Source organism: Leptonotus elevatus, chromosome 12 (genome assembly GCF_054856555.1).
Source record: "Leptonotus elevatus isolate MCC_2025b chromosome 12, RoL_Lele_1.0, whole genome shotgun sequence".
Taxonomy (NCBI): Eukaryota; Metazoa; Chordata; class Actinopteri; order Syngnathiformes; family Syngnathidae; genus Leptonotus; species Leptonotus elevatus.
The window spans coordinates 5,702,409-5,990,766 of record NC_141250.1 but is presented as its reverse complement, the minus strand read 5'-3'; the positions used below and the strand labels follow the sequence as shown (position 1 = coordinate 5,990,766).

The window sequence follows — 288,358 nt, the reverse complement described above, 5'->3', positions numbered from 1 at the left end:
TACTTTTTCAAAAAGAGAATTTTCTTTTTTTAATGACTAATACAATTTTTTTTATAAAAACAATTTGCCTGAAAATAAAAAGCTTGGTTATCATTACATAACCTTTTTTTTTTTTGAGAGAGAGAGAGAGAGAGAGAGAGAGAGAGAGAGAGAGAGAGAGAGAGTTCAGTATTGTCATTGCCATGTCATCATCATTGCTCTCGCTTCTTTTATTTATTTATTTTTTCTCTTTTTCTTTTTTTTTGTATGTGCGTGAGAATGTGCATGTGCGGGTGTATGTGCGTGCGTTTGAGTGTGTGCTCATTAATTCCCCTAAAACCTATTAAAAATTCCATACCATTCACCTAAACCGAATTAAACCGGTTATAATTACATTACTAATATTAATGATTACTGATATAGATATACATTTTCATTCAAAAATACTGATAATTAAAACTCTATTGAAATCAGATTTTGTCATGACGTCACATAACCAGCAAGTTACAAGATCGGCGCGCAAAAGTGGTGGGGGTAAGCACGAGAAGGTAGTGGGTGGGTCACGTGTTCCCGTGGTTGAGATAAGGACTGGCGCGCCACCTGCAGCTCACTCACTCAGGTCCATCTGGACCAATAGCAACCGCCTCACCAGTGGGACAGGAGCAGGGGGAGTTTTACTTCATACTCTCTTCTGTGCGCTTCGGCCCACCCACTTCTCCACTGACACTCTCTCACACGCACTCACACTGCTTCACTTCGGCGCGTCCACTGAGTCCCATCCGCACGCACGCAGGCACGCACGGGAGCATGGCAGCCGCCCATGGCGAGTACAGAGGCTACCTGCGCACTACCGTGGACGTGGAGGCCGGCCACCACCGCCTCCAGCCGGCGGCCGGCTCCGAGCACTCGCACCGGCCGCTCCTGTTCGGCACCCTGGTGGTCATGGGATTGCTCCAGGTGGCATCCAGCGTGGCCATCCTGCTGCACCTGACCGGCTATTTGCAGGAGGTAAGAGGCTGCTGTTTTTTTTTTTTTAACGTTCTTTTCTTTTTTTATTGTTTTTTTTTAGTCATGTGTTTCTGGCAGCAAAGTTCGGCTTGGTTGTGCAATTTTATATAAGCTGCAAAGTTCAAAAGGAAACGAGCTAGTTGAGTGTCATCTGTACTAGTTTAAAACTATGGTCTTAAAAGTGTCCGCAAAGACGTGTCGATGCGCGTCAAGGGTGCACAAAGACGCGTCAAGTGTGCTTTTGTTCTGCTGCGAGAAGTGGGAAACATTTCCACGGAACTTAAAAATGAAATAAAAATATCCAACATATCTACTTGCACAACGCAGATGTTTCCACTCGACTGTGCACATCCGCTGTTATTTGTGATTAATATGTGCAAAATAAGCACTGCAGTATAAACAACAGTTTGCTAAAAGTTCAAGAACACTTGAGATGTTCCAACATCCAAAGTGCAAAAAAAATTAAAAAGATTACAAGAAAAAATACAATAAAAAAAAAGTCTGCATGCCTCATTTGTTTTTGTCAGGTCATTATGAAAGCCCCTCTCTTCATTTACAATAATATTTACATTGTGCCAGGATTGGCTTTTTTGTAGATCTTGTGGTTTTTGGGCAGTTGGATGATGGTCATGTCGAGACAAGCCAAAAAGGAGCAGACCACATTTGAGCTGTGTCAGGGTGCTTCGGGTTCACCTGGAAAGCATCCGGATGACTTTTTGCTGGCTTCTCACTCTCACTGTGTTTATGGAATGATATGCTTTCACTTCGTCTTCTGCATAAACACTTTGCTTGAGTGCCTTGAAGAAAAACAAAACTTGAGTGGTGCAAGTATGCGTATTGTACACTAAAGTTGGTGAGCATGGTAGATGTTGTATTTAAGCATACTAAGGTTTTCAGACATCAGTTCTATATTTGTAGATAAGTCGTGTAAAAGGATAGGTTATGTGCATTAAGCCTACTGTATATGTGTTACTGATATGTATGTATATGGCTTACTGTTAAGTATGATGGACTGGCAAGTCTGAAATGGTGTTTAAATACACAGAGTTTAAGTCCCTCATGTGTCAGATTTACAGTCAACATCAACTGAGGGTGATAAATAAATATCTTGAAGCATGCCCTTTGTTTGGACAATTGCACACAAGGCTCTTTTTCTTTCTGTTCCCGTCAAAGTGATGTTATACAGAGAGAGTGAGAACAGGATGACTTTGGAAGTGTGTTTTGAAATGCTGAACTGTTTAGAGCAGTGGTGTCTAAACTCGGTCCTTATCCTGTTCATTGGAAACAGGTGCGTTGGAGCCGGGAAACATCCAAAACCTGCAGGACTGAAGCCCCGCCCACACGAAAGCCATTTTCAATGTATCCTCACAAGTTTCTTACCGTTTAGGCCGTTCGTCCACACGATGGCGCGGTTTCGGAGCTTGAAACCGATCATTTTTGAAACCGGGTTCCAGAGTGGAAAGATTTCAAAACGCGCCCCGTACGCGTCCGTCTGGACACCATATGCAGGATACTCGCCCAGTGATGACGTAATGGTCGCAGATTGATGACGTTTCTCGCGTGACCGTCAGTCTGTCAACAACAATGGCGGATAGCCGCGTCGTAGTCGTTTTGCGCAGCCTCCTTAGCTTGCTTATGCTTTTGCAGCAACATATTTTGCTTCTTTATTCCCACGTTCAACAAGCGGTGTTGTACTTGAATCACCCGCCATTGTCACTTCTCCTGTGTTCGTCTTTTTCTATGTTGTTTCGATACATGCAAAGCCATGTTTGTTCTGCAGATTGCAATAACGTTAGAAAAAAAGTGTTCGTCTTCTTTGCTGATTCTTCTTCTACGCTTTCCGTTAACTCCCTGTGGCTGCCACTCCAGAGTTGGCATATACATTACAGCCATTAAACGCCCACAGCGTCTTCTTTTGGACACACGCAAGTCTTGAAATGCGTCTGTGTGTACGAGATTTGTTTGATGAACGAAGCCGGCTTTGCTTCCGTCTGGATGGGGCCTGAGTTTGGACACCACTGGTTTAGATCGTGTAGGATGTTTAAAAAAAATTTTTTTTTTTTAAATATGGTTGGATTTTCATCTGTCTGGAACGCATCCCTTGAGATAAACGAGGGTTCATTGTATGCATTGGTTATGTATATATGGTTTAATATTTGTGCAAGTCAAAGTTACAGAGAGAAGTTAGACTATATTGCATATACGTAACCGCTACTTAAACCCAAGAGTGCTTGGCTGATTATGCTGGCGAGTATGACTAAGAAGTGAGTCTAATAGTACTTGTACATTACTTGGAGTCACTCAGTTAGCAGCTGATACTGCCTTTTTTTTTTCATTAAAGAAGAAATCCTTTATCGAATGATCCCCCCCACCCCCAATTTACCTTTTTTTTTTGGTCCAAGATTTATTGACACAGCTTATTGTCGCTATTGGAATCTTTTATTGATTTTTTTTATGATACTTCACCTATAACCCAGACGATCTACTGCCTGGTAGTCCTGTTGGTATGAATATTTTAGGGCAAGCGACAATCGGTATAGCCAAAGCTAGTGACACTGCTTGCTATCCACAACCTTATTTTTGGACTCTGACAACCGCACAGAGGTACAGATAGTTTTCAGTCGCAGAATCAGATTGGGAACACACGCTAAGCTAGGAATTAAGCAATTTAACAAATTAGCTGTCTTAAACAACTATGAACATTACACAGTTAAAACATCTATCAACACCTAACTGTGTGTTAAGATGAGTGGGAATGAAATAGTTGGAATAGTTGTCAGATTGGTAACTTTTGCTAAAACAAACCTTGCCTAACATTAGCCTCAAGGCTAGATAGTGGTTAGCATGGTGTGGGTTAGGTGTCATTATGGCATTTCTGATTTGTACAGTAACATTTAAGATAATAGAAAGGCAACAATTGATCAATATTCACCGTAAGATATGCATTTTTATAAATCTGTCCTTTTAAAGTATTGAAATAAATGTAAATATTGAAAATAGAGTATGAATATGAATTGTATCATGTATTTTAGAAAGTTGGCAAGGGTTAAACCTTACCTACAAAGAAGTGTTCATAATTAGCATGGATGTACGAAAAGGGTATTTCTCTTATACTTGACAAATATTCAGTCTTCAAAACTGGTGCCACCTGTATTGTTGCAGCCAAACACCGCACAGTAATTTACTTATTTTTTGACATTGACAATCAAATGATCTGTTCAAATACCCAGTGATCACTAGAACAAAACAATGTGTAGACCTCTAGCATGACTGCGGTGTGCGACATCACAGGGAAACGACTGAATATTGAAAACCTAACCTGGTGACAGGAGCAGACAGGCAAATTGAACATCCCCGACGGCTAGCATGACCTACAGCAGCAGCTGTTGAGCCTGTTGTTTTAACATAGTTGGCCAATAAAGATGATTATGATCCGGATGGTGACTAGTCAACTAATCGCTTCAACTCCATCATTTTTGAACGAACACATACCGTACTCTCATCCTGCATGTTTATAGTAACATGAGAAATCGAAACCCTTGAAACAGCAGTATACTGTAGCGCAATCTGCAAAGGCCCACAGGTTCATGACCTGCTGTTAACCACAATATGGAAGTTGGAACTGCTTGGTGGAGAGAAGACATCTGACATCCATATTAAAGAAATATGAGTATGCTTATTACATACGCTTGGCATTCGTACTTCAACTGAAGATACTTGTTGTTGCTGGGTGGAGGCCAGCAGAGAGAGAAGAGTGACTGTGTTTAAGTCAGACTTCGACTCTTCCTCGAGGAGAATCTTTGGCTTTGTCATGCTGATGACAGAGAGTGCACGCTTGCATGAGTCAGGGAAAGTGCGAGGGGCGCAGTCTGGCACTGGACCATCAGCCGCCGTCAACACCTGCACGACTTTCCCGGAGATCAGGAATGCTGCTCTGATCGCTCGCATCAACTTTTTTTTTTCTTCCCTCATTGTATGCAAGCCATAAAGCCTTGTTGACACAGTTGAGTAAGAAGAACCAAGCTCCAAATCACTTTTGACTCTTAAGCCTGCTACTTGGGAATGTTGAGTGAACTTGGAACTGGAAAATAACTCCACTCACGCACACACACGTACGCTCACATGCACACAACACACACAAGCAGCCTGGACTTCCTCTATGCTTTAAAGAGTGATCCTATCAAATGACAAGAACATGCTTACTTAGATGGTGCGATGATCCACTGACCTCTGTCCTCTTTTGCCGTCTCCAGGTAGATCTGACCACTGCTCCACATCGGCCCATAGAGGTGAGTGTAACACTCATTTTAAAGAAGATAATGCATGCTAGCCAATGCCTGTCTAGCGCATGTCAAAGCAATTGGTGGCAGTACAACCCTGAACTGTAAGGCAAATCAAAAGCACAACTCTATAAAAGATGCCTTCACAAAATGGAAATGCGTAAATATGTTTTTAGGTATATAAAAAAAAAGTCCCATCTAATGACAACATTTAATTAAATATGTATTCCAAAACATTGAAAAACACAGGTCAAGTTTCAGTAGTAGCACAATAATGAGAAAGAAATCGAAATATATATTAGACACAGAAACAGGAAGTAAAGGCAGACAATTTCATTGCTGTAGAGTACATACCAAAACAACAGATTACTTTATAAAACTAAAGGCTGTTTTAGCCCATCCAAAACTTGAAAAGTAATAGAACATAGTGGACTTTTGAAATGAATGAACATGGACAGATTAGAAAAAAAAATCGACTTACTGTCCCTTTAAATCTATCTAAATGTACAACCTACAGTATGTATTGTAATTTTCCCAAGTCACAAAGAATATTTCGCTGCTAACTTGTCAACAGGAGGCTCACACATGCTTATTGCACGACAATCCACCTCATAATACACCACTAATGTTGTGGCTTGCTGTTGCTGTCGTTGCCAAACCACCACAATACAATATTATGACTGACTTGTGCCCCGTGCCTTGTTGAGTGAAACTGAGGCTGAGGTAATCAACATTTCAAAGCATACCAGGTAAATCCGTTCAGAATGACAGCTTTAATACGATACGATATACTTATTTTTTATTTTTTTAATGATGTGGTTAAATCGTTAAAACCTGATACAATCTGCAGATTTGTGGCTGGCGTGTAAAGACCTCATGATTTTATCGTAAAATCCGCCTGTGGCTGAAAAAAAGATGTTTGTGACATGACATATACAAAAATGGATTATGATATCCTCAAAGTTGGACTAATTGCAACAGTGTAAAAACGAGATCATATGTGCATGCAGTACAACTTTGTCAATCAGTGAACCGCCATAGGCCAATTTCAATTCAATTTGAACTCTGCTGCCAACCAAAACAGCAGCACTCAGCTGAATTTAAGTATTCAATGTGTAAACAGCATCTTTAATGACAAATGGAGTTCCAGTAAAGTCTGGGGCTCAAATGGCCCAAAGAGGCTTTTCTATTGATTTTTGAGAACAAAGGTATGAATAATTTTGGACGTGCCACTTTTTGTTCAAATGTATATAAAAGTTGAGATTTTTTTTCCACAGAGACAGAGAGAAAGACTGTAATGCAATGTATTTCTGAACTTAGTGTAACGTTCATTATTCAGCTAGTCACACACACACACACACACACACCGTAAACTACATACAAGGCATACACTCTAAAACCCAATAAGGTACAAACACGACATTGGCAACGTGTATTGTACTATTCTAGAAAAACCTCACCCACAATTACGTACGTACCGTTCTATAAAACGCCACTATGTGATACAAGTGTCGATATAAAGTACATAGGCTTCATTCTTCTTAACATTTTTTGTTCAAATTGATGTATAAATGTCTGAAAATCCCACTCTTCTTCTCTACACTCTTTCGCCGTGACTCACCGACTTCCTTGGCTTCCGTGAGGGAAGGACTGAAATTACCGTAATTACAGTATTTTTTCTGTAAAGCTCAAGGGCCTAGCTTTCAGACACCATTGGAATTTTTCAGATAGCATAAATGGTGCCAGAGTTATGGTAATCGCAATTGCCGCCGGTGGCGCGCTCGATAAAAAGTGCTCCACAATAGCGCAGGGGACGTTTTTATACTACAGAATTAAGGAAATCAAATTATCTTTTGGCACTCTTCCTAAAAAAACGGGACAAATTGTGTCCTGGGAGAGATTTTTATTTTCCCAGGACAGCTGGTAAAAAAAGAGAACAATTCTGGGAAAAACTGGACACTCTACTATGGACTGCATATTACTGGAAGGCATTAGATTCCCCTATGCAGGTAGCACGCTCAGATCCCAGATGGGAAGGATTGGGTGGAATAAACCTTTTTTTCAGGCAAGCTGGTGCTGTCGTCTAAAGCATAGGTGTCAAACTCCGGTCCTCGAGGGCCGCAGTCCTGCAGGTTTTGGAGGTTTCCCTCTTCCAACACAAGCTGATTCCAATTAGCAGGATCATTATCAGGCTTGTGCAGAGCTTGCTGATGAGCTGATCATATATCAGCTGTGTTGGAGAAGGGAAACATCCAAAGCCTGCAGTACTCCAGCCCCTCGAGGACCGGGAGTTTGACACCTATGGTCTAAAGTTCTCTATGGCTATACACTTTTCTAGCTTGTTTATAACAGAGAAGCCGAGATTCAAACCCGCCACCTCTCAACTGTGAGGCAGATGTGCTATCAAGGATCCATAAATGCAATAGTTTTATTCTTACCTTGGCTCATGTGCTACCCCTCTACAAAAATTCCATGGACAGTGTTTTGCTAATAATCCTGTAAACAATCAAGACAAAAACATAACACCTAGTGTGAGAGTGCTGCTCATAGCAACTGATGAGTGTTTGGTGGGAGTATATTTATAAGTGATGGATTATTGCGTGTATTGAATTTGATAGTTTTCTACTGTAGCTTTATCTGACAAGACAGTAAATACTGAATATCCACCTAAAGGCACATTTTAGGGTTCTTCTTTCCACTGCAGTCTCAGCTTGTTTCTTTTTTGTGGTTTGTGATTAAAAACAACACAGCACGTTTTAGCTTTGCCGTCATTCTGTAACGAATGAATCAATTTCAAATTTCCTTTGAGAGGATGTGCTGATGATGTACACCCGCGCTGCTTCCCATATCAGGAACACTCGTCTCCCACATTTATGAAACATAAGCATACCAGTTTTGGGGAAAAAGTCCAATCTGATAAAAGGTAATTTAATCATTGGTCCACAACAAAAGAGGAGGAAGAAGAATCATCATTTGTATTTGTCATGTGCACACACATATATGAAACTTGACCTCCGCATTTGACCCATCACAGTGGTCACACACGAAAACACATTGTCATTGGCACACACTGGAGTAGGGCGTTACTTAAGCACTAGGGGAGCAGTTCAGGGTATCGGTGTCTTGCTCAAGGATACCACAGCCGTGTAGAGTGGGTTGGATTGGATTTATAAAACATCCAGGCAGGTTAGCTTGGCTGTAGCAGTAACACAACAGCGAGCTACAATCATTCCAATTCAAACAGAGAAAAGTGGTGCTGTCTCTGATGACCAGAAATGTTTCCTAGCCAGAAGAAAATGTTATCTAACTCCTCGGCATCAGCATAAAAGCAAGCTACGATTAAATGCAGTAAAAAGGAGAAATCATGACGATAATCGGGTGTTGGTATTGAGTGGTATAAGTTAAGAAATGTTCCACATATCTTGGTTTATCTAGATAATTGCCGTATTTACATCACCACATTCCCAAAACATGTTAGATTCATTGAAGATTTTAAATTGTTCATAGGTGTGAATGTAAGTAAGAGTGGTGGTTTATACTGTACAGTATGTGATCTACGATTGGCTGGTGACAAATGTACCACCTCTTGCCCTCATCCGTATACTACTTTATTTAATTTGGGCACAAAAATGCCTCCTGACGAGTGCACTCTTATCAAATGCTTGTTGCTGATTTGGTGGCGCAATGGTGACGCCGTTGTTGTTTTTCTCCTTATCACCAGCCAGAAGTATAGCAACAAGGTGATCCTGAAGTTATGATGTTGATGTAAAGGGTGTAAATATTGTTGTTTAAAGCCAGCTGTGAGTTGGCGGTAACTGTTTACTTGCTTGGAAACCATGTTTGGACTGAATGAGACAGTGTGTGCGCACTCTGTCTCGACTGCCGTCAAGTACACGCACTTAAAGACTTGACAATTATTTCAAATGACAGCTGTGGTGAAACATATAATGGGTTTATTACTGGTGTTTTGGGGTTGGTTTGTCGTTTTACATTTTCCCTGCCCTTTTGTCACAATTTTTCGTCTCGTCCGCTCTTTGCGGTAGGAAGTACAGACGGAGCCGGTGCTAAACGCACTGAAAGCACCCAAGAAGAACCCACGCTTCAAGAACCAGAAGGCGAGCCCACCCTCCGCCCACCTTCCCATCAAGGTGCATCAACAGTTGGCTAAGTGTGAGTCCTCTTCACCCAATTATAAGTGCATGAGTGCATGAGTGTTTTGACTCGTCCTAAAAACAAATGTTTTTAGTGTTTGGTGTAAAAAGAAGACACACTTTAAGATGGTGTCAATTAGTAGCAAAAGCTAGTTTCGCAGCCATAAAATTGTTTTTCCGATTTGCGCTTCAACAAGCTAACTTGCGTAAACAAGAGAGAGAAAACAGAATGCGAAAGTACAGTCAAATAGCAGAAGTGTTTATATACACATACTGAAGCCGACTAACAAAACCAAACAACTTTAGTCAGCAGAAGCAATAAAAAACATTTACTATCAAAGTAGCTCTTACCTACTCTTTCGCTTTTTTCTACAGCTCATTTGGGGCAACTAAGCAGTTAGGTTTGAATTATCTGCGGCTCTCTGCGTAGTAGTCTAATATGTTATGCCTGTGTTGCTTTCGGACAACAATAACCTAATATTGTTTGCGTTTTTGTAGTTTCATGTACAGACGACAAGGTTGTCAACTGTAATGTAGCTATTTCAAGCCAGTAGTAGATGATAGCCTTTGTCGACATATATGTGAGGTAAATGATGACTTTAGTATTTAATACGACTCAGTCATTACAGCATATATAGTTCATTTTCTGAGTGAAACGTTATAAGCACAACGCAACAATAGCACTGTGGTCTTCAATTGGTGACTTTGAGAGATTCACTTTCTAAAGCCATTTTTAACAACTTGGCGTGAAACTCCCTCACACATGAGGGAAACAAATCAGCATACATGTCTGCTGGGGTGTATGCGAGACGACCAACGCAGCACACCACATACGTAACAATATCCTCTCCCAAACAGATCGATGTCAGTTGTAATTGTGTGTGGGAGAAGAAGAAGAGAAGAAGCTATAGACTCACTGCTAGCATTAGCGTTGAAGTTGCAAACTCTTTTGATTGTTAACATGGTTACATGACTTGGGAGACAAACATTGAACAACTAACTCACCATCTCCATTTGTGAAGTCCAGCTACGACGCAAGCTTCCAGTTGCTTCCCAGTTGGCTCTCATTTAACATAATGGTCATGGAGTACGTGGCTCAGCCAAACTCAGTCAGAATTTGCAATCATAACAGGTTTAACAAAGCTTCCAATAGCTGTCAGGACCCAGGAAAAAAAGGTTGGATAATGGTGAGTGCATTGACATGCTTAGCGCTTAGTCAATCAAGGTAGCATTTAGCATTGGCAATGAATGCGCATGTCGTACCGTCAAAAACTCAACATAAGCGTAAAAAAAACAAAAAAAAGGTTTCATCGCTAAATATTGGTCAGAAAACTACAATGGCACTTCACCAAATCATGTGTACATCTCTACGTATGCCCACATCAACCTTTTAAAATATTACGATCATCCCAATATTTTGTATTTCATAGATAAAGCAAGCACGTCTATGGAAAGCAAATCACTACAGCCATAAAATCGGTAATATGGGAGCAAACGTTTTAATATTTTCAGAGGTTGATTTACGCATAAGTAGAGTTGTTGAGTTGAACCACGACATAGCAGGGGACACTGTATTGTAACGCTAGCCTAAACCGCTCTCTTTTGTTGCAGTGGGTGAACCTAGTGCAATCCCCATCGACTGGGATGAGGTGCACGGGTACCGTCACAGGATGGACTACCAGAAGGGCAAACTGCTGGTCGTCAAGTCGGGCTTCTACTACGTCTACGCCAAAACCTGCTTCCGCTACTACGAGTACCCCGAGGATGGAGGCCAAAGCGACAGGCCCGCCATGGACGTGAGCAATACGCAGCTCATCCAGTACGTCTACCACGAGAACATCAAGCAAAACAGCAAAGTGGACATATTGATGAAGACGGGCAGCACCATGCGCTGGGATAACTCCAGCTACAACATGTACTGCGCCCAGCAGGGCCGAGGCGTCTGGCTGCAGCAAGGGGATGCCTTATACGTCACCGTGTCCAACGCGTGGATGCTGGACCCCGATGGAGTGGGGACGTACTTTGGGGCCATTAAGTTGGGTTAACCGAAAATGTTGACATTTGGGACGCCGCCATGCTACTGAAGTGACCCTAAAGAACCACTGATATTGTGCATTTAAACCACATAGCCTTTTCCTGACACAGACAAAAACACACTCGACTCAGTCCAATGTAGTGCTGGGCTCTCTAAAGGTGTTTTTGTTTTTTTTACTCATGTCATTCACTATGAACACATTTTACTTTGTTGTTTGTTTTTACGCACTGATGAGACAAACAAATGGTGAGGAATTGTTGGCAAAGAAGATCAGCGTCATCATGAAAATACTGAAGCTGATGTATGCATCCGTTTGCATTTTAACATCAGCGGGATCAAAATATTCCTCAGCCGCAGCTGTCAGTGTTTTCCAGAAAAAAGGTGGCACAGATCGGTGTGTCAAAGGGACTTATACCGTTGCGTGAAGGCGCCCTCCTCCTCCTTAAAATGAGCAAAGTCGGGTTTCTTTTGCAGCAGTGCGGTCTAACCAGCAGCAAAATCTCCGTTCTTATGCTGCATTCGAGGATGGTCGGAAGTCTGATATATCCGAGTTGTTTTTTCCCAGTTCCAACCTGAAAACGTTTGAGGCGAAAGTAAACAACCGAAATGGCGGATAGTGATAATTTGTTTTTTATTTTGGTCCTCAAAACCAATTTTGACCTCCTACAAACGTACCTTCTCGCAATTTTGCTTCATTTATTGTTTTTATCTTATTTCTTAAGCATTTCATAGTTATCCAGTTCAGAAGTTTACCGTATAATTTCATGCAGGGAGATAGCGTCATACTGTCTAAGTAATGTCGAATATTTATGAATGAAGAAAGCTATCTAGCTTTATACTCGAGTAAATTGTGTTCTACCATTCACAGTCTGTGTTTCCAAAGGGGTCGCCATTGTAGAGTGACGTCACCTGTAGTCCGTCGGTGAAGTCGGGGTCTTTTTTTTCCCGACTTTGCAAAGTGGAATTTCTGAGTTCAACTGGGCGTTCCCGTACACACTTCCTGGAAAAGTCCGACTTCCGACCATCCTCCATCCTCTGCAGTATCACTTCCCTGTATGCTGCTACGAGAGCATTTTCAAATGAATCATTAAGATGGGAGCGAGATGGGAGCCAGAGCCTATCCCTGGTCACCTTGGCGAGCACTATTATTGGAACAAAGATTTCTGGGTTAAAAAAAAAAAAGATAAAAAGATAAAGTTGCTTGCAGTCATTCGCAAGGCACATTTGGACACACAGCTGTTTTACACCTATGGTTTACAATTGAGAATTTGCAATCAAGCTAATGGGGGAGGCGACCGGCCCAAAAATGGACTGGTTTGGTAAACTCCCGAAATTCTCGATGGCCAGTCTGCCCAACATAATAGCAACAGTGTAGCTTGAAAGTATCTCTGGATCTTCACCAAGCTGTTCATACCATGGTTGGAGAAACTCTGTGTGGGGTCGTTAATGTAGTTATCAATGGGCCGAAATTAAAGAATGGCACACTCTCAGACACATTTTCAGCAAGAGGCACATACAATATTTCACACTTGATGGGTATGCAGGCACTGAGGAGACTTGTATACAAATCATTAAACAGTAAAGTTTCTTAAAATGCCCCACAGGAGGCAAATTCTCCTTATCACTTGTTCCTGATTAATGTTTGTATTTCAGTGTCAGTGTTATCATCATCTGGTTGGAATTTTAACCTTGAGGACATGTAAACATAGTGAGTCATTTAGTCTAGATGATAAGTGGACTCTGGCTTGGTTTATTCTTAATTACTTAGCCAGTTCAACATATAGCATGTGTTCTGATCATCATGCTCATTCTGACTTTTTGGACTGCATTTTGACAAACAACATGGTTAGTTTTCTGTGTGTGACGATCAACAAGCGATGCAGATAGCTGGACTGTCTGTTGTTGAATGACATGAAAAGACTCTTTAACAAGGAGGAACCAAATTGACTTTGGTTTGTCTTTAACTTATTTTTTTCTTGGTTTTCATTTGGCTCTACAGTGAGGCAAATGGGAATATGCACTAACTATTTATTTATTAATTATAGAAGTACAGAGGCGGGTCATTGTTAAAGTGACTTTTCAGCTGTAAAAAAAAAAAGAAAGAAAAAAGTAATGTATATTATTTTATGTCTACAACATTCATTATTCAGCACTTAGGAAATAGTAGGCACGCTTTTTGTTAATGAAAACACAGGGGCTTCAGCTCTAATTCCATATTTATGTATCTCAGTTTTGACAATTGTGTGTGCACTTGCCTAGCTGAAAGCGATATAGATGTATTGTTTATTCCGCAAGATAGTAGCATACCTGATTTCAACTGATATATTTTTTTGTCAGTATGAGTTGTTTTTATTTATGATTGTGTACATTTAAATAAAAAAGTACTACTTTTGTAATTGAGTTTCAGTCTATTAAAGCGAGATGTGGGCATGATTCCCATTGGAATCCATGTTGTCAAGTTCAGACATAACAACTGTCCTTTTACATTCACCAAGCTCTTTATTGCAAGCACTTTTGAGTGAAACAAAAAATCTACATGATCACAAAAACTATTAAGGGCCGAGAACTGAAGCAATCCTAGGCCAAGGATGGAGAAAATGCGGAGTACCCCATTCACATGTCGAGATATTCCCAATTGTGTTTCATAATACAGTGGAACTTCGGAGTTTGAATGTCTCGGAACTCGTACAATTCGGACTTCAACTAAAAAATCGGAGTAAAAAATTTAGTTTGAACTCATTTTCGGAGTTCGGACACAAAAGCAAAGCCGAACGTACCTTGAAAACGGGTAGCCGAGTGAAGCCGAGCGAAGCCGAGCAATGCCGAATGCTCACCTTGCGGTAGTTGAGACTATTAACTGCTCATTTCCACTCAGATCGTGAATACTCCCGGAGGTGCTCCATATTCGCGAGTGCATTTTGATTTTTCCACGACAATTTTCTTCGTCATGGGCCCAAAGAAAGACAACAATGCCAGTGCAAGCAAAGAAAAAACATACAGTGCTACGAACCACAGTGGAATTAGGAAGGAGATTATCACGCAGTTGTATCTACCGTGACTACTTCTGTAAATACTGGCACGAGGACCCCCCCCCCCCCTTAGCTGTTCAACAACGCGCCTGACGTTAAACAACGTACGCAAGGACCGCTTAGTAGTCTAACAATATGACCAATGTAAAATACACAAACCCAGCGCTGAACTAAATCTATCATTAACATAGCATATATCATCCTCTGATGCCACCACACAAAACCAAAAAGGTAAGGTATTTTTATTGTTTAAAAATCAAATAGAAATTAAAAAAAGAATTTTCTGTTTTTTTGGAGCTTGGGAACGGATTAATTGCATTTACATTATTTCCTATGGGAAAAAAATCTTTCGGAGGTTAAACAATTCGGACTTTGAACACTTCGCAGGAACGAATTATGTTCAAACTCCGAGATACCACTGTATTGGAAATAATAGAAAAGCTCCATAGATCTACCAGCATATATGACATTTTAGAGCCCAGACATCACATGGGATTTTTTTTCCCTTTTTAAATTGTGGTCACGATGTCACTATACTATGTGCGAACAAAATTCTAGTTTTTCTTCAAACATGCACACAAAATATTCATTTGTCGGTTTAATATCATCCCCCTGAACAAAAGGCACACACAGGGCAATTAAGTGTCTTCTTATGTGCAATAGCCTGTAATGCCAAATTTTTTAAAACGTCATGTCAAGTTTATTTGTGTAGCCTTAATCACAAAAGAGTCTAAAAGGGCTTCACAAGACCAGTGATAATATTAGCAGAATCCCTTGATTTAACCCCGCACCCAACCAAGCAAGGAAAACCGCAAAACCCCATTTGGTGAAGAAAGAACCTCGAGAAGAGACCACAGATGGGGGAATCCCCCTTCCAGGATGACCAAGCTGCAATGGATGCCGAGAGGGCGGCATTTAACACATAATATAGTGCTAGGGAAGGGAAGATACAAGCCGATAGCCAGGGCTCTTTGTACTCATCTGGGCATTGGTGGAGCATGCATGATGTAGAAAAGCTGTGCCAACTTGCCAAAGTCAAACCAGTTTTATCCTGACATGACTGAAATTTTAATTCATGCCATCATCACTATTTGTTTAGATTACTGCAATGCACTGTACTTTGGGACTCAGCAAAACGTCCGTTACGCTGCTCCAATTAGTCCAGAACGCGGCTGCTTGCCTTTAAACCGGATCATGTACATTTTTCCGTTCCCTTCATATTGATTTTAAAATTCTTACGGTTGCTTTTAAATGTCTTCAGGGTTTGGCATCACAGGCCTACTCCCCGCCTCGTTCTATGAGGTCGGGGGATCAGGGTCTTCTGGTTGTGCCTAAAACAAAAAGTAAGTTGAGAGGTGATCGTGTTAAGCATAGATATCTATAAAAATACTAGATGCCTCATGCGCACCAATGTGAAGCAACGTCGTCACAGGCCAGCCATCTTGGGACAGTCCTTCTCAATCATTCATAACATTACAGTCAATGGGGCACAGAGGACTTCAAAATAACTTTAGACTCCCAAATTGTCATTTTTGTTGTTAGATACAAACAACTATGCCGCCTTTAAAAAAACTAAAAAAACATCTGCAATTTCAAAATTCAGCCTGAATCATAGCCACATTAATAAGGTTTATAATAAACCACTCCATTTGTAAATCTGTCAAGAATTCAGCAAGTAACGAGTATTTAAATGCATAAATCACGAGCGCACAGCTCACCAGAGCAGTCCATTGTCCTAAGATGGCTGACCAGTTATGACACTGCCAACTCCGCCATGAGATATCTAGTGTTTATTTATATCTATAGCATTGAGATAAAGTTGGATTGGATTGGACGTTACGTAGATAAAAAAATAATAATGCAGTTCTGGTCATATTCTTTATGTGCATTTGAAAGGAGCAAGTTGAGTCATATAGGCTATAATGCAGATTTTTTTTTTTGCTGAATCACATTGGGTAAAGGTACTTTTATCAAAATGCAAAAAGTTGCAGTATATCATTGTTTAATTTCAACGAACACGCCTCCAGATTAGAGCAATCATGCGGGTTACCTAGTTTTAAAGGCATGTATAGTTGGATATCATAGTGATAAAACTGATGTTATATTTGAGTATAATATTGCCAATTGAAGGGGCAGATTACATATCCCTGCGGTACTCAGCAAGTGACAATATTCAGAGGTCACATTGCCATGGATTACAAAGTGCATCCTCTTTTAGGGGTAGGCAGACGGACTGGTAGGTAGGTCAGTTACTTTGGACATTATGTCAATCAACAAATGAATAGGTAGGTTAAGCTTGCTGGCAGACATATAAGTAGGTAGGTTCAACATAGGTATGTCGTTGGGAAGATAGGAGGCCAGAGAGAGAAATGGTTGGTCGGCATCTAAGGAGACGGAGGAAGAAATGTAGGTAGACATTCAAATGTCTAAGTAGGTTGGAAGGTATACAGCTATGAAGTGAAACATGGATCCAATAGCAAGATTTGAAGGACCATAAACACTTTGTGAATTACATCTAAAATAGGTTTGGATTCTCCTCCGTCACACTGATCCAAAGAGTTGTCCTGTTCTTCAACCTGCCCCCCATTGCGGTTCTTGAAGCTCCATAAGCAGAAGTTTGGACTACAGAATAAACCTGAAGCAGACCTCATCGAACCGGAGTCGTGATGAGAATTCCCTTGTGTCACATTTGTACCTACAAGACATTCTGAAGGCCCGGCAGGGCGGTCACCGCACACAATGGTCATGGTTCCCACGCTTGTACTGAGGGAGTGGACCTCACACAGTGTTTAAACAATTCCATGACTTTGGTGTCAAGTCTGGTGTGTGAAACAAAAAACAACCAAAAACTTGGGTGAGGAATGGAATGTGTTTAGCACTGATCTATGTGGAGAGTTAGCTAAATTATTTGTATAGTGAACGCCCATTTACTTCAAGGGATACCTCACAGACCTAACTGCAATAAGTGAAAATCTGTGACTTAATCTGTAAAACAAAAAAAAGTGTTGTTTTTACACTTTAAATACAGTATATTTAAACTTTATATATATATATATATATATATATATATATATATATATATATATATATATATATACAGCCTATGCAATACAGCAGGGACTTTCGTTAGGACAATTTTGAGGCATTTCTGCGTGAAAGAGGCTAATGTTACTCAATCATCCAGCCAACCATTTTCTATAGCAATTGTCCTCATTAAATTTGTAGGTGAATGGCAATTTATGCCCTGCTGAATTTTGATTGTACACCCTGGAATTATCACCAGCCAGTCCCAGTAATGTTAATTACAAAAAGCTCTAAGTCTATGGCAAAAGCAAACATGCAAATTGATTTCTCAGTTTCTGGGGAGCCAAAGCATTTAAACATGTGCACCCCCACCAAGCAGAGCATATCCACAAAGGAATTTCACTTGTTACATAAAACCGGCCCATTTGGCACAAATGAAAGTCTCGCTGGTCTTTTTTTTATTAATTTTTTTATTGCTCACATATGTAAAAACACCAGCGCTCGTGGCAGTGAAAAGTAGTGGGAATGGACTTTGAGACATTGAAATGGTGTTCATTTAACAGCACTCAGATGTGACCAGTCACCGCCGGTAAAAGAACCTTGCATGTTTGATTCTAGACATGACTTCAACATCCTCACTGACACTCAACGATGAATGAGGTGGAACTGTTTATCAAGAAAAACATTGTGCTGGAAAGCCGATCAGGGTATTTTTCTCTAAAAGGAGCGGCACAAAAAGCATCAAAAGTTACACAATTAGGGAACGCTGGCTGCCGAGACTTTATGAGGGTTTGCGGTTTTGAGGAAATAGAGTGCTACAAAATGTTTGGATTTGGCTAGCGTGCTATCAATGCATACGTTTGCGGCTAAAACACATATATCCGCTGAGATTCCATTCTACTCCTCTGCTGAGTCAGCGGAGTTGGCTATTTTCACAAGCCGTCGGCCTTCACCCCATTACTGGCGCACATGTACGGTATGTAGTGTTTGATGTCTGGCACTTGAGCTGCTTGGCTAATGCTAACACTGAATTAAAACAATAACAGGGTGAGATTACAAGCTTTTTCATGGGCGTGTGAGAGAAGATTATTACTGTAATTAGGCCATGTCATTGTCATCGTTTGCTAGGCGCAAATTATTGCTTGCTATTTATTAGTCAATTCATCTTTGCACATGCTGCATTTGAGGAAAGTGGGAAGTCAGACTTGTTCGACTTCAAACCAGGAAGTGTGTACTTGAACTCGGAAATCCCTCTTGCGAAGTCGGGGGGGGGGGGGGGGACTTCACCGACCGACTACGTGACGTCACTCTACAATGGCGACCCCTTTGGAAAGATAGACCGTGAATGGTAAAACACAATTTACTCGAATATAAAACTAGATAGCTTTCTTGATTCATAAATATTCGACATAATATATTGAATAAGATAAATACAATAAATGAAGCAAAATTGTGAGAAGGCAAGTTTGTTGGAGGTCAAAATGTGTCTTGAGGACCAAAATAAACAATCTATCACTATTCGTCATTTTGGTTGTTTACGTTTGCCTCAAACACTTCCAGGTCGGAAGTGGGAAAAGCCAACTGAGATAAATTTGACTTCCGACCATCCTCGAATGCAGAAATAGCCGACAGCTGTTTATTATTACCCCGTTCTAACATGGTAGATTTATTTAAGGCAGCACTTTAGCACAGATATGCTAAAGGTGGAAATGTTGCTGTCATTTGAGAACGGGACAGGCCAACTGTCATGTATGCAATCAAAAAGAAATTTTCCATGTTCGCTATCTGGCCCTGAGGAGGTTTCTATCAAGGAATTTTGCACCTCCACTTGGCTACACTTTATTACTAAAAGTATTCCCTCACCTGTCTTGACTCGCATACGAACTTAAGTCATATCTTCTTCATAATCTACAATATGATGTTTAAAGTTACAACAGCTTCAATTCTTCTGGAAAGGTATTCAACAAAGCTTAGGAGTGTGTTTATGGAAATTTGGACCACTCTTCCAGAAGCGGATTTGTGAGGTTACACAATGATGTTGGACGAGAAGGTCTGGCTCTCATTGTCCGCTCTACTTTGTCCCAAAGGTATTCTATCTGTTGAGGTCAGGAATTTTGTCAGTTAATTTCATCAACAGCAAACTCTCTCATAAATTTCTTTATGGATTTTGCTTTGGAAGGTCATGTTAGAACAGGATGAATTGTTTCCAGGAATTGTTCAAAATATTAGCCTATTAGTTCCGCTGAAAGGATCTCTGATCCTTCAGCATACCAAAAGATTTTGGACAATTCAGTACTTCCAGCTTTGTGGGAATCGTTTGGGGATGGCGCCTTACTGCCAAGCGGAGCCTCGATCTAGATTTTATCATTGTGTGCGTTGTAGGGCATCAGCCGCTTCATCACTTTAGTACAAAGGTGCTAACAGATGCTAATGCTAACAGGAAAGGCTAACCACCATGTATGCTATTATTAAGGATGCATTTATATGTCTATGTATTCTGGCAACCTGTCTATTATGTATGTTTTGAGGTTTTATTACAGATGTGTCCAAGCACCAAAAATACTTGAGAAACTTGACACAAATTAATAAAATATATTAGATTATGTGCATTGTACAAAATAAATCATCTTGTTGTCAGTGATGTTAACAGGCCTTACCGTATCCTTTGGCTGTCATTTAAGTATTTAAAATTACCTCAAAATTGATGCTCTATGCTGAAACTTAATCCACATAGAAATATTTCCAGTGCATTCCGCTGGGAAGTGATGGCACGATGTTCGGATCTGTTCCATGCTCAGACTTCCCCAGCCATCAATCAAGCCAAAAAATGTGTTAAAGGCACATATTATTTTTCCAGCTATCACAGCCCATTACTCGAATGTTAATCTTTCGTCATCTTTTATGAGCCACAAGCACATCTCTTAACATGACATTGAGCAGAAGAAGGAAGGGATGAATGAATCTGTTTTGGTTTAAAAAAACAACAACAACAATGCTGTGTCTTGTTTAGAATTTACATGTATCATTCAAAAACTCAGAAACTTGTTAGTCTGAACTTGTACCGTTTGATATACAGTATCAGCATTTGGATTTTTTGTGTAAGTGCTTGTGTATTGAGAGAACCGGTTATGTGAGGCGAGATCTTACATGGCAGCGCTTAGTCGCTAACGCCCAATTCACACTGACTGCGGAACGGACGCAGGTGAGCAGTCCAGAGTTAAATTAACCTTCCCTCAAATATCAATTCTCAGGTGTACGGGCATCTTTAAAAAGTCTTAAATTAGATTTTTCAAATGTGAGAGGCCTTAACAGTCAGTAAACAGCCTCGAAATGGAAGTGAATCCTCAATTTTGATGCTGCTATATTCATTTGGCAAATTTTCAAACCACAAATGAGTTACTGTGGTTCAGTTGTGGGGGCGGGGGCAAAAAAAAAAGCGTATAAAATAGCATACTAAAACCAGAATGTTTACATTAATTTAAAGAAGCTGAGTAAAATATAGATTTTATATTGACATACTGTCCCACGTCACTCAATCCATATGGTCACATTTAAGTGAACAAGAGGTCTTTGATCAAAGCTGTCTTTTTGGCTTCCTTCAACTTGGTCCTTAGAAAATAATGGAATAGGCTACTATAGGGTTTAACTGCGGCTATATATATACATATATATATATATATATTCTGAGAATGAAGATTTGGACAATTTTAAATAGTAACTTTGGTATAAAATCATAAGAGAAGAGATGAAGTGTAAATCCACTACCCTTGCTAATCTGACATTTTTACAACAATTCCTTATTAAACTGAATTTCTATATATAAAATAATCCCATCAACAGTGATGGCTTGATGGTAAATGCAAAAGATTACAAACTCAACTCTGTTACCTTGGAGACAGACACGCATCATTAATCTGACATAACCTGAATTGTATTGAACTACATAACATCCATATACGTTCTTGCATCTGAAGGACATCACTTAACTCCATAAACTGTTTGTACGGTATTGGTAGGATTCCTTCACCACCAGCCGCTGAAATCTCAAATTCAAACATTTACATAACTAGCAACTATTGTGAATAATAAGATGTAGCGCTGGGCAATAAATCGAATTAATTCAACACATCGTCATTTTAAAAATTGAATCGTTGAACATTTTCTAAATCGTGAAATCAAATTTTGTCTTTTGGATTATTAAAAGCTGTTGTTCTTATGTTGTGTTACATTCAAATGTTTTTGAGGCAGAATGCTGGATGGGTGCTTTACAAGACATGTTCACAATAGCTACCAACTACTTAATTGTGGCATTTAAGAAAAAAATATGAACGTTTATGTCAAAACTAATTTAGAATCAGTATACATTATTGTTGTCTGAACATTTTGCACAAAAATGATATTGTCTGTAAAAATCGAGATGTTATTTTTGGGCCATATCGCCCAGCCCTGATAGGATGTCAAAAATCATCGCTAAACTCTACAAACTCTATAAATGGAGTGGAGTGGAGTGCCTTTCAGACACTTCCATAGCACTTCCAATCAAACCGCCGACCCAGAATTTTGTAACCAATTCAATATAAATATTTTATCCATGGCTTCTAACCCAAATTTACAACTCATACAATATAAGACTATCAGCAGAACGCACACTACACAAAAGAAAATGCTTAAAATGGTTTTGGTTGACAGACATGCTGACAACACTGCTCGGGCCCAACTGATGATTATCTCCCTAGTACCTGGATTTGCTAACCAAATCGTTCAATTTTTCTGCACAGCAAATGACTGCAGGGCTTCCAAGTATCCAAGATTCCACCAGCTCTTTGCTTGCTAGGACACTTGATGTTGCTCAGATCCGAATATGCTCTACATGCAACAGAAAACTTCCCCAGCCATCTGTCAAATTCTGAATATATTATTGAAACATTGTTTTTCCAACCACTACTACGATGTTAATCTCTCCTCATGTTTTGTGAGCCTCAGAAATTTGTCATCACTGGCTTGAATGAAGGGATGGCTAAATTGTTTTTTGAAAACTTGCCGTGTCCATATACGAATGTCCACACTCTTGGTTAACAAATCAGTCCAAATTTTGACATCTTGTTCTGAGTCTGAGCCTGTATTTATTGGAACTGCTTGTACATTTTGACGCTGGAGAAAATTGGACCCAAAAGAGAAGTAAAATGGAGGATTCTATTTTGATCTTAGATCCCAGTTACCTCAAGCAATTCTTTCAGCACCAGACATCCTCATCCAGTGACCCAACTGAGGATGATTAAGCCCCAACTTATATGTAGCTTTCCTCTTCTTGACCACAATCAGTTGAGGCTCTTGAGTGGTTGCTATGTGGTAGTCCAAGATGATGCAAAGACTCCATGGGACAGATGTAAAGGTAAAGTTGAACCATTTTATCAGGTGCTGCTGCATACTGGTCCTGGTTAAGGGGCCTCTACATTTCATTTCCATGGACATAGCAACCATGTTTATGCCAAGAGCAAAAAGAATAACAGAAATGATGCAGTCTATTATTATTTTTCCATGCCAAGTCAGCCTGCCTGCAAACCTGAAAACATTATTGCAATCAAGGATTAGCTCCTCGATCTTACTAGGGCAGGGGTCTGCAACCTGCGGCTGTGGAGCCACATGTGGCTCTTTAGTCCCTCTTCTGTGGCTACCTGTGGATGTAGAACAATTTTTTTTATTTTATTTTTTTATTTTTATGTCAGCATCCAAATGTCTAGGTTGTCAGACAAAGAGAGACGGAAGGTTAATGTAAAAGTTTTTAAAATATACCAAAATGTCCCAAAAGTGACCATAAAATGTCCAAAATGGAAGAGGAAAAGCAGAAAATTGTTATGTTCAGGAGTTGGATTCCAAAAACACAGACATAAATAATAGTTTTGACATTTATTTGTAAAACAAAGCTTCAACTGAATGTGATGCAATCATCTAGGCTAACAGTGACATGACAAAGAGAACAAAGGCTCTTGCATCAGCCAGGGCCAAGTGCTAAACATGGAATGCCCAGTAAGTCATTAACTAAGCACACGAAACGTACTCGCGACTAGACGAGGCAGTGAAAACTAGACCAGAAACGGCAAGAAGGTATCGTGAAATAAGAGACGTGGAGCTAGATAGCTAACAATCATTCATTGGGCTGTGGAGGCAAGCAGATGAATCGTCCGACAAACAGATTGTGTCTTCCGCTTTTGCCTATATAGTCTGTGGATGACTCTCATAGGCTGCTGATTAAATTAGGTAGTTGCAACACAAAGGACACAGTCTGAGAGCACAAACATAAAATTGCCAAAAATGTCAGAGAATTTAATAAAAAAGGCAGCAAAGGAAACATTCATAAAGTAACCATAAAATGTCCCAAATCAAAAGAAAAATTCCAGAAAATGCCATAAAATTGCCCAAAATATCAGAAAATTTATAACAAAAAGTAGCCATGAAATGTCCAAAATTGAGGAAAAGAGGCAGAAAAAATGCATCAAATTAAATATAAAAAATTACCAAAAATAAAAAATAAATCCAAAAACGGAAGACGAAAGGAAAATTAATGTCTTCTTATGGATGCTGCTGTCATATTTTTGTGTTGTGGCGCGACTCTAATTAGCTCTTGGGCCATCCGTACATTAGACTAACACAGTTTCCTTCATCATAATCTTCAAATGTTTTGCACCTTCAAATTTTTGGTTATTATTAGGCCTAAAATGGCTCTTTTGACAGGAAAGGTTGCTGACCCCTGTACATCAAGCTGACCAGTTTGTGTGATAGGGACCCAAAGGCATTGGTCTGGTCCAACCACAAAATATCTATTGGCTCTGTTCTCACCAGATTCTCTGATGAGCTGCGTAACTACACCAGTGTGTCCCAAGAACCCAGGAACTCCAGGAATTCCTGAAAGACTCAGTCTTTGGGAGATTATGTGGTAAAACACCATCCCTTCGAGTCTCAGAGGCAAGATTGATCTGAACTGAGTGATTTATTTTATTTTATTTTGTTTTCCTCTTTGGGAACATTTGTCTCACAGGACATTTTATGGTTAGGTAGATATACCACTTTGCAAGGACTGTATACTATGTAAAACTTGCACACTGTATATTATTAACACTACTACTAGTAGTAGTAGTAATAGTAATAAGTTATATATATATGTATATGTATATATATAGCCGCAGTTAAACCCTAGAGTAGCCTATTCCATTATTTTCTAAGGACCAAGTTGAAGGAAGCCAAAAAGACAGCTTTGATCAAAGACCTCTTGTTCACTTAAATGTGACCATATGGATTGAGTGACGTGGGACAGTATGTCAATATAAAATCTATATTTTACTCAGCTTCTTTAAATTAATGTAAACATTCTGGTTTTAGTATGCTATTTTATACGCCTTTTTTTTGCCCTCGCCCCCACAACTGAACCACAGTAAGTCATTTGTGGTTTGAAAATTTGCCAAATGAATATAGCAGCATCAAAATTGAGGATTCACTTCCATTTCGAGGCTGTTTACTGACTGTTAAGGCCTCTCACGTTTGAAAAATCTAATTTAAGACTTTTTAAAGATGCCCGTACACCTGAGAATTGATATTTGAGGGAAGGTTAATTTAACTCTGGACTGCTCACCTGCGTCCGAACCGACTTAGGAAAGGCAACGTCAATTTTTTTCGGTTCTTCTTCTGCATGTGCAACAAAATCAGACAGTGAGATGTGCATTAGTTGCTTCATTCCCACAATAATGTTATTCCTCATTTACCTTATGGGGATTCGACCAGTTTTATGTCATATTATATTTCACGTTTTATTGTCCACAACGCCCAAAAACCCTGCAGTGTTTTGGGCTCTGATCACTTGGGCAGCCCACACAGTAAATCAGAGGGGATGTGAAATAAAACACGGAGGAGAGGAGGATTGTAAAAACAGGAAAGAAATTGTGGTTGAAGAGTGCTAACACACACACGCGCACACACGCACACACGCACACGCACGCACACACACGTACACACACACTGTGTAGAGTGAGATGAATGCATCCATGTAACCACACACATACACAGACACACAAGCATACTCACTCATCGAAACGCTAATGCGAAGAATCACAATTTTTCCCATTTGGAGGTGACTGTCTGTTTTTCATTCATTCATTAAAAAAAAAAGCAAACTCAGGACCGCAGAGGCACATGTGGAGGGAATCCCCGTACTAATCGCACACAATGCAACAGCATATTGTAATCCCCGGATAACTCGTCTCAAATTTGCATTAGGACGGCCTAACACCTGCACCGGATCAATCACAAACATGACACAATCGTAGTGAAGGCCGAGCATGATTAACTTATAAATTATTTTTCCCTAGTGGGGGAGTTGGGGGGATGAGTCAGATCCCGGGGTCATGCCAGGACAGTGTCAACATATGAGACCAAAATCATGTCCCAGACTTCCCAAACCACCAGAAACAAACAAACACACACACACACACACACACCCTGAACTTGGACAAGATGGAATGCCATTCATCTGGACCTGATTTCTTCTGTGCTTGCACTGTTCCGCCCAGCATCCATCCGTGTTAGTGAGCCTCATTCATATTTTTATGTTTTCCAAACCTCTGATTAGTCAATCACTTAATTAATCAATCATTTTAATTCCTCGTCTTAGGAGGATGTTTTGGACAACCACATGACCAAAACGTTGTTGGAACACTTTGAGGAAGGCCCCTTCGAGGCAAGGCTCCAGGATTTTTTAAAGGGGGGCTTGACCGATACAAAGGGGGGCTGAGAAAATAATTAAAATAATATATTTTAGAATATCAGATTCAAAGCTGGAGGAACTGGACTAAACAGATTTCCTTACTGTTTCATAAAGGCATGCTTGGATGAATTTGGCCGTGTGGCTCAGTGGTAGAGTGGTCGTCTCCCAACCCAGAGGTTGTGGGTTCGATCCCACAACCTCTGGGTTGTGAACATGTCGAAGCATCCTTGAGCAATATACTGAACCACAAGTTGCTCCTGATGCTGCGTCATCAGTAGGTGAATAAGTAGTCCAATGTAAAACGCTTTGAGGGCCTTGTAAGGTGGAAAAGTCAAAATAAAGTTCTATTTACCATAAAATCAGATCAGACCATACCAAGTTTGGTCTCACACTCAGCAATCCATGCTGTACTGAAAACAGCCATCATGCTCATCAGAAGAAGGACAAAAATTAGAAATGATAGACAGTCAAAAAAGCGGCACATGTATTTGTCATATAATTATTGTGATGCAAACGTTATTAGTTAGCCCTCCTATACACTACACTACAAATATTCCACACAATATAAATAGATTTTGCACTACTGTTTGTTTTGGGGTCTTTCTGCGGTTTTATTTCCATGGTAGGTCTTATAAAATGCCCAGGGAGCTGTAGATATAGTCCACGGGCCACTAAGCCGGCTTCTGCAGCCCACGTTTCTTGTTTTGAAGGTTAGAGAAAATACTTTCATTTTTGAAAAAACGCTTTTGGTGCAAAAAGTATGACAATGGGCAGGTGCTGGAAGAACATGAAAAGTTTCGGGTTTACAAACCACAGTGCACACAACGTGTGCAGATCTGGAAACATACTAAGTAGCAGCATAACAGTTCAAACATTAAATACAGTACAGTTTATCATGCCAAGAGCCCTGAGGGACACCATTTTGAGTTTATGTTGCAACTGTCTATTCCTGAACTACAGGGACAGCTTAGAATAGACTATTAAAGTCTAACTGCTAAGGCAATTTAAACTATGTCGCTAACAAAAACAGCAGCACCTACCATGGCAAGTAAACTAGGCTCTCCGATTATTTAAATTAATTTTACTGTCATGGAGGAGTGGAAGAGGCCTCTAGGGGAAACCCAAAGATAAGGCAGTGCTGGAAAATAATAGTGGCCTCTTAAAATATTGATACTGGGCATTTTCTCTTAGGGGTGTACTCACTTTTGTTGCCAGGGGTTTAGCAATCAATGGCTGTACTTTGAGTTATTTTGAGGGAATACTACATTTACACTGTTATATAAGCTGAACACTGACTACTTTTAGTGGTGTCAATGTGTCGTTTCTTCAGTGTTGTCACATGAAAAGATATAATTAAATATCTGCAGAAATGTGAGGGGGTACAGTGTTACCCACAGATTTGAAATCTACTTGGGTAGGTGGTCTCCGGCGATGGGGATGGGAGGCGGGTTGAACCGGAGGTGGGTCTCAGTCCTGTTACTATGTCTCCTCGAGCCTCACGATCCACAAGTGAGTGACTAACATTACATGCGGTATATCCTGTCGCAAAAGTTTTCTTTTTAAATATATTTTTAACTCATTCACTGCCATAAATTCATTAAAAAAAAAGATTATTAAAAATTAGGGGCAAGAGGCGATTACATTTTCTAAATTGTAATTAATCACATGACTTCACTAGTTAACTCACGATTAATCACAAATTATATATGTTCTAAATGTACAATAAAAACATTCTAGGTTTTCATACTCTTGTTAACAAAAGTGGAAAAAAATGTTAAACTAAAGGAAATAGTTCAAAATAATGTTTGACATTCATAGCCGTCAACGGCAGTGAATGAATGAAAAAAAGAAAGGAAGAAAATATTATTAAAAATTCGGGCCGTCGGGCGATTAAAGTGTTTAATCGTAATTAATCGCATGACTTCACTAGTCAACTCGCGATTAATCACAAATTTAATGTACAAAACTAAATGTACAATAAAAAAATCTATATTTTCAACAGAAGTGGAAAAAAATTTAACTAATAAAAATAGTTTAAATGAATTTTTGACGTTTATAGCCGTCAATGGCAGTGAATGAGTTAATACATTTTATTGAAAACTTTTTGGGTGGTGGCCAATTTACTTGGGTGGTCCTCCCAAGTATTAACATGGTCTGGAAAACACTGGAGTATAATAACTTTTGTGAGATACTGAATTGAGTGATTGTATGCGATTAAATGACTGGATTGCTGCGTTGGACCGTCTTTAAAGCTTCAAACAGAACACTGCAAAGTTTTGGATTGTGTTTGAATATGAACGTGAACTGGCATGTTTGTATTAAGAAATCATATTTATGCATTCTCCTGTCAATTTAATAATTATGTAGGGACATTGCATAATTGTGCTATATAACAAGATTTAGATCTGTCATGAACCCATGACTAACCTGTCACACGTACTGTCTGCACAAGCAATGTAAATTACAGCACTGAATGCGGACAAAAATCTGCACCAGTGATGGCTTTGACAGTTCATGCGAAGGCCTCTTGAAAGGAAACCCAATTGACTTCCTGGATGTGGGAAACATCCTGTCACACGGCGTCTGTCATCCATTTGCAGAAGGCTGCTCTACAAGCCGCACTTGTTGACACGATGAGAGCTGACTTATGAGTGTTTATTTTTGCTCCAGCGATCTGATTACATCCACTGTCGTGCGTTCCGGGGGTTATTTGTAGATTTACGTGCGGAATTCAAGAGTTATTAAGCCCATTTGATCACATTTTTTAAAGGCTACGCTCACTGACGCCAGCCATTTCAGAGCCAAACCGGCCGCCTCTGGAGGAATTGTTGTCATCGCAAAGGTTGCACTCACGTCAGAGAGGTTGCACAAAAGGCAAACCATGTAAGACATACTGTGAAGGCTGTTTTAACTACTATAACAAATTACAACAAAATATATAGGTAGTTGTTGGAAGGTTGTTTCGGTGTGGACGGGGTGCTTCAAATTTAGGGGAGTTTCCAGTGTGTGTGTGGCTTAATAATTTGGAAAAGGGTTTTCCTATGACAAAAAACAGCAATAAATGTTTTTTGTTTTTTTTTAGGTGGGTGAAGTGGGTGTGTTCGGTGCTATTGGGGTGCTGAGAGGGGTGAGTTGCTTGAGAAGTTTGGAAAATGGTAAATGGACTGCTTTTTATATAGCGCTTTATCGCGTGTTACCAACTGACGCAATTTTACTAAATTCAATTCTCTTTTTAGACTGCTCCTTAATCAACGGGATAATTTGTAAAAAGGACATGACGATGTTCATTAAAAAAAAGCGGACTTTTAATATAGGCCTATTGATCTTTTTTTTTTTTTTTATAACAGACAGCAGAACTACGTTACGCCAAAACTCGCCAGCTGACTAAATGAGGAAATTAAATGTCGTGTGTGGTTGAAAGGAGGCGGAGACAGAGAGAACCTCGAGGTTCATTGTGATATACCTGCTACCGACTAGGTTAGGTTCATAGACTCTGTTACTACGGTAACTAACCAAGAGTTTAAGTTACCTCTTTTTATGAAACAGGCTAGAGTTACCGCTCTTTCTCTGGTTTCAGTTACCTCGCGTTCTGAAACGGAAAACGCAGTTTCCCGGATTTCAGGGTTTACAGAGTCAGGGTTTTCACTAAACCTGCTTTGTGAAATGGACCCCTGAACAATGAGGGGCCCTGTAAAAAGTGAAAATATGTTGTCCTAATAATAAGCCTTGAGGAACAACATCTTGTTTTTGCATATATTTGCCATTGCTGTGTGAAAATAAACAAACAGCCTGTTGAAAGAGTTGCTCAAAGAACAAAACAGTGAGACAAAAGAAATAAATACATGTATTAGGTGAGCACATGCTTGAAGCAAGTAAAAAACTTCCACCTCCAAACTGAATTGAATAGTGTTTCTTCACCTCTGCCAAATATCCTTTTACCAGAACCCGACCGACTTTGGGCCACGATCAAACTCTCATGCTCATTCCTGGACGCAAGCAAGCGGTAAGACCACATTTATGAGCTGGACGCATCACCTGAGAAGGAAGAGCCTTATTTACTCCTAGTTAATCCTGCCGCCAATGACTGGAAACAAACACGCCATGTTGAACCATTTCCTCGCAGCCATCCCTGAGCTGCTGGAAATCTGTCTGTCTGAGAGAAAGCGTCACGCACAAACACGCACCATACGCATGTACGCACACGCACACCTACACACGTACACAAACAAACAGCTGCTGTAAATTATGCAGTCACAGTGATGAACTCAGTGACATTCAGAGGCACACGAGGATGTGGGGAAACACAGGATATACACAATAATCATCACATTTTGATATAATTGCACATTTTATTGTACACGTATGGAATGTGAACTGTTGATGTTGACACTTTGAGCTCCAAATGACTGTTGATCAACGTCAATTATTCAGTTGGCAAGTCAACACAAGCAAAGATGCTGTTGGAGAATTCCTCATGCAAATGACAGCATATTGATTATTCAAACACTTTCTACTGTATTTATTTATTCATTTTTGACTAGTGATAGACCGATACATTTTTTTTTAAGGCCGGTACGATAACGATTATTATTAGTCAAGGAGGCCGATTACCAATATTAAAACAATTTCAAACAATTTTCATTTGTTGTTTTGTTTATTAGTATTTGTTAATTTTTTGTTTCGGACAATCATAGAGACACTTTACAACATTCACTCGTTCCCAGAATGCAATAGGACGCAGATAATCAAAGTGGTAATTCGTCACATATCTAGTTGTGTGGATTATCAAGTTGTTGCTTGATGCAAAAGTTCGACTGCTTTATTTAAAAATCATAACAAAAATTGCAGGAAGCTAAATTGCTAAATAAAAAAAATGCTAAATAAAAACTAAGCTAAATAGTGCCCTAAAGTTTTCTTCTGTAAATAAAGTTTTCCAAAATGTCAACATAATTTCTTATTATTATTTTTATAAATAAAGTGTAGGGAGTTCCCAGTGTCAGCACCATTCTTTTTATAAAGTGGAAATTTAAATAAATCCATAAATGAAAAGTTCCCTGTATCTCATTGAGCGACAAATGCATGCGAATGTAGCTAATTTGAGGTTTTCGTCAGGGTACGTAAAAGGTTTCAAAAGATCTTTGCAGATCTATTTCTCCAAATGATCACCACGCCAGTCTATCCTGATTTGATCTCATTCCGAGTTGGAAGCAGCACAATTTGCAGTTGTGACTGTTTCCGCATACATTTTTAAGCAAAATGACGTTAAATCAATCTATCCTAATCTTTCCAAGGCATCACGTGCACTTTCATGACTATTACAACATGCCTTGCATGAGGAAATTGATCCTTATTTTACAATTTTTCTTGCATACATAGTAAATTTCCTAGAGTATATTTTACTCTAAAAAGACTATATTTGGTCCCACCCTAAACAGAGTAACCTTTTACACTTGGAAGAGAATAAAATACCAAAAAAAACAAAACACTCAAGGGTTGAGAAACGATCCCACAACCTTCATAGAAGACAGCTACTCGACCACTTGAGCTATGCTATATTTATTGCTAGCTAACATATTGCTGATGTGTCCCAAAAAATGGAGCTGCGAGGATTCCACCTGACACCTGCGATATATTGACACCAAGTAGGAGCGTCATCGGCCAGTGGTTAGGTTGGCTGCCTCTCAACCTGAAGGTTCTGTGATTGTTCCTCAACTGTTGATTTTTAAAATTTATTTTTTAATATTTTACTCTCTTCCGAGTATAAAGTTTACTATAAACTGTGGGCGAATATAGACTTTTTCAGACTAAAATTTACTCTACAAAATTCGTAAATATACAAACCTGTTTTACTACAAATTGCTATAAAGCGAATCTCCAGATTTTTCAATTCCTAGCTGCAGTTCTTGCACTTTCATGACTCCACCATTACATTTAAAGCGCGTATCTCACTGAGCTCTGACGAAACCCAAAAAGTTTTACTGCCAAAGGTCATTGAGCAAATCAGTGTTAATTTCGAAGCACTGTGCCATACGTACTATTTTGTGACCTTTCTAACTTCTTTTACTCCAATGAACTTTAGCCAATGATGTTCAGATTTTCTAAATCCTGGTATCAAACAGCACAACTTGCACTGTTGTAACTTTCCCCAATGTGTTTTAAATAGTCGTCAAGAAGCTAAATTCAAGTTTTACAAAACCCAGCCACAACAGCTTATAATAAATACACCGATTATTCCAACAATGCATTAAACTGCACTGGTGTGAATATTTCAACACGTTTTCCTGCAACTGTCTGTCAAGCAAATGTATCCTTAAGCTCTAAGCCGCATATCACGCATGATTCCGACTACTCCAGTAGCCTTCCAACTCCATCATTGTTGTCACAGTAGCAACCTTTCATTTCCCTTCTGACCCCGGGTAAACTGTCTGTATTTTGACAAATAAAAAACAACCTTAAAGGAGGTGCAGTATCTTTCTTGTCAAAGATATTTTTGGTCGCTCTTGCTAGGTTTGCTTTGTCCTTGGAGGCACGGTTAGGAATAGTGCAGACACTAATAACTGCGTGAGGTGCCAAACAAGACATGAAAATGTATTTTGATATCCATCGTTTGTGTGTTCCTTACAGCTGCAGGCCAAATGCATTAAAATCCCACAATGTGCAAGTTTGGATTGTGATCCAGTAAGTGTTTGTTTCGTGGCCACTCGCAAGTAGGCAGTAGCTTTACAGTAAAAGCAATTACGCAAAGATTGAGTGACCACACGGAAGGCAGATCGACTCTCACGCAAAACACTCGCTTACTCACTCACCTAAACTTGTAAAACGCAAAACAGTCCACACCTGCCAACTCTGCGCCGCCCGCTAACACGGATACACACCTCCATGTAAATGCAACTTCCTCTATGTGAAATTATACACATATACAAGCTGAAGAACCACAAGAGAAGATAGAAATAGATGCGCATGCATGCACACTCCCCAAATAATAAGCCTATGCAAAAGTGATTCATGCATGCATTCAAGTGCTTTCTATCTATATACAATTATACACACACGGAAACACACGCACACACACAATGCTTGCTTAGTGCAGGCTTGGTAAATAATACAATTTACACAACACATCCTTCTTTCCACTGTGGGAGTACTGTAGAGAGGACTCTGCCATCCCCCCATACACACACACACACACACACACACACACACAGATTGCACGGTTACACACACACACACACGCACCCTCCGATTGCACGGTTACACACACATTTGAAATTCAGAATGTATTGGAACCTCCAACTGTGAATGCCTCAAAGGTGGTACAGTTTGCCGCTGGGACTGTCAATCTCCATGCCTCATTAGTTCATTGTGTGCTGTTTTCAGGTTTGGGGAGTTAACGGAATACATGTACCGCCGTCAGATTGCAATTATTTTTTTAAACTGTGTTCCATTACAGTTACAGGAAAAAAAACATGTAATCAGATTACAGGTACATGTATTAAAAATGGGGATCACTTCAAGGGATTACAATTTCTACGATGAGAGAGAGAGTGCAAAAGAGGGCAAGAAAGAGAGAGAGAAAGAGAGAGAGAGAGTGAAGGAAAGAGCGAGAGAGAGAGAAGGACAGTGCGAGAGAGAGCGCGTGCACGCCTGCGCGAGTGGGACCGTTGCTACATGTCGGGGAGGTGGGAACGAACGAACGAACTGACTAGTCGTGTCCTCCACACGCGGGCAGTTTGAAAAAGCTTCACGGACGGGAGGAGGAAATGGCGACCGGTATTCACTGAAACTTACTCGGGGCGAAAGTTTGAGCTAAGAGTCCAGCGGCATGCTACGCACTGTAGCTTCTTGCTAGCTAGCCCGCTAGCCTACAACCACATGTGAGTTACACCTTCCAAACAAATCTTCCTGCCACCAATTCACTATTTAAACATCATATACACGGCTAAACTTGTGACTGGGCTACAAGTTCATTTTGCAGTTGATGTCCTCATTGACTATCTATCTATCTATCTATCTATCTATCTATCTATCTATCTATCTATCTATCTATCTATCTATCTATCTATCTATCTATCTATCTATCTATCTATCTATCTATCTATCTATCTATCAAACTGTGAGGTGTGGTTGCTTTCAGTGACAGTTCGAAAACAGCATATGGCGTTCAATCAATCAATCAATCAATCAATCAATAGCCTACATGGTTTTTAATTACACAAGGATTTTTGCTATTTGTAGGCTACCCGGGTCCCTATCACCCGCAAATAGCAAGGGCACATTGTATAGAATATATTGTGGTGATATTTATTTTTATTTTGTCTTCATGAGCATACTCAATATATTGGAGTAATCCAAAAGTAATCCAGTTACATTACTTTAATATTTTGGTACTTGGATTACGTTAATAACTACATTTTTTACCAGGTAACTTGTTACTGTAATGGATTACATTTTAAAAGTAACCCTCCCAACCCTGGCTGTCTTTTTAAACCATCATAAAACGTTATTATATTGTATAAGGAGTCACTAAACATAATACATTTTAAATGAAGTAAAGCTACACAACCACAGATTAATTTGATTAATCGTCATTTTGGAAATCGAATCGTTGAAAATTTGCTGAATCGTGAAATCGAATTTTGTCTTCTGGATTATTAAAAGCTGTTGTTCTTATGTTCTGTACTTCCAGATGTTATTGTGAGTTGTAATTTTGGACAAGTGGCAGAATGATGGATGGGTGGTTTACAAGACATGTTAAATGTGGCAATTAGGCACAAATTATGAATGTTAAGTTTATGTTCAAACTGATTTAGATTGTATACATTATTGTATTTATTAAAATCGTCCTGAATGACTGAATAATTTGATATTTAATTTTTGGGCGCAGCCCTAGTTATGAAGCAACAAATGACAATAAATGCTTTTTTTAATCTTAAAAGGACATGCCTCTAGGTTACAGCAATTGAATGGGTTAGTTGTTTCTAAAGGTATGAATAGTTCAGTATCATCAGCATAAGTGAAAGCTGGTGTCATTTTTCCATGTATCTCCAAGTGACTGAAAGTAAAGACTGAACTATTAAGGGCTGAATGCCAATCCCTGCGGGACTCCGCAGGTAAAGAAAGTTGTAATACTCAGAGTTCAAATTGCCATGAATTAGACAGTGTGTTCTTTCTTACCAGGAAAGTACGAATACCAATACATTGTTTCAAGGTTATCTGGCAGTGCAATATGATCGACTGTATCAAAGGCAGCGCTGAGGTCAAGCAGCAATACTATTTATGAGGTGTCGGTTTCCATTGCTTTTAAAGCAGATCGTGAATATTCCCGGAGGTGCTTCATACTCGCGAGTGCATTTTGATTTTTCCACGACAATTTTCTTCGCCATGGGCCCAAAGAAAGACAGCAGTGCCAGTGGCAGCACAGAAAAAAATACAGTGCTACGAACCACAGTGGAATTAGGAAGGAGATTATCGCGCAGTTGTAACTACCGTGTCTACTTCTGTAAATACTGGCACGAGGACCACCCTTAGCTGTTCAACAACGTTCCTGACGTTAAACAACGCACGCATGGACCGCTTAGTAGTCTAACAATATGCCCAATGTAAATTACACACACTCAGCACTGAACTAAAGCTAGCTAGCATTAACATAGCATTTATCATCCACTGATGCCATCACACTACTACAAAAAAGGTAAGGTATTTTTTTATTGTTTAAATACTGTACTGTACTGTAAATGTAAAAAACATAAATAGAAATTAAAATGGGAATTTTCTGTTTTTGGAGCTTGGGAACGAATTAATTGCATTTACATTATTTCCTATGGGAAAAAATGTTTCAGAGGTTGAACAATTCGGACTTTGAACACTTTGTAGGAACAAATTATGTTCAAACTCCGAGGTACCACTGTAGATTGCTTGAGGTAATGGATCATTTGTCGCTTGTGATAGACTTTTTCCAACGTTTTGGTTGGAGATTTGACACTAATCTATCGTTACTAAAATACTCAGGCTTGAGGTTGGGTCTTTTAAGTAAGGGTCGACTCCTGGCTATCTTAAAAGCTGCAGGGACAGTGTCAAAAGTAAAAGATAAATTAATCCATGTTGACTGTAATAGAGGACCCAAGGACTGGAAACAAACAAACATTTTGTCTGTTTTGCTGCACTAATAAGTTGTAATCGGTCAAGGTGTGAGAGTGTAACCAACTGGTGACTTTAATTTGTTCTTTAACAAGCTCATTATTTTTCAGATTTAAACAATAGCATAAAATCCACAGCTAAATCAGGGCAGCTGTTTCAAATAGGCTTGCTGTAGGCTGTTGTTGCTTAATCTTAAACTTAAAATTGCTTAAGGGCTCTGCTTCTGGTCACATCCGGGAACCAGCATGTAGGTTCTTTAGTATCTGTTTTTATTCTTCATAGCTCTCAACTGCTGTGGCTACTACAGAGAGTCACATTAAAATTGTATGTGATATTATCAATAGAAGCAATAACAAAAGAAATAACAAACAAAAAGAACAAAAGGAAGCCTTAGCTGTGGGTAATTTTTCAGACAGTAGGCTAGCATAGCTTCTATAGCATTGGTCATGCTCGGACTGACAGCAACAGGCCCAGATCTCACATTTCATGAAGTATTTGATTAGTACTAAATCTAAAGAATTACCATTATTATGGATCTGTTCATGAAGGAAAATGATCAAATGTTATCTGAAACACCTTGCTAAGATGTTCAGAGGGGGAGTTAATATTAATGTCATCCATGATTATTATTTTATCTGCGTGGGTCACCAGGTCAGAAACAGTCAGAGAATTCATCGACAGTATGGCACTCGCACAGTTGATTTATATTTCAAATTGTTCCTAAGGGAAAGTTTACCAATCAAATCCTAACAATTTGATATTTTTTCTTATATGAAACACATTTTTCAACTCAATCTATTTTCCCACCCTTCTATTGTGTGTTTATAATTTCCCGCACTGAGTCATTGTAACTTTCCCCAAGGGATCAATAAAGCATTCAGATTTATCCCCATAACAATAACTTGAACAAGCAGAGGGCTGGAACAAAAATCCCCTGAACTAGCGACTCGAGAAGTCATGTTTAAGTCTCGTGACGCTAAGCAGAACTGGCCGAGTGTTTATTGTAAAGCTCGCTGGCAGTGGCAGCGCGACGGCATCTCGTTGTATTGTTCTTCAAGCGAGAGGCTGCGTTCAGTCAAACAAATAACATGTGAGATTTCAAGAGGCACTTGAGCTGGAATGTAGCTGCAGACGTCAGCGCCCTGCGGGGTGACTTCACTGAAGGCAAAAGCCCCCCAACAAGCCACAACATGTCAATACGGCTTGTATTTATTATTCCCATGCTTGTTTCCATCAATCGAAGCAACAATGGCGTCATTGGCCTTGGTACGTTACACAGAACGTTCTGGTCAGAACTTTGATACTTACCAGTTCTTAAACGATCCTCACATTTTCATGTATTTTTGCTGTATGAGGGGTGCAAGGGTATGGAAGGGTGCACCTGTAAAAACCATAAAAAGCATTTTGTACAAATCACCACATACTGTATACACAACAATAACTTCATCCAAAAATCATGTACAGTATATGCTTGTTGTAAGAAGCTTACGTTGTTAGTAAAAGCAAATTGCATCCAACAATGTTCAATGCAGCTCTGCTTATCATGTAGCTTTAACACGCCTATGCCAAACAAAGACATGACACGTTAGCATAGAGAGTCTTTAACGTAATATAAGCGTAATTTGTGCTCTGGTACAATCCAATGACAGCTGTGCAAGCAATGCGGAGAAAGATAAAGTGACCAGTAGTGCGGTGAGTGCAGTTCTATGAGAATTATGCAAATGATGCAGATAATCATCCCACCTTAAAGGTCTCATATTATTCAACTTTTCAACATACTAAAATAGTTCTCAAATGTGTAAAAGACATGTCTGTGACATGCATTCGTCAAAATTGACTTTGGATCTAATATTTTTGCTGTCCCTAAATCAGCCCAAAAAAAAAACGCTCTGTTCAAAAGCAGCCTGTTTTCGGGTCACTTTTATGTAAATAGCTTTACCAGACCACGCCTTGGCCATACCCTTCTCTCTCAAAGGGGCAGTGATTTCGGTCATGGTAGCCATGTGCTGATGTTGTGAATGGAAACGACTGGCCATGGCAGCAGAAGAAAATAAAAATACAGACACGTCTTTTAAACATTTGAGAACTATTTTAATATGTGGAAAAGTGGCATAACGTTTTACCATAAGAAAAAGTAGCATAACGTTACTACAGAGACTATGTTGTAGCGTTAGTTTGTGATTGTTTAGGCACTGGTTATTTTGCCGTAACCGGCAAATCTCCCGCGAACGTTATTTTGCCGTGAATGTCTCAGATTTGCACATTTAGGCCACTACGTGGTCGCAACGTGCAAGCCGTCTCGCCGAGACCACTTAGCGGCTGGTTAGCATCACAAAGTCATGTCTACGTGGCGAGTTGCCAGTCACGGCAAATTAACCACCGCGGATTGTATCTTGACAAAATAATACGCAACCGCTTCATATTATCCAACCACCTTCTGCTTGATCATATCTGACCTTTTGCAACCTCCACACGACAAATGTAGTTACCACTTTAGGCACTACAAATACACTAGTAATATGGTAGAAGGTGTACATCTCTTATTAGAAAGGATAGGAAGGAAGGCTAAATAAAAAATATTAAACTTACCTCTTTCCCGTTTGCAGTTGTGTCATACTGTTGTTTAAACGTGTTGCAAATCCAGCTCTGAACAGGCTTTCACTAACAAAACAGTCCTTTGAGAAATCTCGGTACACGTCCTTCAAAAATAAAATAAAAAATAAAAAGACTTGGGACGAAGGAAGCAACCACATTTTCCTGATCATTGTTTTCCCTCTCTACGGAGCATTTGCAAGCAGGGGGAGAAAAAAAAAGAGCAGCCAGCTTCTCGAATTTCATTGGGCGTGACAAACCTTTACCGGAGGTGGTGCCACTAACCCGAGGGCGCTGGGTCGAGTGCACTTCCGTGTCTTTTTGACGTCACTAAGTCACGGAAGTTTAATCTGCCTGTTTGAAGCACACATTTTAGAAAGGAGGAGAAAGCTAAAGAAGTCACGGACGGACTTTTCGTACCTGGTTGGATTGTAGACAGGCCGGGGATGCCTATTATTGATAGAAAACCCCAATAAAAGTGCATTTTCATACGATGGGACCTACCACTATGAAATTTTAAGTCAACTGTTTAGGGAATTGATGGCAAGAGGGAAGAAACTATTTGAAGGTCTGCTCCTTTTAGTGCACATGGTTGGGTAGTGCCTACCTGAGGCGAGGAGCTGGAAGAGGTGGTGACCAGGATGTGGAGGGTCAGAGAGGGTTCCTTTGTTGTTTGATTTCACATTTAATGGTTGGCCAGGCACTCCAGACATTCATCTATACAATCTGTAAAAGCCACAAACAAGTACATTTTCTATAATCTGTTTGCCTTAAAGGCATTTTCTTTCCCCAAAAAATGTGGGTGAACGTCCAAATTGTACAATTTTGAGACATGATGTTGATCTTTTCTGTTATTTAAACAGGATAAGCTTGTTTGCTAGCTGGATTACAGTACAATTGAGTGAGGATGTTTATTCACGAGGAACAATGCAGATGAATTATTGGCATGCACCACTACACATACAGTATGCACTCAAGTCACAGTGAGGCAACGGCAAAGAGCCTTTTTGGCGTTTACTGACAGTTGCAAGAGCGCAGCACAGAAGACCGCCTAAACAATTGTGGACCGCAGTGACACTACGTGAATGTTTCCATCTGCTTAAAGTCACAAAGGGGGTTAACTGAGGAAGTGGAGGGGTGAAGATGATGGGTAAACGAGTGCATTTGTTCCCTGGAAAAGTAACTTACTCGTGCCATGTCGAAAAAGGCCTCCAAGGGCTGATCTTTTCACTGCAATAAGGGGACATAATTCTCGACATAAACTATTTTGACTTGTTTATTCCAAAAGTAATGTTTGATTAAAGTAAGCCAAAGCATTACATTTCACAGCCAAAACCTTCATAGTGAATATTTATCATGACTCATTTGTAGTCTTCCCAACTAACAAAATCACAATTGTTACACCCTGAAAATGGAAAATATTAATCACGATGCTTCCTCTCAATTTTATTATATTGCACAGTGGTTATGTATGACATATTGGGAATGTTAATATATGACCTAAAACATTGCCTGTTGAGTAAATAATGGTTTCATGATGACAACAATTTGAGCCTTTACTGCATTTATGCTATTTCTTTTGGGGAAATATTATTTTGGAATTAATTACTGCCAAAAACGTTAAATAACATTTAGTAAAAACCTACGGAGGGGCGCCAAAGACGTTAAAAGACGTTCACTATGTTTTTTTGTTGTTTTTTTGGAAACAGGTAGAGGAAAGACTTGGCTAGCTGTGCTGAAAGTATCAAGCAGATCTAGTTAGTATAATGACTCGTTTTAGCCCCTAGATGGCAGCGATGACTCTCTTTGGACAAGATTGGGTGGGCGTCAGTAGAAGACGTGAGGCGGAGCTAGAGTGTTGAGGGGACAATGGCTGATGAAGCAACAATGGCGACCGGTTGCAAGCAGCTCACGCTTGAGCATTTTTTTCAAAGACGGAAAGCATCGATTAATACTAAAAAGCGCATTGATGTCGACGATGATGATGATGATGACTCCGAGCTGGACGCCGAAGTTGGAAGCGTTGACGCGCGGCTATGATCAAGTCATAAAGCCTCACCGGCTAGCGATGCTAACGCCGGAAAACGCGGAGCACAACCGAGCACTTCTGCACAGGCGGACATTCAATCGGACGATGAAGAGTAGTCGAAAAGCATCGACCAATGCACATTGATGATGATGATGATGGTGACTCCCGAGGTTGACGCCGAAGTTGGAAGCGTTGACGCACGGCTATGATCACGTCATAAAGCCTCACCGGCTAGCGATGCTAACGCCGGAAAACGCGGAGCACAGCCGAGCACTTCTGCACAAGCGGACGTTCAATCGGACGATGAAGAGTACCCCGATTCCAATGCATATTCATCGGAGGAGCGGGTACAGTCTGATCACGGAGAAGACACTGGTTCTGGACTACGATGCCACCATGAATGGAGTGGATAAGATGGATCAGAACATCTACCACCCGGTATAGGAACTGAAGGACATGAGGAAGCCAAACGTAACACCACCGTAACGTAACCGTAGCATGATCCTGATAGTAGACTTGTTGGCAACACACACTGCAGTATATACTTGCTATTCCCCGGAAAAAAACGGCCGGCAAGAAAGTGTAGCGTCTGCACGCGAAGAGGCAATCGCAGTGAAACTAATCTGTTGTGCAAATCCTGTTGCGTCTCCTTGCACGCAGGGGAGTGTTACACAAAAAGAAAAACTGTAGTTGAAACATCCACATAATTGTAAATAGTACCACAGTTGCACACATTTGTAAATAGTTTGCCAAATTGTTGTCAAATTGTTACACTGTTGAATGTAAATAAACATATTTTGCTATCAAAAAACACTTTTTCAGTCTTGGTGGTAGTGTTTTATAGAAGTAAAGCACTATTTAGGTGTTTGTGGCATCATTCATGGACAAAAAGAAGTGTAAAATGCATGAGTGCATGAAATTACATTGTTTCACTAAAAGCTTGATTTCTCCGTATTTTGGTCCAAAACAAGCGCATTTGGGTGAAACTAACCATTTTCTATTGTTGATTACTGAAGAATGGAATAATTTTTTTTCTAATGAAAGATGAGAGTTCAATCTTTCATTTGGTAGTATGTGTGTTTCCATAGTCCAAACAGAACATTTTCTGTGGACCTTGAAAGATCAGTCAAAATGCTTAAATCGGCTGGCACCCACAGCATCCCTTTTCTGAAAACGTCTGGCAGTCAAAGAGTTAAAAACTTGGAACACTATCCAACTATCCAGATAATAACGTCTGTCGCCGACAGAATTTACAGCTAATATAACACTTAAATTCCTTTTTAACATGTCGTAACACGTTTTTCTGCGCTGTCCTTAAGGCATCATGGCCAGTTGCCATGCAGACTGTCAATCAGTCAATGCTGAGCCTTAGGTGCCTTAGATCAGCTTTTTATTTATTTATTTATATTTGGGTGTATTGTGAGGGGCTGGGGATTTGTTTGTGGAGACGACAAGAAGGGGAAGGGACGGCAGCAGGGCAGCAGGAAGTGGGGGGAAGAGGAAGAGGAGGAAGAGGAAGGGTGACGAGGAAGAAGGAAGCGGGAGGCGGACGAGGAGGGAGGGGAAAGGGACCCACGGGGCACTCCGGAGGTCCACCCACCCCGAACCGCGTGGCCGGGCACGGAGCAACGTACCGCGCCGGGAGAGCACCCCAACGCAGCACCCCCAAGAGGCCCAGGAAACGGCCGAGACGCAGCCGCCACCCAGCAGCCAACAGAGGGGTATAGCCGCCCACGCCCAGCCAGGGGGCACCTAGAAAGTTAACCAACAAGCATGCAGTGATTCCGAATATTAACCCTTAGTGCCCATTGGAAGTTCATCTTGAGGAATTGGTGACTGTAAGGTGTCATTTGATATGATTTACTCGATCCTGCTGGCAGCAACTGGGTTCCTGACTATAAAAACACAACCATTAGTCACAAAATGCCAAATACAGAAGCAGCAATATAAGTTATAGAGGTGTAGTGGCTCTCGCTAACAGGTAGAATCAAGTTACCAGATTTTGATTAAAATATTCTATGTACGTAGACCATGTTTGTATAATTTTTGATATAGTTTTTTTATTCGAAGCAGAGATTTTTTTCCATTAAAATGTGATTTATGAGGATGTAAGACCATTTGTCGATATTCAGTTTATTTTTCTAGTTAACAAGAATAGTTTTTTGGGCGAGGGCTACAAGTGTAGATTAAAATTTTTACGTGGTAAATCAGTTGTTGTTAGGAAACCTAGCAAACACAAGCTTGGAGATAGCGGAAAGTTTTTCTAAGACTTTAATCCAGAAATACATAACCGGAGTGCATAACCATAAAGCATGAAAATATGTGTCGGTAGTGTTTTGTAAACACTGGAGACAAATGTTGGAGTCTAAAAGTCCCATTTTCTTCATCATATATTGCGTAATATATGTTCTATGAATAATTTAATATTGGAAAAGATGTAAATTTGTGTGTTTTGTCATTTTAAATACGTTATCACAAACTTGAATCCAAAAGTCAGATTCCGGAGCTATAGACAAGTCTGTCTCCCATTTTGAGATGGCTTAATACATTTGATCTGTGTATGAAAGTAATTTATATATTTTTGAGAGTTTTTTTGTTGTTGTCGGAGAAAGCTTTGTAATATCTTTAGCTAAGTTACAAGCAAGCTTCAGATAAGCTGCCGTTCAAGCGAAATGCCAAAAAAGGGAAAGCAACAGGCATTGATACACATTTAGCTGGACAACACGGTCAAACACACAACATGAAAACACACATAAGGAGCATGGAGAAGACACTATCGCTAACCTAACCGCATGGTGAATGGCCAACTGGAGTCAGAACTCCTAACGTCACTCATTAGGCCACACCCCTATAAAGGCACAAATCACACAAATTTACTACTGTGCAGAATCTCACAAAAGTCAGTACAGACCTCACGTTTCTGCAAACATTAAAAAAACCACAAAAAAAACATGGGACAACAAAATGAATAAATGACAATTACCACTATTATTTTCCAGCACTGCCTCAACTCTCTTGGGCATGGAGTTCACCAGAGTTTCATAAGTTGCTACCACTCCTCTATGATGACATCACGGATCTGGCGGGAATTCAAGACCTTCAGTTTGAGGATGCCACAGAGATGTTCAATAGGGTTTAGGTCTGAAGACATGCTTGATCATTTACCCTCAGCTTCTTTAGCAAGGTAGTGGCCATCTTGGAGGTGTGTTTTGGGTCATTATCATGTGGGAATACTGCACTGCGGCCCAGGCTCTGTAGGAAGTGGATCCTGCTCTGCTTGATTCATGATTCCTTCAATAAACTGTAGCCTATCGCCAAATGCCGGCAGCACTCACTCACACATCCCATTCACACCACCATGCTTGACTCTACTTGTCTTTGTACCTCTCACTTGGTTGCCGCCAAACACGGTTAACACTAGTGATAGACCGATATGTAATTTTTTACAGAGACAGATAACCACTTTTTCAAGCCAATTTTCATTTGCAGTAAAAGGGAAAATAGTTGGTGTCAATATTTCCCCAAAAAATAAATACATTTTTTATCTATAACGAATTGAAAGCTTTGTTTAAAAAGTATAGCAAAAATTGCATTGAGCTTCTAGGGTCAAGTGGTAAGATAAATTAAAAACTAAGCAAGTAAATAGGTCACTTAAGTTTGCTTCTGTAAATAAAGTTTTCCCAAATTTCAACAGAAATTTAAGAAAAAATGTGTAGGGTGTTCCCAATGTCAGCATAATTTTTATTATAGTGGGAATTTAAATAAATCCATAAATGAAAAGTTCCCAGTATCTTACTGAGCGACAAATGCATGTGAATGTACCTAATTTATGGTTTTCGTCAGGGTTCGTAAAAGGTTTAAAAAAATGAAAAATGGTCTCGAAATGTCAGTTTTGAAAAGTCAAAACTGTATGTGAACATCTTACAAACTGATGAAAAGTCTCAATTCTCTGCGTTCGCAAGCATTCACCGCTTGCTCAATGAGATACCAGCTTTATCAGCCTTCAGATTCGTAAAAAGGCAGATGCCAATATTTGTCAAAATGCCAAATATCTATCCCTAGTAACTTAACCAAGTTTATCTTGGTCTCATCACACCACAGGACATGGTTCCAGTAAATCAGTATACAAGCTGTACCCAATGACTACTTCTCAATGTGGTAAAAGTATAATTTCTTCAGTTTTGTCAAATGAAAATATATTTCTATAATTAAAATATAATATAATATATAATATCTGCAGAAAGGCTTGTGTACTTGTGAGATACTGTATGTGTGTGTGAACTTGTAAGACAAGGTACCACTCTATATGAATGGAGGTCGTCCTCCCTAAATCGAGGCCTCTCGCTGACTTGAAACTGACTTTTACTGTGTGTATCATGTGTCGCTTTTTTCTGGAAATTAAATCTATCAAGTCGTCAAATGGGTTCAGCCAGTCCACCCTCCTCCTCCTCTCCGGTCACGGCTTATTTTTCACCGAGGTGCCGACAAGGGGCGGACGACGCTCGAAAGTGACGCCAGAGTCATGCTCGCTGTTGCGTCTCCGACCTCAGACACTCTTGGTGGAACTTGGAGCGACGTGCGTGCTCTGAGGAGCCAGGAAAGGCAAGCTCTCTCTCACACAGACACGCACACGCTTTGCTTTTGTGTGTGGGATTCAACTCATTTAATACTTTACACACACAGACACGCGCATACACACATAATGTGCGTAACCTCACCCAGGCGGTATAAAAGCATCTAAGGTCAACAGCTCTCCTTTTCCAAGGTGTGGTCGGCACAACACCTCATCATGTGTGATTCACAAACCCCACAGACGTTTGATCAAATCATAACAAAATAATAAGAATAATAACGGGGTGCAGCGGTGTCACTGATAATCCTCGTCTCAGCCCCGTGGGTGTTGTTCCCCTTCAGAGTGCTGCGATAGTGTCTGTATGCAGATTGCTCACGTCGTCTGGTTTTATGTCTACATTTTTCCGCAGCTCTTTCGTCGCCTCTGCACACGTCTTAATGTTCTGATTGATATTTCTTCCAGATGCGGAGGCCCAAACCACTGTCGTGTTGGACTAAAAATAGAACCAGAAATAGATGCTCACGTGCCACCAATTGAAAGCAAAGAATCCAGCAGAGGACGTTGGTCCGAATCCAACATTTCCACAAATACAAAGAAAAGTTGCGTTCAGGTGATGGTAAAGGAGGTATTAATAATGGTAGTATGTGACGTCAAACACGTCAAAACATGTCCATGGTGATGTTTTTACATTGTTATGCATCATTTCTGGAAATTATGCGCTTCGAAATTCAACACTGCCCCCCACAGTTTCCTGGAAGTACTTCAACGTCTTGTCTGTATTCGTAAGATGCCAGGAGACGGATGGGAACATGAATGCATGAGAATAGATGAGAAGCCCCATGTGTACTCTTATATTTTCTATGAAACCCTTTAGGGTCCCGATGCATTAGGGCAGTGATCAATCATCAGTCCTTGTTGAGGTAAAGTAAAGTAAAGCATTTTGGAAAAAGTGGGCATCACATTTTCCTGAAAAGTAATTCCGTTTCATGAATTCTGCTTTCCAGCAAGGGACCAGAGTCACCAAACAAAAATGTCCCCCCCCCCCCCCCCCCCCCCAAAAGCTTAAGAAGTTGCAAAAAAAAAAAAAAGTCAAGCAAGAAGTCTGCATTCATTACGAAATGGAAGTCATGCAAATTCAAAACACTTGATGGTCACTGTAAAGGCAAAAAAGTGGTCTGAGGTCTTATTAAATATATATAAACATCTTGAGTGATGCCATGCATAATTCCAGGAGTACCTCCAACGATTTTGTGCAACTATGTATTCATACATTTTCCTGAACAAAAATAAATTCTAAATTCTGCTAAACAACATGTTCGATCGAAGTGTGCAAAGTACATTTTTAAGGAACTGCAACTAGACCTTCAAAAGTGGATGATGTTCGTGTGTGTGTGTTAATCCCCCCAGCCCCCGCCAATAGCTGTGCCGTGGCCCAGGGGGGTGTTTTAAACAAATAATAAAGATGATGATGACAATAATAATGCATTTAATTAATTTATTTCTACGAGTCAGAGTATTCGATGCATGCCGTTGTCATATTTATGAGGGAAATCCGATGACATCCACAACAGGTTGCGGAGCTCAGAACCTCTCTGCCTGCAGTGCTTTGATCAGATCCACCAAAATCACGTTACATCACCTGCACCACAACTTAGACCTGCTTTTTGCTGGTCTACGGTCGAGTCTACTTTTTGTCACCAAATTGCCAGGTACGTGGCGTGTGTAAGAAAACGCCCAGCATGGCACAGCGCAGTGCGCCAAATTCCCAAACACGATAAACTAGACTTGCCCGGTCACGAAAAAGAAGGTGTGCCATGTTTTATACATGGTGCATGTGCACCAATCTACAAAAAAAATAGCCCTTAGTGTTATTATAACAATTATTACGAATAAGTCATGCTATAGCAGCTGTGGCTAACGTCAGTTTGATTTCTGTGCTAATGCTAGCTTAGTACTGCTAGTTTTGCTATTTTGTTGACATCTGTGACCTTTGCCCGGCTCACAAAGATGCGCTTTTGTAATTGATTGTCATTAAAAAGGACATGTTAACTTTCTGAATGTTAGTGAGGGGCATGGCTTTGGTGACAAACTCTTGGGGGAGGGATTATTGGAGTGAGGCTTCATTTGGTTTTACAAGTAGTTTTCACACCACAAACTCTCCCTTTAATGATCAACTTAGCGCATGATTCTTGCTTTTTCTTTGGCTCGTTTGACTCAACAAGAAGGCTCTGCAATATAGAACTTTTTTTCCAAAAAATATCTTTACGTTTATTGCATTGCCTTTTTATTTGCCATTTATGACTGAAATGTCTCCTAATTAATAGATTAACACCTTAGCTTGTCATAATGGGTACTCCTGCAAGGCTCTGGCCAATAGTTTTCAGACTGGATTCGGGTTTGAATTTTCTGCGGAAGGGTATGTGCAGTTTAATTTTTTTGTCAGCAGGTGGCAGTAGCGATTCAAAATTCAATATTCTACGTTCAGTAAATTTAAGAAAGGAAGTCACACAAGAAGTTACCTGAAATCAAAGCAATCCAGGGTTACCGTACGCTAAAAATTACAACAAAAACTTTTTGAGTTAATTCTGTGATGCTGTGAACTGAGGATTCGTACACTTACCATTTTTAAGTTTGTGTATTTTTTTGCCCAAATTTCAAATTTTACAATCCCATGGGGCTTTAAAATTTCCAAGTGGAAGACGCTTGAAAAGAGGTTTATGAGACCTGTTCTTTTTGCTTTTCTTTCATTTTTTTCTTTTCTTTTTAGCTAGAAAAAACGTAATGATGGTGAGTTGGCCCCTGCTCAAACGCAGCCTGCTGCAGTGTGCTGAGAAAGCATTAGGAACTTGATGAAGTGCTGCAGGCGAGCCAACGCAAGGCGAGCTAAGCCAACCGCAGGTTTCGGGTCGAACTCGGGTCATTCCGGCCAAGGTCCGAAAGCAAAATGTCTGCATTGAGTCACTGAGTTTGTTTGCCGGAATGTTTATGAGGAAGGAGCTGACCCATGTTTATGGGTTCACTTGTTTGCGTAATTCTTTCTTTCTCCTTGAATTGAGCCGATGTCGCAAATCATGCTAATGTTATCCAGCAGTAATAAATCTTACTTTTTTTTTCTTAACGTCCAAAAGTGGGCAAAATGTTTTCCCACAGAGGATTACTCTGTCAAAAGGATCCTGATTTAGGATTCTCTTCTTTCAGGGCATTGAGGCTCTTTTTGTTGTTGTCTTAACTGGACTATAGTATTATTGGTGTTAAAGTGATATAATACCGAGCATTTTCCAGTGGTGACCTGTCCAAGGAAAAGCATGCTTTGCCACATTTTTATTCTTCACCCCCCCAGCACCCCCCCCCCCCCTCCAATATGTTGCTATTTGGATTAAAATAAACAAATAATTATAATTTTATATATACATATATATATATATATATATATATATAACATTTTTATTTTAGTCCAAAACCTGAAAAAAGTTGAACATTTTAAATGGCTTCTACATATCATAAATAAGTTTCACCAGACAGGGACAATATTTAATTAGCTCCTCCTGTTGTCATGGTCCACAGAAAACCAAGTATTTCCACATTTTTATGTATTCTTTCATTATTTTATTTTAAACATTAATTTTGTTGTTGTTTAGGATTTATAAAACAAAACTGCAAAAGTTTGGTGATACCGTACAAACAATTAATTTGTACATATATACATTGTGAAACAATGAATAGGTGAACTTTTCAGGGAATAGAAGAGGATAGGTTCCCCCCCAAAAAAAGAAATCTGCAAATGCAGAATCTCAAATGAGCAAGGGTTCACTGTACTTTGCATTTTTCTCATACAGAAACCCCTTGCATGTTTCTGTATTAATTAAAGCTACTTGACTTCTAAAGAATATTAAAGTCTTTCTGATTATTTTCCATTATTTCTTTCTTATTTTATGTATTTAGTTGTGAGGTGTTGAAATTAATAACAGTGTAGTGTTGTTTTTTGAGGTTCAGCACATTACTATTGGTTGTAAAACTGGAATTAAAAACAGAAGACGGTAATAAAACGTTTTCCTGGTAAGTTGTATTCGACTGTAAATGGTTGGTGCCCATCCAAATATTGTCGTATCAAAACATAAATGGTCATGTCTATAAGTATAAAACACTTAAGATAAATATTACAATACAAAAAAAGAGAACGTTGCATTAATGCTGAGAACCTTCGCCTACAAACTCTGGCATACGCCACTTGTAGAGGCTCCACGAGAAACCAGTCGACTCCCACTGGAATACAGGCAGCCCCGTTCCCCCCATTCTGCTTGGCCGTCTCCCAGCTCTCCTAAACCTCAATTTAGAATAACATATAGAAGCAACCACATCGCAGATTAACACCCTGCCCAACAAGCAAACAGAGAAAACCGCCACTACGACACTTTTGCTGTGAAGGAACAAACTATTTTGGTCCTCCTTCAGAGGGGGAATCAACCATTTTAGCTACGAAAAGGTGGATGGCTTCAGTTACTGCTAAAATGCTGGGAGACAGCCATGCAACGTCCAAAGTACGTCAACGTCCTCTGCTCCCTGCACCTGCATAGGAAAATTATGTAATCATGTATGCCATTTAAGCTGTGTGGGTCTCCAGCTCAAACCTACTAATTGTGACTATTCGTCGTCGACTATAAAAAACAGTGATTGAATTTTCTGTAAGCAATTCATCGTTATCTGCTCTATTTCCCAGACCATTAAACAGAATATCATAAAGTCAGGTGCATTATTTAAAAATAATAAAAATGTCAGAACAACACAGGTTCATCTTCAGTAAAAATTGATCAATGAAAAAGTATTTTTATTTCAGCACTCTTGAAAGTGCACATGTCACATTCACGGATAGCGTTACCCTGTTCAGCATGCTGTGCTTTACCAATCTGGTCTTTAATTTGTTGCCGAACAGCAACATCGGCTGACAGCTTAGCCTCATTCAGAATACAGAGTGATTAAAAAAGAATGCGCCAAGGTCATCACATGATATTTCAAAAATGAAAAACTCTAGCTTGGACACGTGTTGTACATACCTTCAAAGTTTTTTATTTCATGTTTTACAAGTGCTCAATGTGGCCACTACTGGCAACACAGACAACATCAAGCCGATATGGGAGGAATAGGGGAATGGGAGGAATTCGGCTTGATGTTGTCCGTGCTGACTGTGGTAGCCACATTTAGCAATTTTAAAACATGAAATGAAAACTTTAAGGTATGCACAACATATGTGTCCAAACTAGAGATTTCTATTGTTTTTCGTTATTGAAATACTGCATGATGATTTTGGCATATTCTTTTTTAATTCACCCTGTATGATGGCCTCCAACTTTTTCAACCTGCTTGGCTGCAGTCTCAGATTCCCGCTGCATACGAACGAACTTCCTTTGCTGTACACGTTTACGTTATCTTTCAGACCGTGCACTGTCCATTGGTTTGATTTCAGCGTGCCCCAGACGTAAAGATGAAGCCCACTCAGCATCATTTTCCATCATCTCATAAATTGGCTGACCTGCATTTACATTAGATGATCTGAAACTTTATGTCCAGCATGTTATCCTTATTATGAGTAAGCAGTGTTTGGAGAGCAACTAAACTAATGTATACAGAATGCATATTTAGACTACTCTTTTTGAGTAACTGTATACAGGCAGTGGCACATCCACAGTGACGAAAATGTTTCAGGGGCATTTGCCAATATTAAAAAAGGAGGGATGTTGAAGGAGAATCCGGCTGGGACTGAGGGGACATGAACTTTGACAAATTTTCGCCCGCAAAGAAAATTTTGGTTGAACTCCAATTTATTTGACTTTGTGGGGCGTTCCGCTGTTCTTCCCAAATAATCAGCGTAAATGTCAGTTTTCTGTTTCTGCCTTTCACCCAAACTTCCCCGCCACAGTATCATTAACAGGCTCTAATGCAGTGGATTAGGCCACTATAAACACAAAATGTCGAAAAAGTCAAGTTGACACGGTTGTGACGGGCTGTGTTTTCCTTGGCGGACATTTCTGTGGTTTTTGTTGCCGCTGCACCGACAGACGTGGGCAGAGCGACTCGGGTGCATCCAAGAGCCAAAGCAATTCCAAAGAAGCTGTCATGGAGAAGGGATCAAGCTAATACATCAGCGCTGGAGACATGCTTAAAATGCAATGTATAGTATATAGCATTTAATTATGCCTTGCTCGATGATGGTGATGTTGAGTATAACCTCTACAGTTCATTAACATGATCGTTGTCCCCGATGTAACCACAAAGGATTTAGCCTCTCTGCGCCACATCGGGACGGCTGTCTCGTTACCTATCATCTACTGGTCGCTAATTCTCCAACGATTTACTTCAAACTTTTACAATTGATTTATCGAAATCCAAGCAGTAATCTTATTTAATACCTCGCCTAAGTACAAGGACTTTAAGGGCTTACAGTCCACTTGCATTAGGGGGCAAGTGGGACAGGGACCATTTAATCGAATCAATAATTCATTTTATTTCAAACTTTTTGCTGCTACTGTCAATTTGCATGAGGGGTCACGTGAGGCTGGGGCAATAGAAGATAAAGAATTAAACCATCTTTGCCCCAAAAAAAATCTTCAATCGATGTTGTGCTGCTCCTTCCGGACACCTTAACCACCTGGTTTATATAGTATATTACAGACAGAGGCACATCTGAACAAGTGTTTCACAATAGGGTTGATCACAAATGACGTCACGTTTTCCTCATTAATATGCATGAGTCGGACAAAATAACAGCGTAGGACACATGCGTACACATCATTTTGGAAGAGAACGACGTCCCAGGCGTGAAATTTCAACTTGGTTCAATCGACAAACACACTTTGGAACAGCTTAAACAATGGTTGACATGCAGACCTCAAAGTGGGCGGAAAGAAAGCAGTTTTCGTAGAAAGGTAAGATTTACTGTATGATCGTTGCTGCCACTCGGTCTAGATGACTGGTGCTAATATCGTGTTGGTGAGTAATTTTCACGAAAAACACATTAAAGTCACTATTTTCACTTGAAGATGTTACGTCTGTCTAGTTACTTTTGTTAAAGTGGCGAGGTATTTTTTGGTGCATTTACACCATGATGTATAGTAGCTAGCAAAGCCTCGCATGTTGTAGCAGGCAGCTAGCAAGGCTAACGCTGAGAAAGCAGACGATAAACATACCTGCAATCAATTGGTTCTGGATTTTCCGCATCAACAAAATATATATTTTTTATATCACTCACTACCCTAATAAAGAAGTCGTCTGGCCTCGACGACTCACTTAAGTAATGTCCTACCTGTCTCTTCCTCACGTCCTGGTGTCGCTTCTCGATTTTGCGTCTCCCCCTGCACTCCTTTTTCTGAACTCGCGCTACCTCTGCGCCAGTACAGTGCACACACACATCCAACCAAATGCCATTAAGCACTTAACTAAGCTTAACTGTTGTGTTCAGGCAGAAGGCAGTCAGTGAACTCAAGTATCAAATGACACAGGCTATGCCTATTTAAAATAAAGCAAACAAATCACAACTTTCTTTGTTGCTTTCTGCCATTTTTAAAACATTGCTTGGTAGCCGGTAGCACCAAAAATGACTTTCCCTTCATATAGCTTTGGCTTTTATTTTTAAACTAGTTTCATCAAGTGTGGTTAGTAGTCTTGTGTCACAATGACAATGACACCACTTGTCAAAACATGCATTAGCGGATGGCTTTTGGTAAAGGCACTAAATATCAGACAAGATGACCTTTTTTGGCTTTGAGAGCACATGTTTCTAATCCCAGACATACACAAGGTATTGGAATGTGTCCCATACTGAGAGAGGAGAAAAGGGAGGGAGAGGCTGGTTCAGTTCAACGGGAATAGGCGGAGAACAAGAGGCAGGTAAAGTACAGGAACAAGCCAGGAAGCACAAAGCTTTGTTGTAGTAAAACAGGGCAGGACCACTGAAGTGCGGTAGTCTTTGAGGGCCGATTTTCGACACGAACGACACACAAACAAACATCAATGAATGTGTGGTGGTTTATTTTGTGCACTGTTTGAGTCAGGGGATTCCCAGAGGGTGGGTCGCCACCGTCAGAATAAGGTCATGTCGCGCGGCACAAAAACACATGCCAACAAAAACACATTTTTGTTTTTTTTAAACCCCATCAACATATTAGTTTGTTTAAAAACTGCAGACGAGGAGCACAACAGGATCTCATCAACAAAGATCATAAACATTGTTGGCTTTATAAGCACCAATATGCTCTTTCTATTAAGTTCACTTAAACATTTACCATCATAACACCCTTATTAACTGCACATGGCATTTTAACATTCCTAATATGGTCATGCAAATAAAAAAAGAAAAAGAAAAGTTAACTGTTCTCACCAGTGGTGCTTTTTGGTATTGCTGGAATCAATAACATCTGTCAGCGGGCAGTGCAACAACACATGATGAACTTTGTTAGTGTTTTTGGTTTTGCACTTATCAAGAAATTGTATGCACAGCATTTTCTTACTGTGAAACACATTCAAGGAGTCCTCAGTTTATAATGTTTGCAACATAGACTGTTTCAAGATTCCAAAAGGCACACCATCAACCACAACTATAGTAGCATTTCCTGTTCTGTACAACACTGGAATGGTCGTCTGCCATCATGCAGTTTGGCCATTTTTAACTCATTCACTGCCATAAATTCACATACAAAAAAAATATATATAAAAAATTAGAGGCAAGAGGCGATTACATTTTTAATTGTAATTAATTGCATGACTTCACTAGTTAACTCACGATTAATCACAAATTTTATATCGGTTCTAAATGTACAATAAAAAAATCTTAGGTTTTCATACTCTTGTTAACAAAAGTGTTAAAAAAAAAGTTAAACTAATAGAAATAGTTAAAATGATTTTGGGACGTTTATATCTGTCAATGGCAGTGAATGATTTAATCATTCATTTTCAACAATGATGTCCTACTTGGTTGTTTCCCATGACGTCCATTTTGGCTAAAAAACGGATTGTGCGATCTGAGACGGATGCATCTTGACCTTGGAGTTCACCTTTAATTTCTTTGGAGATTTTTGGGGGGCTCTTTTGCTACAATTTGTATTATATGCCTTTCCAATTTATCATCAATTTTCCTCCTGCTGCTGTATCCATGGAGCTTGGCTACCAGGGATGTGTGGTCTGGTTAGCAGGCAGGGGAGGCAGAAAAAACCTCCTGTGGCCTTCCTGATTGTTAAGAGTTAAAAAAAAGGGACATATTTAGTCTTTCTGATCAGTCAGAAAAGTGACTCAAAGTGCATGGTGGAGCCAAGAAGGTACCTTCCACAGGCGGCAGTGATAGGTGACGAGAGGCTTCGCGGGCTGCTCTTGTCATCTCACCGGCAAGTTTATGCCTCACGGTGGGCAGGATCTTGCCGGCAAATGTACGTGTCTCAGTTGGATGCTTGCTTCCACTTGCGGGATGTTTTACATGAGTGTGGAAAAACAGAGTGTGCCTGTAAAGTCAATGACAGCAGTCCAGACACTACAAGGAGTGTGTATGGCATCTTGGATCACTTGAAAGTGGCACTGGATTCTCAGACAGCCTAGCTGGTTAAGTCAAAGATGGAGAAACTCGATGCGGGGTGATTTATTATGTAAATTTGTCCAACTGTAACATAAAATCAGGGTGGAAGTGCAGAACTGCCCACTCACGGACACATTTTCAATAATAAGCAGATAAAAGATTTCAAACTTGATTAGTGGCTATAGTCCAGAGACACAACTTTTTCTAATCATTTTCCATAACATATCCCCTTCCATTTTTTTCAAGTAAAATTTACGCCACAGTATATGCTTTCACGTAAATGTGATACCCAAGGAGGTGTTTTAATTTCTCGGTTTTAGTTTGAAAGAAGTTGAAACAAAGCTTCACATTTCCTTTAAAGCATCTTCCCCATTTATTAAAAAAAGCTTTGCGATTTGGAAGAGAAAAAACAATAAAAGACAAAACGATAAAAAACAGTTTCCATCAAAAAGCACCCGTTGGCCCAACATGAGGAAGTTGTCAACATCTAGTAAATATTTTGATTGTGCACAAGTCATTAAAGTGTGTTCAGAAGTCCAACTCCCAGTGGTTTCTTTATAATATTACTGGCATCAAAACAAAAAAGGGGGACATCATCTACGTATTTGGGTGGAACTGTCCTACTTCCATCTGAAACATGCTGATTCAATTAAGGGCCGCAAATATGAGGCGAAGATGATGAGTCATGCCGCTGACCCTTTGCGAAAATCCAAATCTGTGTTAAAAAACAAACAAAAACGTGACTCATTCATGCAGACAAGACACCAAATACACAAAGATCATGGATGGCCAATAGTTGGCCCGTGTGAGCATTTGATATGGCCCGTTCCAAATATACAATTAATCGGATACGCCCTAATTAAATGAATTGCATCAATCATTTCCAGCCACCAAAAAATACCCCAAGTTTTTGTAAGTGTGTAACTGATTTGCAAAACAATGCAAAAATGATTACTGTAAGTCAACGTAACACTGTATAACATTTAGCTCACAAATTCTGACCAGCAGCACTGCCTTAGAGAGTATTTCCACTTCAAGTCATTGTGTGCTTGAGTAAAGTGTGAGCTTGCTGAAAGTTGCCATCACACTGGTCAAGAATGTCCTCCAGGAAGACTCTGCTGAGGTCTGGAAAGTTTGCCATCAGTTTCATCAAGGCCCATTCCATGTTCTGGTACCGATACCGCTCTAGGTACTCGTCCTGGTCCTGCTCTGGAAATAAGAAAACAATCACTTTTCACTCAGTATTGTTTATACTAAATAGTGACAAAAATCCCAGCTTCAGCAAAAAGTGTAATTTTCTGTTCTGTTGTCACACTTTTTGTAAAATGGTCAAACTTTCATGACATGATAATGAAATCAAAGTTTTGCTTGATTTTGACTGTTACGGCTGTTCCAAAGGTGGCATATTGACAGGTTGATGTCTCACTATTCTGTGTCCTGAACAGCAACATTGAAAAATTCTGGCTTGGCACTTAGCAGGCGTGTTTTAGCATAGCTACATGACGACCAGACCCTTGTATAGTTCTTGTTGTACACATACTTGGAGAAAAAAAAATGGCCGCGTGTGCTTACTTCTCTCACATATATATATATATATATACATAGATATCACTCAAAACTTCACTTAAAACTTTCAGCATCACTTGGGATCTGTGATGTAACACACAATAGGCAGACACACTCAAGGCCTTGTTTGGTTAGGCTGATGTTTAGCTCACCGGTCTTCTCTGCCTGGCCAGAGCAGCTCTCCTCTGGATGGGGTCCAGGTGTTTCTTGTCCACAGGCGCTGAAAGGCGAATGGCTGACACCAGCCTCTCTCATTGGTTTTTCTTCACTTCCTTTCCTGCCATGGTCAAGCTTCTCCAGGAAGGCCGAGTTCACTCTGTGAAGAAAATGAAAAAAAAAAACAACAACACTTAATTGGACTGTGCAGATTTGATGAAGATAGCAGTAAATACATAGTTCCTTGGCACTATGTAAATAGGTGAGTTTTCAGCGAATAAAAGAGCATAGGCAAAAATAAATAAATACAAATAATCCACATAAAGGTTAATCAGACAATATGTAGGAACACAGTACATCTACTATTTTCCATATCACTTACCTGACTTAAAGCAGAAGTCAGGTCAACATTTGTCTTTACAATATGTTAGAGGTGGCCCCAGTAATCTAAACACAATATGCTGATTAATATTGCATTTGAGGAATATTAATTAACCCTACAGAGCCCGAACCATGAAATATATGAGAAAATTCTGATTCTTTGTAAATAGAGAATTTATTGGTCCTTTTGAACAAACAAAAAACATTATTATTATTTATTTTTTATGAACCTTCACATATGACTTCTGATTTGTGCCATATTTGATACATCCGGTTACAATGCTTTAAATTTGTACTTGTATAAATGTCAACAATATAATAATAAACAGACATATCAAACATATTAGTATTCCAAAAATCAGAAAGAACATTTCCCACTATTAATACGTTTTCAGGTTTCAATTGGGGCGATCTTGCAAAGTCGCTGGAAAAGCCATCAGCTGAACGATACTGCTCTCTACTGGATTATCCGTACAATGCATGTGCCAGATCATACACGTCAGGGTTTTAATGTCTTGTATTTAATAGGATACATTTGTCATCATAAGGTTAAGCAGAAAAATCCATCTCAGGCCGCCATTTTGCCTTATGGTGCGTGCCACTTGCTGTCGACTGAAAATGGCATCACAGTGCATAAGGGCTCAGGTAATGACCATCCCGGCTCACCTGTTTTCTGTGTTTGGTAATATGACGTTAACAAAACACATTTGTGAAGTTTCTCACTGAAGAGGAGTCTTGCGAAACATGTGCGTGTATGTGTTTTTACAAGGTCATTATCAAGTTGTTAGTGTTGAGCTGTCATAAAAACATCCCCGTGTGAGCTGCGTGCACACCCACACACATACAGTCATCTCCGAAAGAAAAGATTCAAGGGTCCGACCACATTAGGAAGGCCAAATGTTTATTAATGTGTGTGTGAATGTGTCTTGACAAAGGTGGTGGACGAAGTTAAATAGAGCATGGGAAGCAGCAAGTGAGCCTGCTGTCTTCCTGTACCCGCCACAAAACCGTGCACTTCCTCGTTCTCGCAGTCGTCTAATTCCTCTTGTGTCATATGGCCTCCCCTGAGTCTCAGACAGATTTACAAGGTGCGTTGCTGAGTTTGCAACTTTTAGCATGCCATCAGTCACCCCGTCTATGCGGCACTCACATGTGTTTCCTGCTCGTGGCGTCCCGCCAACTACAGCAGCAGTCAACGCACTCGAACAAATGGGCTGCTAAAGTTATGTCTGTGTGGCATAAAGTAATGAAGACGGAGATATGTCTTCAGGTTTTCTTGTGATTGACTGGGAAGCTTTAGTACGTTACCGGCTGTCACTGGCTTGACTGGCCATCTGGCATTCAAGGTAGATGCCCGGTGGGCCGGCCCTGCAGTGCATTTTAATTATTATTTTTCCTCCATTTTACCACAAAAGACTGGCCCACAATTTAGAGGGACTAGTTCATTAATCCATTTTGAATATAGACAGGAAACTGATCCAACATCAGTCAATAACAGTGGCAGGGGTGGTCAGGAGTCGGCCCGGGCTGGCGGCTTAAGTCAAAATGCCAGGGACGATTTCTTTGTGCCAGTCCAGCCCTGCCAAAATGACATATTCTGGAGTAGGATGGGGGTATTAATAAGCCCCCAAAATATACAGTATGTTTCTATTTTGTAGTTAAGGCTGGAAACCAAATGGACCTAAAACATTTCCTTGAAGAACGCCACCTCAAATTTTGTTTGCATTGGGACACTTAGCCATTACAGTGTATTTCATGCAGAAGTGTTCAAATCATTTTCATGGCAGGCCACATCAAAGTTGCTGTTTCCCTTAGCTTACTTTTATCATATTGCGAAAATAACATAACGTACAGCATAATCATCTTATGATATTCAGTGAACCCCCCCGCATATGCATGGTTTGGCTTAATAATACACTGTTCAAACTGCTTCTGTTTGTTGCACTTGTCTGCAGTGTTAACATCGAACGACAGTATGTTGTTGCTACTATGAAGTTAATGTTTCATGAAAAGGATAAGTTTTAAGCTGTTTTTTTAAATTACAGACAGGACAGACTCACTGGGTGTGATCTTGCTGGATTTCTTCTTGTCTTTTCTGCTCCTCTGCCTGATTCCGTTCCTCCAGACACTCAGCCTGCAAAGCATCACAGAGACGCACACACATTTTTTTCTGAATAACTTTGCAAACATTCCCAAAGAAAGTCTATCCAAAAGAATGGCTATGAGTTCACTTCCTATGTCAATTGCTACAGATGGAACATTAAGGTGTCCCAATACTTTTGTCAGTGTAACATACGTTGAGTAAGTTATTTCCCAACAACCATACCAAGTATCAGTTAGACAATTTGGAGCAACGTTCCTCAGGGAAATGTTTTAAGTCCATTCATTTTCGATGGAAGTTTCAAGTCTTAAAAACAAGCCAGACTTTTTTTTTTGTTGCACTTAATACTTAACTCATCCACTGCCATTGACGCCTATAGACATAAAAAAAAATATTTTAACTATTTCTATTAGTTTAAAAAAAAAATCCCCACTTTTGTTAACAAAAGTATGAAAACCTAGAATTTTGTATTGAACATTTAAAACAGATATAAAATGTGTTATTAATTGTGAGTTAACTAGTAAAGTCATGCGATTAATTACAATTAAAAAAATTATCACCTGACGCCCCTAATTTTTTATAATCTTTTTTTAAATCCAAAGTTAACTAGTAAAGTCATGCAATTAATTAGTTAAAAAATCACCTGACGCCCCTAATTTTTTATCTTTTCTTCATTTTTTAAAAAGATAAAAAAAAAAAAAAAAAGATTATTAAAAATAAGGTTGTATCAGGCGATTAAAATTTATCACATGACTAGTTAACTCACAATTTTATATATGTTCTCAATATACAATAAAAACAATTCTAGGTTTTCATACTCTTGTTTACAAAATGGGAAAAAAATGTTACTTATAGAAATAGTTCAAATTAATTTTTGACGTCTATAGCCGTCAATGGCAGTGAATGAGTTAATAAAGGTGAAGAAAAATGTTTGGGGTGTAAATGTACATTACAGTACAGTAATACTGTATCAAAGCTTCACTGATTGAACCAAACTACTGAAATAAATTAATCTTTCCATGATATTCAAATAAGACTGATATGTATTTATGCACGTGATATTAAAGTGTTTGATTCGTAATACATTGGCAAAATTTTTTTTTTTAGCTTTTTCACTTCATCATAATCTGGTTGTTTGTGTTGAATTTTGATCAATATGTATGCATAATAGATTTTTTTAAGGCAAACAACAAAATGTAGAATTTGTGTAAAGGGATTTTCATACTTTAACTGTTACTTAATTGCATTCAACATGGCAGCGTTCCTTCATCATTTACTGATGCTTGCCTCTACTGTCATCTAGTGTCTGAAAATGTTACTGCTCCTTCAACACAAGTTGTTGAGATGTGATGAATTTGAACTTGTGGATAAAAGGGTTCATACTTGGGGCTTATCATGTTAACTCTGGATGTTGTCACAAAGTGCTGATGTGACAGAAATGGAATCACAGAAAAGCACACGGTAAGGTGAGGAAGTCCCAAAAAAGAAGGAACAAATATATATTCTTTGTTAACATGATTTCTTTATTCTCACCAGTTTTATATATATTTAAAAAAAACTCGCTCTTTGTTTTGTTTTACCTTTTTTCTTTGTTGGTCTTTCTTCCACTGAAATTCATCTTCCTTTTCTTGTTTCTTCCTATTGGCCAACTCGTCCTGTTTTGACTTAAGAAACAGAAAAATGTCATCCATCCATCCATTTTTGAAACCACATATATTCTTCAGTGTCACGGGAAGCTGGAGCCTCGGCTGACTTTGGGCAAAAGGCAGACTACGCCCAGGATAAGTCGTCTGTTAATCACAGCGCGCATATGGAGACAGACGACCATTCACACTCACAATCACAACGTCACTGAATGGGAACTGAAGCAATAATACTCATATTTACTTGAAATAAACTTTTTAAAGTTTTTTTCAGTTAGAAATTCCAATTAAATGTTACAAGGAGAGTTTTTAGTACATTTTACCAGTTTATAATATATATATATATTTTTTTAAGTTAGTCAAGTGCTGAGGAACAAACTCATGACCTTCAACTTGGGAGACAGCCACTCAACCACCTGAGCCATGCCGCTCTTGCTGTTTGCCACTGTATGACATTGGAGGGAGACCAAAAACTGGGCTCTTGGAGGTACAACGATTCTACCTGACACCATCAATATACTAACAACAGCAGGAGTGGCATGGCTCAGGTAGTAGAGTGGCTGTCTCCCAACCTAAAGGTTGTGGGCTCAATCCTAGCATTTAAAAAAATGTATAAAATTTACTTGGAATTTATGAGTGAAAAAAAACCTTACTAGCTTTTTTCCTAAGTAAATATATATATATATTATTTTTACCCTCAGTGACTCACGTTTCAGAAGTGTAACCTGCCCAGAATGCAGAGAATTATTGATGGTGTTCAGTATTCAGAGACGTGGCCAAGGAAGCCGACAACCTCTGAACAAGGGTTCATCTCGTAAGTTGAAATGTCAAGACTGGGCCAGGAAATATCTGAAGACAGATTTTTCAAAGGTTTAATGGACTGATGAGATAAGAGTGACTTTTGATGGACCAGATGCTTGAGCACGTGACGCCAAAAGGTTGAGGTGGAGTAAAAATACTGCCAGCTTTTAGAAGACAATTTCTTCAATGCAATGGTACAGGAAGAAGTCTGCATCTTTGAAAAATATCAAGATTTTCATGCAGGACAATGCTCCATCACATTCTTCAAAGCACTCCACTGCAAGGCTAGCCATTAAATGCCTTGAAGATGAAAGAATCATCGATATCCTTCCCTTGGCCATGTTTTCTGAGCACTGTCTTCTTGTACACCTTGTACTTCTCGGCACTCTGGGCAGGTTGCTTTTCTAGAATACAACAGCACTTTAAATCCAATAAGCAGTCAAGTTTATAACAGCTTGGAGTTGGAAAAGATGCATACGAATGATGATATTGTCAAACGACTCACTCGCCTTGCAATTATGCACACAGTGTATGTTTACTAGGGGTGGGAATCTTTAAATGTCTCACGATTCGATTCCGGTTTTTGGGTCTGCGATTCGATTCAGAATACATTTTCGATTAAGAACGATTTTTGCTTCAAAATGATTTGATTGACAGTGATTTTTGCTTCAATCTATAGATGTGTAAGGAATTGTAACGATCTACTCCAGTCTGACTCGCTAATGCTAATTAGCACGCAACTCGTGGCACTTTTATCACTCAAAAGAATGGCTCCACACTGCAAAAAAACAACTTTTATTGGAATAACCTGATTGTGACTTTTTCCTTCTTTTCTCTAATGTGGCTACAACTTAACAGTGTATTAGACCGCGTGGAACCACACTGCCCCTCAGTGGCCAAACCGGGTACAACATGAATAGCGCTCCAGATAAAGGCACATACAGACAAAGGCAAGACAGTATAAAATAATTTAAATAAAATCAATTTTGGGACATTTAAAATCGATTCTGAATCGTACTAAATGAGAATCGCGATTCTTATGAGAATCGATTTTTTGGCACACCCCTAATGTTTACTGTGATTGGCTGGAAACCAGTCCAGGTTGTACCCCCGCCTCTCGCCCAAAGTCAGCTGGGATAGGCTTCAAGCACACCCATAACTCAATTGAGGATAAGTAGTACAGAGAATGCATGAATGTTTCAGACTATAAATCCCATTTTTGGGGACATTTATTTTACAGAACCCGAGACCAAGAACAGTAGAGATCACACCCAAAATTGTTGTTCCCTAATCGTGTGTCGCGAATGAATTCCGGGTTGGACTCCACTTGTAACATCAGAAAAGTTTTTCTTTTTAATTAAATTTGTCTTTTTCATTTATTTACATGTATTTATTATATTATATGTCGGGCTGCTAATATAAAGGCAATTATGCCTCATTTTTCCATCATATAAAAGGGGAGCGGTTCCAAAAGAAAAATCAGTGAGTTGGTGAATTTGTGAATAGCGAACAACTAATGTGCGGGGGAACACCATATTATTATGGAAGCCAAAAAAGAACATCAATCTACTTTCTATAATGCTTCTCTTCATTAGGTTTGTGGGTGAGCTGGAGCCTATCCCAGCTGATTTTGGGCTTAGAGGTGGAATGCAGACTGAACCAAGGGCAGGGAACCATATTTAGAAACCAGCCAAAATGGACATCATAAACCTTGCTATTAGGCAATGGAGCTGTGTGATTAGTACTCTTAACCAATCACAGAAGTGAGAAAAAATATGAAGAAAAAAAAAGTATAATACTAGTGTATGGTGGTACATAAACAATATACAACATCATATAAAACAAGGAAGATAATTATTTAAAATGGTAAAAGTCATGTTAAAGCAACGTTAAGTTCTTCACAGTTTGGCGTTCACCAATGAAACTTGAATGAAATCGCAGATTTGTTTTTAGGGACCTATTCTCTGTTAGCTGCTGAAAATGCACCAATTCACTGTACTGTAGTATATACAGACAAAGGCCAAAGCAATCAAAGCATTACATTGGTGCCATCTTGGTGCCAAGGACATTAACGCCTAAATGAATTGAGGAGCTTCCTTTACACAACAGACAGACTACGTTTGGGGTGAGGGCATTAATTACTCGCCATTTTTATGCTATTTGCACCAGGGCTTTATCCCAAACATGTAAAAAAAAGTGTACCTTCTTCTCCTTCTTGCAGTAACGCAAATCCCTGAACTGTCTCTCCCTGACTTCGGCCAATGTTGCATCACCACCTTGAAACGTTGAACACAGTGAGGCAGTGAAGGTCCCGGAAGGTGAGCAATAATAATGATTCCGATTTGGATGCTGGAAGAGTGCTACTTTTTACCTAGTTTCTCTGGAGTGGTGTGCACATGTGTGAGTCTGTGAGCCTCCTTGAATTTCTCAAGCTCCTCTTCTTCCTTGTGAGCAACTAAAGCAGTTTTTTTTAATTGACACAGTAAAAGAAGTGAAATAATAATAAGAAAGACATCAAGAAAGACGGGGTTACCTTTAAGTATCTCGTTCCGGCGAGACATGATCGGCGCAAACTTGGTCACTCCCCCTAAACTGAGATGGTCCGAAATATTAGGAAAAGCTCACGTGAGACTTCAGATCAGTCAACATCTCAAGGTTTAATGACACAAGTGTGTTTTGTTTGCTTGTGATCTCGCCTTGATGCATTCAGTTTTACAATACAGTGAGTTTCAATTTTATTTTTTTTACTTTATTTGTGTAACTTTTTCAAGTATAACAAATTTCACATTACAGAAAACAAAACAACAAAAAACTGTAATTACAGGTGTTTTATACAGTAATGGTTCAAGAGTCACTTTTCTTTCTTTCCATTTTTTGGTTTAAAGAAAAGGTCATTTGCTCCATACTTTCAATTGTGTTCATAATACTTAGTAATCGGTGTGTGTTGGAGGATCAGATTGCAACCATCTCCTAGTTACTGCCTTTTTTTTGTGGCTGCCATTAATATCTCTAGCAGATATTTGTCCCGGTTTGGAAGGTTGGCTGCAATATTGCCCAAGTATATTGTTTCAAAGGAAAAGTCAATTGTTCTTTTCAAAACTTTGTTAATTGTGTATTTGACCCCATCCCAATATGCCTGAATCTGTGGACAGTCCCAAAATATATGGAAATGGTCTGCCATCTGTTCCCCACACTTCCTCCAACAAAGACCCCCTCCAGCTAACGCACCCTGCAGACCCTTTATATTTGGAGTAACAAAAAATGGTATTAAATTAAGCCAGCAAAAGTCTCTCCACTGACCTGAACTAGTGGATGTTGCATGAACAGAGTCAGAGTTCAGTCTTTCTCATAGTGGCAACAAGGAATCACACTGAGCCTCGTCTAACTTTAGACCTAAATTCACCTCTCTATAATCAATCTATATTTTAGCCTGAATCTAGACGCAAAACTTTATTCAAGTAAATATTAAATAAAAATATAACCAAGTTGAATAAATGATGGCAAAATGTTGGATTATGACGTCTTAACGTCTTAAAGAGTCATTGATGAATGCACAGTGCAGTTTTTCCGTATATATATATATATATATATATATATATATATATATATATATATATATATATATATATATATATATATATATATATATATATAATATTATATTTATACGTGGCCCTGATACGGCGTTGTAGACATTTATGAAAAATAATTGTGGAAGTGCTGAATATGTTTGAATGTAAAATCCATGTTTTCACTACTACTCTTCCATATTCATCTTTTATTTCCATACATATTTTATTTGTTTGCGATTGCGTACAAGATAATATTTTAAATCCTTTACACCCATGGTTTCGTGGTCGCTCAAAAAAGCAAATGCAAAAATTTTTGGGAGTTTCCGACGACTCTGAATGCATCATGACGATTCCGTTTCTCTCAAATCGAAACTGAAGCAAACAAAAAAACTGTATCTGAACTTAAACTCATATGAAATACAAGGTCACGTTAAAATATCTTTATAAGCACTGAAAGGATGTTACCATCGTACAATTGCAACACAATTAACGTCACATAACTTGACAGTGCCAAAACAAAAACTGTCTCTTACTCTGTCATCCTTGTGACCGTGTCGTTTTCAGAAGAATCCCTCGTGGAATTATTTGATTTGGAAGGACCATCTGTGGAAGCTTTGACTTGAAGACGATTCGGGTTCATCTTCTGTCGGAGACTCGGACTGTAAGCGACCTGGCTCCTACGCAATAACTGGCGCCACCACACCACAGCTGATGATGTGCATCCCACACCGGAAGCAACAAGTTTTTTTTTTTTAAGTGTTCCTATAAAAGTTGGCAGCTGCAGCAATGAAATAAAAATGAGATTACATTTTTGTTTTTTTAATTAGTATTTTGAAGTAAGTCTTCCTCTCCACACAAATAAAATGTATGTTGTTTTAAATACCAATAAATCTGAAATATAGTTACATTTGGTTCATTTCAATGGCAAAAACGGTTTCTGGTATGGGTAGTTTTAATGAAAGCAATGGTGCAAATTAACAAATCATTGGAATGAAAACCTTAAAATTTAAACTAATCTTACATGGACCCCCCCCCCCCCCCCCAAAAAAAAACCCCAACAACAACAAATCAAACAAAACATCAGATGGACATTTTAATGAGGTTCTATGGCATTATATTGTGACAAAGACAAGACTTAAATTAATACAAATACTTTTCTCAATGTGAAAATGAATGACATTTTAGAGGTTATTATTTAATATAATTATTAATAGTCAAGTCACTTTGAGTATGTTAGTCGACTGCAATAAAAAGCATGGAGCTCCACATTTTTGTTTTATTTTTGTCAAAACAACAAACACATTTTTGTTATTTCTCTGATTAAAAAACAACTCACAAACTTTGGAGTTACATGTTTTGCATTGGACAGTGAAACTGTTTCTTTCTTTCTTTTTTTATTTAGACTTCATTTGAGTAGAATGCTGTCAACTCACACTTCCTGTTTGAAGTAATGAATATATTTCTAGTCCGATGGCCTACTGCAGATGCGGGCGGCGTCTTGCCTGCTTCTGTGTGACTGGCAATCCTCCAGCAGCAGCAGCATGTGCTTGTGCATGTTTGTGAGCGAGTGTGGGCTTGGTATGCGTTGATGTGCATCACAGCTTGGGCTGTTTGGCCAGCTTGGCCTTCAGGTTCTCTGCCAGCTTGTCCAGGAACTCGAAGGTGTTCAGGTAGTCAGCGCGCGTCACCCTGTAAACAGAGGAAGATTTGCGGAAAAATTGATCAGGTTTTTAGTGGAGAAGCTGCCGGGCCAATACCTATTTAGTAGGGGTGTGCCCCAAAAAATCGATTCTTATAAGAAACGCGATTGTCATTTGGTAAGATTCAGAATCGATTTTAAATGTCCCAAAATCGATTTTATTCAAATTATTTTATAATGTCTTGCCCTTCTTTGTGTGTCTCTTTATTGGGAGCGCTGTTCATGTTGTACCTGATTTGGCCACTTAGGGGCAGTGTGGTTCTGCGCGTTCTGATACACTGTTAAGTAGCCACATAAGAGAGTAGAAGGGAAAAGTCAAAATCAAGTTATTCCAATAAAAGTTGTTTTTGCAGCGTCGGAAGAGCATATGTTGGTGAGTAATGTTAAGATGCTTCTCTGTATACATTGCAGAAGCCTTTTGTATGAATAGCCGTTCTTTTGAGTGATAAAAGTGCCGCGAGTAGCGTGCTAATTAGCATTAGCAAGACCGACTGGAGTAGATCATGACGATTCTTGGCACATCTATAAATTGAAGCAGAAATCATTGTCAATCCAATCCTTTTGAATCAAAAATCGATTCTGAATCAAATCGCAGACCCAAAAATCGTAATCGAATCAAATCGTGAGACAGTTAAAGATTCCAGCGTTTCCCACACCATGTTAATACTTGAGCGGGCCACCCAAGTAAATTGGCCACCACCCAAGAAGTTTTCAAGAAAACTAAAATAGTTCGCCGTCACTCACTTGTGGATCGTGAGGCTAGAGGAGCCGTAGTAACAGGACTGAGACCCACCTCCCGTCCAGCCCCCCTCCCATCCTCACCGCCGGAGTCCACCCACCCAAGTGGATTTCAAATCTGTGGGAAAAACTGGATTCCCACCCCTACTATTTAGCTAGCACAACAATTCCTTTTATCAGAAAGACTGACATTATTACCCAGAAATAGTGGAGCCAAAGGTGTTTGATTCATGAATCGACCAAATATATTTCCTGGTTGAAGTAGAAGTGGTATTTAAACAGCCCTCTTTATCATGTCTATATTTTAACATAAGACCAAGACAACACCGAACAATTGATCAATATTACCTTTGCCATTCAAGCCCAGTGCTAGTTTAACACAAAATGCAGTCTAACTATGCGCATGGATGGACTTTTCTTTCGTTTAGTTTTTGTAGACTCGTGCAGGTAGAAAGGAGGTGCACACACAGTATGTGACATTGCAGAAGCAGAATAATCAATTATCTATCCATGGATTGTCAGTACAACCAAATTGTGACTTTTTAAAGGGAAGTCACCCCCTCCAAAAATGTCTTGACAATATTATGTTCTATGCAGCCCGCTAGTCTAAATACGGTATTCTGGTTAATATTGCGTTAGTGGAATATGAGTTAAGCAGCAAAATCAAACAGTTTTTAGCAATATCAGAAGGTGGCCATTTTCATCACTATCGATTGAAAATGACATTACAGTTGCTCAGGTCTCAGGTAACAACCAATCACAGGTCAGCTCCAGAAAACAGGTGAGCTGTGATTGGTCGTTGGCTGAGCACTGAGCAACATTGATGTCATCTTCAGTCGACAGTAAGTAGCAAAATGGCCGCCCCATGAGATGGATAAAAATAGTTGGATTTTGCTTCGTAACTCATATTCCACAAATGTAATCAGATTGTCATGTTTAGTCTAGTGAGGTCACATATATTATCGTCAAGAAATGTTTAAAGTTTACTTCCTCTTTAACGAGACTAACTTTGGCAGTCCCTTGATGCAGATAGCCAAATCCTTGGTCATGAAGCCCGCCTCGATGGTCTCGACGCAAACAGCCTCTAGAGCTTCCGAGAAGACGCGCAGCTCCACGTTGTTGTCCAGCTTCGCCCGATGGAGGAGGCCTCGCGTCCACGCAAAGATGGAGGCTGCGAGGAACAAGATGCTACAATCATTCTGTCACACAAACAGATCAGCAGCATTTGGCTTTTCGTTTTCACTACCTATGGGGTTCGTGGAGGTTTCTTTTCCCTGCTGGTGTTGCCTGTAGTGGCGTGTCACAGTGCCGTGCGCCGCCTCAGACTCGACGGTCCGTCCGTCGGGACAGATCAGCACACTTGTCATCATGCCGAGGGATCCGTACCCTAAAAGTAGGAAATGCCTGGTACTGCTTGTTTGCGCTTTTAAAGCAACACACAACTCAAAATTCCTTATCCTTCATTCGAGGCAGTGTGTATGAACAATAAAAGTGCAAATATCAATGGCATCCAATTCCTTGCCTGAAAACAAATTAAGTATCAAAATGATGACATACGCTGTATGCTGCCATATTGGACATTTTTGTGCAGTCCACATCATCGCTGTGATTATATTAACGTCAGAAGCGCAAGTATGCATATGCATATTCGTTCTAATAGTTCCAGACTACGATTAGCATATATCTACACGTGTACTAATAAATTCTGGTTTCAATCAGTCGTGTTTTTTTCTACATCAAGTGACGTAATATTTTGCGTCTAGGAGGCAACTGGGAGAGTTACCATTACGATGTCAATAGAATAAGAAATCTGGACTGCACAAAAATGTCCAATATAGCAGCATAAAGGGAACGTCATTTTGATACTTAATCATCTTAAACCTTTTTTCAGGAAATCAGTTGCCATTGATATTTGCATTTTTAATGTTCATACACATTGCCTCATAGAAGGAAGAACATTTTAAAGTCGTGTATTGCTTTAAAGATTTTGGAGGCCTTATTTTAGCAACTCATACTATTGACGATTGGCGTAATAATCGCCATGTAACACAAAACTAGAGAATGCAATTTCTGTTGACATGCGAAACTGAAATGCTGTGGAATTAATTAATTGTTGAAATGTAGAAAGTGAGATTTGAAGTTGTAATAGTTTGAATAGGAAAGAGGTAAATATAGAATTTAGAAAATGCATTGGTAATTTGGCCAATGTTATATGTGTCCCGAATGAGCTGAATAGTTTCAAGTTGGAATGGCTTATCTGTGGAGAATTGGGAAAGGAGGAGATAATATGTAAAATATATTTTAATTTGGGGATTTTGTTGTGAAAATGTGGGGATTGGAGGAAATTTATAATATCTCCGTGAAAGTCCTGAATGAGCTGACTAGTTGAAAGTTGAAATAGTTTGAATTGGTCGAGAAATGTGGAAGGAATGTGTAAAATGTTATTTTTATTTGGGGAATGTTGCAAAATTATTAGCCTTTTTGGGAGGGCAATGACTCGAGGATTTTCGCTATTCGCGACAGGGTTACGACCTTAACTCTGAAATGAAAAATGTGGAAATTTTGGGAATGTGAAAAATACTTACTGAGATGAAACTTGAATGTTTTTCTGTTGTGTGGAAAGCATTGTATTGTTTGATGAGTGGGAATTTTTGGAATGTAAATAACATTTTATGAACACTGCAAGTTTGAATAGTTTGAATGAATTGAAACATTTGGGTGGGGTACAACGTCAAAAATATTTTCCAGTGAGTCACATCACATACTATTGATTGAATCAACACATTGGTCATCATAACTCGTGAGTTGTAACCTAAAAATGGAAAAGCGTTGTTGCTGCATTTGAGTGGTTTGCTGTTTAATGCACCAACATGCACCAACCTTGAGCCACAGAGTCGGATTGCACATCTCCATCGTAGTTTTTGCAGGCCCAAATGAAGCCCCCGTCCGACTTCATGGCCTGGGCCACCATGTCGTCAATCAGTCGGTGTTCGTACCAGATACCTTTGGCTTCAAACTGAGCATGGTATTCCCTGTCGAGCAAGGATACGCAAAAGTGTGTATGTGTATTTTAAACAAATTTTCTCCAGAAGAAATAAATTAAAGTCAATTATCCACCATCATCATGACATCTACATTTTATACTCATTGGCATCAATGATTCATTTCTGTGGTAAAAAGCAAAATAGACTTGAGAGTGAGAGAGCGAATGCGTGTGCATACTTCTCATAGATCTCCTGGAAAATGTCTTTGAATCGCCCATCGTACTTCTTCAAGATGGTGTTCTTGGTGCTGAGGTAGAGAGGCCAGCATTTAACCAGAGCCATCTGGAAAGAGCTGTGAGCGAAGTCCCTGATAGATGCATCCGTATTGTACATCCCCAACGCCACGCCGCCGGTGCCTACACACAAGTATACATGTACATTAGAGCGAGACACATGCAGACACTTTTTTTGAGGGGGGTGGGGGGGGGCATTTGCTCAACTTAACTCTTTTACTGCCAAAGGTTAACAAAAAAACAACCCCGACAGTGCCAGCCGATTTCGAGCATTTTAACTCGTCTGTCCAGGCAAACACAATATTGTGTATTTTACCACATAAACATGCTGGGTACCAAATAAAAGATCACGTTCGATTGTTTCATTAGAAAAAAATTATGTTTCTACCTTATTCCGTTCTTTTGTAATCACCATTTGAAAATAGGTAATTTGAGTGACCCTGAGAGAAAACTGAAAAGGAGAAAATTTGCTTTTTGTGAAAAGATAAATTTTCTGCACAACAGTGACTTTGACACTAATATTTTTTGTTTAGTGATGCTTTGTTAATTAGATTTAATGTGACAACGGCTTTGATCATTCGCGTCATCCTTGAAAACGTTCTATTTCCTAAGATCTGCCATGTTTCACTGCAATTGCATACACCGGCAGAGCATTGAAAATAGATACAATGCCGCCATCTGCTGGCCATAGTTAGTGGCTGTTTTGTGGTTTTTACACCCATTCACAAAACGTTGCACTGCCCATTGAGAAAACCCCCCGTAGTAAACGGTATTTAACGTTCTTGGCAGCATTCATTTGGATTTTAGTAAACATCATTAAATGTTTTTGGAGGTAAAAAAAGTTAAAGAAAATAGGGGCACCCATCACCAAAATTATTCATAGAATTAATAAAAGAATAGGTACTGTCTATTTAACTCATGTATTTATTTTCTGTTAACATAATCAAGACAGTCTATAATACAACGCAGCCCTCAAAAAAAGAAGATGGAGGGAAGCTACAGTAGATATAAAAAGTCAGAGAGTGTGAGTATTGTTGGATGCTTGCGTGTACGGTACGCGGCTATGTGCAAACCCAGTGCATACCTTCAAAATTGTGGACAAGAAACTTGACCTGCTCTCCACATGTAGGTGTGTAGATCATCTCAACTTTGCCCGGCCCAGGAACCACAAAGTCGGTTGCTTTGTACTGTGGGAACATGTTGAAGAGATTTTCAATGCTTTAGAAATACATGACTCAAACAATTAATTGTCCAATGCAAAACATTAGTTGACTGCATTGTACTCAAATAAAGTATATATAAAATAAAATAAAGAATAAAAGAAAAAAAACAGTTTCACTGTCCAATGCAAAACATCTAACTCCAAATGTTGTGAGTTGTTTTTTAATTTGAGAAATAACAAAAATGTGTTTGTGGTTTTGACTCAAACAATGAATTAGCTTTGTGGTGTTTGGAGAGCTTTTCATAGACATTACGCAACTTTCCGCCACATGACACTGCACCTAGATAAGAGCGCTTGCTCTGGGGCCAGATGCTGTTGACTCTGGCCTACAGGCCAGAACATGATGGTCCAAAGGTCAGCTTATGAAATATTATCTTTTTGCTGTACATCTCCTGACGACAGAGTACAGTCTGAGATAACCACAAATTGGTGAGAGAGACAGTAAACAGCTTGTTATGCATTAAGTGAAACTGAGAAGGCTTTTTTTCCCGCCACAGTTCTTCACAGTCAATGCGGGAAGAACTTGAACCCAAAAAAGTTTGTTGAGTTATTTTCTAATTCTATTAATAAACTGGACCAGAAAAATACTAGACTAAAAATGTATACCACCAGATCTTTCAGATTTTCTCAGGAGATATGATATAAAATAAGTTAAAAATTGGTCAAAATTAGGGGCTTTGTGTTAGTTTTCTGCTGACAACTAATTTGAGATAAGCCACAAACTAGAAATGGTGTGTTGATGGCCACAAGGTACCCGGCCTGGATTCTCTTGCACAATCCAATATGCAAGTGGATCAAGGACAGGTAAATTTGAAGTAGTAGTAGTTCTACATTAAACCAAGCATACACGAAGACACTCAGACTGTTTTTGTCCTAATCTTGCACTTTTCCGTAACCTTGGCCAGCAAGATGAATTCTCGCGGTATTTGTGAGTTCACAAACTCCGGAGAATGCATCTTGTACCGCTCCCGCTGATACGTTTGCAGCTGTCCTCCTTTTTTTTTATTTTTTTAGATCGGACCGATCAGGCGGTGTTAAGGCAGGACTAAACCAATAACCGCCGATGGCGGGGGTAAACAAACAAACCTAACAGACAAATGGATGCAGCAATAAATTATTTTCTCGCAGAATTACTCGCCGTTTCCTTGTTGAATTTGAACAGCGAGAGGCGTTTTGTGCATTTTTATGATTTTTAAGATGTTCGAATTTTACTTACAAGTTTTTCTTCTTTTCTTTTCCTCAAAGTGATGTAGTATATATATTTAGTAATAGTTGACCGTTTCTTGACGGTGAACAAATGCTAGGGAATACGTTAAAAAGTGTGTTTTAATATGCCTGTGCCCATTAATAAAAAAATTAAAAAAGAATTAATGAAACTATGAAAATGACTCTAAAGTGTTTAATAACTTTATAAAAAACTGAATCAACTGTGACAGTCATACCACCTTGCTCAGCAGATTCGGTGAAATTGGTCTTTCTGATGCTGCTGTTGGTTCGCAAATTGTTTGTCAGAGAGAATGCAATGAGTATATTTTTATTTTCTTCATTTTCCAAAAGGGGTACCTCAGGGATTTGTTCTGAGTCCACTGTTATTTTCCATCGATATCAATTATCTATGCCTAAATGTGCCAAATGACTGTTCATTTATTGTTCCTCTGTTACAATTGAAAAAGCCTTTAACTTTTTACCGTGATAATGTTTTTTTTTTTTTTAAATAAAAACAAATCTTTCCTTTTATAGCAATGACTCATCTTATTGCTGCAACCTTTTTTTCTTCTTTTTTTTACCTTTATTGCATGATGATGATCTGCTTTTTATGAATGCATCAGTACAACACCTGAGGAAACTAACTGGACTGTGTCTACCAATGTGCTTTGCATTTTATTATTAGTTGTGGAAATCATGTTCACCATTGTATGCTTTATGCTGCTGCTAAGTATTGTATACATCTCTGTATGTGTGCAGAATCTCACACTCAGGACCGAGCTGGGTAAGACAGAATTCAAACATGCTGCTACCGTTTCATGGAATACCTTACAAAAGGATCTGAGCTTGCCAGAACTTATTTCTCTGGGAGAGTTTAAATTTATTGTAAAGGAACATGAAACTAAGGCTACGTTCACACTGCACGGCGTGATGCCCAATTCGGATTGTTTGTTAAATTCGATCTTTTTATGTACCGTTCAGAAAAACAAAATAAACATCTAATGTGAACGCAACGCACCCGTGATGCGATTCGCATGCGCAAAGAGCACATGTTGAGCGGCGTACACGCAAAACAACGTCACGTTGCAGTATCATCGGTTTCCTCGTGCGTCAGTTTTGAATGTGCAGTTTATAAACAGCAATAGAAATCCGTCTGACTTATTTTTTTCCATCTCAAGTCGCCAGAGTAGCGAGGTTGGAAGAGGTAATAGAAATATTTGAGGGTAATGAGGGGACACTCCTCGACCTCTACCAAAGATGACGTTGTGTCATCGCCTTTAGTGATGAACCGCCTGCAGGGCTGAATCTCTATCGCCACACGTCAACTTTATGCTTCATGTTTCAAGTGTGATTAAATTAAAGGCAAATACAAATTTAACACTGTTACTCAAAACAGCTTTGTATATATTCACAGATAAGTCAGTAGTCTCCCTTCCAAGCACTCTCTCCCGCCCGCGCAGAGCGCATATCAGGCTTTTGATGAATCGGATGCGTGCGGATGAGCGTTCGCAGTGCAGACGCATCGCATACATATCCGATTTATATCAACATATTAAAGAGGATTTTTGTGAAAAAAATCGGAATTATACCGTTCACACTGAATGAAAATAATCAGATACTTGTGAAAAAAATCGGAATTGAGCTGCAGTGTGAACGCAGCCTAATGGACAATATGACAGTTTTTTTAAATTGGCAAATTTGTGGTTAAATTGATATTGCATTGATTGGGATTTTGCATACAGTATATATTGTGTAGTATGCGTTTATGGTGTATGATTGTTATGTTTTATATTCTCAATGAGTTTTTAACTTGGTTAAATACAGGAAATGAATGAATGAACAACCCAACTCAATGCTACTATCCACCAGACCTGATCTCCATGGGCGTGCCTGCCGATGATGATGGGCTTGGCCCAGCCGGGCACCAGGCGTGGGATGTTCCGGCAGATGATGGCTTCCCTGAAGACGGTACCGCCCAGTATGTTCCGAATGGTCCCGTTGGGCGAGCGCCACATCTGCTTCAGCTTGAACTCCTCCACACGCTTTTCATCCGGGGTGATGGTGGCGCATTTGATGCCCACGCTGTAGCGCCGCACCGCCTCGGCTGCCTCCACCGTCACACGATCATCCGTAGCGTCGCGGTTCTCCATTCCGAGGTCGTAACTGGACGACATGAGAATGATTGAGTAAGATTGAGAGGTTTTGTTTCTTTGCCAAAAGTTATTTGCACCAACGACAAAGGTTTTACAGATCCTCATCTTCGTATGTTTGAGTTTGTCCCCTCTGGTCACAGTTAAGGTACACATTCTGAAACTAATTTGTTTGGGTGGCACACAAAAAAACAGCCCTGTGTTCTGCCATTCATGAGTGAATTACATTTTTTTTTAACATGCACAATCACTGCCTGTGATGGATTTAAAAAAGGAGGTCAGTTAAGTTAATGACACCCATGATTTGAGCAGTCAGAGGGGACATTTCAGCAAACAAAATCAGGTTTGACAAGTAAATTCTATTTTTGCAATGGATTGCAAAGGTATGCGTGACACATCGTCACCTCAACATTCTTTAATACCAGGTTTCCATCCAATTGTTTCTATTTTTTTAAGCAAATTTACTGAAAATGTGCAAAACGGACATGCGACTTATGCCTGTTTTAATCTGTTCTTCTTTTGCTAATATTGAGAGGGGACTCTCAACAAAGGTTTTACAGATCCTCATCTTCGTATGTTTGAGTTTGTCCCCTATGGTCACAGTTAATTTACACATTCTGAAAGTAATTTTTTTGAGTGGCACCCAAAAAAACAGCCCTGTGTTCTGCCATTCATGAATGAATGACTTTCTTTTTTTTTTTAAACATGCACAATCACTGCCTGTGATAGATTTTAAAAAAGAAGGTCAGTTAAGAACATTAAGCCAAAGGGTGTTGAGGGCAACAACCTACATTTCTGCTGGAGTTTAATTGACCTAATTTCTCTGCTAATTGCAAGTCATGCAAGACCTCACATGTTGCATGAGGAAAATGCATTAACCTCCAACCTGAGGTTTTGTTTGAGAACAAGCATGACCTTTCACCTACATTCTCCATCCCGATCCGCAGCATTATGACGTGACACCCATGATTTGAGCAGTCAGAGGGGACATTTCAGCAAACAAGATCAGGTTTGACAAGTAAATTCTCTTTTTGCAATGGATTGCAAAGGTATGCGTGACACATCGTCACCTCAACATTCTTTAATACCAGATGGGTTCCAAAGTTTTACAACACCATGGGGGAAATGATTATGGAAACTCAGCTAAACATTGATTAGAGTTGCTCTAAATTGGCATCCAAAGTCCAGTCTTCAAATAAGGTTCTTCCATGTCTCTCTATCTCTCCCACAACATCATGGAATTAATGATTGTAAAATTATCAAACATAAAGTGTATTTAGATTAGTGCTGTCAAAGTTAAAGCATTAACTAATTAATTAATCACAATTTTTTTTGCATTAATCATGTATTAACGCAGATTAATCGCACTATTAATTTTGACCACAGATGATCCTTTATCTTGACAGCGGATGGCTACGTTAAAGGTAGCACAGGTTGTGTTTGAGCAATAAACACAACTACATGCATTAAAGTAAAGCATTTAAGAAATGTTCCTGTATGACATTCTGAATATTTGTTCATGTCAAAATATGGGGGTCATTTTTTCACCCATTTTTAATTATGCAAGTAATTAACTGATTAGAAAAGGAGGAGGAGCGTGTGCCTTTTTAATGAAGTGATTAATCGTGATTAATCATAATTCCAAGATGTGACTAATTGATTACAAAATGTAATCGTTTGACAGCTCTAATTTAAATTCAAAGATACTTCTAATTGTTTGTTTTTTGTTGTTGTTGTTTTACCCTTGAGGTTAGTTCTCCTGTAAAATACAGCTGTTGAACAAAACAATCAACTGGCAGTAGGCAAGTTGCCCTGGATTGGAAAAAAGCCAAAAATAAGCCAATGAATTTAGAAAAGAAACAGAAATAATAATAAATAAATAAATGAAACATTTGTATCAAAATTTCCCCTTGTTATTGTGGAAGAATACTTTTTTTAAAGGAGGAGCTGACGTCCTCCTCCTCTTTTCCCTCCTTAGTTAAAGTTAATTAGCAATAAATACTGTTGTTATACTGTTTTAAAGTGTTCTAGTTCTTTAAAATAGTGTGTTTTCACTTATTTCTATATTGCATTATTTATTTTAACCACACGCTGGTTGAAAAAAACAAAACAAAGGAAGTATAACTTAGTTTTGGAACTGATTGGAAACATTACCTCAAGATACGAATGCTTCAGGTTACAAACTACCAACTAAGATCATAAGTTGATGTTGCACTGTACCAGTAACACCTCTGGAGTCTGTTATTACCTGTGCAAGTCCAGTTCCAGGTAGGGGAAGATGAGCTTCTGCTTGATGAGTTCCCATATGACCCGAGTCATTTCGTCACCCTGCATCTCCACCACAGAACCAGCGTTGATTTTGGCAGCCATTGTTTATCTGCAAATGCACATGGAACACGAGTGTTTGGAACCAGAGGCATAGAGGTTTGTCAGTGAGGTGGCCATGGTGACAAAGCTCCTCACTGAGGGGTGACCATAAGTTCACATTCTTCTAACCCCCTTTGTATCAAAGAAGTCATTGTTTACCATGCACATCCACAGTAGGGTTTCATGAAAGAAAATTCACACATATCATTGCCCAACACAGACATCATAAACAGAACCAAGTCTAAGAAAATAGCAACATTTTGCTGAGCTTAATTTACTAGATGTCACTTTATTTGTTGATGATTTTGCTTTTTGTACTATGTCAGGTTTCCATCCAATTGTTTCAATTTTTTTAAGCGAATTTACTGAAAATGTGCAAAATGGACATGCGACTTATGCCCGTTTTCATCTGTTCTTCTTTTGCTAATATTGAGAGGGGACTCTGCCGCTGTAGGTGGTGGGTAGTAGGGGTGTGCCAAAAAAATCGATTCTCATAAAAATCGTGATTCTCATTTAGTACGATTCAGAATTGATTTGAAATGTCCCAAAATACATTTTATTTAAATTATTTTATACTGTCTTGCTTTTGCTTATGTGTGCCTTTATTGGGAGTGCTGCTCATGTTATACATGATTTGGCCACTTAGGGGCAGTGTGGTTCCTCGCGTTCTGATACACTGTTAAATTTGTAGCCACATTAGAGAGTAAAAGGAAAAAGTCACAATCAGGTTATTCCAATAAAAGTTGTTTTGTTGCAGCGTAGGAAGAGCATATGCCGGTGAGCAATGTTAATATGCTTCTATGTATACATTCCTGAGGTGTTTTGTATGAATAGCTGTTCTTTTGAGTGATAAAAGTGCCGCTAGTAGTGCGCTAATTAGCATTAGCGAGTCAGACTGGAGTAGATCATGACGATTATTTGCACATCTATAAATTGAAGCAGAAATCCTTGTCAATCAAATCATTTTGAATAAAAAAATCATTCTGAATAGAAAATCTATTCTGAATCGAATCATAGACCCAAAAATTAGAATCACATCGAATCGTGAGACAGTCAAAGATTCCCACTCCTAGTGGGTCGCTGGTAGATATGATCCACCAGTAATTTAAAAGAAGAAGACCAGGAAGCGACTGCACCGTGTGATGACGTATGAGTTTTCTTTTGTAATTCTTGATCAACCGTAGCGTTTCTTTGCTGTTTTCCCTTTAAAATAGCTTTAATATTCACTTCTTTAATTAATTCCCCAAAAATGTATGTTTCGTTGTCCTCCCCAAACATACCTTACTTTATCATTACACATTGCTTTGGGACTACAAATGTATGTGACGTAATATCCGGTCAAAACGTGTGACGTACATCCGGTCTTGCCAGCGGTTATTTGCAAAACATGTTTCCAAATTTGCATTTTCCTTTTTTCGTTATGCTTCAAAATCCGCCCACTCCAAGTCTAAAAACTTTTTTTGCGAATTTTGGGCCCTTTTTGGAATTTCTAGTGTTTCCATTCGGTTTTATTTTCAAATTTCTTGAAAATAAAAATAGGTGCATGGAAACCCAACTATTGTCTACTTTGATCTTCTACACTGATTCGCTAGTGAACAGCCAGTCAGACCAGTGTCATATTGCATGCTGTGATCTAAAAAGTAGAGTAACACGAAATATTTAAATTCTTCACAATTCTAAACATGTTTTGCTTAGGTTTGTTTTTGCTTAAGTGTGTTGGTATTGTGTGCAACACTATATTTCATGAAACCGTGACTGTGACTTTTCAGTCGTGTTGTTTGATTGATGATGATTTTGATTGACATTGACTCACTGATTCAAATGTTCTTTACTACAAACATAGTCTTTTACAGTTTCACATCAAATGTAAGATTTCCATTGCATATGAAGCCACTATAAATGAAATAGTAGTAGAGTATCAAAGGTTCCAAGAGCACTGCTTCTAAGTGGAATCGGTAGAAAAGCCACATGCAGGTATCAAAATCTTTCCCTAGATGTGGGGGTGGCCAACAAGTAACATGGGGGTGGCCATGTCCACCACGTAGCTCCGCCCCTGAACTAGGCACAAGTGACAATGAGAGGGGCGGGACAGTGGATGTCGTACCTCAGTGAATGGGCTCATTCATATATAGTGTATAGATACAGGAGTGGCCACTCGAATGACTCAGCATTAAATTCCGGCTTTGATAATTAAGACTGAAAACAAACTGCCAACTAATTAATTAAACTTCCTCCAGACTTCTGAGTTTTCAAACTAATACTCCAATGTCTTATTTAAATGAGAATTGTCGAACTCTGTTCATTAGACCTTTCCTCACTAGTGTAAGTTTTTAAATGGATGGACTGCTTCATTTGTTAAAGTTACACAAGTTCCGTGCATGATCTGATAGAAGAACAGGGAGTACAAATACAATCAGAAAAGGACGAGCAGTCTGATAGCTTGAGAAAATAACCGTCAACGCATCAAAACACAAGAACTATGCCTCACACGATGTGTCAATATAGAAACATAATGTTGTCATTATATTGTCTTGAACTGTACATCATTGTGCAAATATTAAATAACTCCAGTTTGCTGAGCGCTTGAAGACGCGAACAATGGAAGTGACGATGCCGTCCTTCCTGCTACTTGACAGTCTGCCACGGTGACGGAACAGAAAATGCTGCATATGCTTACCTTATTTTGCAGGTAAAAAATGATGAAAAATGCGGTGTAATTCCCACAGTTTTCCTGAGCCGGGAGTGCTTGCGACGACACTTTGGAGGAGGGAGAGACACAAGCAGGCAAGCAGGCCACCGGTTTCCTCATTCGAGCTAGCTTGACAAGACATCAACCAATTAGGTAATAGAACAAACGCTAAGAGCCAATCATACGTGACCATATGACTTAGTGGGCGTGTCGTCCTGTCCGCGCTTGCAAGCTAGTATTAAGGTGAATGTAGCTGCTACTCTAACTGGAGGTAGAGGAAGATGAGATACATGAATAAAAGCACACACAAAACACAACTATTTAAATTTTGTTCCAATATATAATTTTTATTAATTTAATTAATTAATAGAGTAAAATAATAAATACAGTGACATAAAATACTGTGACTAATTGGAATCCATGTTTTCATTTGCCAAAACAAAATTTACGTTGCAAAAAAAGTTAACACCCAAAAATGTAGATATGCTACGTACATGAATGACTAATTTCATAAATAAACAAAACATGTGCCTGCATTTATGTTTTCAACCACTAGATGTCAGTAACCCACCGTGCATTTGATTGCCCTTGTTCTAGCTTTCATGCGTCCATGTGGACCTGAGAGGCAAGAAAGCGGCAGGTGTCTCGAGTCAGTTTACAATTACAACCCACGATTATTTAACTAAATGCCACTTTTTATTAGTGTTTTCTACTATTTTTAAACACAAGATTCAACAAAGACAGTTTCCGTGACAGTATACACGTGAAATCCTCAAGCGTGCTCGATGATTAGGCCTATACGTAAAATACAAAGTGTTATTAAATCGTGTAGAGCCCAGTGTGTGGACATGACCGTTTTTTTCCCACACCACGCACATCAAACTGTCCTGAATGCGCGTTCGCTTGTTCCAGAACGGCAATTGCGCGCTCAATTACGCACCTGCCTACCACTTTTTTCCCCCCTTTTTTTTACACTCCGCAACCAAGATGAGTAAATTAACTGTCAGTTGTTTGTTGTCTCCCACCTCCACTTTGAAAGAGGACCACATCATCAGGACCTTAGAGGCGTCATGTGACTCGGCATCTGCTCTCTCCAGATAACCAACGGAGGGAGAAGAAGGGAGACTGAGAGGGGGAGAGAGAGAACGAGAGAGAGGGATGAGGAGGAGCTTGTCGCTATAAGATTCACTCACACACCATCAGCACCACAAAGTCACAGTAGTCCATCCATCCATCTATTGTTTACTGCGTCTCTCTTTCTTTGCTTTTGCGCGTAAAAACACGCTCACCTTTTGCGCACCGCTCAGCTGGAAGGTGTGCATTAACTAACCCCTCACGCTTAACCTCAAGCTCGCTTTCTGTCTTGGGCTCGATTATGGTCACAGCCCCCGCGGTGTCAAGGTGGAGTCGCCACGCGTTTCTCGGATCGGTGCGCTCCTCCAGGGGCTGGGATGCGCACCGGGCACCTCCCGCTTCCTGCCGAGCTTTGGGTCTGAGCAGCGGGAGGAGGAGTCCAGCGGCGCCCCGGGGCGCCGAGTCAGAAGGACCCAGTCGACCCGGAGCAGGATGCCGGTGATGAGAGGGCTGCTGGCCCCTCAGAATACCTTCCTGGACACCATCGCCACGCGATTCGATGGCACCCGTGAGTCCTGATGTTAAATATAAGTTAGTTAGTCAATGTATTTTCTGTCCTTTCTCCATACATAAACAAAGGCACAGTGCCTTAAAGATTATGAATGCACACTGCCTGGTCCATTCATTCATAAGTGGTTGGCAGAATTATTAAAATACTGCAGTGGTATTTTGACAATGAAGCATGCAATTCAATGTTCTGTTCTTAGGTTGTGATGTAAATAAAGCTGGTGTTTGCAGGGGCGTTTTACTTGCAGTTTTAGTGGGGATTTTATTTTGCCTTTGGCAAGAGTGGTTTGAGAACAGATGCAATGAGCATTCCCTGTGTGTTCAGACCCATGCTGGGCAGGTGGGCGGGTGCGAGTTGCTTATATTGCATTTGGGCTCTTTTCTTCTGTCCTTTCACACTGAATATTTGTGGCGTTTGTGCGAATGCTGCAAAGAGAATGGCCAGCTAGTCTTTTTTCCCCATGTCTATTTGAATAAATAAATCAAGGATCGAAAATAGACAACTTAGTTGGAACATTTGTATGCTCAAGTCTCAACTTTTTGGAAACAGTTTGTGGATGACCATTTTTCTGTTCCGCAATGCATAAAGCAAGGCCCATATAGAGGCATGCTTGGATGAATTTGGAGTAGAAGAAGCCCATCAAACAAATTTGGGATGGAGATCAGAGCTATCTTATACCCAACAGCAAAAATCAACTGAATAAATACACTTAAAACAATATATATTTTTTAACTTCAAGCAGGTGTAATGTTCCGATACTATTTAACTTATGAATGTAGAGAACAGTGTCACATATGGTGTGCTTGCATGATTGTCAGACACTATTGTGAGTGGAGTTCCTCAGAGAAGTGTTTTAAATCCATTTTCCACAACGGTTATAAGCCCAGCCCTTGTCCTTGTAAGAAGAATGCCAAGAAGCTGTGCCGAATGTCCCAATACTTTTGTCCAGACATGGGCATGTTGTATGCCATGTTCATGAGAGAAAATATTTGAGGTCCCTTTTTGAAAAAGATTGAACCCTTGCGCAAAGCAGACTTGACATTTTCCTCTATTGTCACTTCCTGTGGGAGGCCTTGTGTGTGTCAGTACTTTTGTCCTTCTCGCACAGTTGCATATTCTGACAGCAAGATACGTTTATCTTTGTGGAGACGCTCATCACTTCACAGTTAATTGTTGAACGATAAAGACTGTTCTTCATCTTGTTGTCTCCAATATAATGGTGTCGTCTGCATGGGAATAAAAAGACAACAGGGCACAAATGCATCCTCCGCCCACTGCCTGCATCACACACACACACACGCACGCACGCACACACGCACGCACACACGCACACACGCACACACACACACACACACACACACACACACACACACACACACACACACACACACACACACACACACACACACACTGTCAAGAACTAAACAGTAGGGTAGAGGATGGTGGCGGTGGGGGGGAATGGGGGCATGTCTTTGTGTCTCAAGCGCTGGCTGTGTAGCCCCCGTCACGTCAAGATGTGGCTCAGCTCTCTTATAGTGGCCCTCCCGCCAGTGTGCTAATAATTACACGTCTCTAGCAGCACCGTGTACAGTCATTGTAATTAACTGCACAGATGTCAAGAATCTATTGTGGCCCATTCTTGGCTGTCAGACGGGGAGGGGGTGCGGGATATAGGAGGGCGGTGGTGTTGGTAGCGGTGATTGTTGGGGGCAGGGGGCTTGCTGCACTAGCCATGCTAAGGGGAGGAGGGGCTGTTCCGTTATGGTTATGTGGTTGTAAACGATGTGACATTACTTCCTGAAGACGAGCCTGTTTGGTGGGAAGGTGAAGGCCACGTGTGTGTTTGATTGAAGCTCTGCATCCAAATGAGAAACACTGGATTGGGTATGTGGAATAGTAGTAGCAACCTTGCTTGAAGGCCAGGGGGCAAAGTAGTGCCTCACCAGATCTGATCTTTTTTTTCAAACAACCATTCACACGCACACGTAGAGACAATTTAGAGCAGGGATGTTCAACTCATTTTTGTCGTGGGCCAAATTGTAGTTACGGTTTCCTTTGGAGGGCCGTTATGACTGTGTGTTAGGAAGGTGGCGTAGTTGAGGACCCAAATTCAGGGAAGCAGATGCGAGGAGGCAGAGGTGAAGTCCAAAAAAAGGGTTTATTTTAATTTAACAAAAACAAGGAGGCAAACAAGGTAAAGTCCAAAGAAATAAAAACAACAAAGGTAAAAACAAAACAAAAACAAGGCAAGGCAAGACATGGAGGATCAAAAGGCATGACAGAGCGACAGCAACAAACAGCAACAAACAATGGACTGACAAGGACAGAACATATATACACCAACACAAAAAATTGACATGATGACACACCTGGGCAAGACGCAAGTAGCTTGGGGCAGGCAAACACTGGTGGACCACATAAAGCTTGGCGAGACAAGGGAAAGACATAGGGACAACATAACAAAGCACAGATCACACAAACAAAGAACAAGAAAACCAAAAATTTTACAAAAACCTAACCCCACAGAACCGAAACATGACACTGTAAAACAATTTAAATGTTTAACCACCTCCTCTCATTGTTACTTACACAGTGCACAACGAATTGGTATTAGATAACTAGTCAAGAATAATGGTTTGTTCGTATGCGTTTAGTAAGAAAATGCTTGACATATCTCACTGCCATTATTTATCACATATGACAGTTTGAAATTTTGGTACAGATTTTAGCTAACATAATGGACATGCTGATGTGCTTTCAGAGGCCACATAAAATGATGTGGTGAGCCAGATCCGGCCCCCAGGCCTTGAGTTTGACACCTGTGATTTAGCGTCTCCAATTAACCCAGAGATGGGCAACTGCGCATGCGGCCCTTGGCCACACTCGATGTTGAGATTAGGCCTCTCAAAAGTCCACAATGTAAAAAGTATACAAACAACCTAATTTTATTTAATTTTTTCCCCTCCGTTGACAGTTTGTTTAAAATGCATGAGGAGTTAGTAAACTAGTGTCCACATCACACTCATATTTACACCTATGAACAATTTTGAGGCTTCAAAGTTAGGGGTTTTCTTATTCCTGCTAGTAAATCCAGCGGACAGCCATACGTCTTTGTGGTTTAAAATAAACAACCCAACGGCTTACAATTAGCCATGTTTCTTTTGTAAATGGAGCCACTACCTGCCAGATTAGCGGTTGTGTGTGTGATGTGACACGCGTTAAGCACTTGACTACATTATTGCACAAGCTTGACACAGAGGCTGCAGTTAGGCTTCAGGCCAGAGGTGGCAGTTGCGAGTAAAAAAAGTGACAAATTCCACAATGCAACTTTCAGGAAATACAGCAGCTGAAGTTCTCTACAATAATATAAAAAAATACATCATATAAAATTATGACAAACTAAACAATATAACCTGAAAAAGGGTTACAAAGTAGTTTAGAAATACAAATAGATATTTGAATAATTAGATTTTAAAATCGTGAAAAAAATGAGCAAAAGCTTCAGTAAAAGATAAATAAAAAACAAACTACCAAACAAACCTTTTTTTCTTCTGTTATTCTACTATCATTCAATACTACCCACCTACATTAAAACACAAAGCAAAACAAAATGAATCTTCTTCAGGCTCTGTTTCTTGACCGTTAAGTGCTCTTCAGGGCCACCAAGTGGTTTTTCGGGTGCTTGGCAGATCCTGACCTGATATATTATTTTGTTTTTCTTGCTATTACATTGATGAAAAGTGTGGAATTGATTCAAGCATAATCAGAATCTTTGAAAACAAATATTTCAATTTGTCAAAATAAAGGCTAATTTTCTACTTCATATTTTTATATTGGACTTCAGGGGACTTAATGCATCACCAGTTATGAACCTCTCGGTATAGTGGTGCTCATAATTGATCGTTCAGGAGACAAATTGAGAGTTGACCAGGTTACAAGCAACACAATGCCTGCATGGCACAACAGATACAAAAAAAACCTATAAAATCATGGCCCATTATATGATGCTGTTGTTTGTGATCAACGCTTCAACTCTAAATCCCATTAGCATGTGGAAATGCTCCTCACAGAGTCACAGGTGAAGAACATTTTTTCGTTGTAATTTAGTAGGGACACATAGGGACGCAGCCATTTGGCAGTCGGTGAGTGCATATGGGCCAGTTGCGCACAAATTTGTCAGCACGAATAAGCCGAGTGCTGAGCAGGAGTAATATACAGTAACTGACACTGACGCAGTTTTCCTAATACGTCACTTGCTAGTACAATGTCACTGATTGTTATGTTTTAGCACAAAATGCAGTCGTGCAAATAAAAAACGTGTAAATGAGCAATGGCTCACTGCATGTACTTAGCATATTGACGCTATTAGTAGATTCACATGGATCCTAATGCCCATCTTTTTGGATGTGAGAACACGTGAGACTGACTTTTTTGGGGAAGTGAGAGCATGGAAAAGTTTTTCCCGGAAACGCCATACACATGCCTTAATCAATGTTCATTTGCCTTCACTGCTGCTGCACTCCTTTCCTTCCATGGGCAGCCGCTGTGTGGGACTGCAACAGTCAATTGGTCCGATTAATTGAGTGGGCCTCGACTTGGTGCTTAATCAAGTTAGCGCCCGAGTGCTCTGCACATCATGCTGTCTTGGACAGAGCCACAAGCTGCAGTTTCTACCTCATCTACAAGACTTGACTGAAATACACGCAGAAGACTTGTTTGTTTTCACTAATAATTTTGCATCTTTCATTAAAAATACTGTGAATTAATTGGCTTTACCAACTGATTGAGCTTATTTTCATAAAAATGTAGTAGGACTGTGTACATAAAGTATCAAAATGGATGGATGTACACTTCTGTACCGCTAAAGTTGAACACCCTTGACATCATAAAATTCAAAGGTCGGTGTCCCAGTGAACCACAATGAAGTCATTGATATGGAGTAAATATTTCCCCAGCATTCAATATGAACCGTTTTCACAGAATGTGCAAAAAAAATAAAATGCTACTTCCTCCTTCACAATTGGAATCAGTGCGCCATTTAAAACCTTTGAGTCTCCAGGTGGCGGAGTGGTGCCGTAGCTTGGTTTCGGCTCAGACGGCGTGGGTTTACTTCCCCGCCCGGGAGACCATGAGTGTGTGTTTGTGTGAGTGAGTGAAAACAAAAAAAACTTTGAACAACAGACTGACAGGTGATATGTAATGGTTTTAAGAGTGTGTTAAAAAAAAAAAAAACTAGGCTAGTTTGAATATGATTTAGTGTTAAACTTTTTGTACGACTTCCTACTAAATTCTCCTTTGGCCATTGAGCTAATGACATTTTGTGGTGTTTTACAATATGCTAAACAAAGCCATTAAACTTGAGCAAACGCCAGGACCGCTGTATGGGATAATGAGAGCCTAGCAAAGAACGAACTTCATTGTTTGCATCAACCATTCAAAGAATTATCTTAGTATCGTGAATCGTGACTTTCAGAAGTAAGGTTTACATTTCACAGCAATTGTCTTTGAGTAGCACTTTGAAAAATACCCTTAGAGCTTCTCTCACACTTATTTTATACTTATTGGTACAACCGTATGCCAAACACTGTGGTATTTTCGTTGTAGAGAAAGAAAATAAGGTGAAAAGTACGCACAAGTCAATTTGTGTTTACTTACTGGAGGTGTGGCAACGCAAAATGGCCACCGCCGGCTTTACTTCTCGCTACAGCATGAGCAGACCAGGTTATTTTTACGGCCGTGCTGTATCATCCTGCGAATCCACCTCAGAGTCTGACCGTGGCCTTTTTTTAAGTTTTGAGCCAGGACAGCATTGTAGCGTTGTCATTTTCTTTTCTTAACTGAAGAGCTATGGTTGTACACGTGTTCGGTTGGCTAGCATCGGGCTAGCGAGCGACTTGAATGACGTATGCGCGCTACTCTTGCAAAGCACAAATATATAAGAGTTCTGGATTAAGCGTGCGCATGTTGATGTGATGAGCGCAGGACTTCCATACTATATGTAAGTCTGTGGATGAGCGGCGCTCGCCGGAACAGCTTTTGGGGATCAAAACATGAATTGTCAAGCATACCAAAACGCTGCTAGTTCGTTCTTTGCACATTGACAAGTACCTGGACGCTCAAAGGAGACTTTTTTAGAAGTGCAGGAGCTCCGTACCGGTGGGTGCCGGCCCACAAAAAACACTGGTTTATACTGCCTGCGAGATGGGAGGAGTAAGATGGCCGCCCCTGTCGCTTTAATGGCTTGCACGTACGAGCTATCGGCTACCCAGTCATACATTCAGATCAGTGGCCAGCAGACAGGTGCAGGGTTTGTCTGTGATATCACTTCCATGTATGAGAATTTCAATAACACCACCAAGCTTTTCTGTAAATTGTTACCGTTTTAGAAAGCCTCCCCTAAAAAAAATTATGAAAACTGAAATGGAAAAACTGTTTCATGCTAATAGCTTCACAATTCAGTTTTACATAGTTTTTGGTCTTTAAACATGTGTTTAAGCAGTTACTTTCACATATGTAGATGTATTTAGAAACAAATCTATGAGTTCAATTTACGGAGTCTTTACGAACAGCCCTCGTCCTTGGCATCGTCTTTTATATTTGTGTGTGTTCGAGGCAGCAAGACTTCCATCGCCTTGTTTGTGTGTGCATATTTCCTCATGTACGTTAGACAGGGCAGGTTAGTCTTGAAACAGCATCAAGTCTCAGGTGAATCTTTCCCCCGTGACTCTGTGTACTTAAAGCTTATGGCTCAAGCAGATGTAATGATAAGCCTGCTAATGTTAATGGTTAAGCTGTTTGGTAAATGACACTTGTTATGTCCGAAATCATAAAAGAGTTAGAATGGTCCGCAATATGGATATGTTGTTCAACATAATACGATGACCTCTGCACTGCTAATTGGTACAGAACGTGACATTCAACTGATTAGAATTCATGGCAAGCCCACTTAAAATGGTGTCATTTAGGAAATGAAGATTAATCCTAAACCTGCTGGTGTCTGTCACGGGTGAATAATTCATTTCCCAACTGAGACCGTAACAGTGACCTCCACTTCATAATATGCAACCAAATGACAGAGCAAATGGTGGCCATAAAACCTCCTGTATATTCTGTTATGTTTCATTGCACTTACAAGCCCTACTCAAATCAACAACCATCAAATTATTATTATTATTATTATTATTATTTATTTATTTATTTATTTATTTATTTATTTATTTATTTATTTATTTATTTATTTATTTAATTCAATTCTGATTCCAAAATTGCAGTAATTTTTTCTAGCATGTCAAGTTTTTTTTCTATACATCTTACACTCCAGATAAGCAAAATCCTACTGATTAGCTTTAGCAAGACTGTTGTAAGAAGAGCTGATTATGAATGGACTCATCTACATCTACCTGGCAATTTGTTTGTGCAGCCACAATTGAGACAGTGCGGTGAAAGGTGCGTGCGGCTCCCAATAGCCCAGAAAGCTTGCATAGTAAGAATTAAAAGGATTAGTGCTGGCATTTCTCTTAACCTTGTAACCATGGACATACAATTCTAAGTTATATTTTGTTTTATGCTGTGTTGTTAGTTTTCAAAGCTTGTAACTATTTCATCTTAGCGTTTTATTTACATACATACTGTACACATTTATTTAATATATATATATTTTTTTAAACGGGAATCCTATAGCTCAAAAACTCGACGTGATAGAGAAAAACTAAAATCAGTTTTGGATTTTGCACCCAAAAAAGAGTTAAAACAGCAGCCAGACATACAGTGTAACTCAGCAAAAGTGTGTTTGTTCCCTAGTGTTATTTACCTCTGGTTAAGAATTCCGCCATGATACATTTAAAAATAATAATAATTAAAAATAAGATGTGAGCCATAAGATGCGCCTGTCCAGAAAGGGATGATTTTTGCAAAATTATTTAATAAAATGAATATAATTTATTAATATTATTCTGTCGGGTAAGTAGACGTGATAACCACAAGTCCACCACGCCATGCCACTGCCTTTTTCCAAAATAATTTTGACATTTTTCAGCATCAACCACCTACCTGCGACTTTCCACACACTGACACACTCATTTGTGCTGAATGCACTTGCCAATTTCACACCTTGCTGACTGTGTCCTCGGTGCAGTTATTTGTGCCCTGTGATTGAAAAGGACAACAACATATTCATTAGCCAGGCTCTTAAGTGCTTCTATAATCAAGAAAATACTCCATAAAACAATCTTGAGAGTGTCGTTATTATCATTTTAAATCCGACAATTTCCCTTTTACAGTTAGAGCAAGATAATGAAAATGATTACTATAATAATCACTACACTTTTCTTGGCAAATGAATTAAGAGGGAGCTAATGACCAACAATCAGTGTAGATGCTACTCGCATTTGTTATAAGTTTCACTCTAACGCACATACAGTAACTAGTACTCATTCTGTTTGCAGTCATGCTGATGTCAATCATCCATTATTGACAGTGACTGCCTGCAACAGCTCATGACTTTTGGGGCTGGGGCTGGGTGTCCGGTTAGGATTTTAAAACACATCTGGGATTTTGCTACCACAGTTAGCAACTTAGCATGCATTGTTTTATTCTGCTAGAATTTGTGTTTCTGTCCCTCCTTTCTGCAAGGTCTGATGACACTTTCAATGACCAGATTTTTTCAATCACCCTTCATGCAGTCATTAGAACATATAAATGTCAATTTTTATAGGAGCCCCCCCCCCCCCCCAAACAATAAAAAAAAATCAAAATATGTAAAAATAGTGTCATTGGAGATCGGTTTAATAAAAAACAAAAATCTAAAAATGTATAATTGATTAATTAATCATGTCTTGAAACTACTGATGCAAAATAGAATGCTCTACCTGGTTGCAACCAGCAGAAGCACTTTTGACTGACATTAATGTAGGAACAACAAAAACAATAAAAAGATCATGTAAACTATGTCAAGTTGTGCTAAATTCATGCTATTATCATCGTCCATTATTGTGCTGAACACAACTCTGGCAGGATTTTTAAACAGAGATTCTCCTATGCTATTAAAAATAATAAAACTAAGTAAACACTTAATCAATCAATTGAGCAATCCCCTCACACATGGACTCCAAATGCACTCCATTCAGATACATGTCACAAAAAATTTAATAAAAATAACAATTTGACTTAAGTAGCCTTTCAATTGGGAGTCAGCTAGGGAGTCATGACTAGGCCTTTGTGGGTTATTAAATTCTCACATTCAAACCCTGCCTAATGCGTCTTGAGTCAAGTACTGTATGTCTTCAATTGTTTTGTGAGAGCATTAGGACACTTTTTTCAAATTCTGCCAAATGTAATGGACTTGCATAAAGTCATTTTAGGTGAAAATGCACTCAGCCTCTCAGGTCAAGTGTTCATTGCAGACCAGTTATGACAGTGATACATTTTCTTTTCTAAAGGGAGAGGTGTAAGTAGGATGCTGATGTAAGGTGTGAAGGAGTGAGTGTGAATTTATAGTCATCCAGTCCAACTTGAACAGTTCATTACAGAAAAGAACCACAGCTTTGCGTCACTGCAACATTAAATGGGACATACAAAGGTGATGAGGCGGGGAGGGAAAAAGTAATAATATTATTAATAATAATAATAATAATAATAATAACAATAACAATAATAATAATAATAATAATAATAATAATAATAATAATAATAATAATAATAATAATAATAATAATAATAATAATAATAATATCTTATACAGGGTAGCCCACACCAAGTTTCACTGCACATGAAATGACCAGAGCTTTTTTCAACCAATTTACTACATAATCTGAAACCCTTTCATACAGAAACACCCACATCCCCAATGGATGTGACAGCCCTGCCATCATGTCAAAGCCACAAGGTAAGCAGATCTGCATTGGGTTTTGTTGGATGCACAAATTAGCATTTGCTATAAGCGTTAGTTCGTTTGCTCACTTGCATTGGGTCGGGTCACCCTCTTGAATGGGCTAATTTCAGCAAAACATGAAATAGGCTGTGTAAAGTCTACTTAATTCTCGATCCTTGGTTTATTTTGACAAAAGCATGTCACAGACATATTATAAAGGATTTTGGGGGCAAATTTAACTAAACCAATAACCGATTATAGATCCAATCACAAGATGGAGCAATATATTTATCTATAATTTGTTTGTTTACTTACTTGTGTACTGTTTATTAGGCATCAGCATATTCTCATGCATTTTGCCTATGTTTAGCAGTCTTTCCAATTTCCCCAAGGACAAACAAGTAGTGTGATCAGAATAAAAACATTTATACAACTGAGCATAACATGCTTTTTATTATTGTAGCTGCTTTCAAAACATGCAGTAGAAAAAAAAAACTTAAGTTAAAACATTTTGAAAATTATTTTAAGGAAGAACAGTTTGTGGATTCACCGGTGTTGTATTGTAGTCTTATACTGACCTGGGACTTTTGCAAATACAGTCGTGCATATCTTTGAAGGCAGTGAGAGGATTATGAAACGAGGTTGTCACATTGCAGTTGCATATATGTCTTCATTTTATTTTACGCTCTGAAATATGCGTGGGGAGGAAAAAAAATCAAAACCGTTTTTAATTTTTTTAGCATAATCCAAAACCCAGAATATCCTGACGACTACACGTTCTTTGCCCAACGTGGAGAGGTGCTTCCAATTCAAAATACACATACAGACAACTAAAACAGTACAGAGTGTGCCGTGACAGTGACGAGAGGGCCATTAGGTCTGCTGCAGTGGCGTGGGGCCTCAATACTGTTTGAGCTGCTCATGCTTACCACTAAGATTGATTCTCAAACTTATATAATGATACTTTTGACACTTCAGTCATTTGAGACACTGTGTAAAATATCATATCAGAAAGGAAAGCGACAAATGTCGATTAGAAGACAGACGCAAGGATCACAATTCATTTGTGGCGGGTCATCTTATTTCATGGACCCGGTCGGTGACATCATTAATCAGATCGGTGAATTAAGACATTACTGCCGGCTATAAAATGTGCATACAATGCTAAATTGATCTGATATAGCCGATCTGACTGGTGCAAAGTTTAATAAAGAGACTTGGGAATTGTTTTAAAATGTGAAAATGCACAATATAATGTATTTGGCCAACAATATATACATAGAACCTAGCTGTCCATGTGTGCTCTCCAAGCAGGAAGAAGAGCTTGCTGGAATGGCAGAAAATGAAGGAAAGGAAGTCAAAGCAACAGTGGATATTTTTTTGTTACTAATGCTAATACACTCTGATACACAGCAGAGATGACTCTATCAAGCATTGGACTTGATGCTTAGCTTACAATTTAATAGAGCAGCCAGTAAATTAGACTTTACATTAGTAAAGTCTACTATTCACATTTGTCTAATCAACATGTGCTGGTCAACACAATTACTGGCATGTAAACAAATTGTACAGCAAAGTGCAATTGGAACCCATTAATTGATGTCTCATTTCCTGGCAATGAGGATGTTTAGATGTTTTGAAGATGAAGCCTTTAAACATTTGAATTGATACACAAACAATTGATACTTCTTAGGGGCACACACGGACCGTCACGGCTCACCTGTTTTCTGCGTGTGGTCGTGCGCAAGCTCAACCCATTGGCACTGTGATGTCATTTTCAGGCAACAGCAAGTGGCAAAATGGCTGACCCCTGAGATGGATACAATAGATGGCTTTTGCTGCTTATTTCACATTCCACAAACGTAATATTAATAAGAAGGCCGTGTTTAGACTCGCATAGAACATATTATTGTAAAGACATTTCTTGACTTATTGACTCTCCCTTTAAGTTTGTTAGTTTGGAAAAAAACGGGATTTGTTCACATAAACACATACAGACTCTTTTACAGTTTGCACAATACATTGTGTTATTCATCTCTTGCTGTCAATATATTATTTGTGTTTGAATGTGTGTGCATTATTTTTAAGACTAAATACTTTTTTAAAAAAGTGCCATAAATGCTGTTAAAAAAAACATGCCTCGGGAGGATATTTATGTATCACGGATTTCACTTATTGTGGTGTTTGTCAGGAATGTAACCTCCGCGATGGGGATTAGTAAATCATGGCATAAATATCTTCAGTATGCACTGCAGTGATAATGTCTGTGCAAACAGGATTTATGTGATTTATGTTATAATGCAGGATGTATTGCAGTCTGAAGTGGCCAGATGGAGTATTTGATGCCCCCCAAGGGTGTTGTTGAGCTTTACAACATGGCCATACTGTATAGTACACATATGGATGTAAAGCCTACTTTTACATACTGTAGCCATAGGCTTAAAAGATGAAAATAGAGGCATGACATGTGACATCCCTGTGCAACAAATTAAATAAATAAATAAATAAATAAATAAAATGAAAACCGCAAAGGTGAAATTTCATGAAGTGCTCAAAATTATATATTCACATCATACTGCATGAGATCAGCACAACGGTATCATAAAATGCCGCTTGTTTATATTGTTTATGTTTGATGGAGAGAACACTAAGTTATTTTACATAAACTGAAACCAAGAACAACAAAGCTCAGACTCATACCCAAAATCTCCATTCCCTAATAAATATTCTCCAATTGCTCACTGCTTCACTCCGACCGTTACTCAGGGCCAAATCCACATAGAGTGCACTGCGTCGGCTGACCGCGCCATAAATTGCTCTTCATTTGCATCCACAGTTTGCTCCCTCTTAATGTCCTATTTACTAAGCATATTGCTCTATTTATATACCGACACAAACACGTCCACAAAGTTTGATAGTTGAGTGCAATTTGCACCTGATTTACCACACATGACAATGCTGGATTTCGGCCAAGAACACAATGGCAGAATAATAGCAGTTGAGAGAAAGATGAAATGATCAGAAAGCGAACTTGGACCGAGGAGTTGCCAATGTGGGACTGTCACTAAGAGAAAACAATTTATGGAAAAGCATTTGACTCATTAAGTGCCATTAAGCTGTAGTGACCGGAGACGAGTGCGACGTCATTCATTCATTCATTCTTTCTTTTAATGTCCCATAAAATACTAATTATTGGTGAGATAATTTTTTACAGAAGGTATAAATTCTGTAGAGTAAATGTTACTCTAAACAGAGTCTATTTGGTCCCAGAGTAAAATTTACACTTAGAAGAGAGTAAAATATTCACAGTAAATTTGACTATTTTTAGTGTGTACGAGAGAATTTGTCTATCCCATGAAAAAAAATAAAAAATACAAAAAAAGTTACACAGTGGTTGAGGAACAAATTCACAACCTTTCATTTGGGAGCCTGCCACCCTACCACCTGAGCTATGCCACTCCTTTCAAATGAGACCAAAAATTATGTTTATGGTCTTTTGGATGTGGATGACCAAAAACATTGCGTTTTGGTCTTAGATTTACGAAGATTCCAGCTGACATGAGTGATATACTAACACACAGTAGGAGCTGCATGGCTCAGGGAGTAGATTGGCTCCCAACATGAAGGTGTAGGTTTGTTCCTCAACCCTTGAGTGACTTTAAAAAAAAACTTTCTTTCAAGTGTAAATTTTACTTTAGAGTGGGACCAAATTGACTCTTTGTTTAGAGTAAAATTTAACCGGCAGAATTTTGTAGAGATGTGCATGTAGATCTTCTTATTAACATAACGGAGTGTTGACTGCAAACGATGATGCCCGGCATGATTAGCGATCGCGAGGTAGCGGGTGGGAGTCATCATATTTAGCAGCACTAAAGCAGCAAGGAGTGCCGGAGCACTGTCAGTGCATCAGTTTTGGGTGTCAGTCCAAGTTCCAATTTTAATTTAAACAACTTTCACCTGAGTAACAGTTGCAGGACCAGTCAAACTACAAAAATGAAAACAGTGCAACTTTCAATAAAAGAAAATATAGTAAATGTATGAGGAAAAATGTCACAATATATATTTTTTTAACCTTGCCAGAATTAAGTTACTTTGAGGGGAAAAGTAACAGATTAAAGTTGTAACTTTATGGATGCCAAAATTCCTGCATAAATAACATTGGTCAACACACATTCAACAGTTTAGGGTATTTTGATGTCGCTGACTCCGAAACTGACATTGGGTTTTGCCTTTAGTTTGTGAAATCTTCCATATTTTGTTTACAAAAAAAAGAGCTAAAAATACTAAAATGTTGACATTGGTATTCTTTTTATGCTACAACTTTGATGAGGCTTATTCTGTGTTTCAAGCATGTCCATATATCATTCCTTAGTTTTTGATGTGATATCGTGAAAGACGGCAATCAATGTGGCAGAGAGCCTTTTCATGCAAATCATGCTTCATGTGAAAATCAAGAAGAAGAAGAAAGAAAATGAGGCAATATTAGCAGTAAACAGACTTTTGTAATGCAAAAACAGGTGACATCAAAGCATAAATGCTGCTTTTAGTAACGATCAGAGCACAGTAGCTCTTTTACCGCCAAAAACGTTTAATGACGTTAAACTATGTTTTTTTTTTTCTCAATGGGCAGGAGCTGGTTTGTGAATGGGGTGGGAAAATCTAATAACACCCACTAACTATGGCCAGAAGATGGCAGCATTGTTTCTATTTTCAATGGGCTCCCGGGTATCAAATGACATGAAAACATGGCAGATCTTAGGAAATAGAATGTTTTCAAAGATGAAGTGAATGATCAAAGCTTTTGTCACATTAAATCTAATTCACAGAGCGTCACTAAACAAAAAATATTAATCTCAAAGTCACTGTTGTACAGAAAATGTATCATTTCACAAAAAGCTTGTTTTCTCCTTGTTTTCTATTTTCGCTTGATGTCACTCAAATTACCTATTTTCGAATGGTATTACTAAAGAACGTAATAAGGTAGAAACGTACTTTTTTAAATAAAATAATGGAATCCAATCTTTCATATGTATCATAGTCAAAGCACACAGTATTCTGTTTGCCCTAAAAGATGAGTGAAAATGCTTGAAATCGGCGGGCACTATCGGGGTTTTCTTCTGGATAATGTTTGGTAGTAAAAGAGTTAATCAATCATATAATTAAAAAAAAGAAGAAGATATTATATATATTTTTTTGACCATGCGGATACCTGGGTTTTTTCACTTTTATAAAAAAGTGTAAAATATAAATGATCAGAATTTTTGACTAAACTTTGGGCAGAAGCCATTAAAATATCTTTGGCACTCTTCTTTTTTTGGGCCAGTGTTATTTTATTCTCATAATTTATAAAGAGAAAAGTTGGATAGAAAAAATCTTGACTTTGATGCAGTCTTTTTTCCCTTTCAGTGTGGACGTAATACACCTTGGTATGCTTCACCTTGAGGACTCAGCTCATAAAAATATATTCTCCCGTGTCTATAAATATTAATGGCGTAGAATTGAAAAATCTCAATTTTACCACACCCCTTCCGTCCTTCTCGTTCATGTGACTGTGAAGAGAGTTAAAGGTTGCTTGCCAGGCGCTTGGAGTCACTTCCCTCAAACAGACTGCCAGTTGAACTAAGTCAGAGCCAAGTGACCCAAACGGGAAGTGGCAGCAAAACCCAAGGGACGAGCACCATTTGAAGACGGTCGAAACACCGCAGTGTGGCGACTTGCCCGAGAGTTCGTTTGATGATATTCAATGAAGGGGGTGTACACCTTTGCATGTACATGTATTTGTTTTGGGAATAGCAGATAAGCCTTTTTATGATGTCATTAACTGTACCATGACTCTCCACTTTCTAATCTCTTCCTGCTTTTGTTTAATTGCTGCAAATATTGACTTCTTCAGCATGGTGACCGAGCAATGTTAAAACACTGCGTGCACCTGTTAATGTATACCACACAAACTGTAAGCTTTACGCGGCCTTACAGCGCAAATTTAAACCTGTTGTTTATGTGCTTTGCGGGTTATGGAAAAAGTTCAAGCTACTGCAAGACCGACAAAAGGCTTTTGTTGTCATGTATTATGCACTGCTGCTCTATGTTGATTTAATGTGGACTTGGCTTACGTATGCAATTGGACAATAAGCTTTGCTTCTGTAAGGGCTCATGACAGTATCTTTCAAAGTATTAGGCACTGGTGTCAAAGTCATTTTTGCAATGGGCTGCATAATAGTTATGGTTTCTCTCAGAGGGCTGTTATGACTGTGAAACTCATAAATAATCACCTCATCATATTGTTACAAAAACACAATTGGCACTCAAATCAGAAGTCTCGGAAAATAGTGCTAAGTTGGTGGGGGTGAGGGGATTTGGTGAAACTATGATTTCATCTTTAAAAAAAAACGTCTTGGACTTAAGTTCAACTTACTGAAGTTGATTTGTAATAATTTAGCTTTAAACCTCCCAAGAAAAATAAAAACGTTCAGATGGTTATTTTATTTAAATCCTATGTGCACAATGATTTGGAGTGTACGGGTGCATGAGTTTGAACAACAACAAAAACAAGAATATCAAGTCAAAATACACAAAAGCCGAACAGAAATGGCTCATTTTCTTGACATTTCACTTCCGGTGGTTGTCCCAATACTTTTGTCCGTATGGAATACACCTGGGAATGCTGGCTTTCACGATTAAACCCTGAGCACAACCTATTTTTTTTCAAGCTTATTCTTATTCCCCTTGGAGAAAAAAACTGACTGACTATATCTGCAGCTCTCCAATTTCAAATTAATTGGCTGCATGTGTGAATCCAACCTGGTGTGGGCCCATAATGTGTGTGTGCATGTGTGTATACCTCTTTCATGCTATACAACTGTGACTTCAAGCTACCGCCACGTGTTAGCGCCGCATCTCATCTCTTTTTATAGCCTATCAGAGTCATACGATTATGTAATTAATTATGGCAATTATGTGTCAGATTGATGATGTGTACGTATACTGTACATGTTCCTAATTTATTTAGATGCTGTCATTTGAAGAACACTGTTTGCATCTGGCAAAGAATAAGAATGAAAAATGCCCGATTTGTGAATAATGATGAACCTTTTTGACCCTAAAAAGAAGAAAGGAAAAGGTCTGCTGCATCAGTCACAGCTGCCGGCGTAGGCAGCTGTGTTCTGTCCCTGCAGTGTGAGAACACTAAGTTACATACGTGGAATATGAGAAAATCAAAATGAAACAGGTGGCAGTGTATGAAGGCGATTGATATTGTGTCTGCAGCAGGGGAGGAGCTATGCTAAATGTAGCCCGACAGTGGAACCTTGCCACTAGAAGATGGAATTTTTTTTAACCAAAAGTTGCACAAAACATCAGCTATCAAACGGTTGTCATGCAAGTGTGTGAACGTGAGTATAAAAGGTTGTTTGTGGCTTGCATTTGTCTGGCAACCAGTTCGGGGTATACCCTGCACAAATGTTGCTGGGATAAGCTCCAACTCACCCATGATCCAAGTGAAGAAAACAAACAAACAAAAACAAAAAAGGGCTGGATGTCTGTGTTTTCCTTTGTCTTGGGCTTTTCTGTGTGTATGTGTCTTGTGTTTTGGCAACACAGAACAAAAAAGGAGCTGCCTGAACAACAGGTGTTAATCAAATACACTAGGAAGTTAGCTGAAGTAAGCTGTTTTATTGCTCTTATGTTATACTGTTATGTTATGCTAGGAAAAGTGGTGTTGTCTTTTGTAAGTTTAAAGAAGAATTAATGGTGTTTACTAGTGTTGTTCCGATACCGTTTTTTGTTAACCTTGCTTTGCAAGCTGACTTCTCGCAGTATTTATGAGTTCCCAAACTCCCGAGAAGACATCTTGTGCCGAGCCTGTTGATTGTGTTTGGGGGCGGGTCGCGGGATGTGCAGCTATGACAAAACCAGGAAGCGGCGACACCGTGGGAAACAAACTAACCCAATATGGTCGAATGGACGCTGAAATTAAGTCTGTTCCTGCAGAATTACTCACCATTTCCTGGTTGAATGTTGAACAGCGATGCTTTGTGCATTTTTATTTAATAAAGTTGCTTGTCCTTTTTTCTTTTTCCCCCTTCGACGAGACCGAAGACGACATTTTCATCTTCCTCATCATTTCATTTCAAGGATGCCGCATCGTCTAATCAGCTCAAAGTATTGAACAGAATGTCCCGCCTTTCCGGAGCAAATCACCGTGGAGCAGTCCCAGGATGATATTGTGGAGAACTCCCTTGAGTGAATCACAATATCAATCTGGCTATTGCCAGGTTAGTTTTCCGAGACCCAGTTTTGCAGTATCGTCCGATTCCGATACCGTACCGATACCAACATTTTTTTCTCAACATGAAAAAGCTGTCTTGCAATTGGTTCAGAGCATTCAAGGGCCGATATCTTGGCTCGGCATGCAGTGAACATGCCACACATCAGTGAATGTCATGCACGAGCAAGACACAAGATGCTGCATCCAAAGTCCTATATTAGCGTTGGAAATGATGTTACTTGCTAGTACCTACTCGCCGATGACATTACCACTGTTTTAATGCAGTATCGGGGCCTCTCTCGATACCAGTATCGGTATCGGAACAACACTAGTGTTTACAGCTTCTTCTTTTTTTCTTTTTTTTTTTAAAGTTCTATATCAATTATTGTCTGCTTTGGTGACAGTTATTCTAAAACACGTTGGCGCCTCAACAAGGGGTGCTAAGAGAAGAAGAATATATACATGAAGTTAGATGTGATTGACAGACAAAAAAAATGTCAAATTCACTAATACCTGAAAAATACATTAACAATGTAAAGGCCTATTTGTACTTTGTTACTTCCTATCACTGCATTTCTTCCTAGCGGATAAATAGTGCTGAAATAGACAGCATCTCTCTCTCTCTCCCTCTCTCTCTCTCCTTGATGCTTTCCACACCTCTGTGGTGCTGAAAGACGCGCAGCAACAATGTTGACTTTTCAGCTGGTTTGTTACTCTTGTGCGCTTATTAATAGAAATCATGAACAAAGAGCGCATGATCGCACACTCTTCTGTGTGTACCAACACTTTTTTTTGTGCTGGCTCAGTTATGCCACTTTGCAACTTTGGCGAGATTAAGATACATTTTGTGTGGTATGGGCTTGAAATACTCTTTTTATTTGAAAGACGATGAGATCTGTGAATTGGTAGTACATTTGTGGAAACCAGGAACAAAGTCATATCCCTGTTTATCAATGGAAAGATTACATGGATGGACAATAGAGGGTGCTAAGGCATCTCCCCACCACTTGTTGTTGTCATCACATTATTCTGAATAATACAAACATTAAAATAAAAAAGGAATATTCAAATAAAACATTTCTGAAATATATGTACTGTATATCTATTTTTAAATGAGCAGAAGAAATATACTGCTGAGTTTCCCATCTTTGGCATGCTAATTTTTACCCATTGGGCCTCCTCTGAAAGTCAAATCTCAAAAGATTTTCCCAACTTTCCTTAATCTTTGTGGGAAAGGGAAATAAAAAGTTCCATCATTTTCAACATAGGAAAATACAGCACTGAATTTGATTTGACTCCATCTTTCCCAAGTATTGCTGATGTAAGTCTCCAGCATGAAACTTAACAGGCTAAAATTTTAAATTCACTGTCCCCAGTATTTTTTCTTCAAGAGGTCATGGCACTATCGTCATGTCTCATAACTCTCCACAACAAAACTGTTTAGGCAGCAATCAGCAACACAGCACTTTATTGTCATATTCCGTAAATTGTGAGCTCCAAAATTAACAGTTTTGATGTTATCTAATATTAAAATTGTTACTCTTACTGTTAATTTCACCACAAAAGACTGCTAAAATGTATTTCTCTGTGTGGAAGTTGCTTCATATGAAACACGCAGGTTCGATAAAAAAATAAATAAATGAGGATGTTTAAACTGACAGCTGGAGATGTTGTGGGTGTGTAGTACCCATATTTCTTTGCTGCAGGGTTTGCATGCTTATTTTATACACCGTGGGAGACTTGGAAATGTGTCAGCAAGGGTACATTTTTAGGACGGAATAATAATAATAATAACAGTTTAAATTCTGAAGTAGTAATGGTTGGGCCAGACATTACTAGTCTTTACAGAGCAGATAGATCACCGATACTAATGAATGCAAGGAGCTGACAGATAAAGAGGAGACAAAGGGAACATGGAATATTTATCAGGCCCTAATGAAGGAGGAGGAGGAGAAGACAGTAGATAGTGGATAGGTTTCTTGACTGTTTTCATTTGCATTCATTAATATTGTCACCATGCAGGGTCCGCTGGTACATTAAGCTCTTTAGTCCTTCTTCTTACACGTCTTACCTGCCAGACGAGTGGCAATAGCTCTTCGGAATTAATGTAAAGCACAGTCAGAAGCAGTGTTGCGAAAGTTCTTTTTCTACACAAATTATTTCAATGTTCTTCTAACAATATTTAAAACAAACTTCAGTTCAAAATTGATCAGTCAATGTTCCAAAAATTTGCCAAAAATTTGCTAATTAAAATTTTTCCCCTTAATATTTTGCTGTGAATTAACTGTAAATCTAACTTTAATAGTACACTCTGAGGTAGGAAAACAGTTGTCACACATTCTAACTATTAAAACCTGTGAAATAAGTGGAAAAAGAAGTTGAAATGAACTTTGATAATAACCAGTTCTAGAGTCAAACTGTCACCATCTTAAAACCGAAATGTTTTAACTTTGGAAATGCTGTCATACAAGAGGGGAAAAACTGCCGCAGGAAGACTCAGATTTAAATGGCGAAGGTTTAATTTGAACGTCATTCGCATCTCAAATGTGTCTCATTTTTCAAAAACATTTAAGAGTAAAAATAATTCATTCACAGTTTTTTTTTTAAGTCTCTTCTTATGTTGTACTTCTCCCATTGAGACTGCTACTGTTCCCGAAACGCACGCACACACATAAAGCCAAAGACAAAGCAAAACAAGCATGAACAATTACTTCTTTAAAGTTCATGAACTTGAGAATTGTGAATTTTGTCTCATGTGATATGTGTGACATCAGTTCAAATGTATGAACTTTTCTAAGATTTTAATGATATATTTCACAGTATAATTTGGGTAAATTTAAAATTGCTCAACTTCACATGTTAAAATGAGAACCGAATACCAAAACATCAGTGTGTGTATAGCAACTAATGAACACATTGTCACACCGCATTTCCTGTAGTAACAGTAAGCCACAATTTGCCACATGGAAAAAGGGTTAACTGGCCCTTGAGCATGCACATGTTGGCCTCATGTACGTGTCCGCCCGCCGGGGTGTTTTGCTGTGTCAACTCGAGCGTGCGTCAAGCAAACCATCCGGTGTAAAATGAGCATCAGATAGCAGTCGCTCACAAATGTCGTTTTGTAGTCTATTTATAAGTCTGTCTGTCTGTCCATCCTCTCTCCCTCTGATTTTATGAGTTTGACTCGCCTTTCTGTCTGTCCATCTGTTTATCTATTCATCTGTCAGCTTGTCCATCCAAACCGCCGCTCTGTTTGTCCACCTGTCTGTCCATCTGCCTGCACATAATATGTGTGGCTGTCACTGGCAGTGCACCGCTTTGATTGAACCTTTTGCAATTGCAGAGGTTCATACAAAGGAAAATAACTCATTAGGGTTGTGGGTGTGCTCGCTGGGTCTATCCCAGCTAATTATTCAACAGTCATTTACACTCACATTCACACCTAAGGCAGTGCTTCTCAATGGGGTACTACAAAATATATACGTCACCACACTTAATTAATATTCATGAGTGTAACAAGGGGGTGAAACTCAGCCGGCCAGTCATGCTAGACGTCTACTAGCGAGATATCTACTGCGCTGAATCTACTAATTCTGTCCAAGAATGATATCCCTGGTGCCAAATTCACTGGTATAGACGTCGAAGAACATACAAATGGTTAATTAAGGAGATGGCTTGAGTGTTCGATGGCTGAAAAAGACGGAAAAGAGCTGACCTGATCCAGTTTTTTTTCTCCCCCTCAAAATATCGTCCTACGCAACTGACATTGACATTCTCCAGTTTCAACAAGCTATCCTTCCTTTCGCACCATATGCCCTGTCTGTCATATCTGGTTGTCTTACGTCTTTGATAGTTGTTGGAGGGTACATTTTTATTGCTTTTTTGTGTGTGAAGCTGTCACAATTCTACTTGGAAATTCTTGGGCACAACCAACAAAACTCGCTTATTCTTTCAATTTTTATATCCTTCCCGCTTATAAACCTGTTTCCTCAATTCAGAAAAGGCCCTACAGATACATTTTCATACATTTCACAGCTGCACGAAAAGCAAAAAAATAAAAAAATCAGGCGCAAGCAAGATAGGTCCGAACAACAGCGGCAACGCTATTTTAGCATTTTTCCTCGGCATTCATTATTGTCGTCCGGCAGTCGGGGTAGTGCCAAACGCCCAAAAATTAAAATTAAAATAAAATAAAGACAAGCGCTTACCTCTTCGGGATGGCAGTGGCCGGCAAGAGCAGGATTGTCATCGTAGGAGCTTGCATACGTGGCCCCCAACAAAATGTTTACTACATATGAAGGTGAAATTCTCACTTTGCTGGCGTTCAACTGTTTTTTTTGGACGTCTGCACAAGTTGATCCCCCTTCACATTTATCCCTCTGAAGTTTTGGCTTCGGGAAACAAATAAAGAATACATTCTTCATATGTGGACAGTCGTAGTGTCTGGAGTCGTTCCATAACAGCTGTGTTTACTCTGATAGACGTCAGATAAACGAGAATAAAACAAGCACTACTAGCATAGGCTGTCAACGAGCCGGCTTCATTTTTGACCTCCTTCCGGTTCAAGCTGCTGAAGTCACGTGACCTGCTTTTAGCTGGTCTAAGATCGAGTCTACTTTGTGTTGCCAAATTGTCAGGTGTGCCGGGGGGAGTGTAATGGTAAACGAGGTGTAGCGCTATCGACCAAATTCTCAAATACGGCACACTAGACTTTGCCCGGCACGAAAATGAAGATGGACCAGTTTTTTAGGCCGAGTGCATGTGATAATGAATCCTATATAGTTTTTCTGGAGTTATTTGATTTCATGACAGTATGACTTTTTAACATTTCAAAACTTGAGTGATTGGCTTCTGCAGGACTGTTTGTCTCCATTTTCACAGCATGGCTCAAGTGGCACAATTTGTAAGTATGATGATAGCATTAATACAGAACAAAAATGCATGGAATTAAGATATTCAGATTCCAATATTGGATTTATTTTGACCAAGAGTAAAAAAATAAATAAAAATTGCTCAAATCTCGGAAGGAGTGTTTCCATGTCTCCCTCCTCCAACAGAGTTGAATCCAATGATCAGCTCATCAGCAAGTTTTGCATAAGCCTGATCATCAATCAGGTGTCTTGGTGGAGAGGAACATGGAAAATAGGCTGGATAGGGATTCTCAAGGACCGAACTTAGGCACGCCTGGTCTAAATAATTTAGACGTGGAATCAGGGTGATTGATTGATCGATCGACCGATCGATCGATTGATTGATTTAGTATATACAGGATATCATTTTTTGTTCTGTAACGTACAAATTGTAACAAGAAATTGATATGAGAGGAAAATGTTTATTATGAGGTTAACTCCAAATCTAATGTGGGAACCAAAATTGGCTCTCAGCTTCTTCAACAGACAAGGACTCATGTAAACGGATTCACAAGGAGGTCTTGTGGGATAGAAAACACAACTTCTCAAATTTGTCCTTCAAGCTCTTCTAAAGTAATTGCTTTGGTACAGTTGACTTTCTCCTTTAACCAACCGCAAAGAAAACAGTCACAGGGTGTTAAGTCGGGACACCTGGCTGGCCGCTCATGTGGCTCAGCGCCACCCATCCATCTCCCGGGGAAATGGGCATTCAGCCATTCACAAATGGCATTAGCAAAATGTGGAGGGCCCCAATCTTGCATGAAAATCAAATCTACAACATTCTGCCAAGCATTGAGAACTGGCCTGATTGAATCTGGCATCATGTCAAGGTATGGTACCTTACACCTTCATGGTGTCTTCAAAAATGAATGAAACCACAGTTCAACCCTAACAGTTATGAATTCTCATACATTAAAGAACACACAAAAAAAAAGAAAGAAAGAAAAAAACATGATAAATGTGTAATAGCAACCCGTTGCTGCTGCTGCAAAAAAAGGCACTTTGTTAATGATTCCTGATATGGCTTTGATCCAGGTATTTTGCAGACTCTCTGTGTAAAAGAGGCTACAGACTAGACAAATCCTCATGTATTAGTAAAGCCCGACAATTTTGAAGCATTGAAAAGTCATTAGCTGCTTTAACTTCCTCCTGAGAGGCGGGTGGACAAATTGCTAGGTAGGCAGGGACTCTATTAAGTGCCATAAATCTCAGCATGAAATCTATAAAAAATGAATAAGTACCCTGCCATAAGTGATTGTATTATTTCACATGGGATAAAGTGGTGAACCTGTGCAGGAGAATTCAACAAAATAAAGTCTGTCGTGTAATGACAAAAATAAAATGAGACCAGAATATGTTCATTTATCAAGTTGGCCCGTGGATGGAGTTTTTTTTTCACTTGGGAAAGGTCGGGATACCGAGAGGATAGATGTAAGGAAACAACGTAGAAAACTTAAGTTAACCTTTGTTCTTTCTTTTTTATCTGATTTATTTTTGTTTTTTACGCCTGTGTGACTCCAGTAAAAGGTGGCAATGAGGAAAAATAAAAAAAAACATGATTCGGGGAGTGCAGAGGCCACCTCTGTGGCCTGCAAGATTACATTTAAATTCCAGGTTATGCTTTTGACAAAATCCAGAAAGAGAATGGCAACATGCAAGGTTTGCAACTCAAAGGAACGACATCTTACTTCATCAATATAAAACCCACAACGACAGGTACAGTATAAGCTATATTAACTGCTTTTACAGTTATTTAATGGTTTTAGTTCAGCCTGAAAGGAATACATTCACTTTGAAATCTTTCTTTTTGGATCTTTTGATGCTGTTAAGGAATTACAGCAATCTTTTATTAATTAGAACAAATTGTGTTCCACCTTGGACATTCCAGTGTTCCGTACCCAGTAAAAGGTTGTCATAGTAAACCTGAGGTTCAAATAAAGATGGGGTTGCACTTGACGTCAGATGTCTTGAGAGTGTTAACCATTTAACAGCGCACTGTAAACAGGTGCAATTGAGCAAATTACAAAAAAAAAAAATATATATATATATATATATAAATTGATTCCAACAGTTCCATTCCAAAATTGAAGCTCATATACTAGATAGTCAATAAAAAATGGAAAACTACTTTTCTGAATGGCAAATTACTACCTAAATTATAAATTAAATGATTAAAAAAAATATTTCTGATGTATCTCCTTGTTTATTGAGATATGATATAATCATACAATTTACTGTACAGTATATACATGTAAATATGAAACAAAAACATTTGACTTTGTGTACTGCGCAGTGAATCGATATGGGATGTGAAATTCACTTTTTGAAATGAAGATCTTAAATTTTTCTACAGTTTATTTGATGAATTGATTGTGCTGTAACTGCATTCTTTGTCATTTTGTGCTTTGCAGATGTAATTTATTCTTACCAATCTGTTTTAAATGCTTATGGACACTCAACAATCTACTGGGTCAATATAAATCACATAATATGCTTCAGTTGCATACACGAACATAGACATTCCTTTGATTTGTGTTGCGTGCTATGATTTCCCCCACAATACCGCACTGCTTGGATACGAATGATTAAGAACGCGGACCAAATTGATGCCCCTGCATAGTCCCGGGAGTATAGTGACTGGATGAAGAGACATATTTGTATTCTTGATTTCATGCCAGCAAGCCATGTTTGATTTGAGTTAAATAAAATACAAATAAAAAAGCGAAAAGGATTTTTTGAATTACTCCCACATACATACCCACATACATCCATATCAATAAGCCGATAAAACAACTATGAAGAGACACTGGAATGAAACAATACATCAAGATACATTGTGCTACTCAGAACAAACGTTAACTTTGAAGCACATTCAAGTAATAAAATCCTGTAAAAAAAAAAAAAAAGCCAATCTAGTTGTTGCTTTCCCCAGTCCGGAATGAATTATTATCAGGCAAAGCTATGATGTTGACTGTTCTTGGTAAGAATACAAATATCTGCCAAATGACAGCTCCATGCCCTCCAACTGGCCACGATACAAGAACAGGAACAAAAAGAACAGGTGCCAAGGGAACAAGTTCAGAGTCACAACCAAAAATACATATACCAGGTTGAGGCACTTTTTCGATTTTATATTTAATGCAGCGTAGTAATTAAATTAGGGCAACATAGTGCCTAGTGGTTAGCACGTCTGTCTCACTCAAGAGATTACAGGTTTGGATCATTGAAAACTTAATTACATAGAAATGTAAATGAGTTTTTTTGTTACGTATATGTGCTCAGTGTTTGGCTGTGATAGAGACATGACCAAAAACGACTGAACTGAAAATTGTGAAGTAATTACAGTCTCCCCATCACGCACTACCCAAAGCTGGTATGCTTCCCTTCTAGCGTTGTGTTTTTTTTTTTCAGGTAGAGAAGTACCTGGCAGTATTCATTGTGTTCTTAGGACCTCTTTTATGCTCTCTGTTCCAAACACCAGGACAGAAATTGTGAGAAAAGCTTTTAGGTAAGCTGCACCCTCAGCCTTGAACAATTCTGCAGAACAATTTAAGCTCAAGGAACTTGTGTCCTTAAAAACTTTTTTTAATTTTAAATGGATGTTTTTAAACCTAACTTGAAAGACTTGGAAGCTGCTTCCAAAGAATGTCAATGCTTTATAAAGCTTGGCTGTTCAAACGACTTAGAGATGGTTTAATCCAAAATGCTGTGCTTTATCAATTGCACTTTGTCTCGCTTTCTATATCTGTAACTTTGTGTTTTTGCTGCTGCTTGGCTTGGCCAGGTCTGGAACAATCTCAATGAGGACAACCTGGTTAAATAAAGGTTATATGAAAGAAATCATAAATAAGTAATAATAAATAAATCAATTATGTAAAACACATACTGTAGTGGCTTGGCGGTGACTGGCTGGATTTTTCTTACCCGCAAACGCCATTTTTGTTGTGAAGGATAACCAGATGGCATTCTTGATGAGCCATTTCATCTGTGATGCTGCAACTTAGGACAATTTTTATTTTTGCATGTTTAATTTTGTGGACAGAATCCTTTTTCAGTTAAAGCAAAGTTTGTGGGTAGGGCAAAAAAAAAAAAAAAGACACTTAGAAAATTAGCTTGTTAGCTGGAATTTGGTAAAATTGTCACAATCCACAAAATACATGAAGTGGCACACAACTTTGGAGTTTGAGCCACCATCATACAGAGATATCAGGCCATCATGTAATATACTTGGTAAGCATCAAAGTATTAAAACTTAAGGCATGTGTTTGCATTTTTCTCCGGCTTTTTGTCAGTTAAGTCAGTTTTCATTGAGCTAAATATGAGTTGGATTGTCACCTCTTCACTTTTGCCAAATAAAAATATTAGTCAGGCAATTACATTTTTAATCGGAATTAATCGCATTAATTCAATAGTTAGCTCACGATTAATCACAAATTTGATATCTGTTCTAAATGTACAATAAAACGTACAACAATTTTTTATAATCTTATTAACAGGTGGAAAAAAATGTTAAAGTAATAAATATGGCAATATATTTTAGTTATTGAAACAGTAGTTTCATAATAATTCATAAAATTGAGTTAAAATTAAAAAGATGTACTGTACTGTAAAAAGGCATGTGATATTGATTTGTGTTGAGGAAATTTTTTGAGGACGAGATGGCATAATTGCATTTGACGGTGACAGCTCAGTGCGCTTTTCTTTTCATATAGAGCTATCTAATCATGAAGTAACTTTTGAAATTCTGCACATTTTTAAAGTTGTAAATTACAACTTGATCCCAGGCTCCACAAATATATGCATTATTATTACATTTATTACTGTTAAAGTTTGCCGCGGACGTGTCTGTTGCGATGGGACTGGAATTCCCCCACTACAGGCTTTCCAAATAAAGGGCGGTCATTAATTGTGCATTTAAAAAAGATTAATGGCGTTAAAGGAACTTAACATTTACACAAAATTACCGCACTAATTTTGACACCATTACCGCACAAATTTTGACACCCCTAAAAAATGTCACTGAATGGTGAAAGCTTTAGAATTATAAGATTTATATCATTGTATTAGAAACATGCCAAAACGGAGTGTATCTCAGCACTGTTTATCCTGAAAAACTGCTTTTCTTCATGGCATTTAAATCCAAGTTGATGTGAATTCCTTCAGGAACATCCAGGTCAGCTCAACAAAAGGAGGCTTCTCAATAGTTTGCGTTTTAATGAGGTCCACAAAGCTTCAGGCGACAAGCGGCCGGGGAGCCACAGGTTTAATAGATGAAGGCAAACCGGTCGGCATTTAGGATTGATTGCCTTTTTTTTTTATCTTTGTACTGATGCATGCACAGTTGCATTTTGGAGAGACTGGTTTATAATAAAAATACCCTTTCATTGGCTGACATGAAAATATAATACTGACAAGTATTTTGGAGCCATTCAGCTTTCCAATAAATGCAAAGACAACTCACGAACAAGGCAGACAGGGAGATGAAAACCTCTAATCAAACTAATAATCTTTTCACGAGAAACAAAAGGACGAGGAGAATTAATCAGAAAAATCTTCACTACTTATAGAGTGTTGGAATCTGATTGTTTTGTGCACTCAATTGTTTACGCCTGAAGTGTTTTTTGAGATACTGGGAGAATTTTGTGGAAGGAATAAAGAACGAGAGTACAGTTTTAATTAAAACTCTAATAGAATATTGCAATGATAGCGTTGTTGTGTTTGTGGCATTTTTAAGACATTTCAATGGAAGTTATGACAACTTTCCGTCATTTTAAGGACAATTAAGGCCTTAATTTTGAAAATTTAAATGTTAAAGGATGCATTTCCCCCATTGTGCTGCTGTTTTGGCTGAAATCCATCAGTTTGGTTCTTATCAAAAACGGCTGATGTACTACAGCCTGGTAGACATTTGTTAATTTGAAGTAAGAAAATATGCTGTTTTTCTCCGTTGCATGCTTCTCCCATTTGTCCATGTTGGTGTTTACATTCTTGCAGTTAATGAGACTAGAGCACTGTCACTTTTTATTACCACATATTATAGTTCACTTAATTAAAGCAAAGGTGTACAAACTATGGCCTGGGGGACATTTGTGGCCCACCATCCATTGTTAGGTGGCCCGCAGCATATACTAAAAAGGATTGGTCGGTAATTAATTTGATTGACATACTGTAGAGCTTTTTTAAATATGCAAATTAATCATTTACAATTAAATAGGGATGTAACAATATCCAAACATCACAATACAATATTAGCACGATATAGTGGGGAGGTTGGCAATATAAAAAAAGGCCCCAATATTGTAAAAAAAAGAAGAAGCTCATATTAAAAAAAAAACACACAATATTGTGCTTGTGTATATAACAGCAATGCATAAAAACAAACTATAATCTTTACTGTAATAACACTTAATATTGAGGCACTTACTTGCTAATGCACGCACACATTGAGTTTCTCCACATATTGACTTGGTTCATAAACATATTACGTTCCCCTTCATCTGGCCATTAGCATGGATTTTAAACACAGAAGGGCCAAAACATGCCTTGTGAAAATTAAAATGCACTAAAAGATTTAGACATCAGGGGGTGCTAGAACTGCACAAATGGAAAACAACCTGACTTCTTTAACAGATAAGCTGCTTTTAATATCGTGACATGACAGCGACGATATTGTGTCAGTTTTAATATCACGATATCACGATATTGCCATTATCGTTACATCCCTACAATTAACCAAGTAACAACATTTATTTTCATAAAACTATGGTGAATAAATAAAAATTTTACCGGCAAAAATCATTTCATCCACATTCTGCTCTGCATCGAGGTCCAAATTGTAAAAACATCATAAAGGGCCTTGACTCTCGACCACCCCAAAATCTTGTAAAAAATGTTTGGACACCCCAGATTTAAAGGAACCAAACCAACAGAGAAAGAGGTCCAATTTACCAACTCAACCTATTCGCACCAGAGAAAGTCAACTATATGTGTGAAGGAACCCTTAACTCATTGGAAGGTGTTTTGATGCACTGGCCCTTTAAAGTGCACGCACTTTGAGAAGTGGTATTGAGCCAAACCACCAGCAGAGGTAGCAGTGCTCAATCTTATATGGACTGTTTGAAAAGGGTATTTTATTATCCTGGTGGCGCACGACAGGCGAAATACTTTTAGTTGGCTTTTCTTGAGCTTACATTTGAACAGGGAACATATTTATGTATGTACATCACAGAGGGTAGTTAGCAAAAGTATGCGTGCCATAAATGAAAAGATGCAACGATTTTGCAAGTTGTATTTCATTTCATAGATGATTTTGCAAAACTCATTCCTAAATGTTGAATTAACGGCTTTATAGAAGGAAACCACAATTCCGATTTTAGGGGTGTCACAAAAGAAAAAAAATATTGGCATTAAAGTCACAGGGATTTTTGGCAAAGCAGCTGAAGTTCTTAAAACGTACCTATGTCTTACTGCTGATGACTAGGAAACAGAAAAAGGTAGAATAAAAATATTTTTTGGTGAAAGAAGCATATGTTCTATCAGGAAGATTCTATGTAAAAAAATAATCATAAAACATAATGTTCATGTGTTGTGATCAGTGCACTGAAATACAAAGGACGAAACGACCTCTCTACGAGCCTTAATCTGAGGATTGTTTTCTGCTGTCTGTGGCACCAAAAACAAAAAGTTGCTTTCTTTCAGTTCTCAGCCGAATCATATCTGGTAGAGATGGCCACGTTGCCATGGCGCCAGAGCAGCGGCAGGTTGAGCTTTCATTTAAATCAGAAGAACAAAAGCAGACCAAGTCGGGATGATGTAAGCATGTTGGGGAATGTTAAGAATGATGTGTCGATTGTCACTTACGGCAACAGGAGGATTGTGGAAGTGCTTTGATGCTGATCCAAAGTGAAGATAGGTCGTGTGTGCGTCAACGTATGTGTGTGTATGTTGTGCAATGCTGACCACCCGACAACCATACGGTTTGTGGTGCGCCGCTCTATGTGTCACATGAGTGTCATGGGAACACTGCAGGTGGGGCTTTGGTTGCTCCTTTCGCCCACGGAGATTGTGCGCCCACACATCAGCATTACAAGGGAAAAGTCAGATGAAGAAAAATATTGAGTCCCAGCACTTACATGGGATTTAAAATGATTATTTTTTCAATATTCACTTATCATATTTGTTAAAACGAATACCCACTAAAAAATAGTCGTCTCAGGTTTTGATTTGCAAGAACTCACCATGCCTCTAATTTAATTTGAACTCACCCAAAAACTTTTTCATAGATTTTAACTAATCTGACGAATAAGATATTTTTAGGGGAGGAATTGCAAACTCACCCCTAAATCAATGTATTTATTTACTGTAGGTTTGTGCTCATTTCAACCTGACGGTTACTTGTGGTTAAGCTCTTCTTGGGCTCTCTTCTGCTCTTTGTCTCCGTGTTCCGTTACAGATTGCAGTGGGTGGATGGTGTCGCAATGAGCGAGAGGAAAGCATTAGCACGTATATATTGAATTTTTTTTCTTATGTCGTTTTTTGCCATCGCTTTGTGGTCTTGCATCTGGATGTATTTTTCCGAAGCCTCCAAGTGACCTTGTTTGGAAATGATCTCCAATAAAAGCAGTGGGATGACTAAAGCTGATCACTTTGTGTAAAATGAACAACCGAGTTATTGTGGGTTTTTATCCGTTTTGCTGTGCATTTAAATGACATACACATTGAGACATTTGATAGGAATAATTTGCTTGATTAGTTATTTTACAAACAGTTGTTTTAATGAATTCTGGGTGGTCCAAGGGATTTCTGTTGCTATTTGTAAACACAGCATTCAAAACTGATGCTCGAGGAATCAGAGGACAGAGGCCAACCAGGAATGAGCGCAAGACCAGTCCACCAATCAGGAGAAGGCGTTCGCACAGCAATATTTGCATATGCCATCGCTAGTCGCTTTCCTCCGCAGCTTGGCTGGAGGGAAAACGTTGAGCCTCCACCCAGAAACGTCCCGGACAGGCCAAAACAAATCAGTCGGACTATACCTTTAAAAGAACACACCACTAATAACACATTTTCCAGGAATGGATTAGGCATTGTGTATAAAGAATAAAAGTGCAAATATCTCTGGCATCTTATTCCCTGAATTTTTCTTTTAAAGCAATTAAGTATCAAAATAAAAACATACCGTGTGCAACGCCGTATCCCGTGCATAAACGACAGCTGCCGTCATTCATTTCAATGGGAAATTGCTGACGTAATGGGCAAGAAAAAGATCGTCTTTTATCCCAATTACTGCGCCAATTCTTATCAGAAAAAAATCCTTCAGCACGTCAGATTTTATGTCATTCTGTGTGAGGGTGGGGCTGGGGGGGCTCTCCTAATGTGGGCTAAAAAGCGTGCTTAGCGCACATGTAGCTGGCCTTGCAGAGTAAAAGTAATTCGGATGTTTACCGTGAACAATGTCAATGGTGACTTGACTGGTAATTTGATGCTCTGTAACACGCAATTTGTAGACGGTCCCCAACTCCGACTTGCTATGAGCCGGCCGGCTAAATGAGTTATTATTGGCCACTTTCATCCCCGCTTTCGGCTGTGGACACAAATCTTTGGCGAGTCCTCCATGGCTGTACTGCTTTTGAAGAAGTGCTTCTTTGCTGTCCGCCGTGGGACACAATAATTCCTGGTGAGTGTCTTTGTTGTCATTTGCGGCCATGTCATATATGCGTGTTTTATGCCTGCGACACGTCACGTGACTGTCCAAAATGGCCGATAGTGTACTTAATGCAGAAAATATTCACAAAAAGTGCTTTCAAATCATAATTGCTCAACATAAATTGAATTTTTTTTCAGGGAAGAGTTGAAATGAACCATTTCAAAGAATAGCTGGTTAGTTTTGTATTCCTTTAAGGAAAGTCAATTTATTGTCTGCTCTGAAACTGTCAGGGAGGCGTAACAACTGACTCTTTTTGTCATAAAGGGTTGTTTGGGTTAGACTGAGGCCCCGTCCACACGAAAGCCAGTTTCAATGTATCCTTACAAGTTTCTTACCGTTTAAGCCGTTCGTCCACACGACGGCGCAGTTTCGGAGCTTGAAACAGATCACTTTTGAAACCGGGCTCCAGAGTGGAACGATTTCAAAACACACCCCGTACGCGTCCGTCTGGACACCATATGTAGGATACTCTTCCAGTGATGATGTAATGGTCGCAGCTCGATGACGACGCATTGTCGCAGTTTGATGACGTATGCGCCAATTCTCGCGTGACTGCGCGCGAACCGTCAGTCTGTCAACAACAATGGAGGATAGCCGTGTCGTAGTCGTTTTGCGCAGCCTCCTTAGCTTGCTTTTGCGTATGCAGCAAAATATTTTGCTTCTTTATTCCCACGTTCAACAAGCGGTATTGTACTTGAATCACCCGCCATTGTCATTTTCCTGTGTTCGTCTTTTCATGTTGTTTCGATACATGCAAAGCCATGTTTGTTCTGTAAATTGCAATGAAGTTAGAAAAAAAGTGTTCGTCTGCTTCACTGATTCTTCTTCTACGCTTTCCGTTAACTTCCTGTGGCTGTGCTACAGCGCCACTCCAGACTTGGCATATACATTACAGCTGTTAAACGTCCTCAGCGTCTTCTTTTGGACGCCCGACACGTGTCTTGATATGTTTCTGTGTGTACGAGATTTGTTTGAGGAACGAAGCCGGCTTTGCTTCCGTCTGGACGAGGCCTAAATTTTGTTTTTCCTTGTGGGCCTTTTTTCATATCATGCTGCCCCCTGTCTTGCCAGCCCGGTCCCTTGTGTCAACTAATCGGCTCAATCATCTTTTTTAGGTGTTTAATATCGTCTCATCAGTTTGCTTGTAGTTTCCTGGTTTCTTTCTGTCTTATTAGTCCATTGTTTTAATTGTTATATGTCCCTGTTGCTGTTGCTGTTGTGAGTCCTGGTAATCCAGTTTTCTTTTATTGTCAGTTTATTCCGTTTCTTTGTTACTTTGAACATTGTTTCAAGACTTTGTTAATTTCATTTTTTGATTCATCCCATACCTTGTTTGCAATTTTGAAATTACTCTTGCTTGCTGGTCTTGCCACCTTGAGAATAATTAGAGAAATTTGACTGACTTTATTAGCGTGATTATGGGATAAACAAATAACTACGACGACAGCAGTTGATATGAATAAACATTCAAAGCAGTAGATTATTTAATACTATTTAATTAATTTCATATTTATACAGAAACAAACATAGAATTTTTTTTACTAAAACTTTATCAATCTGTTTAGAAGCACATTAAACAGATCTTTTAAAGCAGTTAAAACAACCTGATTACCTTTGTCAACTTGAGACAATGCAAGTAATATTCCCCCCTCTTCACACATGATGTAATGGCTTTCAAAATCAATCAACCTGTCTATTGATTCATTATTGAAAACATAAGAGTGCACACTGGACTAAGCAATACTAAATAGGTCATTGTCTGCATGGATGCCAAAGGGCTTTTATGTGTTTGCCTTCTTTAGGGATTTAGATTTGATTGAGGAGGATGCAGGGTAAGATCACTTTGAGGCATTTTGCCTGACGTCTCATCTGAACCACAGCCCGTTTCATGGCTGGACCTTTGAGACATGAAATCAAGAATGGGAAACGTATGAGTAGGAAAAGGTTCACTTTAGGCCAGATGATCAACACTGTGGCAAAAGAGCTTCAAAAAGCAAAGTATAAGAGAATTGGTGTGCTAGTTTAACGTGTGTCTGCCAAATACATTTGCATGAATGACTTGAACAATTTTGTTGTTTTATGTTTTCGGTTCAGTGTGTCGGGATTTGTTTTTCGTTTCTAATCTGCCCTTTGGAAAAAAAATCTGCTTGCATTACTCCCTGTGCACCTGATGTGAATATTGCTAATGATTGTGTTTGTCACCTGTTTGAATGTTAAACCAGTTTTCATCTGTGTAAAACGTACAGCAGATTTCAGCCATCAGAACGTTTCTAAGGAAGTTTTGCTTTTATGCCCTATTTCTACCATTCGTCAGCAAAATTTGTTGTCATTTGCAAATGATCTTGAAATATCCGACAGATTATTACCAACACAGAGTTAAGACACGCACACACATTCCCCAGGGGGAAATGTTTAAAAAGGAACATAAAATGGAAAAATTGAGGGTGATGGGCAATATTCGTTACACATTGTATTCATTTATAAAGGTCTATTCTCTTCATTTTGTGATGTTTGACTGTATCTGCATAGCGGATAGAACATAAAATACCCTATTTTTGTGCTCAGCGCAAGTCTAGCGTCAAGTGCAGTTTGACTGTGTGCATTGGTGGAGTTTTCTTTTTTTGTTCTCTGGTAGAGAGATACAGGTTCCCCTACATTTGCACAACTGTGGGATGGAACGCAGCCAGACCGATTATATGCCGATATTTGTCATTTAAAGATGATGATATCAACTCATTGAATACCAGCCATTTTCATTGGAGAAACCACTTTCAATACCAGCCGTTTTACTGAATTTTGACTGATCTTGCAAGGCCCACAGAATATTGTGTTCTATTGCTATATAAACATGGAACATACCAAAAGAAAGATTAGACTCTCTTCTTTCATCAGAAAAAGTGTATTTCTATATTGTTTCGTTCTTTAGTTGTCAGCGTTAGAAGATAGCCAACATTTGTCAAAATTGCAATTCCTGAGAAAAAAATGAAGACAAAGAGCTTTTTGTAAAATAAACATTTCAAGCACAACTTGAACTTTAACACTACTATTTTTCCTTTTGTGACAGCTCTAACATCTAAATAATGTTTTTGTGCAATAAAACAACGTTCCCAAAAGTGCTTTTGATAACAAAATAACAATTTGTTGCACATAAAAATAAACAATTAACTTGTCTAAAGTGCAGCTTTGCCGTAGCATCCAGTCGTCCAGGGGTCGACGTGACCAGCAAAACGAGCCGTTAACCCCGCGGATCATCGCTCGACGGTGACTCGACGGTGGCTCGACGGTGGCTCGACGGTGGCTCGACGGTGGCTCGACGGTTACTCGACGGACGAAGCGTCATTCCTTGACGTGCAGCAACCCGATCACCGCCGGTATGCTTTGATGAACCGATGAGGATACTTTTTTTAAAGCCAAAAAGTAATCATGCAGGGTTTTGTTCTGCCAATCGCTTATTTTCTATTTCTCTCCGCTGCTCCCCTGTCCCAATCTACACTTCCTGCTTCTTTTCTTCTACAAGATCCTTGTGTGATACTGGCTGATCTTATGCTTGCTGCCCCCTGCTGGTCATTTATTTTAAATAACATTGCAGTCAAGCCTAATCCTTCAGTCAGAAACTGCGCCAGACCCTCCTGTACACTCTTGCATAAAAAAGCTTATGACGTACTGATACGTCATATGTATTGAGAGAGTGCAATCAATTTATTGATTTCTACACGGATTCAGAGGGTTCGCCGGGCATGCTCTTGTCATTTAATGAATGAAATACGATGACAGCCACCACACAGAATCTGTCTGCACCTTGATTAAATCCACCAAAATGACATTACGCCACCTACACCACAATTTAGACCTGGTTTAATCTGTTCTAAAGTAAAGCCTATTTTTTGCCACCAAATTCAGAGGTGCCCTAGGAGCATTTAATAGAATACATCCTCGGTCCACCAAGTGTGGCCTATAAAATTTACAAACACACTAAACTAGACTTGCCTCGGCACGAAAATGAGAGTGCAAGTGTGGCTCTCTACAAAAATTGGGCCCAAAGTGTTAGCAATTGGATTGTTTCTTTAACAAGTCCGATTTCTAATTAATCTTCACAGGACCCGCATTTTTCTGTTCTCTGATTGGTTGGTTAGAGCAAAACTTGTACTTAGTAAAACATGTATGTAGTGATCTGCAAACATTAATACATAAAAAAAAAATGGTGGGTATTTTTTATTTATTTTTATGTTTATGTTTTTGTCCCGTTATTAAATAAATATTGACTCAAAGCTGCTCCAGATGATTAAGAACAGCACAGCATGCTGTTATATTGTGTGCTTCTATAACATTGATGGTTTCTATAGTTGCAACATGACGGTGGTTGTATTAAGCGGTGGATTTTAATTGTTTTTATTTTATGTAACTCGTGTTTATCCAGCTAAGGCAACTGAGAACAGATTCTCATTTGCAAGAATGACCTGGCTGCAGGCAGCAGAGTAAAACAAAGTCGACAAAGGACTAAGTAAGTCCCAACTAACCGCCATTGGCGAGGGCTTCAGTTGTCTAACAGCGCCAGGCTGATCAAATCTAATATTGAACAAAAAGGAAGAGAGCTGAATAAAGTGAGAGCCATTATTCAGCACAGGTGCTCGCCCCCACCCCCACCCCACCACCACACCCCCGTGGGTACACACACAAAGGTTAAAGAATTGCAGGTTTAGTGCTGAATTTGTTTGATTTACTACAGAATTGATAATCATGCACTCATCTTTAATATGGTGTTTCTGGCAATAGTCTTGACTAGTAGTGAACCGGCTGACTTGAAAACATTGCTGGATGTTTAGTTTCTATTTTTAGTTTCAGTGTATTCATTAAACAATTCTTTGTGATTTTGAATCTTTATTGATTTCACGTACAGTTTTTGCCAAGCACAGATTCCCTGTAATGCCTTAGGGAATAACAGCAGCCCTCAGGATTCTTTGTAAAGATAATTAAAGTCAACGCTTTGCCTGTGGCTCATTCAATCCCTGAGGAGTCATGGTTTGTTTTTTATCGATGTACTGCCGACATTATTGGCTGCTTGACTTTAATGTGCTTATCTTGAATAACCTAAATAGACCAACATTTACTGTTGACCTTCTTTTTTTTTTTTCCCGTTGAGTCTTTTTCAAGGATGTGACAACCCTTGACAGAACCAGATGCTGAGTTCACATCTCCACACCACTGTGCAGAGGTCTATGATTTTCACTGCAAATTAGTTTTTCCGACGATGCTGACAGTATCTGTGTGCAAATCAGTCTGCATAGTCTGCAATTTTTTCACCGTTCTGCACATACAGTGTGAGAGCATGTATGTTTGTTGGGGTCGTGTTAAAAGGGTAATGGCTTCTTACATCCTTTCCATTTTAGCCTCTTCCATCACTGTGGGAACGCATAATCCCCTGTGGAATCCTGACACAAGAATAAAAGGGAGGCAACAATAAGATGGCTTTCCTTGAGGGCATTACAGAGGATATTGGGTCATGCTTGAAAAGGTGGTAAAAGAAATGACTATTGATCTGCGAGGATGCAGGGGGCAGGTTGCAACACAGGTCACTGGAAATGTCACGACATGTAACTACGCACACACTTAACAACCGATGTTTGCGTGTTTTTGGTGGTTTTGATGATCAAGGGGGAAAAAATGAGAACAACGTTCTTTGTAGGTTACATCAGGAAAGCACATAGTAACTGTACTTACAGATTATCAGATCATAAACTCTATCATTCACACATGGACATTAAGAAGTTAAGTATAAAAAATAAATAAAATCTGATTAAATAAAGTGTGGAGTCTTACTGCATGTTGTAAACAAGTTTCCAGCACAGTATTAAAGATGATTTGAAGATGATTTGATGTTATGTGGAGACAGGCATCTTTAACGCTGATTAACGTTCTACAAGACTGAGACGTGTGGTCATAATGGTGTCGTATTAGTTCATCCAAGTCTGACGTGGTTCTTGCAATTTCTTTGCACTTCCCTCATAATAGCCCAGTTTCACTTGATATAAATTGTAATATACTGCACCAATAATTATTCAACAGTGTTCCATGACTGCATTTGTAAAATAGCAATTTTATTTTAAATTCCTCCCCCAATTAAAACATGCTCCATTCAGATGTACGGTATTTGTTTTGTTTTCATTTAGTGGCAAGAGAGAAAATTAGATAATGTTATTTGAGTTGCAGTGTATATCATTTAAAAAAGTATGTTGCACTGTAAAAAAAAAAATAATCATAATAATTAAAAAAAATTCATTTTCCAGCAGCTGGGTTGCCAAAAAATACAGTGAAATAACAGAAAATTACTTGGCATAAAAATACAGTTTCCTTCCCCATCATTAAAATACAGTTTGTTGTAAGGTTGTTTTTAATGTTTAACTAAGAAAGATTTTCACATTTAATTTTTTTTTGTTTACCTAGAAATATAATAAGTAAACGTATTCCGAATAGTAATGCTTAAAATTACAGAAATGTACTGTTATTAGTTGTTTTTAATGACATTACTTTACGGAAAGATGTATAATAATTTGTGTATGATGTAATATAACAGTATATGATACACACAAAAAATTTGATTAATATTTCAAAACGTGTAAAAAAAAAAACTTAGATACAGTAGCCTATTGAGTTTAAGATTGCAACAGTTTGTTGTTATGGTAATTGATTTCTATAGCGCTTGTCCACTTTACGAGGCCCTCAAACCACTTTACATTCACCTTCTGATGACAGCATCAGGAGCAAGTGTGGGTTCCGTATCTTGCTCAAGGATACTTCGACATGGTCACAAAGGGGATTAAACCCACAACCTCAGATATACTAGACGACCACTCTAAGACTGAGACATGCTGCCAGTTATTTTAGATCACATGAAATATACACTCTAAAAACATTTGGGTCAAAAATAACCCAACTATGGGTCAAAAGTAGACAAATCCTCTACTTGGGTCGATTTGACCCAACTTTCAGTCAAGAAATTGGTCTTTCAGTGTAAAACTACTCATAAATATTGGTCAGATCCTTTACTTAGAAAGTTGGGTCAAATTGACCCATGAAGTGGATCTGTCCATTTTTTTTATCTATAATTGGGTTACTTTTGACCCAACAGTTTTTAGAGTGTATATTTAGTTGGTAGTGCTGATGCCCCATAAGTGAGGCAGCATCCCTAAATTCAAGTCCAATTCTTTGCTTTGCATATTATTCACCCTCTCAAGCTTTCCCCTTTCCCTGTCTCTTTACATGTCCTTTAGTTATTTTCATTAGAAACATTGGTGGAATAACAAATAATTTATTGTAAAATTACACATTTTTACTATTAATTTCTCAGTCATTTTTAAAAGATTCCCCCCCCCCTTTTTTTGTTTTAAAGTTGCATTTTACAGTTTACTTCCTTAAATAAAAATTACAAAATTAGGAATTTAAGATTCCTTTGTGAACGTATATGTATTTCAAATGTTTTTTTTAATTGTAAAGAACAGAAATATTGTTTTCACAGTTGCAGTGAATTCATTATTCGTTATTTTACATTTAATATGTAAAATTGCAGTCATGATATTTTAAAAATACAGAAACAAATCTGTAAAATAAACAGTCAAATTTTGTTATACAGTAGGCTACTACTGTACAACTGTTTTTACAGTGTGCGCTAGGTTAAATATGTAACAACATGTTACTAATCTTGAGCAAGTAGTAGTTTTAAGCGTAAGGATACGTTGTAGTCAGTCCCAAACTGATATTGAGGCCTACACTTGTTCATCATTGTACAGTATTAATAAATGTACAGTGCATGGATAGCAACACTCCCTTGCTTCATTTCATCCTAACAAGCTAACAAAAATGAACTACATCGTGTATATGGAGATGTAACTTCATGTACAAATAGCTTGCATCTTTATAGCTGCATATTACAATTAGTTTTCCCGTCTGCCTATTGTATTGACTGCTGTCAAGCTGGTGCCTGGGCATGGTGCCCAAACAAAGGCCTTGCCATCACTGTTCACTTCATTCTCAAACTGAAATGCACCCAAATGGCGCGACTGTTTTCTCAACCCAAAACTCTATCAAGGTGTCTGTCTCTGTTTCTGTCTCTCTGTCTCTGTCTCTCTGTCTCTGTCTGTCTGTCTCTCTGTCTCTGTCTGTCTCTCTCTCTGTCTCTGTCTGTCTCTGTCTGTCTCTCTCTCTCTCTCTCTCTGTCTCTGTCTGTCTGTCTCTCTGTCTCTGTCTGTCTCTCTCTCTGTCTCTGTCTGTCTCTCTCTCTCTCTCTCTGTCTGTCTGTCTCTCTCTCTCTCTCTCTCTCTCTCTCTCTCTCTCTCTCTCTCTCTCTCTCTCTCTCTCTCTCATCTCGTGGGAAATTATGATGAGCTTGGTCAAAGAATAAAATGGCTGACTCGAGTGCTAGACTGGACTAGAATTATTTATAAGGATTCTTCACAAAGGAGCACACAAATTGGAGCCAAAAAGCACCAAGGGAGAGCACAAGATTGAAAAATGCTCAATTTCCCAGATATTACTGTGAGAAACACAACAGCGTATCATCTCATTGGGATGTATCATCATCCCCTGAAGGTGGCGGGAATGGGCAAAATGAGTTAAGGAGCTGTAATGATGGTGGTACATACAGCTGCGGAGTTCACGGCTCTGTTTGCTTCAATATGAAGACAATTTATCATACTGCGCTTCATCAACTCACTGACTGAAGACTGAGACACCTTATGAGAGTTACCCCTAAATTGCATCATATAGCAGGTTGCAGGGACTTTATTGATCTTCAGTGAAGCCACACCCCAAAATGTAGACTGGCCAATCAACATGCTTGTGATGGTACTCTGTTCTATTCGGCTTCAAATGGAGCCATGCAGGACACAGTGTAGAAAACAGTGTTTTAGTCAAACATGGTGCCAGCTGTTCTGAGTGCAAAAATCCTGTCATTGTTATTTCACAAGCTCAAGTGATGCTGTTTGAATTCACCAAGTCCACTTTGACAAGCATTCTTATCTGGCAAACAACATCATACAATTGTCATTTTTCTCATTCAAATCCAACGAATTAGCACCCCCCCCCCCCCCCCATATTACACCCCCTGCCCTCCCTTTTTTAAATTGAATCTTTCTCTGCCTCAGTGATTGCTTTATTTTCTGCTGTCAACCATAATTTTGCCCCTCTTCTACCCCCACTCCTGGCACCATTCATCTGCAACAGTCCTAAATTAAAATCCAAATTAACATTTAGATGCCTATATGCATTCAGTGGCTACCGTCGATCATCATTCATCACCGTGTTCACTTCTTTTATCCATTATGACTAAACAGACATTCACATGGAGCCTAATTGTAAACAGGTGCGTTTACACAGTAGAGCATAGGCATTTGATTAAATGTACTTAATTCACTTTGAAAATAATAATAATAATAAAAAAAACATACTGGGCTCTGTTTTTGTACACAGGTGCCTATGTGCTCGGCATAAAAACGGATGCATCGTCATCGTTTTTTTCCTTCTTTTTTTTTCTTAATATTAATCAACGTTGGGGAAATGCTGACGAAGTCTGAGAAGTGTTTCCACCTCCCGTTAAATGCGCTGGATTTGCAACGCTCATCAGATATCTGTGACATAATAACGATGTACGTTGAAATATGCTTATGGAGGGCTACGTCTGCGTATGTAATTTGTTCCGGCAAATTCTGTCTGAAAGCTATCGGCTTGGAAAATGGCTCACCGTTTTCACGCGTGAACATACCGGTACTTTAATGAACGCGTAAAAGCACCAGCAGGCATACCGATTAACTCCTTTGGCGTCTTGAAAAAGGGTCGTTTAGTTAAAAGGTTGCGGAGTGACACAAATTATTCCCTTGCACGCCTGGTTGAACCCTTGAATGGCTCAGGGAACTCGATACACCGATTGCTTCCACTCCTTTTGGAAGATTCATCTGAAAAATTTGCCCAATTGCAAGTGGATCCAAAATAATTTGTTTTGGGATGCTGGTAAGATTTTAAACCATTTTTTTTTTTTTTTGGGGGGGGGGTTGTTAATGGAAACTTGATTAAACTGTTTCTGGGTGAGAGCAGCACGTCAACTTTGTTTTGTTTAACAAAAACTAATGAAAAAACTTAATAATGAATAACTAACTTTAAAAAAATATTGTTAATGAAATAAAAATGAGAGCGCTTTAAAAATAATAATAACTGAGACTACACGCTAAGCTAATAAAACAAACTAACTAGATATATAGCAAAAATGTTGTTTATTTTCATCTTTATCATTTTATTTCATACATGAACTTTTCATGTTTATTTATTTACTTTTAGAAATGCATTTTAAATTTTGGTATTACTATTCAGCCACCAGAATAAGGAAGGTCAAACAGTTGTTTGGGAATAGTGGTTTACTTAACTTAATTATTTTCTTGCACTCTAAAATGACACCATAATCGTAAATATATATATATATATATATATATATATATATATTTTTTTTTTTTTTTAATTTATTTATTTTATTTTTTTTAATGATGTGCAAAATAGCAGATAACAAAAACACCGACATGCACACATCGACGTGACTCGTCAGATACACAGAGAACAGAACCGGTGAACAGAACTCCGTGGGATAAATAAATAATAGATATCGTTGGAAACAGATTACGCTACACAAAGACACTGGAAAAATTCAGAAGCACTTTATGCTATGTTCACACCAAAATAGGGGGAAGCGTTCTGCTGTTGTGCCAAAAGTATTTACCCCCGTACAGAAATTACAACTTTTACCATAGAAAAGTGGAGATGCTTCGAAAAGGTTCCTTGTAAACAGATATTTAAACTTCTAACATATGGAACAAAACTGAAAAACAGTAACATTCAGTTGTCTGTAGCTTTTTCTATGTATATCTGTATCCCTATTTGCTTCTCTGCAATAAGTACTTTTTTCTTGTTTCAAAACAAAGCCCATGTGTGTTTTTATGTATTTATTGAAAAACATGCATTGTACCCGCAGGAGGGGATACATTTTTTTTACGGGGGTATTAAGTGGCTGCCCGTGTTGTTCCATGCAGGTGACAACAGACAGGACGCTGTGTATGACGTAGTCCCTCCCCGAAGCCGATGTGGCACATATTTCAGCCTATCAGGCAAAAGGCGACGAAAGTTTACTTTTTTCAACTTTGCCGAATATGCAAATTTTCGCCGCACCGCACCGTGTCTCCAAACGCGTCCTCCATGCCGCGTGATATGCATTCGCGCCAATTTACGCTCCCCCCGCTTTTGGTGACTTGTTGTATATGTAAATCTGACGTTAGTTCTTTTATTCTTCTTGGGTGGCAGCCTGACAGGTTATTTAACATGGGGTTTTGACAGTTGCCATCATATTTTCAGACCGGGTCGTTCCAGTCTCGAATTTTTCACCGGAACGCAGTTCCAGACCGTTCCGGCCTACTTTCACGCCTGGAAATAAACACTTCATAAATACAGGATGTTTAAACATGAAATCCTTCTCAATCTACACCTCTGGGCTTCTGTCAATGTGTGGTGATGATTTTGTCCTCAGTCACATTGACAAGGGTAACTCGGCAATATAGAACGAGGGTCGAACTTTTTTTTTATATACTTATATTTACACCTGGCAATAAGTGAAGCTAAGCCAAAAGGCTGTAGCAACCTTTGGGAGTGGGTTGCGGGTGGGGTAGTTTCCGACGCTCTGGACGGGCCATGAAGGCATCACAGACTGTTTTTTGGGGAAGCTATGCGCGCTATTGGCTGCTGTGTTGTGGTAGTTGAGCCTGCTGTTCTGTTCTTGAAAACTGTTGTTAGCTTCCCACTTGTCCTGATTATTTCACCATCGTTACAAGGCAAATGTTGTTTTGAACTATTATCCCTGTTGGTGATCGCCGGTGCACAGTCTCGGATCAGCAATGTGACCATTTGCCATTTGTCACTCAGCTCGTATGGGTTGAACCATAGGAGGTGTCTGTTTAGAATTGTTTTGATTACAAACAGAAATGGTTTGATTACAAACAGAAACGGTTTGATTACAAACAGAAATGGTCAAAACTCCGGACAGCGCCTTTAAAGTAATCGCCTAAAGTAATTTTTTAATTTTTTTTCAGGAAACACAAATGTTTTTACCATTTGCATCATGAGATGATAATAATAATTTTTGCCCAAAAAATGACTTAAGCAATTATTTACAGGGGTGACAATAAAAAAAATAAAAATAAAAATTAAATAATAAACTAAAACGAGAATAAAAAAAAAAAATTCAACTAACAAACCCCCTCAAAAATTAATCAACCCTGTCCGATACTACTTTTTTTCAGACCAGTGCCAGTACTCAGCTCTTGAGTAGTTACCGATAGTGATACCAAAATATCGATACCCACCCCCAAAAAAAACCCAACAACAATGGAAGGTTATTTTAAAGAAAGCTCTATATATCCCAATATATCACATTTCCTTAAAATTGCATGAAATTAATGGCAATTTTCTATTTTTCGAATTTCTCATTTATAGTTCCTAAGCATAAAATGGCCACAAGGCGACGGCCGATACGAGTATCGACGACTGCTACAAGTATACCGATACCTTAAAATAAGTCTGGTATCTGCACTGATACAGATACCTGATATCAGAACTCACTGAACTGGCCATCTGGCATACATGGCAGATGCTCGGTGGGCCGGCCTCTCAGTGCTTTTTAATGATTATTTTCCACCATTTTTACCTCAGGAGACTGGCCCACAATTTAGATGGGCTAGTCCATTAATCCATTTACCAGGGCTGATTTTTTTGTGCCAGTCCAGCCCTGGTACTCGCCCCAAAAATAACTATTATAACCCCCCATTGACTTCTTGGTTAGGACATCTGCCGCACAATCCTGATGTTTGGGTGTTGAATCTGCTCAAGCCTGCCTGTGTGCCGCATTCTCCCCGTACGTTTTCTCTAGATACTAATATCACCTCCTTCCACTTTCAAAAACATGCATGCAAAGTTGAAATTTCAAAGCATCCATAGGTGTGAATGTGTGTGTTTGTTTGTGTAGTATATGTGCCATGCAGTTGACTGGCGACCAGCCAAGCTTGAACACCAAATATTTTTCAATGTCAGCTGGAATCGTCTCCTTAAAACTCATTCATTGCCATTGACAGCTATAGACATCAAAGTTCCATTTTTACTGGGCTGGCAGTGAATGAAGTCACATTTTAACTGCCAAACAACTGCAAAAATATGATTTTTTAAATTAATTTTTTACTCATCCTTTTGAGCGGAGTGCCCATAGCGTTTCTAAATCAATGTTGGCTGATTTTCTGGTTTGTTGACTTTTAATCAGCACATATTATTGCTAATCTGCCAAAGTAACAAAATCATCATGGCAATGTGTATGTGTGTCATCAAGCATGCGTTCCTTTTAAAGAAGGTTGCAACGCTGCAATCTCTATTTACACTCAACACTGTCATTCATCCAACTTTGTAGACTGAGCCACTCTCGCTTCAGCTAGCCAAAAGGGAAGCAGTGATAGCATGTTAATGGAACATGCAGCTTGTCAAGCTAGGGTACGTGTGCTCGATGGTGGGTAATAAATCAAGTGCATTGTAGACATTATGGAAAAGACCCCGCTCATTATTCACAGAGGATCCATCATGTTGTCCCAACGAGGCTGCGCATTATTCTCTTTGTGAGTCGGGCTTTGACCGCGTGATTAGTGTTGCTATTTGCTGAACGTGGCCTCACTCTGATGAATGGATCATAAGTCATACTGTAGTTGTGCTATCATGGCTTACATCTCCTGTAATCTATAACTAATGTCTTTAAAAGGACTGACAACTGTAAAAAGACCAATGAGGCATACCAGCAGAAATCTTCAGAATTTTCATACGCAAATCGATGAAAGCAGCCGTTTTTTTTCATAAACAATATTTTTCCCCACAAGCCTCCCATTTAACAACACAAAAATGTAATTGTATGTATTGTTTTTATTTTATTATTTTTTTATTATTTATTATGTATTATATAGTTTGTATCTGTTTATTTTGTTTTATGTAATTTATGTTTTTATTTTCAGAAAAGTACAATAGTTTCTAAATTGTATTTGTATATTTTTTGTTACATTGTATATTATTTGCCCGGACACAATCAGAAAATGAGCCACTGAGACAGACCGGCAGAGAGTATAAATTGGCTTTTTGTTGTTTATTTTGATTTTATATTGTGATGTTATAACTTTATGTTAAAGATACAGTATATAGATTTTCCAACTTGTAATTGGGAATAATGGCATTAGGAATGAGTTTAGCAAGTCAATTTTTTTCCGAGAAAAAAATAAAAACGTCTTGTATGAAATTATCCTTCTAAAGCTAAAACTTTTTCAAGTGTGACAAGAATTTTCCTCATATCATATTTTTTCTCCCCAGTTCTTCTTTTTACCCGAACAAAATCCAGCTTTAGTCTTGCTACATTCTGACTTCATTCTCGTAAAAAAAACAAAAACAAAAATAGACAACTTTTTTTCTTGAAAATGTGACTATTGTCGTAAGAGCCCCATAAGAAGAAAAACAATGTTTTCTACCATGTCTGTAGAGTGTGTGTTATGTTTCTGAATGGAAGACCTTGGTTCAAAAAGATTCCTTAGGCCTATTTTGTATGAGGTCATAATTTTGACTTCCATTTCAGTAATTTGCTTGCACATCCGAAACCATTTCCCTCATTACTTCTCACCCTTTCTCTTTTTAGTGTCTTTCATTGATGTTTTCAAAGGGATTCTATCAGTGCTGCAAAATAATCTCGTCTCATGCAAATTCTCTTCACATTCTGCTTCCCCTCTTTCATTTCCTTGTCTGAACCCTCCTGCTCGCAAGTCTCCCTCCTTTTTAGCATCCTAATTTAATTAGTCACAGCGTATTGATCAAGCGCCTTGCTGCTCACTTGCGTGAAACTCTAAACCCAGCCTAAACCTTTCACTTAACTTAGTTTTTTATCAATTTGTCATCTGAATATTGCCATGGCAAGCTCTAGCTACAGATAGCCATGAATCGCCGACAGCCTAGTTAATGCTCCTCATGGAGGTTATTTTTTAAACTTTAACTGTCACAGAAGTATAAAATGAAATCAACCACTAATAAAACACAGATAACAATTAAACTAGCTAGCTGCTAAATTGACTGAATAACTGACAAAAAAAATAAAAACGGATATAAAAATAATTAAATCCCCCAAAATAAATATAAATGGAAATAAAAACAACTATATATATATATATATATATGTATATATATGTATATATATATATATATATATATATATATATATATATATATATATATATATATTTTTTTTTTTTTTTTTTTTTTTTGAACAAGACCCCAAGATACTTGAACACCTCCACTTGGGGCAGGACCTCATCCCCGACCCGCAGAGGGCACTCCACCCTTTTCCGACTGAGGACCATGGTCTCGGATTTGGAGGTGCTGATCCTCATCCCAACCGCTTCACACTCGGCTGCAAACCGCTCCAGCGAGAGCTGGAGATCACGGCTTGAAGAAGCCAACAGCACCACATCATCTGCAAAAAGCAGAGATGCAATGTTGAGGCCACCAAACCGGACCCCCTCGACACTCCGGCTGCGCCTAGAAATTCTGTCCATAAAAATTACGAACAGAATCGGTGACAAAGGGCAACCTTGGCGGAGTCCGACCCTCACAGGAAACAAATTCGACTTACTGCCGGCAATGCGGACCAAACTCTGACATCGGTCGTACAGGGACCGAATAGCCCGTATCAGGGGGCCCGGTACCCCATACTCCCGAAGCACCCCCCACAGGACTCCCCGAGGGACACGGTCAAACGCCTTCTCCAAGTCCACAAAGCACATGTGGACTGGTTGGGCGAACTCCCACGCACCCTCAAGGATCCTGCTGAGGGTGTAGAGCTGGTCCACTGTTCCACGGCCGGGACGAAAACCACACCGCTCTTCCTGAATCCGAGATTCAACTTCCCGACGGATCCTCCTCTGCAGCACCCCCGAATAGACCTTACCTGGGAGGCTGAGGAGTGTGATCCCTCTAAAGTTGGAACACACCCTCCGGTCCCCCTTCTTAAAAAAAGGAACCACCACCCCGGTCTGCCAATCCAGAGGCACTGTCCCTGATGTCCACGCGATGTTGTAGAGACGTGTCAACCACGACAGCCCCACTACATCCAGAGCCTTTAGGAACTCCGGGCGAACCTCATCCACCCCCGAGGCCCTGCCACCGAGAAGCTTTCCAACCACTTCAGTGACTTCGACCCCAGAGATAGGGAGAACCACCTCAGAGTCCCCAGACCCTGCTTCCTCAAAGGAAGGCGTGTTGGTGGAATTGAGGAGGTCTTCGAAGTATTCTCCCCACCGATTCACGACGTCCCAAGTCGAGGTCAACAGCACCCCATCTCCACTATACATAGTGTTAACGGCGCACTGCTTTCCTCTCCTGAGACGCCGGATGGTGGACCAGAATTTCCTCGAAGCCGTCCGGAAGTCGTTCTCCATGGCCTCACCGAACTCCTCCCATGTCCGAGTTTTTGCCTCAGCGACCACCGAAGCCGCATTCCGCTTGGCCAGCCGGTACCTGTCAGCAGCCTCCGGAGTCCCACAGGCCAAAAAGGCCCAATAGGACTCCTTCTTCAGCTTGACGGCATCCCTTACCGCTGGTGTCCACCAGCGGGTTCGAGGATTGCCGCCCCGACAGGCACCAACCACCTTACGGCCACAGCTCCGATCGGCCGCTTCAACAATGGAAGCACGGAACATGGTCCATTCGGACTCAACGTCCCCCGCCTCCCCCGGGACAACGGAGAAGCTCTGCCGGAGGTGGGCGTTGAAACTCTTTCTGACAGGGGATTCTGCCAGACGTTCCCAGCAGACCCTCACAATACGTTTGGGCCTGCCTGGTCGGACCAGCATCTTACCCCGCCATCGGAGCCAACACACCACCAGGTGGTGATCAGTTGACAGCTCCGCCCCTCTCTTAACCCGAGTGTCCAACACATACGGCCGCAAATCCGATGACACGACTACAAAGTCGATCATTGAACTGCGGCCGAAAGGCAAAGCTCTCGATTTACCGGTCGATCTACGTTCCTGCCCTCACCTATGGTCACGAGCTGCGGGTCGTGACCGAAAGAACAAGATCCCGGATACAAGCGGCCGAAATGAGTTTCCTCCGCAGGGTAGCCGGGCTCTCCCTTAGAGATAGGGTGAGAAGCTCGGTCATTCCGGAGGGACTCAGCGTCGAGCCGCTACTCCTCCACGTTGAGAGGAACCAGTTGAGGTGGCTGGGGCATCTGGTGCGGATGCCTCCTGGGCGCCTCCCTGGGGAGGTGTTCCGGGAATGTCCTACCGGCAGGAGGCCCCGGGGACGACCCAGGACACGCTGGAGAGACTACGTCTCACGGCTGGCTTGGGAACGCCTTGGGATTCCATCGGAGGAGCTGGCTGAAGTGGCTAGGGAGAGAGAAGTCTGGGCTTCCCTGCTAAAGCTGCTGCCCCCGCGACCCGACCCCGGATAAGCGGAATTGAAGACGAAACGGAACGGAACGGAACGGATATTTTTTTTTTCCATTTATATTTATTTTGGGGGATTTAATTATTTATCTGTTTTTATTTTCACTTTAAGTCATTTATTTATTTATGTATTTATTCAGTCATTTATTTATTTTTAAATTTTGGTCATAGTGCCAGGTCAAAATGTTATTCAAATGAAGGGGCGGTCCTAAGCATGTCTTAGGTCGGACTCCACCATTGCAAACTGCCTTTTAATGGTCGAGTGAGCGGGTCACCACAACTTGCGACTTAAGTTGCTCGACAACAAGTCGAGGTGACAGTGGACAAGATTGTAGTTGAAGTTGTTTTTATTTCCATTTCACTTTTAGTCATTTATTTAGTCATTTATTTATTTTTTATTTTGGCAGTTTTGATCCTCCATAGGTTAGCACCTAGATAGTTTAATTGTTATCTGTGTTTTATTAGTGGTTGAATTCATTTTATACTTCTGTGACAGTTAATGTTTAAAAAAATAACCTCCATGAGGAGCATTAACGACCCCATAAATCATCATTAGTTTTTTAAGAGGACGTATTGGTGTAATTTGTTTTTATTGTTTTAGAAAGACTAATTATAATAAAGACTGATTATAATTACACTTGTTAACTTCAGATCATTTTCCTGTAATGGTTAACAATGTTAAAACATTGCCTGCATATTTAATGAAGATATTTTGATGTGACAGTTTGAACTCTGGAACAAATTCAAAATGAAATAGATTTGAATGTGAAATTTGCTTTTCAAGGTTGACCACACTGAAGTTCAACCCGCGTCACATAGCAGATTGTGATATTGTCATTGAGCGTAGTGGAAACAGTAAAAAGTGGATGGAGAAATTAAACTCAGAAAAGTGCCAAGAAAGGTCAGGGAAGAAGGCAGGCAAGAACAGCGGGAACCCAGAAAGTCTCCTCTTTTGACTTCATCCAATTTATTTTGAAGGGATGCAATTGATACCGTGATGTGAATTTTGGGCCAAATTTTGGCCCAGCCCTAGTTCACACATTTTGCAAGCGCTGGTGAAAATGTATTTCTATGTATCTTAGGGGCCCCAGTCGCAATCTCTATCCCTAACGCTCACTAAGTAGCAACGCCAGGAAAGTTTGAAAACATGAGCACCACCGATTGATGAGAAATAAAGTGGACGTGCTATTGTCAAAGAAAAACAAAAAAGTCAGCAAATTTTAGGTTTGAGAAAGACATTTTAGGGGAATTCCAGTATCATGACAGGGAATGATTTTAACCCTCCTAGTCCTAGATAGAGAAGCAACACGAAATTGCAAACCCCCCCCCCCCCCCCCCCCATGCAACCATTTCTAAGATTCCCCATTAAAAAGCCTTGTGAAGGTATCTTGCAGCTTTACTTCAAATTATTTGTTTGTGTTATTGCATTTTGATCACCACATAAAACCAGATCAACCAGCTCGCTATCTTGGCACTGGGTTTGCAATTTGATTTCCTGCAGAGTGAAGCGTGCTTCTCATCAATGCACGTCATACCTGCAAGCCTGCATGCGGGAGCACTCCATCCATCCAAACAACCTCATCTCAGCTGGATATGAGCATGGCCCTAGGGTTATATGGACTCACTTCAGTATTGGGTTTAGAACATTTCAGGGTGAGCAGATTATATAGGATTTGGCACACGTGGTGTCAAAACCTTTTTAATGAATAGTGAAAACATGATTTCCTTCTAGAATATATATTTTCCTTTCCTGTATAAAGTGGTTGTCCGGAAAGTATCTCTTCGGTGGCCTCCTTTTTATGCAAGCTGGCAGTTTTGCCTTGAAGACATCAAAGCCACACCTTTATACTGTCGCTATCACTTTAAAAGATGCAGATTGGTCGAAATAAGTCACTTTTAAGCTTGGTAATGTAAATGCATGAGATTTAACTATTGTCGTGTCCGTTAAATTGTGATGGACTGAGCTTCTACTCCACAGCCGTCCGCCAAAATGACTTGAAAGGTCAAATTTTTTGTTGCCATACTGTGACCTTTCTTTGAGCATCCGCCAACACAGCTTTACGGTTCCTCTTCTTGGACTCAATCCCAACCAAGTGAAATTTCATCATTGCTAACCCCAGGTGCATTTTTATCCTGCCAAAGAACATGAAAAGCAACAATTACTCTGTTGTTTGTCTGCAACACGTGCTTTTCACTCTGTCACAAGGACAAATCAACACCAAAATATTTGATGATTCCTGCTTTGTACATGTTAAAGATAAAAGGTCTATCTCACTAAAAGGTCAAGGTAATAGCAATGTCAAATACAAACAAACATGTTTTTGCAGCGATTTCTAAAAATGCTCTGAAGTCCATGTACCACACACTGAGTGCGTATGTGTGGAGGGATAAAGTGCACTCCAGCTCCAAATAATTTCTGAATGCACCAGTGTGTTTGTTGTGTTAGCCAAACTGCTACTTCGTCGTATTTATCACCGTTTGAAGTTCACCTACAACAACTCGGATCAGTAGTAATCAACTTGCTAGCCTACACAGCTAGCTATGTCAACGGTATTACTCAGCTAATTAGCTAAAGCTAAATGCTATCTTGGTTGACAGTTATGCTATTATTACTGATACTATTACGGGTTCAGAGTCAAGCCTGTTATAGGATCAGGGTTATTAATAGTGATGCACCGAAATGAAATTTTTGGGCCGAAACGGAAAACCGAAAATGAGAAATGCTTGGCCGAAAACCGAAAACCAAAACGCCGGAAAAAATTATGCCAATTTTTTTTTTATCATTGCATTTATTATCATTAATTACAATTATAATATTATTATAAAAATATTTAGGCCTATTTAACAAGGGCATTTTAACAAAGCACAATATAAATTGAAATGAGTCCACACCAGACATCAGAGACATGTTGGCGAATAATACATTAAACACCAAACGTGGCGTGAGCAACTCAGCATTTTCTGGCGGCGCAATTGTACTTTATAGTCAATGTACAGTACTTCGCACCGACGGGCACGGATATGTGCTGTGCGGTGCGGATGACGCATTTGTAGGCTATTTGGAGCGGGACACGGTGAGGCGCACTTTAAATCGGCACATTCACACATTCACCAATGTATAAAAAAAATAAAAATGTCTTCGAGAACGGACTGCAAAGTCACACATGGCGTCCTGTACAGTTCTGTAGTCACCCGGAGATAGTGGTAAGTGTTTACTTGTTTAAAACTGTTGATAGCAATCATGCTAACATTAGCTAAAGTATTTAGCACGGTCTACCAGAATGCAAGTGAAAAAGTGGAAGCGCTCGAGGGGCTCTCATCCCCAAAAAAAAGGAAGGCGCTGCAGGTGAAAGATTTGCTCACCTGTAGTGCAGTACTCGGCAGCACTCTCTTTTTTGACATAGTTTACCAAACGACCCTCTCCTTCGCCGGTGTGCACAATGAAGCTGCCGGTACTCACAAACGCCAGCGAGCAGCGAGGCGGACACTCCCGCGTTTGGTGTTAAATTCAAACAGACACGTCATCCTCTTTCGGCCATATTCTTTTGGCTTTAATTTTATTTGAGCCGAATGCCAAAAATGCTTATTTTTGCCACTTTCAGCCCAAAAATTTCGGTGGCCGAATATTCGGTGCATCACTAGTCATTATACTTTTGGAATTTTCATTTTAGTTAGTTTTTATTTTGTTTTGAGATTTGTTTTTTTAATTAAGTTAGTTTTAATTCATTTTCAGAGTGGTTCTGTTATTAAAAAAAGTTAATTTTAGTTTAGTTTTTGTTTCAGAATACATTTTCTTTAAAAATAAAAAAGTGTAGTACTTGTGCTCAATATTTAATAAACATCTGCTAACAGCTGCTTTTAGATGATGTCACTTCTGTGTGACACCTTTTCGAACGACCTTATTCTGGTTAATATCGAAATAGATATACTTAAAATCACATTTAAAATTATTCTCAATGGCTCATGTATTAAATAAATTATCAAAAATTAATTAACAAAGGTTAAGTATCAAAGACTAAATGTCATGACATTTTCTTTATAATTATAGTTAGTTTTTGTTAGTTTTGTAAACATAAAATGTATTTGAAGTTAGTTTTTAAAAAACATTTTTGTTTTTATTTTTACTTAATTAGCGAAATTGTTTTTTTGAATTTTAGTTTTAGTTTTTCCATTAGTTTTCGTTAACTAAAATAACCTTGTATAGGAGGTCGGCTAATTTTTCTCTTATTTCTACTTTCCCACCATTGTTTGTTTATTATATGTCATGTGTAGTGCAGGTTTTTCGTTGTAAAATTACATCTGTTTTTTTGCAACAGCACCATTTTTGTTTGAGTGGAATGTCGGTACGATTAGACAGTCCATTTTTATAAGCTTGGTCCCGATTCACCGCATACCCGCAGCTCCAAAACCTCATCTTCACCCCTGCTGTGGATTTACTGGTCCAGCCCACTTGACACCAAACTAGACTGTATGCGACCCCTGAAGTACAGTCCGTTTGACCCAATTTGTGATTACTTTCAGTTTCACAGAGATTTCAACATATGAGCAACATTACTTTCACCTGTTCTACACACACGTGCATGCTTGTACCTGCCTCCTAGCTCCCGTGTATCATCTCAGGCGCCCCAGGACTCCTTTCAGGTGGTGATGTCATATTTGATTGTTCAAGTCCTTCCAGCACGTGTTCATTTTAAAACACAAAGCGCTGTTGCTTTTCGTTTTATTACCTCCGCCCAGTTCCTCTCTGTGGCCGCCTTTTGAAATTTTCAAATGAGAACAACTATGAGAAAATGGCACACATCACACAGTCAAGCGTCCCTGTCGAACCAGTCATTGCCGCCTGATTGGGTCCAGGCCACTCTTGGGTGATGCTCTGTTAGCACAACTGATCGTTAAAGGCCCTTTTCTATTGTTCTGGTTTCACAAATAGCCTGGGTCACCACGCGACGTATCTCAGGACGTCTTCCAACCTGATTCTAAAATGTGAAGTCACTGTCATTTGATTGGCCAACAGGTGTAGGCATTTCTTTAGCAATGCATTCCCTGGTTGGGGAGGCGGCTGGAGGGCTTCACACGCCGGAGGGTGTTGACGATGGCAACCCATTGGACCAGCCATTCGGGGAACTCCCGATGGCCGATCATGCCTCATTTGATTGGTGCCTGGACAAGCAATGGGGGGCCGGGGGGCCAGGCCGTTCTGGAACCTGTCATGAAAAGTGCGTTGAGTGATTCTAGTTGGAACTTATCGGTTGTTGTTTGAGGGTAACGTATAAAATACACTCATTGGTCACTTCAATACAGATCATAATTAGCGGAACACGATCGGCTCGTGATTTATGTACGTGTTACCTGAAAGAATGTATTTTATCTGGCTGGACTTGGCAGCTATAGTTTACATTTTATGAAGTGGTAAATTGAAAACTTGGTCAAATAAATACGTTATTTGGAACTTCTTGGAAAAAAAAGGGGCAACATCCAACAAACCACTGAAACACTATAATATGGGACCTTCCCACAAACTTCATTGGGTTCTATCTATTTGGTTTCTTAAGGTTATGTTTTAATTTATTTTTTTGAATAGTCAGAAAAGACAAAAAACACGATAACCAAAAAGAAGGGGTTGACGTTGACTTATAACATGCTTATAAAAAGTTAAGTTAGTCTCTCCCTATTTGTGATGGAAAGTATAGATGAAATAACTCCACTTATGACACTCTGATTTATACGCTGTACTCTCATTTAATGTTCTGTCTGGTCCGTTCATTGCTGCTCATATCTTTCATTTGATTTCACTTTTGAATTTTTAGCAGTGACCAATGCTAAACCCCGAATGAAAAAAAAAAGTACCGTTTTATGTGCAATGAGCACTTTGCATTCAAAACCACTGCCGGTCATCTGGGCAATGTGAGGTTTCCTAAATGCTTTTTTTCCTGCCACATCTTGTAATTGGGTTGGGCTTCATTCGCAAGCTGGCCTTCATGTTTTATTGAGCTAGATATTTGAAAGAGGGAGCGGATGCATTATGTCCTCGTGAAGATAGCTTGGAAAATGTGTGCGCGTGTGCTTGTGCGTGTGTGTATGTGTAAGCCATGAGGTCACATTACAAGCTTTTATTGCCTCTTCTAGGAAACATTCTTCTAAATACATTGACTATTTCAGATATGAGATTGGCGCGTGGCCTTTGCCATCAAATGATGTACTGCCATGGTGAAAGCAGGTGTGTGTACATTATGTATATGTGTGTGTGTGTTGATGCCAGAGCACTTCCTAATGAGCGGTAAATGCTACGATTGGGTCCAAGCCAAGGTATGCAGAGAACAATACTTCCATTATGATGCGGCTTTGTTCCGATAAAAGACTGCAAGTGGGCGGGGATTACGTGGATGCCGGTCCGGCAAAGCCAAAACTTTCTACTAAAGTTTTGCAAACTTCTTCCGCTCACGACAATTGATGGTGACGTCTTAATTTTGCGAGAGTCTATAATTGTGTAAATAACTTCGGTCGCAGTGACTAATAGCTGGCGTCTCAGGTTGTGCGAATGGAAAGCCTGATTTATCGCTCAATTGGAAGTGTGCTGATTGCACAAGTCAATCAAGACCTGTTAATTATTGTGTGTGCGTGCGTGTGTGCAATTGTGCATGTGTGTGCCTATTCAACATAATTGTTGAATAAACGTGAGAATTTTACATTTCCCATCTAATCATAACTTGGCAGAAATTTTAGATTTGAATTGAAATATAAATGTACCGTATTTTTCTGACTAGTGTTAATTTCCTCAACAAAAACTAAGCAAATTTTTCACTAGACCAGACTAAACCAAAACCCTAATTAATAAACAAAATGGGACTAAATCAGTATGCATTTTTGTCGAATAAAGAAGACGACGACAAATAAAAACTGAGTTAAAATCTATGGACGTTTTAGTTCAAAAACAAAAACGAGACGGAAATTAAATGATTTTGTAAAAAAGAGTGCTAATCTGTCACTGTAATACTGTCATGTGACACACTAGTGACACGCCCCCTTTCAAATCTGCAGGTAGCCAGTGCAACATGCACAAACACATGGGACAGACAGCAAGTGGATTCACGGTAAAAGGTTAAAAAAAAGAAGTAAATGATAGTTATTTGTAACATCAATCCAACAGCTAAAACGTTCCAACGATAATGTTAAGCCGACCACTAACTAATGCTGGCTAACATACTAGCTCATAGCATGGAGCCATAGTAGCCACTTGTTGATATACTGTAATTGTGTGTTGTTGTTTTTCATCAAAAATATGAGAGAAAATTTGATGTGAAATAGTTTTACATCCGAAATGTTCAACATTATCTGCTGACAAAAATAATACAGGGGTAAAATGATTGTCCCGACTAAAACTACACTAAAAGGTTGACGGTAAAACTATACGAATAAAGTTATTATTAAAATTCTTCGACTAAAATGCTAGATTTATAGTCAACTAAAAATGGACTAAATAAAAACAGGATGAGGTTGACTAACTATGATAAAATCTAACATGTGTGATTGAAACTGGACTAAAACTGAGACTACATTTTAAAATGGCGGATGCAATTACCACTATTTCTGTGTTTAACTCACACTTCTTTTCATAGCTTGGCTTGTCCTGCAACTTGTACTCAGGTGCAGAGGTGGATATAGTAACGAGTTACATTTACTCCATTACATTTACTTGAGTAACCTTTTGAAAAAAAAATACTTCTAAGAGTAGTTTTACCACACAATACTTTTTACTTTTACTTGAATAGATGTGTGAAGAAGTAATACTACTTTTACTACATTGGGCTACACTCGAGTCATTACTCGCCGCCCCATTCATAAATGAGATTTATCGTATTTTCACGTAAGCGCTCCGCTTGACTGACTGTGTGGGAGCATTCCCGCAGACAGTCAAGTGATGTGACGTTCTCGAACGAATCGAGTCTTTTGAACGACTCTTCAATGTGACGATGGAAATCGAGTCTTCATAGAGACCTGTTCATGATCAGATCATGTTGACATTTGTCAATTGCCAAAATAAAGTAGAAGAAGAAGAAGTCATGGCAGCAAATGTGTGACTTATTGCTTAATGATAGGATTTACTATTTACTGCATTGGTGTTTTTGTAAAATACAGTCCCGCCCAAAATGTGACTCGTAATCTAGAGTGACTTATACGTATATTTTTTTCTTTTTCATGATGCATTTTTGGACTGCTGTGACCTACTCCAGACTGATTTATTGTCCAAAAACTATAGTAAATGGAAACAACCTGTTCCAGGGTCCAAATGGCATCATTTGTGTATTCTATTAATAGTTGTAATTAGCTTCTCTTTTTTTTTTTTTTTGCATTATTCATTGCTGAAAAGTGTAAAAATAGTTAACTGCTGGAATGTTTCTTGTCATGTAAGTTTTGAATATAAACTACATGGCAGGATATTACAGTAGAGAATTTCTATTTTAATGTGGTACAGCGGAAACTGTTTTCAGGAATCCTGCCAAGATCAACTCATCCTAGAAATTGTATCTTATTGTTGTCAATTTGAACCATGATGCTAAATAGCAAAACTTTTGATTTGCAAAATGTGAATGATTGGCCATAAATCGCTCAATTATAATCACTCAGCTCTACAAAGTCAGAAGTTAATCAAAAGTCAAAAACATCTCATTTATGCTTTTGCATTCCTGGCTTTGACGTCTATAGCCGTCTATGGCAGTGAATGTGTTAATGAAAAAAGGTGTACAGTTGATTATTTATTTTATGATTTTTGTGCTATGAGCACTTTGAATTCAAAACCACAGCCACTTGTCAGGGCTCTTAGGGATTTTCTAAATGCTCTTTCTGCTCCATCTCGGAATTGGGTTGGGATTGATTTGCGGGCTGGGCTTCATGCTTTATTGAGATGGATATTTGGAAGTGGGGGGAGGGGGTGGGGTGTGTGCATGGACCCAATATGTGCTCATGAAGATAGCTAGACAAATATGCATTTGTGTGGGCGTGTGTGTTTGTGTACTATTGGTATCAGCACTTAGAATAGGTATCGTGACTACTGTAAGGTTGAGTACTTGTACTGGTATCGGTCTGAAAAAAAAGTGGCATTTCTTCTTATTAACTTCATTTGACACTTTTTTTTTGGACAATTCTAACAGTTGAAAAGTCATTTTAAAGTTTTTATGTTTTAATAATAATAAACAGGTGTTAACTTTTAACCATTTAGAATGTTAACATTTTACTTAATCGAATGAACCAACGTTGATGAGAATTTTTATTTTTTTGCATTTGGTGCCATTTTTGTGCTTAGGCATGTTTTATTATTATTATGATGATTATGACTATGATGATGATGATTATTATTGTTGTTATTATTATTATTATTATTATTATTATTATTGTAGTATTGCACAGCACAATTGGTGCTTCCACTTCCAAGAGCCGATCGAGTGTCTGCACTTCAACTAGAAGAGAAATCTGCCCGGCCTTGAAAGCGACTGTCTATGCTAATGCAGAGTGGCATTTATTGCCCAAGCTGCAGTGCAGGGCATCCATCTTTCGCTTTGCAGCAGTATAACGAGCAAAAACATTTTGCTAACGTCCGATCTTGAGTGCTCTGATTGATGTTTGAGTGGTGAGACAAGGAGGAAGTTAAAGTCCTTGAAAGAGGTCTCGCCACAACACATTTCAAATCTGCAACTTCTAGTGAACTTTTCTAGTATTTTTTCCAATGCATTTTCTTCCTCGAGTGTTTGGGGTTGGGGCGAAGGGGAAGAGGCACTGTGTTTTCCTCAGTCAAGCCACTCCCTCTCGACTGTCTCCAAGGAAACGCACCACAATTGATACCTGTAACCAGGCAACATTCGCTGGTGTCTTTGGGAGACAAAGCTGCTTGCTGAGGAGAACACACACACATACACACACGCACGAACGCGCGCACACGCACGCACACAATTAAACACACACTCTACATCTGTGTTTACACAGTGAGATAATGTAGCATGACACACAGAATGGTACCGTCCATAGGAGCATAATTCTGTACAGTATGTCCACTTTATGTTCAAATTGTTGCTTTTTATTCATTCATTTGCTCTTTATTTTTTAATCAAATTTTCTTTTTAATGGTCTATGCTCTGGTGGAAGTCAGTGGAAGACTCTAAATTAGGGATGTGCAACTGGCGGGCTGTGGGCCGCATGTGGTAGTTAGTGCTTACGAACAGCCAATCAGAGTGACCATTTTGCTCATGGCCCATTAATTCAAATCATATTTAAGAAACACACAAAAAACTCTCACAATTCTTAACGGTGCGTTTTTCTTAGGTTTGGTCACGCTTGTATTGTGAATGTGTTGCGCAAGAATATGGATATATTTGTATTTCATGAAACCATGACAGTGGATGATATGACTAACAATGGCTTCTCAGACGTGTTATATGTTGAACCTGATGTGAAAGTTTGGTTTTGAAAGGCATTGATTGCAATCATAAAATCAATTTGAAAGAGAGATTTCAGATGTATTTCCTGCCCACCTCTGGCTAATAAGTAATTTTGCCACGGGTGATAGTGGTTGGCTCAGTTTACAATCTACGAGTACTTCAAATCAATAATGGTGCAACGGACTGCTCTCGCTTAATTGTGGGCCGGACCATAAAGGCCAAGGGTGGCCAAACATCAAATTCTCAGCCACCCATGCCACGTACATAAAATTACATTTGACTCGGCCCACAAGGCTAGTTGGAAAATAATAGTGAAAAATAAGGGTGACAAAAAATAGGTGCCACTGCTACTAATAAATTGCTTTATAAATTGTTTAAAGTAAGGTTTTTTTCTGGATATTTAAAGATGCAAATAGATTATTTACCATTAAAATAATGACAATAATATTAATGTGGTGAATAAAAATAATTCAACTTTAGAAGCTGTTTTATAACAATGATTATCAAGTAACTGTTTTAAAAATGGTCATTTTACTTCAGTTTCTTCTTGTGGTGGTTCTGAATGAGGAAATGGGATCCCGTTACTGTTCATTGCAGGGCTGGATCTAGTCTAGTGGGATACACACACAAAACTACTTGCCGTATTACCTTAAACACAAAAGCTGTTCTGTAGCAGTTTTTCAAAAAAGCTAGAAAATAGTAGCTTTTTTTTTTATAATTTTTTTTTAACATTTCAAAGCGGCCATTGCATCTTTCTGTTTTTCTGTACGTGGCCCTCAAATGTAAATGTTTGGACACCCCCAATATAGGCCAATACACAGCCCCGCGACATATTTATTTTTCTTTTCTGTTTTTTCCTTTCTATTTTTCTATTAGGATTATATGACATCATTAAAAAAACGTTAGTGAACTCGGTGGGCTGGTCTGAACCATGAAGCTTCAGTAATCCAGTAATATTTTTGACATAATGTTAAAAAGACAAACATTCAAACAAATTGTCCTGGGAGGGGATTTCTATTGGTAGGCAGCTGTGCTGTTTTTATAAAAAATATATTTTTTACCTTTTTTGTTTGCATTTCTGAACCTCAGTGTGTTTCTTCTATTGTCGAAAAAAATGGGCATGGACATTGCCCTTGTGAGTTGAGGATGAAGAGAAGGACAGATATGTTGTGCCGAGGCAGAGCTTTGAGCAAAGAGGAAATTATATCAAACCATACTTTTATCATGGTGAGAAATAGAGGCACAGTATCTATGTTAAAAACTTAATAGCAATTATACTGTATTTAATATTAAAATCATTAAAAGTTTACAATTTAAAAAATATTGTATCGAAAAAATATTGAACAATGACACTAAAGTATCAAATCAAACCGAACCGTGTATTTTGTTAATCGTTACACCACTAATATGCGCATATTTTGTCTATGTGTGCAAATGCTTTCATACCTATGATTAGGAATGGCGTGCTTCTAACAAGACCCCGCCACCCCGCCACTCCGCCACAGCACTGCTGATTAAAAATTGCGACCACATTCAAGTTTCTCATCCATGCTCTAAATTTATCCAAATGTGTGAATGTTGTTCATCACCTGGGATAAGCTTTAGCACAATAGAGAAAGGATAGATAGAAAAGTGACCCCCCCCCCCCCCATTTTGGCAAAGCTTTGTTGATTGTTATTGCTTTGATCCAGAAAGTATCGGCCATTTTTTTTTCCAACTTTTGCTCAGCTTGTAAGGTAAATTTGTATTTTGTGTCAATCTTAATAACAATATTCTGCCAATACTACAAAGTGTGTTTGTTACCGTCTATGAAGGTCTTCAATTTGGTGCTGATCAAAAAGAAGTAGCTACTTCTCCTCACTCACTATTTGATTGAGTGCTGACATTGAAGTTGCAGTAGAGGCATAGAAAGAAATCAATGCACTCTTTCTGCCAACAGGGCAGAAAACGCTTCTAATGTGTGTATGCTTTGCAGAGAGCAGAGTGGCTGTTGACCATGTTTTTTTTTTTTTAGTTTGTGGACATGGATGCAGCTAATTAGATCACTCAGCCCAGCCGTAGCTTGCTGTCGGGCTAGTTGAACAGGAACATGAGCTAATCGACACGCAAGCACGCACGCACGCACGCACACACACACACATACACACACACACGCACACCCACCCACACACGCACACGTGAATCAGCCACTTGAATGAGCCTACAAACGGAGCGTGTGTCCAGGTCATTTAGCAATGTGCTGTCACTGCATCTGATACCATTCTCATTTGGGACGATTAACTCCAATGTAACTGAGTTCAGGTTGTTTATTATATTATTATAGAGATAAATCATGATTATTATTGGTTGCTGGTGTGATTGTGTGTGTGTGGGGGGGGGGGGGGGTATTGGGTATCAATCTCATGCTCAAAAAACGTCTTTATCGATTGTTTAAACTGCATTTTTGATTGGCAGTTTGTGCAGCACTGTATGAAGCCGTTTTTTCTCAGTTCATTTTAATGAAGTAAATTGCATAATAGAGGTGTGCATCTTAAAAGAAAAATGAAAAACGAGTTGATGTATTTTGATGCAGGGGATGCAATACAACTCAAGGATGGTTTAATTTTAAAGTGGAATGAATACATTTGGTTTGACTCGATGCAATTTTCCAATTCAAATTTTTTTTTTGATACACCCCTAATGCTTAAGTATGATAAAATCAAAATGTAACTTAAAAAAAATGACAATTAATTACATTTTAGTGTAACACTGAAAAAAGATATATATTACAAGTAGGGGTGTTCGATATCACTTTTTTTCCAGATTGATACCGGTATAAGTACTCCACTCTTGAGTAGTCACTGATACCGATATCAAATACCGATACCACTAGTATGTGAAATTTCCCCCTAAAACAATTACAAATCATTTTAAAGAAAGACCTATATATCCCAATATAGCAATTCCCTTAAAATTGCATGAAATTAATGGCAATTTTCTCTTTTTCTAATTTCTAATTTCTAGTTCCTGATCGTCAAATGACCACAAGAGGGCAGACAATATTGGCCCCATTCCGATATCTGGTATTGTTATGTTATTGGTATTTAACCATCCGTAATTATTAATAATTCTTTTCTTGTGAAATTACGGTAAAACTTTTTTCTAAAAGGGACTTTATTTTTGTAAAATTCAGCTAGCTGTTAATGGACTTTTTTTTACACTAAACCCAATTTTATTGTCATAAATTTGATGCATTTAGGAAAGCTTCTCTCAAGCTGAAAAAGCAGGACTGCCTCCCATATGTCACGCTAACATGATAAAGACAAATGCAACAATTCATGTAAACCAAATGATGAATGATGAAATTGTATAAAAAAAATAAAATAAAGTTGTAAAATTGGTAGGATACACTCAACATTTTGAGGCAAGAAAAAAAAATTGTACAAGAATTGCAGTTTTTGCACATTTCATAGAAAACTTTTTAATGGAAAATTATTATTATTATTGTCATAAATTATGTGCATTTAGGAAAGCTACTGTCAAGTTGTAAAAGTGACTCCTCCTGCCACTCGTCACACTGACATATTGAAGTGCATTAAAATGTGGGTCATAATGAGGGAGGTGATAAAAAGTCACGTCAGCAATCCCCAGAGTGGTGAAGTGTGCGCGCCAAGGGGAGGGTTCAGCTGCAGGCTAAAGAGTTCATCAGTGTGGCAGCTATCATGTGTGTCCCCGGAGACTGAACGCCATTATCGGCAAAGCCTCCCGTACAGTCAAGACTTGCATGAGCCAACAAACACACACAAGAGGACGACCATCACGTGGCTGAGTGAAGCAGCAGTACAGCACATTTGCAGCTACTTTTCATTCTTATTACTGTTTAGCCAACCAGCAACCCTACAACTGAAGCCTGAAGGAGTATTGGGGGCGCACTGACAAGAAAGTCGGAATGCGAAAACTAAAGCCACATTTCATGAAAACTAAATGATATATTTTTTTTATTTTTATGAGAGCAAAATCATAAGTTAACAGAAAAATACAATTATATGAGAATATGTTAAAAATATTAGATGAAGAAGATTTCATTTTCATGAGGAAAAAGGTATAAACATTAGAAGGGGAGTTTGAAAAACTGCTAGCATAATCTGAATGTAGCCTCACTTCACTCCTCTCTTCCCCTCTCGCTGGAGTCCATGAAGGACAAAAAGTATGTTTCTAAGGAACTGCAACAAGATCGTCTGTGAAGTGGGCACTTGGGGGTGCTTTTAAAAATAAATTAAAGAGGAAACTTATAATTTACTAATGCGTAATATGAATCGATTTTTACAATGATTTTGTGGGTTCCATTCACGCTGTTATCAAATTTATGAATAAATATGATGACCTCAGAACCAAATATCAGCACAAAATCTGTGTGCCTGCACCTTGGTCAGATTCCCCAAAATCATGTTATGCCACCTGCACCGCAACTTAGACCTGCTTTGAGCTGGTCTAAAATCTCTAAAAAGCTGGAACGCCCAGCATGGGGCAGTGTAGTCTGCCAAATTGGCAAATTTTGATCTGACCACATTATGTTTGCCGCATCAAACATCTATATGACCATACATACAGTATATTATATACACACATAGTGGAAGCACATCCCTCAGAGGGAGAAGACCTTGGCGTCTACTATTCCCACCCCGTCCTTCTGCTAATTGGCTTAAGTAATTTTTGCTTCTTGCTGATAACTTGAAAGGTTAATGTCATCCTCGTTTTGTTTGCTGTTGCGGTTGAGTCATTTGAGCACTTGTGTCGGACACTTGAAGTGTGGATGACATCGAGCAAACACAAAATGTCTCCCACAGGAACCTCAAGGACCCCTTTGCTTCACTAACAGATGCTTTTCCTGTTCAGGAAGAAGCAGGAGAAAACACAATTAATGAGATCCCATCAAGTCATTGATGCATTCGTCCTTGTTTGTTGTTTTAGTCAATTCCACAGCCTCACTAGCTCACATTACTTAGCCTACAGATTTTCCTAATAGTGCTGGTTTGTTAAGTATTGGAAATGTGTTTTACCTAGTTGTGCTTTTTTTCATCATTCAAACATATTTTCTAGTCTGAGCTAGAACAGGGGTCACCGACATGCTGCCCACAGGCATCAGATCACCCCCAAGAACCACATGAGTTGCTGCTCTAAAAATAGCTATGTGTGCTTAGTGTTAGCGGCAAGGGAAAATGGGACATTGTGATTTATTTTTAGGTTTCCTATCTTTGTTAAATTATTACTGATGTGTATTTATTGAGAATCATTCACATGGTCGGTGTATTTACACGTGAATATCATTCTTTATTAAAAATTCTGCAAAATTTGTGCTGTTGTAATGTTAAGTTGCTCAATGTGCTGTTTTTTTTTTCAGGTTCACGCTTTGCTCCACTTTTCAAAGAGCAGAGGTCGAGCCTTGTTGTTTTTTTTGCCCACCATCTTCCTTGTGCTTTGATTTGTGCTTTCTCATCTAAGAAAATTGGGGCGCTATCTAGCGACTCGCCAGGCTTCCCATTTTGTCTCCCCATTGGTCATTGTTTTTATGTTTCTTAGACGGGTTTGTAACTGTGAAGACAAATTGCTTGTGTGTTTTACATACTTGGTCAAAATAGATTATTTTAATACTGATTTGAATATTAAAAATTATTTAAACAAAGTTGTTTTTTTAGAAGTGTGTATCAAACTTTTTTTTAATTTGTAAATTTTAAAATGTTTGGTGACCCCCAGAACCCTGATCTAAATTATTTGGATCAATTATAGGCCTACATGTATTACATTTGCTATGCTTGTATTGAGCTTGTGTATGAATATTTTTTCACTTTGGACATACGTGGGCAGGATCCAAAACTGTACTTCGTTTTACTTTAATGTACTGAATCGTGTGCTTTTTCTTGTTGGTTTTCACAGATGGCAAATGCAACAAGAAAAAAAAAAGTCCTGTGGGAGGTCACCGCTCGAGAATAAAGTCTTAATATTACAAGGGGAAAAAATTACATTTTATAAGTATAATGTTGCAAAAGTAAAAAAAATAACATCAAATTATACTAGAATAGTAATAATAATAAATATATGTATGATTTTGATAATGGTGTCCTCTATGTTTCTTTTTTCTTTTTTTTTAGATCTATTTAATTTCCCTAAGGCCCAACATGTCTCTTAAATTATTTTTGTCTCTTAAATTCATAATGGGTACCCATGTGTCGATAATCCAGCATTGATCCCACACGAGAGCCTTCAATCTGTCGATTTAAGTGTCAACAACCAGTCATCAGTCTCTCTTGGCTTCATAAACCAAAGTGGACTATTTAAAGACATGGCAGCTTTGAGATGTCCTCTTAATTATTGTCTACAGCAGTTTCTCAACCTTTATCGAGCTGAAGCACCACATTCTACAAAAGAAAATCAACACCAAAGAAAATGTAAGAAGCAGGTTAATATTATCTCAAAAAGTGACACACACAATGTGAAATCTTGGCTTGTTTATTTGAACACAAAGCTGATGTACGCGTGGGAAGCCATGATTTGTTCTGTTGTATGAATAGCAACAAGTAGATACTCAGGTTTATTGTACAGCCCCTTCTGCCATATATTGGAAAAGCAATTAATTGTTGTGCCTGTCACACAACATTAATAAAGTAAATTGTTTTTGGACAAATGAAGTAAAATTGTATAATTTCTCGCAGCAAGACTAATGATCTTTCACAGCACCCTGGTTAGCAATCACTGGTCTAAATGGCATTGCAGACACACACAAACACATCATGTCTGCCTTTTCAAGCTGGTACCTTCAAAGCCACTTTGAAGGACTCCTCTAAATTCACATCTACCGGTAATGTAGAACCAATATGCACCAGATCAATACACTAAACATATGATTGCCTTAACACATGTAGATGGACAAACATGGGGCGGCGTGCCTCAGCGGTATGGTTGTGGTTGTTGTCTCCCAATCCAGAGGTTGTGGGTTCGATCCCAAGCCACTGTGACCATGTCGAAGTATGAGCAAGATACTCAACCCCCAGTTGCTCCTGATGCTGTGTCATCAGTAGGTGAATAGGTAGTCGAACGTAAAGCGGTTTGAGAAGTGCTATATAAGTGAAGTACCATTTACCATGTGTCAGCAATATAGTTAAAAGGAGGTGAAGTTCAATTAGGAATTTCTCCACAATTTAAAGACATTCATACCACATCACTGCCCAATGAAATGCATGTTACCCCAAAGGTTTGTTGTTGTTGTTTTTTAAACACACCTGGAATTTTTCTCTACAGTCACCACCCACCCGTCTGTGAAACACAAAAAATAACAATGACCAACAGAAGGAGATAGAACGTGAAGCCTGACGGTCCACTAGCTAGTGCCCAGAGTTTCTTAAATAGAAAAAGGAAGACATGAGAAAGGAGGGAGGGGAAAAAAGCAAGGGGAGCACAGATTGGGCCTAAGATTTTAGATTTATTCATGGTAAGAAATGAAATTGGTTTTGGGGCTTGATTAAAAAATAAATACATAAATACAGGGTTGCACTACCAAACCTATTTTTTGGGTTCATGAGTGCGATTTTCACCAGTATGTCCAAAAGTACTTCAGCACGCTGGCATAATAGTGAGCTCTGAACATGAGCTCTACTGTGACCCGCCGCATATTATCGGTGAGGTAACATTTGTTTGTGTGGAGAGGTACATCTGGAAAAAAACAAAAAGATCAAGTCAAAGTGTTGCCTCATGCTGGATGTGCACTTCCATCAGCATGCCCCCTTTGCAGCAGCGGTCACCACTCTCCAACAGCGGTCCATTTAAAGTAACCCGAGGTCACCATTTGACAACATTTCTGCATGTGGAATACACACATTCCGACAATGTTGTACTTCACAGTACAATGCTGAAGCTCTTACATCATTATGTTACAACGAAACGCTGAGTAGCTTCTCTTCTTCTCTTCACCTTCCAGTAAGAGTGTCAGCCTGAACAGCCATGAAATCATAGCAAATTCACATGAAATATACATTCTACACCAGAAGTGGCGAAGATACCTACACTCTGTACTTCATCTGAATTACGCTTCACTTCTGTAGCTTACCGCCACCACAGTTTGAATGTGTGAGTGCATGAATAATGTATCCATTCCATTGTAAAGCGTCTTTGAGTGTCTCGAAAAGCGCTTTATGAATCTGGTGCATTATTTGTATTCTTGTTGTCTTTGTCTGTGTGATCAATGTATTGTTATGTGTTTCTTGTCTCGTCATGTGTAACCACCTTCACCTGTCTGTGTCTTCCCCCGTGTGCTGACCAATTAGTGCCTTCAGCCACTTGTGTCTCACCCAGGTGTGTCTTGTTGTGTCAATCAGTGTAAGTGTATTTAGACCCCGTCCAGATGGAAGCAAAGCCGGCTCCGTTCCTCAAACAAATCTCGTACACACAGAAACGTTTCAAGACGTGTTATAAGTCGTGTGTCCAAAAGAAGACGCTGAGGACGTTTAACGGCTGTAATGTATATGCGAACTCTGGAGTGGCGCTGTAACGCAGCCACAGGGAGTTAATGAAAAGCGCTTTTCTTTTCTTTTTATTTTTTTACTTTATTGCAATTTAAAGAACAAACATGGCTTTGCATGTATCGAAACAACATGAAGAAGACAAACACAGGAGAGGTGACAATGGCGGGTGATTCAAGTACAACACCGCTTGTTGAACGTGTGAATAATATAAAAAAGAATTTGCAAGCTAAGGTGGTTGCGCAAAACGCCTATGACACGGCTATCCGCCATTGTTGTTGAAGACTGCCGGTTCACTACGACAATGCGTCGTCATCAAGCTGCCACCATTACGTCATCATTGGAGGAGTATCCTGCATATGCTGTCCAGACGGAAGCGTAGGGGGCACTTTGAATTCTTTCCACTCTGGAGCCCGGTTTCAAAAGTGATCGGTTTCAAGCTCCGAAACTGCGCCGTCGTGTGGACGAACGGCCTAAACGGTAAGAAACTTGTGCGGATACATTGAAACGGGCTTTCGTGTGGACGGGGCCTTAGTCTGCTGTTTTTGTTTAGGCAGCGTGGGTGCATTGCTGTTGTCACGTCCGTGCTACGTCCTGTTAGTTGCCTCGTCTTGTTCCTGGTTTAGTTGTACCCTTGACTTGTTTTTTGAAATTTTTGATTTTGTTCCTTGACACTGTGTTTTTCCTTTTTCTTTGATTAAATGCCTTTTTTGATTTTATTCTTGCCTTGCTTCCCTGCATTTAGGTCCACAAACTCCACCCCAAATCCTGACAGAACTGAAACATAACCATTATTATTATTAATATTGACGGTTATATACAATGCCAGTTTTGATTATTTGACATACAAACGACTGAAGCCAGATTCTTGTTTACTGGCCCCTAAAAGTGGGCTTATTACCGTGAGATAAGAAATCGAGTGTTTGAAGTGTGCTACTGTACAATTCTTGAGGTATTTTGACCAAAGCATTTCTGAGAAATCCATCAGATTACGAACCGCCTGACTGAATATGAGTAGTGGATTGAACTTTAAATTGTGCGACTGCTGGAAGGCGAGGCAGAGAGGGGCATACATAAAGTATCAAGAAATGTGTTTATTACCCGATAACAGAATCTCATTCGCAAATACGCGGACACACACATATGCTCACACACACGTACACGGTACACACTTTCCAATAGTCTATAGTTGTTGCTGTTGGGTTGGATTATTCATCACGGCTGTACAGCTGCTCTGTTCTCGGGCATGTTTTCCACGAAAATATGTTCCATGTTCATAGTTGCTATTTCATGCTTATTCAAGAAATAAATGTTTTAAACAATCGACATGCATTTTATCATTGCCACAAAGCCACCCACAGAAATCAAAACAAAGCCCTTTATAGTTAGGTTTAACCATGCAAACATGATCATAAAATAAGACAAAGTAGTCAACCATGATAATGGATCATTAATCATGATATGGTGTATATGGTGAATCTTTATCCACGCAAGAGGCAGGATGCAGTAATTGTTGAGTGAAAACAGAATAATTCTCATTTTCCGTTGCTGGACATAAATCACAGAGCAACATAGAAATGATAAGGACAAGAGTTAACCATTAAATGTAGCTTCTATAATTTCTGCTTTTGCTACTACTCTTTTTCTTCTTCTTTGGCATTCTGCATTCCTGAGGCAACAAATCGTCTCTCGCTGGTCAGTCTTGGTACTAGGACTTATGTCTGGGACGAGTTGGTTGAAGATATAAATTTGTTTGCTTTTTTTGTCATTTCAACTATAATAAAACAAAAATAGCATCCATGCCGATTTTGTTTATTTGTCGTGTGGGGTCTCTTACATTTTAAAAGTTAACATTTTCAAAATTAAGGATGTTTGATACTTTTTTCCAGAACGATACCGGTACAAGTACTCAACTCTTAAGAGGTCACCAATACCATGTACCGTTACCACTAATAATTTTGATACATAAATTATATTCCAATACCTGTATAGCATTTAAAACTAGAAAAATTCCCGCGGAAATTTTGAATGGGCCTGCTAACTCTTGCAACTCTTTTCAATGAGCAGTTTAAAATTTCAACCGTTGAAATCGCTCAAGAAATGTGGAAGTTATAATCAACTAAAAGTATTACTGCCCCTTTAAGAAACATGCACATTCACGCACATACATTTGATTTTAACTAACATTTCAATGAGCTGAACAGTTTAAAATTTCAACCATTGAAATCGCTCAAGAAATGTGCAAGTTAACCATAATCAAGATCAAATAAAGTATCTTACTGCCCCTTTAAGAAACATGCACATTCACGCACACACATTAGATTTTAACCAACATTTCAATGAGCTGAACAGTTTAAACTTTCAACCATTGAAATCGCTCAAGAAATGTGGAAGTTAACCAAAATCAACAGTATGTTACTGCCCCTTTAAGAAACATGCACATTCACGCACACACATTTGATTTTAAGTAACATTTCAATGAGCTGAACAGTTTAAAATTCAAACCATTGAAATCGGTCAAGAAATGTGGAATCTACCATAACTAACAGTATCTCACTGCCCCTTTACAAAACATGCACATTCACGCACACACATTTGATTTTAAGTTGTGAGGAGACGTCACGCACCAACACTCCATTGATTTGTATAGGATTACGCTCACCTCAAACAAAAGCCTCTCGCGACTTAACGGTTGAAGATGCAGATTCCAGAAAAGGCTCGTTAGAACGGCAAGGGTTTGGGGAACGCGAGCATGTTCTCAGTTTTTTAATCGGATGAAAAATGACCAAATGAGAGCAGGTTGAAAACTTATGATTGATCGAAAATGAAGAGGCAAAAACGGCGAAAATTACATTGAAAAGAGATCAAAAATGTGCGACTTCTCCTCGCTTAAAGTGAAAATAAAGGTACTAAATGACACCTTAGCCAAATAAAAGTTAGTTTTTCAGAAAGCAGAGGCTTGTGGCTACAAAATGTGCGAATTTGATGTCTAGTGAGCAAAGATTGTGGCCATGGTGACGAGTTGAAGTGAAACTTGAAATCAATTTTTTTCTCTGTCTTCACTCTGTTTCTTAATTGGTCCGCTCTAGCTCATGCAATACACACACATGGGATAAAGGATATTTCACTCACTGTCTTTGAACCCGCACAGGGGGGAGAGCTTTCATTCCTTAAATTTTTTTTTGACACTGAGCTAAAGATGACAAAAATTCCAACAAAATGAGCTAAAATTCATAACGGTCGGTTAACGTATGCGCGCGCAGCGTGTCTTTGAAAAAGGGGCTTGATTGGAGTTGATCTCTTTCGGATTCCCATTCATTCCTATGGGACTTTATTTGGGAGTTTTTTGGGAATAGCGTCGCCATGGTAACTGGGAATTCTTAGAAAAATAATAGCGCAGCGAGTCAGAGCGAGCCGCATCGTTTGATACCTCTTTTGTCCCGGTGCGATGTACGGTTCGGGCCGCATTTTTGCGGAAAAGTCGGTGGAAGATAATATATGGAAGAAAAAGTAGAAAAATTCCCGCGGAAATTTTGAATGGGCCTGCTAACTGTTTTCAATGAGCTGAACAGTTTAAACTTTCAACCATTGAAATCGCTCAAGAAATGTGGAAGTTATAATCAACTAAAAGTATTACTGGCCCTTTAAGAAACATGCACATTCACGCACATACATTTGATTTTAACCAACATTTCAATGAGCTAAACAGTTTAAACTTTCAACCATTGAAATCGGTCAAGAAATGTGCAAGTTAACCAAAATCAACAGTATGTTACTGCCCCTTTAAGAAACATGCACATTCACGCACACACATTTGATTTTAAGTAACATTTCAATGAGCTGAACAGTTTAAAATTTAAACCATTGAAATCGGTCAAGAAATGTGGAATCTACCATAATCAACAGTATGTTACTGCCCCTTTAAGAAACATGCACATTCACGCACACACATTTGATTTTAAGTAACATTTCAATGAGCTGAACAGTTTAAAATTCAAACCATTGAAATCGGTCAAGAAATGTGGAATCTACCATAACTAACAGTATCTCACTGCCCCTTTACAAAACATGCACATTCACGCACACACATTTGATTTTAAGTTGTGAGGAGACGTCACGCACCAACACTCCATTGATTTGTATAGGATTACGCTCACCTCAAACAAAAGCCTCTCGCGACTTAACGGTTGAAGATGCAGATTCCAGAAATGGCTCGTTAGAACGGCAAGGGTTTGGGGAACGCGAGCATGTTCTCAGTTTTTTAATCGGATGAAAAATGACCAAATGAGAGCAGGTTGAAAACTTATGATTGATCGAAAATGAAGAGGGAAAAAACGGCGAAATTAACATGGAGGAGATAGGCGCCAAAGTCCGACTTCTCCTCGCTTAAAGTGAAAATAAAGGTACTAATTGACACCTTAGCCAAATAAAACTTAGTTTTTCAGAAAGCAGAGGCTTGTGGCTACAAAATGTGTGAATTTGATGTCTAGTGAGCAAAGATTGTGGCCATGGTGACGAGTTGAAGTGAAACTTTTGGAAATAGATTTTTTTGGTTCCCGTCACTGAAGCCTTAATTGCATATCAGAGTGGCGATTACACTCACTGTCTTTGAACCCGCACAGGGGGAAGAGCTTTCATTCCTTAATATTTTTTTTGACACTGAGCTAAAGATGGGAAAAATTCCAACAAAATGAGCTAAAATTCATATCAATCGGTTAACGTATGCGCGCGCAGCGTGTCTTTGAAAAAGGTGCTTGATGTGTGATTTTGTCTTTCCTTTTCCCATTCATTCCTATGGGACTTTTATTTGGGAGTTTTTTGGGAATAGCATCGCCATGGTAAGTGGGAATTCTTAGAAAAATAATGCCGCATCGAGTCAGATCGAGCCGCATCGTTTGATACTTCATTTGTCCCGGTGCGATGTACGGTACGGGCTGCATTCTTGCGGAAAAAACTGTGGAAGATTAAAAAATAAGAAAAACTAGAAAAATTCCCGCGGAAATTTTGAATGGGCCTGCTAACTCTTGCAACTCTTTTCAATGAGCTGAACAGTTGAAAATTTCAACCGTTGAAATCGCTCAAGAAATGTGGAAGTTAACCATAATCTACTAAAAGTATTACTGCCCCTTTAAGAAACATGCACATTCACGCGCATACATTTGATTTTAACTAACATTTCAATGAGCTGAACAGTTTAAAAATTCAACCATTGAAATCGCTCAAGAAATGTGCAAGTTAACCATAATCAAGACCAAATAAAGTATCTTACTGTCCCTTTAAGAAATATGCACATTCACGCACACACATTTGATTTTAACCAACATTTCAATGAGCTGAACAGTTTAAAATTTAAACCATTGAAATCGCTCAAGAAATGTAAAAGTTAACCATAATCAACAATATGTTACTGCCCCTTTAAGAAACATGCACATTCACGCACACACATTTGATTTTAAGTAACATTTCAATGAGCTGAACAGTTTAAAATTCAAACCATTGAAATCGGTCAAGAAATGTGGAATCTACCATAATTAACAGTATCTCACTGCCCCTTTACAAAACATGCACATTCACGCACACACATTTGATTTTAAGTTGTGAGGAGACGTCACGCACCAACACTCCATTGATTTGTATAGGATTACGCTCACCTCAAACAAAAGCCTCTCGCGACTTAACGGTTGAAGATGCAGATTCCAGAAATGGCTCGTTAGAACGGCAAGGGTTTGGGGAACGCGAGCATGTTCTCAGTTTTTTAATCGGATGAAAAATGACCAAATGAGAGCAGGTTGAAAACTTATGATTGATCGAAAATGAAGAGGGAAAAAGGGCGAAAATTACATTGAAAAGAGATCAAAAATGTGCGACTTCTCCTCGCTTAAAGTGAAAATAAAGGTACTAAATGACACCTTAGCCAAATAAAACTTAGTTCTTCAGAAAGCAGAGGCTTGTGGCTACAAAATGTGCGAATTTGATGTCTAGTGAGCAAAGATTGTGGCCATGGTGACGAGTTGAAGTGAAACTTTTGGAAATATATTTTTTGGTTCCCACCACTCAGACCTTAATTAGTCACGCTCTAACTGATGCAAGAAAGGCGACTTTTACCCCTTTGCTCACTGTCTTTGAACCCGCACAGGGGGGAGAGCTTTCATTCCTTAAATTTTTTTTTGACACTGAGCTAAAGATGACAAAAATTCCAACAAAATGAGCTATTTTTCATATCGGTCGGTTAATGTATGCGCGCGCAGCGTGTCTTTGAAAAAGGTGCTTGATTGGAGTTGATCTCTTTCGGATTCCCATTCATTCCTATGGGACTTTATTTGGGAGTTTTTTGGGAATAGCGTCGCCATGGTAACTGGGAATTCTTAGAAAAATAATAGCGCACCGAGTCAGATCGAGCCGCATCGTTTGATACCTCTTTTGTCCCGGTGCGATCTACGGTACGGGCCGCATTTTAGCAGAAAAAACGCGGAAGATTAAAGAATAATAAGAAGAAAAAAAACTAGAAAAATTCCCGCGGAAATTTTGAATGGGCCTGCTAACTCTTGCAACTCTTTTCAATGAGCTGAACAGTTTAAAATTTCAACCGTTGAAATCGCTCAAGAAATGTGAAAGTTATAATCAACTAAAAGTATTACTGCCCCTTTAAGAAACATGCACATTCACGCACATACATTTCATTTTAACTAACATTTCAATGAGCTGAACAGTTTAAAATTTCAACCATTGAAATCGCTCAAGAAATGTGGAAGTTAACCATAATCAACACTATGTTACTGCCCCTTTAAGAAACATGCACATTCACGCACACACATTTGATTTTAAGTAACATTTCAATGAGCTGAACAGTTTAAAATTCAAACCATTGAAATCGGTCAAGAAATGTGGAATCTACCATAATTAACAGTATCTCACTGCCCCTTTACAAAACATGCACATTCACGCACACACATTTGATTTTAAGTTGTGAGGAGACGTCACGCACCAACACTCCATTGATTTGTATAGGATTACGCTCACCTCAAACAAAAGCCTCTCGCGACTTAACGGTTGAAGATGCAGATTCCAGAAATGGCTCGTTAGAACGGCAAGGGTTTGGGGAACGCGAGCATGTTCTCAGTTTTTTAATCGGATGAAAAATGACCAAATGAGAGCAGGTTGAAAACTTATGATTGATCGAAAATGAAGAGGGAAAAAACGGCGAAATTAACATGGAGGAGATAGGCGTCAAAGTCCGACTTCTCCTCGCTTAAAGTGAAAATAAAGGTACTAAATGACACCGTAGCCAAATAAAACTTAGTTCTTCAGAAAGCAGAGGCTTGTGGCTACAAAATGTGCGAATTTGAGGTCTAGTGAGCAAAGATTGTGGCCATGGTGACGAGTTGAAGTGAAACTTTTGGAAATAGATTTTTTGGTTCCCGTCACTGAAGCCTTAATTAGTCACACTCTAAATAGGCGACTTTTCCCCTTTGCTCACTGTCTTTGAACCCTCACAGGGGGGAGAGCTTTCATTCCTTAAAATTTTTTTTGACACTGAGCTAAAGATGACAAAAATTCCAACAAAATGAGCTAATTTTCATATCGGTCGGTTAATGTATGCGCGCGCAGCGTGTCTTTGAAAAAAGTGCTTGATTGGAGTTGATCTCTTTCGGATTCCCATTCATTCCTATGGGACTTTATTTGGGAGTTTTTTGGGAATAGCGTCGCCATGGTAACTGGGAATTCTTAGAAAAATAATGCCGCACCGAGTCAGATCGAGCCGCATCGTTTGATACCTCATTTGTCCCGGTGCGATCTACGGTTCGGGCCGCATTTTTGCGGAAAAGTCGGTGGAATAAAATATAAAAAAAATAAAAATAAACCCTTTTCTAGGGTGGATAGTAATATGTGCCTGCTTGCTCCGCAAGCAGCAGCTTCGCTGCTGCTTGCTCCGCTTAGCAGGCCCATAATAAGAATAAAAAAAATAAACCCTTTTTCTAGGATAGTAATATGTGCCTGCTTGCTCCGCAAGCAGCAGCTTCGCTGCTGCTTGCTCCGCTTAGCAGGCCCATAATAATAAACCCTTTTCTAGGGTGGATAGTAATATGTGCCTGCTTGCTCCGCAAGCAGCAGCTTCGCTGCTGCTTGCTCCGCTTAGCAGGCCCATAATAAACCCCTTTTCTAGGATAGTAATATGTGCCTGCTTGCTCCGCAAGCAGCAGCTTCGCTGCTGCTTGCTCCGCTTAGCAGGCCCATAACTAGAAAAATTCCCGCGGAAATTTTGAATGGGCCTGCTAACTCTTGCAACTCTTTTCAATGAGCTGAACAGTTTAAAATTTCAACCGTTGAAATCGCTCAAGAAATGTGGAAGTTATAATCTACTAAAAGTATTACTGCCCCTTTAAGAAACATGCACATTCACGCACACACATTTGATTTTAACTAACATTTCAATGAGCTGAACAGTTTAAAATTGAAACCATTGAAATCGCTCAAGAAATGTAAAAGTTAACCATAATCAAGATCAAATAAAGTATCTTACTGTCCCTTTAAGAAATATGCACATTCACGCACACACATTAGATTTTAACTAACATTTCAATGAGCTGAACAGTTTAAAATTTAAACCGTTGAAATCGCTCAAGAAATGTGCAAGTTAACCATAATCAAGATCAAATAAAGTATCTTACTGCCCCTTTAAGAAACATGCACATTCACGCACACACATTTGATTTTAAGTAACATTTCAATGAGCTGAACAGTTTAAAATTCAAACCATTGAAATCGGTCAAGAAATGTGGAATCTACCATAATTAACAGCATCTCACTGCCCCTTTACAAAACATGCACATTCACGCACACACATTTGATTTTAAGTTGTGAGGAGACGTCACGCACCAACACTCCATTGATTTGTATAGGATTACGCTCACCTCAAACAAAAGCCTCTCGCGACTTAACGGTTGAAGATGCAGATTCCAGAAATGGCTCGTTAGAACGGCAAGGGTTTGGGGAACGCGAGCATGTTCTCAGTTTTTTAATCGGATGAAAAATGACCAAATGAGAGCAGGTTGAAAACTTATGATTGATCGAAAATGAAGAGGGAAAAACGGCGAAAATTACATTGAAAAGAGATCAAAAATGTGCGACTTCTCCTCGCTTAAAGTGAAAATAAAGGTACTAAATGACACCTTAGCCAAATAAAACTTAGTTCTTCAGAAAGCAGAGGCTTGTGGCTACAAAATGTGCGAATTTGATGTCTAGTGAGCAAAGATTGTGGCCATGGTGACGAGTTGAAGTGAAACTTTTGGAAATATATTTTTTGGTTCCCACCACTCAGACCTTAATTAGTCACGCTCTAACTGATGCAAGAAAGGCGACTTTTACCCCTTTGCTCACTGTCTTTGAACCCGCACAGGGGGGAGAGCTTTCATTCCTTAAATTTTTTTTTGACACTGAGCTAAAGATGACAAAAATTCCAACAAAATGAGCTATTTTTCATATCGGTCGGTTAATGTATGCGCGCGCAGCGTGTCTTTGAAAAAGGTGCTTGATTGGAGTTGATCTCTTTCGGATTCCCATTCATTCCTATGGGACTTTATTTGGGAGTTTTTTGGGAATAGCGTCGCCATGGTAACTGGGAATTCTTAGAAAAATAATGCCGCACCGAGTCAGATCGAGCCGCATCGTTTGATACCTCTTTTGTCCCGGTGCGATCTACGGTACGGGCCGCATTTTAGCAGAAAAAACGCGGAAGATTAAAGAATAACTAGAAAAATTCCCGCGGAAATTTTGAATGGGCCTGCTAACTCTTTTCAATGAGCTGAACAGTTTAAACTTTCAACCATTGAAATCGCTCAAGAAATGTGCAAGTTAACCATAATCAAGATCAAATAAAGTATCTTACTGTCCCTTTAAGAAATATGCACATTCACGCACACACATTTGATTTTAACCAACATTTCAATGAGCTGAACAGTTTAAAATTTAAACCATTGAAATCGGTCAAGAAATGTGCAAGTTAACCAAAATCAACAGTATGTTACTGCCCCTTTAAGAAACATGCACATTCACGCACACACATTTGATTTTAAGTAACATTTCAATGAGCTGAACAGTTTAAAATTCAAACCATTGAAATCGGTCAAGAAATGTGGAATCTACCATAATCAAGATCAAATAAAGTATCTTACTGTCCCTTTAAGAAATATGCACATTCACGCACACACATTTGATTTTAACCAACATTTCAATGAGCTGAACAGTTTAAACTTTCAACCATTGAAATCGCTCAAGAAATGTGGAAGTTAACCAAAATCAACAGTATGTTACTGCCCCTTTAAGAAACATGCACATTCACGCACACACATTTGATTTTAAGTAACATTTCAATGAGCTGAACAGTTTAAAATTCAAACCATTGAAATCGGTCAAGAAATGTGGAATCTACCATAATTAACAGTATCTCACTGCCCCTTTACAAAACATGCACATTCACGCACACACATTTGATTTTAAGTTGTGAGGAGACGTCACGCACCAACACTCCATTGATTTGTATAGGATTACGCTCACCTCAAACAAAAGCCTCTCGCGACTTAACGGTTGAAGATGCAGATTCCAGAAATGGCTCGTTAGAACGGCAAGGGTTTGGGGAACGCGAGCATGTTCTCAGTTTTTTAATCGGATGAAAAATGACCAAATGAGAGCAGGTTGAAAACTTATGATTGATCGAAAATGAAGAGGGAAAAAACGGCGAAATTAACATGGAGGAGATAGGCGGCAAAGTCCGACTTCTCCTCGCTTAAAGTGAAAATAAAGGTACTAAATGACACCTTAGCCAAATAAAACTTAGTTTTTCAGAAAGCAGAGGCTTGTGGCTACAAAATGTGCGAATTTGATGTCTAGTGAGCAAAGATTGTGGCCATGGTGACGAGTTGAAGTGAAACTTTTGGAAATAGATTTTTTGGTTCCCGTCACTGAAAGCTTAATTGGGTATCAGAGTGGCGATTACACTCACTGTCTTTGAACCCGCACAGGGGGAAGAGCTTTCATTCCTTAATTTTTTTTTTGACACTGAGCTAAAGATGACAAAAATTCCAACAAAATGAGCTAAAATTCATATCAATCGGTTACCGTATGCGCGCGCAGCGTGTCTTGGAAAAAGGTGCTTGAATTGGAGTTGATGTCTTTCGGTTTCACATTCATTCCTATGGGACTTTTATTTGGGAGTTTTTTGGGAATAGCATCGCCATGGTAACTGGGAATTCTTATAAAAATAATGCCGCAGCGAGTCAGATCGAGCCGCATCGTTTGATACCTCATTTGTCCCGGTGCGATGTACGGTACAGGCCGCATTCTTGCGGAAAAACCCGTGGAAGATGATATAATAAGTTGAAAAATAACTAGAAAAATTCCCGCGGAAATTTTGAATGGGCCTGCTAACTCTTTTCAATGAGCCGAACAGTTTAAACTTTCAACCATTGAAATCGGTCAAGAAATGTGGAAGTTAACCATAATCAAGATCAAATAAAGTATCTTACTGTCCCTTTAAGAAATATGCACATTCACGCACACACATTTGATTTTAACCAACATTTCAATGAGCTGAACAGTTTAAAATTTAAACCATTGAAATCGGTCAAGAAATGTGCAAGTTAACTAAAATCAACAGTATGTTACTGCCCCTTTAAGAAACATGCACATTCACGCACACACATTTGATTTTAAGTAACATTTCAATGAGCTGAACAGTTTAAAATTCAAACCATTGAAATCGGTCAAGAAATGTGGAATCTACCATAATTAACAGTATCTCACTGCCCCTTTACAAAACATGCACATTCACGCACACACATTTGATTTTAAGTTGTGAGGAGACGTCACGCACCAACACTCCATTGATTTGTATAGGATTACGCTCACCTCAAACAAAAGCCTCTCGCGACTTAACAGTTGAAGATGCAGATTCCAGAAATGGCTCGTTAGAACGGCAAGGGTTTGGGGAACGCGAGCATGTTCTCAGTTTTTTAATCGGATGAAAAATGACCAAATGAGAGCAGGTTGAAAACTTATGATTGATCGAAAATGAAGAGGGAAAAACGGCGAAAATTACATGGAGGAGATAGGCGCCAAAGTCCGACTTCTCCTCGCTTAAAGTGAAAATAAAGGTACTAAATGACACCGTAGCCAAATAAAACTTAGTTCTTCAGAAAGCAGAGGCTTGTGGCTACAAAATGTGCGAATTTGATGTCTAGTGAGCAAAGATTGTGGCCATGGTGACGAGTTGAAGTGAAACTTTTGGAAATAGATTTTTTGGTTCCCGTCACTGAAGCCTTAATTAGTCACACTCTAAATAGGCGACTTTTCCCCTTTGCTCACTGTCTTTGAACCCTCACAGGGGGGAGAGCTTTCATTCCTTAAAATTTTTTTTGACACTGAGCTAAAGATGACAAAAATTCCAACAAAATGAGCTAATTTTCATATCGGTCGGTTAACGTATGCGCGCGCAGCGTGTCTTTGAAAAAGGTGCTTGATTGGAGTTGATCTCTTTTGGATTCCCATTCATTCCTATGGGACTTTATTTGGGAGTTTTTTGGGAATAGCGTCGCCATGGTAACTGGGAATTCTTATAAAAATAATAGCGCAGCGAGTCAGAGCGAGCCGCATCGTTTGATACCTCTTTTGTCCCGGTGCGATCTACGGTTCGGGCCCTATTTTTGCGGAAAAGTCGCTGGAAGATAATATAAAAACTAGAAAAATTCCCGCGGAAATTTTGAATGGGCCTGCTAACTCTTGCAACTCTTTTCAATGAGCAGTTTAAAATTTCAACCGTTGAAATCGCTCAAGAAATGTGGAAGTTATAATCAACTAAAAGTATTACTGCCCCTTTAAGAAACATGCACATTCACGCACATACATTTGATTTTAACTAACATTTCAATGAGCTGAACAGTTTAAAATTTCAACCATTGAAATCGCTCAAGAAATGTGCAAGTTAACCATAATCAAGATCAAATAAAGTATCTTACTGCCCCTTTAAGAAACATGCACATTCACGCACACACATTAGATTTTAACCAACATTTCAATGAGCTGAACAGTTTAAACTTTCAACCATTGAAATCGCTCAAGAAATGTGGAAGTTAACCAAAATCAACAGTATGTTACTGCCCCTTTAAGAAACATGCACATTCACGCACACACATTTGATTTTAAGTAACATTTCAATGAGCTGAACAGTTTAAAATTCAAACCATTGAAATCGGTCAAGAAATGTGGAATCTACCATAACTAACAGTATCTCACTGCCCCTTTACAAAACATGCACATTCACGCACACACATTTGATTTTAAGTTGTGAGGAGACGTCACGCACCAACACTCCATTGATTTGTATAGGATTACGCTCACCTCAAACAAAAGCCTCTCGCGACTTAACGGTTGAAGATGCAGATTCCAGAAAAGGCTCGTTAGAACGGCAAGGGTTTGGGGAACGCGAGCATGTTCTCAGTTTTTTAATCGGATGAAAAATGACCAAATGAGAGCAGGTTGAAAACTTATGATTGATCGAAAATGAAGAGGCAAAAACGGCGAAAATTACATTGAAAAGAGATCAAAAATGTGCGACTTCTCCTCGCTTAAAGTGAAAATAAAGGTACTAAATGACACCTTAGCCAAATAAAAGTTAGTTTTTCAGAAAGCAGAGGCTTGTGGCTACAAAATGTGCGAATTTGATGTCTAGTGAGCAAAGATTGTGGCCATGGTGACGAGTTGAAGTGAAACTTGAAATCAATTTTTTTCTCTGTCTTCACTCTGTTTCTTAATTGGTCCGCTCTAGCTCATGCAATACACACACATGGGATAAAGGATATTTCACTCACTGTCTTTGAACCCGCACAGGGGGGAGAGCTTTCATTCCTTAAATTTTTTTTTGACACTGAGCTAAAGATGACAAAAATTCCAACAAAATGAGCTAAAATTCATAACGGTCGGTTAACGTATGCGCGCGCAGCGTGTCTTTGAAAAAGGGGCTTGATTGGAGTTGATCTCTTTCGGATTCCCATTCATTCCTATGGGACTTTATTTGGGAGTTTTTTGGGAATAGCGTCGCCATGGTAACTGGGAATTCTTAGAAAAATAATAGCGCAGCGAGTCAGAGCGAGCCGCATCGTTTGATACCTCTTTTGTCCCGGTGCGATGTACGGTTCGGGCCGCATTTTTGCGGAAAAGTCGGTGGAAGATAATATATGGAAGAAAAAGTAGAAAAATTCCCGCGGAAATTTTGAATGGGCCTGCTAACTGTTTTCAATGAGCTGAACAGTTTAAACTTTCAACCATTGAAATCGCTCAAGAAATGTGGAAGTTATAATCAACTAAAAGTATTACTGGCCCTTTAAGAAACATGCACATTCACGCACATACATTTGATTTTAACCAACATTTCAATGAGCTAAACAGTTTAAACTTTCAACCATTGAAATCGGTCAAGAAATGTGCAAGTTAACCAAAATCAACAGTATGTTACTGCCCCTTTAAGAAACATGCACATTCACGCACACACATTTGATTTTAAGTAACATTTCAATGAGCTGAACAGTTTAAAATTTAAACCATTGAAATCGGTCAAGAAATGTGGAATCTACCATAATCAACAGTATGTTACTGCCCCTTTAAGAAACATGCACATTCACGCACACACATTTGATTTTAAGTAACATTTCAATGAGCTGAACAGTTTAAAATTCAAACCATTGAAATCGGTCAAGAAATGTGGAATCTACCATAACTAACAGTATCTCACTGCCCCTTTACAAAACATGCACATTCACGCACACACATTTGATTTTAAGTTGTGAGGAGACGTCACGCACCAACACTCCATTGATTTGTATAGGATTACGCTCACCTCAAACAAAAGCCTCTCGCGACTTAACGGTTGAAGATGCAGATTCCAGAAATGGCTCGTTAGAACGGCAAGGGTTTGGGGAACGCGAGCATGTTCTCAGTTTTTTAATCGGATGAAAAATGACCAAATGAGAGCAGGTTGAAAACTTATGATTGATCGAAAATGAAGAGGGAAAAAACGGCGAAATTAACATGGAGGAGATAGGCGCCAAAGTCCGACTTCTCCTCGCTTAAAGTGAAAATAAAGGTACTAATTGACACCTTAGCCAAATAAAACTTAGTTTTTCAGAAAGCAGAGGCTTGTGGCTACAAAATGTGTGAATTTGATGTCTAGTGAGCAAAGATTGTGGCCATGGTGACGAGTTGAAGTGAAACTTTTGGAAATAGATTTTTTTGGTTCCCGTCACTGAAGCCTTAATTGCATATCAGAGTGGCGATTACACTCACTGTCTTTGAACCCGCACAGGGGGAAGAGCTTTCATTCCTTAATATTTTTTTTGACACTGAGCTAAAGATGGGAAAAATTCCAACAAAATGAGCTAAAATTCATATCAATCGGTTAACGTATGCGCGCGCAGCGTGTCTTTGAAAAAGGTGCTTGATGTGTGATTTTGTCTTTCCTTTTCCCATTCATTCCTATGGGACTTTTATTTGGGAGTTTTTTGGGAATAGCATCGCCATGGTAAGTGGGAATTCTTAGAAAAATAATGCCGCATCGAGTCAGATCGAGCCGCATCGTTTGATACTTCATTTGTCCCGGTGCGATGTACGGTACGGGCTGCATTCTTGCGGAAAAAACTGTGGAAGATTAAAAAATAAGAAAAATAAGAATAAAAAAAATAAACCCTTTTTCTAGGATAGTAATATGTGCCTGCTTGCTCCGCAAGCAGCAGCTTCGCTGCTGCTTGCTCCGCTTAGCAGGCCCATAATAATATTAAACACTTTTCTAGGGTGGATAGTAATATGTGCCTGCTTGCTCCGCAAGCAGCAGCTTCGCTGCTGCTTGCTCCGCTTAGCAGGCCCATAATAAACCCCTTTTCTAGGATAGTAATATGTGCCTGCTTGCTCCGCAAGCAGCAGCTTCGCTGCTGCTTGCTCCGCTTAGCAGGCCCATAATAATATTAAACACTTTTCCTGGGTGGATAGTAATATGTGCCTGCTTGCTCCGCAAGCAGCAGCTTCGCTGCTGCTTGCTCCGCTTAGCAGGCCCATAATAAGAAGAAAAAAAATAAACCCCTTTTCTAGGATAGTAATATGTGCCTGCTTGCTCCGCAAGCAGCAGCTTCGCTGCTGCTTGCTCCGCTTAGCAGGCCCATAATAAGAAGAAAAAAAATAAACCCCTTTTCTAGGATAGTAATATGTGCCTGCTTGCTCCGCAAGCAGCAGCTTCGCTGCTGCTTGCTCCGCTTAGCAGGCCCATAATAATATTAAACACTTTTCCTGGGTGGATAGTAATATGTGCCTGCTTGCTCCGCAAGCAGCAGCTTCGCTGCTGCTTGCTCCGCTTAGCAGGCCCATAATAAGAAGAAAAAAAATAAACCCCTTTTCTAGGATAGTAATATGTGCCTGCTTGCTCCGCAAGCAGCAGCTTCGCTGCTGCTTGCTCCGCTTAGCAGGCCCATAATAAACCACTTTTTCTAGGATAGTAATATGTGCCTGCTTGCTCCGCAAGCAGCAGCTTCGCTGCTGCTTGCTCCGCTTAGCAGGCCCATAATAATAAACCCTTTTCTAGGGTGGATAGTAATATGTGCCTGCTTGCTCCGCAAGCAGCAGCTTCGCTGCTGCTTGCTCCGCTTAGCAGGCCCATAATTAATGGCAATTTTCTATTCTTCTAATTTCTAGTTGTAATGTTGTAGTTTCTGATTGTAAAACAGCCACAAGAGAGCGTCCGGTTGCATGGACGATACCTTAGCCCCTTCAGACCCACATATTTTCTGCTAGGGAAAAAAAATTTAAACGATTTTGACTCTTTTCCCACATAAGAACAACATGGGGAACAAATGGGGTTATCTCATGTTTTTATTTGTTATTGTGGATGCCAGGATAGTATGGGTGTAACGTGTTGTAAACTTACCAAGCTTATATGTAACATTTTTAACATGAACATCATGCAAATTACATGCGATTGTAATTGGTGAGCTGAGATCAAATCATGAAAGACAAGTGTTGACATCATCCAAATTATGTGTTTTTGTTGGTTTAGACACGCAAATATGTCATGTCCACTGCAATCATCTATGGGTCCGAAGGGGTTTAAAATAAGGCCGGGAATCAGCCCGGATACTGATACCTGGTATAGGTGGTGGCCTATCCCTATTAAAAACTCATTCACTCCCAGCCATTTTCACAGAAGCAATCCTCTTCACTCCCGGCTGTTTTAGTGGATTTTGACTGATTTTGCAAGGCCCACAGAATATTGTGTTCTATTGCTATAAAACATGGAAACTACCAAAAGAAAGATTAAAGTCTCTTCTTTCATCAGGAAAAAAAGTATATTTCTATCTGTTTTTGTTTTGCAGTAATTAGCATTAGAATATAGCTAAGTTTCATCATTATACACAAATCTATTTAGAATTGTGAGTAATTAAGGTTTTTTTCAACATGGCCCTGTTTGATCTCTTTTGCTCTGCTGCCACCTGGCCGTTTGTGTAATAACTACCATTTCTTAAACCGTTCTTTGCAGTTGAGAGGCTGCATCAAAGCCGTCTGTATGCGTACATAAGAAACCCATGAGAAACGTATAAATACGTCTTTGGGACACTTAAAACAACGTATTTATACATTTAGGGGAAAATGAGTTAAAAATCATCATGTTTGTATCCTGTTTAACTCCACGCTAAGGGTTACAAGCAAATTTTTAGCTAATACTTCAGTTTACCTCTGAAGGCAGTTATGTATATGAACATCATATACAGTAAATGTATAATCCCATCATATTGCGCATCCATTGTAGGCCCTAAATTTGATTGTCAGTGTGTGTGTGTGTGTGTGTGTGTGTGTGTGTGTGTGTGTGTGTGTGTGTGTGTGTGTGTGTGTGTGTGTGTGTGTGTGTGTGTGTGTGTGTGTGTGTGTGTGTGTGTGTGTGTGTGTGTGTGTGTGTGTGTGGTTTTATAGATTTTTTTTTAATGAACAGGATTTGACATCAGAAGTCATGAAAAATCATGCCAACCAAATATGGTACAATACACAAGTAGTGTGGACTTGTTGGACAAATGAATAACTATTTAGCCATTTGCCATTTACGAAGAACCGAGGTAGACATTTTTAGATGAGACCCGGATCTTGACTTTAACACCTGTGCTATACACCGAGGTTTGTCCCACCCTATTCTCATTCCGAGCACATGTCCTGAAACAGCGCTTGAAGAAAATGATTACTGCATACCTCGACTACAGCTGGAAAAAACAGGAATTGTCATCTTTTCCCCTTGACTGATTAGGTGTTTGCGGCACTGGCACCAGCAGCAAAGGACAGGTTTTTCCAGGAGAGCTTTAGGCCCGACACCATGAATAATTCCCACATTTGCAAAGGCAGCAGACACTGACATGAGCTCCGGAGACACAATCTGCAAGGACTTTGGCTCTTAAGTATAAATATACATTTCACTCAAGGTCGGTCCAGTTCTGCTCATTTGCCATTCCATTCACAAACACTTTGACCTCCCCGGCAGAGACGTGCCGAGCAGACAAGACGGTCATTAAAACCAAGTATGCCACTTTCAAGTCGCAGAGGTAAAGAATGGAAGGCAAGTGACAAGAACATTTGAACCGCCGCTCAGCAAATGTGTTGAAAGGAGGAATGAACACGAGAACGGTTTCCGTGGCAACAAGAAACTAGCCGCACTCCCGGTTATCAGCCGTCGGCGCTGGAAAACCTGTTGGATTACTCTGTTTGTTTCCTTTGTTCTTTACCTACCTAAATGTTTAATGCAGTTTGTGGATTAGAGGATCACCCAAAGACCCCAAGTGACTGTGAACAATATAGCAATCTGACTTGATGTTTACTTTAGGCAAGGAGTCTACAACCTGCAGCTCTGGAGCCACATGTTGCTCTTTAGTCCCTCTCCCGCGGCTCCTGGTGGATATAAAAAATAAATAAAATAAAAAAGATTTTTATTATTATTTAATTTTTATTTTTTTAGATAGAGGCCAGAAAAAGATAAATGAAAGGTAAATGAAACCGTTTTTTAAAAAATCCTCAAAATGTCCACAAAGTGACCATAAAATGTCCAAAAAGGAAGAGGAAAAGCAGAAAATTATAAAAATGTCAGAGAATTTAATTGATTTTTTTTTTTAAGCCAGAAAAGAAGACGTAATCATAAAATGTCAAAAAACAAAAGAAGAAAGGCACAAAATTACCACTGAATGTCTTTAGAATTGTCAAAGAACTCAGAAAATTGATTTAAAAAAGGCAGAAAAGAAAACATTCAAGAAGTAACTATAAAATGTCCAAAAAGAAGAAATCCAAAAAATAATCATAAAATGTCTACAAAATTGCCAAAAAGGTAAGAAAATTTATAACAAAAAAGGCAAAAAAAATGTCCAAAAAAGGAAGAAAGGAGGGATAAAATTACAATATGTTCATAAAATTGTAAAAAATGTCAGAAACTTGACAGAAAGGCAGAAAAGTCTAAAAATGTATGAAAAATGAAGCATGAAAAATTACACACCCAAAAAAAATCCCGAAATGCAAGACAAAAGATGAAAATTAATTGGATCCTGCATATTTGTTGTTATGTTGGAGCTCTAATTAGCTCTCAGTACATAAGACTAACACTGACACACTGTTTCGTTCATCACAATGTTTAAATGTTTTGCGGTTCCAGACAGATTTTTGGTTATTTATTTGGCCTAAAACAGCTCTTTTGAGAGTAAAGATTGCTGACCCCATGGTTTAGGCTATGGTTCGGCAACACCGGTGCATTGTTGATTTTATGTTCTCTGTAGTATTTGGAATGAGGAAAACAATATGTCACACAAAATCACACATTGGGCTCTATTTTTGTAGATAACGTATCTGCAGTGGGGCGTAAATACCGGAACCCGATTTTCATAAAAACGCAAGGTGCATGTTTGCCTATTTGGCAGAACAGTCTCCACCAAGCTGGGCATAAGGAGTGACAACTTGATGGCAGAAAGTTGATCTGAATGTGCGGCCATGATTGAAATTGGCTGTGACCACTCCCACAGCGGCGCAACTCTAGTTCTTCTCAGGTCCGTTGGTCTGCACTCTTCTGTGAAATTACCAAAACCAGGTCAAACCCGCCTCCACGCAGTATTTATGCCATTCACAAAAATAGAGCACATGGTCTTTTTAATAACTTGGAGTCAGATGAGGAATGGGCATAGCAGAAAATTCCCTGGGAATTACCGGTATATGCTGTGCCCAGGGGTGTCAGTCACAGGACACATTTCAGTCATGGTTTCACTCACAGGGTTGTGATTCCATTCCATTCAATATTATTTGTATTGCTCCAAATCACAAAGGTATGGAGCAGGTCAGAGGTTAGCAGTAATGATTGGTCCTTTGTTGGAATTGACTGCTGTCGCATTCACACACAGGTACACACAGACAGAATGAAAGATGATGAGGTCTCTGTGTTAACGGATCAATATGCAAAGTCAGTCGGTTTCAACGTGTTCATTTATTTATGTGCCTGAAGGCTATTAACTGAATATGCACTGGCAGGATTACACACAAACGCATTGACAAGCGTCCTGCGCTGATTGCCAAAGCCAAAAGTGTAACCTTAAAGGACATTTAAAAAAGCCAGCCCAGCCCACGTTGTCAAGGCCTAAAGACGAGGCAGTTAAAGTGAAGTCAAGTCAGTCAGGTTGGGTGATGACTCTCTGCAGTGTTTATGTCACATGAGCAATGCAAGTCACATGATAATGGGACTTAGCAGAATCGGAGCAGCAGTATACTGTATTTGGTAAATGAATAATAATTACTGTGTGAATGGTTAACTGTACACGAAAAATATTCTATATCTACCAAAGTGAATACGAACAGAAGCAGCAGTGTAGATTAAAACTTGAAGCAAGAACACTTGCCCTTATTTGGAAAACTGTTAGCCACCAAACTAATTTGTATTTTAATTTTTTTTCATTTCATTTTCATGTGTTTTATTGCACTAAAAGAGAAATGCATGTGTATGTACTAATGCATTAGTATACATGGCAAATCAAGGATGCATTTGTACTTTGCTCCTGCGCTCGCTCGTGACTTCTAACTATTTTATTGACATTGGGATTTTTAACTACATTGTTGCAATATGTCTGGCGGAAAAAGAGCTGACGAGATTGAGGAGATCAAATTTTCTCTTGCAAAACTCGAACGAATGGTCACCGAAATACTTTAAATGAAAAAGAGCATGGAGCCACTTCTGCAAGAAATTCAGCAGTTGGAGAAAGAGACACAAGAAAAAGATCGACGCATTGTCACCTTGGAACAAAAAGTGGATGATTTGGAACAGAATCTTCGAATCAACGATGTGATAGTTACAGGTATCCAGATTAAATCGCGCCGCGGCCCCCGGGCGAGAGCTGCGGCCAGCACAAGTGCATTGATTGATTCTGACCAAGCTTCAGCGAACGAGACTGTCGAACAGCAAGTAACAACTCAACTCAGCGATTTGGGATTACTTGTGGATTCAGCGCACATTCAGATGTGCTTTTGGCTTCCAACTGGGGGGACACGACCACCTGCAGTTCTGATCAGGTTTGTTGACAGGAAGAAAAAGATTGCTCTTTTGAGAGATAAAAACAAACTTAAAGGTAAACATGTCTACATCAATGAAATTCTCACAAAACGAAATACTGACATTTGAGAAAGAATAGATTGATCGAGAACACATGGACAAAAGACTGTCGGATCTTCATTCAATCAAAAGAAGAATATACGGATCGTGAGTGGAAGAATTGGCGGAGTTTGAGAGACAGAAACTGCTATCAGTAACTCACATCATTAAATTGTGGATTATGTTTTACCAGAATAAAATGATTGTAATATATTACTAATGAACCCAAAACTGGAGCTGTTTGGACATTTGTTGCAACATGCAAGGCTGTCATGATAAGGTTGTTTTGTGGCTGCAATGTATCTGCTGTAAATAGTTACAATGGGGTTGTGAACATGCTGTGGACGCAATGGGTAGAATGTAAGTCGATCTACTCTTCTGAAAGCCACAACATGTGTGAAAGCTGATCCAAGGTCAGCGAAGACGCTACTGGTGAAGGAGTTACCAATTCCAAATGATTGGTACTAGCTGCAATTTGCACACAGACATTAATTACTTAAAATGAACTAAGCGAGGAGTGTGCAGACGATATGAATCAATGACTATCATAATCAATGTATACGACTGATGCGTATAGTAAGAATCAATAGGGACGGGTTACTAATAAGCCATGGCTTCTACTCGTCAGCCCTTCTTTCGGATGTCAATGTTGCAAATGATATGATGTGATCGATGTAACCTGTAACAATGTGTCCGAAAGGAAAAAATGAATAAAACAAAACAAAACATGTAGGCATACACTATATGCATACAGTAGTAGGTTCCCAGAGGCTGTAAGTCAAATTGTTTGTAAGCCAAGAAACATAAAATTTTATTTTTAAATTAAATTTGATAAAAATGTAAAAATAAATACATACAAAGTGTTAAATTAATTAAATAAAATCTAATTATATAAATTAGGCCGTATATACATACAATATACAGTCGATACTGTACATAAATTAAACTTTTAAATATGTCTGTTTTTTTTATACAGTACATTATAGTGTATTAAAAAAATGCAGTTTATATATAAAATTTTGATTTATGGATTTTTTTCCCCTTGTTTTGCAATAAAATTATACAAACTACAACTACATGGGGCAAATTCCTTGGGTGTGTATTAGGGGTGGGAACCTTTGAATGTCTCACGATTCGATTCCAATTTTTGGGTGAGCGATTCGATTCAGAATCGATTTTCGATAAAGAATGATTTTTGATTCAAAATGATTTGATTGACAATGATTTTTGCTTCAATTTATAGATGTTCAAGGAACCGTAATGATCTACTCCAGTCTGACTCGCTAATGCTAATTAGTGCTCTACTCGCGGCACTTTTATCACTCAAAAGAACGGCTCCACGCTGAAAAAAAAAACTTTTATTGAAATAACCTGATTGTGACTTTTTCCTTCTACTCTCTAATGTGGCTACAATTTAACAGTGTTTCAGACCGCGTGGAACCACACTGCCCCTAAGTGGCCAAATCGGATTCAACATGAACAGCACTCCCAATAAAGGCACACACAAACAATGGGAAAATTAAATAAAATCGATTTTGGGACATTTAAAATCGATCCTGAATCGTACTAAATGTGAGTCGCGATTCTTATGAGAATCGATTTTTTTGGGGGGCACACAGTGTGTATGTGTATAAAGTATGCATTCCAAAAACGATATGTCAAGTTCTTGACACGTTGAGGGTGTGTGCTTGAGAAGAGCATATCAGAATGTGTGCAGATTTGATTTAAAAAGGTGAGCATTTAACACTCGAACATGGAACTTGTACAAAAAGCCATGAACAGTAAAATATGCTTTTGGGGAGCTCCTGGGAGCAGAAACATCTGCAAATATTCGTTGTTTCTTTGTCTCGTTTCTTGTTCATCTTTGTTTAAGCCACAGAAAAGTGACAACACAACTACCTTGTAAAGTATGCCTTGGCCATATAGTGTCTGTGTTACAATTTAAAAAAAAATGAAAACAAATAACAGCTTCTTGCTTGGATATTGGACGATCATCCTTAAAAAAAACTGCATTTGACTTTCACATACATTTTGATGTGGTCTCTCTTGTCTTGTGTCTCAGACAGCAACTTTGTGCTGGGAAACGCGCAGGTGCAGTCGCTCTACCCCATCGTGTACTGCTCGGATGGCTTCTGCGAGCTCACGGGTTACGCTCGTGCCGAGCTCATGCAGAAGAGTTGCGCCTGCCACTTCCTGTACGGCCCCGAGACCAGCGACCGCTTCACGGCGCAGATCCAAGGAGCCTTGGACGACCGGCGTGAGTTCAAGACCGAACTGGTCTTCTACAAGAAAGAAGGTGTGTTATATTTTAGCTCCGCCCATTCCTTTGCTATGGAGCTTATCCTCATTAGGGTCACCTGCGAGCTGGAGTCTCTCCATTGACTTTGGTCGAAAGGTGACGTGCACCTTGGACTACTAACCAGAAAACAGGGCATAACATAGATAAATGACCATTCACAGTCACGGTCATACCGAAAGGCAATTTAGAGCAGAGATCGCCAACAAAGTCCACACAGGCTACAGGTCGCTCCAGGGGGCCATATGAAAGGCCCCTTCTATAAATAGCTTTGTAATTTCCGAGGAATATTGTAGAAGTGACCATTTTAGATAAATACTTACAAATATTTATAAAAATAAGGTATTGCATATTGGTATTAATTTTTCCTCCTTTATTATATCATTGTTGATATATATTTTTTTAATTATAAAGATGATTAGTGTTTTTATACAGAAAAATGTCATTACAATTAATAATAATAAAAAGTTATTTGAGTACATTTCAGAAGTGTATATCAGACTGGTAGCCCTTCGCATTAATTAATACCCAAGAGATAGCTCAGTGAGTCAAGTCAGTGAGTTTGAATCTTCATAGAGACCGTTGACGTCACGCGTCCCAAAATGGGCGTTAGCAAAGCCATTTCGGCAGCATAGAAAACGCGTCTGCCACTTTGAGTGAACAGCAAACGCCACACTTTAACAATGAATGACAACTGTTGTGGACCAGCTGCCACAACGAGAAGAGGCAAAAAAAGGATTGAGCATTCTCGAGGTTACCAAAAGAGGAACCAATGTGTAGCCAATGGAGCACTTTTTACATGGTGGCTAAATCAGCAGATGCTAACTGATACCACAAGCAAAATATGGGGGAAATAATCTGTTTCATTCATTTGTGCTGCTACGGTTTAATAGATATTACACAATTGAATTTAATAACTAACCAACACCATTTATGGCCCCAAATGACGGCGGCCGCAGCCTAATTGGCAGCTGCTAAGTTGCTAACGTACCTCGATAACACTGCCAAGACTTGGGTAAAACTTCTAACTTCGATAGCATTTTGACCACATATAAAGGAGAAATAAATCAAGATTGCACAAACTTGTAAAGCCTTTATATGATCAGATTTGAAAGCACTCACTAGTGGCAAGAGAGGAGGTAATTCCACGTAGCAGCCGAGTTGAAAAAAACACACTCTTTATCGGCAATCCAACCTGTCCACCAACCTGTCCGCATGTATATCATGCCCTTTTCATCAAAATTACTGTCAATGCTCTTGGGCGGAAAGTTGACGGATAAACGCTAGTATTAGCCCTCCTCGCCGTTGGAATCCATTAGCGCGGCGCCGCTACTTTCCTGCCGCAGGGGGGGGCGTGTTCAGAGAAATAGTCACGTGACATCCGGATCTCTATTGAACCAAAGGCCGCCGGCACCAACTGAACTGTCACATAGTGTACAGAGTGTGGAAACTAGTTTTAATTTAACTGTCAACATCTGGTTGTAAATTATTGCCAAACCTTTTAAAAAATATTCTCACTTTCCCCTTTATTTCCACGCTTTTCCTCTCTTTGTGGCAATCCACTCCTTTCTCGACAATGTTTTTGCGGCTTAATTAATTAATTAAGCCGCAGAAATTAATTAATTAATTAGTTAATTAATAATACAGTGATGTATACTGTACAAAACCCAATGCTAAGTCTCAGTCGCTTTTTTCTGCATAGTTGTTTGTCTTATTCTCCTCTTTCTCCTTCTCTTTCTTATTCATTATTATTATTATTACTATTATTCGTGTTCTTCTTGTAACCCCCAAAATTAAAACTGTGAAGCTGACTTTTGTTACTAACCACTTCACGCCATCAATATTATAATTTATTCACAAAAAAAGCTATTTGAGATTTAAAAAATAAATAAATAAAAGGTCTGTTTGTATAGTGACACTAAGTAGCAAAAATAAATAAGTACATAGACATTTGATTCAATCTGTTAGGCGAGTTTTTTCTTCTTCTTTTTTTTTAAGAATGTCACATTTTATTAGTTCACACTGGGTGGAGGAATGTCATACTTTTAATTATTTCTGTCAAATCCCTGCCTTTTCATAACACCAGTGGATACTTGTCATAGACTATAATGATATCCTGCAGTGTAAAAATAATTGCACGAAGACAATTTAGGCTATGTCAGTAAGCAGTGTAATTATCATATTTTACCATTTTAAATATCATTATTTGATGTTAAAAATCCACTTATGCTCACCATGGTTACAGCTGATCTGCCTATTCCATTTTTACTCACTAAACACAATCACTACACCGACGCAATCCTTCACAAAATATTTAGCCAACTATTGTGTCTGATCGTCATAATCCATCATTTGGTCTCTGGCAAATATTCATTGAAATAAAACAGACGCTGAAACATGTTGCTACTGTTTACCCTTTTGTATCAGACAAACAAGGTCAATATGTCTAATGATTTTATTCAGGCTCTCCGTCCTCCTGCGTTATTCACACGCCTGAGCTACTCTGAGTTAGTAAGACTGTGCAGGAAACAGTATCCATAACTGCCACGCATCATCTCCTGAGGGATTAGGGATGAGTAACAAGAAACCATAACAAAAGCATCACCAGTGCATGAATAGTCTGTCCGAACGGGCATGGTAACGGCTCAGTCTGATCATATTATCTAAGATTGCTTCAATAATTGCAAAGTAAACATGGACAAAATGATCGCACTTAAGTGACTTGAAGCTAATACAGGAAAATATGTCTGCTCGTTTTTGTCAGCACTGTGGAGCACGTGGAGATCTGGCAATAGCCTGGCAACAGAACATGACCATAAGCTGTACCTAGATATTATGAGTGCATGAGCTAGGTTTTCTGCAATGGCTGATGAATGATAGATTTTACAACAAGTAAATATAGTGAAGCTAGTAGAGACGAAATGTGAGCTTTCCTTGCTTAAGCAGCAGCACTCTTGGCAAGAAGGAGATTTGTTTTTCAGCAGCAAAGCCAGCACGTAGTGGGCTATCTGTTGTCGGGCTTGTAGAATACAAAACATAGGCTACTATAGCACAAGCAGAGCTAAAGCTAGAAAGCTACCACAAATGCCAACTAGCGTTGTGTCAACTCTTTCTCTCTTGTTCAGATTGGGTTTTACTGACGTGTTATTTCCAGTGTAATCATTCGTATGAAACTGGCTATTTATTAACTCTTTATGTATGCAGCAGGGTTAGAATAGTTTTAGTTAGAAAAACATTTTTGTTTTTTTTGTTATATATATATATATATATATTTGTATATATATATATTTGTATATATATATATATATTTGTATATATATATATATATATATGTATATATATATATATATATATATATTAGTTAGTTAGTTAGTTTTAATTAGTTTTTAGAGGGTTTAAAAAAAAGTTTTATTAGTTTGTGCTTCGTTTTTATTAGTTTTAGTATTATATTTTGTAATATGTTGAGTATTTCTTGTATGCAAGATTTAAAAAAATACAGTACTATAAATAGTTTTAATATGTTTTCAGGGTTTTTTGTAGTTTTTATTAGCTTTTTTAAATGCTTCAATTTTATTAGTTTTAGTATTAGTATTTTTAAATGGTATTTATTGTATGCAAGATAAAAAAAATACAGTACTATAAGTATTGTGTTGTAAAAATTCACCAAGAATATTATTTTTAAAACAATTTAAAAACAAATCAGACACAGATACAGTCCCCAGACTTTGAATTACAAAAAAATGCAGTGAATAATACTTCTACGTGGCACTCAGTAAAATAACTACAACTCCCAGTAAACTGGCCGACCTTCCATCTTCTAGCTCAGTTGTTTGTTTGTTTTTAAATAGTAATTTTTTTTTTTCAGTTTTAGTTTTAGTTTTTTCATTACAAATAACCTTGATGATATGTAGACTACACTACTCACAAAAGATTAGCGATTTTCGGCTTTCTGGTGAAATTTCAGGATGACCCTAAAATGCACTACACAGTAAATTCTGTAGTGTAAATTTGACTCTATTTAGAGTAAATTTGACTATTTAGAGTGGGACCAAATAGACTAAGTTTTAGAGTAAATTTACACTTGGAAGAGAGTAAAATAAGGAATTGAATTTTTTTTAAGTCACTCAAGGGTTGAAAAATGAACACACGACCTTCAACTTGTGAGACTGCCACACTACCACCGGAGCTATGCCCCTCCTACTGTTTACTTATATCCAAGAGGAGACCAAAAACATACTTTTGGTCTTGGAGTTAGGAAGATTCCAACTGGCATGAGCTATATACTAACACAGCAGGAGTTGCGTGGGTAAGGGAGTATATCATCTGTCTCCCAAGCTAAAGGTCGTGAGTTCATTCCTCAACCCTTGAGTGACTTATTTTCAATAATTTATTTTATTCTCTTCCAAGTATAAAAATTACTCTAAAACAGAGTCTATTTAGTCCCACTTTAAATAGAGTCTAATTTACTCTACATAATTTTACTGTGTATATTCTTTACAGGTGGACTTAATTGACCTTCTCTAAACGTTTGAATACATTTGTCCAGCTGTTTAATGTTTCAGTGCTTGATGCACAAAGTGTTTGATCCATCAACCAATACATTTTCAAGTATACATTTAATTCTATCCCTTTCGGTGACTCTTCCAGTCTCTGTGTATCTGTTGCAACCCTTTGTTGAGATTATGCTCAGTGGTCACTTCCCTTTGAGAACTTCCTGTTGGAAGCCTCACAATGGTGAGGTATTGTTGATCAGCTGCTAGGTGACGTCCTTGTCTCATGATGTCAAAATGTAAAGTAGCTTGATAAAGAGGACTGTTCTAATAAACTTTTGAAAACAAAGTTTTGGTTGATTCATGGATCAAACACCTGTGTATTTTGATGTGGCTTATTCTTCAAGAATAGCAAGTTGTGCAAAAAGCACTGAAACTGTGTATGGTTGAATATAATGTGTGTATATGTATATGCCCATATGGTATGTGGAGTGGACAGTATTTTTCTGATGCTTGTTTTTGTGTGCAGGCACACACTTTTGGTGTCTTCTTGACATTGTGCCCATCAAGAATGAGAAGGGTGAGGTGGTCCTCTTCCTGGTGTCTCATAAAGACATCACTGACAAAAAGAAGGACCAGGATTCGGAACAAGGACCTGACACAGGTGAGTGACCTGGGTTCAAATTCTGGTATCGGCAATTCATTCACTTTAATTGGGACCATATGTATTCAGAAACTTTTGAAAATATTAAGATCTGGTAGCTTGAATGTTCCTATTCTATACGCTGACGTTTCTTACTTCATAAAATGCATAATCTAAAATTTCCTGTCATGAAGCAATGAAAAGCCTCGTTCACACTGACTGTAAAAGCTATTCATTTTCTGCCTTTCTTCTGCACTGCGCTTACGAAAAAACAGCAACCCCGCAGAATGGCGGGGCAAAATCAAGCAGGCAATTTTCAGACTCAGACTGCAACAGCGTCAGAGACATGGGATGGCACACGTGTGTATCCTATAACCCATACTTGTCCCACACTTTTGTAAAAGCTAGTTGCAGTACAACAACAATTTTATGCACACCATATGTTGGCGTCGCCATCATTTGATTATCTGTTGGCAGGATGTTGCATTGCTGTGTGAAAGTGCATACGGTTGCGGCAATATCCCGTCTTTGATGGAGGGTGAAGAAATGCCAAATAGCTCGGACTTTTCTGTCGTAAAACTCTGTGAAAGCGGCAACGAAACGAGTTCCAGCTTGTCCGTGCACATAGCATAGCACGGATTGCAATAAATCCCTGCCTTAATAATTTAAAATGTATGTTCAGCCTTCCCTCGCCTCTCCTGAGAATGCAGTGGATATTGTGAAAATGAAGGCGCGAGCTCAACTCCTACCCGAGGCCTCCACTTTTATTTACATGTTATCCTCCTTGCATTCCAAAGTGGATTTTTGATGAACAAAGGCCTTGTACTGACCACAAACCAGCCTTGTAAAGTCATCCTAATGCTATTATTTATCTGTATGTCATGACCAAAAGCTCTACATATTCTGTGAGTGTGAGATCGGAGACCAGTCAGCAATTCCCTGTTTTTACAGAAATGTTATTTTGCCTTAAGGCATGACATGTTTTTTTCTTGAATGCTGTTTCGATCTGATTCATAAAAAATTCTATAGGAGCGGCCATTTTACTCAAGCAGCCAGGGTGGATGAGAGGAAGTCGATAGAAGGAGTTTGGTTATTGGGATGGAATAAGCTTTTATTGAAACATTACTTCTATTACTATTACAGTATTACTAAAACCAATAATAAATGTTGTGAATGTAGATTTGGAACATTCCAGTATTTCCTTTTTTGTATTTATTTAAATTCATACAGTCCATCGTTTCATTGTACTCTGTAACAAAAGCACAGAACAAAGAAACAATAAAAGTTACAAAAGAAACCATAGACTCAATCTATAAACAAAAACCTAAAGCCCGTATCTTACCAAGGGGCACAAGCATGACTTCCTTCAGTGTTGCAAAACGTTGCAAAGACAGTTGACAGACTCTCTCAAACCCTCTTTACACGAAAGTTCCTCCCAAATCTTTTCTCAAAAATGTAAAGCGCTTATATGTTGCTTACCTTTTTGTCATGTTCATCCATAACCAACTCAATGGGGTTTAAGTCTGTAGACTGCGGCCTGTTTGTGTAATTCTGAAATGTACATTATTTATGTAGGTTTGAATAATCTTACCTGTTCACCACTTATTCACCACTTGTTGTAGTTTGTACCATTTCAAGCTATTCATTGGACTTGAACTGCATTCAACTTCTAAAAAAATCTGCAAATGTGTGTGTTCTAGATTGCATGGAAAACCAGTACAGCAAAAATATAACGTCTTGTAGTTCTAGGCAGCACACAAGGAGCACAACTCAATACTTTTTTTTGCAAGAGCCAAGTAGCTGAGGCTAAACAAAAGCTCAAACGTTCTTACTGTTTTTTGCATTGGCTCATCATTTATTAGGAGATTCGCCGAAAAAGTCCACCTAAGAGACATTATCATGTTTACTTTGGCCACATTTTTTTTTATGTGGTATCATTATAAAATTAACTCTTTGGTCGAGGAGGCTGGCCACCCTTCACTTTTGGGGATTTTAATAAATTTTACTTATGAATTAATTGTATTCATACGTATGAATTTATAGTTATACTGTACATAACTTTAGCAACCGTTTACAATCTGAAAAGGAAAAGTGAGAAGCCACGGTGGCACATTGATTGAAAGATATTCAAGGCCACCCACATTTCATCTGGTCAACAATTCAAAGGTTTTGCCAACGATTGTTTGGTTGAGCCTGTTTGTGGTCTACAGATGAGGAGACGGGTCTGGAGGTGCATCAGGTGACTCGGCCCCCCGGCTTTAACGCCAACCGCCGTCGCAGCCGGGCCGTCCTCTACCATCTTTCGGGACACCTGCAGAAGCAAGACAAGAGCAAACTCAAGCTCAACAATGTGAGTCCAAAATATGGTGGACAAAAAAAAAAATGTTGATATTCTTTGGAACATTTTTATATCTAAACTTTATAACGGACTTTTGGGCGAATTCCAGGGGTTTGAAATCTGACAACCTCCTACAAGGATATTGGCCCAAATGGGCCCCAATCGGAACCAGGTGTTGTATGCTCGACTAAGGATTCTGTGAGAGATGAGGTGTGCCATGGGAAATTATCCAATTATATTTAATCAATCCAAAAAGTATTTAATTTGTTGATCTATGCCAGCAACATATACTGACAGGCCAAACTGGTAAAATGCTTTTTAAAAAAACTAAAACAAAATTACAGCAGGTACTTAATCCAATTTGTTTTGTATTTTGTCATGATTTTTTTTTCTAATATAAAAGATGTGCCTTTTTGTCAGAAGACAAACTTTTACCTCTCATCTGAGAAGTTCAGTTCATGCAAGAAGGGTTTGTTAGGAAAGACCAGCCTGATTTAGTGTGGAAAACCCAATTATTTTTTTCTTTCCTTTCTTTCTTTCTTTCTTTCTTTCTTTCTTTCTTTCTTTCTTTCTTTCTTTCTTAAATCCAACAAAACGAGTTTCAAAATAAGAAACCAAAACCAGGAATAAACTCACCACAAACGGAAACAAGAAATGTTTAAGTTTACTGTACCAAGTTTTGCTCTGACCAACCATTGAGAAGACAGAAAATTGGTGACAACATCGAAGGCCATCTTGCTGAGGACAAATCTGAAATCTGATAGTTAAAGAAACAGTCCCATTGCTAACATAGTTTAATTACATTGACCGTCACTACTAATTCTGAAGCTTCAGGTCTCGGCATATTAGATTGACATGGCAACAAAAAGGATGAAATCTGATTGGACAAAAAAAATCCATATACCGGTATATGTAGCTACTACATAGTACACTGCAAAAAGGACTATAGAAAATATATTTTTTTAAATTAGTAAAATAAGAAAATTATTTTAAAAAATTATCTGCCAACAGAATAAGACAAATTTACTTAAATTTACCTGTAAGATTTTGAAAAATAAGAAAAAAATGCTAGGCCCATATCCACCACTGTGGTCTTGAAAATAGTATTTTCAGACTAAAAACAAGTAATGTCCTTTTTTCCATCTGTATTAAATAAAACTATTATCTTAAAATAGATGAGTATTGTTTTTTATGCTTGGATAACTTAGCTTGAGTGTCAATCAGGAAGGTAACAGGTCCCATTTGTCATGACCCAGCCAGGAATTGAACCCACTATCTTCAAGGGGAGGGTAGGCACTCTACCACTAGACCACTTAGCTGGTACTGAAACAAGGAAAAATTATCTTAGTAAACATAACAAAATGAAACATATTTCACTCGTCTGTTTTCATACTTGTATTTTTTTCCATTTATCTTATTACTAGATTATGCAAAATTGTAAAATAAGAAAACTTATGAAATCCCAGTTCAGGGCCTTTGATGTTGTTTAGTCGTCATCTTAAAATGTGGGAAATGCTTGTTTTAATCCTCACAGTACTTAAAACAGGCTGGTAACACTCAATGCCAAGACTGCTTGATCAAACTAGATAATTAAGTCATAAGTATCTTAGAATAAACACAATGATTTTCCCTGACAATTTCATTTTAAGTAAAAATAACTTGTCAAATCAAAATGAGCAAATTTAGGTTAAATTTAAGAAATTATATCTTACTTAAGATTTCAGTTTTTGCAGTGTAGAAGCACTGCAGTCCAAACAAACGCTAACAAATACAACAAACAAACTAAATTATTACATTTTAGGTTGTAAATGTGGGTCAGTGCTTCTGGTAGTGTTTAGGCCAGCAAAGTAGGCCTTGCTGGTCATGACCGGTCACCACTGAAATACTGTACGTACAGTACTCATGGCATAAAGGTCACCTTGACTTCTGCTGCAGGTTAATGGAGGATCACTGCTTTGAATCCTGACAGCAGGGTCAGTAATGTTAGCCAGAAGCTACATACCTGAAGAGATGCTGTGACACAAGCTAGTGACCGTGCGTGGCTTTTTTAGCCTCAGTGCTAGGACTAGTTAGTTCGAAGTCAGTTGTCAAGACAACCACAAGTCTATTATTTCTCACTGGCACACTTTAGGGAACGCTCGCTCGATCTAATGAGATCCAATACAAGAGCTATATAAAAAAAAATACATTTACAAAGATAAAAAACACAAAACAAGAACAGATGATGCAATAGGCCACAATAATGTTGCATGACGTATTTGCTGAGATATTTGCACAGAACACGGGTCAGAGTTTTTTATGGACCCCGTTCAAATTTGGTGTGTTTGTAACTGTACTGGACATGTCAACATGGTTTGTGCTGGTCTTGCAGGTAACAACAAAATAAATAATTAAATAAATAAAACTCACAGAATTTTGAAGATGTGGAGCACAATTTTTTTTTCATTATTTTTTTATTTTTTGTTAATTCAGCAACAAAGCCGTTTTCAGCAATATGAAATATGACAGGGTTGTCATTCTTGTGCGGACCCACAAAAAAAACAGTACAAAATGACACAGGAAGTCTGACATTTTGATTTGACGCTGCTATTTTGGGTTATTTGAATTATTCTTAAAATTACACCTAATCAATTAACCCTATGATGAAAAGTCTATAAAAAAAATGTCACAGAACATACTAAACAACAAACAATAAAAATCAATAATCAACAGTTTTTGTTACTATCAAATTTGATTGCCTTTTTTTATTATTATTCTTTGGAGATGATCTGAACGAACCACTGATATTTTGTTATGAAAGTCGGCAGAGGTCAAAAAGAGTATTTCAAAAATAAATTTGCCATGTCTTACAACTTTAAATTAATCTGGTATCTTCACACTTATTTCTAAGGTTGGGAGCCGGAAGGTCTTAAATTGAATTGAATAGCCTTAATAATGGCTTACATAAACCTGCAGGTATGCAGTATTTTACAAAAAAAATGTAAGATGCCCGGTGGGATTCACTTTTAATTAATAAGACTGAAACCTTGGTACAGCTCTTCCAACAGGTGCACCTGACTACATGTCCAGTCAGTCCATACATACGGTATCATGTATAATAGACGCCTCAATTCCCTTTCCTTTCATCCTCTGCAGAACATGTTTGGGGATAAACCTCCGATCCCAGAGTACAAGGTAGCTGCCATCCAGAAGTCGCGCTTCATCCTGCTGCACTACGGCACTTTCAAGGCTGGCTGGGACTGGCTGATCCTACTGGCCACCTTCTACGTGGCCGTCACTGTGCCCTATAACGTGTGCTTCACTGTGGTGAGTGGGCGAGACGAAGGCAGCGCCCCCAGAAGCCCCCCCAGCGTCAGCGACATCCTGGTGGAGATCTTGTTCATGCTAGGTGAGACTCTTCTTGCACAACACAGGAAAAATACTGTACAGCTATTTGACAGGAAGTTTATCAGTTATCAGGTCACTATAATTGCCCAAATGCTGGAGATGTCTTCATGTGCCAACCCGAATGATGTCACCTTCACTGTTTGGGGCTCATAGTTTTTAGTATTGGAGTGTAATGATGTAATGTTAAAGTTGTTGAGTTGCATGTGTGTGCATTTTGTGCATTCTATTATTTACAGTCCTGCTCACCATTATTGCCACCCATGAAGGTAAAGTACATAATGTGGAATATCTTCTAAAAAAAAATAGTTAACTAAAACATTTTATTCTTTATAGAGAACTTGTGTTTTATCTGAAAGACCAAATGATTTAAAAACAACAACAATTTAAAACAATAAACAATGGGCGTAAAAAATAGAAAACATAAAACGTCCTCTGTCACTGGTATTGGCACCCTTTCCTGTAAATCAGTATTGAAATGCATTGGGACTCACGTTTGGTAAATCACAAATGAGAATTCCCTGTTCTAAATTGTCTGTGCCCAATTGACATAAATTAACCAATGAATGATGACTTTGATGTTTTAAAAAGCCACCTGTTATCCTCTTTTCCTTTGTCAAAATTGTGAAAACAAAGGAGCTGTCTGAAGTGCAGTGCAATTATTCACAAACACAAGACCGCCAAAGGGTATAGAACCATCTCCAAAGATGTTGGTAGCCCTGTTTCAGCAATGCGTAATGTTGTTAAGAAGTTTGACGGGCGTGGAACTGTCAAGAACCTCCATGGACATTGGGACTCAGAAAAAATAATGACAGAAGTCAATGGTGGAAAAAACACCACGTTAAACATCCAAAGACCTGAAAGCCAACCTGGAACAGTCTGGGATCATGGTTTCAAGAAGTACCATGCGCCACACACTGAACCAAAAACAGGGCTTCATTGAAGACAATTCCTGAGACAGACATAAAAAATAAAAATAAAAAAAATGTCTAACCTTTGTCAAGCAGTAACTGGACAAACCACAATTATTTTATTTTTCCCCTCAATTCCTTATTTAACGCTCTTCCAAGTGTAAATTTACTCTAAAACTGAGTCTATTTGGTCCCACTCTAAATAGTCAAATTTACTCTAAATAGAGTCACATTTACACTACAGAATTTACTGTGTAGTGCATTTTAGGGTCATCCTGAAATTTCACTAGAAAGCCGAAAATCGCTAATCTTTTGTGAGTAGTGTAGTCTACATATCATCAAGGTTATTTGTAGTTAACGAAAAACTAATGAAAAAACTAAAACTAAAACTGAAAAAAAAAAGAATTATGTAAATATAAAAATGGTTATCCATTCAAAATTGCAACCACAACAAAAATAAGAAGAAATCTAAGTAATTTAAAAAAAAAAAATCCCCACAATGAAAATCTACAACAATTATTAGAATTGTACAACAACAGCAAAATAATAATATTGGCTCAGTGGTAGTATGGTAGACGCCCAACCCAAAGATTGTGGGTTTGATCCTCAACCTTGACCATGTCAAAGTGTCCTTGAGCAAGACACTGAACCCAAATTTGCTCCCAGTGGACCTCGCAGCGCCTTGCATGGCAGCCGCCTCCTATTCTTAGATAAAATAACTAATCAATTACCGTACTTAATTGCTAAAATATTTATGGAGCACTCACAATATAAAATGTTTTTGTTTTGTTTTATGAAGCACTGCTGCCAATGTTGTCCTATTCCTTGGTCCTGATGCTGCTTGTATGACTATTAAGGCTGGAGGTGTTCTGACTAACCAAAGCTAGCAATTTGAGGCTAACCCCATTTCATGATTCTTGTAAGTGTACACTGGTTGTCTTTTTTTCTTGTATCACCACAATATCCTGGGTTGTTTCAGAGATAAAATGCTTTCCATTCAAAACCGTAAATGCACTTTTGGGCCATTTTCGGCAGCTCATTTTGAGTGATTTTCTTCGTGGTTTGTTTGGCTTCGGGCCACCGTCTGAAGGTAGGTGGTGGCCCAACACAGTGACGGACTTTCCACAAGCCACCATCACTGTCCGAGCCTGGCAGGACTAAAATGAAGGCAAAATGAATAAAGTGACACCTGGCTGATTCTTGTTATGAATGTAAACGTGGCAGCCTATTAATTAATATTTATATTGACACTCACTTTGCCGGGGTACCTCACTCTATTATTACATTTCTATTGTGATTTTTGACCAGAAATGTTATTATTTCTCTTCATTAAGCATTACACCACATGACATCCAACTACTGTAGCAAATAAGACACTTTGTAACAACTTCATCATTCTTGTAACAACAAATGGAGAGCACTAGTTCACCACAGCACCTCGTTTAGCTATATTACACTTCTAAACTGACCAACCACATTAGTTGTTAATCTCTTCCTCTGTGGTAGATTCAAAGAACCTGCACATCTCACGAGTCCCATCATTAGTCACCCTTAATGTTTCTTGGTATAAAGAAAAGTTTTTAATGAGTGATTTGCAGCAGAGGCGAAGGATATGAGCCATTTGCTACTGCACATTATGTCTGATGGCCAAAGTCATTTCCTAGAAAATAACCAGCCTGTTTGTCCCCCGTCTAAGTGAGGGAAATGTGAACCATCGCCCATGGGAGGACAATTGCTCTTAATGCAAAAAGAGGGTACGCCAGCCCGCTATCAAATTACACTTGCCACCCACAGCTGTGAAATCTCAGACCCCTGTCAGTCCATAAGACATTTGTTGGAAGTTACTGGCCAAAGTTGGGTATCAATATATTTTTGACAATGATAAATGTGCTTATTTTATATGTGTTCTTTATTTATGTAACATTTTCAATAAATTCCCGTCTCATTTAATCTAGTTTTCTTAGAGACATTTCTTCCTTGAGCTTTGCCAAGCCCGACCACCAAATCGGATTTTCTTTTTCTAAGATATGTAATTATGCAGAATCATAGGTGCCTGGCTAAAAGAGGTCCACTTTGTGGAATTTGTTCCGCTGTGTTGTCTTGTCTGATTTGATGACGAGTGTCCAGCTTGGCCGCAACAACATTTACCCATAAACCCTTGCTAAACGTTTTCCATTGCATGCTCAGTACAAGAGATAGAAAAATGGAAGGTGTATGCTTCCTGCTGCCAGAGCTAAATGTGCTCGATGCGTTCTCTCGTTGCATTTGAACTTGTAGTCGGCAATGTCTGCTGGAATTACCCCCAAAGTTACCGTGAATGACATACAAAGAATTGTCTGGCACTGCAGCACAACTCCTTCGAGTAAGCTTGAAAAATACTTCAAGTTTCACACCTCCTTGATTGCTGCAATTCTGAAGATACAGTATCTCACGAAAGCAATAATCCAACCCTCCTATTTCTGCAGATATATCTTTTCATGGAACAACACTGAAGAAATGACACTTTGACACAATGAAAAGTACAGCTTACAAAACAGTGTAAATGTATTGCTCTCTCACAATAATGGAAAATACAGCCATTAATAAATATACCCCCTGGCAACAAAAGTGAGCATGTCACTAAGTGAAAATGTCCAAATTGAGCACAGTTAGTCCTTTTCCCTCCCCAGTGTCATGTGATTCGCTAATGTTACAATGTCTCAGGTGTGAATAGGGAGCAGGTGTGTTAAATTTGGCACACTCTCTCATACTGGCCACTGAAAGTTCAACATGGCATCTCATGATATTTCTTCACTGTTGTCCCATGAAAGGATATAATTAAATATCTGCAGGAATTTGAGGGATGTACTAACTTTTGTAAGATACTACATGTTTACTAAAAATTCATTGTAATACTACTAGACTGACTCGGTATGGTTTACTGTTGCCTTTGTGATTTAAGAAATATTTGTTTTAACATTCTTAATTATCATTAAGGTCACTTTTATTTGTCGTAACAAAAATCAAATGTGATAATGTGATTTGTTTAGTCTTTTTTTAACGGTCTTAAAATGCACAACAACAACAAAACTTTGGACAGATTGATTTATATTTTTTTAACTTTTTTTTTTTTTTTCAAATTTCTACAACCATAGGTTTGTTTGCTTTGCACGACTAAGTGTGTTTGTATTAGGCCTATATTAGTTTTTGTTTATATATTATTCCACATACGGTAATCACACATTAACTTATGTGGCAAATTTTAGTGGTTTATGAGAAATTGACCAAACATTTGAACAAGAATTTGAATGCCGTAATCTGAAATGTACAATCCGAATGTTGTTTTGGTTTGATTTATTGAATGAATAATACAATGAATGGTGTCAGTACAAGATTGACATTTTTGTTTCATGTTAAAGAGGTGGATTCTATTTACCGATATTGTTTGTATGTAACTTTATTTGTTTTCAACTATTCTTGTAGACATTGTTCTGAACTTCCGAACGACCTTCGTGAGCACGTCGGGTCAGGTGGTGTATGACGCCCGTTCCATCTGCGTTCACTATGTCACCACCTGGCTCTTTGTGGACCTCATCGCTGCCCTACCCTTTGACCTCCTCTACGCCTTCAACGTCAGCGTGGTGAGCCGTGTCTCTGATATCATTCCTGACCTCAGAACTTGAACAAGACAATCATCTGAGAGATTGTTTAGGTGCTGATGTTTTGGTTTCCAACAGAGTTCAAATATGCTGAGTGACTATCATTTTTTTCTGATGATGTTTTTCAAAATGGAGGAATTAATTGCACCATATCGCCTGCAGTACTTTGGGGTGCACCTGTTGAAGACTGTGCGTCTGCTTCGCTTGCTGCGGCTGCTGCAGAAGTTGGAGCGTTACTCGCAGTACAGCGCCGTGGTCCTCACCCTGCTCATGTCTATGTTCGCCTTGCTGGCCCACTGGATGGCTTGCGTATGGTACTTCATCGGACGCAGGGAGATCGAGAGTCCGGGATCCTGGGACATTGGTCAGTAATCCTCCGACACGGTACGACACGGTACGCTGTAGTAGGCTTAGTTCATTTTGCCTTCATAAATAAGCCTGGAAATCAGCACAAAAGTACTTGGCATTCAGTGTTTTTTTCTGGTTCTTTTCTTGATAAATTTGTAGAAGGAGTCAATCATAAAGCTGGGAATTAGTTCCATTTTGTATTAAAAAGATGAACATGCCAAATACAAGAGCTTTGCAGGGCATTGGAGATCATTCAACAAGAGTCTCGCCAGATGATCTGGTCACAAAAGTATGGGGAATTTGCATTGTCTCAAATGTTTACAGTCAGGAGGTTGCTCATCATATACTGTATCTGTATGTAACCGTTTTATTATTATTATTACTGTAGCTTATTAAACTCACAAATCAGCTAACAAATCAAGCAAATCAATTGTGCAGCTCCATTGAACACAATTGACCATTTCAGTATGTTGTAAGTCTAATTATGGTTAGTCTCCAAATCATCCTGGAAGGGGATTACCACATTTGCAGTCCCTTCTCAAGGTTTCTCATTTTTCGCCTGATGGTTTTTTTTTGTTTTTGTTTTTTTGTTTTTTTTCCTTGCCCTCTTGTGATTCGATTGTGAAGCCCTTTGAGACTCTTGTGTGATTAAGGGTCAACACTTGGGTGGTATTTTGACCCGTTTTGGGCTTTTTGGTGGTTCTGACCAGGCTATTTCAAAATAAAATACCACCCACAGGGGAAAAGAGCTCCCAAGTGCCATAATAAAAATAAATAAATATATAAAATGACATTTTTCAGGGGGTCCATTTTACAAAGCAGGTTCAACAAACACTGAGACTTACCATGAACAGCGAGTTGACATACCCTCCGATTTGAAACGCTGCGTTTTTTGTTCCAGGACAGCTGATTTGAGCTAGTTTTATCAACACAGAGTAGTTTCAACTGGAGTTACCACCACAGTAAAAATGGCTGAGTCCCCATGGCAACGGAGAAGCAGAGGGTGGCTTTTGTTTTTTGTTTTTTTACCCCTTTCGAACAGGAAATCATAATGCGATCATGTGGCGAATTTTAACATGTCATTAGAAGAAAAAAAGTGTAACAGCGCAGCAGCTCCCCATAGAGGGAGGTGGCGTGGGAGAACGTTGCTGCTTGGGTCAATGCCTAAATTTAAATATAGTCCTTTGCAATCATAATAAAATGACAGGGGAAACCTGCTTGAATGGTAATTTATTTCATTTAGGTGCAATCCTGAGAGGAAGAAGCACACGTGATTTAAGATGAAATATAAAAAGATTACGATGAAATATAAAAACATTATTCAAACGGGTATAAGAAGAAAACGGAGTGCAACACACACTATTTGCTGGGATGTGAGCGAATGACTACGGCTGGTAATGTTGCAAATGTAAAGACGGATTAAATTGTATGTAGATGATAGACTGTAATGTGAAACGGAACCGTTTCAAAAAGATAATTGTCTGGAATGTCAATATATCTGTGCGCGGTCTGATAGGAATCTCACAACAAATATTTAATTCCCTGCTTAATATAACGGCACCTTCATCAATAGGGTCATTGTCAAAAGGACATGCCATGTTCGTGACAAAAGTGGATTTTACGCTCTAGACTATGGGCGTATTTACGCAAAAACTCGCCGCAGCAGACTTTATGAATGAGGAAATGAAATGTCGTGTGTGGCGGAAAGGAGGCGGGGACAGAGAAAACCTCGAGGTTCATTGCAAAAACCTGCTACCGACCAGGTTAGGTTCATGGACTCTGAGAACTTAAATAACCTCTTTTTATGAAACAGGCTAGAGTTACCTATTTTCCTCTAGTTTCAGTTACCTCCCTTTCCAAAACAGAAAACGCAGAGTTTCCCCACATTTCAGGGTTTATTGACTCAGGGTTCTCACTAAACCTGTTTTGTGAAATGGACCCCAGGAATAATAATAGAGAATTAAAGCACGCTAGCTAGAGACCTCTAGTGTCTTGAATTTGTTCTCCCTACAATGGACAAGAAGTGAATGCAGGAGATACTGATTGTCCTCCACTGTTGTTACTTAGCACGTCATTTCATACATGTTCAATGCAACGTGACATCAGGGTCACTTTAAACCAGTATTGTTTTTTTTGTTTTTGTTACATGCTAATACACAGCACCTGATATGAACTAGCAGCCTAAAGCACCATCCCCCGCCCGGTAGCTGTTATTTGAGCCTTGGGGCAGCAATGAGCTCTATTCATCAGAACATGCATTCATCTTGATCTTTGTTCTCAAAATAGACCCGTCAAACTACTTCTTTCACACTACAGTACTCTCTTGATTACAGTAAAGCTCCAGTCTCTAGGACAGTATGGTTCAGCAGTTCAGTACCATGGACAGTTCTTGGTGTGTTCACTTCCTTTTAGGAATGTTCAATATCACTTTATTCAGACCACTGCTAGTATGAGTATTTACTTTTCAGTAATAACCGATACCCATTACCAAAACTACTACGGCTTTTGATGCTTTTTTTTAATTAAATTTTATTTTGCTGTTCTGGTATCACCAATGGTTAATTTAATGTCAGTTAAACACATAATTAAATACATTTACTTGAAGTCGGAACTTGTTTTTGGACGTTTTCCAGAACAACAGTAGCACAAAATATTACAAAATAGAGCTACATAGAGGTACAAAAAGTTGGTAACATTTGAGTATAGCACTCTGTATAATACAAATGAGTAAACTAAACCTTAGACCAGCTTGGAATGAGTCTAAGTTGTGGTTGTGTTTCTGTCAGCCATACATGACTTTGACTTACTGATAGTAGAATGGCCACAATAGGACGCCCTGAATATCGGTGACTGGTATCGGCAGCCTTCATGAGAACCCAATACATTGAAATAAAGTAATACATTGTATTAGGGACGCTCCGATTAGGTTGTTTTTTTGCTGTCGATTCCAATACCGATCATCCACAAGTGGCATCGGCCGAGACGAGACCGGTCACATGGATTGGATGTACATTTTTAAATTTTAGAGCTGTTCACTAACTATTATTTTTATAATCGATTAAGCTGTCAATTGTTATTTTCAGTCAACTGATTAGTCCGATTTTTTTAATTCTATCTAAATTTCTATAATGTGCAAACATATATGATGATTCAGTTACTGGTTTGGCTTGTAATGTGCAGTGATAAGGAAAAGGGGGAGGGGATGCTGCAATGCACACAGGCTGGTCTTTGGTTTGCTGCAGGCGGCAAAATACAAGTTGCAGGTGACAGGTTTTGGCAATGACCGACATGTGTCGATCACGTACTTTTCATCGGAAATCGGCCGATCTCGATCAGTGGCTCATCGGTCGAAATACCATTACCCGGTATTGATACTTTCTCGCCCATAGATCTCTACTTCCTTTTGAAAAGAATCAAGAAGTCTGACAAAAGCCCTCACAGGACACAGTGTACGCTTTCTGCTGCAAAGAATGAGCCATAAAGATTTACTGTTATAAGATGATAAGGTGGCTCATGACGATTTGATTTCCTGCCTTCTCCTTACAAGAGGAAATGTTATTATCACTTGAATGAACTGTACCTCCATTAGTTGAGAGGGCCCTTTATCTGGCACAGGATCATATTCAAGTGGACCTAATTATGAGGTCTAATTTCTCAACGAAGAAAGAAATGCTAATTAGTACTGGAAAAAAAGTGCGTAAGATATACATTGTTGGTGTTGGGCTTGGTTAGGTAGGTAGGAAAGATGGATGGACATACTGTGTGGATAGATAGTATTAGTGGGCCTAGATGAATGGGCGTCATCTATATTGTATGATTCCTCTCTCTCACAAGTGCCGTCAGAAGCTCAGCAGGCCTTCATCACGTCACGTACATTCATTCTCAAGCACGCTCTCAATTATTCATCCGCACGCCTTCGCTGCTGTCTTCCCGCCTTCACTTTGAAATGTCTCCTCGTTGGCATTAGATTACTTGTTGTCAATCTAATGGGATTTGTTGATGGGTGGCTAGTGTGTGAATTTTGAGGGAGTCTTGATGGAACGTTTTAATGCTAAGTGATAGTGTCACTGTTTTTCAGTGGCTTCATCAAAGACCTTTTTTCAAATCCAAAAAAACACAAAATATTAGATTTTTTTCCCTCATTCTCATTAAAGCAATAATGTCATGATGATGTGCCCACAGACAGCCAGAAAGATACGTATAATTATGGTCCCTCTCCCTTTGCTCCTTTATCTCCATTATTAGGTTGGCTGCATGAGTTGGCCAAGCGTTTGGGGACACCTTACTTCCTGTCACCTCTGGCTGTACTCTTCCCCACCTCCTCCGGCATGCTCCCGGCCAACAGCAGCCATTGGAACGAATCGGGCCCAGAGCTGCCAGGTCAAGGTCCCTGGAACTCCAGCCATTATGGAGGAAATACATCGGCCGGCGAGGGTGCGTCAGCGGGAGGTTCGGGAGTTCTGGGCGGAGGCCCGTCCATGCGTAGCAGCTACGTGACGTCGCTCTACTTCGCCCTGAGCAGCCTGACCAGCGTTGGCTTCGGGAACGTGTCGGCCAACACGGATTCAGAGAAGATCTTCTCGATCTGCACCATGCTTATTGGTGGTGAGTGAATGCTACTTTTTCCCACTCCTGTTTGTGCAGTTTATTTTAAGTCAGATGATCTTTTGCTGTTGTAGCATCCCTAGCATTATGCAAATTTCAAGGAGACATATTATGCATTTTATTCACAATATAAAAATTCTCCGGAATAGTTTTTTTTCTAAAACACTTCATGTTATTGACTAAGGCGTGATTGGGAAAAAAAACAAAAACAACAACAACAACAACAAAAACGGAGCTTGAGTGATGCTTTTAGCCTTTTAATATGGAGGAGGACCAAAACTCCCAAACTGAAAATAATTAAATGAATAAATAAATACATACATACATACATAAATAAAATAGATTACTTTTACAGATGTTGTCCAATTACTACCAAATTTGAGCCACATATACTAAACACATGAGGTCAGTGCTTGATCGAATGTCAGAAATGTATACGTGCAACGCCAGCTCTTGGCATTCCGTTTCCATCATTCATTTAAATTAATAAATCTTCCCATTTTTCAATTAGCTCAAGCGCAAAAAAAAGGATCACATTGGTTTTTAACGAGCTTACTCCTGCTGAGAGGTGAGAACTGGAAAGTGAAAGGAAGGAAAAGAAGCCGGGGGAGGTGACCTCTTAATTAATCCTACGGAATGTTATTGTCGCAGTGAGCTCCATGTGGTCGCTCTGCATTGCCCTCCCAAACAATTTTCACATATTGCTGTTTAATTTATCACTTAAATAAAATTAAAAAAAAATCATTTTTCTTTTATTGCAATGTGTCCAGACTCATTATGCTGTAGGGTAATGAAAACATTATTGTGGTAGCCTATGTCCATAATGTCTAATGGCAATAATCCTGCTGAGATTTCACTTTTTGGCCACAACTCAGAACCTTCCTGCTAAGCAGAAACATCCCAGGCACTTTTTGTGGTCAAGCTCTTCTCTGCTGGCTTTACCACTATCAGAAGCACAGAGCTAAATTCTAATATTTGCCCCTAGAAATGGATTTATTTCCAACAATCTCTTCTCCTTGTTTCGTCACATTTCACTTGGCTGCAGAGGTTCCAGTAGTGTATGTAAATAATATGTAAATAGTCGTGCCTGGACTCATTCACCTATTTGTTTACCATTTAACCCTTGAATCCCAAATCCATTCGAATGGGTTACTGATTGTACTTTTGCCACACAAAAAACAACAATAAATAATTTCTAAGTCCAACAAATGACAAATCCAATTTGCTCATATGGAAAATTGTGTGTATTTAATATAGCATTTTGTTTACACTTCTTTGAAAACAGCGTCAACCCAAGGAAAACTGTTAATATTTAGTTTAACGTACTTTAACCTCCAAGATCCCTCGTTGTACACTGGCCAACAGCAGAACACAGTGGTTTTTTTTTGTTGTTGTTTTTTTTAAGTAAAGTTTTAAATCTATAGTGTATCTCATAGCAGCTAGCAGGCGCTAAGCTAACCCCTTTGAGGGTTCGCCTCTCCTGTTCCGTGTCCAAGTTTGCTGACTCCCTTCATGCTAGGATGGCATCAGAGGTCAACAGCAAAGAAACAACAAAAGCTTTGCCATTGATACACTGCCTTGATGGGCTTTATTGACTGATTGCGTCACAGTTTATTATAATACCCATTAGCCGGCTAAACATTCCCGTACACACACAAACACATCCGGGTGTCAGGGCTTGAAGAGCGCGCGGGCTGTGCACTCCCCACATACGTATTACGTCACACGTGTTGCCATTCAGTCATTCCTGTGACACTACGACTACTACTGTACAAACGATAATGTGCTTTAAATGATTTAGCTATTGGCATATTGTGTATTATGGTAGCATTACTTAACTGCTCTTTTCTCAGCGCTGATGCATGCCGTGGTGTTTGGCAACGTGACCGCCATCATCCAGAGGATGTACTCGCGCCGCTCGCTCTACCACACGCGCACCAAAGACCTGAAGGACTTCATCAGGGTGCACCGGTTGCCCAAGGCCTTAGAGCAACGCATGCTGGAGTGTTTCCAGACAACCTGGTCGGTCAACAACGGCATCGACGTCAGTGAGGTGAGTTGATTCTGTGAGAACCCGCGTAAGTGACACAGTGGGAACGTCATCAAACACAAAATGCCCCAAAAGCTGCTTTGCAGCAAGCGCTGGTGGTTAACACTAATTTATGCATCCAACAAAAGTCAATGCAGCTCTGCTTACCTTTTGCCTTTGATGCTTCAGCCCCTCTGCGTCCTGACTGCAAATAAAGGCCAGTTGGATAATTGGCTAAACTCTGCATCTCTTCTTAGCTCCTAAAGGACTTCCCGGATGAACTACGGGCTGACATCGCCATGCATCTGAACAAGGAGCTGCTCCAGCTCCCGCTTTTTGAGTCGGCCAGCAGGGGGTGTCTGCGCTCACTCTCACTCATCATCAAGACATCGTTCTGCGCGCCCGGCGAGTTCCTCATCAGGCAAGGCGACGCCTTGCAGGCCATCTACTTTGTGTGCTCGGGTTCCATGGAAGTCCTGAAAGACAACACTGTGCTCGCCATACTGGGTGAGTACGCTCGCTCTGACTTCATTTTCATTAAGAGCATTAGCATAAGGCATCATGGGCATTGATGATGGTCAGCTGGCGGGTTCATTCTAAATCTTACTAGGTACACATTTGTCAATGCATGGGTATGCGCGGGTAAGTGAGCCTAGTATATGTAGCAATGTTAGTATAAAAATCAATAGTACTGTTGACAAAAATTGTTAGTGTGCAGTGAGGAATGCAACTGGTGGAATGCTGGCAAATAAAAACATACACAGTAGCCCAGAGCCCAGAGCCCAGAGCCCAGGAAAAAAGCTGTGTGCTTATAATGTCAATAAAATAGACATTAAGGATCTGTGGAAGATTTTTTTTGTTTGTTTAGCTGTGAAAGAATTAAGTGGAATTGCACAGCCACTACAGTAGGTGGCAGTGTGCTCTCATTTATTTATTCCTCTATTTTGTGACAGACTAAAAAAATATATGTTAATAAAGTGATTTTTGTTGAAAGTTGATCTATATTTCTTTCTTTTATTGTTTTCATTAATGTTAATAAGAATGTGCAATGCAGAGGTGTACTTATAACAATTTCATAGACAAATTACATTATTTATAGTTGCGACGGAGAGTTGCGGGAGGGAGGTTAGGGGGCAGGGAAATGTATTCTCTTTTCTTGGGGGTGCAACAGAAAATAATTGAGAAGCACTGCTTTAAATAAACAAAAATAACAAGGTTGTAAAATATAAAAACATATTATAACATACTAAAAGAATGTAAAGAAATAACCTTGTTTTGCATGGTTGAATTTTTAGCACACAAGTTCCATCCAATAAACGACAAAAAGTGTATCAGTGAATGTAGCTCTTTTTTTCTCTCGCTCAGTTTACTTGAGCAGTCATGTGTCTGAAGCTCGTCCTAATTCACAATTCGGCTCACAACAAAGCAAAAAAAAAAAAAAACAAGATATGGCTCATAACTCCAAAAAAACAGCTAAATTGGGGTTCGTTCTTAAGTTGAGGTATGTTTGTATGTCTCCATTTAATTTGCATAAGAACAGTTTGAACTGCTGTCATGCATGAGGACAGTAGCTTGCCCTGCGTAAATTATGAGAAGTGACACTTTCAACTCAAGTGTCATGCATGTTCTTTTCTCAAAATTAAGTTGTCCTTTTTTTTTTAGTTAGTAGTGGTTCTGACACTTTGATTTCAGTTATTTTCCTTTTTTCTTTTTCTTTTTACTGTATTTCTCCATGACATACCGGTTGATGGAACAAGGTTGACTGGAGTAAGATTAGAATAAAATAAAAAAATGTAAAACACATTTTTATGTAGTCCATGTTTGCGTGTATTTATCTTCCAATGAATTACCTCAGGATGTTTCACAGCTTGTGTATTCAAGCAAAGCGCATTTATGTTTTTGTGTGGAAGGTTAAACCTACCAAGCCCTTTTCACGTGTGTGTGCATGTGTGTGTATGTTAGCGAGGACATCTGTGCACGCCTCCAACATCACTTCCTGAAAAGGTCAAGATGTTTTGAACTCATGGCGTGTCCATGCATGTGTTGGTTTGTGTGCGTGCGCATAGCATACATGCAAGGTGAAGTGGATTGATATCCAAATGCCAAAGGGCGCGTATTTGCTCTTGATCGGGACACACAAGCACACATCAATCGATGCAGCATGGGGCTGCGCTGCTATTAAAAATGAATGGAATACTACATTATTAATATCTCTGGATTATTAATGCTGGAAAGTGTACACACAAATCTGCTTGGAACCATCACACCTTACCCTTACTAAAAAATAAAAAATAAACAGTTTGTAATGATCATTTTAAGTCCTTTACCATAAACACTGATCAGTTTACTTGCTTCCATTAGCATCCAGTTCATCAATAATTTAGTGTATGCCGCAAGAAGAAAGCTACACATTTATCTCCACCAAGGATTTTATATTTTCTCACTGATGGTTTGTTAGTCAGCAGGAACACAATCAAACATTACATTATTCTCCTCCATATGGAAACTTGCTTGCACATCACTGGCTTCTCTGGCTTCCGATCTTGCGGTATTAACAGTCAGCAATTAATTCTGAACCGCACCCGCTTCACCGACTCTCTTTCCAAAGGTGTCCCTCAGGGGTCAATGCTCGGTCCTCTTTTTTACACACTCTAGATTGATATTTGGTAACATCATTCGCAACAACAGCAGCCTCCTCCACACGTGAAAAATCCTGATGCAAAGAAGCTTTATACAACTCAACTACGACAAGACAGCAAAGTTATTTTAGTTCACGAAAACTAACAAAATAACAAAAATTCAAAAAACATTTCATTGCAATACTTTTGAAACATTGTAAGATGCTTTATGATTAATAAGTTAATTTAATTTATTGTAATAACTATAATTACACATAAGTATTTCCTAACATAGTTTTGTGCTTATGAAGGCGTACAATGTGGTGTTCATATGAATTAGGACTGTTTGGTCTTTGTGCTCCTGAGTGTGTTTGTAATTATTATATGTGTTCAGTAGTAAAATGCTCCCTAGTAAACATGACAACATCTGTTGTTCTCTTTTTCTCCCCTTCTCATATCTTGACCTTTCCATTAACTTCACTGACACGCGTACACGCACACACATGCCTGTATTGGAGAAGGAGTGAAGATCAATTATGTAACCTTTTACAGCTAGCTGTCCACCGTAACTAACAACATGGGAGTAAATCAGTGCAATGTGTTGACAATTAAAAGAAGGCAGTGAAATAAATGCCTTGGTCTGATTTTGTTTTTACAAAAATGGCGACCATTTCTCATCAAGCTCTAGTTTCATACATGTTGAAAGTTGTAAAAAAAATAATAATAATAGATGTGCGTACAGTATGTTTGAAATTGTATAATTTTGGCTGTCCATTCACACACAAAATACATTTGACTTCATTTCTCAAGCCTGTGTCCTTTGTATAACAACACTAGATATCCATTTATCATATTTGTATTTATTATTTGTAAAAAAAAATCTTATTTTTTGGGTGTTTATGTTCAGATGTGATATTTGTGTGTCTTTTTTTGATTCAGTCCACACTTCTGATTCCTCATTTGTTCCACTCACCATTGTATTGTCTTTTTGGAGAATTACTTTCTAAACAGCTCTCACACAGACACTCACATGAAGACTCGCCAACATCACACACCACCCCATAAGTGTACACAAATTCTATGAAATGTGTGTATTTTTTGTTTAACAAGTTTAAATACATATGTTTAAACATGTAGAGGGGTAAATCTTTTTTTATTTTAATTTTTTCCATTTAGTTGTAATATCATGGCTTTTTAATCTTGAGTGGCAAGTAACAGGTTCATTGTTAATTAGTTGATTAATGGCTCGAAGGGACGCCTGTAATGAGGGTTAATGGCCAAATCCTGAACCCCAAAGCAGACTACCAAGATTGAGCGATTTACAGAGTGTTTTATAAACCAAGAAAAATGAAAAAGAGTAAAAAAATGATGAAAAGTAACGACAAATGGTTAATGCAAATAATTAATAAACAGCAGGAAATGAACCAATGAAGATTGATGTAGCCACAGCCGAACAGAATCTTAAATACACAAGTTACGAAAAAACTGAATGACATACATTGATGGGTGTAAACCAGGAAGGTCGGAAAACAGAAGTGGCTAAGCACATAAGCAAACAACAAGCAAACAACTAGCAAATGGTGGCTTAAAAACCCAGTTGATTGCCATCGTATCAGCTGTGTGCAAGAAGCTCCTCCCATCCACACTCTCCCAGGCGACAGGGGAAATACAACACAACACAACTCAGCAACACACAGTTAACAGGATCATGACAAAAGCACAATTTGGAGAACACAATGCAATTTCAGTACAAAAGTAATACATTAGATGAAGAGCTTGCAATTCACAAAATATATTATGCATTACACACACACACGTACATAAAAAGACACATCGAGTCTGCAAAGTGTCACTTTGGGAGCTCCGTCTGCGGCTCAGTTGAACGTTTTGCAGCAATTATTAACGGCAGATTTCCCCAAAGCTGCTGGCGGTCGTTGTCAACTGGGCTGCCGCTCATCATCTGTGCGACACGTAGCGTTCGAGGGAAGGAAAGGGGGAGGCACAAACATAGATGGGGAGAAGGGCATGTACAAGATGTTTGTGCCATGGTTTGATTTCTTCTCTACTTCTCAACCCTCTTCCTCCTTCCTTCCCTTCCTCTCTCCCTCCAATGCCCTCATGTCAATCTGGCACCATCCCTACCTCCATTTCCTCCCCCTCACCTAACTTTCTTTCACCCTCACCCTGCTTCTTCTTCTCCACATGCCATCTCCCTTTTTTTTTTATTCCTGTCACCATCCTCTTTTCTGCAGTAGCAATTCAGATTATTTGCACACATAGAGTAATATACACGAATGGATGATGACTATTAGTGTTATCTTTATTTCCATTGCACCAATGTTACTTTCCATACATCCATTTGCCATGTTTTCTTCCACAAGCCACATACCTTCCTTCCATCCATCATCTACCAATCTTTAAATGCATACTGCCAAGCTCGCCATTCATCCATCCTTCCATCCATCCTCTTTAGCCATCCTTTGTTCATCTGTTCATCCATCCATCATCATCCATCCATTTATCCATCCTCTTTAGTCATCTGCTGCTTGTCTGTCCATCCATCCATTTATCCTTTTCAGTATCTGCTGTTTGTTCATCCCTCCATTCAACCATTCTCATTAGCCATCTGCTGTTTATCCAACCATCCATCCTCTTCACCCATCCATCCATCCACCCATCCATAAATCCTCTTTAGTCAACCTCCTTACATCCATCCATCCATCCTCTTTTGCATCTGTTGTCCGTCTGTTCATCCATAAATTCATCCATCCTCTTTTATCACCTGCTGCTCATCCGTTCATCCATCCATCCATTTAGTCAAATTGCATCTATTCGTTCCACTATCCATCTCTTCATCCATCTCTCTGCCTGACCATCATCCATCCAATCGTGTTTTTTTTGAATAACCCATATTGGGTTATTTTTAGCCCAGCAGTTTTAAAAGTGCACTATTTATTCTCTTTAGCATCTATCATCCATCTCCCCTCTTTATCCATCTTTTAACATCAATCCATCCATCCATCTCCATCATCCATCCTTTCCTCCATCCTCTTTAGCATTTACCATCCATCCATCTCTTTACACAGCTTCCATTCAGATGTCTTTATTATCCTCTAGCCATCTTCAGTCCACCCATCAAATATATTCAGCATTTGCCGTCCATCATTCTTCTTTAGCCATCTGCCATCGATTAATTGATCCATTTGTCCTATTTAGCATCCATCTTCAGACTTTTCCATCCACCCTCTTTTGCCATCTTCCATCCGTCGTTGAGCATTTGCCAACAATCTATCCATTCCTTCCATTTATCCCCATAAGCCATCCAGCCACTCATCCACCCATACTCTTTAATGACAATATAAGGTGACCAGATTTTCTAAATTAAAAACCGGAACACTACAACTTCACTGAAATCAAATATACAATAAATTCTCACCAGGAAGTATTTCTAACAAATGTAATGACTCGTCAATCTGGTGACCGGTGGTGGTACTATTACTTTAGCTAATGCTAAATTCTGTTTTGGTTGAAAGTCACTGCAGTCACCTATATCCAACCAGTTTTGCTCGGTCCCAATGATTGTACATCTATCTTAAAATAAATATGATTACTGTATTTCGTAAACGTATTCTAATGATGTTAGAATAAGACATGGGTGTGTTTATGCAGGTAAAGGAGATCTGATTGGATCCGACTCACTAACGAAGGAGCAAGTGATCAAGACCAACGCCAACGTCAAGGCGCTGACCTATTGCGACCTGCAGTACATCAGCCTGAAGGGCCTCCGAGAGGTGTTGCGACTGTACCCAGAGTATGCCCAGAAATTCATCAGCGAGATCCAACATGACCTCACCTACAACTTGCGTGAGGGCCATGGCTCAGATGTGAGTTGAGATGTGCATCAACTTTTCATTGCATCGTAATGAGCACACTAGACAAGATGTAATACTGTGTATCTATAAATTCAGATAATTACATCCTTCTTTCCTGATAACCAAATGTTTCTCTGATTAGGCCAGCTTACTCTTACATGCCAAAAATATATGTGTTAGATTCATTGAAGGCTAAAAAAAAAAGTGCATAGTTGTTAGTGTGAGTGTGATTGGTTGGCTTCTCTGTGTGCCAAAGCGAGCTGGGATAGGCTCCAGCTCACATGGGATGTAAGTGAAAATATAGAAAATGGATGGATGTAGCTTACATCAAGCTGATTTGCCTTTCGTAGTACTAACTCGAATATACATCAGGTCAGATGATGAGCAAAAATATGCCTTCACAGCATTCTGTGTGTAATGCGTATGGATGTGTTCACATACCTTCATGTGCAAAATGAAAACCTGAGGGGATGCTTACCTTTAGAGCAGCTCTCACGCATGAAGGCCATGCATGGCCTGGCTAATGTGAATTTAGTACACATGCACTGGGATGTTTACACCACAGTGTGCACTCATACAATCACAAACAGTGCAGTGGCGGGTGCTGCAGCAGCAGCGGGAGCCCAGAATAGCTCAGTGCTGCTGTTTGAAGCCGTTCTGCTGCTAAAAATAGCGCAGGGAGATGAAGGGGGGAAGCACGGGTTCTCCCTGACTGGCTGTGTCCCCTGCAGCTGCTGCTAAGATTGGATCAGGCCGGATAAAAATAACCCAGCCAGTCAAGGAGGGGGAGGAGGATGACTATGGCTGACTTCGCCTCTTCCTCTCCCACTGCAGTATTTCTTTTTTTTACTGCAGAGTCCAAGTGTGCAAGTGTGCTGACATGAGAAAAGTTTTATGCACGAGGAGGACGCTTGAGGAGCATGTGTTTGGGTAACAGGCCTCCATGTTGCTTGTTTATGGTGGTAGAGCAAATCTGGCTATTAATACAACAGCAACAAATAGCAGAACAGCAATCATGCGCTACCAGCCACACTATTGGTATACCTTCAGATGGATGGATGGATGGACGGATGTGGGTTGAGTGACAGTTACGTTTATTGGATGAATGATGGATCCATACTGAGACGAGTGAAGGAATGGATGGGAATTTGAATGGATGGCTGGCTGGATGGATGGGTGAGTGTATTTATGGATGGATGGATGAATGGATGAATAGATAGATGGATGGATGGATGGATGGATGGATGGATAAATGGATGGGTGAGATTATGGATGGATGGATGATGGATGGATGGATGCTGGATGGATTAATGATGAGTGTTTAGGATGATTGATGTTGGATGGATATTTAGATGGATGGATGGATTAATAGATGGATGGGTGAGTGTATGGATGAATTGATGGATGGATCAATGATGAGTGTTTAGGATGATTGATGTTGGATGGATATTTAGAGGAGTGATGGATAGATAAGAAGATTGGTGAGTGTATGATGGATGGATAAATGGATGGGTGAGAGTATGGGTGGATGGATGGATGGATGGATGGATGGATGGATGGATGGATGGATGGATAAATGGATGGGTGAGTGTATGGGCAGATGGATGGATGGATGGATGGATAAAAGGGTGAGCGTATAGGTGGATGAATGGATGGATGGATGGATGAATGATGAGTGTTTAGGATGATTGATTTTGGATGGATATTTAGATGAATGATGGATGGATGGATGGGTGGATGGATGATAGATGGATTAATAGATGGATGGGTGAGTGTATTGGTGGATGGGTGGATGGATGGATGAGTGTTTAGGTTGGCTGGATATTTATATGGGTGAAGGAATGGATGGATGTGTGGGTCGTTACATGTGTGGATGAGGACGAATGGGCAGATGGATCAATTGATGGATATTTAGGCATGATGAATTGATAAACCGGTGGGTGGATGGATGAATCAATCAATTGTCATATGGAAAGATAGATAAATTAATCAATGAATGAATGGATACATTTTTGGGTAGACGGACTGATAAACAAACTGCTCAACACCATATTTGTTTGTATTGGATGTCATTATATTATACAGGTGTACAGTAGCAAATATTGTGGCCAGCGAGTGCAGTTATGAATTGGAGGCCGAATGTACACGTGTGTTGTTGAGAACATGTCATGCATACTACATGACTGATTAACAGCGACCTCGCATCACGTGGCGTACGCCTGCTCTCACAAGGGAAGTCGAGGGCGAGCACTTGTATTGATAAGTGCTGTATATGCAGAGGCACGTGCACTTACATTTCGGAGCACGCATTCCTGCTACAATCACACACATAGACACGAGTGGAGCGGCAAACTTGGGCACGAGCACACTTGATGATCACGCCCCCACATCGCACATGCGGGGTCTCTTTGGATGCCTCTGGAGCCGCCAGCTAAGAATAGAACAAGAGGAGCTAAAAATAAATAACACTGCCACCCGAGGAAGATGAGAGGGAGGCAGGGGGCGTTGAACAAGAGGATGCTGAGCAAGCAAAGATGTGGGATGAAGAGGGAGAAAGATGCAAATGGGAAATCTGTCTGCACAATGAGACATGAAACCAAGTCATTATTATTAGTCATTGCTTATGTTTTTATACTTTAAGAGATCTCGTCCTTTCATTGTGAATGAATAATTAATCCTGCACTGTAGTGACGCTTTGAACATTTGTTCTTAGCAATACAACGGCCACCTGAACAGACAAGTACAAATATTTGTGTCCCTCTCAATACTAGTACTGCATTTGTCACTATTTAATTTGACTGTTTATGTCTTTATTTTTTATATATATATTATTGTTTATGTGGTATTTTGCATTTGATTTAAAAACCAAAGCCACATGTTTACAATAATGACGTGCATCATGTTTTGCAAGGTTTTAATGTGACTAGAAATATATATACTATACATATTTCTTGATTCATTTACATTTTCTTTGTTAATTTTACACACACAATTGTTATATGTATTGCAAGGGAAAGCTAGAAATAATAGTATTTTGCTTTAAATAACATAAAAGTGTGGCGGCTATTAACCTCAAATGACACACAACATACACTCATTCCCGGGCCACATCTGTCATGTTTAATGAGGCATCGAACAAAACAAAACAAAAAACAAAAAAAAGACAAAGAGAGAAGTCAATTGAGTTACGCTAATTAGCCTAGCGTGAGCCTGGGGGTGAAACTCTTCATTTCCCAGTTGGCATTCACTCCGCCACCCAGCAGCTCTTAAGTACTGACTGAAAGAATGAGATCATTGAGGAGAACAAGGGGAATGAGTGAGGGTCTACTTAACTAGCCCTTCTAACATCAATGGCTCGCTACTGCTGTCTGAGGTTAGGGGTTGGAATTGGTGCTTTCATAGGATTTAAAATTGAATTTAAATTATTTTCTCTCATATCTGAAGCATGTACTCTGAGCCTGCCCAGAGCATAAGTGAACTAAGCCAACTAAGCAGCCGCTTGGGGCCCTCTGGCCACTAGGGGGCATCCAATAATTGTAGAACCACTGGTGGTCCGCGGGCTCCCTTTAGTGGTATGTGTAAGAAACACTAGTAAATGTTCAAACTATGCGTAATGTTATAGTGGCTTCAACTTGTTTCAAATCCAGTATAGAACATTTGTTAAGTATAGTTCAGTTGTATTTAACTTTTATAAACAATACATTTGCCTTTAATCATTTCGAAATGTTTGATTTCAAACATTTAGGTACATTACTATCTGACCTTCATGTGCAATAGCTTATTTTGATCATTATGAAAGTACAATTTTATTTATATATCTTTTCAATATTTAAGCACAATGGTAATGTGCAAAATATACCGAATAGTGGCTAGCAAAAATGTTAAATATGCTTATTAGAAATTAAATCTCTGCCCCATTTTTTTGTATACTATTTGTATATTTTATTATTTTCTTTTTTTTTAATTGTATTTATTAACAAACCTGCGAATCTAATTAGATCATTTTTTTTCTTTCTTTTTTTTAATATAAATGTATTTAGGGGGGGGGGGTCATCCTCAATTTTGATTGTTAAAAAATATGGTTATTATTGAGGGTTATAATATATATATTATACAGATGATCGGTCCATTCATTTACCTTAAAAGCCTAGTATGGTGCAATTCAGTTAGACACTACAATAAAATAATTATTGTAAAAGTTAAAAGCACGATAAATATTATCGTTGTAAAAGTAGCATTGTGCAAGTGTACCTAATAATGCGGCTGACGAGTGTATACGTGTCGAATATCCACGTCAGAACAAAAAGGTGTGGTGGATCTTGTGCTCCGCCTCCTGGTAAAAGAAGGTACTGTACTTACATGTTGTTTACCAGCCTGAGTTGAGAGGTCACGGCAGTTTCGTCCCTATAGAAGATACGCAATCAGAATATGGAGGTATGGCGGTAAATATTGTAGATATTTGTATGAAAAACACTTTTAGGCCATAAAAATTAAACAATGCAACAAATGAACAAAAGTAGGTACAACACGAAGCGTGTTTTCTTCCGCCACTTTCTGTGATCAACCAATCAGAGGAAGGAAAAATGGTGATGTCATTAAGCATAATAGTGTTAGCAGTGTAAAGATGGACCAATGTACGGAGGCGTATTGCTGCCACACCAAGAAAAAAAAAGGAGCTATATCACGTTTTAACATGACAAATATTATGTTAAAACATGAAACTTGTCATGTAAAAACGTGAAAATTATCATGTAAAAACGTGAAAATTATCATGTAAAAAGGGGAAACTTATCATGTAAAAACGTGAAAATTATGTAAAAACATGAAAAATTGCTTTGAAGCAGTAGTAGCAGAGGAACCGCGCGTCTGCAGAATGGATACCGCAGTTAATTTAAACTATTTGATTAAGTTCAATTTCATGCTTGGTTTAAGACATGGCGAGATTTTGCAATTGCTAAGCACAGTTGATGGCGTTGTAATAAGTATGCGTACTCTCAGACGGAATTTAAAGTGCATGGGACTGTACGGGAGGAAGAATCAGTCGGACCGGCTGGAGGTAGCGTCATTTATGCTGGATCAGCTGGCGGGGCACGGACGGCTCCACGGCTACGAGCTCCACTATATCTACTGCATCCAAGCCGGTTATGTTGTGACCCAAAGTACTGTGAGACATCTGTTGAAGTTTTTAGACCCCCGTAGTGTTGAGCAAAGGCGGAGAAATCGCCTGATCCGAAGGCTTACGTTAACCCTGGGCCTAATTTTGTGTGGCATGTCGACTCGTATGACAAACTAAAGCCTTTCAATGATAATTTTACATGATAATTTTCACGTTTTTACATGAAAAGTCTAATGTTTTAACATAATATTTATCATGTTAAAACATGAAACTTATCATGTAAAAACATAAAAATCATGTTAAAAAGGGCTCTTGTTTTTTTTTTCTTGTATTTGTTATCAAAGAGTATAGACTTGTCACTTTTTTAATCAAACCACTAACTGTGTGTGTGTGCGTGCGTGCGTGTGTGTGTCAGTCTGACTGGGAGAGTAACGGCGGCCTGGTGAAGAAACTGCCCTCCATCCGTGAGGACGAGGAAGGGGGCGACGAGGAGCAGAACTTGGTGTCCCGCGCGCCCCGCTCGCCTCTGCGCCTCAGCCGAGGGCTCAACTCGCCACTGCGTTCCCCTTTGCTGACCCCCAGGCTCTTCCGCGCCCCCGCCGAGCAGTCCCGCCCCGTCACCCTGCAGATACCCGTGGTCAGCTTTGCAGGCGCGCCTGCAGAGCTCAGCCCCAGGTAAGCGCGATTATATGGAGAGCTGTTAGGTAGAGGAGGTGCTCGGTACCACCGCCTTGACAAATCAGCCAGGTCCAAACCAACCACATCAATCTTGGTTTTAAAAGAATCTATTCATCAGTCTGTTATCATGTTGGGCTACAATGTGACGTCCTCACTTTCTCTGCCAGGCAGCCCTATTGATACCAAATTCTGAATACCTCCCAGTTGGGTGTCAGGAGTTAAACAGCCAGAGAGAGAGAAAGGGCCTGACTGATTGAGCAAGATTAAAATTCCGGCCAGTAATCAGGCGTCTTGCATCAGGAGCTCATTCACAGCGAGCTGGACCAGCAGAGATGTAATCAGGCCTTACAAAACTAACATCAGCGACTTCGAATTGGGGTCACGCAGCTGCTGCTGCGATGTCAATGTGCCCCTGCAGAATCATAAAACCCGAGCGTGCACTTTCTACATAGGTTTGTGGACGGCATCGAGACGGAAAACAATTCCATGTCGTCCCAGAAGTTTGAGTTCAGTCCCAGCATGTCACCTGCAGCCTCGCCATCCCCTTATACAGGTAACGTGCACCTAAGTCACCCCCAAGTGAGGTTTCACATTCTTAACAGTGAACGTGTATCAATGTGTGCGTATGCGTGTTTGTGTGCAGGCAATCGAGAGTCGTCTGAGATCAAGCAGAGTGTGTACAAGTTGACGGAGGAGGTGAGTTGTTACTGCTTTGATGCATGTTTACGTTGGTGGTCTATTAGCAGATTCTATTTTAGTATAACACATACCACAATATTACAGCAGTTCACCATTAGGCCCTTAGAGAGCTTCAAGTAACTATATGAGTACAGAGTAGCCATATGCATTATTTGTAGTCCTTCAAAACAACCTTAGCTGCTTCAGTATGCATTTCATCATCTAGCAACTCGGCAAAAACATTTCAGATGAATGAGGCAACTCGAAGACGTCTTATGATTTAATCATCAATGAGTATATTCATGAATTGTGCTCTCTATGGAAAAGCAAAAATCATTCACAAAATGGACCATCCATTGATAACATAGAAAAGTCTAGAAAGCCTACGGAAAAGTTTTCCTTTTCCTTTTTAAATCAGTCTAAAGCAACAAAACATTTGAACATTGCGATGAATGAAACCATGTGTTAGTAATAATGTACTGAGCGCCAAAGAGCTAATTAGAGCTGCACCACAATACAAAAATATGCTGCATCCAATTGTTTTTTTTTCTACTTTTTTGCAATTTTACATACATTTTTAGACTCTTTCTTTTTAAGACACTTCTTTCTTTTATGGACATGGAAATTATGGTAATTTGGCGGATTTCTTTTTTAAATCAATTTTCTGACTTTTTTTTTTGCAATTCCAAATAAATGTTATGGTTATTTTCTGCCTTCTTTTGTTTTTGGACGTTTTATGGTAACTTTTTGAACATTTAATTTTCTGACTTTTTAATTCAAGTCTCTGACTTTTTGGGGAATTTCCTTTTATCGTAATTTTCTGTTGGTCAACTTAAAAATTTGGACTCTCATTTTTTTTGTTATATTTAATTATTTATTTAAAAAATTAAAAATAAATATGTAAAATTTCCATTCATCTCAATTTCAACACTGTATGTGTAAATTTAATTCAGAGTTTATAATTAAATGAAAATTAATGAATTTTATTTTATTTTTTCAAACACACACACACACACACACACACATATATATATATATATATATATATATATATATATATATATATATATATATATATATATATATATATATATATATATATATAAACAAATGAAGTGAAGGTATCACTGTCTAATTTGTTACATGCAATAATAGTAATGATTAGCATGCATGAGTTTCATATTTCTCCAATCATTCACCAACCAGATGAACAACCTCTCCAGACAAGTGTCCAAGCTCAGCCAGGAGCTTCTGGAAATGACACACCTGCTCAAGCCCCTTCTCCAGCGAGCGCCACAGCCCCTCTTGGTGGCCACCGAATCAAATTTAACCCCGCCTCCCAGCAGCAGCGTCAGCCGGCTGTCAGCGAGCGCCGGCTTAACGGCGCCGGCTCCCGTCACGCCGTGCTCCCTCCTAAGACCGGACACACATTCCCTATTGGACGGCGGGGACGTGGAGGGTGTGGACTTGCCGCAATGCCTTCTCCCGACTCCTCATTCACCACAAAGGCCTAACTCCTCGCCACCCCCATGCAACAATCTCCCCTCACCAAAGGAAGGACTTTTTGAGGGGTCCCCGATCTTGGCCTCCTCCAGTATGTTCATGTGTTCCCCGCAGGACCGCCCCCCACTGGCGTCCGGGACTCCATCACCGTCGCTTTCCTTCTCCATGTCCCTCTCCTCCACTTCGTCCCTCTCCTCCTGCCACCCATCCCGACAGGCCAGTTGCATCAGCCGCAGAAGCCTGCTACCCCCGCCCCCCTCCCAGGACACGCCTCCTCCACCATGGCCACCACACTTCTCTGCACCGCCGTCTCTCACATCCTCACCCGGAGACCATTGTTTGAGACCGTCCCTCTCCGTCCCGCTGGTGTCCTCCGTTGTCGCCGCTCTCCCTTCCCTCTCCTCGCTACCTTCGTCTCTGGACTCACCGAGGAGAAACTCCGGAGAACTCCACCTTGCTCGGGCTTCTAACTCGAACCTTCGCCAACAGACCGGGCCGGGGGACAGTGCCCCCCAGGAGATGGAGATGCAGGAACGGCGGGCCGAGGCGAGAGAGGGCAGGGTTTCCTCGGAGCACATCAGCTTCATCGATGAAGATGAGGGGTAGCAGGACAGAATAAAACGGGATCAGAGGAGACAAGATCAGGGAAACACGGCGTCAGCATTCAAGTGATGGAGCTACAACAGCACACATTGTCTTAAGGGGTGTCCAAACTACGGCCCAAGGGCCCCTTTGCGGCCTGCTGTCATTTTTTTCAGCCCACGACAAATACTAAAGTTCACAATTGATGGGAATCGTTTGCCTGCAGTGTACTTTCTGTACTGGGTAGGAAGGCAGGAGAAAAATATTTTTCCTTTATCATCAGGCTGTTTTTAAAAAACTATATATATCTCTAATAACGTACAATATTTATAAACACTTTGCATATTTTTACCTACATAAATTGTGAAGAATGTCAAAGTGTCCCTTGCATGTTTCTATATGTGGCCCTTGGCAGAAAGAGTTTGGACATCCCTGTCTTACAGTATCTCAGCGGTTGGCGGTCAATCCCTGCAGCTACTGTAGCAGAACCTCCTTGTGGAGGTTCCCCCGAGTTCCAATTCTCATTTTTCTGAGCTCCGAATGAAGCCGGGCCATTTATGTGAGACTTTTGTTTCATTTTAGACCCAGCATGGACCTTTCCAAAAGCACTACATTTGCTTTCCTTGGGTTACCTTCATCAATGGGATGGTTGTTGCTCTTTCCCCTGCACTTAAAAAGCAACAGGACCGTAATTGCCCCTGTTGTGCGCCCCTCAATAGCGTTTTTTTCCCAGTTAGTGCCCCCCAAGATGAAAGTACTATTCAAATTTCAGAAGTTTTTGTTTCCGTATCAAAGGAAGAACCTTGTTGATTTTGAAAATGGCTCAACTCCCTCTGGTAAAACAAAACAAAAAAAATGCATACTTGTGCACACTCTTTATAAGAACTAATAACAGCCACAACCTTTTAATATGAACTTAAGGATTTAGCACATTTCATTGAAAAGTTATCCGAACCACTGTAGCTGAGTTAGCTTGTGTCGAAATTCACTTTAATGAGTAGCCGACACATCCCTTTCGACACACCGATTTGCAGGGATTGCCGTTTTCTATACAAGAGGTGCAAACGATATTGACTTTTAATGACATTTGATCCAAGGCCAGATTGCCGGTAAACGAGCTTGAAAGATTCAGGGCGGGATATCAACGGTTGAATTTACACAAAACCCAATGTGAAGTCTACACAGTATACCTGATACATGTTGGATTTTTGTCCACATTAGAAAGAGGCCTGATTTCAATCCAAGGATATCCGATTCCATGGTTTTGGGCCATGAGTAAGTCAATCACACAGTTAGTTGTCATAGCAATTCAAACGATAAACCAATTAAAAAGGAATGAATTCCTTTCTATTTACTTTCACATTCACGTTTGCATTCTCATTCTCATCAATATGAAATCGCTAACAGGCGTCTTTTCGTCATACCGGACCAGAACTACTTCCTGCTTCCATGTCTAAGAATCATGGGAAATGAAGTCCGACTAGCCAAATGCTGCGGTCGTCCGCCGGTCAGATCCAACGCATGCTGAGCTTTTCTGCCGGTATAGTTCCAATGTTATCCAATGCTGGACCAGCGCGAGATAAACGGCACAGGCAGCTTCCAATAGCTGCCGAGACACAGCAAAAAAAGGTGGATAATGGTGACTGCATTCATTATCTTGTTTAGCGCTGTTGAACTGTCAACCAAGATAGCATTTAGTATTAGCTAAAAGCAATAACATAACTACCAGTCACCAGATTGACTAGTGATTAAATTTGTTATAAATAATTCCTGGAAATAATTTATTGTGTATTTGATTTTCAGCGAAATTGTCATATCCTGATTTTTCATTTTGAAAATCTGCTCACCCTAGCTGTGACCTTAGATATCCCCGGTAGCGAATGTCCGGATACTAGCGATAAGGAAGAACCCTGTTGATTTGGAATGAGATCTGACGCCAGGTGACGTTGCCCAACTTTCATTACCATCTCATTTCTCAACAATAGCGTAATGGTATTGGATATTCTTATATAATTGACCCGACATAACCTAGGCAGCTACGATGAAATGTCAGGTTGCAATTGTTTGATTGCTTATCTTCAAACATTCAGGGATTATAATTCTACTGTAAGAGAGAATCCTGTTAATTTTGAATTCATCTGACACAAGAGGTAGCCAACAACAAGAATGAAAGAAACTTGATTTGAGAGAACATTTGGCCCATGATAGCCCACGTAGCTTTTATTACTGTTGTAGGTCCGGTTGTTTGACCTTCAAGCTTTCAGGGATTGTCTCAATGTCGATGGGAAATGGGTCTGACACAAGAAGATCCACTAAATACATGATCCTTTTCATTGAAATACCAGCCATTATTTTCAACCAAACATCTTCAAAGTGTAAGGCACCTCATCACAAGAAGAAGATGACTAATTTCAAGGGTATTTGATCCAAGATAGCTCAGGTAGCTAAGAAGAAAAAAAAACCTTGAGGGTTTTGGATGAAATTTGAGGCAGCACAATGTTCAGGGATTACCATCCAATGTCCCTGCAGTAAAACTATTGATTTTAAAGGATATTTGATGAATTTTTGATTGCCCACCGTCACACTTTCAGGGAAGAGGGTTCTACTGTACTGTAGGAAGAACCCTGATGACTTTGAATGACACATTCAGCAAAGGCTGAAGTCAAATACGTCCGAAATAGTTTTCAAGCCTATTGATTTTTAAGGACTTGTGACCCATGTGCCTAAATCTAATATCATGGGTTTGCTTGCCCATCATTAAACTAAAGCAAACAGGGTTCGAACAGAGAGAGAGAAAAAAGTTTTCCTCCCCGTTTGGTGAAGTTTGAAAAGGGTCTCATGGTGTGTGCCAAAGACAAAATTGTCCTTGATAGGAAATACAAACGTGATGATGGTGAGACTATCCTATAGTATCGTGACAGTTCATCCAGACTGTTTACAACCTTCACATCACTCCTGAGCTTTAGCCATCCAACCATTGGTGCCTTCTCCTCCATGTCAACACTCCTGACATCCTGAGCAGGCATTTGGAACAAACAACAAAAATAAAAGCCATCTGATGAAACCTTGCACCTTGATCCCAAAACCTATTTTGTCATATGTGGAAATGTGAAGGGACTATTTTTGTTGAGGAGCTCTAATGTAGCACGCACACACACACACACACGCACACACGTGTTCATCTTAAAACCCTACTTGCCAAAGCTGGTGCGAAACACCAGCGTAGAAAACTACACTACCCATGATGCATCCCTGGAAATGGAGTGAGAGGGGGGCACAGCACTACTGTAAAAAAAAAAGAAAAAAAAAGTTTTATTTGGTGACATCGCACCATGTTACTTGTAAAATATCATTCTGTTGTTGTTTTTTATTGTCCGCAATAACATGACAAGAAGGAACTCACTTTGGGTTGGGATGAAATCTTTTTTTATTTTAATTGAAGAAAGTAACATTGTAAATCCAATGCATGTCACAGCTTTTGTTGCATGAGGAATGTGCCTGCTTTGGAGCTGCACAGGGGTGGCTGTGTGTAGACAAAAAACCCTGTGGGAGGTCTAACATGTATTTTATTATGAAAAATAAAGAAGAAAAATGACCTCTGTTACACATACTCGAGCAGGGGTTCCGACAATAAAGAAGCATTGTTTTGTAATAATAATGATGGACTCCTGTGATGTTTGTGGGAAGCACTGCTATATTGACTGGACACTTTGTGTGTCTTATGAGGTATTTGAATTTGGTATTTGAATATTCAATTTCTAGGCCCTCAATTGGAATTGACTTGCTTTCTTAGTATACAGTGTCTTGTAAACATATTAGTCCCCTTGAACTTTTTGACCTTTTGCATTTATGCTTCAAACAAAGATAAAACATTGGATTTTTTTGGGGGGGGGGGTGGAATGAAATGTATACGATATTTTTAACTTGATTTATCTTTCAAATAACTGACAAGTAGGGCGTGCAAAATGATTAACCCCCTTTTCTCTTAGTACAGCCAACTGACTACAGAAGTTCCCTGTTGGTTTCTGAATGATTCCATGTTGACGTAAATGAATAATTATGATAAACGGAGTCTACCTGTGTGTAATCCAGTCAGTCTAAATGCACCTGCTCTGTGATGGCCTCTGTGTTAAAATATTACGGAGCAAACGGCATCATGAACCAATGAACACACCAGACATGTCTGGGATAAAGTTGTGGAGAAGTTCAAAGCAGAATTAGTGTAGAAAAATATTTCATTGAGAAATCACTAACATGATCAGTCATTACATTGATAAATAAGAATATAAAGGGAATATGAGCACATATTCGCATTAGTACCCAACAAGTATACGCTGTTTTGAAGAAACTTCTTCAAAGGGACTGCAACATTAGAAATACATTTTTTGGAGCTTTTAGCCAGGTTAAAATGCTAATTCCTCACCAAAAACATGACCAAGACAAGTTGTTTTCCTCCATTCCCCCCTTGAATAAGAAATTCTAGGTTATTCTGCTCTCCAAGCACCAGCCCCTCCCAACCTGAGAGAACGAGCTGTAGGCACGGCCCCACCCCCGCACCGCCTCTGCGGCCTAAACGCACGCCCACTTTCTCTGAGACCTCCCTCCATGGGATAATGACAAAAGTAGCCCTTATCAATAAACATTCTTTCCAAATGAATTCAAAGCAATCAATTATTCTTCACATTTGAAATGCCAAAGTGAAATTAAATGACAATTGGCTGTCTTCAAATCCATTGGCTGACACTGCTGTAAACTAGTAAAACATTTGCGATCAGAAAATTAAATGGATAGTGTAGTGGATAGAGTGCTCGTCCCATGAGCAATGGACCGCGGGTGAACCCGCTGTGGTGCTTTTCATTTTCTCTACTCTTTCTTTCTTTGCTCTCTGCTACTACTTCCGGGTAAGAAAAATAGCCCCCGAAATAACTCATATTTCATAAGAAATTACATCGCGATTGTGTCAAAGGTAAGATTTCATCATTTATATGCCTAGAGTTAACTGTGGAAGGGCTTAAAATACCATGGTGTAGTCCCTTTAAATCAAAGTTGAAAATCTACACTTTAATCACGTTGGTTGTTTTATTTTAGACTTGAACTTAGAAGAATAAAGAAGCAGCACAAATGAGCTCTTTTGTGGGGACTGCATATATTTTCAGTGAGCACGTTCATCCCACCAGAGCATCAGTGAGGTGTGAAATGTCAGTGAACACTCCAGGGGAAGAAGGGGTGGCTAAAGGAAGAAGAACTTAAAACATGACGGCAAATATGTATCACACATAATGCTCATACTTGGCTGGTCTTTAGTGTCCACAAGGAGGAACGAGTCTCAATTGGATCATTTTCTTGTAAGACGCACAAAAGTACGTCTAAGTTTAACATAAATAAGAAAAAGGAGTGAAGATGCCACAGGGTTGAGTGTGTGATAGAACAATTCCTTCCACAGGCACACTGAAGACAAACATGAAATATTCATTTCTAAACATGACTGAAAACACAGAGGGCAAAATGGGGGAGGAAAAAAAAAACATTCCAAAAATAGATATTCTTATGCTCATATTTATATATATATATATATTTACGAGGTAAGTATACACAAGAATGAAAACATCCACATTTCAAAATAGCTGTTTCCTTTCCCTCTAAAGGTGTCCGTTGATTTGAGGAGAAAAAGAAGGAAAAGCGCTCTCTTCAATTACAAATGTAAAAATAACAGAAAAAAGACTTGTCATCCAGTTTTCTCAATAAGTCGAGTCCATGACAAGCAAAATGTCACACCAAAAAGCTCCAAGCTTCACAAAAAACCGTCTCCAAACAGTCAAGGGAAGTCATGTCTTTAGAAGAAAAACGTTTCTTGAAAAGGTGCCTTTGTGCAACTCAAAAAGCTTCCGCCATTCAACCAAACAAAAACAGCAGGCGTCCTCCCCGAGTAATGCTTGTGAAGCCCCCCAGTGGTCATGCCAGGTACTGCTGCATGGCTGTCTTTGCCCTGTTGGGACATCATGTGTTGTTTTATTGTGTTGACGCTAGCTGGAGGTGAGCTGAGGTTCTTACCTGTCGCTGAGGTTGGCGTCACAGGCTTGTGAGAGTTTGTGCAACATGTCTACAAAGCCCAACTCCCTCAGCTTGTCCTGGCGCTCCTGAGAACCTATTGCAACAAAGTAGCATGAGGGTGGGTGTGCTTCTTCTAATATTTTACACAACTTTATTTTTTTGCAAAATCATCAAAATTTGTAAGCACTCATTATTGATTGATCCCAATAGGATCCTTGTGACGTGTGCTGTTTTACCATCTTCCTCGTTCCAAATGAGATTAGAAATGCAGAAGGTGGCGGCGAGCTGCAGTCTCACATTAGAGTGACCCTAAGGGTAACAAATAAGTCAAACGCTTCAAAATTTGCAACTGAGCCAGACAATCACTTATCGTTAAGGCCTGCGCACGAGGTGCTGTATTATTCTTGAGCCAAATGAATCTCATTAAAAGAACCACTTTTACATAAGGTACACAACACAGAGATGGGAGTAAGTCATTGTTTTGCAAGTCTCGTCTTTTCCCTCAAGTCCCAAGTCAAGATTGACAAGTCTCAAGCGATTCTTAAGTCCTACACTTTGAGTTTCAAGTCCTTTCGAGTCATTCTAACAATATTGTCGATTATTTTTATTTCAAGTGAGTATCCAAGTAGGAGTGAGGGACTCAGGGAGTGAACCCAGAGTGGTGCAACCAATTGCCGTGTTTGCAATGTGCTACCAGTGAGTTTACAGTCTCATTACCTACGCAGCTAGTAACGATAATTAGCCGATAAACAACTGACATTAGCTTACTTACCGTTCTTTGTGCAACTTCAGATTTTGAACGAAGTTTGAAGTTGTTGCCTCTCTGTCAGTGATCTAATCTTAGACATATTTCAAATTCATTGTTGACCACCTCATAGTTTTTGTACCCAAACAACTAGTGATGCAACGGATCACAAAAGTCACGGATCAGATTGTTTTTCCAAAAAATAAATAACATGAAATCAGATAGAACTTTGTCTTAATTTATTTTATAAAATACTTTTACCATAAAATAAAAAAATATATATATAAACTCAAAATGTCAAATATGGCCATTAGAATTTAGGAACACAAACTTTAAGTGCAATATAAGACAAGATACAATTATTTTATACATGGTCCATGTATAAAAAAAACCAAGGTATCCTCCCTTACGTTATATTGCACTTGTAATGCCCTCGACGTTGTGTTCCTAAAATCCAAATGGCCATATTGGACATTTTGAATGTTTTTATTTTTTTTTAAAGCTAGTGTTTTATAAAATAATTATAAATGAAGGCAAAGTTATATTTATTATTTTTTTTCAAATAATGCAAAATACATCCAAGTACAATTTAAGGCACATTCCCTTTGTTTAAACATGGAGAGTGGATTACAAAGTAGCATAGGTCCACAATATTGAAAATAATAAGAAAAGCAAGCGTGCCAAACAATAGCTGTCAAACTACTGTTGCAAGCCAGGCACCCCATGCTAACGCTAACAGCTAGCCACTAGCCACAAACGCCGGAGACTTGTACCGTATCATAAAATGACGGCGTAATTAACTTGTGGTTTCTTCGCGTCCTAAATTAACTATTTAATATACTTATGATAACATTGGTAGAAAATATGTAATTTCAATAAAACCGTCAAAAATGCAAGCCAAAATGTCAAAAGGAAATCAACTACGCGTTCACGCCACCATACAGGCAGACTTCAAAGTAAAATCCGCCAAGGCTGTTGCATTGGTGTCAATGTATTATTTGGTCAGCTTTATTTTGAAGTTAGCCTTAGCGTAGGCGGCGTGTGTTTGCAGCTTCCCTGACATGTCTGAATGACAGTGCTGTTGTGCCAGCCCAGCTCGCACACATACCGAGACGGAACTTAATCATTAACATACATTTAAATATTTTTGTTTTGGTGGAATAAGAAAGTATTTTCAAGTTAAAGGGCTCAAGTCCAAGTGAAGTCACCAGTCATTGTTGTTAAAGTCCAAGTCGAGTTGCAAGTCTTTTAACATTTTGCCAAGTCGAGTCTAAAGTCGTCAAATTCATGACTAGTCTGACTCGATCGAGTCCAAGTCACATGACTCAAGTCCACACCTCTGGCTAGCCATGTTTATAATGAGTAGACTCAAAAAACATGGTCTTAAACCCTCATTCCTGAAAATCACAAAGTATCATTTTAGGACTATATCTGCTGTTTCCAGGCATCCTGTAAAAACAAACTTGCCCAAGAGATTTTGTCTATTACTCCCAAATTTGAACCTTGTATACGAGACAAGTGGGCTACGCTACTTTGCATAAAATGTGGGTCATATTTATTGTGTTTCATGAAATACAAAACTCCAATCGGTCAAAGCTAGACCAAATGTTATGATGAAAGTCCCACCCTGAATGCACCTCCCTACTGTCCGCAGCGTCATTTACCACGATTCATAGAATTAGGCCTACCATGTAGTATTTGATTTTCTGCAGCATGTCATCATTGGTCATGATGAGTTCCTTGGCCGTGTTGCCATCAGCGATGTTAGCCAGAATGCACAGTGTCTGGTCAATGAAATGGTTGTAATACACATCAGTCACAAAAACGGTACATCCCATAAACATCAAGAAACTTTCAGGCTCCTCTCACCTGCTCTTTGACCTCCACGTTGTGCTCAGCCTCCAGAATGAGCGTGACGGCCTGCATGATCTGCTTTCCATGAGAACTCATGATCTGGTCGATGTGCTGACAGCGAAGAAACATGCTGATGATGCAACATGCTGGCTTTGATATGATCATTAGGAAATACAAAAATCTTTTGCTGCTATTAAAAATGTGTTATCGTGACAGGTTTAACGATGGGTCAAAAAAGATGAGTGCTGTCTGAGTGATTTGTGTGCTCTCACAGGGCGTGTTGACAGGAGATTCCGCAGCAAACCGAGCGTCTTCATCAGCACATTGCCGTCAGGATCGGACAGTAGGCGAAAAAGCTGCTCTGTACCCAAACATTGAACGATCTCCACCTTCACCTTCTGGTCTGCCTGGAACGCCATGTTCTGTGTATAAGGGCACGGACACACACGTACAGGGTCAACCTCTAATTCAACTGTCTCCAGTGATTTGAGCTCGGAGTGTGTTCCGAGGAGACGTTTCTCACCATTAGGGCCCAGATCCCGTTGACACGAAGTGCAGGACTCTCACTCTGGGTCAGACTGCATAGTAGTTCTATGACGCCTGATTCAAGGATGGGCTGCACATATGCAAACACAACACATGGATATTTAACTACAATTTCACTTAGTGGAGCATTCGGTGCACACATTCAATCAATTCTAAACGTCCTTCAAAATAACAACCAAACAGCATGGCAGAAGTTAATGTCGACTACAAAATTAGTTGGAACTGTCAGACAGAGAAAGCATTTTTCACCACAGTTACATTTGCGGGGTCTAATGGGTTATTCATCCATTACCAAAGACTGGTAAACTTCTTGAATTTCAACAAAAAGAACAGTAGCTGTGGTGTTTAGTCACGTGGACTTGGCATCAAGCGTTTCCAGTTGCTCCAAAATGCTGCTGCCCTGCTCCTAACTGGAGCTCATAAGAGGGAGCAAATAACTCCAATTCTGGCCTCCCTTCACTGGCTCTCTGTACACTTTAGAGCTCAATTCAAGGTTATTTTATTTGTTTTAAAATCTTTAAATAGTCTCTGAGCTCCTCCACGCCTACGCACCTGCCAGGTGCCTCAGGTCAGCAGATCAGACACTACTGGATCCCAGGACTAAGCGGCGTCTCAAAGGGGATCGAGCATTTTCGTCGCTGGTCCCTATCTTTGAATGAACTCCTGCTATAAACGATACAGGCAAGCCCTCCAAACCTCCATTTTTCTTGGGTTCTAAAATAAACAGTGGCCCGAGCACTATGTGACTATAGGTGCGTTTCCATTACCCTCAGTTTTGTGCAAAAGCAAGCTGGTAATGGAAACACCTGATTTTAGAAAAAACACTCAAATATCGCAAAAATGTTTTTACGCTCTCATGAGGTGGTTTTTGAGACGTGTCGAAATAAAAGTATTTTGCAAAAGTGTAATCGAAACACTTTTTGCGCATTCCCTGTAGTCATGTGACCCCCGCCCAGCACGGAGGAAAGGAAGTACGGGGCCACTCGCTTTCGTGTCGGAGCTGCCTCTGGAGGGGATTAACATGTCTTTTTAAGCACAAAGCGATTCAGTTATGGAGCCAAGGCGTTCAACGCTCGTCCCATATCGTTGCACGAGAAATGGCCATTGCCCATGGCAACAAGCAAACGAGCAACATACGGCGCACGTCGTCGTTGAAATCCATCCGTCTGCTCCATAACACAAGTTATAACTGCGCACGCACACACAACACCAACACCAATTTGCCCGAACCCGCCCGATGAGGGGAGGGAGATGTTTTTAAAGTAATATTAACGACTCCGGGCGTCTGTCTTCCGTAAACATCATGAGCACCTCCTACAGAACTGCGAGATCCCGCGAGACGGGACATTACGAGAATTGCGCCTCCGAAGCGAAACGTTCTTCCATGGAAACACCGGTAAGTCGAAATTGTATTTTATCGAAATAGTACAATATCGTTTTTATTTTTGCGAAAAACTGCAATGGAAACGCAGCTATTTTTGGGCCAAGTTCACTGAAGCGGGCCAGTACAAATTTCATACAGGAATAGGAGAAAAATCAATATGAACTTGAATTTTTAATAGTCAATATTTTAAGTTATATCCAATAATATAACTCAGTCATCATTGTTTTTTTTAAACAAAAACAAGAAAAATATTTTCTTACAGGTTTAAATAATACAGCAAAAAAAGCTAAATAAGGAAAACGTATTGCATTATATCATGAATATGACCCAAAAGTGCCACCACCCAAATAGTAATAATATAAGGCTTAACGTAAGACCCTGAAGAGCGTTTTGAAAAATACAATGTGTGTGTGTGTGGGTGTGTGTGTGTGTGTGGGTGTGTGGGTGTTTACCTCTTTACTGGGTGAGAACTCCAGCAGTAGGTTGCATAGTGTGGAAGACGCCATGACCAAGACTTCATCAGGTGCGTTTTGCAACAGCTGCATTGAAATAAGCACAACCAGCAGATAGAAACATTTTACATTTTCTTATGGATTCAAATTTATAATTGCTTCCATTAACCTTCATGAGGGGTTTCCACACAGCGTGATCGTGGAAGCTTGTCCTCAGTTGCTGCACTGACCGAGAGAGACTATGTAGACATCTGAAACAAGAACATGATACAGTACACAGTATATAGTAAGTGTAACACCATGTATTATTTAATAACTAAGGAGAGAATTATAATTTCTTCTTCTTCTTCTTTTCCTTTCGGCTTTTCCCTTTAGGGGTCGCCACAGCGAATCAGTTTGCTTCCATCTAACCCTGTCCTCTGCATCCTCTGCTCTCACACAAACTACCTTCATGTCCTCTTTAACTACATCCATAAACCTCCTCTTTGGTCTTCCTCTAGACCTTCTGCCTGACATTTGGAAACTCAGCATCCTTCTGCCAATATACTCACTATGTCTCCTCTGGACATGTCCAAACCATCTCAGTCTGGCCTCTCTGATTTTATCTCCACAGCCTCTAACATGTGCTGTCCCTCTGATGTACTTGTTCCTGATTCTATCCATCCTGGTCACTCCCAAAGAGAACCTCAGCATCTTCATCTCTGCCACCTCCAGCTCTGCCTCCTGTCTTTTCCTCAGTGGCACTGTCTCCAGACCAAACAACATTGCTGCTCTCTCAACCAGGTTTTAGAAACCTTTCCTTTCATTTTAGCTGAAACTCTTCTATCACACCTGACACTTTTCTCCACCCGTTCCAGCATGCCTTCACACGCTTCTTCACTTATTTTCCACACTCTCCATTGCTCTGGACTGTTGACCCTAAATACTTAAACTCCTCCACCTTCTTGGTCTCTTCTCCCTGTAACCTCACTCTTCCACTTGGGTCCCCATTCACACACAGATACTCCGTCTTGCTACGACTAACCTTCATTCCCCTCCTTTCCAGGGCAAACCTTCACGCCTCTAGCTTCTCCTCCACCTGTTCCCTGCTCTCACTCCAGATCACAATATCATCGGCAAACATCATAGTCCATGGAGATTCCTGTCTAACCTCGTCTGTCATCCTGCCCATTACCATAGTGAACAAAAAAATCCCACCTCCACTTTGAACTCCTCCGTCACGCCTACAACACACATCACCACTGTCTTACAGTACTCATACATATCCTGCACCACTTCAACATACTTCTCTGCTACTCCAGATTTCTTCATACAAAACCACAGTTCTCTCTGGGCACCCAGTCATAAGCTTTCTTCAGATCTACAAAGACATAATGCAGCTCATTCTGACCTACTCTGTACTTCTCTATCAACATCCTCAAAGCAAATACTGCATCTGTGGTACTCTTTTTTTTTTTGGCATGAAACCATAGCGCTGCTCACAAATATTCACCTCTGCCCTCAGTCTAGTTTCAACTACTCTTTCCCATAGCTTCATTGTGTGGCTCATCAGCTTTATTCCTCTGTAGTTGCCACAACTCTGCACGTCTCCCTTGTTCTTAAAAATGGGCACCAACACACTTCTCCATTTCTCAGGCATCTTTTCACTATCTAAGATCCTGTTGAACCACCCAGTCAACAATTCTACTGCTACTTCTCTTAGACACTTCCATACCTCCACAGGTATATCATCAGGACCGAGTGCCTTTCCACACTTCATCCTCTTCAATGTCCTTCTCACTTCATCCTTACTAATCTTTGCTACTTTCTGGTCCACAACAGTCAACTCTTCTACTCTTCGTTCTTTCTCATTTTCCTCAATCATCAACTCTTCAAAGTACTCTTTCCATCTTCCCATCACAGTACTGGCATCTGTCGACACACTTCCATCCTATCTTTTATTATCCTAACCTGTTGCACGTCCTTCCCATCTCTGTCTCTTTGCCTTGCCAACCTGTATAGACCAGTCTCTCCCTCCTGTCCAACCGAGCATACAAGTCATCATTGTTTGGCCTTTGCCACTTCTACTTTCACCCTACGCTGCATTTCCCTGTACTCCTGTCTACTTTCTTCAGTCCTCTCAGTGTCCCACTTCTTCTTAGCTAACCACTTTCTCTGGATCCACTTCTGCACCTCCTCATTCCACCATCAAGTCTCCTTATCTCCTTTCCTTCCAGATAACACACCAAGACTGTCCTACCCGTCTCCCTGATCACATTTGCTGTAGTTATCCAGTCATTTGGAAGCACATCCTTCTCAACTCCTTCCTAAAAGTCATACAACACTCTTCCTTTTTCAGCTTCCACCATTTCGTCCACTGCTCTGCCGTCTTTGTCTTCCTCACCACCAGTCATCCCATACACTACCGTCCTATACAGTCTGGCTACACTCTCACCTACCACTACTTTGCAGTTGCTGATCTCCTTCAGATGACACCGTCTACACAAGATGTAGTCTACCTGTGGACTCCTACCTCCACTCTTGTTGGTCACCCTATGTTCCTGCCTCTTCTGGAAGAAAGTATTCACGATAGCCATTTCCATTCTTTTTGCAAAGTCAACCACCATCTGTCCTTCTGCGTTCCTCTCCTGGATTCCAAACTTGCCCATCACCCGTTTCCTGCACCAACGTGTCCATTGAAGTCTGCACCAATGACAACTCTTTCACTTCAAGGGATGCTCTGCATCATTTCATCATGGTCCAACCAAAAGTTGTCCTTCTCCAGCTCACATTCTACCTGTGGCGCATACCCACTACTAACATTGATCATCACACCTTCGATTCCTAGCTTCAGGCTCATCGCTCTATCTGACATTCTTTTTACCTCCAGGACGTTTCTAACAAACTCCTCCACAATAACTCCACCTTCCTCCTCTGCATCATGTCAACCAGCTCTCTACCTTTTCATGTCATAGTTCCAACATTCTTTTTGTCATTATCAAGGGAACAGGATTTATTCCCACGTTGTCAAGTACAATTTAAATGTCCAGACTTCATTTGTTCTGTTTACAGTGGCATCAGATCACCATCCATCCAACCATCCATCCGGGGTTGGGTTACGGGGGCAGCAGCTTTAGGAGGGAAGCCCAGACTTCCCTATCCCCAGCCACTTACACCAGCTCTTCTGGCGGGATCCCAAGGCGTTCCCAGGCCAGCCGGGAGACATAGTCTCTCCAGCGTGTCCTGGGTCGTCCCCGGGGCCTCCCGCCAGATCACCATCAGGGGAAAAAACCCCAAAACCACACACACACACACATTCACTGGACACATTAGAGGGGCATTTCTTACATTGAACGACCCATAAAGGGATGCAATTCAGAATGCAAGCAATTTTTTCAAAATCTTTTTTACCTTTAGAACAGTTATTTATGTATTTGAACCCTTGTATAACAGTTACAAAAAACGTTATGCCTGTATGCTTTAATGATCTCCACAGATTACATATTCAAGAGTAAAAATTAAGGGGGAAAGTCTAGCCCAAAAAATTGTTTTCTGAGCAACTGTGATGTCAATTTCAGTGGACAATAAGTGGAAAAATGGCCGCCCACTGAGATGTATAAAAATGGGTGGATTTTGCTACTTAACTCATATTCTACAAACACAATATTAATCAGAATGCCGTGTTTATACTAGTGGGGGTGCATACAACATATTGTAAAGTTTTGGGTTGATTTCCACTTCTAATTTTTTATCTTGAATATCACCTCTGGAGATCTACAGGTTCTACCTCCCAACCCTAATGAGGATGGATCAAACAACTTCACAGTCCAACAATTATACATGTTCAAATATGTCCTCACCTGACAGCCGCCAAGCGAACTTTAATGCTGGACTCTGACAGGCCGCTGACTATCCTGTCCATCATGTTCTCTGTCTCTGTGATCTTGACAAAGACACACAAAGGTAAAGAATGAATACACATGCATACAAATATTCAATTAAAGCTTATGAGTAGGGACGGAACCCTGCCGCAAATATAAAAAATCTGCGCATAATAAAAAAAAAAATTAACAGCGGCCTTTTTTTTTTATAGCTACCACAAGCATGCTGAAAGGAACTAATTTAGTCTGAATTAAACTCAACTTACTTCAACATAGTTTGTTGGCACAAAGATACCACAAAATGGTGGTTTTATCCAAATTAAGATCCTCAATCTACTACATTATAGCTCCTTGCCACCAATTTGGTATGTAGTCAGGTAATGTAGTCATACTTTGTAAAACAAATGAGATAATTTGTGAATGCTGAAGCACTAATGTGTGGTGGCCAATTGTATTTAGAAACAGCATGAATGGCAAACCTTCTTGCGGATGTCCTCGTCATTGGAGCCCAGCGAGGCGTACAGTTTGAAAGCCGCTTGCCTCAGCTCGTGTGCGTGCTTAAGGTCGTGGTCCAACTGCACAGACAGCGAATAGTCAAATACAAACATGTCAAACGTGGGTAAAAGTCCCAACTATAGCGACCAACCCTCTTGATGTCGGCGATGGCCGACACGGAGCTGGGGTACTTGAAGTAGTCGGCCAACATGGCCACCAGGTGGTCTGTGGTGCTTGCGATCCGTTGCAACTCCACATCGGGCTCCATGAGGAAGGCCAGCGTCTCGGCTCCCTCCACCCGCTCCTCCAGCAGGTGGTCCTTGCTGCACATGCGCACCAGGCACGGCAGTGTCTGCACCAGCAGGAAAGGCACATAGTCATACACATATACGTCAAAACGTATAAACGAACGAAGATTAAAACAGCACCTTTAGGACAATGCAGCTGTCATCCGTCCTGATGGCGCCTGCACGACACATGTACGTGAGACTGCAGCAGAAAGAGCGCATGTCAAAAATGATGAAAGCAGAATTTAACAAAGCTACAATCCGCTCACCATTTGGCTGCCGTTAGCTGCATTTCAATGGACTGATCCCTTTGCATCATTCGGACAAATACCTGAGAGAGCAGCTCACCTTCCACCAGCACTGCAAGCACACACATTTTTTTTCAAGGTGATGATTTCTGGTAAAAGCTGGGTACACAAGCAGGCTGTTTTTTTTTTTAACATAGCTATTTTTTTTTAAATGAAAGTAAAAAGAAAAGAAAAAAAGAGTTCACATTTACATTTGACTTGATTGTGTTAATATGCGTGTACCCCACTTAACGAGTACTACAGACTAAAACACTCACCATTCACCAACATCATGGACACCTGAGTGTTCTCATAGGCCAGCACTGAGAAACATTTTAATGCCTGCATACGCACCTGGAAGGACAATATGGAGGTTAACATCTGTTTGTTTGCATCTGTATTTGGTCAGCATGATATTCAAGCTAACGTTCATAGGTGGTTTTAATGACCCTACTGAAATCAGTCGTGTTGAAATTTTAAAAATGATTAGGGGTGTAAATATCTCCAAGCAAGACGATTCGATACGCATCTTGATACACGAGGTGCGATCCGATACAAGAACGGTTCGATTTTAAAATGGAACGATTCAATTCGGTTCAGTAGGATTACAATTCGATTGGTTCAATTTGGTGTAGCGCTGCAATGATTATTTGATTACTCAACAATTGTCAAATTAATTTACAATTATTTTGATACTACATTAATCATTTGAATATAGTTTATTTTAAATTGATCTAAATCTCGTAATTTGCACATTTGCAAACAACTGCTTTTATTTTGTAAAACAGCGATCAACATTTTCACATATGTAATGTTCTGACATGTTACAGACCAAATTAGTAACTATCAGTCTTTTAAAATGCTGTTTTAACATGCATCTGCCTAATAAAATACTCCACTCGTAAGTCATAACTACTACTGAATATTTTTCAAAGAGCCATCTTACTTAATGTAAACTTCTTGTTTTAGTTATCATCACCATGCATCATGATCAGTCAGTCTGGCCCTTCAACACTACTATGGATTAGGTCGTCCGATGCAGTGTTTCCCAACCAGGAGTATGTGTGCAGATTGGAGGGGGTAAATAAAAAAAACTCAGGTGACTGATGAAAATAAAATTAAACTGCTATACTATCACTTTTAGTATTATTCTTGATCAGTGTTTTGTTTAATGCCTGTTTAAAGGGGACTACTGAAAAGGCGCTCCAATTTTTGGTGGTAAATGTGATAAGAATTATATATAAAAAAGGCAGGTTTATGCTCTATTTTTTGATTCATTGACATACCAACAACTAGAATGAAGGATGGAAGGCTAGTAGTTGATTAGGTATTGTAAACAGAAGTGACTAGATGGACAATTGATTGTAATTACAGTAATTTCTGGACTACAAGCCGCACCTGACTATAAGCCGCGCTAGCTAAATTTGGGGAATACTTGAGTTTGTTACACATATAAGCCGCAGGTGTTTTTAATGTTACCACACCGGGTTCCCGCTACTTTCTTTTCCATAATGAGGCCACAAAGTGTCTCGCTCTTGTTCTCTCTCATATTGTATTTGGGCTCACTTGGTTTGGTTTGCTCTGCCTGACGCTCTTGCGCTTCCTTTAGTGTGTGCCCCCTTGTGATCTGATGGATAAGCTGCACTTTTGTATTAGCCGCAGGGTCGAATGCAAGTTAAAAAAGTAGTGGCTTGTAGTCCAGAAATTACTGTAAGTAAAAAAAAAAAGAGAAAAAAAAGTGATGTCACACCAATCATTCTTAATGTATGTCAGCTTTTATCGATTGATATAAAACCTACATTATTTAGATATTTGCAATTATTAACATTTAATGCATTGATGGACTTTTTTTCTAAGTTTGAAATGTCCAAGTGCATTTGAACGCACCCTAATGGCTCTTCGAACCCTGTCATCGTTTACGCTCCAGTTAGTGGCTAATTGCTAATGCCGGAGAAATGTGCCGTATCATACTACATACTAATTAACTCGCAGTTTCTTAGCGTCCTTATTTAGCAGTTAAATATGATTCCGGGTTGGCGTTGTGTTGAGTAGTAATCGAAGAGGACGAGTCAAGCTATTTCCTTGAGCTGCGACGCCCACCACGTGCTGTGAGGATTTTCAAACTCAAAGTCAATTAGATTGATGTCAAAGTATTAGTTGGAAGGCTTTTATTTTGAAGTTGGCCTTAGCAGCGCCAACTGGACTGCTTTGTTTCTTTTTAGCAGCTGTATCAGCGACGTAAAACCGATTTATAATGTCTTGACCGGACCATCGGCCGGTTCACGCTATTTTTAGACCAATTAATTAGTCCGTCTGCCGGTGCACTCGCATCGTTTAAATCAAAACCGGATTTCCGGTTCAAATCGTTTTTTGTTACACCCCTAAATTTTTTATAAAATAGTTATGTCTGATACCACTTTTTTTCAGATTGATATCAGTACTCAACTCATAAGGGCTCACTGATACCAAGTAACCAATATCACTAGCACTTATGATAGAGGCAATTTCTAATAAACCAATGAACAATAATTTTAAGGAAATACCTTTTGTTTATTACTTAATTATGGGATGTAGTAAATTCAAAAGGATACCATAAACAAAACAAACATTGCTGTTAAGATGGCCACTTACCTTAAAAGAGGGCGATATTAGCAAAGGGGCGATGCTCTGAATGGCGCCGTGGTTAAACAGAACGGTTTGGTGCTCTGGAGTCTGAACACAAACCACCAACACATCAATCAAAAATGTCTTGTCTTGGCTGTTTCCTTGAGTCTTCAGATCGCCTGTGAGCCAATACCAACAAATACCTTACAACAGTGGGAGAAGATCTGCGTCGTGTACTCCTGCGTCCTATGTGAGTGGCTCAGCAGAGACATTAAATGGGGGATCACAGTGGGATCCTGCAGGTAATAAAACAAAAAAAAGTTTGGGGTTGTTTTGGGTGTGGGGGTTAACGTTTTGGCTTAAAAAGTAGTAAGTAATCCTACAGTGTATAGCAGCTGTACTGGAGTGACGGGACTGATGAAGACCGTTCTGAGACAACGAAGACAAGCCTCAATGAAAATCAGGTCAGGACACAAGAGACCTGCAAGCAACAAAAAAGACGTTCACCACTAACGATGATGACGACGACATTTCCCTACATCGGAGGGCACTTGTGCCCTAACCTTGAAGAAGGGCGGGGATGATGTGGCAGTCCACCAGGGACTTGATATTGTTCTCTGTGCCCATGGCTAGGCTGCCCAGCACCACCGCACATTCTGTCCTCAGCTCCAGGCTGGAGGAGCTCTGCTGCAGAAGGTACAGTAACCTAGGCACACACACAAATATACTTTTAAAGGCTTCTGTTTGACTTCTCTATATTTTCAGAAACGTGGACATGACTAATGACAACAATGTAAATGGTGGTTGTCAGTATTATGTTTGTAATAAACCAATCTGTGCCAAATTTCTGTAAAGAGTTCAACGAGTTCTGATTAATTTATTGGAGCCAAATACAGTCACCTTAACACAAGTGAATGGAAGAGTTGGCCGGAGACCCCCGGCTCAAGATGGTGGGAGTTCTGCACTCCTAAACCAGCCAAGGCTCCCTCTAGTGGTTATTTATCTCTATGTGTACGTTTGTTAGCCAGAGCTAGTCTGTAGTGTAAATCTGTGATAGCAAAGGCACAACATGAAAATATGAGCACCAGTTTCTGGCTGTTGATAGCGCCAGAGTGCCACTACACAACAGCGGCCAATTCTGGGCCTAACAGACTTTGACAACCGCTGGACACTATGTTTTGTCCGTTAAATCTAAAATCCATTAAATCGAGGTTCAACAGTAATTGGCTTTTTTTTGTGCTTGGTCTTTCAGATGTTATGTTTTGCTTTTTAATAAGAATGGTACAAGAACAGAAGAGGAGGAAGAAAGCTAAAAGGTGAAAAGAGGGGCGCGTACCTTGGCACTGCTCCCAGGACGATCAAATTGGCTTTCTGCTTATTGTTGCCAATTACGGCATTCTTCATGTCACTGTGGAGACAAACACAATGTACAAGGAGATGAGCGCATGACAACAGTGTTAATGGAGATTTTACGTTGGTTAGACTTGTTTTGATGCACAGGAAAAGACACAAGCAAAATTTAAAAACACATTTACGCAATGCAATTGTGCAACGTGTTTTTGCTGCATGAGTATGATCATTAATACGTTTCCGGTGTTCTGCAAGCGGGCCAAACATTATCAAATGGCAGGCGGCTGGTGGAAAAGTACAGATGACTGGAGGGTGTAACCAGAGCCAGTCTCTTCTCTTCAGAGGTTAAAAATAAAAACGGAAAGCAAATTCACATTGAGAAATTTAGTTCTGAAACACAACATCATTGGAGGTTCCAAAAGCAAGAAAAATAGCAACTTAATTAATCTTTGAATTCTACTTTAAAGGCTTTTCGAACGTGATGTCGAACAGTCGCTAATCAGGTATTTTTGCTTGAGAAGGACGCAGAGATGAATGTGAATGAAATTGGTTTGTCACCTTAATTGATTTAAATTCATTCATTTTCCAAACCACTTATACCCACTAGGATCATGGGCATGCTGGAGCCTATCCCAGCTATCTTTGGGGGGCAGGCGAGGTACACCTTGACCTGGTTGCCAGCCAATCGCAGTAATTTAATTTGTCTTTTGAATTTATAAAAGCTCTGCTTTGGTAAGTGAGGTAAACCCAAAAGAGGCTGAGAACGCCAGGCTCAAGCTAATTTTTCAACAATTATTTCCAGCCACACTCGCAAAGAGAAAAAAGAGTGGTAGCTGGAGCAATCACACACGAAGAGGTTGGTGATTATTTGCAAACACAGCATTTCCCAAGATGCGAATGTTCTACATTAATTTGGTGTATGAGCAGTCTATTGTGAATATAGGTTTTTGCAAACCATTAGATTTTGGTGTATTTACATTAAAAGCGACTAGTCAAATCATCTCGACTTTCATAATATTAGTATTGACTTAATCAAGTCATGCAACCAGTAGTTTGAATTAAAACTCCACATTTGTTGACAGCAATTGAACATACATGACTCCCTGCAGCACTTTCTGTGGGTCGGGGTCGAACAGTCGGTCCACATAATGGCGACTCGTGGCAGTGACTTCCTACAATAGAACAAGAAAACACACAAATGAATAGAAACAGTTGTTACGAACTCGTAGCAGGTTAGCCGCTAACTCATTCCGGGCGACACTGACAGCTCGTCAAACGCTCGTTTCGCTTCACATTAGTCAACCGGGCGTGAAGACACGGTAGAACGCAGTTTTAACTTCAAGTGTTCTCATCGTTCCCGCCTGTCCGTGCGAGCAAAATGTTTGAAACGAGTGCTCACTTTCTGGTAAACGCCACAATAGGCGGACCGCTAACATCGCTACATGTTGCAGAGCCATTGACTTAGCCTTTGTGCTAACAGGGGGCATACAGTCGTTCTAGTTTGACAACAACGTATTTATGTCAACTAATTGATCTTCCTAAATTACAACAGAAAGGGGCACAGTGGCAATAAAAACTACTATTTGAATTGATAAGAATGACACTCACAGACAGCACACTGACGCGGAGAGGGGCCTCCAACAAGCACGCCATCTCACGTCCCCCGATCGAGCGCCCCAATCGGCGCAACACTTTGCAGACACTCCGCCCCCCAGAGCAGCTTTAGGCGGCCTCTTTAAAATAAATGCAGTTAAATGAATCAAGTCTTAGTTTGTACTTTTAATTGTTTTAAATGTGAGGTGTACCACCCAGCGGCACAAATCTGGGCTTCAAAGTAACACCGCTAACTTGGCGTGCTGTCTGACAGGCAGGCAGTGGATTTGTCAGTCAAGTAAACATAAGCGTGACGTAGGATGGTTCTTATGAAGTAAATTCGTCACATTAAACTGCACAACAGAACAGAAAACAGAGAGACTATAAAAACACGCATGAACGTGCATCCAAATAATATATACGCATAAATAATATATATATATTTTTAATCCAAAATGGCTTCTAATAATAAGTGTTGAATCTGCCCTGACGAACAAAATAGTAGGTGACTGTTTTTGACCTGCGCATGCGTACTGGCATGTGAACGCAGGGTGGGAAATTTCGTTGCACATTTGTCCAGTTTTACAGCAAAACATGAACTTGTTCGTCACGATTTGGGGGGCTTACGGCGTGTAAAAGTAACCAGGCGTCCTCTTTAGCCCCTCGCACCTCTCCGTAAGTAGTGATTTAAAAAAAAATGCTTAAAAGAACAATAATTTAAATAGCTTGTGTTCGTCGCCAGTGTGCTACTGTGCTCATGAATGGCGATATCGACTCGAAATGATTCACAAAAACAAACAAACATTGGGCTGATGTTGGACATTTTTGGAGTAAAGTAAAGCCAAAGGTTATTAGCAACGTATTGGATTATATCAATGTTGTATATACATAAAACAAAACATATTGTTTACTGAATTTGTATAATGTATTTACTCTCTGATTGATTCGAACTGCGGTTTCAATGCAGGCGTTGTGTAGAGCAGAAACGAGTGAACTTTGATTATCTGGGGAATTAAGCTTTTTAAAAATTCCAAAACATACAGAATGGATGAATGGAATGCGGTGCCAGTTCACCAATTCGTATGTTTAGCTCAACTTCCCAAGCTGACCATGTCGTCTTTCTTTAGGCAGCAAAGGAGTTGAGATCGAATCTAGAGCGCCTCTGCTGGTTGCAGCCATGAAGATTGCAGTGGAGGGCTGTTGCCATGGCGAGCTGGACAAGATCTACGATACCATCGCCTACCTGGAAAAGAAGGAAGGCGTCAAAGTGGACCTGCTGCTTTGCTGCGGCGATTTCCAGGCTGTGCGCAACGAAGGCGACCTCAAGTGCATGGCGGTGCCTGCCAAGTACCGAACCATGCAAACTTTTTACAAGTCAGTGCCTCTTTGCATTTCTTCATCTTTAGTTTTTTAGTCACAACTTGCAGGCCTATTTTGCAACAAAACATTTGTTACAGGTACTATTCTGGAGAAAAGAAGGCTCCAATTCTTACCATCTTCATCGGCGGTAACCATGAGGCCTCCAATCACCTGCAGGAGCTTTCTTATGGAGGCTGGGTGGCTCCTAATATATATTATTTGGGTAGGGACCATCTGACAATACACAGTGTCATGTCAACATGACAAAAAAAAAGCGCCATAATCTGAAGTTCATAAGTAATCATTCTTTAACATCCTGTTGTATCTGCAACTCTCCGACCTCATCTGCAGGTTACGCTGGGGTCATCCGCTACAGAGGGGTCAGAATTGGCGGCATTTCGGGCATCTTCAAGTCACATGACTACAGAAGAGGTGAGTTCACTGTCAAACTGGACACTATACTACACGCCGCAAAGCAGTGTGTTCATCAGGTGTGTTGGCCTGTTGCAGGTCATCACGAATTCCCGCCGTACAACCCCGAAACCCTGAGAAGCGTCTATCACGTGCGGAATATTGAGGTGTTCAAACTAAAGCAGGTAATCATCAAACAGGTCATCAGAGGTCTTTAATTTGATGGAAGTGGACTTGTTCGTTTGATTATGTAATACAAACATTACTTGAGTGTTATTTGCCATGCAAAATGGATGCCATGCTTTTTCTCAAACTGAAGGGGAAGATGCAGACTATTTGCTCCACTCTGAGAAGTTTTTGTTTTCAAATACACACTCGTCAATCAAAAGAATGAATTCCAACTATAATGTCCATTCCCAAATTCCAATCAAGATTCGCATGCCCGTCGACATTTTCCTGAGCCACGACTGGCCTCGCGGTATCTGTCATCACGGGCCCACAGAGGAGCTGCTGCGTAAGAAGAAGTTTCTGCGGCAGGACGTCGAGTCCAACTCTCTTGGGAGTCCCGCCTCCGCCGAGCTCCTGGAGCACCTTCAGCCTACCTACTGGTTCTCGGCGCATCTTCACGTCAAATTTGCTGCTCTGAAGAAGCATCCAGTAAGACTGACCGTTAACCCGAGACTGCTTAAATCCTTGTTCACGTTATTTTTCATTAGATGTCTTTCCTTCACGGTTAAAGCCTAAACCCAACGCCGTCCCGCGAGTCACCAAGTTCCTGTCGCTGGATAAATGTCTGCCCCATCGGGAATTCTTGCAGGTAAGGGAGCGTCGTGTTACATGTCAGTCAAAAGACGGTCGCTCTAAATTGACACGCACGCCTTTGTCATAGATCCTGGACGTACCAGAAAGGGCCGGTTCATCCGACGATCTTGAATATGACCCCGAGTGGCTCGCCATCCTGAAGGCCACCGACGATCTGCAGAGGATCGCCCCTCATCCCTGGAACCCTCCAGAGAATAATGGACTGCACGAACGGTACACTATGAATAGGCTTCACTGTATTATTTACTGTACATTTATTAAAGAGGAAGTCAACCCCCCAAAAATGTATTGACAACAATATGTTCTATGCAGTCCCACTAGTCTAAATATGGTATTCTGGTTAATATTATGTTAGTGGAATATGAGTTAAGTAGCAAAATCCGGCAGTTTTTATCAATATCAGAAGGTGGCCATTTTGCCACTTGCTGTTGACTGAAGATGACATCACAGTTGCTCAGGGCTCAGGCAACAACCAATCACAGCTCACTTGTTTTCTGAAGCTGAAGTTAGCTGAGCCCTGAGCAACTATGATGTCATCTTCAGTCGACTGCAATCGGCAAACTGGCCGCTCCCTGAGATGGATAAAAACGGCTAGATTTTGCTTCATAACTCATATTCCACAAATGTAATATTAATCAGATTGTCATGTTTATATAACATATTAGGGGTGTTAAAAAAATCGATTCGGCAATATATCGCGATATTACAGCACACAATTCTCGTATCGATTCATATGCAGCCGAATAGATTTTTAAAAGATGAATTTTTGATGGATATATTTAACAAAATGTCTTACTTCGGGTTAGGTTTCACACTTTAAGCATGGAAGAATGTTAAATTAATGGAACAATAAGCCATAATATTTTATTTCAATGCCGTTCAAACATGAAACTGGTTCCAACCTGTTTGTTAAATACAGTGGCTCACAGTTCACATAAGCCTGAAGTACATTTTCATACAAATCTTACAGTGTACATGTACAAGTTTACTGATTAGTATTTCCTAAATTTTAGTTTAAAAAATCGCAATCATTGACTTATCGATTCTTATCAAGATTAATCGGTATTGAATCGAATCGTGACCTATGAATCGTGATACAGATCGAATCGCAGGGTACTAGGCAATTCACACCTCTATAACATATTATTGTCAAGAAATGTTTATGGTTGACTTCCCCTTTAACACATTTATTAAACTGCCTGTCATAAATAAGAAATATAGCTCGAAAAATTTAACTCTCATCATAAAATTTTTGATGCAGACTCTTTCGATTTGAGTGGGGGTGCACTCTATTGGAACTATTTTAACAACCGAGGAATCATTCAGAGCTATTGTTTAACTTATATTTTGTCAAAATCCTCTGATTTCAGCTTCTCAACAGTAATGATCTGATTTCTGTAGTCCTGAAGATAACTGTTGTCATCATCCACTAGGTGGGACTTTACGGTTTCTGAAGATGCGCTGATGAAGGTGGTGGAGCAGCTCAGCGGCGAGCTCGCCATCCCAGACAACTTCAGTCGTACCGTGCCGCCCTACGACCCAAGCAACCCTCAGTACCACGCTGCCCCCAGTTACCACGCCAACCCCCAGACCACAGAGCTGTGCGCCACCCTGGGCCTCACCGAGCTCTACACCAAAGCGGGCCAGGCCGGCAACACGAGCGGTGCTCAAGACGGCGGCGCCGAGGAGGAAGACGACGCTCAGAGCGGCGACGAGCCCAGCGAGTACCCAACTGACATTTCGGGCGCGTCAAACTCCTTCAATCCCGATGAGATCACCATAGAGGATGAGTGGGAGGAAGAGGAGGGTGAGGAAGAGCCCAAAAGCAGCGCCAATCTAAAACCACCTGCCGCAGGCATGGTCCTGCCCCCGCCCAAATCTCAAGTGTTGCCCATTCCCATGTCCCCCTTCATGGACCTGCCTCCCCCACAACACTCCACACCAGCTGTCCCTCGTCTTCTTCCTCCAAGCAACGTGGAGGCAGAGGGTGAGCGCCTCCTCAAACGGACCAGCGACGAAGCAGGTGATGCGGGAAACCAGACTACCACACCACGTATCAAACGCAGGAACCAATTAATCTATGCCACAGTGGAGGACGAGTGTGATGAATAGCTGAAAAAATAAGTTTTATTATTCATTTCCTGTCTTTTAATGGAGAGAAAATACAAGGGAAATCATGTTTTCCTTTTTAAAACAAATATATTTAAATTTTTTTAAATTGTTTGAAACACTCGTAATTTTTTTTGTAAATGTCATTTTGCGACAGCACAAATTCAAATTTGTTGTAATTTAGATTAAAATATCCTTTTTGTACAATCTCTCAACAGGAAGCGTCAATGTCCTCTTTCATTCCTCATTAATTCCCAATGCATTTACATAATCATACCATTTTTAATTACAGTATTTGAATGGGTTTCCAACAGTGCAAACACAATTTAAGTCCAAATTGAAACACAGTGAGTTCAAAATTAACACATTGCTAGTTACAATTTATCAATATGAATTAATTTTTTTAGGTTATTCTTTCAAGAATGCTCACATTTGAGTTTTGATGAGAAGCCACAGGTATACAACATTATTTTAGAAATGCTTACTTGTAATAGGCAAAAACCTAAAACAAAAATAATCTTAATTCTTACATTTTGCTGTTTGCGTCTGTAGTGTTAAACCACATTGACGCCACATCTGATTCAGATTTGACAGCAATTTTCATTTATCACAGATAACCTAATTCAACACATTTATACACATTTTTTATCAATGTCATCAGGTTGTTTATGTAGAATTTTATTACATTTGCTTTCATTTTCATCAACCATAAGATACACACATACACCTACTCCAATCCCCTCAACACTAAATTCTTTCATTTCCTGTTTTCATTCCATCCTTTGACAAAACTGAAAACGTCTTCCATCAGGAATCAGCCCTTCCTGTGCTCTCTGCTACACACATGGAATCATTGGCAAATACGACTTTTTATGTCAGCATACACATTGTGGCTCATGCCTTTATTGTTGCTATGTGTGAGAGCAATAAGCATGTATTTTGCTTTGTACCTTAGGACATGTATGGAGTCTTGACATAAATACGAAAACACAGAAACTGTGTTGGTTAGTTTTCGGACCCACAGGACCAGACAGATGAAGCATGTCAAGCACATGGTAGCCTCATTTATTTTACCTCATCATATTGCTTTCTTCTTTGCTTGTTGGCTTTGTACAATTGTAAGTTATCGGACAGGAGTCAAGCTGAAATGAAACAAGGCAGAATATACACAATTTGTGTCCTCCATTTTGCTGTTGCATTCCCTCTTCCCAGCTGGCTTGATTCACTGATGAGGATGATCATTGGAAATGGTTGGCTCAGGGAGAAGGGGTACTTTTGGGCTGGGTTTGTAGTGGTCGAACATGAAGGGGGTGTGCGTGATCTAGTTCCCGCCGCAGCAAGCTCTGGTGGAGTGGGCGTCAGGGTCCTGAAGGTTGACCCCTCGATGTCGTGCAGCGTGTGTTGGGTTTTGGGTGTCTGTTTTTGGCATCTTTTTGGCTGCAGGAACACAATTATTAACAGACAGATCAAGGCAATCAGTTGTAATGGCATCCTGTTAAACTTGTACTGGGATTTAAAAGTAAGGATTTTCAAATTGAAGTAACTATAATGATGTGTACGATTGAATTTCGTAGACTGCAGAGGAGATTGCAAGAGATAAAGAGCAACTCACCGATGGCCAGGAAAAGCTCGTTGACGTTCATGGCCGTCTTGGCCGAGGTTTCCATGAAGAGCAAACCCGTGTCGTCTGTGTACGTCTGCGCTTCCTTCGCCGCCGAAAAGAAACATTAGGCAAAAAACATCAAGTTCAACAATTTGGAGCTCAGTCTTTTGCTTTTTTTTTTTTAATGCCACCACAGAATAGTACTATGGGGGGCCAAAACTGTCCAAATTTAAAATGAAAAATCAAAACAAATATATATATATATATATATATATATATAAAAATAAATGAAAATTAAAAAAAAAAGATATAAAAATATAATTCCAAAATTGTATTTAAAAAACATACATAAATGGCAATAAAAATAATTTTAATATATATATATATATATATATATATATATATATATATATATATATATATATATATATATATATATATATATATATATATATATATATAGTTGTTTTTATTAAATAAATTCAATTTTTTTTAATAAACATGGAAATAAATATGAAAATAAATACAATTAAATATCAATCAATAAATAAAAACACTGTTCTCACATTTATTTATTTCATGCTGCAGATGCCCTGTCAGCACGAAAGGTTACTCAAATGAGGGGGCGGTCCTAAGCGTGTCTTGGTTTGAACGCCATTGCAAACTGCCTTTCAATGGTCGAGTGAGGGGGTTGAGCGTTTTTATTTATTGATATTTATTTCCACATTTATGTTTATATTTATTTTAGTTTTTGAATCTCATTTTGTATTTATTTTTACTTGTATTTACTTGTGTGTGTGTGTGTATGTATATATATATATATATATATATATGGTTTTTTTCATTTATAGTTTTTGTATTTAATTTTTGAATTATATTTTTAATATCTGTTTTTATTTTATTTATTTACTTTAAAAAATATATAAATATTATTTATTTATGTATTCATTCATTTATTTATTTATTTTTAATTTTGTCAGTTTTGGTCCTCCATAGGGTACCAGTAATGGTACCACTGAATCAGAAATGGTACTTATTAATATAGGAAACTGTTAATTTACTCATTGCAGTACAGGAAATACAATTCATTTCATTTCAATTACTAACAAAATCACATTTATTCCAACAACCAAGAATCACTTTTCCCTCTCCATTTTGCATCTGTTTGGCATTGTCAAAGGAGGAGTACCGTAGTTTTCCTTCATTTTAGTTGCCTGTCACAGTGGATAACTTGTTTGTACACATGAAAATAATGTCAAAACTTGAAACATGGTATGTTATGTATAATGAAGGTGACTACTTCATCTCGGAACATACGAATTTATATTTATTTTATATAGTGAAGGTTGTTTTGAAATTAGAACATTTTAGGAATTAAGGAATGTATGTTCCACTTTTGAGGTTCCACTGTATATTTAAATGCAGATATCGACATAATTTTGTTATGTATTGATTTTTGTCACTGTCACAAGTTACAGTTAGAATATAGTTACTGAAGTAATAGTTTGAATGGTATTACAGACTACAGTGCCTCCTACTGGTCCAAATCTGTAGCAGGATATTCATCCACAATTAATGAAATTCAATACGAGAACTATCCATCCATCCATTTTCTTAACCGCTTGACCTCACAAGGGTCGCGGGGGGCGCTGGAGCCTATCCCAGCTGGCTTCGGGCAGTAGGCGGGATACACCCTGAACTGGTCGCCAGCCAATCACAGGGCACTCAGAGACAAACAACCATCCACGAACAACCATCCACACTCACAATCACACCTAGGGACAATTTAGAGTGTTCAATTAGCCATGCATATCTTTGGAATGTGGGAGGAAACCGGAGTACTCGGAGAAAACCCAGGCAAGCACGGGGAGAGAATGCAAACTCCACCCAGGAAGGCCGAAGCCCGGACTCGATCTCACGTCCTCTGCACTGGGAGGCGGACATGCTAACCAGTCACCACCGTGCTGCTACGAGAACTATATCATCAATATTTGCATTTGGGGGTGGGGGGGGGTGGGTGCTTACCTCATACTCTACTAGCCTCTTCTCTGCCAGGTCTGCCTTGTTGCCCGCCAAAGCAATGACAATGTTGGGACTGGCCTGCCTCTGCAGCTCCTTCACCCAGGCCTTGGCCCTCTCAAAGGTTTCCTGTGCACGCCAACAAAACACACACACACACACGCTGGATGATGACATAGCACAAGGCGCTATGTAATATATACAGTGGACTCATTGACCACTTTATTAGTTGCACATCTACTCTTGTAGCCAAAACGCACAGCAGTAACTCGCTGCAATAAGGTGAGTAGGCATTATTTTGTGCTTTATCTTTTGACTAAGAACGGCCAAACTAGAAGACTTGGCATCTCTGCACTTGTAAGACAATAAAGAAAATGACTTTGGTGATTGTTTCACTGTTTTTTTTTTTATACTTGTCTGAAAGTTATTAAATGTTAAACTATTTTGAGTTTTTATAAAGTTGAACGTTTGTTCCTGTATAAGATTCATTTATTAAGTTCCCGTATCAATGGAATCCATGTGTGTGTTGCATACCGGCTTGGTGATGTCAAAAACCACAATGGCAGCCTGAGCTCCTCTGTAGTACATGGGTGCCAGGCTGTGGTATCGCTCCTGTCCTGCTGTGTCCCAGATCTCAAATTTGACAGTGGTGTCATCTAAGCACACTGACTGGGCCAGGAATGCAGCTGCGAAATACAAATATTAATTTTTCCAAATGTGAATGACACACAGACAATTTTTTTTTATCCCATTCCTCGCAGCGCTCACCTCCTATGGTGGTCTCCTGAAACTCGTCAAACTGTCCCTTGACGAAGCGCAGCACCAGGCTGGACTTGCCCACCGCCATATCGCCCAGCAGCACCAGCTTGAACTGGCAGATCTTGGTCTGCGGCAGCACGCCGTTGGAGCGGCCGCCACTCCCTCTGGAGCTCATAGCGACCCGTGTGAGGGTGCCGTCGGGGGAAGGACGCTTGTCGCTATGCCTCCGACCTGTGCGCTCGAGCCTCGCTGATGATATCCTGACTGCTCTTTGACAGATTAGATGAGGGTCATTGCGGAGTCTTGAACACTTAAGATCGCTAAATTAACAACTCTAATTGAACTAGATAAACTGTCTTTCATATTAACTCAAGGTCCATTTGCCTTTTAGGCTGGATATGAGATTCAAACGCATATCCTCAGAACTGTGAGGCAGACTTGCTAACCATGAGGCTGGACTGCCCCATTGCAGGACTAAAAAAGGTGTATTCTATTTTGTTGTAAAGATGGCAGAAGGTGTGAATTAATGACAACAAACATGATTCCCATCCATTTATTCTGACTTCCAATAGGGCTGTGTGAAAAATATTGATATTATGATGTTATAATGGCAAGCCATGTATTGGGTACTTGGGACTGCAATGGGGACTTACTCTGACAGCTAGCTGACCTTGTAATACATTTAATTTCAGGGGGAAAAAAAGACCCATTGCCAATATAATTTAAGTTGCAACAACCAGCATTACTGAATTTGAAGGCTCTGCAATCTGAAAGCAGATTTGACCTGAACTCTTTTCCAGTTACATTTATGTAAATGTGTTTTTATTATAATACGTAACATTTATCTCTTTATTGTCGAAAAATATACAATAAATTGCATCATGACTGGACACCAGTTTGCCACATGACAGCATTTACATATGCAAATATATCACTTTGCTTAACTGTGTGGGTGAAGTTTATTTGACAGACGTCTGAAATTACCATTTAACAAACTGACATTTCCAAACAATGCGAACAGATTATTAGAGATAAGTTTCTCCTGTTTTAGCGAACAATGCCGAACACATTTCACCGCAGCCTTGTCCACGTCGAACAATACACCCTGAGGGCCAACGTTTCATTAGCTTCCTTGTTTATTCCCGTGATGACGCCATCAGATGTTATCGTTTCTTTGTCGCTAGCATGACACCGCTATGTATGTTCACTTCAGCTTGGACGTCAGAAAGAGGCCACATGGCTAAAGAGCTCAAATATTCGACAGCGATTTCATAACATAATGACAGCTTTCCTGCTTGAATCTTACGATCAAGACTGTGAGAGTACACAAAGACACTTACCCTAAATAGTATCGCTTCCCCTGTCTGTTGACTTCAATGTAGCAACATCAGCTGGTTGAAGCCAAACGCTTCCTGTTGGGGGAAACGCGCATGCGCACGGCCTGTCTGCCGCATTATCAAGCAAGCTAGAGATGCATGACGAAATGATGCATTTATGGTCACAACAAATAAATGACTAATTGTCATACAGTAGGACTTTTTTTTTAGGGCAAACTGAGCTGGAGGGGTAATCCAAATGTAATGCACCCAAGCACACGCAGTAATTAAATAATGACCAGTTTATTATTCATGCGGCAAAGCTGCTTGAGATGGTCCTCCATGCCTCACGGGGGCGCTGCATGGCAAAGAAGCGGTCAACGGCGAGCCCGAGTGACAGTGATTTGAACTGTTTTCCACACATCCATAGAGAAATGTGTAAAATGTGTACGTCGTAGTATTTTAAAGTAACGTGAGAGCTAACGGGAGACATGACTAACAGAAAGAAGCAGAAGGGTTCAGACACCGCGGTGAGGTTCTTTACACTGATTGGACTTAAACAGACTTGAATGTAGGCTTTGTGATGTCTTCAAGTTCTTCTTGGACTCTTCAGGTGCAAGGGACCAATGACAACAGCGTGGTGAGTAAAGTGTCTGCTGCAGCTCAGGGCTACTTCCAAGATTGCTTCCAGCAGCACTTCGTGTGCAAAGTGGCGAGGAGATCTCCACTCATTAACAGGTTAACAATGCTGCCCTTCTTGTCGGTCAACACACAACACATTCATGTATGCTCGGACACGATTACCGTAACAAATTAATGTCCTGCTGAAGTGACATGTGATGTCACATGCTTAGAATAGTATGCGAAATGTGCATGGTAAGGCACTTGAATAGTTTCACAATAAGTTGCTTGATAACGCATTGTGGAACGATTCCGCTGCGCACTTACATCATCGAGTGCAGTATATTTAGAATAAAAAGATGATCGAGCTAGCCAGGAGTCGAACCTAGAATCTTCTGATCCGTAGTCAGACGCGTTATCCATTGCGCCACTAGCCCTACGAATTGAGAGTGTGTTGTTCACTACAACTCTTGCTTTCTAATATTTCATCCACCAAAATTAGGATTTTTTCACTACAAGCAATGTATCTTTGTTCATTTATGTACCAGCGACATATATTGACACTTGGAATAATTAAATACTCTTTGAATTAAAGAATTAAGAATTAAATGCTCTTTGACTAGTTAGGTACAATTTATAACCTGTGTATCACCTGTTGCCATTCATGTGATTGATAAAAACGGGTGGGCTTAATTCATGTACATCAAACGCATAATGATACACGAATAGACTTGACATCAGATTGACGTCACTTCGCCTTTAAATCCCTGTAGTTATATAACAGCATTTATTATTATTATTTTTATTATTAATGTTATCAGTAAAGTTGTTATTAACATGTATGCACCTTTCAGTAAAACAAACAATATTATGTTACATACTATGTAGGGGCTACTATGTTCGCTGGAGAGCAGTGGAGTACTGTATGCGGACTTTCCTGCAAGTCACACAACATTGTGCCAAGAGACAAGCAAGTTAACTGTTACTTAAATCTAGCTTCTTCTTTTTTTTTTTACAGCCACGCATATAATGACAATATGACATATTTTTCTGTCTTTTGTAGCTTCTGTCTCTGGGTGCAGGTTTCGACTCTCTTTATTTCCGCTTATATGGAGATGCAGCACTCAGCAAGGCCGTCGTGTTTGAAGTCGATTTCCCAGACGTGACTCGGCGTAAGGCGGCTCTGATCCAGTCCAACGTGTCGTTGTCGGGAATGCTGGACTCTCAGCATGTACTTTCTTCAACAGGTAAAATACTCCAGTGACATTTTACAGGTTTTGCTACCTGGCTACAGGTTTTAGCTAATCATGTGTGTATGTAGGACCTGTGTACGTGTCGAGCAGTCAGTACTTCCTGCTAGGGGTGGATCTGCGACATGATGCCCATGTAGAAGAAGCTCTACTAAAGGCAGGACTGGATCCAACTGCCCCCACTCTGATTCTTTCCGAAGTGGTGCTCACCTACATGGAAACACAACAGTAACATCATAAATTGTGCATTTTAATTTTTGTGGATTTTACCTCAATAACTAGGAACTTTTGGCGATCTGCTAACTGCATTTCCATCTGAAGTTGCAGGAAATTTAACTTTTTGGTTCCTAGAACTAAAAAGTCCCAGTCGGGCTAAAGATCTGTGATGTTTGAGATAGGGTCTCATACTTTTTGATGAGTCCAATTATGGCTATCGCAGTCATAATTCATGAACATTATTTTCCTCCAGGTCAGATGACATCATTAGTTGGGCAGCGAAGCTATTGCACCAGTCTCTCTTTGTGATGTACGAGCAGATCCATCCCCAAGATCCGTTTGGTCGCATCATGCAGGAGCATTTCCTGAAACTGAATTCCACTCTGCACGCAATCCGACAATATCCCGACACTGACGCACAAAGGCAGAGGTTCCTTGACAAGGCCGGTATTTGCAGAATTACTTTGCCAGATATCCTTGAAAAATACGCAAATGGTCATCCGTTCATTCAAGATCCTTTTTAATACTGCACCAGGAAACGTTATGTGCTTTGCTAGGTGTTGCTGCTTTGGTTAGCAATAGAGTTCAAATGACGAGTTAATCATTTTATGGACGTATTTTACTAACAGAGATACTGTAATTAATGTTACTGCTGAATGAGACACCTTAATTGGATTGTGCAGTTGGAGTGGCAACCACTATTTGGGGAAATACAATTATTTTATTTATTTTCCTCCATTAGTGTTGATTTAATGAGTGTGTGTGTGTGTGTGCTGTTTTTGTTGTATTCAGGGATGGGAACAATGTGTGTGTTTGGATATGAACGAGTTCTTTCTCAGGTTGATTCCTGATGACGAGAGACGCCGAGTGGAACGTTTGGAGCCTTTTGATGAGTATGAGGTCAGTTTTAGTGATGAGATTAAAAAAAAAAAAACTTTGACTGAACATTTTTGAAAAATCATCTTATTGCAATCCTCCCTCCCCCAATACTGTTATTGCGTTTTAAACAGCAATCTTTTTTTTCAAGCTTCTAAAATAAAGGGAAATGAACCCTGAATTAACATGAGAGTTTATTTATCGATCTTAATTTTAGTTGTTAACTTACAAAACACTTTGACTTGCAGTGATATCTCGTCTATTTGTTAGGAGTGGCACCAGAAATGCTCGCACTACTTCATCCTCACAGCATCTCGAGGTTCTCTCACAGCACAAGCTCTGATAGTCCATCCTGAAGGTGTTCGTTGCTTTTATTTCATCCTCTTACCTGTTTTATCTGAAATCTGCTGCTACAGTTGTGCTTTTGTTCTACCCTTCAGCGCCACTCCAGTGCCCATCGTGGGGCCCCACCGGCCTCGTCGTGAAAACAGAGCCAGTTTGTGTGGAGGGCTTTGGGATGGCCTCCACGTTGTTGGACGGAGGACACGTCCTGCTCACTGGTGGCTCCTGCAGGACTGGCCGAGGGGCTCCGAGTCGAGTCTTGCATCAAGGCCTTGAAGGCTGGAAATCTGTCCGTGCCAAACCGTCAGCCCATTCCAGTAAGTACATCGGAAGTTTTGGCTCATTAAGGTTCATTGGCTAAACTAAAACCTTTTCACCAGGTGTTCGTCTTTACCACAGTGTTACTTCTATTTCTGGGGGAACCGCTGTGATATACGGAGGACGGTCGTCTCCCGTCAACCCGATCAGAGGCCTTCTCAAAGTCACCCTCCATCTTGAAGGTTCACCTGGTCCTGAGGATGTAGTTGACCTTCGTGAGGAGCGGATGGAGTGTACAGGTGCTCATCCACCACTCAGATGGAGACACTCTGCCACTCTGGTCTCTCATGAAGGTAACCTTGGAGCAGTTTTTTTGTATTTTCCTTTTTTAAATGATACCAAAAGCGAACTTCTTTGTTTTTATATAGGAAAAGACTTCTTGTTTGTCTTTGGTGGAAAAAATGAGTCTGAAACTGTTTTGGGTGATGGCTATTTCCTGGATCTGGATCAGCAACACTGGACTGAGGTAGTGATTGTTGTGTTGATAAACATAATTTTCATCAAGATTTACCAGAATAATCTGGTACATGTGATCAGATAATAATGTGTGGTAAAGCTGCATATATGACTAAATATCCAAGTTAATGTAAATAGTCATCATGGTGGCAATGCAATTACTTTTGACCTTGCAAATTAATATTATCTTAATATGCAGTACATCTTCTATGAGAAACAACTTGTCATGCTCTATCACTGCATTTGACTTGTAAGATTTAAATCCATGCATCATAATAAGTGAATTATTTTAATATATTTTTTAAAAAGACACCCTGGCTTAGAGTATTTCCAATATGCAATGCAATTCTTTTAGGTGACAGTAGATGGTGCTGCACCAGAGGCCCGCCATTCCCATTCAGCCTGTTCCTACCAGGGAGGGCTGGTGCTGTTCGGAGGGCACGGAAGACGAGGGGAGCCCCTGGGCGACATTGTGGTGATGAAGCCAAATGAAAGAGGCTTCTGCTGGGAGAGGGTAGATGTTCAGCCCCCTCCTTGTCCAAGGTGGGTTCCTCACAGTTGCATATTGTCATCCTCTACAAATAATTACCTTTGACTACAGGTCAAAATCAGTTATTTCTGGCCAATGCCAAGCTGGGATAAGCTCCAGCTCACTTGCAACGCCAGTAAGGATGAGCGATATAGAAAAACGGATGAAACATTCTGAACTAACTGAACTGTCCTGTAGATATTCGCATGGTGCCCATGTGATTGGCGATCACATGATTGTGGTGGGCGGAGTTTGGCTGCATTCAGACGGCGTGCCGGGAGTGGCCGTGATCAACCTTTCCAGGCGATGCAGCGTCGAGTTCAGTCTGTTCACGGTCAATTCAAAGTGCTTCAAACCTGATTTCACATCGTGTACTGGTCCGGAATCTCACTGGTGCTTGTCCTGCCTTCAGACCTCAGTGCCGTGGCCTCTGATGTTGCATTCCTTCTGCTCCGAGCTGATCCAAAAGGACGCACAGCTGATCCTGATTGGCGGAGGAGGGAACTGTTTCTCCTTTGGGACCCATTTCAACCGTCAACTTGTCACCATGGACCTCGGCCCGGCACTGACAGCAACTGATCAAACTTCAAGGTGCTCCGATTCGACCAAGCAAGAGTTTGTTATCTAACTTGAATGTTTGCAAAAATACACAGACAATCAGAGTATCTAGGTAGCCTTTTATTTGATCAATCTCAGTTCCAAACTTGTTACTTCCTGCCTTGGATCAAAGCCTTATCATCAAGCCAGGATTAGGGTTTTGAGCCTGGGTTACGGTTTAAAACAAAGATTATGTTTTCATAGGAGGGTTTGCCACAGGTTAAATTTTCAAAGTAGGGTTCAAAATAGGATTTGGGTTTCAAGTCAGAGATTTTAAATTGCAATTTGAAGCTAAGGTTAATGGTTTTAAGGCTGGATTAGAGTTTTGAGTTAGGGTTTTAAATTGGGGTTTTAAGCTACAGTTAAAATTTCATCAAAGTAGGACTTCAAATTGGCATGTCAAGATAAATTTAAGGTTTTGATTACTGTTTTAAATGTAGGGGTTTGAGCTTTAGTAATGTTATCAAGCAAGGGGTTAGCATTTCAATTAGTAGTTTCAAAACGGTTAGGGTTTCAAGACAGGGTTAAGGTTTTTAAAGTAAGGTTTCAAGCTAAAGTCTGGGTTTCAATTCAGGGTTAAGGTTATGGTTTCATTGCAGGATTAAGATTTCAGGTTCAAACTGGGGTTTAATAAAGCCAGGGTCAGACTGGTTTCCATTCACTTTGAATATGAATGGAAGGATATACAGTACATGAACCAAACTGTTGAATGTTTGCAAAACGAGACGGACAAACTTCAAAATCCAGGACAACTGTGTCTGCTTTCTGGACAGGCTTTTATTTTGTTGACCTCAGTTCAAAATCTTCTCATTTCCTGTCATGGTTCATAGTGTAGCATGATATTGATTGCGTGGCATGGGTTGGGGAGGGGGTGAGCAGCTATGGGAGAATGACTCATTCAGTGAAGCGCCTGAAGGATTGGACCGCAGCACTGGCCGCGCCCCAGTCGCCGGGCTTGCGGTACTCGCCCTTCTCCAGGAAGTACTGGCGGCCGCGGTAGTTGGGGTGCTCGTAGAACACCCACCAGCCGTCGAAGACCTTGCACGAGTTCACCTCCCTCCAGCGGAACTTCTCCAGGAGAGAGGGGCAGTCCTCCGTGGCCTCGAAAGCCTTGCCCCCAAAGTCGGCCTTCTCGTACAGCTGCATCTTGTAGAGACCCCCGCTTGTCTGGAATGACGGCGGGAAAGGGAGGCTTAGATTGGCCGGAGATACGCAATCAATCGTATATGGTGGGCTTTATCAAAGTCGATTGATTTTTGGCCTGTTTGACTGGTGGTGACCCTGAATGTAGCTGCAGGCGTTAGGGTTAGGTTAGCTGGACAAAAAGTATTCACTAGCTGTACATAAATAGAGGTACAGTCAATTGTACAAAACAAGATTTTATACTTACTTCCACCCCTGCATTTGCACAATAACTTATTTCAAGTCCTACATGTGAAAGCGGATACAACAAATGTGCTGGCACTCACAAAGTGGATCATCTTGCAGGAGCTGAGGCGGTCGTTGAGGCCCATCCAGCGCTGGTACTCCGGGTACTCGCCCCGGGTCAGGACGTATTGGTAGCCCAGATAGTTGGGCCGCTCGTACACCACCCAGGCGCCACTTTCCACGCGGATGGAGTTAGAGCGACTCAAGTAGGTGTGGAAGTCAGAGCAGTCGCTGTCACACTCGTACCGGCGACCCTGGAAGTTCTTGTCCTCGTAGAAGACGATCTGCGGGATCAGACAATTTTTAACATTTCCTACAGTAAAATTCAAAAATGTTGCCAATGGAGTTCTCCATCTGAGCTGACTCAAGTCAAAAGGAATCATCAGTCCCACTCTAATGGAAATGGATCCCAAGCCAGCTATGGTAACCACTACACTATGAGTGGCATCTCCAAGAATGGCAAATTGCCTGTCCAAATAGGTTTTTAATCCCAAGACCCAGTCGGGAATGCAGATGTAAACGCCATTTTTTGTGTAGCTTTGCCTCAACTCACCCTGCCCATCTTGGATAAAATGTTGCGGCGTAGCCTGTGATGGTGGCGGTTTTCGGTGTTTGCCCTGAGGTCTCGATGTTGCACTGAGACTTCAAGCGCTCCCTTTTATACCCCTGCCTCGCCATGTTGGGCAGCGCCAACAGTGGGAGGCAAACAGGGGAACAATCGCTTTGTCATGAAAAGGAGATCCAAAAATTGAGTCAGTGATTCTAGCGCTATTCAGTTTTTCCAGAAAAGCGAGGAAGGATTACGGCATAATGAATGACCCCACTTGTGTACTGGCTGCGTCCAGCGCCCGCCCTCCCCTCACCATATCGCTTACACGTGCCAGCTACGCCGGGTTGCCCCCACCTGGCAAGGGAGGAGCTGCCAACTCAGGACTTATTTCTGCCTTGTGGATACATCCAGACACTGCCCTGTGACACCAGTCATTTACGGCATACTTCTTTAAATATAACTCAAACTGATGTGTATTATTCCAAATTTGAAAATTGCACAGGACGCATACACGAAGTGAGCATCTTTATTGTTTTTATGAGCAAACATAATGATGTTTAAAAGCTGCATAAAAGAGTCCGACAGCAACATTCATTCATTGTTTTACAACAATCATCTCCAATGCAATAACATGACAGGTTGTTTTATAGTGGCTCACTATGTACACAAGAAATTAACATTTGACATATTTAAGCTTTTTAAACAAGGAGGCCTTAAAATAAATGAAAATATACAAATGTAATACACATGGTAATTCTAGTGACTGTTGGAAAAATATACTTTGAAACATGAGGTTGGTTGGCACGAGTGACTGAATCAACACTTTCATATTCACAAAGTCAATATTAGGATCTGCAAAGTCACATTTAAAGGGACATTTGATGGGGATGAACATTATATTTTATAATATGTATGTATGTACTAGGTCTGTATGTAAAAATGATGTCAACATTAAAAAAATCCCCCCCCCCCCATGAAAAATTCAACAGTGATTTAACCAACATCAACAACAGAAGGAGGCATGCATCATAATGTTTCCTGGCTTGTTTTGTCACATTCATGCAGCTATACTGGCCGCCAGGGCAAACACTAGCTTCTGTCTGTCCAGAAGTAGATGGAAGCGCTCTCTGTGGCCGCTTCAAGAGCGTCGACTGTCGGCGAGCAAGCTGCATGACAACCCCTTGGAGGTTGCACTGCCAAAGTTGGACTTGAAAAATCAAGCACACCCACGTGCGTCGGCAGTGTGGATACGTGGTGCATAAAATGTATGGGTGGATGGAGTTTGAATTTTTTTGACTATATTGGAATTCTTAATTACTGATTTCGCCGAAACGAATTAATGATATTGACAATGCATGCAAATATTATTTTCCTGATTAAAAAACAAAACGAGAGTTTGAGTGAAAAATGGTCCTTCTCAACTGTATGATCCCTTTATTCCTAATGATAAAATTCAGACATGCAAAGTCAAGGGTGGGAAACCATTTTCCTATCAGCCATTTTAGCTTCTTAAGTCCTCTGAAGGCTACAATAACTTTCAAATGTTTGAAAATTCTTGATATTATGAGCATTTGTGGATCTAATGTTTTATTTTAGATTTTGGTGGAGGTCTGCGCTCTCTACTCAGTACTAGTCTTGCATTTATAAAATTCATCAAAACGGCTGAATTTACTGGATTCCCCGTCGTTTGAATGCAGAAAACAGAATGTAGTCTACACAAGTGACCAGTCACGAACACATTGAAACAACAACGGCACCTTGGATTCAAGTTTAATTTCTACATATTTAGGACACAAATGACTGATGACTTTTTCATTTAAATTAATACCACTAAAGTGCGAGAAAAACAACTCAACAAGCCATAGGCGACCGCCCCGCCGCTCCTCCTGCCTTCATGTATGTGTCGTTTTTCGCCAGCTCGCCGTTGGAGACCTGCATGGAGGGCACAGGAGGCGGGATCAGGCTATCCAGTTCTTGCCTGTGTCCCGTCTCCATAAGCCACTCGTGGAACTTCGCCTCCACCAGTTCCTGGAACTTGGAACTCTGCTCCCTACAGAAAGAAACACAACACATTTTAGAAGTGAACAAAAGAAGCAAGCTCATTTCATATATTACTCACAATAATTGAAAATCCACACTATAGAGACCAAACACTTTTTCTTATATAGCGAAGTAATTTGTTTTCACTTTTATTTTTGCCGGTAGAACTGGCTTGCATTGGCCCCACTAAATGCAAGATAGGTGTTGGGAGTATGCACCCACTGCCACCTACAGGACTGGAGTGGAAACGCACATAACTGCCTTTAAAAGTGGACTTTTTGCCTTTTTTTTGCGGATCGCTTTTCTGTGCAGATAGCACCAATGAGAAATGAGTGGGGTGAGTCAATTGATGCTCTCTGTCAAGTTTTATTTAAAATGGGGTCCAGGGTTCATGACGTCCGACATACGGCAGTTCACTCACAAACAACACGTGATGAACTTTGCGTAAAGTACATCGTCATGCGACACAGGAAGACACACTCCGTTACCAGTACCACTAGATCTGCTTTCATTTGTTGAAGTGGTTTTCATGCAAATATCTCACGTAATAACGACTTTAGTTGAAGTGGAGAAGTGTAGGTTGTGGCCAGTGTCGTCGTGTATATAAGTCAAACATTGTATTGTTACTCTGTCCAATCAGGGTCATGGTGAGTTCAGAGTCCCTCGAGCAATAGTGACACACTACTACCATTCGCATTAGCTAACCTTGTTATTGACTGCTGGCTTCAATTGTCCATCCAAACACTACAGTCAGGCAATGGAAAAATACAACTAGCTACTACACAGTTGGTGTATGCTAACGTTATTTGTTTCGGATTTAATGTACATGAGCAGTTACAAAATCTGCATTAGGCAGCTTTACTTTAGGTAAGAGGCATGATAGACGCTAGCCTGGACTGGTTGTCAGCCAAAGGCAGATTATTGAAAATATTAATAAATAATTTGTTATTATTTAATGAATGAATGTAATTTCTCCCATGGTTGGTTAATAATATTGGGCTAAAAGCCCATCTATACGTGCCACTTACTTGTTCAGCTGGGCATCCATGACAGTCTTCTGCCATCTTTGTATCCTCTTCTGCTTGGCATCGAGTGCCGCCTGATAGCGGGGCGCCAACCCCCCAGGCACCTCGCACGTGTCCCCTTTCATATGGAAAGGCACCACCAGCATGTGGAACTCCTCTGGGAGCAGGAGGCGGTAGCAAGCCGGGTCCGAGTTTGCGGAAGGCTTTACAGGGTCAGTCCCTAGCAAGAGGGGCTGGTCCCACAAGTTGGGGACCACCGCTAGCCCCACGCTGGCCATGTGGTCCTCCAGGGAGGGGTAAAAGGTATGGAAGGGGCCCAGGGTGATGTCAGCGTTGCCGGGCAGAAGCACAGGGCGTGTGGGCGTCATGGCGTGGAGTGTGCAGTGGGACGAGGCCCCGATGACCATCCTGCCCGCCGCGCACACCACACGCACGTTGTGGCAGCAGTGCACATGCACACTGGTCTCCACTGGACCCAGAACCACTGTGCAATCTCTGCACTTGTCCACACTGACCGACCTGGGGAAAGACCAAAATGGTAAATAGAAGGGGTGTTAGAAAAAATAGATTCTGCAATATATTGCGATATTATAGCACGCAATTCTCAAATCGATTCGATATGCGGCCGAATCGATTTTTAACATACATTTTTTTATGGGAATATTCAACAAAATGTCTTACTTAGGGTTAGGATTTACACATTAAGCAAGGAAGAATGTTATATAAATGGAACATTAAGCCGTAATATTTTATTTCAGTGCTGTTCAAACATGAAACAGACTGCAACCTGTTTGTTAAATGAAGTGGCTCAGTTATAAGCCTGAATTTTCAGATAAATTAATAAATTTTCATTCAAATCTTACAGTGTACATGTACAAGTTTACTGATTAGTATTTTCTAAATTTGAGTAAAAAAATTTTGCAATAATCAATTTATAGATTTGCATCGGGATTAATCGAATCGAATCGTGACCTATGAATCGTGATATGAATCGAATCGCCAGGTACTAGGCAATTCACACCCCTAGTAAATAGGAATCAGATCTGGATTAAAGGCAACATTGTATCTTCTGACTGTGTGGAAACAAACACATTTTTACTCACACTGAATAAGACTTAAGAGTAATAAGTATGTTTGAAATTGGATTTTACACAACAAGAAATTTCTGCCAAATGTAAAATCCGGATCAGGTTCGGATTATCTACTGATCACATAAACATAAAAATGTTTCAACACAGATTGAATGAGATTTGTCTGAGAAAATGTGCATGGTTTAAAGGGGAAGTCAACCCCAACATTTTCTTTATGTTCTATGCAGCCCCACTAGTCAAAACGCGGTATGCTGATTAATATTGCATTTGTGGAATAAGAGTAAAGCAACAAAATCCCCCCAAACTCATTCATCTCAGGGGCAGCCATTTTGCCAATTGCTGTCGACTGAAAATATGACATCTGAATTGCTCAGGGGTCTCAGGTAATGGCAAATCATGGCTCACCTGTTTTCTGAAGCCGAGTTGTGATTGATTGTTATCTGAGCCCAGACCAACTGTGATGTCGTTTTCGGTAGACAGCATGCAATAAAATGGCCGCATCCTGAGATTGATAAAAATGGGTGGATTTTGTTGCCTTTATATATATATATATATATATATATATATATATATATATATATATAAAAATATTTTTAAATAAAGGCAACAAAATTCACCCATTTTTATCAATCTCAGGATGCGGCCATTTTATTGCATAATTTAAAAAATATATATATATATATATATATATTTATTTTATTTTTTATTTTTATTTTTTTATTTTTTTTATTATTATTTTAAAAAATATATATAAATCAAAGACATAGTTTTAACTACTGTATTATATTTTAAAATAAGGCAACAAAATCCACCCATTTTTATCAATCTCAGGATGCGGCCATTTTATTGCATAATTTAAAAAAAATTATATATATATATTTTTTTTATATTATTATTTTAAAAAATATATATAAATCAAAGACATAGTTTTAACTACTGTATTATATTTAAAAAAAATAGATACTTTTTAAATTTGTTATTTCACCAAGATAAGGATTTTCACCAAAATTATATAAAATAATAGAAAACAAATGTTCAAGGTACACTCAATACTTAAAAAAAATATACTTGCATAAAAAAATATATATATCTGTGTGAAAATGATTCTACTGACATGCATCCTTCCATCGCTGGCATCGGGCCAAAACCTCCAATGTCACAATTTGGCATCATATTCTTTCACAAATCTATTATTATTACTAGTGAACAATCTAAAGCATTGAATATGATTTGCTGTTTTTGACATAAAAATGTCAATGGTTTTGTAGTCTCCTGATGATTTTGGAGGTACGGGGATTCCCGTCTGACAGCAAGTGATATATATTGGCTGTATACAATACTGTATTGCTGTAGAAGAAGAAAAAAAACCCACATTTTATCAACTGACTACATTACTGTATATTCATTGTGTAACTATTTTGTACATTAGGTTACCATGTTTATGTAGTACATGTATATATATTTTTTCTCAATTTACAAACAAAAAGAGCAGTATGAAAGCGATTGTGAAATAGCACTTTACTCATTGAACATTTTCTTTTTCAATGTCCAGCCTTTCAAGCATCTGACTTGTGTTGTGGGAGTTGCGAGTGGATGTTAGTTTACCTGAGAGGAGAAAGGAGGTAGATGAAGGCGTTAGAGCATCGGTGGATCTTAATGTTGGCTCCCGTCATCTTGTCGGAGGTCTTAGCCAGGGTCTGTTTACAGACTTTAGACATGAGCACCATCTTGCTCCCTGCTGGGGCCATGTGAGTGTTTCGGACAATCATGGCAGACTTCATAGTCCCCTCCACTAGATACAACAAGAAAGGTAAAGTAAAAAGTTAGGAGAAAGCTTCAAAGGAGGAGATTTGGGTATTGTTTAAGAAGGTACCTTGTTGGGCCCAGGCTAGCTTCTTCTTGGAGCGCAGGCAGGACGTTATCCCAAAGGGATTGAGGGTGAGGTTATGTTGAAGACAGGAGATGAGCTGGTGCCGAGGGAAGGAATGGCTGAGCGCAGAGTAGCCCGCCTGCATTTGGAGTGGACATTTAGTCAGCAACTTATGAACGGGTTGGACAGTCCTTCCCGGGTGCACCCAACCCTCAAGGAGCAGGCCCAGGCTGCGCACGGCCTCAAGGGAGATCTGGGAGCAGACAAGGCACGGGTCAGTCGTCGCTAACTTGCTGTGAGCCATCACGAGCAGGTGGTCCACACACCTGACAGTCACGCGGGACCATACCGGACTCTGACAGTTGGTCCGGCTCCACCAGCAGATCCAGAAGCTCCTCAAGGTGGCTCTGCATATAGGACAGGTGGGCCTGGTCGTCCCAGTTCTACTGAACAACCACCAATTAAATAATGCATTCTGTTTTGACCACTTTTGTTCTTATTGTGTGTCTGAGAAGAAGTCTGTGTCTTGTTGGATATTGTTCAATGTTCTAAGTGAGTGTGTTAAAGTACATGAGGTTGACCTTGTTCTGGGAGCTGGTCTTGGTCTCACGTTCCGATGGAGATGGCGAGCGTGTGCGATGGCTGGGCCACTCCTCACCAATGAGCGATTTACGCAGAGACACGCGGTTCAGCTGTTGAATGTGGAGGAAGAGGAGGAACTGCAGCGTGTCCACAGACCTCTAGGGAGCAAAGAAACTACTAAATTCCTTCACTAGCTCAGTATTGTTCATTCGGTAATTTTACCGATTCGACATGTCATCATTGTTGCGCTCTCTTTTTTATTTATTTTTTATTTTGTATGTGCGTAAGTATGTGTGCGTGCGTGCGTGCGTGTGAGTGTGTACTCATTAATTCACCTAAAACCTATTAAAAATCCCATACTGTTCACCTAAACCGAATACTTCAGAATCCAGCTAGAGTCGTGATGTTGTCAGGAGACCCGAGGAAGGATCAAAGAAAAGAAAGGAAAGTGAAATACAGCACCGACCAGCCATCACCTACAACCCCAGAAACATCTAAATTCCAACAAATTAGGGAGACCTCAAGAGACCAAAGGAGAGACTGAGGAAAGGAAGGAAGGATAGATGAAGCAGAGTGAGATCCACAGACATCAGCCTCCACCGATTCAACAACCAGAAGAAGAAGCAGATTGTGTTTGAATTTCGATAGATGCTGGTGTGGTGGATCTGGCATGCATGAAAACCGCCACCAAAGAGGGGAGCCGTCGACCCCGGCTAGGACAGAGCAAGCACAACCCCCCAGGCCACGGCAGCGCCAAGGCATAACCCCCGGGCCCCGCAGGGGCCACCGGTCGGAGAGCAAACCCAGGAGCCAGGATCGCCCCCTACCCCAACACGGCCCGCGCAATGCAGCAAAACGGGGCACAGCAGGTCCGCCAGGCACCCAACCGGGGTTGTCGGGCGAAGACCCCCCCCCCCCCAAAAAAAACAACCTACGACTAAATTCCTAATCCTGCCAGACCTGTGTATGATGTGTGCCTCTAAGGTGCATGGCCTAGTGAGTGACATCAGGAGCTGGAGTTGGCCTGGCCAGTCATGGTTCAGTGTGAGTGTTCTCATTGTGTATGTGTGTTCGACTGTCCCATGTGTTTTTCCTGTGGTTCTCTTTGGTCACATGCAGCGGCATTAGAGTACCATGAATCTTCCATTTTTTGTTTCACTCACTGAAGCAGTTATTTACGATAGTACAGTATTATCATTTTAATTACCATACTGTCTTTTACATTGGACGCCAGACCCCCCCGCCCCCCAAAAGTAGTTTCATATAGTTTAAGAAGAAGAAATTATTCTTTTTTTTTGCTACCATTTTTAGTGGCATACAAATTGTAAGTAATAAATAAACAATAACGGGAGGGGATGTGTTGGAGTTGCGTTTCACATACTGCTGCATTTTCCTTTTGTATCGCAAAGCAAAGTAGAGCATTTACTGCTCTTCAGAAAAAAATCAATAAAACAATACACGATTGGCTGTGGATGCCGTGATATAGCTGGGGAGTCGGTGACTAAAAATAGATGTGTTCCATTTAGAAATCATGGGGCCACAAAGTCTGAACCACGATGTAGCACAGGATTACTATGTAACAATTATACATTTTAAAATTCTATAAAAACCTTTTTTTTGTTACCTCGTTCCTCTGATGGTCAAGCTCACTTTTGCTTGAACACTGCGAAAGACACTCTGCCCATTCCAGTCTGTCCCCGGGCGAATGGCCAGTAAAGAAGTCAAAGGTCTCAAAGTAGAGCCACGCCAGGTCTTCTGCTAGCTGCAGCTTCCCACATGCGATGTGCCTCCACATTACCCAGGTCAAGGAGGGGAAGCAGCCATCGCGGGTGCGCACGTAGGTGGCCATCTTGCGAAGGTAGTGCAGGCCGAGCTTGGAGGAGGGGGCCACCTAATATGAAAAATCCCTCTTGAGTTATTTTGCTACTGTACACTGGACAACGTGTTTGATGGTGTACGCATACCTGAAGAGAACCCAGGAGGAAGGGCTCCATACGTGGCCATATGCTCACCTTGTCTGGATCGATGTCTGAGGAAACACAGGTACACAGTTTAGCAATGTACTAATAATTAGTATGGTCTCAAGATGACTAAACGATGCAAAATGTGTAAGATTCACCTGCAAGATTTTAATGAGCATGTGAACATTCTTAACTGTCATAAAAGTGTCAAGAAAAGTACCGTAAACTGTTTGCTAAAACTGACCTATTAGAAATAATCTTTACTGACAAAGGAGTCATTCAGATTGTTTTAAAATGTAAACTTATTTTGAGATTTCAGACTACTGTATTTACCATCATACTTATCATGTGTTAACATTTTAAAGACTTATTCAAGACATTTTAATTCCATTTTTTAGATTAATTGATTGTTTAATTAAAACCCTGTTTAATCGACATAGTGATGACATAATATGCTGCCATGACAACCAGACTGCTGCCACATTCACCTGACTCATCACGTTGGTCTTTGTAGCACAACCACCGCTAAAACAAACGTTTCAATGTGTCGTCAAAACCGATTGCCTTGTCTTAAGAGACGAGGGACGCGTTTAACTCTCAAACAGGACATTTGTTTCTTCGCCGCCAACTTAGCCTAAAGTGAGGAGTTAGGCCAAGCGAGGCTAACAAACGCAACTCCTACCTTCACCCGCCGCTGACGGCCAAACGTTGGCTTGTTCCATCTCGGGGGGAGAGCACCTTGTAGACAGGTCCGAATCATTCACGTGTTAAATGTTCGACGGTTTGTTGAGAGATGAAGCCGAGCTGAACATTTCTGCTCTACTTCCTATTTGGCGCCCTCTTCCACTGTCTGCACTAGACTTCGCTGCGTACCCTGCTGCGCATGCGTCAACCGGTCAATTCAGTTGCCATTTCATTCCAATTTTCATTCGGTACATTTGTCATGTTAATATCATTGAATCCTTCACAAGAGTTGTATCAAAATAGACACCATGTTTATTATATAATTTTATATTTGGAAGAGCAACAATATTTATTACAAACAGTCTTGTATGTCCAAACAATCTGTTCAAGATTATTTTGCTTCAGAGAGGAATTCGCCCCAAATAACGTAAGCTATTCTTAAAACAGTCAAACCGGTTCCCTTGACAATGACGGTATGGATGGAATCTCAGTTCATCAATGCCGCTGTATGGGACGGTCACACAGTCATGACCTCCGATCCCGGGACACGCTTTATCCATCAAGTCCTCTCTTTGCATCTTTATCATGACAAACTTTTTTTTACATCCACCATTCAAATAAGCAATTGTTTTCTTGTATCTCTTTAAATGTGAGCGGGATTTTAAGACGGTTGCCGGTAGGCGGGACTTCCGTGACAAGCCGGAAAGAGGCTTTCCTGTAGCTGGCAGCTGGATCCAACCTTCAAAAGAAGCCGGCTCTTCTTTTCAAGATTTCGTTAAATATATATATTTAGGGGTTTATATATGGCGACCAAAGGGATGAACCTGTGCACTGTGTGCTATTTGATTTTCTGGATTATCACTACAGTGTTTGCCGGGTACGTACGCGGTTTTACGTTGGAACGGTCGCTCACGCAGCATCGCCAGCTGGTACACATGTTCCACTGTGATTGGTTCAATCAGTGGAGCAAACAAGCAGCTGAACTACTCTTGTTTTTACTTTTTTTGTTCCGTATTGATGTAATTGTGTCATTCAATGGAGCTAGCTACTTATGTAAATGTGAAAAATTAGACTTTTGTCAAACTAGCATGTTTACTCGCCCTTTTATAGCAGCAAGACAATTACTGTGAGTATGGAGTAGGCACGTTTGTGATTGTTTTGACAATTGTGTTTTTCTCCCATAGGCGAGATTTTTACAAGATCTTAGGGGTGAGCAAAACTGCATCAATCAGGGACATCAAGAAAGCCTACAGGAAGCTAGCTCTCCAGTTACACCCCGATAGGAACCAAGACGACCCCAAAGCTCAGGATAAATTCGCCGACTTGGGCGCAGCCTACGAGGTATGGGACACATTATTCTAATAAGCATCAGAAGTGACTATTCATGCAAAGCGTAAATATTTTTGGCGTAAAATGTCAGCCGGAAGAGTCGGGCACACGGCTTTTGTGCACTTAGCTGGTTGGTTGCCGTTGGAAACACTAGGCTCACTGTGATTGGTTAACGCTACTGTGTGGCTGCATCTGATTGGCTGATATTATATCACCAAAATAAAAGGTAGTTGGCTTAAAATGCAGGTGCTTCCTTGTAACATTAGATTCGTATTTCAGTGCCTTAAAAGTGATTTCGAGTTTTTAAAGATTTTCTAACATTACCAATGTAGAACTTCCAGCAACAACATTAGGTACAACTACACCTGTATTATGGTATAATGATGCCCACTGCCCGTGGTGTTTTCATTTAACAATGTCTTTAATGTTGTGGTTTTGTTTTGCAACGGTATGACTGGTATTATTTTCATTTCTAGGTTCTGTCAGATGAAGAGAAAAGGAAACAGTATGATGCGTATGGAGAAGATGGACTTAAAGAAGGCCACCACAGTTCACACAATGATATCTTCTCCAGGTTGGTCATGTTATGCAACAAGACAATAGTAATTAATTGGATTCTTGATTACCGTGGAACCCACAGCGATTTTAAGCATCTTAACATTTTTAAACGTGATTTTGAGATGATCAAGATAATCTTTCCAAGACATCCATAAATAGTTTGCTGACTTTGATCGGTAAGATGTAGAGTGCTCAAATTTGGTACGTGTTTACCATGCTTAATTTCAAACATGATTTGTTCTTCAACGGTGTTTGACTTTAGCCTGGAAATCCAAACTCACTCGCGGCTTTGCCGGATGTGACGTCAGAAAAGCGACTCGTTGAAGTATTTTCTTTCCGCGGAGACAGAGTAAAAATCCAACATGGCTACTAACCAAAGAGAGACATTAGTGAATGACGTCGTTGTTGAATGTCGTTGTTGCGGGAAAAACTTGAAGAGTGAAGAGCGACGTTGCCTCACGAAGACAACGTCATGCAAATAGACGAATTTGATTGGCCGGCCTGTTTTCGGCCGGTGCCGAATCGCTGTCTATGTATGCCTGTCCAGACCCACTTTCCTTTGGAAGAAAGTGGGTGTGGCTTGCCAGGCTAGTTTGACTTAAGATATGTTGCAAAACGAATAATGGACAAAATAATCCGCTCCAGGGATTGTCAAAACGTTTTTTAATCACACTTTTTCTCTCTGTTATGTCTAGTACCCTTCTTTGGTTAGATGATAAAAACCACATAGAAAGACAAAGGAAAAAGAAATGGCCTTTGTGTGGCTACAGACCTAGTATTCCCTAAAAAAATTAATAAAATTTTGAACATTTAACTGTTGGAACATTTTACTTTCGGGTTCTATGGTTATCATCAAAAAAACCTCGCAGATCCCTGTTAAAAACAAACAAAAAGAAAAGCCACTCCTTATATGACCTAATTTCCCTAAAACGTTGTTAAATTTCAAATGGACTAACTGGTGATATTAGGGTGTTGGCTTACAATTGTTCTCTCTGTGTAGTTTCTTTGGCGACTTTGGTTTCATGTTTGGAGGCAACCGACAGCAGCAAGACCGAAACATCCCCAGAGGAAATGACATCATACTTGACTTGGAGGTCACGCTTGAAGAGGTCTACTCTGGGAACTTTGTAGAGGTGAGAAGCTTCCACCAATTTTGACAAGTACGGTTTGCATATTCGGTTCATTGAAGACAATAATTCATCCCTGAATGTGAAGGGTTGGTTTTATGTTGGGCAGTGCATTTGGTACATATGTCTTGATTGGTGACTTACCAGACTTAATCAACCACCTAATACCACTGCAATTGCATCACAATTATAGAATCCTTTAAATCTAAACAATCGTGCACAGTACGCAGCTGCGCCACATAAATCATCTGGAGCGGTTCGGAATCACTATAATAACATGACAAAAAATGTACACATCTAAATACAATCCATTGTACACACCAGAGATGCTTATTATTAAACATATTGTGTGAAAGTTGCGAAAATGTTCCCAGTTGGCTCTGTCCACCCAATCAGAGGAGGAACAATTTATTTCAGCCAAGGCTAGTTTGCCTTGCGAGGATGAATTTCAAATCTGATTGATTAAAGTAATGGTCTCCATTGCTAATGTACTCCAAGGTACAACTACATTGGCCAACAGTACTGATCAGATGGACATGGACCCACGTGCAGACTGAAATAAGTCACTGAATCTGACAAAAGTAATAATACATCTACATTTTCTGAAAATTAAGTAATGGAAATCTGACATTGCTTTTAAATTATGGTTGAACAGAATTTTATGTATATATATATATATATATTGTCTTCAAACTTGTAAGCAGCCAGGTGGCCTATTTAAAGGGTTACAAGTAGGGGTGTAACGGTTTTTGTATTTGTCCCGAACCATTTTGGTTTGGACGTCACGGTTCGGTGCATACACTCAGACGACGAATACGCAAGTTCATTGCAGTATCCGCACTCCAAATCAGGTGGCAATGCCGACAGTAAAAAAATAAATAAAAATAAAACAAAAAAACTTATTTTTGTCTCCATGACAACAAACGGACATGATAGCCCCCCCCCCCCACCACACACACACACACACACACACACACACTCACACACTCGATAAATGGTAATTTGCATGCACGTTTGTTTACATATGTCAGTAATATTCACTCGCGCTGTTTTTTGCCTCTCCTGTCTGTTAAATAGTTTGGAGTCGGCACTCACAAGGGCAGCGCTCGCGCACACACACAGACTAAGATAGGACTCTGTGTAGCTAGTCGGCAAACAGATGGCGCTCTTTTTGTACTATTTCATTGCTTTTGGATGAATGGATGGGTGTCTTTGTGCTATCGGTATGGCCAGCAGCTTAAAGAGACTGACGACCGGCATGAGATACCAGTTCAGAGCGAGACCAGCATACGGAGTCTCTCGAGATCGCTCGTGCAGCCACAGTGACGAAGCTTACAGCTCATGTATCATATAAGACTTATTCAACAGTTTTTTTTCTTTTTGGAGAGGATTGATTAGATCACTTAGAAAACAACCTTTGTTGAGCCCAGGTACTAGGGGTGTTAAAAACAAATCGGCAATATATCGCGATATTACAGTGCACAATTCTCGTATCGATTTAATTAGCAGCCAAATCGATTTTTAAAGATCATTGTTGATGGAAATATTCAACAAAATATCTTAATTAGGGTTAGGGTTCACACTTGAAGCATGAAAGAATGTTATATTAATGGAACATTAAGCATTAAAATTTGATTTTAATGCTGTTCAAACATGAAACGGATTGCAGAAGCCTGAAGGACATTCTCTAACTTCATGATCCACAAGTGACGGCAAACTAATGTTACATGCGGTATATCTGGTCGCGACACGTTTTTTCTTTTTAAATATATATATTTTTTTTTAAATACAATTTTCTTGAAATCTACTTGGGTGGTGGTTAGCCCAAGTATTAACATGGTGTGGGAAACACTGAGATGGATGAACCTCCCATACCAGATATCTCTGACAATAAAGACTAGCTTTTTCTTTAAAAATATATATATATTGAAAATAAAGCTCGAGTACTTTTATGTGCATTTGCATCTTATGCCAAGTTATCTTTGGTATTAATAATAGTACTAAATACGCTATGTTGCACAAACTATTACCTTCAATACTGTCTGCCAAAAAAAAAAAGAAGAGAATTTCAGCTTTTTGCACTTTTTGTTTTACCGGATGTACCGAACCGAAGCACGTACCGAACCGTGACTTCTGTGAACCGTTACACCCCTAGTGACAAGTGCTGTTTGGTACATCACATGCGTCCCACACATGGGCCACGGGAAGCGAAGGAGAGCGTTGCGACAGGTAAAGGTAAAGACTATAAGTCCATCTCCAATCAGCTTAGTGTTCCGATGACTACAGTGAACTCCAAGATCAATGTCAGATCGCACCATCTGTCATTGTTTGAGCCCAAGTAGACTTCAAGGGAGACAGCACGGTTGAAAATACTGTAAATCATAAACATGCTTTAAAAATGTTATTTTAGAAGCTTTCCCTTCTTGCTAAAAAAAATCGTTATTTTTGCGGCCAGGTTGTACGTAACAAACCCATAGCCAAAGAGGCGCCCGGGAAGAGGAAGTGCAACTGTCGACCCGAGATGAGGACTACGCAGCTCGGCCCCGGCCGCTTCCAGATGACGCAAGAGATGGTGTGCGATGAATGTCCAAACGTCAAGTGAGTCCCTTTTTTCTTTTTCAGTTTTTATTTGTGGCGACCCTTCGATGTGCTCTCAACTGAGGCTTTTTCTGTCATTTGTTTGGTTGCGTTAGGCTGGTAAATGAGGAGAGAACACTCGAGGTGGAAATTGAACAAGGGGTGAGAGATGAAATGGAGTACCCTTTCATCGGGGAAGGTGAGCTTCAAGACCACCAGTATCGTACTGTTGTCACTTTATGATACAGTCATTGAAGAGCATGCCTCTCCAAAATGTTGTCTTTTTTTGTAGTCGAAAAGAAACATAATATATGATGTCTTGTGTTTTGGATAAAAGGGGGGAAAAAACTCGAGAAAAAAATTGCTGTCTGTTTTAGATGACATTAGATACATTATTGAACATGTGAGGGAGATGTAATGATTTCTTTGTTTAATCAAAAGGGGAGCCTCACATCGACGGAGAACCCGGAGATCTGCGTTTCCGCATCAAAGTGTTAAAGTATGAGCCAACTATATAACTAAAGTTGACATTTAGGTGAAAGGATGCTGAAGAATTTGACATTAAGGAAACGTTTGCCTTTCGTAGACATCGCGTGTTCGAGCGCAGGGGAGACGACCTGTACACCAATGTCACCATCTCCCTGGTGGAGGCGCTGGTTGGCTTTGAGATGGACGTCGTACATTTGGACGGACACAGGGTACCTCGTCTTCTATCACACTCGCCATCTTTTTAAGGTGCTGTCGAAGCACTGCACGTGTGTTCTTGCTGTCTGTTAGGTGCACATCGTGCGGGACAAGGTAACCAAGCCTGGCGCCAGGATGTGGAAGAAAGGCGAGGGCCTGCCCAACTTCGACAATATCAACCTTCGCGGGTCCCTCGTCATCACCTTTGATGTGGAGTTCCCTCAGACGCATCTGGATGAAAAGCAGAAAAATGGTGGGTGGGGACTGGATTTGTCCTTTGAAATTGAAACGATGCTTGAATGACCACTATACACAATGTCAATTCTTCTGCAGGTGTTCGTAACTTGTTGAAGCAAGGCTCCATACAGAAGGTGTACAATGGACTACAAGGCTACTAGCATGTGCTTCTTCATGCTGCTAGGACTGACGTACATGACAAATGACACAAAAACTTCAGCAGCAGCAGGACAAATGTGACCTGCAGTACTCTTCTGGCCGCAGTTATTTATGTTTGTTTTGTTTTCCCGATTCAGGATGTCTCAAATTTGTTTTTACATTTCAACGTTATTTTTCGTACCTCCCTCCTTAAAAAAAAAAAAAAAAAAATCATTCAATATCAGGTTAATTAAAGGTTATAAGCTGTATAAAAGAAGTGGGCGCTGGGGTCAGTTTGGTTTTGCAATAAATCAAACAAATCCAGGGACATTTGCTCAGAGACATTAATAGAAATTGACAGCGTGTTTGCAGCTAGTGGAGGTTTTAATTGGTTTCTACGTCAGGCCTCAAATGCTACGCCCTCTTGGTCTTTATTTGTTACAATCACATATTGTTCACTGCTGAAGAATCAGCACGCTGACATGTGAACAACATAGGAAATATACAGTGGAAAACTGTAAAACAATAATTGGTAAAGTGTTTTGCACTTCATATGGTTTTTATTTGAACAATGAGATTCCTCTTCCTCACTGAAGTAACTTTACAAATACTTCACATTTTTTCGTCATGGTTTAATATTAAAGTGTTTTTCTTTTGTGCTTTACAAAAGTGCGACGCTGCCTCCAACTGTGAATTAATTAGTGTTTTGTTTTCATTTTGGTTTTAAATATCAGGGGGGTTTACTGATTTTTTTGGGGGGACTATGAATAAAGATTTCTACCTGTTGTCATGAGAATGCAATTACCTTAGTTCGCCAGTAGATTGCGATAGAGTTCTACTTATGAGCTGATCCGTTTTTCAGGAAACACCTCTACTTCGAATACACTTGAATACACACACAGTAAATTCATTCATTGCGTTATAAATACAGGTATAAGTAAAATAACATATAAACCTACAGTATTAGAAAAGGGTGGTTACAGACTTGAATATTAACATGAAAATTAAACTATTATAGCACCTACAGTATTCTATAAAATAATAGAAAACAGGTTTAGTGAGCATTAATATTTTGGCCGTTTAGGGGCACAGTAATTATTTTACACCAAGTACCACCTAAAAGTTACCACGCCAACATGATATACAGTTTGAACATTAACAAAGCTCACAAACAGAAAAAAATATAGACAACCATTCACACTTTAGCTGCTATTAATAATAAACTCAAGGCTCACGGGCCAAATGTGGTCTGTGAGAGACATGATTTTAAGTCTCAAGTATGCGTTGACTTACTACATTTCCCACAATGCATACCAGTTATGGGAGCCTCAAAGTGAAGGCATCCCGCCACTAGATTGATGTTTACAGTTGTGCTTGAAAGTTTACATACTTTAACTTTAGGTATGTAGACTTATGAGCATTGTATAGTGAGTCAAAAGCTTAATGGCAATCAAATCCAAAGTACTGTGGCAATTGTTTTGATATTTTCAGAGGTTGAAGTTGATATGAGTGCGTGTGTGTGTTAGGCTTGAACTGGGTTGAGGTTAGGGTAAGGAATAGGGGTAGGCAATCATTTTTTAAGGTCGGGGCTTAGGAAATGCATTATATCAATGAGATGGCCCCACAAAGATAGTAAAACAAACGTGTGTGTGTGACGATGCAGAATTGAACAAACAAAAAGGACTTTAATTTATTGCATAATATTTTACGTTAAAGTTTGCTCAATGGCTATGGTAAATTTTCAAGATCAATGATAAACAAATTTTCTGGCTGTAAATACAAACAAGCAAAAAACAACAACAATCGGAGAACAAGGATAATTTTGTCCTTGTTTTATTAGTTGCAAAATCCATTGTGATATCATACCCCATATAGTGTGACAACTTACCCATTGGTGGGGCAACATGTCACATGTTCACTCCCTCTATTCGATGGCTTATAACTCTGCACTGACCCAAAATATGAAAATGACATGACTACAAAAAATATACCTAAGACTTTGGTCTTTCATCTGGTGTACATGTTGTTTATATATGATGTATTGATTCTAAGAAATATATGAAAGTATAAAAAGTGATACAACTAGCCCGGTCTCCCCTATATTATATAGTTATTTATATGGTCTTAGAGTAACATCTGGCTCTCTGACGGCGACCATGAGCAGATGTGTCCCTCAGTGAAAATGAGTTGAGACACCCTTGATTTAGAGTCTTCAATGAACCTGCATGCATGTGTTTGGAATGTGGGAGGAATCCTGAGTACTCGGAGAAAACCACACAGACACAAAGAGAACATGCAGATTCCACAAAGGAAGTCTGGAGCCACTGGATTTCTCTGTTGTTGTTTTTCTTTACAATACAAAATACGAATATAGTGGAACCTCAAAATTCAGCCAAAATATTCTGGAGCTCTATGGGCTCTGTTTTCATGGCCAGCATAAATCTGGCACGGTGTAAGGTGTATCTATCGGAAGCATGTCAGACTCCATGTTGGCAATTCGCGGGCCGGTGGATCTGCAAGGGGGTGAGTGACTGTGCCGCTGTGGGAGTGGTCAACCAACTTCAATGAAAGCCAATCAAAGCAGCCCCTTTTATCCCATTTAAAACTAGAGTGCTTTCCAACCTACTCCGCATAGCTATGCAACAATTCAGATGGTTCGATGACCACTGCTCACCTATTTATGATTGCAATATACCTGTATGTATCATATCCACTACATATGTCCACCAAACTCGCAACAGACCTGTCAACTCGAACTTCCTGCCAAACAAATTGTTACTCCGCTGGGCGCATCTCAAGGAGACACTCTACCAAATCGGCCAACACACACTGCGAGCCATGCACAAGTACTAAATTCAGGTTACACTGGCATTTTGCGCAAAAAAAAAAATACATTTAACAATAACCTTTCAAACAAACAAATATTACAAGTTTTCCCCCACCATCCACTCACACTAAGTTGTGACAGTTAGGAATGTTCATTGTTGCTTAAAACATCGCCCACGGCGTGAAAAAGGTTATAATGACTGACAGCAGTTGTACTGTCATGTGTGAACCCCCCCCCCATGTGCGATATTTATTGTCACGGAGAGCAGCGGTTCTTTATCTGTAGCCCACCATGCACACCCACGATCGTTGGGGGTCTGTCTGCATGGGCGGGCCACACCAACCCTGTTGTCATAATTTATAGCCTGCCCACTGATGTGCACATCTGCATGCAACACAATGCTAATGAATGACTATCTGTTTTGACTTCTACATGTATGTGTGTGTGGCCGGACATTTGTGTGTCTGTGTGTGTGCCTATGTGAGTAATGAACTCCCACGGAGATAACAGGGCTGCGGTGCAGGGAGTTGTCTCTTCAAACATCCCATAGAACTTTTTGTCATCCTTCCTCACACTGTACTTTGTTCTAATGTGTTATTAGTAGACTTACAGTAGGGTCAACTAAAGAATAAGAGAGAATGCTCAAACTTTACTTTTCGTGCATGGGAAGACCGCTGATTTATTGCCTCATTAAACATGCATTTATACTACAATTACAGGATGCACTTGTTATTCTCTTCACCAATACATGTAAGAGGTAGTTTTCCATACATTTTGTATGCAAGCGTACCACTGATTGTCACACCCACCTAAGTGGGGCGAAATTCTTTCTTTGCATTTGACCCATCCCCTAAGGGAGCGGTGAGCAGCAGCAGGGGACGCGCTCGGTAATCATTTGGTGATCTCACCCCCCAATTCTAACCCTTAATGCTGAGTGTCAAGCATGGCGGCAATGGGTCTCATTTTTATAGTCTTTGGTCTTTTGGTCTGTGGATTGAACCCACAACCCCCCAGTCTCAGGGTGGACACTCTACCATTAGGCCACTGACAGATAGTTGTGTGCAATAATGCAAGATTGTAGGATACCAAAATAAGTATTGTCAATATTGCGATCATACTTTTTAATAGTAAAGGTGGGTGCATCATCAAATTGCTGATGAATGAATTTTCATGAACTTCCAAGTGTTCTTTTAGATAATTATTCATATTATTATATAATTATTTAAAATTTAGGATAAAGTGTGGGAAAGTTTGGCTAAAGGTAGTTGAATAGACATTTTACAATAAGAAATATTTTCCGAACCAAAAGAACAGTATACATTTTCCCCATACAAAGTACATATTGATTATCATCTACCCAAGCACAAAATACAACTAAAGAAATTAAAACACAAAAATGTAAATTGTAGAAGTTTGTACAAAATGATGACCTTACAGCAAATATTTTAGAACATTTATTTGTGAAGTGAAAATAATTATGTTGTGTAGGGGAGACCACTTTTTTATACTTTTATATATTTCTTGGAATCAATACATCATATATGAACAAAATCTATACCAGATGAAAGACCAAAGTCTTGGGTATATGTTTTGTATTCATGTCATGTTCATATTTTGTGTCAGTGCGGAGTTATAAGCTTTCAAATAGAGGGAGTGAAAATGTGACATGTTTCCCCACCAGTGGGTAAGTTGTCACACTATATGGGGTAAGATTTCACAATGGATTTTGCAACTAATAAAACAAGGACAACATTATCCTTGTTTTCCTGTTTTTGTTTGTTTGTTTTTAAAGCCAGAGAAATTGTTTATCATTGATCTTGAAATTTTACCATAGTCATTGAGCAAGCTTAAACATAAAATATTATGAAATGGATTAAAGTCCTTAAGAACTGCTGGCAAATGCCTGTTTTGCTTCCCTTAAAATGGAAATTTGAGATGAAATTGAAAGCATTTCGGTTAATGGATGATGGATGATTCATCATGAAACTTAAACCAGTCCTGACATGTTCGCATACTGCAGTTCCAACAACTGGAAAATCCATTTTTAAACAATGAAACAAAACCTGGCAAACTAATTTCCTCACTCTTCAGACTCATCATCTTAAGAACAATTCTGGCATACGTAAACAGAGTTGCCAGGGGTACGTTTTTCATTGGCCCATTCTTTGCATATGTGACAACAAACCCCAAAATGACTGAGACAAGTTGCCCCAAACTATCATGTTGGCTAATAGGCTACTTGCTCTAGTTTAAATTTAGCTTAAAACAGAGCAGTCACTGAGGCATGACAAGATGTCTGAATCTCTCCTCTAACGAGTCCACATGATTTGCTGCTAGAATTTGTCTATGTATGTTTCAAAATACATGAAGTTGAAAATTTTTACTTTGGGTTGTGCAAAACAGATACCTGGCACTCATGTCAGCTCAAAATGTGCTCTTCTCTTCTCAGACAGTATACAACCCCTGACCATTTATACAAGAAAAACTAGTATTCCACTTTGTCGTTGCACCCTCTGGTGGAGAAGAATATTTCAATGTGACAACTTACCCGTGATACAACTATCTCCGCTACATTTAACACACCACAGAGGAGAGTATCATTAACAACATGACATAACAACCCTGATATATGATAAAAAAAAAAAAAAAACTATGGATGTTGATACCACGTTTGTTCAGACCGATACCAGTATGAGAACTCAACTCTTAAGTAGTCACCAATACTGGTACCACCTATACTTTTGATACATAAAGTCCGCCCCCCCCCCAAAAAAAAACAAACAATGATAGATAATTTCCTATATATCCCAATACTGTATAGCATTTCCCCTTAACATTGCATTTTATATTCTTCCCATTTAGAATTTCTAGTTCCTCAACGTAAAACGGCCACAAGAGGGCAGCCATTGACAGTCACTGAATACTGGTATCAGCAGCCATCGCGAGTACCGATACCTTGAAATAACACCGGTTATCGGCCTGTATCAATACTAGCCCATCTCTATTAAAAAAAAAGGCTTAATAATCATGAAACATCAGGCCATTCTCTCCACTCTGGAACACTGGGGGCATGTATGCTGAATGCACTGAAATCACTCAACTGTCAATTGTAGTAGTTGTGATAGTTGTAACACTTTTATTGAAGCAAGATCTTGATATACAAAAAAAAAATTAAATACAATTCTCGCCTCACAAGCAAACTCTTGTCAAAACGGCGCCATTTTAATGGGCGGAAACAATAACATCACAACGTCAAGACAGTGCATGTGCATACCGGATGCATACCGGACGCAGCCACGCCATTACGATGAAACTGTTTTCATGCATGTTGATCGGATTATCCATCGACATAAACCACCCCTCTCGTTTAAAATAAAATCTTGATCGGAATGATAAATGTGTCCATGAAAACCTAGCCAATGTTGTGCCTGCCACAAGGAAGGAACCGTGTGTGCGTGTGGTATGTGTGTTTATGAGCTCCTTTATGGGATGTGCATGGTCTTAATTATGATCAATAACATGTCCAAACCACTTGTAATTACAATTTGTGGGGCACACGAGGGCAGCATTGCACTCACATCTCCTGCCTAAATCACTTTATTATTAGTCACTCAGTGCGTGTGTGTGTGTGTGTGTGTGTGTGTGTGTGTGTGTGTGTGTGTGTGTGTGTGTGTGTGTGTGTGTGTGTGTGTGTGTGTGCACTTTCCAGTTGTTGAAGCAGATAAGTAGCGGGATCACACTTGACCCTGAGTGTAATAACTGCTAAGCGTAGCTGCAGGCTTAAGTGAGGCACAAGCAACGGGACAGCTAAGTGGGCAATCCGTGAGAGAGTGCATGGGTGTGTGTGGGTGTGGGTGCGGGGTGTGCGTGTGCGTGTGTGCGTGTGTGTGCGTGTGTATTGCAGTGCCAACGGGAGTTTAGACCAGCTCTAATAATGTGGCACGGAGAACAAAAATCCTCAAAACGACATTGTCTCACAACATACAACATAACACTAAAACTGGCTGCTGTCATTTTATATAATTGTATACATCTGATAGTACTGTTCTGAATATTTCAAGCCTCCCTTAAAGATGAAAAAAAGAGGTAACCAGAGTTGGAAATAGCTCTCTGTACTATAAGGCTGACCCCAAGAACAAACATATGCCCAGTTATATTACACAAGTATATTAGTAAGTACACAGTAAATTATGTAGAGTAAATTTGACTCTATTTAGAGTGGGATTAAATTAAACTCAGTTTTAGAGTATTATCTACAATTGGAAGAGAGCAAAATAAAGGATTGAAAAAATAAAAAAACATAAGCCTCTCAAGAGTTGAGGAACAAACTCACAACCTTCATCTTGGGAAACAACCGATCTACTCTCTGAGCCACGCAGCTCCTGCTATGTGTTAGTATATCGCTCGTGTCATCTGGAATCTTCGTCACTCCAAGAGACCAAAAACAATGTGTTTGGTCTCCTCTTGGATATACGCAAACAGTGGGAGGGGCATAGCTCAGGTGGCAGTCTCCCAAGCTGAAGGTTGTGAGTTCATTCCTCAACCCTTAAGTGACTTTTTTTCCTCAATTCTTTATTTTAAGCGTAAATATGACTCTAAAACTGAGTCTTTTGTCCTGCTCTAAATAGAGTTAAATTTACTCTAAATAGACTCAGATTTACTCTACAGAATTGACTGTGTATTTGGACAAGGCTACAAGGGCAACAACGAGGCTTGAACCTTTGTAGAAAATGAATGGACCTCAAACGTTTCCATGAGGAACACCACTCAAAATTGTGCCTGACTGATGGGAACTGGATGGATTTTGGCATTTAATTGTGCACATTGATGCACAATACAAGTATGTCCATGACATCATAACAATTTCCTTTTTTTTTTTCTTCTCCCTGGAGAGCTCAGTATTGTTCATTCGAACATGTCATCATCAATGCTCTCTTTTTTTAATTAATTTTTATTTAATTTATTTATTTATTTATTTCTATTTTGTATGTGGGTGAGTATGTGCATGTGTGTGTGTGCGTGCATGCGTGTGAGCGTGTATTCATTAGTTCACCTAAAACTTTTTAAAAAATCCCATACCGTTCACCTAAACCGAACACTTCAGAATCCAGCCAGAGTCGCGAGGCCGTCAGGAGACCCCAGGAAGGACCAAAGAAAAGAAAGGAAAGGGAAATCCAGCACCGACCAGACACCACCCACCACTTACCGGGCCACCAACCAGAGTCCTTCACCAACCCCAGAAACATCTAAATTCCAACAAATCAGGGAGACCTCAAGAGACCAAAGGAGAGACTGAGGAAAGGAAGGAAGGACAGACGAAGACATCATAACAATTTCCTATGTACACATTGGCAAAAGTATTGAGACATGATATAGTCATGATTCCACATGGAATTTACCCCTTTGCAGCAGCTTCCACACTTCTCAGCAGACATTCTACAAGTGTATGTAGGAATATTTGCAAGGGATGTTAAACCCTTATTGAAAAGGAATGAATGAATGAATTTACAACACACCACTTTATCAGCAGTGTCAACATTAATTTTATCACAAGCCACAGTGCAGTTTGACTTGACTTTCCACCATTTCGGATCAGCCGATATTGTCATCGAGACGTTATGGATCAGCTCTGCAAAAAAACAGCCGCAGTGTTTCCAACATTATACATTTAACTGTGGCAGGCCACCACAAATTTTGGCCCTACCTGTCAATATATAATTGTTGCATTAATGTTTTTCTCTATAGGTTTGGAACATTTCATGAAACTGACATTTTCAAAATACCATGGACAAATCCCAAATCCTGTTGCTCAGGGAGTCGATCGGCTGTCTTGCAAGCTGAAGGTCGTGAGTTTGTTCCTCAAACTTGAGTGACTTTTATTTATTTATTTTTCCAATTCTTTATTTTACTCTTTTCCAAGTGTAAACATTACTCTAAATTGAGTCTATTTGCTCTACAGAATTTACTGTGTAGTGAAAGTGTTACAGTAGTTGGTTCTTTATTTACGCTGTGCGCTAGATATAATTTTAGTTATTAGTTTTTAGTTTTTCATAAACATACAGAATTTGGCTCACATTTTCTTTTGTTGCACTCTAATGTGTAGGCTAAGTAACTTTGTGTCAATAAAAAGTGTTGCAATTTCCTTGACTGTGAGTGGAGTATGTCAAACCGCAAACTTTGAAAACTGCTCTTGTAAATCACCCCCCTCTGTTTTATATATAATTAGCACCTCAGCTGTTGTGACAAAACATCCACTGATTTTGACTTGCAGTGCTCACAGAATGCCAGAGGGACGATGCATTTTGGGGGCACTGACTACTTGTATGACATTGACATTGGATTTTTTGCGGAGAGAGATATGAGCTTTTTCAGATGATCTATGGTGTTGTGCAAAATCATCCAAGTTATTTTTTGTCAAAAGCACAAAATGAATGCAGATGAGCCAAAGCAATTGAGAAGGATCTTTGCAGTTGTGACAGTACCGACCCTTTTATTTGGGAAAGAAACTTGGAGTGGAGCATATAATAGATATGTGCTTTTGCCAATGAACTGAACAATTGTGCACAAATGTAAGTCTGTTTGGCCAAATGAGCTTGCAGTTTTGAAAATGTCATTTCAGTTTCAAGAAATGTGCCTAACCTATGGAGACAAACTGTAACTTACTTGTGCTTCACGGATAAGCCACTATGCACCTTGTGTGCTCTTTGTGTCAGTCTGTTATCCAATCTACATGCCGCTGGAATTGTCCCATGCTGTTGTCATATTTATGAATGAAATGCGATGCGCTGAAGCTAGCGCCTCAATCAAATCTATCAATTACAGCACCTGCTCCACTACTTAGACCTGCTTTTTGCAAGTCTAAAATCTAGCCTACATTTTGACACCAAATTACCCCAGGGGCACGGCAGCTCCGTGCACCATATTAGTAGCACCGTCTACCAAATTCACAAACATGCTGAACTAGACTAGCCCCGGAACGAGAATGAAGATTCGCCTGTCTACAAAAATAGGGCCCATTAAGTGTTGCGTGTGGGTTGTCACAGCGCAAAGGCCAGCGAGGGCACGAGAAGAACAGAAAAAAGCAAAACAAAACAAAAAAGGGGGGTCTGCTCCTTGCTGAACTAAGGAGCGTTGAGAGACAAAGCCTACAATTTGAGGGATGCGAACAGAAAGCAAACAAAAGGGCAGCGCTTGTGAGGAATAATGCATGTCAGCCGTGTCGCGAGCACGCCACAGCTTTGAACGCTGGTGGGGAGGACATGGTCCGCGGGCCCGCTGTCTGTGCGCTGCTGCTATATTAAAGCCAGTCAGCTCAAAGGCAAAAAGCCTCAACTATTCAACAATTGAATGGCGGGGCTCTCATTATAGCCCGCGTGGGAGGGAAAAAGTGGCTTTTGGGGGTTCTCATGCTGCTGTTTATCCCGATGCTTTTCTGCAGGCTAAACATAGTCAACTGTCATTACACTTCTTCTTCACTGTTCACATTTATTTATTTCTGCCCCAATTTTGTCATCTAATGAGCCGTGCAGTGTTGTTGCTTCAAGTGGCTGATGGCTCTCCCACATCCTGGCTGGGAGGACAAAAAGCGGCGTGGACCACCTATACGGATGAAAGCCACGCGCCTCTACACGATACAGCGCTCTGTTTACGTGTGGCACTAATCCCTCATAGCGAGACTACCTTCCAAGTTGATCTTCAAAAAAGAAAACAAATTCTACTCATCAGCCTGGAGGCCTGGGATGCGGTCCAGAGGAGCCTGCTAACAGGCCCATGAATGGCTCTATATTACAAAAACTGTACACGCACTGTATGAAGACATGTAAATATGTATTAGGCGAGGCTGGGGGTCAAGAGGGGGCGACGCGAGGTGAAAGCCGGCTTTGTGTCTCCTGCGGTGAAGGCTCCCCCGCTGGTGGCTGATCATAGTTAATAACACAGCGCCAGGCTGTCAGAGGCACTTAAGGGTGACGCTGGGCAGGCGGGGCCCACGCCGGGTCGGCATACACCGCCGCCTCTGGCCCCCGAGCCCGGACCCAGCAATCAGGAGCATTAGGCTGATAAAGACGCTTGAAAGGATGGAGATGAACATGAGACAAAACAAACAGAAAAACATTCAGGCTATGGATGCTTTGAACGCTCTGTGGGCGGCCTGATGGGAGGTAAAAAGCAGCGTTGCTGGAAGTGTTTATATAAGTAAAAGTAGTATAACAGTTATGTCAACACTGTCAAGTATGAGCAGTGAAAATATGTCCATACATTAGCACATATTTTTTTAAGAAGCTAATATAACCCTCAAAAATGCATTTACTATACAGTAGTCAGCCATATGGCGAAGCAACAGGTGGCACTATAACTCCTAACTCAAAGTCAATTTCAGCCAGTCAGAAGCCAGAAGAAAGTCATTTTTTGAAAGGCGGATTTGGGAAAAGGGGAGTCAAGTTTTATAGCACGACATCCATCCATTAATTTACTTACCCTCATTAAGTGAATCCCAGCTGACTTTGGGCAAGAGATGAGTTACACCCTCAACTTCAATCACAGGACACATACTGTATAGATAGGGTGACCACAAATGGGATAGCCAGCCTCAATGTTTTGTTCCGGTTTTTCCCAGGTCCCGTCCTTGCGTCACGTTTTTGTTTTTTAGTCGAGTCAGCAAGCCAATTGTTTCGGCCATGTGTATGTTGTACAGTTGTCATGGCGATTCATACGGCAAATCACTAACAGGCGTGTTTTCGTCATACTGCAACTAGAACTACTTTCTGCCTCAGTGTCTATCACAGTAAATTTAGTAGAGTAAATTTGACTCTATTTAGAGTAGGACCAAATAATAAATTTCCCTGATTTGTTGGAATTTGGATGTTTCTGGGGTTGGTGAAGGACTCTGGTTGGTGGCCCGGTGGGTGGTGGGTGATGTCTGGTCGGTGCTGGATTTCACTTTCCTTTCTTTTCTTTGGTCCTTCCTCGGGTCTCCTGACAGCCTCACAACTCTGGCTGGATTCTGAAGTGTTCGGTTTAGGTGAACGGTATGGGATTTTTTAATAGGTTTTAGGTGAACTAATGAATACACACTCACACGCACGCACATGCACATACACATACTCACCCACATAAAAGAGAAAATACCAAATAGGCTCAATTTTTGAGTAAAATTTACACTTGGATGAGAGTAAAATAAAGAATTGGGAAACAATAAAAGTCACTCAAGGGTTGAGGAACGAACTCACGAGCTTCTGCCAGTATGGCACTCCTACTGTTTGCTTACATCCAAGAGAAGAGGAGACCAAAAGGTCTTAGAGTTACGAAGATTCCAGCTGACACAAACGATTCACTAACACGTAGCAGGAGCTGCATTGCTCAGGGAGTTGTTACAAATAGTTCCTGGTGAGAATTTATTGTTTGATTTTCATTTTAATTGTAGTGTCCCAGTTTTTAGTTTTGAAAATCTGGTCGCCCTGTATAGACTAAAATTCATACTCACATTCAAACCCATGGACATTTTAGAGTCTTCTATGAAGCTAACATGGATGATTTTCAAAGGATGCTAAAGTATCCATGCTTGCAACAAAAAGCTAATTAAAAAAATCGATTTCTTATAGATAAACAAAAAGACGGTCTTAATTCAAATGTCTCCAAATGTTATCTTTATGCAGATCTGTAAAAAGACCAACGTGATCTATGCTAAATAAATGCTATTGTCGAAAAGTTAAGAGCGCTAACTTCAAAAACATCTGCTAAGGGCAAATATGCATGCAGTCGGTCTGCAAAGCTCAGTCTGATGTCCCGATTGGTGCTAACCTTCAACAAAGAGGCTCTTATCTGCACTCATAAAACTAATACTCCTAATGAAGTTCCCGGGAAAAGGGGGGAGCGGGACCAATGTCGACTGCGTCTGACCTTCGAGTGCGTTTTATGCCCACGCCAAACAACTCTTGCTCTGCGTCTGTCAGTGATCTCCAAAGTCCAGCTCGTCCCTGTCATCTAGATTAGATAACCCGCCTTTAAAAGCCAGCCACGCTGTTTGCTCAGCGTCTCCTCGCTTCCCTAATAGCGTCTGATCTAATGGGAGATTGCCGAGCGCTTGTTGACAGTGGAGACCCGCACGGCGTCATGGCAATGGCCAAACAACGCGAGGAGGATGAGGAGGGGGCTATATTTGGGTTGACAAAGCAGGCCTGTGTTTTCGTGGCGAGCTGTGTTGGCTGGATAAACATCAGCTTTTATGTCATTTGCAGGGAGCCACATGTTATTAATACACGCTGCTAGCTGCAAGGTGTTATCACTTGCGTAAAGGAAATAATGAGCCACACAGCTACGTTAGCATGTATTAGCCCCACCAAAAAGGTTCCTCTTTTTTGCTGGAATTCTTTGGTGGCTTTTCATGATATCACATAAAACATAGCATCTCCTATTCTCCTATCCTTACTGTGAAACTGAGTGGTCAACTACATTTGGCATTATAAGTCAAGCAAACGTCTGCAGTGCTACTATGAGTACTCATAAATGTAAAAGTCTGATTGTGATTGACAAATTGTAATTAACAGTACAATGTAGTGGACTGTTGAACCATACACAAGGTACACAACATATGAAGTATGCTTCATAAGGCTCATAGGTATCCATCCTTTTTTTTTTAACCTGTCAGGACTTTATCTGAACAAGGATACAATAAAACAAATATAAAACATTAAACAATGTCATTTACAGATGTATTACGTGATATGATCCCATTGAGTAATTGCATATACGCAAAGGCAAATGTTGGCAGAACTCATGTCAGGTTTTGAGGCTTGAACTGCAACTAACATTTACTATTTAAGCAAGGCAAGTCTATTTGGACACAAAGCCTTTACTTTAAACAAAGTTGTAAAGATCTGGATAGTTATATTTTTCCCAAGTATTGGTTTTAGTTAGTGTGTTTACAATGAGAGTTTCATTTCTGATTTTATGGATCTTAAAGTTATTATTGCTTCATCATACAGTGCCTTTTTTCATTTCTCTATTATGCAGTTTTTTCATCAATCAATCAACCAAATCAATCAATCAATTAATCAATCAAAGAAAACTGCTATTCATAAAAAGAAAACAATAATTTAAGAAGTGATTCAAATCTAGGGAAAAGCTAAATATAAAGCCATGATCAAAAGGTAGAAAGCATTAAGTGCATTTCAATATGAATAATTGTAAGTTTATTACATATTTTTCCCCAAGCTTCCTCACCATGTTTGGTTTGTACTCTTGGTATAATAAGTCAGTCAATTCAAGGTATAAGGCTACGTTCACACTGCAGGGCGTGATGCCCAATTCGGATTTTTTTGTTAAATCTGATCTTTTTAGGTACCGTTCACCTTACAAAAACAAATGCGACATCTAATGTGAACGCAACACACCCGTGATGCGACTCGCATGCGCAAAGAGCACACGTTGAGTGACGTACACCCAAAACAAAACAAAACAACGTCACGTTGCAGTGTTCACGGGAGTAACCTGACTTGCAGCATTTCACCATCAGCCAAGCTGCCGAGGCAAGCGACTTTTATCAGTGTCATATGCAAATTTGACTGTGCCAACGCACGCTACAGAGTGGTGAAGTGGTCGACTCGTTTCGCGGACGTGTTAGGAGTTCGATTCATCTGTCTTGTCTGCATACATTATGCAAATGTGGCTGTGCAAACACCCGCGCTCCTGGTTGGCTGCTATCCTCGCCTTCCTCGTGCGTCAGTTTTGAATGAGCTGTTTATAAACAGCAACAGAAATCCGTCTGATTAATTTTTTCATCTCATGTCGCCAGAGTAGCAAGGTTGGAAGAGGTTAAATAAAAAAAAAATTGGGGGAAATGAGGGGACACTCCTCAGTCTACCGAAGATAACGTCGCGTTATTGCCGTTAGTGATGAACCGTCTGCAGGGCTGAATCTCTACTATCGCCACACATGTCAACTTTATGCTTCATGTTTCAAGTGTGATTAAATTAAATATATATATATTTTTTAACACTGTTACTCAAAACAGCTTTGTATATATTCACAGACGTGTCAAGCACTCTCTCCGTACTTGGTTCATAATTTGTAAACATTAGAGGTGCACCGATCACAATTTTCTGGCCGATCTCCGATCTTTTAAAAAGTCTGACCTGCCAATCCAGATTTTTCCGATCTCGATTTTTTAAATAACAAGCAGTCTACACCTGCACAGTTCCAATCTTATCTTATTGGAAAACATTGAACAATATCAGTGAAATAATACAAACGGGTTGTTTTAACTCCGAATGAAGTAGTTCTCTGAAATAAAAATGAAAAGCTTATTAGTCATCTCAGCAGAAGAAGACAGTGGCTGACCTTTTCAGACCTCTGAGGAAGGAGATGAGATCGGTGGAAAAGATCGGTTTATATTTAAGGGATCGGTTGATCACCGATCCCCCGAAACTAAGGAAATCGGCCGATCAATCGGTGCACCCCTAGTAAACATATCATTGTAACACCATCCTAAATCTTTTTTCCCCAGTTATTTTTTCCTCAGAAAACATGAAAACTGAGCCTAATATTGGTTATTTTATATGTATTAATAATTTAATTTCAGGGGTAAAATTGAATGATCTGGTTATAACCGATTTTAGCAAAGATGGCTAGTATCCTGAGGAGATAATATTTTTGGGGTCAAAATATGACTTATTCCATTATTTTAAGAGGATAACAGTATTTAAAAATATATATATATATAATATCTTATCTTGCTAGCCACTGAAAATAACAGTGAATGAAAATGGGTGGTTGCACACTAGCTGTATGAGACTTGCACATACAGTAAGGCACGGTGCATTGGCATGTTGACGCGGGCTTGTGTGTCAAGTAAATGAGTGCACGGCATTGGTAACATGAAGCTGGAATGGAGCCCACCAATACGGTGAGGTTAGCTAACTGAAAGTCTCTGTGGCTGCACGCCGTCTCTGTTTAAATCATCACTTCCTGTTCTCAATCCCCAACCGCTGCTTATCCATCATTTCATAAGCACGTGTGCATGTGTGTGTGTGTATGAAGCTCTTATTGCACCCAGGCCAGCCTCCCATGGGTGGCGGGTGAAAAAAAGGGGGGCCAACACCTCTCAAATTATAGCAGAATCAGTAAGACTTCCTCAGACGGAGACAGACAGACAGACAGACCCCCCGCCACCTCCCCCACAGGTCAACGGCAGCCTCATCTTATCCCCCCCCCTCCTCTTCCGCAGCTCCCAACCACACAATAGTGAGCCTGGCCTTGTCCCTGCAAAGACCTCTTGGCCTTCCTTAGCTACTCTATACTGAGATAAAACAGCTCTGGCCTCAGATTAACCAAAGTGTTGCCTTTTCCACCACACCACGATCAGTGCCCACCTGGCCTGTATCATGCTACCCTGATACATCAACAGACATCATGGCCCACGGCACTTAATGAAGGTCCATCCTCTACAATGAATACAGAAAGGTTTGTGTAATATATTGCATATGTGTAATGAATTGACAGAATTGTAGCCCCCATCAACTTTTGTTGATGTTAACTCTTTTCCCACTTAAGAATAACATGGAAATCTTTTTGGGGGGTTAGCTCATGTTTTAAGTTGTTTTAATGAGCGCCAGGATAATATGGCTGTATTGTGTTATAAACTCATATGCTTATATGCAACATCTTTAACATGAACATCATGCAAATCAACTTGGGATTGTGATTGGTTATGTAAGATCCAATCATGAACCAGAAGTGTTGACATCATCCAAATTATGCGTTTTATTGGTTTGGACATGCAAATATGTCATGTCCACTGGGACTAGGGGTGTGACAAAAAATTGATTCGGATAAGAATAGCGATTCTCATTTAGTACGATTCAGAATTGATTTTAAATGTCCCAAAGTCGATTTTATTTAGATTATTTTATACTGTCTTGCCCTTGTGTGTGCCTTTATTGGGAGCGCTGTTCATGTTGTACACGATTTGGCCACTTAGGGGCAGTGTGGTTCTGTGCGTTCTGATACACTGTTAAGTTGTAGCCACATTAGAGAGTAGAAGGAAAAAGTCACAATCAAATTATTCCATGGGCGGCATGGTGGATGACTGGTTAGCACATCCTGGGTGGAGTTTGCATGTTCTCCCCGCGCTTGCGTGGGTTTTCACTGGGTACTCCGGTTTCCTCCCACATTCCAAAGACATGCATGTCAGGTTAATTGAGAACTCTAAATTGTCCCTAGGTGTGATTGTGAGTGTGGATATTTGTTCATCTCTGTGTGCCCTGGATTGGCTGGCAACCAGTTCAGGGTGTACCCCGCCTACTGCCCGAAGCCAGCTGGGATAAGCTCCAGTGCCCCCCGCGACCCTTGTGAGGACTTAGCGGTTAAGAAAATGGATGGATGGAAGTTATTCAAATAAATGTTTGTTTTTTTGCAGCATAGGAAGAATATATGTTGGTGAGTAATATTAAGATGCTTCTCTGTATACATTCCTGAAGTGTTTTGTATGAATAGCTGTTCTTTTGAGTGATAAAAGTGCAGCAAGTAGTGCGCTAATTAGCATTAGCGAGTCAGACTGGAGAAGATAATGACGATTCTTTGCATGTCAATAAATTAAAACAGGAGTCATTGTCAATGAAATCGTTTAGAATCGATTTTCGATTCTGAATCGAATCGCAGACCCAAAAATCTGAATCAAATCGAATCGTGAGACAGTCCAAATCGTGAGACAGTCAAAGATTCCCACCCCTAACTGGGACCATCTATGGGTTTGAAGGGGTTTTAAACTATGCTATATAAAATTTCACCCCGAGATGTCCCTAAATAATAGAATGCAGCCAAAACGGGTGCATTTTGAAGCATGTCCACTACGGTGACTTAGAGATCACAATTCGCAAGCCTACCACCAACCAATTATTATTTGCCGTGAGCGAGCGAGCATCCCGGTGAGTGACTGCAACTTGGCAGCCGGCGTAGACCCCTGGCAAGCGATGCTGAAAGACTGAGTGAGCCATAGTCGGCCGGAGCAGTTAACAAGAGTGGCTAACGGGAGTTAGCCGGAGCCATAAACCGAAGTGGCTCACAAGAGCGGCCAGCGGAAGAAGCTAGTAAAAGTTTGCGTGGACAAAGCAGAGGGCGACAAGCGGCGGGAGCGCGAATCACGGGACTCAACGACGACCACCTGCTGGCCCCAGCTGTGGAAGGTATGAGGTGGTCGACCCATTGGGTCCGACACTAGCTACAAGCACCACAAGGGCTAACTATCTTCGCAATGTTGTCCTTCGGGTATCCGTAGCAGCAAGATGGTGTCAATACATAAATATAATAATTAGCGATTACTAGACCTACGATTATATAAAAAAAATATACATAGAATGTAGAACATATTTTTTTTGTATATCATTAAAAAAAAAAAAAAATTAAATAATGAATTATTAGTTCACCACTAGAAGGCGCTAAATCTTACACACCGTCCCTGTAATAACCTACAGAGAGTACTTACAGTACTTTGCTACATAATTCGCTGAAACCTTGATTCATATCAAATCATAGCTTTTGATTGTACTATGTCATTCTAACTTAAGTGATTTTCCTGCTAATATGATGGCCACATCCAATATGGCGGATGCGCTGACTGATCTTTGAATGGGCTATCACCGGAAAAAGAAAAGAAAATCAATCTTCATTTTAGATAAATAAATGGCGACCCTAATGTAATACAGTACAGTAATACAGTATGTCCCTCCTCACTTGCCGTACTGTGATTGTGACAGGGACAGTTTAAGCGCATAACGTACAAAAACTAAACATCGCCGAATGTCCCAAAACTGTAATCAGTCCTCACCAAAATTGATGTTGATATCTGTACTAATGCGCACATGAACCTCTGAAAATATTACAACAATCGTCCCAATATTATCGCTATATAGGTCACATATACAGGTCATGTTTGTAAATGAGAATTAGTTCTCAAACATTTTTTTATAAAGGTTTAAAAAAACATTTTTGGGCTGTAAGGAAAACGGTTTGTCCTTAAAAAAAACGAAAATTTTGTGGCGATTGTTGATATTTTTAGAGGTTTATGTGGGCATAAGTAGAGATGTAAACATACAGTACATTTTGATGAGTGCAGTTTTCTGACATATTAGGCGTCGTATTTTTTTTTTAATGCTTATGTTGAGTTTTATTATACTCCCCCATGTGCCAGTCTAACAGTGTCCTCAGCCAGCTCGCATTATTTACAGATACGTCCATATTTTGCAGACATGTTATGCCACATTACACAATGTGACACAAAAAACGTGCGGGACTCTTGCTAGCCAGCATGTTGATGGGCGGACATGGCCCCCTATAGCCCGCCCACTGGGACGGTTCTGACTATATAAATGTACAATTACATTGCACAGTAGGCTTATGGTATTGTGCTTCATTAAAGCTCCATTAAAGCATGATTTCACCACCACCACGCTTCATAGCCAATAACGTAAAAATAATTATAAAACGAAGGAGCCGTGAGAAATAAAACAAGGTCTGCGATATCAGTCTGGCACCGTAGACTGTGTCAACACTAATGTGGCCTTTCACTGGGTCATTAATCTATAAGCACATACACGTACACACGGGGGTCACTAATGCAGATGCTTTGTCAACGAAATCACTGCAACTCTGGTCGGTTAATCAGTGACACATGGCGGTTTCTGGCAATGTCATCTGCCATTCTTCTATTAGCACCACTTACATAAACAGCCTAAGCAGAGCCGTCTGCATGCACGCTAATGCCTCCGTTACCTCCCATCACTCATCGTTTCCACCAGCATGTGCTGGTGTGTTATTGCATTATTGCACACACGCACGTGCACCGCGCATTAACACACAGTTAAAAAGTATTGGGAAAGTGCTGTATGAATTAAGTCTTGCGATCTTTGTTGTGCTTTTTAGAAAAAGAGTGGACCGCTGTCATTTCCCTGAGGAACACCTCTCCAAATTGGACTGATCGTTTGGTTTGGATAGTGGTTTGTTACCGTGAAAAATAATGTAAAATCACAATAACAGACAAAATAGCTGCTTTTTCACCAACAAGCCAAGGATCTTTGCGTTTTGGGTAAAGGGAGTTATTGGTTGTAAAAGTTTCGCAGGGAATTGATAATTTGTGTTTCCACAGCGCCTTAGAGTTCTCTGTAATTAATTCAAATGAGTTTGATGAGCCCAGCCGATGTAAAAAGAACACCTCCCGTGCAAACTGAATTTTACCAAGGTAAATTGAAAAGTTTTCAAGTTCCGGCGGTGGAAAAGCCCCTTATATGGTCAAATATTTTGGCATACAGGAATGTTGTTCTTCTCCTTTGTGTATTGTTAACCCTCATAGAAAAAGACAACCTAGAAAATTCCCTGAAAAACTCAACTCTTTGATTGATTGTTACTGTGCTCATCATTGTGCAAAATCGTGTTCCGTTTGTGATATACACTACATGGGCAAAGGTTACAGGACAAATTTGGTCAAGAAAAAGTGAAAAGTAAAGAAGATGCAAAGTTTTCCATCCTTTTGCAAAGTAGTACTGCCTCAGTTTCTTCGTAGA

The 288,358-nt window shown here is 39.7% G+C and overlaps 11 protein-coding genes and 1 non-coding gene across 14 annotated transcripts; 5 read left to right on the top strand and 7 right to left on the bottom strand.

Moving 5' to 3' along the window:
* The first annotated feature begins 612 nt into the window (after window positions 1–612).
* On the top strand, window positions 613–13,849 carry tnfsf11 (TNF superfamily member 11). The gene is made up of 4 exons (XM_086090795.1): window positions 613–987; window positions 5,241–5,276; window positions 9,311–9,437; window positions 11,030–13,849. Exons 1-4 carry the CDS (start codon window positions 787–789, stop codon window positions 11,461–11,463), a joined length of 798 nt encoding a protein of 265 aa, XP_085946921.1. The 5' UTR covers window positions 613–786; the 3' UTR covers window positions 11,464–13,849.
* A 41,648-nt stretch (window positions 13,850–55,497) lies between these two features.
* On the bottom strand, window positions 55,498–66,366 carry epsti1 (epithelial stromal interaction 1). Of its 2 annotated transcripts, none has more exons than XM_086091599.1 (8): window positions 65,902–66,366; window positions 64,330–64,388; window positions 64,168–64,251; window positions 63,999–64,072; window positions 60,933–61,016; window positions 59,312–59,385; window positions 56,867–57,030; window positions 55,498–56,352 (listed from the first exon to the last, which is right to left on the bottom strand). In XM_086091599.1, the coding sequence occupies exons 1-8, from the start codon at window positions 66,006–66,008 to the stop codon at window positions 56,240–56,242; spliced, it is 759 nt and encodes a 252-aa protein (XP_085947725.1). In that variant the 5' UTR covers window positions 66,009–66,366; the 3' UTR covers window positions 55,498–56,239. The 2 variants fall into 2 exon arrangements, with proteins under 2 accessions (XP_085947725.1, XP_085947724.1); XM_086091598.1 differs by having other exon boundaries at window positions 55,498–56,357; window positions 65,902–66,362.
* An 82-nt stretch (window positions 66,367–66,448) lies between these two features.
* idh1 (isocitrate dehydrogenase (NADP(+)) 1) lies at window positions 66,449–80,847 on the bottom strand. Its single transcript, XM_086090750.1, has 9 exons — window positions 80,705–80,847; window positions 77,909–78,037; window positions 75,382–75,673; window positions 72,167–72,269; window positions 71,028–71,205; window positions 70,686–70,837; window positions 69,052–69,192; window positions 68,814–68,976; window positions 66,449–67,057 (listed from the first exon to the last, which is right to left on the bottom strand). Exons 2-9 carry the CDS (start codon window positions 78,028–78,030, stop codon window positions 66,964–66,966), a joined length of 1,245 nt encoding a protein of 414 aa, XP_085946876.1. The 5' UTR covers window positions 78,031–78,037; window positions 80,705–80,847; the 3' UTR covers window positions 66,449–66,963.
* Window positions 80,754–216,613, top strand: kcnh3 (potassium voltage-gated channel, subfamily H (eag-related), member 3). The gene is made up of 16 exons (XM_086090749.1): window positions 80,754–80,869; window positions 81,756–82,358; window positions 175,321–175,554; window positions 180,574–180,708; window positions 182,898–183,037; window positions 186,161–186,413; window positions 190,783–190,940; window positions 191,121–191,322; window positions 195,552–195,911; window positions 197,765–197,964; window positions 198,198–198,447; window positions 204,228–204,442; window positions 209,962–210,221; window positions 210,677–210,777; window positions 210,868–210,920; window positions 212,109–216,613. The coding sequence occupies exons 2-16, from the start codon at window positions 82,283–82,285 to the stop codon at window positions 213,009–213,011; spliced, it is 3,540 nt and encodes a 1,179-aa protein (XP_085946875.1). The 5' UTR covers window positions 80,754–80,869; window positions 81,756–82,282; the 3' UTR covers window positions 213,012–216,613.
* Window positions 216,614–218,527: 1,914 nt separating this feature from the next.
* On the bottom strand, window positions 218,528–234,776 carry armc8 (armadillo repeat containing 8). Its single transcript, XM_086091926.1, has 22 exons — window positions 234,511–234,776; window positions 233,998–234,074; window positions 232,889–232,960; window positions 232,116–232,258; window positions 231,936–232,033; window positions 231,756–231,848; window positions 231,580–231,660; window positions 229,227–229,302; window positions 228,931–229,021; window positions 228,803–228,863; window positions 228,526–228,726; window positions 228,359–228,454; window positions 227,859–227,941; window positions 224,189–224,270; window positions 224,020–224,106; window positions 222,161–222,253; window positions 221,910–222,059; window positions 221,653–221,748; window positions 221,472–221,567; window positions 219,275–219,347; window positions 219,039–219,132; window positions 218,528–218,973 (listed from the first exon to the last, which is right to left on the bottom strand). Exons 1-22 carry the CDS (start codon window positions 234,553–234,555, stop codon window positions 218,940–218,942), a joined length of 2,022 nt encoding a protein of 673 aa, XP_085948052.1. The 5' UTR covers window positions 234,556–234,776; the 3' UTR covers window positions 218,528–218,939.
* A 247-nt stretch (window positions 234,777–235,023) lies between these two features.
* On the top strand, window positions 235,024–239,411 carry dbr1 (debranching RNA lariats 1). The gene is made up of 9 exons (XM_086091338.1): window positions 235,024–235,170; window positions 235,623–235,869; window positions 235,953–236,077; window positions 236,206–236,286; window positions 236,365–236,450; window positions 236,698–236,922; window positions 237,005–237,082; window positions 237,155–237,300; window positions 238,521–239,411. Exons 2-9 carry the CDS (start codon window positions 235,673–235,675, stop codon window positions 239,197–239,199), a joined length of 1,617 nt encoding a protein of 538 aa, XP_085947464.1. The 5' UTR covers window positions 235,024–235,170; window positions 235,623–235,672; the 3' UTR covers window positions 239,200–239,411.
* On the bottom strand, window positions 239,190–245,037 carry rab5b (RAB5B, member RAS oncogene family). 2 transcript variants are annotated; one of them, XM_086091340.1, is made up of 6 exons: window positions 244,918–245,037; window positions 243,587–243,841; window positions 243,353–243,504; window positions 242,825–242,947; window positions 240,809–240,902; window positions 239,190–240,633 (listed from the first exon to the last, which is right to left on the bottom strand). In XM_086091340.1, the coding sequence occupies exons 2-6, from the start codon at window positions 243,750–243,752 to the stop codon at window positions 240,518–240,520; spliced, it is 651 nt and encodes a 216-aa protein (XP_085947466.1). In that variant the 5' UTR covers window positions 243,753–243,841; window positions 244,918–245,037; the 3' UTR covers window positions 239,190–240,517. The 2 variants fall into 2 exon arrangements, with proteins under 2 accessions (XP_085947466.1, XP_085947465.1); XM_086091339.1 differs by having other exon boundaries at window positions 243,587–243,846; window positions 244,918–245,023.
* Window positions 245,038–245,279: 242 nt separating this feature from the next.
* On the top strand, window positions 245,280–250,609 carry lcmt2 (leucine carboxyl methyltransferase 2). Its single transcript, XM_086090851.1, has 14 exons — window positions 245,280–245,423; window positions 245,507–245,631; window positions 246,403–246,484; window positions 246,578–246,761; window positions 246,836–246,992; window positions 247,234–247,423; window positions 247,773–247,880; window positions 248,127–248,214; window positions 248,297–248,515; window positions 248,579–248,809; window positions 248,885–248,982; window positions 249,328–249,515; window positions 249,700–249,835; window positions 249,914–250,609. The coding sequence occupies exons 1-14, from the start codon at window positions 245,385–245,387 to the stop codon at window positions 250,127–250,129; spliced, it is 2,061 nt and encodes a 686-aa protein (XP_085946977.1). The 5' UTR covers window positions 245,280–245,384; the 3' UTR covers window positions 250,130–250,609.
* Window positions 245,879–245,951, bottom strand: trnar-acg (transfer RNA arginine (anticodon ACG)). Its single transcript has one exon. It is a non-coding gene; the product is annotated as a tRNA-Arg (tRNA).
* A 246-nt stretch (window positions 250,610–250,855) lies between the features above and the next one.
* On the bottom strand, window positions 250,856–252,232 carry crygs2 (crystallin, gamma S2). Its single transcript, XM_086090853.1, has 3 exons — window positions 252,080–252,232; window positions 251,568–251,810; window positions 250,856–251,265 (listed from the first exon to the last, which is right to left on the bottom strand). Exons 1-3 carry the CDS (start codon window positions 252,086–252,088, stop codon window positions 250,993–250,995), a joined length of 525 nt encoding a protein of 174 aa, XP_085946979.1. The 5' UTR covers window positions 252,089–252,232; the 3' UTR covers window positions 250,856–250,992.
* Window positions 252,233–252,588: 356 nt separating this feature from the next.
* On the bottom strand, window positions 252,589–261,505 carry tbccd1 (TBCC domain containing 1). Its single transcript, XM_086090852.1, has 9 exons — window positions 261,328–261,505; window positions 260,649–260,713; window positions 260,309–260,575; window positions 258,684–258,842; window positions 258,429–258,545; window positions 258,106–258,355; window positions 257,838–258,024; window positions 255,145–255,660; window positions 252,589–254,126 (listed from the first exon to the last, which is right to left on the bottom strand). Exons 1-9 carry the CDS (start codon window positions 261,365–261,367, stop codon window positions 253,928–253,930), a joined length of 1,800 nt encoding a protein of 599 aa, XP_085946978.1. The 5' UTR covers window positions 261,368–261,505; the 3' UTR covers window positions 252,589–253,927.
* Window positions 261,506–262,004: 499 nt separating this feature from the next.
* Window positions 262,005–268,764, top strand: dnajb11 (DnaJ heat shock protein family (Hsp40) member B11). Its single transcript, XM_086092135.1, has 10 exons — window positions 262,005–262,206; window positions 262,514–262,670; window positions 263,135–263,232; window positions 264,217–264,349; window positions 266,799–266,941; window positions 267,037–267,119; window positions 267,362–267,419; window positions 267,507–267,618; window positions 267,698–267,857; window positions 267,938–268,764. The coding sequence occupies exons 1-10, from the start codon at window positions 262,133–262,135 to the stop codon at window positions 268,000–268,002; spliced, it is 1,083 nt and encodes a 360-aa protein (XP_085948261.1). The 5' UTR covers window positions 262,005–262,132; the 3' UTR covers window positions 268,003–268,764.
* Window positions 268,765–288,358: the final 19,594 nt, after the last annotated feature.

Bases quoted from the DNA above. Each gene is read 5' to 3' on its own strand.
- tnfsf11 (XM_086090795.1), top strand. From the start codon at position 787: ATGGCAGCCGCCCATGGCGAGTACAGAGGCTACCTGCGCACTACCGTG. The intron at 988-5,240 runs GTAAGAGGCTGC...TGCCGTCTCCAG, and splicing joins TGACCGGCTATTTGCAGGAG to GTAGATCTGACCACTGCTCC. The intron at 9,438-11,029 runs GTGAGTCCTCTT...CTTTTGTTGCAG, and splicing joins GCATCAACAGTTGGCTAAGT to TGGGTGAACCTAGTGCAATC.
- epsti1 (XM_086091598.1), bottom strand. From the start codon at position 66,008: ATGAACCCGAATCGTCTTCAAGTCAAAGCTTCCACAGATGGTCCTTCC. The intron at 64,073-64,167 runs GTAAAAAGTAGC...CAACGTTTCAAG, and splicing joins CACCACTCCAGAGAAACTAG to GTGGTGATGCAACATTGGCC. The intron at 57,031-59,311 runs GTGAGTCTGTCC...TTTTCTTCACAG, and splicing joins ATCCAGCAAGATCACACCCA to AGTGAACTCGGCCTTCCTGG.
- idh1 (XM_086090750.1), bottom strand. From the start codon at position 78,030: ATGGCTGCCAAAATCAACGCTGGTTCTGTGGTGGAGATGCAGGGTGAC. The intron at 72,270-75,381 runs GTCTGGTGGATA...ATGTTCCCACAG, and splicing joins GGCACGCCCATGGAGATCAG to TACAAAGCAACCGACTTTGT. The intron at 71,206-72,166 runs GTATGCACTGGG...ACTTGTGTGTAG, and splicing joins TCTTGTCCACAATTTTGAAG to GCACCGGCGGCGTGGCGTTG.
- kcnh3 (XM_086090749.1), top strand. From the start codon at position 82,283: ATGCCGGTGATGAGAGGGCTGCTGGCCCCTCAGAATACCTTCCTGGAC. The intron at 191,323-195,551 runs GTCAGTAATCCT...CTCCATTATTAG, and splicing joins TCCGGGATCCTGGGACATTG to GTTGGCTGCATGAGTTGGCC. The intron at 197,965-198,197 runs GTGAGTTGATTC...ATCTCTTCTTAG, and splicing joins ACGGCATCGACGTCAGTGAG to CTCCTAAAGGACTTCCCGGA.
- armc8 (XM_086091926.1), bottom strand. From the start codon at position 234,555: ATGGCGTGCTTGTTGGAGGCCCCTCTCCGCGTCAGTGTGCTGTCT. The intron at 232,034-232,115 runs GTTAGGGCACAA...TGTTGCTTGCAG, and splicing joins CATCCCCGCCCTTCTTCAAG to GTCTCTTGTGTCCTGACCTG. The intron at 224,107-224,188 runs GTTAATGGAAGC...ATTTCAATGCAG, and splicing joins TGTGGAAACCCCTCATGAAG to CTGTTGCAAAACGCACCTGA.
- dbr1 (XM_086091338.1), top strand. From the start codon at position 235,673: ATGAAGATTGCAGTGGAGGGCTGTTGCCATGGCGAGCTGGACAAGATC. The intron at 236,287-236,364 runs GTGAGTTCACTG...GGCCTGTTGCAG, and splicing joins GTCACATGACTACAGAAGAG to GTCATCACGAATTCCCGCCG. The intron at 236,923-237,004 runs GTAAGACTGACC...TCACGGTTAAAG, and splicing joins CTGCTCTGAAGAAGCATCCA to CCTAAACCCAACGCCGTCCC.
- rab5b (XM_086091340.1), bottom strand. From the start codon at position 243,752: ATGAGCTCCAGAGGGAGTGGCGGCCGCTCCAACGGCGTGCTGCCGCAG. The intron at 243,505-243,586 runs GTGAGCGCTGCG...TGTATTTCGCAG, and splicing joins TCAGGAGACCACCATAGGAG to CTGCATTCCTGGCCCAGTCA. The intron at 240,634-240,808 runs GTGAGTTGCTCT...GTGTTCCTGCAG, and splicing joins CGAGCTTTTCCTGGCCATCG to CCAAAAAGATGCCAAAAACA.
- lcmt2 (XM_086090851.1), top strand. From the start codon at position 245,385: ATGACTAACAGAAAGAAGCAGAAGGGTTCAGACACCGCG. The intron at 245,632-246,402 runs GTTAACAATGCT...CATACTATGTAG, and splicing joins AGATCTCCACTCATTAACAG to GGGCTACTATGTTCGCTGGA. The intron at 248,215-248,296 runs GTGTTCGTTGCT...TCTACCCTTCAG, and splicing joins TCTGATAGTCCATCCTGAAG to CGCCACTCCAGTGCCCATCG.
- crygs2 (XM_086090853.1), bottom strand. The intron at 251,266-251,567 runs GTGAGTGCCAGC...CCGTCATTCCAG, and splicing joins CCTGCAAGATGATCCACTTT to ACAAGCGGGGGTCTCTACAA.
- tbccd1 (XM_086090852.1), bottom strand. From the start codon at position 261,367: ATGGAACAAGCCAACGTTTGGCCGTCAGCGGCGGGTGAAG. The intron at 260,576-260,648 runs GTATGCGTACAC...TTTTCATATTAG, and splicing joins TCCTCCTGGGTTCTCTTCAG to GTGGCCCCCTCCTCCAAGCT. The intron at 258,546-258,683 runs GTCAACCTCATG...GTTGTTCAGTAG, and splicing joins AGACCAGCTCCCAGAACAAG to AACTGGGACGACCAGGCCCA.
- dnajb11 (XM_086092135.1), top strand. From the start codon at position 262,133: ATGGCGACCAAAGGGATGAACCTGTGCACTGTGTGCTATTTGATTTTC. The intron at 262,207-262,513 runs GTACGTACGCGG...TTTCTCCCATAG, and splicing joins ATCACTACAGTGTTTGCCGG to GCGAGATTTTTACAAGATCT. The intron at 267,858-267,937 runs GTGGGTGGGGAC...ATTCTTCTGCAG, and splicing joins GGATGAAAAGCAGAAAAATG to GTGTTCGTAACTTGTTGAAG.